General features: G+C 43.7%; 4 protein-coding genes across 7 annotated transcripts in view; 1 reads left to right on the forward strand and 3 right to left on the reverse strand.

The window, feature by feature from the left end:
• Nucleotides 1-49525: 49525 nt before the first annotated feature.
• LOC106583614 (histone deacetylase 7) lies at nucleotides 49526-148146 on the forward strand. 4 transcript variants are annotated; one of them, XM_045705254.1, is made up of 24 exons: nucleotides 49526-49802; nucleotides 86816-87009; nucleotides 87416-87509; nucleotides 99707-99827; nucleotides 102679-102785; nucleotides 107099-107218; nucleotides 107467-107573; nucleotides 112652-112898; nucleotides 113895-114088; nucleotides 114301-114468; nucleotides 115173-115410; nucleotides 115630-115763; nucleotides 118123-118222; nucleotides 125262-125311; nucleotides 126583-126690; nucleotides 126974-127029; nucleotides 127911-127998; nucleotides 128393-128512; nucleotides 131613-131710; nucleotides 139506-139624; nucleotides 140027-140160; nucleotides 140272-140356; nucleotides 142128-142281; nucleotides 145277-148146. In XM_045705254.1, exons 1-24 carry the CDS (start codon nucleotides 49784-49786, stop codon nucleotides 145320-145322), a joined length of 2901 nt encoding a protein of 966 aa, XP_045561210.1. In that variant the 5' UTR covers nucleotides 49526-49783; the 3' UTR covers nucleotides 145323-148146. The 4 variants fall into 4 exon arrangements, with proteins under 4 accessions (XP_045561210.1, XP_045561209.1, XP_014023473.1 ...); XM_045705253.1 differs by having other exon boundaries at nucleotides 49527-49802; nucleotides 114286-114468; XM_014167998.2 differs by having other exon boundaries at nucleotides 49527-49802; nucleotides 114286-114468; nucleotides 145698-148146.
• Nucleotides 148147-149740: 1594 nt separating this feature from the next.
• Nucleotides 149741-160429, reverse strand: LOC106583615 (twist-related protein 2). The gene is made up of 2 exons (XM_014167999.2): nucleotides 158531-160429; nucleotides 149741-149806 (listed from the first exon to the last, which is right to left on the reverse strand). The coding sequence occupies exon 1, from the start codon at nucleotides 160083-160085 to the stop codon at nucleotides 159480-159482; it is 606 nt and encodes a 201-aa protein (XP_014023474.1). The 5' UTR covers nucleotides 160086-160429; the 3' UTR covers nucleotides 149741-149806; nucleotides 158531-159479.
• Nucleotides 160430-169343: 8914 nt separating this feature from the next.
• LOC106583594 (heme transporter hrg1-A) lies at nucleotides 169344-180241 on the reverse strand. Its single transcript, XM_045705445.1, has 3 exons — nucleotides 179803-180241; nucleotides 174286-174453; nucleotides 169344-171218 (listed from the first exon to the last, which is right to left on the reverse strand). The coding sequence occupies exons 1-3, from the start codon at nucleotides 179930-179932 to the stop codon at nucleotides 171082-171084; spliced, it is 435 nt and encodes a 144-aa protein (XP_045561401.1). The 5' UTR covers nucleotides 179933-180241; the 3' UTR covers nucleotides 169344-171081.
• Nucleotides 180242-199538: 19297 nt separating this feature from the next.
• LOC106583616 (integrin alpha-5) overlaps nucleotides 199539-214778 on the reverse strand; it is a 91161-nt gene continuing 75921 nt past the window's right edge. The window contains exons 19-30 of the mRNA XM_014168000.2: nucleotides 214081-214148; nucleotides 206029-206179; nucleotides 205655-205747; nucleotides 205289-205368; nucleotides 204899-204979; nucleotides 204254-204359; nucleotides 203865-204023; nucleotides 203547-203657; nucleotides 202066-202179; nucleotides 201593-201694; nucleotides 201257-201379; nucleotides 199539-200840 (exon numbers count right to left, since the gene is read on the reverse strand). Of these exons, the coding sequence (XP_014023475.2) occupies nucleotides 200757-200840; nucleotides 201257-201379; nucleotides 201593-201694; nucleotides 202066-202179; nucleotides 203547-203657; nucleotides 203865-204023; nucleotides 204254-204359; nucleotides 204899-204979; nucleotides 205289-205368; nucleotides 205655-205747; nucleotides 206029-206179; nucleotides 214081-214148 (1272 nt within the window). The 3' untranslated portion in view covers nucleotides 199539-200756. The remainder of the gene's footprint in view (nucleotides 200841-201256; nucleotides 201380-201592; nucleotides 201695-202065; nucleotides 202180-203546; nucleotides 203658-203864; nucleotides 204024-204253; nucleotides 204360-204898; nucleotides 204980-205288; nucleotides 205369-205654; nucleotides 205748-206028; nucleotides 206180-214080; nucleotides 214149-214778) is intronic.

Below are 214778 nucleotides of genomic sequence, written 5' to 3' on the forward strand. Positions count from 1 at the left end.
GATTAATGGGGAAGTCTGAAGGAAGACTGCAAGGTGACAGAATTACTGTACAGACTACTTATCTGGAATACTTAAAAAATACATCTGACTTTTTTTAAATTGCCACATCCATTTTTGGACTTCTAAATTAGTTATATATACCCATTGATTATTGAAGAATATTACTTATAAATTCCTCATACGCTTAGTTCAATTGTCGTGACCAGTCAAAATCCAAAATATAAGCTTACTCCAATCTTTGAAAACAAAGTAAATGCAAACCAACACTGTATAGCCTCAAAACATGGTTCAACTATAATTTGTATATCGTGGATGGTCAGTCCTGGCATCCACAGCTCTGCCTATGAATTTGAGAGTGGTTACATTTATTCAGGCCCATCCCTCAGCTTTTTACCAAAAAAGAGGTGGGGTGACACTGTTATTGTTTCAACTGCAGATTGGCCCTTTAAAGCTTTGGCGAGAGTTAATGTCACTTGCAAACATTTCTGTGTTCAAAACTACCTCCGTTGCTGAGGTGTTTTCACTGTATCTATCTCCGTCTGTACTCTGTATCATTTCATCTATTGTCCAGCAGAGGGCAGTCCTACTGTTAACTGTTTAACTTTAATAAATCCATTGACCCTATGACCCTTCTTTTTCAGCTTTGAGTTCAACAGAGAAATAGGTGTGTATACTGTGTTTTTAATGTTCCCACTTAGCTATAATTTGGTGGTTAAACTAAAACACACTGGATGGCTCCCCTTTAAAAGCATTATACAAATTCCAGGGCTGTTCTGATTCTAAGGTGCTTCAAATCAAATGTATTTATATAGCCCTTCTTACATCAGCTGATATCTCAAAGTGCTGTACAGAAACCCAGCCTAAAACCCCAAACAGCAAGCAATGCAGGTGTAGAAGCACGGTGGCCAGGAAAAAGTTCAATTCAGTCTACATAAGGCCCCTTGTGGGTTTTCAGTTCGGCCTTGCATACTGCTGTGTGATTTCAGCGAGCTACGTTCCAAGTACGTTGAGAAGTGATTTAAGGTCACTGGCCCTCCCTTCAGACTCACCACATCCACCTTTCTCTAGGAATGGAGAGAGCGGTTGCATGTACAGCAGGAGGAAAAATACAAGTTTATCCGAGCATCCAGTTGGCGTTGTGTCGGTTAATTGTCAATGTTTTAATAAAGGGAGGGCACTTGTTTGTGCACTGATAAGGCCGAGTTTGTGCAGTTTGGTGGAGGGTGAACCGTTATACCTCTATAAGGGTTGGATGAGGCAACCATCTTCTAGGCGAGGCATTATCTTAAAATTGTATTTTCCTAGCGAAGCATTCATACCCACTGGGGTTTTTGTACAGTGTGTTTCTGAGCATAGGCCTACAGACAGTATGAGCTATCTAGGCCTACACCTATAGGCCTATCAGTATCAGTCACAGATGGGAAGGTTTCTACAGGTAAGATCAAATATAGACCCCACACACTGTTGTGTAAGAGAATGTAAAAGAAAAAAGAGTTTAAAATACAATGTACACAATTCTAAAAAGAGAACAACTAGAATATGTATTTCAACCATGCAGAATCTCATCTGAGCATATTAGAACATTGTACGCCTTCAATTTGGCTTAGATGGACAGCTATAGTGAGCTCCAAAAGTATTTGAACAGTGACACATTTTTTGTTTTTTGGCTCTGTACTCCAGCACTTTGGATTTTAAATGATATGAGGTGAAGGTGCAGACTGTCAGCTTTAATTTGAGGGTATTTTCCATATCGGGTGAACAGCAATTTCTTTACACAATCCACCCATTTTAGGGGACCAAAAGTATTGGCACAAATTAACTTAAATGTGTATTAAAGTAGTAAAAAGTTAAGTATTTGGTCCCATATTCATAGCACGCAATGACTACATCAAGGTTGTGACACTACAAATTTGTTGGATGCATTTGCTGTTTGTTTTGGTTGTGTTTCAGATCATTTTCTGGCCAATAGAAATGTATGGTAAATAATGTATTGTGTCATTTTGGAGTCACTTTTATTGTAAATAAGAATATAATATGTTTCTAAACACGTCTACATGAAAGTGGATGCTACCATGATTACGTATAATGCTGAATGAATCGTGAATAATGATGAGGGAGAAAATATCATACCCCCAAGACATGCTAACCTCTCACCATTACAATAACAGGGGAGGTTAGCATTTTATATCATACCCCCAAGACATGCTAACCTTTCACCATTACAATAACAGGGGAGGTAAGCATTTTATATCATACTCCCAAGACATGCTAACCTCTCACCATTACAATAACAGGGGAGGTTAGCATTTTATATCATACCCCCAAGACATGCTAACCTCTCACCATTACAATAACAGGGGAGGTTAGCATTTTATATCATACCCCCAAGACATGCTAACCTCTCACCATTACAATAACAGGGGAGGTTAGCATTTTATATCATACCCCCAAGACATGCTAACCTCTCACCATTACAATACCAGGGGAGGTTAGCATTTTATATCATACCCCCAAGACATGCTAACCTTTCACCATTACAATAACAGGGGAGCTTAGCATTTTATATCATACCCCCAAGATATGCTAACCTTTCACCATTACAATAACAGGGGAGGTTAGCATTTTATATCATACCCCCAAGACATGCTAACCTCTCACCATTACAATAACAGGGGAAGTTAGTTAGCATTTTGGGTGTGGTATGATATTTGTGCAGAATCATTTCAGAGCCAAAACAACAATAAATGTGTCACTGTCCCAATACTTTTGGAGCTCACTGTATTTTGTGCTGTGGTGCTCATCTGCCATTAATTGTTTTTTTAAAAGTCCATTAATTATAATCCAGATAACAATTCACAGCTCCTGCTGCTGCATGATTATTTTCTTTCTGTGTGAAACTGGCTCAAATTAAGACACTGCATCTGTAAACTAATGCAAATTCATATGTTACACGTGGTTACGTTTATGTTACCTTCACTAGCATTACACATTCAATCTCTGCAGATTACTAAAAGGAACATGAATAAACAAATTGGAAGCATGAGAAAAAAAGAATAAAGAAGACTATAGCTACAGCAACATGGACAGATGCATTGCGGTTGTGAAATCAATAAACAGCATGCTAGAAACATGAAGCTCTGTCTCCATCACCTCATTCAGCTGCCTCTGTTCAACTCTATAGACAAAGTAATTGGTGGCAGTCTTCTGAACAATGACCTTAAATTTGACTGTGTAGAATCCCTCAAGGTCCCTGTGTATCACTGGAGATTTATCAGAGTAAGTTCGTCACTGTCCAGCCACACCAGCTCAGGATCCAGGTATCATCCTTTCGACTCACACTAGATCCACCCCTCCCTGTTTGGGTCCCAAAATCGAGATCACTGGCTGGGATCCTACAGCTTAAACAAAGACTAATACTGTTAGCACTGAGGTGGTCCGCCCTAGGAGGAAGTCCACTGTGTGCAGCTCACCCTGCACTAACATAAATAAGTAAGTAAATAAGTAAAGCAATGAAAACAAGTAAGCATCCCAGTGGAAAGGTGCTCAGAATATCCCACGTTATCACTTGTAGCACAAGGTTCATAAAATCAATAATTTGGTAGTAACAGATAACATTCATATTCTGACTATCTCTGAAACTCACTTAGATAATACATTTGATGATAGTGGTAGCAATACAAGGTTATAACATTCACAGAAAATATAAAAATGCTGTGGTGGAGGTGTTGCTATTTAAATTCAGAACCACATTTCTGTAAAGATTAGACAGGATCTCATGTTAAATACTGTTGAAGTGATATGGCTACAGGTTCACCTGCCTCACCTAAAGCCTATTCATGTGGGAAGTTGCTGTAGACCACCACCAAGTGTTAACAGTCAGTATCTGGATAATATGTGTGAAAGGCTTGATAATGTATGTGACATCAACAGAGAGGTATTTTCTGGGTGATTTAAATATTGACTGGCTTTCATCAAGCTGCCCACACAAGAAGAAACTTCAAACTGTAACCAGTGCCTCCAACCTGGTTCAGGTTGTTATCAGTCAACCTACCAGGGTAGTTACAAACAGCACAGGAATGAAATCATCAACATGTATTGATCACATCTTTACTAATGCTGCAGAAATGTGCTTGGAAGCAGTATCCAGATCCATCGGATGTAGTCATCACAATATAGTAGTCATATCTAGGAAAACCAAAGTTCCAAAGGCTGGGCATAATATAGTGTATAAGAGGTCATACAATAAGTTTTGTAGTGATTCCTATGTTGTTGATGTAAAACATATTTGTTGGTCCGTGGTGTGTAATGAGGAGCAACCAGACGCTGCACTTTGACACATTTATGAACGGTCTTATTCTAGTTACTAATAAGCATGCACCCATTAAGAAAATTACTGTAAAACCTGTTAAATCCCCGTGGATTGATGAGGAATTGAAAAATTGTATGGTTGAGAGGGATGAGGCAAAAGGAATGGCAAATAGAGTCATAAAGAAGGAGCACCTTAAATTAAATTTTGGGAAAAAATGCAAACTCAGCTACATCATTTATTGCATCAGTTGGCTCATTCATCACAAAACCAACTGATATTGCCAACAACTTTAATACATTTTTTTCATTGGCAAGATTAGCAAACTTAGGTATGACATGCCAGCAACAAACGCTGACCCTACACATCCAAGTATATCTGACCAAATGATGAAAGACAAGCATTGTAAGTTTGGATTCCGTAAAGTGAGTGTGGAAGAAGTGAAAAAATTGTCTATCAACAACGTCAAGCCACCGGGGTCTAACAACTTGGAAGGAAAATTACTGAGGATAATAGTGAACGATATTGCCACTCCTATTTGCCATATTTTCAATTTAAGCCTACTAGAAAGTGTGTGCCCCCAGGCTTGGAGGGACGCAAGGGTCATTCCGCTACCTAAGAATAGAAAAGCTTCCTTTACTGGCTCAAATAGCTGACCAATCACCCTGTTACCAAACCTTAGTAAACATTTGGAAAGAATTGTGTTTGACAAGATACAATTCTATTTTACAGTAAACAAATTGACAACAATCTTTCAGCATGCTTATAGTGAAGGACATTCAACAAGCACAGCACTTACACAAATGACTTTTTCATCAATCATGGTCTGATGCTGGAAAAACATATGTGTTATGGCTTTACACCCCTTGATTTATTGTGGATAAAGAGTTACCTGTCTAATAGAACACAGAGGGTGTTCTTTAATGGAAGCCTCTCCAACACAATCCAGGTAGAATCAGGAATTCTCCAGGGCAGCTGTCTAGGCCACTTACGTAAAATCTTTACGAATGACATGCCACTGGCTTTGAGTAAAGCCAGTGTGTCTATGTATGTCAGCTACTGCAGAGACTGAAATGACTGTAACACTTAACAAAGAGCTGGAGCAGGCATGACAGTATAAGAGATCGCGCTATGTGCTCTGGTAAACCATCAAACCATCAACCATCAAACAGAAAAATCATTTTACATTTACATTTACATTTAAGTCATTTAGCAGACGCTCTTATCCAGAGCGACTTACAAATTAGTGCATTCACCTTATGATATCCAGTGGAACAACCACTTTACAATAGTGCATCTAAATCTTTTAAGGGGGGGGTTAGAAGGATTACTTTATCCTATCCTAGGTATTCCTTAACCTCTTACATCTAGACGTTCCGCTAGCGGAACACCTGCTCCAATATCCAATGATGGGCGTGGCGCGAAATACAAACTCCTCTAAAATCCGAAAACTTCCATTTTTCAAACATATGACTATTTTACAGCATTTTAAAGACAAGACTCTCGTTAATCTAACCACACTGTCCGATTTCAAAAAGGCTTTACAGCGAAAACAAAACATTAGATTATGTCAGCAGAGTACCCAGCCAGAAATAATCACACACCCATTTTTCAAGCTAGCATATAATGTCACAAAAAACAAAAACCACAGCTAAATGCAGCACTAACCTTTGATGATCTTCATCAGATGACAACCCTAGGACATTATGTTATACAATGCATGCATGTTTTGTTCAATAAAGTTCATATTTATATCAAAAAACAGCTTTTTTACATTAGCATGTGACGTTCAGAACTAGCATACCCCCCGCAAACATCCGGTGAATTTACTAAATTACTCACGATAAACGTTCACAAAAAACATAACAATTATTTTAAGAATTATAGATACAGAACTCCTCTATGCACTCGATATGTCCGATTTTAAAATAGCTTTTCGGTGAAAGCACATTTTGCAATATTCTCAGTAGATAGCCCAGCCATCACGGCTAGCCATTTAGACACCGACCAAGTTTAGCCCTGACCAAACTCCGATTTATATTACAAAAGTTTGATTACCTTTGTTGTCTTCGTCAGAATGCACTCCCAGGACTGCTACTTCGATAACAAATGTTGGTTTCAATCATCAATACAGGACTAAGATCGAATCGTACGACACCGGCTCTGATGCTCGTCAATGGTGGCAGGGCTTGCAAACCATTACAGACTACAAAGGGAAGCACAGCCAAGAGCTGCCCAGTGACACGAGCCTACCAGACGAGCTAAACTACTTCTATGCTCGCTTCTAGGCAAATAACATTGAAACATGCATGAGAGCACCAGCTGTTCTGGAAGACTGTGTGATCACACTCTCCATAGCCGATGTCAGTAAGACCGTTAAACAGGTCAACATTCACAAGGCCGCAGAGCCAGACAGATTACCAGGACGTGTACTGCGAGCGTGCGCTGACCAACTGGCAAATGTCTTCACTTTAGAAGACACTTTGCATCCTGTAGCACAAACTCCAAAAAGTTCTGGGACACTGTAAAGTCCATGGAGAATAAGAGCACCTCCTCCCAGCTGCCCACTGCACTGAGGCTAGGAAAGACTGTCACCACTGATAAATCCACAATTATTGAGAATTTCAATAAGCATTTTTCTACGGCTGGCCATGCTTTCCACCTGGCTACCACTACCCCGGTCAACACCCCTGCACCCCCCACAACAGCTTGCCCAAGCCTCCCCCATTTCTCCTTCACCCAAATCTAGATAGCTGATGTTCTGAAAGAACTGCAAAATCTGGACCCCTACAAATCAGCAGGGCTAGACAATCTGGACCCTCTCTTTCTAAAATTATCAGCCGAAATTGTTGTAACCCCTATTACTAGCCTGTTCAACCTCTCTTTCATATCGTCTGAGATCCCCAAAGATTGAAAGCTGCCGTGGCCATCCCCCTCTTCAAAGGGTGAGACACTCTAGACCCAAACTGCTACAGACCTATATCTATCCTACCCTGCCTTTCTAAGGTCTTCGAAAGCCAAGTTAACAAACAGATCACCGACCTTTTCGAATCCCACCGTACCTTCTCCGCTATGCAATCTGGTTTCCGAGCTGGACATGGGTGCACCTCAGCCACGCTCAAGGGCCTAAACGATATCAGAACTGCCATCGATAAGAGACAATACTGTGCAGCTGTATTCATTGACCTGGCCAAGGCTTTCAACTCTGTCAATCACCACATTCTTATCGGCAGACTCAACAGCCTTGGATTCTCAAATGACTGCCTCGCCTGGTTCAACAACTAATTCTCAGACAGAGTTCAGTGTGTCAAATCGGAGGGCCTGTTGTCCGGATCTCTGGCAGTCTCTATGGGGGTGCCACAGGGTTCAACCCTCGGGCCGACTCTTTTCTCTGTATACATCAATGATGTCGCTCTTGCTGCTGGTGATTCTCTGATCCACCTCTACGCAGACGATACCATTCTGTATACTTCTGGCTCTTCTTTGGACACTGTGTTAACTAACCTCCAGAGGAGCTTCAATGCCATACAACTCTCCTTCCGTGGCCTCTAACTGCTCTTAAATGCAAGTAAAACTAAATGCATGCTCTTCAACCGATCGCTGTCCACACCTGCCCGCCCGCCTGGTTAGACTGTAACTCTCCTTCCAGACTCACATTAAGCTTCTTCAATCCAAAATTAAATCTAGAATCGGCTTCCCTTCTTATTCCGCAACAAAGCATCCTTCACTCATGCTGCCAAACATACCCTCGTAAAACTGACTATCCTACCGATCCTTGACTTCGGCGATGTCATTTACTTAATAGCCTCCAACACTCTACTTAGCAAATTGGATGCAGTTTATCACAGTGCCATCCGTTTTGTCACCAAAGCCCCATATACTACCCACCACTGCGACCTGTATACTCTCGTTGGCTGGCCCTCACTTCATATTCGTCGCCAAACCCACTGGCTCCAGGTCAACTATAAGTCTTTGCTATGTAATACCCCGCCTTATCTCAGCTCACTGGTCACCATAGCAGCACCCACCCGTAGCACGTGCTCCAGCGGGTATATTTCACTGGTCACTCCCATAGCGAATTCCTCGTTCGGGCGTCTTTCCTTCCAGTTCTCTGCTGCCAATGACTGGAATGAACTGCAAAAATCACTGAAGCTGGAGACTCATATCTCCCTCACTAGCTTTAAGCACCACCTGTCAGAGCAGCTCACAGATCACTGCACCTCTACATAGCTCATCTGTAAATAGCCCATCCAACTACCTCATCCCCATACTGTTATTTATTTTGCTCCTTTGCACCCAGTATCTCTACTTGCACACTCATCTTCCACACATCTGTCACTCCAGTGTTTTAATTGCTATATTGTAATTATTTTGCCATTAATTAATTACTTAACTGCTCGGCCTCCTGTAGTGCGAATGGCCCAGTACATCACTGGGCCAATCTTCCTGTGTGCTCTAGGGCAACGGTGTCTAGATGGAATTTGTATTCGTTCTCCTGGCAACTGGACTTTTTTTGGAACACCATCATTTTTGTCATATATGTTGAAGAGTGTGGGGCTTAAGCTGCATCCCTGTCTCACCCCCCGGCCCTGTGGATTATTTAACATTATTTTCTCTGAGTTCTCAGTTGTCTTGAAAGCAACATGATCATCATGTACAGGTACCAACAATTATTTGCAAATTATTTAATTTTATGCTCAACTGTGCCTCGCAAGTGCTTACACCAACATCTATTTTGTTATCAAAGCTTGAATTTTTAAATAGAGAAGAACAATATTGGCAGGCCAGGCATATAGCCAATGTGCTGTGATAATGTATTAGGCACACTGCACAAACCTCATTCCTACAGAACTGCTTTTATTAGTTTAATGTTACATTTTTTAAGTCATGTTTAATAAAAGTTTTAGATTTTGGCTTGCTTTTTGACTGCGAAAGTGATCTTGACTCAGAAAAGTTTGGTGACCACTGCCGTAAAGGCATAGTTCACCCACATAAAAAATATTCATATTGTTTTCCTTACCCTGTAAGCAGTCTATGCACAAAGTAATAGATATTGATGCAATGGTAGCTAAAATGGGGAGAGGTCTATCCGTGATAAAGTGCTGCTCTGCTTTCCTGACATCACAATAGAGCAGCATGACTGGCCCTTAAATGTCCACGGAGGGCTAAATATCAATAACATGCATGTCAATCTCTCCTGGCTCAAAGTAGAGGAGAGATTGACTGCATCACTACTTGTCTTTGTGAGAGGTATTGATGTGTTGGAAGCACCAAACTGTCTGTTCATACAGCTAACACACAGCTCCGACACCCATACATACCCCACAAGACATGCCACCAGGAGACTCTTCACAGTCCCCAAGTTCAGAACAGACTACGGGAAACGCACAGTACTACATAGAACCATGACTACATGGAACTCGAGCAGTAAAATCAGATTTTAAAAACAGATAAAACAGCACCTCACGGCACAATGCATAATGTGAAGAGACACACGTACACACACGCATACACACACACACTAACACACACACTCTACACACACACACACATTGTAATATTGTTGTATTGTAGTATTGTACATATGTTTTAAGTGTTTTATATTAGAGTAATGGTGTAATAATCTATTGTATGATGTTCTGTTTTATTTCAAATTTAGGCTGTTATTGCCTTTAGTGCAATGTAATTGTTTTAATTTGGACCCCAGGAAAGAACTAATGGGGATGCTAATAAATATTAAATATTAAAGAGAGCAAACTATACTTTGGTTTTGTTTACCTGACCACTGTCTCCAAATGCTAACTTTCTAGCATTTGTGGAAAAAAACTAATGTAAGTCAATATCCCCAATATTAGCATGTCCAAATAAGTTTAAAGTGACTTCATTGAGCTACACAATCAATAGATACCTGTGAGATTCTAAGTAAGCTACTCTTTTATGAGAAACCAAACAGATAAGACTACTCAAGACAGACAGACTAAACATAATCACATGTACATACTGTATGCATATCCAACTCAGGAAGTTTTTATTGTACTTCTTTCCACTGGTACTTACTTGGTATGTAATAGTAAATTATGTTGTATCAATATATAAATGAATTCATTATGAGTTTAAACACAATTGCTGACTTGCTGGTACATTACTAGGGGTACAAAATGTTGCCTAATGCTGATTGATTTAATACATCCCAAAGAAAGTCATTAATAGTTTGTTACTGATAATGTATAATATAGTTTTTGCCATGTAATTTCTTAGTAAATACCTGATTAGTAACCCTATAAATAAAGTAAGCTACCCAAAATCATTTTATAAGCGTAAGTCGATGTGGCAAAATTATCTGCTAATTTGTTGTATTGCCACTTTTCACTTTTTTAATGCGTTTTAACTTGTAAAAAAAGGTTAAATAAAGCTTATACAAGAGAAATCAATCAGGATGGTGATGAGATTTAACTGTAGGCTACATGTTATGTCAACTTAACCTGTTAGGGCTAGGGGGCAGTATTTGCACGGCTGGATAAAAAAATGTACCCGATTTAATCTGGTTACTAATCCTACCCAGTAACTAGAATATGCATATACTTATTATATATGGATAGAAAACACCCTAAAGTTTCTAAAACTGTTTGAATGGTGTCTGTGAGTATAACAGAACTCATTTGGCAGGCAAAACCCTGAGACATTTTCTGACAGGAAGTGGATACCTGATGTGTTGTATTACCTTTAAACCTATGCCATTGAAAAACACAGGGGCTGAGGAATATTTTGGCACTTCCTATTGCTTCCACTAGATGTCACCAGCCTTTACAAAGTGTTTTGAGTCTTCTGGAGGGAGATCTGACCGAACAAGAGCCATGGAACGATGATGGCCCATTAGACACCTGGCGCGCGAGTTCATGTTGGGTACCCTTGTTCCAATACGTTATAAAAGAGAATGCATTCGTCCACCTTGAATATTATTAATGTTCTGGTTAAAAAAGGCCCTAATGATTTATGCTATACAACGTTTGACATGTTTGAACGAACGTAAATATATTTTTTCCCCTCGTTCATGAAGTGAAGTCCGGCGGGCTTAGATCATGTGCTAACAAGACGGAGATTTTTGGACATAAATTATGAGCTTTTTTGAACAAAACTACATTCGTTATGGACCTGTGATACCTGGAAGTGACATCTGATGAAGAGAATCAAAGGTAATGGATTATTTACATAGTATTTTCGATTTTAGATCTCCCCAACATGACGGCTAGTCTGTATCGCAACGCGTATTTTTCTGGGCGCAGTGCTCAGTGTGATTTCCCAGTAAGGTTATTTTTAAATCTGGCAAGTTGATTGCGTTCAAGAGATGTAAATCTATAATTCTTTAAATGACAATATAATATTTTACCAATGTTTTCTAATTTTAATTATTTAATTTGTGGTGCTGACTTGACTGCCGGTTATTGGAGGGAAACGATTTCCTCAACATCAATGCCATAGTAAAACGCTGTTTTTGGATATAAATATGAACTTGATAGAACTAAAAATGCATGCATTGTCTAACATAATGTCCTAGGAGTGTCATCTGATGGAGATTGTAAAAGGTTAGTGCATAATTTTAGCTGGTTTTATGGTTTTGGTGACCCTGTCTTTGAATTGACAAAACATTACACACAACTCTTGTAAATGTACTGTCCTAACATACTCTAAATTTATGCTTTCGCCGTAAAACCTTTTTGAAATCGTAAAACGTGGTTAGATTAAGGAGATGTTTATCTTTCAAAGGGTGTAAAATAGTTGTATGTTTGAAAAATTTGAATTTTGACATTTATTTGGATTCAAATTTGCCGCTCTTGAAATGCACCTGCTGTTGATGGAGTGCACCACGGGTGGGACGCTTGCGTCCCACCTAGCCCATAGAGGTTAAGGGGATATCCTGTAGTAAGTAGTCTCTCGATCTAGTTGGTATAATAAAATGTTTCGTTTATCACACCACTTCACTTTTTCTGCATTTTGTTGTGTTACAGCCTGAATTTAAAATGGATTAAATTGATATTTTGTGTCACTGGCCTACACGCAATACCCCATAACGTCAAAGTGAATTATGTTTTTAGAGTTTTTTTTACAAATTAAATAAAAATAAATAAATAAAAATGAAAAGCTGAAATGTCTGGAGTAAGTCAATATTCAGCAGCTTTGTTTAGGCTAGCCTAAATAAATAAATACGTTCAGGAGTGCAAATTTGCTGAACAAGTTACATAATAAGTTGCATGGACTCACTCTGTGTGCAATAATAGTGTTTAACATGATTTTGTAATGACTACCTCATCTCTGTACCCTACACATACAATTATCTGTAAGATCCATCAGTCGAGCAGTGAATTTCAAAAACAGATTCAACAACAAAGACCAAGGAGGTTTTCCAATGCCTCGTAAAGAAGACATTGAATATTCCTTTGTGCATGGTGAAGTTATTATTTACACTTTGAATGGTGTATCAATACACCCAGTCACTACAAAGATACAGGCATCCTTCCTAACTCAGTTGCCGGAGAGGAATGTAACCACTCAGGGATTTAAAAACTAAGGATGGATCAACAACATTGTAGTTACTCCACAATACTAACCTATTTGACAGAGTGAAAAGAGGGAAACCTGTACAGCAGGTGTGCCCAACCTTCTTTGACGTGAGATCTACTTTTTAATTTGCCAGCCTGATGAGATCTACCAGTCTCTAAATCTAAACCAACCAACAAATGTATGAAACGCAACACACCACTGAGTATGGACCTGCCACTATGACACCCAAATATGTGGACCAATAACATGTTTTCACACAAATAAGTGCAACTCATTTCATTTCCTACCTTAGTGTGACTTTTGGCATTGGGTGGAGGCAAGTATTTTTTCATAGTCAGGGCTGTAGCAGCTTGTTGCCAGTCTCATGCAGGCCACAAGGTGGTCATCAGTCATAGTAGATCTGTACCTGGACTTTATTATCTTCATGTGAGAAATTGCAGACTCACAGAGGTAGGTTGATCCAAAAAGGGCTGATTAATTGAGAGCACATCTTCTTATGTTGGGATACTTCTCCTCTAGCAGTAGCACCCAGAACTCCTGCTTCATCTCAGCTGAATGTCATTTTGAAGGGTGAGAATTTCAGTTTCTGCTATAGTTGTGTCCAACTGAAGAAGTGATCCCATTTTGGAGGCAATGACTTCCACATTTATGTTTGTGCCAAAGGGAAAGCACATATAAGTGGTAATAGGCTCAAGTGGTGCAAAGTCAGTGAAACGACTGTCAAACTCAGATAAGATGCTCTGGACTTGCTCCACGTAACGTGCTCTGTCAAGCTGTGCTGCATCCTTGTCCTGACGTTCAGGTTCTGAATGCATGTGTTGAAAGAAGTGCAGGTCCTTACATTGCAGCGTTCTTTTGAGCAGTTGTAGTTTGCATTTAAAAGTGTTCACAGAGCTGATCATGTCAATTACATGTTTGCCTTTTCCTTGCAGCTCTACATTCAGTTCATTAAGCATGTAAGTTACGTCAGTTAGAAAAGCTAAATCCAGGAGCCACTGCGTGTCCTCTAGCTGTGCATATTCTGCATGTTTGACCTTGAGAAACTCCTTGATTTCAGGCAACAACTCACTGAATCTCCCTAAAAATGTCCCTCGGCTCAGCCACCGCACATCCGTGTGCAGCAGCAGGTCTGTGTGCTTAGCTTCAGTCTCTTCTAAGTGAGCCCGAACAAGCCTCCGCTGTAGGCTTCTTGCGCAAATAGAACACACAATCTTCATCGCAACATCCATCACCTCTTTCATGTTTAACATCTTCCCGCACAAAGCTTGCAGATGAATTACGCAGTGATAACTAAGAAAGTCCGGGAAAGAGTCATGTCGTTTGCACAATGTAACGAACCCACTAATGCGGCCTACCATAGCGGGTGCCCCATCGGTAGTAATGGAGACAAGCTTATAAAAAGGGCAGTTGGAATTTGTTAGTAAACTCCATAAAAGCTTGAAAAATATCTTTGCCCCTTGTATGTCCTTTCAGTGGCAAAATGATGAGTAGTTCCGCCTTTGTACTCATGTTGTCAAATAGCATTCTGATGAAAATGCATAACTGTGCCACATCTACCATATCTGTGGACTCGTCAAACTGGAGGGAATAACACTCGCAGTTGTCAGTATCCTTCTTCAGTTGATCCTCGAGGTTCTCCGCTATTCCCTCACATCTTCTTGTCACCGTATTTCTGGACAACTGAATGTCATTGATGGCAGCCATCATTTGTCTTATTCTTAAAATCCCCAAACAGCGAGTCTGCAGCCTCAATAAATGCTTCCTTGATCTTCTCCCCATCTTTGAATGACTTTTTATGCTTAGCAAGAACGCGACTCACACGATGAGATGCTATGGTTGCCGCCTTCCCTTTGGTCACAGGCCTTGTGAAAGTTGACTGCTGCGCTGCCAGTTGATTTTTTAGTTCTTGTACCTTTCTTCGTAATTCAATCTTTGCTGGAAAATCTCTTTCCTGGGTTTTGTGTGTGGTTTTAAAATGTTGTTCTATGTTACCTTTCTTTGGGATAGCGATGCTATTATGGCAGATAATCTCTGAATGTAAGACAGTGAAACATGAACACATTATTAAAGTGGCTTTATGTACTTAGTGTATTTGCATCTACATTGTATGTTATAACCATAGAAACAGATCTGAGCACATTTAGGGATGAAGTGAAAGATGTAAAAGATGTGTAGCAAGTGCACCCAGGCCTGTGAATGTTACTGCACCTCTCTGGTTTCCAGAAGCCCTAGACAGGACCTAGAAAACCCCAGAGCATTACAGTAAGCCATGGATGTTTGTGTTCTAGTGTGTGAACTAAGCGTGTGTGTGTGTCTATCTCTCACGCGCTCTCTCTCTCTGTGTACGCGTGGTGTGTGTGTGTGTTTCTGTGTGTTTGTTTATGTGTGTGTCTGTGTGTGTCCAGGTTGTAATGAGGTTTTCCCTGCAACAGGACTGTGACTGAGAGAGGGGAAGGCCTTTGCACACGTGTGTGTGTGTGTGTGTGTGTGTGTGTGTGTGTGTGTGTGTGTGTGTGTGTGTGTGTGTGTGTGTGTGTGTGTGTGTGTGTGTGTGTGTGTGTGTGTGTGTGTGTGTGTGTGTGTGTGTGTGTGTGTGTGTGTGTGTGTGTGTGCATGTCTGTGTTTGTGTGCGCCTGTATATGCATATGTATGTGTGTATTGGCTGTGTGATATGGGCCTTGTGGCAGGGTGTTTTCTGTATAAAAACCACAGGCCTCCCTGTGCTTCACAGCTGTGGACCAGGACACCTGTAGAGATACACTCCAGCCCTGTGGTTACACTGCCCTACATAGACTTAACACACAGAGAAAGAGAGAGAGAGAGAGAGAGAGAGAGAGAGAGAGAGAGAGAGAGAGAGAGAGAGAGAGAGAGAGAGAGAGAGAGAGAGAAAAGAGAGAAAGGCTTATGACAGGTGTCCTTCAACTAATCAAAGGAATATTGCCAGTTTCAATTGACTCCATAACCCCTGACCTGATCCATGACCCCTGACCTGACTGCCTGTATCATGTTCAGTAGGCACAGAACAGGCAGTTGTCAAATAAGTCAATAGACTGAATATAAAGGCTACTTGATCCTATCCAGACTTCTCTTCAGGAAGAATTATTACTAAACATTTCCCTTCTCTCTATTCACCATTTCACAGTGTCTTCCTCTTTCTTCTATATTTAAGCTTTACTTCTGTCAATTGCTTGAATGACATAACTGCCAATGGTAATGCTGTCTATCAGAGAGCAACAGTGGGAGAGTTCAGAGACAGCAAGAGAGACAGAATAGTGTTGCAGGTCGTGTGTGTGTGTGTGTGTGTTTGTGTAAGAATCTGTGTGTGCGTGTGTGTGTGTATGTGTGTGTGTGTGTGTGTGTGTGTGTGTGTGGTAAGGTGGGGGGTGCATTTCCAGCAGTATGCAGGTGTGTCAATGTGTCGCCCCTGTTTCCCCTCAACCACACACACAAACACATACGCACACACAAACACACACACACATACTGAGATAAAGTCACAGCTACCACTGTAGGCAACACTACTGGTTCAGTAGAACAACCATAGGGGGGGATTTCACAGAGGTCTCAAAACCAAAACCTCTTTTGATTGCTTGGTGTGTGTGTGTGTGTGTGTGTGTGTGTGTGTGTGTGTGTGTGTGTGTGTGTGTGTGTGTGTGTGTGTGTGTGTGTGTGTGTGTGTGTGTGTGTGTGTGTGTGGGGGGGTGTTAGCAGCTGCTCACAAGTTATTCACTGCTGCTTTCTTGGTAATGTTGCTTAGAGTTAGACTGTCAACCACAGACATACAGGTGCTCTCTACTGCTTATCTCCACTACGACAGGAAAGGGCAAAGCAACACAGAAGTAAGGAGAACGAGCTCCATGTGACTGAAAACGTTAGAAGGGACGGGCTTGATAGAAAAATGAGGCAACACTGTACTACTGTGCATAGGCATTATGCCAGGGCAACTGAATGGGAACAAATGATGTAACACTGCACCATGTTAGTACATGTAGCTACAAAGTACTTCCTGCTGCTAAATCTGTTGTCCAAGTAAAGACAAATCAAGTGATGAGTACTGCATAACTGCATATGGACTTAGCCTACTAGCCTGTTACAATGTAATTAGTTATTTCACTAGTATTCAATCGTATGTAGTTGCGCCTATAGTGTAGCAGAATGTGTGTGTGTGCCGCTCGTCTGAGAGTGTGTTGTGTGTGCACATGTATGTACCACAAGTATATGGCTTTGTGCATGTATCAGTTTTTTCAGGTTACAGTATGAACACATGTAGAACATTGATCAGTTTACCAGGTTACAGTATTTATTTATTTTATTTATTTATTTAACTAGGCAAGTCAGTTAAGAACAAATTCTTATTTACAATGACGGCCTATCCCGGCCAAACCCTAACCTGGACGACGCTGGGCCAATTGTGCGCTGCCGTATGGGACTCCCAATCACGGCCGGTTGTGATACAGCCTGGAATCGAACCAGGGTCTGTAGTGACGTCTCTAGCACTGAGATGCAGTGCCTTAGCCCCTCCTCAGGAGCCCCAATATGAACACATGTAGTACATTGATCAGTTTTTCCAGGTTACATTATTTGTATTTGTATTTATTATGGATCTCCATTAGCTGCTGCCAAAGCAGCTGCTACACTCCCTGGGGTCCAGCAAAATTAAGGCAGTTTAAACAATTCTAAAAACATTACAATACATTCACAGTTTTCACAACACACTGTGCGCCTTCAGGCCCCTACTCCACCACTACCACATATCTACAGTACTAAATCCATGTGTATGTATAGTGTGTGTGTGTGTGTGTGTGTGTGTGTGTGTGTGTGTGTGTGTGTGTGTGTGTGTGTGTGTGTGTGTGTGTGTGTGTGTGTGTGTGTGTGTGTGTGTGTGTGTGTGTGTGTGTGTGTGTGTATGCATGTGTCTGTGCCAATGTTTGTGTTGCTTCACAGTCCCCGTTGTTCCATACGGTTTTTTATCTGTTTTCTAAATCAAATTTTACTGCTTGCGTCAGTTACTCCATGACTACATGGAATAGATAAAAGTAAATAAATAAAAGTAGTGATGAAGTCAATCTCTCCTCTACTTTCAGCCAGGAGAGATTGACATGCATATTATTAATATTAGCTCTCTGTACATCCAAGGGCCAGCCGTGCTGCCCTGTTCTGAGCCAATTGCAATCCTTTTTTGTGGCACCTGACCACACGGCTGAACAGTAGTCAAGGTGCGACAAAACTAGGGCCTGTAGGACCTGCCTTGTTGATAGTGTTATTAAGAAGGCAGAGCATTGCTTTATTATAGACAGACTTCTCCCCATCTTAGCTACTAATGCATCACTATGTTTTCATCATGACAGGTTACAATCTAGTGTTACTCCAAGCAGTTTAGTCATCTCAACTTGCACAATTTCCACATTATTTATTACAAGATTTAGTTGCGGTTTAGGGTTTAGTGAGTGTTCTGTTCCAAATACAATGCTTTTAGTTTTAGAAATATTTAGGGCTAACTTATTCCTTGCCACCCACTCTGAAACGAACTGCAGTCGCAGTAGTAGCTGACGTGTATAGTGTTGAGTCATCCACTTACATAGACACTCTGGCTTTACTCAAAGTCATTGGCATGTTGTTAGTAAAAATTGAAAAAAGCAAGGGGCCTAAACAGCTACTCTGGAGAATTCCTGATTCTAACTTGATTATATTTTAGAGGCTTCCATTAAAAAACACCCTCTGTGTTCTGTTAGACAACTCTTTAACTACATTATTGCAAGGGGTGTAAAGCCATAACACATACGTTTTTCCATCAGCAGACTATGATAATTAATGTCAAAAGCTGCACTGAAGTCTAACAAGACAGCCCCCACAATAATTGTATCATCAATTTCTCTCAGCCAATCATCAGTAATTTGCGTAAGTGCTGTGCTTGTTGAGTGTCCTTCCCTATAAGCATGCTGAAATTCTGTTATCAGTTTGTTTACTGTGAAATAGCATTGTATCTGCTCAAACACAATTTCTTCCAGAAGTTAACTTAGGGTTGGTAACAGGCTGATTGATCACATGTAGAACATTGATCCGTTTTTCCAGGTTACACATGTAGTCTTGTACATTGATCAGTTTTTCCAGGTTACAGTTTGAACACATGTAGTACATTGTTCAGTTTTCAAGGTTACAGAATGAACACATGTAGTACATTTATCAGTTTTTCCAGGTTACAGTATGAACACATGTAGTACATTTATCAGTTTTTCCAGGTTACAGTATGAACACATGTAGTACATTGATCATGGCCCCAAAATGCTTGCTATGCCACCTTACCATGATGCCATCATTTTTTAGGGAACTGTGATTTGTCGTGCATATGCATACGTGCGTGTGTGTGTGTGTGTGTGTGTGTGTGTGTGTGTGTGTGTGTGTGTGTGTGTGTGTGGGGTGTGTTGTTTTGTTCTGCAGGCTGTTTCATATACTTTCACCTCCCTCAGTCTTTCTCTCTGTCTGACAATGTTCTTAAAGTCCCCAACATTTCCTCTAAAACTCCTTCTCTCTCTCCCTCTCTTCCTCTCTCTCCCCCTCTCTCTCCCCTACTCCCCCACTCCCCCCTATCTCTCTCTCTCTCTTTCTCTCTTATTTCTCTTTCACTTTAAACTAGGGCTGTGATTTAAACACAAAGCACACCAAAAACTCTTTGGCCCTTTAAAAACCTGCTGTATGTCAAATATTGTGTTTCCAACACTAAGGCTGTTTTCCTAAAGAAGTTTTGTTTCCTTGACACGATACTAACAAGTATGGCGATATTGCTATCGTCCAGGCCCTACTTTAAACATTGTTCACTATACAGTTGTTCCTATGCCTCATGTTACACATTCTTTCATTCTTTAGGGCTCTGGCTGTCAGGGACACAGGGCTCTGGCTGTGGCTGTGGGTGTGACTGTGGGTGTGACTTTGGCTGTGGCTGTGGGTGTGGCTGTGGCTGTGGGTGTGGGTGTGGGTGTGGCTGTGTGTGTGTGTGTGTGTGTGTGAGTGTGGCTGTGGGTGTGGGTGTGTGTGTGGGTGTGGGTATGGCTGTGTGTGTGGCTGTGGCTGTTGGTGTGGCTGTGGGTGTGGGTGTGGCTGTGGGTGTGGCTGTGGGTGTGACTGTGAGTGTGGCTGTGGGTGTGACTGTGGGTGTGGCTGTGGGTGTGGCTGTGTGTGTGGGTGTGGCTATGTGTGTGGGTGTGGCTGTGGGTGTAGGTGTGGCTGTGTGTGGGGGTGTGGCTGTGGGTGTGGGTATGGGTGTGGCTGTGGGTATGGCTGTAGCTGTGGGTGTGTGTGGGGGGTGCTAACACACACACACACACACACACACACCGTGTCCCCCAGCTGGTTCTCTCAGGCCAATTATATTATTGCCCACTTCTTTTGCCCCGTACCCCTCCCATTGGTCCCATAAGCACCTTCCTGCTCTTTCTATTTTTAGATATATCCAGACGAGATGTAGGCGAGAGAGGGGGAGGGAGAGAGGGAAATAAGAAGAAAAGAGAGATGGAGAGAAGGAGAGAGACCCAATTAGGACCAATCACGACAACCACTGCAACCGCTGGCCTGAAATTCTCAGTCAATGCTTTCCTTCGGCGTTCCTTCCTTCCCTCCTCTTGCTCTCTCCTCTCTCCTCTCAGAAAACCTCCACTTCCTGTCTGTCTCCCTGGGCCAGACGGCTGATTGAAGGCAAAAAAACACTCTGAAAAGTGTGTGTGTGTCTTTGTATTCGCAGTGTACATCCCTCTTGAGTTGTGGACTTTCACTGGATCATGATAACAAAAGCAAACTCAAACTTTCATTTTTTGTTGTTTATAGATTTTTAATAGGTGATGTACTGTATCTCAGCTCGTCCTCCAGTTAAAGTCAATATCATCTCCTCCTCCTCGTCCTTCTCCTGCTTCTTCTGTCCTCCTGCTCCCCCCTCGTCCTCATCCTTCTCTCTCCCTACTCCTCCTCCTGCTCCCACTAATCATTAGGGTCTTGTTACGTCCTACACTGTATTTCCAGATGAGTGGTGGTGAAAGTACCCAATTGTCATACTTGAGTAAAAGTAAAGATATCTTACAGAAAATGACTCACGTAAAAATGAAAGTCACCAAGTCAAATACTACTTGAGTACAAGTATAAAATAATTTGGTTTTAAAATTACTTAAGTATCAAAAGTAAAAGTAGAAATAATTTCAAATTCCTTATATTAAGCAAACTAGACGGCACTATTGTCTTGTTTTTTATTTATTTAAGGATAGCCGGGGCACACTCCAACACTCAGACATCATTTACAAACGAAGGATGTTTGTTTAGTGAGTCCGTCAGATCAGAGGCAGTAGGGATGACCAGGGATGTTCTCTTGATAAGTGTGTGAATTAGACCATTGTCCTATCCTGCTAAACATTCAAAATACTTTTTGGTGTCAGGGAAAATGTATGGAGTAAAAAGTACATTATTTTCTTTAGGAATGTAGTAAAGTAAAGGTTGTCAAAAATATAAATAGTAAAGTACAGATACCCATAAAAACTACTTAAGTAGTACTTACAATTATTTTTACTTAAGCACTTTACACCACAGTGTGGATCACAATGTAATGATTCTTAGGGAATATAGTACCATTTCCAGAGTTTTCAACCACCATATATCTCAACCTTATCCTACAGATCAAGCTACCATCTAATTTCCTCCTGCTCCTCTTATTCTGCTTCCTCCTCCTCTCTTCCCCCTCCTCCTCCTCCTCCTCCTCCTCCTCCTCTCTCCTCTCTTCCTCTTCCTCCTCCTCATCTCCTCCTCCTCTCTCCTCCTCCTCTCTTCCTCTTCCTCCTCCTCCTTTCCTTCTCCTCCTCCTCCACCTTTCCTCCTCCTCTCCCCTCTGCCTCCTCCTCCTTCTCCCAATGTTCTTTAGGGTCTTGTAACAACCTATGCAGCCTTATTCTAAAATGCATCAGTCTACACACAATACCCCATAATGACAAAGCAAAAATAGTTTTTTAGATATTTTTTCTAATTTATATTTTTTTTTAAACTGAAACATTACATTTACATAAGTACTCAGACCCTTTACTCAGTACTTTTTTTAAGCATCTTTGGCAGTGATTACAGTATTGAGTCTTCTTGGGTATGATGCTACAAGCTTGGCACACCTGTATTTGCCGAGTTTCTCTCATTCTTCTCTGCAGATCCACTCAAGCTCTGTCAGGTTGGATGGGGAGCGTCGTTGCACTGCTATTTTCAGGTCTCTCCAGAGGTGTTAGATTGGGTTCAAGTTCGGGCTCTGGCTGGGCCACTCAAGGACATTCAGAGACTTGTCTCGAAGCCACTCCTGCGTTGTCTTGGCTGGAAGGGTCGTTGTCCTGTTGGAAGGTGAACTTTCGCCCCAGTCTGAAGACCTGAGTGCTCTGGAGCAGGTTTTCATCAAGGATCTCTCTATACTTTGCTCCGTTCATCTTTGCCTCGATCCTGACTAGTCTCCTAGTCCCTGCTGCTGAAAAACATCTCCACAGCATGATGCTGCCATCACCATGCTTCACCGTAGGGATGATGCCAGGTTTCCTCGAGACGTGACACTTGGCATTCAGGCCAAAGAGTTCAATCTTGGTTTAATCAGACCAAATAATCTTGTTTCTTTAGGTGCCTTTTGTCAAACTCCAAACGGACTGTCATATGCCTTTTACTGGGGAGTGACTTCTGTCTGGACACTCTACCATAGAGGCCTGATGGGTGGAGTACTGCAGAGATGGTTGTCCTTCTGGAAGGTTTTCCCATCTCCACAGAGGAACTCTAGAGCTCTGTCAGAGTGACCATCAGGTTCTTGGTTACCTCCCTGACCAAGGCCCTTCTCCCCAGATTGCTCAGTTTGGCCAGGCGGCCAGCTCTAGGAAGAGTCTTGGTGGTTCCAAACTTCTTCCATTTAAGAATGATGGAGGACACTGTGTTCTTGGGGACCTTCAAAGCTGCAGAAATGTTTTGGTACTCTTCCCCAGATCTGTACCTTGACGCAATCCTGTCTCTGAGCTCTACGGACAATTCCTTCAATCTCATGGCTTGTTTTTTGCTGTGGGACCTTATATAGACAGACGTTTGCCTTTCCAAATCATGTCCAATCAATTGAATTTACCACAGGTGGACTCCAATGAAGTTGTAGAAACATCTCAAGGATGATCAATGGAAACAAGATGCACCTGAGCTCAATTTCGAAACTCATAGCTAAGGGTCTGAATACTAATGTAAATAAGGTATTTCTGATATTTCTTTGTAATAAATTTGCAAACATTTCTAAAAACCTGTTTTCGCTTTGTCTTTATGGAGTATTGTGTGTAGATTGCTGAACAAAAAATACAAGTTAATACATTTTAGAATAAGGCTGTAACGTAACAACATTTGGAAAAGTCGAGGGGTCTGAATACTTTCCAAAGGCACTGTAAATGCACCTAGTAGTAAACTCCTTTCTACTTTTACATCTATCTGTCAATATAAGTCTTATTATTATTATTATTTAGATTTTCCATTAGGCCTTGATATATTTTTCCAGTGTGCCCTAAACTTTAGTGTTGAAATTTCATTTTTGTTTATTTGGGCTACATTTTAGGGCACGGGTTGGCAATACCCTGCAAGATGCATTGCTCCAGGCTTTTGTTCCAGCCAGGCAGTAGCACAATTGTTTCTACTCATCAACTCATCAGTCTCCAGTCAACTGATTCTACTCATCATTTTCCAGTCAACTGATTCTACTCATCAACTCATCATTCTCCAGTCAACTGATTCTACTCATCATTCTCCAGTCAACTGATTCTACTCATCATTTTCCAGTCAACTGTTTCTACTCATCAACTCATCATTCTCCAGTCAACTGTTTCTACTCATCATTCTCCAGTCAACTGTTTCTACTCATCAACTCACCAGTCTCCAGTCAACTGATTCTACTCATCAACTCATCATTCTCCAGTCAACTGTTTCTACTCATCATTCTCCAGTCAACTGATTCTACTCATCAGTCTCCAGTCAACTGATTCTACTCATCAACTCATCAGTCTCCAGTCAACTGTTTCTACTCATCATTCTCCAGTCAACTGATTCTACTCATCATTCTCCAGTCAACTGTTTCTACTCATCATTCTCCAGTCAACTGTTTCTACTCATCATTCTCCAGTCAACTGATTCTACTCATCAGTCTCCAGTCAACTGTTTCTACTCATCATTCTCCAGTCAACTGTTTCTACTCATCAACTCATCAGTCTCCAGTCAACTGATTCTACTCATCATTCTCCAGTCAACTGATTCTACTCATCAACTCATCATTCTCCAGTCAACTGTTTCTACTCATCAACTCATCATTCTCCAGTCAACTGATTCTACTCATCATTCTCCAGTCAACTGATTCTACTCATCAGTCTCCAGTCAACTGATTCTACTCATCAACTCATCATTATCCAGTCAACTGTTTCTACTCATCATTCTCCAGTCAACTGATTCTACTCATCAACTCATCAGTCTCCAGTCAACTGTTTCTACTCATCAACTCATCATTCTCCAGTCAACTGTTTCTACTCATCATTCTCCAGTCAACTGATTCTACTCATCAGTCTCCAGTCAACTGATTCTACTCATCAACTCATCATTATCCAGTCAACTGTTTCTACTCATCATTCTCCAGTCAACTGATTCTACTCATCAACTCATCAGTCTCCAGTCAACTGTTTCTACTCATCAACTCATCATTCTCCAGTCAACAGTGTCTACTCATCATTCTCCAGTCAACTGATTCTAGTCATCAACTCATCAGTCTCCAGTCAACTGTTTCTACTCATCATTCTCCAGTCAACTGATTCTAGTCATCAACTCATCAGTCTCCAGTCAACTGTTTCTACTCATCATTCTCCAGTCAACTGATTCTACTCATCAACTCATCAGTCTCCAGTCAACTGATTCTACTCATCAACTCATCAGTCCCCAGATCTGTACCTCGACGCAATCCTGTCTCTGAGCTCTACGGACAATTCCTTCAATCTCATGGCTTGTTTTTTGCTGTGGGACCTTATATAGACAGATGTTTGCCTTTCCAAATCATGTCCAATCAATTGAATTTACCACAGGTGGACTCCAATGAAGTTGTAGAAACATCTCAAGGATGATCAATGGAAACAAGATGCACCTGAGCTCAATTTCGAAACTCATAGCTAAGGGTCTGAATACTAATGTAAATAAGGTATTTCTGATATTTCTTTGTAATAAATTTGCAAACATTTCTAAAAACCTGTTTTCGCTTTGTCTTTATGGAGTATTGTGTGTAGATTGCTGAAGAAAAAATACAAGTTAATACATTTTAGAATAAGGCTGTAACGTAACAACATTTGGAAAAGTCTCCAGTCAACTGTTTCTACTCATCAACTCATCATTCTCCAGTCAACTGTTTCTACTCATCATTCTCCAGTCAACTGATTCTACTCATCATTCTCCAGTCAACTGTTTCTACTCATCAACTCATCAGTCTCCAGTCAACTGTTTCTACTCATCATTCTCCAGTCAACTGTTTCTACTCATCATTCTCCAGTCAACTGATACTACTCATCAACTCATCAGTCTCCAGTCAACTGTTTCTACTCATCAACTCATCATTCTCCAGTCAACTGATTCTACTCATCATTCTCCAGTCAACTGTTTCTACTCATCATTCTCCAGTCAACTGATTCTACTCATCAACTCATCAGTCTCCAGTCAACTGTTTCTACTCATCAACTCATCATTCTCCAGTCAACTGTTTCTACTCATCATTCTCCAGTCAACTGATACTACTCATCAACTCATCAGTCTCCAGTCAACTGTTTCTACTCATCAACTCATCATTCTCCAGTCAACTGTTTCTACTCATCATTCTCCAGTCAACTGATTCTACTCATCAGTCTCCAGTCAACTGTTTCTACTCATCAACTCATCATTCTCCAGTCAACTGATTCTACTCATCATTCTCCAGTCAACTGATTCTACTCATCATTGTACCCCCACATTGCGAGCAAAATATTTGAATGGCCCCCCCTCTTGACAGCGGAGAATTGTTTTTAACATTTTGGAGATTATTTTGTGCAATTCTACACATTTTGGCATGAGGCGGCGAGAAGATTTGGAATTTTATAACTCAATTCAATAAAATGTTACTGATTTTGACATAGGGCGGAGATGAAAATGAGCTGTTTTACAGCTAATTTCCTGCAATTCTAGAAATGATTTCATAGGGTGGAGAGAAATGTTTGCAATGGGGCCTCCCCAGCAGGTAATTTGACCATGACAACAAGTTTAGACAGACTATCAGTGACTTACTTAACAAGAGAAAAACTGCTGATGCGTAACCAAATTTCTAAATTGCACCTTGTGTGTTCTACAAAAAAAAAATCTGAGGGCTTTCAAAAGGTAAGGGCCATCGGTTGAGATATAGTTTGGTGCAGTATGGTGCAGGTAGAGTATGGTGCAGTATGGTGCAGGCAGATTATGGTACAAGTAGAGTATGGTACAGTATGCTGCAGATACAGTATCATGCAGTATGGTGAAGGTACAGTATGGTACAGGTAGAGTGTGGTGTAGGTAGAATATGGTTCAGGTACAGTATGGTATAGTATGGTACAATATGGTGCAGATACAGTATCATGCAGTATGGTGAAGGTACAGTATGGTGCAGGTAGAGTGTGGTGCATGTAGAGTATGCTGCAAAATGGTACGCTATGGTGCAATATGGTGCAGTATGGCGCAGGTATAGTATGGTGCCGTATGGTGCAGGTACAGTATGGTGCTGGTATAGTATGGTGTAGGTAGAGTATGGTGCAGGTGGAGTATGGCGCAGATAGATTATGGTACAGTATGGTGCTGGCAGATTATGGTGCTGGTATAGTATGGTGAATGTAGAGTATGATGCAGGTAGAGTATGATGCTGGTATAGTATGGTGCAGGTAGAGTATGGTGCTGGTATAGTATTGTGCTGGTATAGTATTTTGCAGGTAGAGTATGTTGCAGGTATAGTATGGTGCAGGTAGAGTATTGTGCAGGTATATTATGGTGCAGGTATAGTATGGTGCAGGTATGGTATGGTGCAGGTATGGTATGGTGCAGGTATAGTATGGTGCAGGTAGAGTATGGTGCAGTATGGTGCAAATCGAGTATAGTGCAGGTAGAGTATGGTGGAGGTAGAGAATGGTGCAGTATGATGCAGGTAGAGTGTGGTGCAGTATGGTGCAGGTAGATTATGGTGCAGGTAGAGTATGATGCAGGTATAGTATGGTGCAGTTATAGTAGGGTGCAGGTATAGTGTGGTGCAGGTTGAGTATGGTGCAGGTATAGTATGGTGCAGCTAGAGTATGGTGCAGGTAGAGTATGATACAAGTACAGTATGGTGCAGTATGGTAGAGTATGGTGCAGGTACAGTATGGGACAATATGGTGAAGCCAGAGTATGGTGCAGTATGGTGCAGTGTGGTGCAGGTCCAATATGGTGTAAATAGAGAATGGAACATGGTACAATATGGTGCAGGTACAGTATCGTGCAGTATGGTGAAGGTACAGTATGGTGCTGGTATAGTATAGTGCAGGTAGAGTATGGTGCAGTATGGTACAAGTACAGTATGGTGCTGGTATAGTATGGTGCAGGTACATTATGGTACAATATGGTGAATCCAGAATATTGTGCAGTATGGTGCTGTATTGTACAGTATGATGCTGATAGAGTATGATCCAGGTAGAGTATGGTGCAGGTAGAGTATGGTGCAGTATGGTAGAGTATGGTGCAGTATGGTACGGGTACAGTATGGTGTAGGTGGGGTATGGTGCAGTATGGTACAGTATGGTCCAGTATGGTATAGGTACAGTATGGCGCAGTATGGTACGGGTACAGTATGGTGTAGGTAGAGTATGGTACAAGTAGAGTATGGCACAGTATGGTGCAGTATAGTAGAGTATGGTACAGTATGGTGCAGTATAGTAGAGTATGGTACAGTATGGTGTAGGTGGAGTATGGTGCAGTATGCTGCAAGTAGTTTATGGTACAGTATAGTACAAGTACAGTAGGTAGAGTATGGTACAGGTAGAGTATGGTACAAGTAGAGTATGATGCAGTATGGTGTATGTAGATTATGGTACAATATGGTACTGTATGGTAAAGTCACAGCATGGCGCAGGTAGACTATGGTGCTGGTACAGTACGGTGCTGCTACAGTATGGTGCAAGTACAGTATGGTGCAGGTACAGTATGATGGTGGTACAGTATGGTGCAGGCACAGTATGATAGAGTTAATTTCACCATGCTGGCACACTTACAGTAATCTTGTGAATGTGGTTATGGGTATTCAGAACACAGCTGCTTTAACTCAACTAGCCACATTAACCATATCCTCACCAATGTTCACACATTTCACCAGTAACTGGGGCAGGTTTTTCCACTGTGTAAACACCCACGCCTCTGTATTAATATTAATAGTTACTCCTTATTACGATTGGTCTATGTTGTAGGCTATAGTTTTACATTATTTGTTCTGTAGTACAATTATTTCTTAATGAATTAGTTTCACCAACATCGATTAACTTTTAAACTAGGTTAAATCAAGGTTTATCTATAAATCTTGTTGCACCAAACTTTAAAACTATTTATTTAAAAAATTTAAAATGGGTGTAATTTTTACCCCTTTTTCTCCCAAATTTTGTAACATCCAATTGGTAGTTAAAGTCCAATCGCTGCAACTCCTGTACGGACTCGAGAGAGGCGAAAGTTGAGAGTCATGCGTCCTCCAAAACACAACCCTGCCAAGCCACATTGCTTCTTAACCCGGAAGCCAGCCACACCAATGTGTCGGAGGAAACACCGGCCCACCACAAGGAGTTGCTAGAGTGCGATGGGACAAGGACATCCCGGCCGGCCAAACCCTCCCCTAACCCGGGCGACGCTGGTCCAATTGTACGGCGCCTCATGGGTCTCCTGGATCCACGGTGCAGTGCCTTAGACCGCTGTACAACTCGGGAGGCCCCTAAACCTAGTTTTAAATTAATTCTAGTTAAATGTAAACCTTCTTTTAAACTAAGTTTAATTTTAACTTTAAACCAAGATCAAATGTAATCTTGTTGCTCCCATTGTTTGAAAATCGAATGTAAATGTAGTTTACGGATTAGATTAGGTCTAATATAAGATTAATTTAAACCATGTTGGTGCAACCCACCCTAAAATGTATTATTTTATAGCTCACCCTGGACAAGTTTCTACTGTAGTCAACAATCTGCTGTTTCAAACAATGGAACTTGCTTGTTTTGGGAGAAACCAGGGGGAAGCCTAAACAATAATCCTTTTGCTTCGCCAAGAGGACAAAACGTCAGAACCCACAAACACAGGTTGCCTTAATTTTTTCCCAAAGGATTACATTTAATCCATAGTGGCTAGCGCCTTAGCTCAGAGAGCCAGACCACACAGAGGCCCAGGTCAGGCGAGTTCTCGACATTCACTGCTGCGCCTCTCACCTATCCAGGGGAGTGTTTGCTGTTTTAATCGACTGACAGCGGAAGTTCAAGGTCACGTGCTCCCTTCCAAAAAACACAATAAAATTCCAAAATGTTAGCATTAGCAACGTGCCTGCCGTTAATTAGCCTAGCATTGTCTAGTGTAGCCTTAGCATGGCAGTTGTTGTTGACTTGTTTTGTATGTCCCTGTCCTTGAATTATGTCTGGCTAGAGTTGTTTGATAGGTGAGATGAAAGCATAATATTGATTTAATAAAATACAGGTGGCCTAGTGTTTACTTCTGGGGTGTTGTAGCCTACATGTCCTTGGTGTGAAGTGTTTCTCAATGCAAGAGTGTATTACTGTGTGTATGTGTGCACGTGTGTGCGACTGAGTCGATCTTCGTCCTTCATAATCCATAACCAGAGCACCTTTGAGGATCATGTATAGTAATAACCTTTTGAGGATTATCTACAGTGGTAACCCAATCGAGAGAGGACCATTCCTGCATGAACTTCCAACATTTCCTCAATTGCCACTCTAAAAGTATTTTACAGTGACTTTGAGGCAAATATTTCTAAACAAGTAAATCACATACTTTCAACAATTCCTAGATCCAACATTTTATTTCCTTGTCTGAATCACTACCACTAACTCCTGACTACATCCTTTTCTCCCTGTCACTCACACCCTCTCAACTTTCCCTATTGTTTACTTTCACTCATGCTGAAATGTAATTAGCGAAGTGAAAGATGTTGCCTCGTGGTTGTGATTACACAGAATGGCCTATTTGTGTCTTTACACTGCCATAGTTACATTCCTGGGTAGCATTTCAGAAAGCAGCATCAATAATTTAGCCAGAACAAGTTGCCATGACCATTTTAAATTAATCTTTCTCTATGAACTAGGACAGATCAGGCTTTTCAGAAATGTAAGAAAAAGTTATCTGGTTAACTTATTGATCATGGTTTATGAGATATCCTCCCTGAGCAACTGATTATAAATAAATAAGAACTTTATTTATAAATGGTTTTATTTAACCCTTGTTTGACCAGGTATGATGACTGACAACACAGTCTCATTTACAGAAACGACCTGGGGAATAGTTACAGGGGAGAAGAGGGTGGATGAATTAGCCAATTGGAAGCAAACCAATAGTAATAGTCTACTACAAGATACACTGTAATGCCCAAGGGATATTACACTGTAATGCCCAAGGGATATTACACTGTAATGCCCAAGGGATATTTAAGCAATAAGGCCTGAGGGGGTGTGGTATATGGCCAATATACCACGGCTAAGGGCTGTCCTTAGGCACGACGCAGAGTTTTATTTATTTTTATTTAAACTTTATTTAACCAGGAAGGGCTCACCGAGTGTCACGCTCGTCGTACGAACTAGAAGCATACTCGGACCAACGTGCAGCGTGATCTGGGTTCCACATATTTTATTTAAGTGAAACGCACAAAACAATAAAAAATAAATGAAACTTGACTAAGTGGTGCACATGCACAAAACACAAAATAATATCCCACAAGCACAGGTGGGAAAAACAGCTACTTAAATATGATCCCCAATTAGAGACAACGATTACCAGCTGCCTCTAATTGGGAATCATACAAATCACCAATATAGAAATAATAACCTAGAACCCCACATAGAAATAAAAAACTAGAATACCCCACAGTCATGCGCTGACCTACTTCACCATAGAGAAACAATGGCTCTCTATGGTCAGGGCGTGACAGTATCCCCCCAATGGTGTGGACTCTGGCCGCAAAACCTGAAACCAAATAAGGAGGGTGTGGGGGGGGGGTGATTAGTGTCGGTGGCGGATCTGGTGCGGCACGAAGTACCCTCTCATCCGCCAGCATCGGGGACGGCTCTGGTGCGGGACGAAGAACCCGCTCAGCTCGCGGATCCACCATCTTTGGTGGTGGCTCTGGTGCAGGCCGAAGAAACTGCTCATCCCGTGGATCCAGCCATGGACCCAGGCTGAACACTGTGCCTGGACTGGATCTCGATGCCGAGGAAGGCTCCTGCCATGAAGTGGGATTGAACACCGGCCCTGGCCTGGACATCGGTGCAGAGGAAGACTCCTGCCATGGAGCGGGACTGGACGCCGTGTCTGGACTGGGCATCGGCGTAGAGGAGAGCTCCTGCCATGGAGCTGGACTGGACGCCATGTTTGGAAGCTCCGGACCGTTGACCCTTGCTGAAGGTTCCAGACCGTTGACCGTTGCTGGAGGTTCCGGACTGTGGCCCATCGCCGGAGGTTCCAGGTTGTGGACCGTCTCAGGAGGTTCCGGACTGTGGGCCGTCTCAGGAGGTTCCGGGCTGTAGACCATCTCAGGAGGTTCCGGACTGTGGACCGTCTCAGGAGGTTCCGGACTGTGGACCGTCTCAAAAGGTTCCGGACTGTGGACCGTCTCAAAAGGTTCCGGACTGTGGACCGTCTTAGGAGATTCCGGACTGTAGACCGTCTCAGGAGGTTCCGGACTGTGGACCGTCTCTGGAGATTCCGGACTGTGGACCGTCTCTGGAGGTTCCGGACTGTGGACCGTCGTTGGAGGTTCCGGACTGTGGACCGTCGTTAGAGGTTCCGGGCTGTGGAACGTCGCTGGAAGTTCTGGACTGGGAACTGTCGCTGGAAGCTCTGGACTGGTGACCATCGCCGGAAGCTCTGGACTGGAGACCGTCGCCGGAAGCTCTGGACTGGGGACCGTCGCCGGAAGCTCTGGACTGGGAACTGTCACCGGAAGCTCTGGACTGTGAAGGCATGCGTGGAGCTGGCACAGGACGTACTGGGCTGTGGAGATGTACTGTAGACCTGGTGCGTAGAACCGGCATTAATGGTACCGATTCGATGACACACCTCGCACAGCAAGTGCGGTGAGCTGGCACAGGACATACTGGGCTGTGGAGGCGCACTGGAGACCTGGTGCGTAGAACCGGCACACATGGCACCGGACAAATGACACACTCCTCAAGGCGAGTGTGGAGAGCTAGCACAGGATGTACAGGGCTGGAAAGGCGTACTGGTGCGTGGAGTCAATGTGTGGGAGCACTGGTTGGTCGGTCCAATTGAGGTAGTATGTACATGAATGTATAGTTAGTGACTATGCATATATGATAAACAGAGAGTAGCAGCAGCGTAAAAGAGGGGTTGGGGGGGCACACAATGCAAATAGTCCGAGTAGCCATTTGATTACCTGTTCAGGAGACTTATGGCTTGGGGGTAAAAACTGTTGAGAAGCCTTTTTGTCCTAGACTTGGCACTCCGGTACCGCTCGCCATGCGGTAGTAGAGAGAACAGTCTATGGCTGGGGTGGCTCGTGTCTTTGACAATTTTTAGGGCCTTCCTCTGACACCGCCTCGTGTGGAGGTCCTGGATGGCAGGCAGCTTAGCGCCAGTGATGTACTGGGCCGTACGCACTACCCGCTGTAGTGCCTTGCGGTCGGAGGCCGAGCAATTGAAGTACCAGGCAGTGATGCAACCAGTCAGGATGGTCTCGATGTTATAGCTGTAGAACCTTTTGAGGATCTCAGGACCCATGCCAAATCTTTTTAGTTTCCTGAGGGGTAATAGACTTTGTCGTGCCCTCTTCACGACTGTCTTGGTGTGCTTGGACCATTCTAGTTTGTTGGTGATGTGGACACCAAGGAACTTGAAGCTCTCAACCTGCTCCTGTCGATGAGAATGGGGGCGTGCTCGGTCCTCCTTTTCCTGTAGTCCACAATCATCTCCTTAGTCTTGGTTACGTTGAGGGATAGGTTGTTATTCTGGCACCACCCGGCCAGGTCTCTGACCTCCTCCCTATAGGCTGTCTCGTCGTTGTCGGTGATCAGGCCTACCACTGTTGTGTCGTCTGCAAACTTAATGATGGTGTTGGAGTTGTGCCTGGCCATGCAGTCGTGGGTGAACAGGGAGTACATTAGGGGACTGAGTACGCAACCCTGGGGGGCTCCAGTGTTGAGGATCAGCGTGGCAGATGTGTTGCTCCCTATCCTCACCACCTGGTGGCGGCCCCTCAGGAAGTCTAGGATCCAGTTGCAGAGGGAGGTGTTTAGTCCCAGGATCCTTGGCTTATTGATGAGTTTTGAGGGTACTATGGCATTGAACGCTGAGCTGTAGTCAATGAATAGCATTCTCACATAAGTGTTCCTTTTGTCCAGGTGGGAAAGGGCAGTGTGGAGTGAAATAGAGATTGCATCATCTGTGGATCTGTTTGGGCGGTATGCAAATTGGAGTGGCTCTAGCGTTTCTGGGATAATGGTGTTGATGTGAGCCATGACCAGCCTTTCAAAGCACTTAATAGCTACGGACGTGAGTGCTACGGGTCTGTAGTCATTTAGGCAGGTTGCCTTTGTGTTCTTGGGCACAGGGACTATGGTGGTCTGCTTGAAACATGTTGGTATTACAGACTCAATCAGGGACATGTTGAAAATGTTAGTGAAGACACCTGCCAGTTGGTCAGCACATTCCCGGAGCACACGTCCTGGTAATCCGTCTTGCCCCACAGCCTTGTGTATGTTGACCCGTTTAAAGTTCTTACTCACGTCGGCTATGGAGAGTATGATCACACAGTCATCCGGAACAGCTGATGCTCTCATGCATGCCTCGTGTTGCTTGCCTCGAAGCGAGCATAGAAGTGATTTAGCTCATCTGGTAGGCTCGTGTCACTGGGCAGCTCGCGACTGTGCTTCCCTTTGTAGTTTGTAATAGTTTGCAAGCCCTGCCACATAAGACGAGTGTCGGAGCCGGTGTAGTATGATTCAATCTTAGCCCTGTATTGACGCTTTGCCCGTTTTGTGGTTTGCCGCAGGGCATAGCAGGATTTCTTGTAAGGTTCTGGGTTAGAGTCCCACACCTTGAAAGCGGCAGCTCTACCCTTTAGCTCAGTGCGAATGTTGCCTGTAATCCATGGCTTCTAGTTGGGGTATGTACGTACAGTCACTGTCGGGGCAACGCCCTCGATGCACTTATTGATGAAGCGAGTGACTGATGTGGTGTACTCCTCAATGCCATCGGAAGAATCCCGGAACATGTTTCAGTCTGTGATAGCAAAATAGTCCTGTAGTTTAGCATCTGCTTCATCTGACCACTTTTTTATAGACCGAGTCACTGGTGTTTCCTGCTTTAATTCTTGCTTGTAAGCAGGAATCAGGAGGATAGACTTGTGGTCGGATTTACCAAATGGAGGGCGAGGGAGAGCTTTGTACGCGTCTCTGTGTGTGGAGTACAGGTGATCTAGAATTATTTTCCCTCTAGTTGCACATTTAAGATGTTGATAGAAGTTTGGAAGAACTGATTTAAGTTTCCCTGCATTAAAGTCTCTGGCCACTAGGAGCGCCGCCTCTGGGTGAGTGGTTTCCTGTTTGCTTATTTCCTTATACAGCTGACTGAGTGTGGTGTTTGTGTCAGCATCTGTCTGTGGTGGTAAATAAACAGCCACGAAAAGTATAGCTGAAAACTCTCTAGGCAAGTAGTGTGGCCTGCAGTTTATCACAATATACTCTACTTCAGGCGAGCAAAATCTAGAGACTTCCTTAGACATTGCACAATTACAGACAGACAACATGAAAAACTACAAGTAATCTAGTAAAAACCTTAGAAATCACAGGAGTATAACAAAATCATAAAACAGCAAATTAAAAACATCGACAGGTCAAGGGATCAGCCTCAACATCCTTCATCAATGATTTAAAAACACCAACCGGGACAAGTTCTTCCTGTTTAAATATCAAGGCACAAGGCGAGACCCAGATCCAGACACAGAAGGCAGATGGTTGGAGTCTTGGAATGTTTATTAATCCAAAAAGGGGTAGGCAAGAGAATGGTTGTGTACAGGCAAAAGGTCAAAACCCCTTCAGAGTCCAATAGGTACCAAAGGGCAGGCACATTCAAGATCAGGGCAGGCAGGATGATCAGGCAGGCGGGAAAGTAGTCCACAGTCAGGTAGTGGTCAAAACCAGGAAGACTAGCAATAGAGAATAGAAAAGGAGTACGGGGAAAAACACGCTGGTTGACTTGATTACACATACAAGACGAACTGGCACAGAGAGACAGGAAACACAGGGATAAATACACTGGGGAAAATAAGTGACACCTGGAGGGGGTGGAGACAATCACAGGGACAGGTGAAACAGATCAGGGCGTGACATTAAAACTATTTTGTAAGGCGTTCCAAGCCGATGGCGCAGAGCACATAAAAGCCCTTTTACCAAATAAAGTTCTGCCATTTGGAACATTTAGCAGGATAAAGTGTGGGTTTGTTTTAGGAACCTTAGAATTTCTAACAACAACAACAGCACAATGGTCACTTAAATCATTACGGAAAACACCAACCGCAGAATATTTATTAGGAACATTTGTCAATATCAAATCAATCTGGGTAGATTTCTCTGGACATTTGAGATTTGGGCGGGTGGGTGAGTTAATTAACTGGGTTTGCAGAGGGAGGTCTATAGCAGAAAATCACAGTTATAGAGAGACCATTTGAAACCTCAAGATTCAAAGCAAGAAATTCCAACTGTTTACAAATAGTTTCATACTTTGCCACATTTACAAGGAATTTAGTCTTTACATATATGGCCACACCCCCACCTTTCTTAGCCCGATCAGTGCCTGGATACAGCCATATACCATAAACCCCCGAAGTGCCTTTTAGCTATTATAAACTGGTTACCAATGTAATTAGAGCAGTAAAAATACATGTTTTGTCATACCCGTGGTATACGGTCTGATATACCACAGCTGTCAGCCAATCAACATTCAGGGCTCGAGACACCCAGTTTATAATACACTGTTATGCCAAAGGGATATTACACTGTAACGCCAAGTTCAGAATTTACAGTAACTGTCAAAACATTACCTTCCTAAAGGATATTTTTCAGTTAAGTTGTTTTTATGGGTGTTATTTGACTCCACTGTTTGTATTTCTGTACAGTGCATCCTGATACATTTCCTGCCATTGTCTATGTCTGCCTCTGGCTGTTACAGTCTCTCTCTCGCTCTCTCTCTCTCTGTCTCTGTCTTTCTCTGTCTCTCTCTCAATTCAATTCAATTCAATTCAAGGGGCCTTATTGGCATGGGAAACATATGTTAACATTGCCAAAGCAAGTGAGGTAGATAATATACAAAAGTGAAATAAACAATAAAAATTAACAGTAAACATTACACATACAGAAGTTTCAAAAGAATAAAGACATTACAAATGTCATATTATATATATATACAGTGTTGTATAGATGTACAAATGGTTAATGTACAAAAGGGAAAATAAATAAACATAAATATGGGTTGTATTTACAATGGTGTTTGTTCTTCAGTTGTTGCGTTTTCTTGTGGCAACATGTCACACATCTTGCTGCGGTGATGGCACACTGTGGTATTTCACCCAGTAGATATGGGAGTTTATCAAAATCGGGTTTGTTGTCAAATTCTTTGTGGATCTGTGTAATCTGAGGGAAATATGTGTCTGTAATATGGTCATACATTGGGCAGGAGGTTAGGAAGTGCAGCTCAGTTTCCACCTCATTTTGTGGGCAATGTGCACATAGCCTGTCTTCTCTTGAGAGTCATGTCTGCCTACGGCGGCCTTTCTCAATTGCAAGGCTATGCTCACTGAGTCTGTACATAATCAAAGCTTTCCTTAAGTTTGGGTCAGTCACAGTGGTCAGGTATTCTGCCACTGTGTACTCTCTGTTTAGGGACAAATAGCATTCTAGTTTGCTCTGTTTTATTGTTAATTCTTTCCAATGTGTCAAGTAATTATCTTTTTGTTTTCTCATGATTTGGTTGGGTCTAATTGTGTTGTTGTCATGGGGCTCTGTGGGGTGTGTTTGTGTTTGTGAACAGAGCCCCAGGACCAGCTTGCTTAGGGGACTCTTCTCCAGGTTCATCTCTCTGTAGGTGATGGCTTTGTTATGGAAGGTTTGGGAATCACTTTCTTTTAGGTGGTTGTAGAATTTAACGGTTCTTTTCTGGATTTTGATCATTAGCGGGTATCAGCCTAATTCTGCTCTGCATGCATTATTTGGTGTTCTACGATGTACACGGAGGATATTTTTGCAGAATTCTGCATGCAGAGTCTCAATTTGGTGTTTGTCCCATTTTGTGAATTCTTGGTTGGTGAGCGGACCCCAGACCTCACAACCATAAAGGGCAATGGGTTCTATAACTGATTCAAGTATTTTTAACCAGATCCTAATTGGTATGTTGAATTTTATGTTCCTTTTGATGGCATAGAATGCCCTTCTTGCCTTGTCTCTCAGATCGTTCACAGCTTTGTGGAAGTTACCGTGGCGCTGATGTTTAGGCCAAGGTATGTATAGTGTTTTCTATGCTCTAGGGCAACGGTGTCTAGATGGAATTTGTATTTGTGGTCCTGGCGACTGGACCTTTTTTGGAACACCATTATTTTGGTCTTACTGAGATTTACTGTCAGGGCCCAGGTCTGTGTCACAACGTCCACAGAAGGTGGCGCCTCTCCCCGGTCGAGCGGTGCTCGGCGGTCGTCGTCGCCGGCCTACTAGCTGCCACCGATCCATGTTTCAGTGTCTGTTTTAGGTTGCACCTGTTTCTTGTTTGTCATTAGTGGGGGGGTATTTAGTTTGTATGTGTTTAGTTAGGATTCGTGCGGGATTGTTTCATGTTACATTTTTTACATTTTTATCATTTATCAGACGCTCTTATCCAGAGCGACTTACAGTAGTGAATGCATACATTTCATTTCATACCTTTTTTTTCTGTGCTGGCCCCCCGTGGGAAACGTGTTGTTACGTGTTGTAGGGGTAGAATTTATGTACGTAGTTTATTTCGCTACGTTGTTGGATAGGCAATAGGGTTGCCGGGCTGCGCCCCGGCTATTTTTGAGAGTGGAGCTGTTCTGCTCGTTTATTGATGCACCCTGCCTTGTATTTGGATTTTGCCCTTGGCAGTATTAAATACGTTGTGTTCAACGGACCTCCGTCTCCTGCGCCTGACTCATCCCTCCTGCTATTTATCTGCCCGTGACAGAATCCCGCACCCACTATGGAGTCAGCAGGAGCCGAAGCACCATCGATGGAGGAACAAGTCTCCCAACATGCCAGCCTCCTCCACCGGCTAGGCACAGCCATGGATCAGGTGCTGGCCCGTTTGGAGAGCTGGGAGAGAGTCGCTCCCTCACCTCCACCAGTTCCAAGTCATCACCCTGCGCCCCTACCAGCACCCACCGAACCCAGCACGAGTGGGATCCGGATCATGGCTCCCAGGGAGTTTGATGGGGCGGCCGCCGGGTGCAAGGGTTTTTTGCTGCAGTTGGACCTGTACCTGGCGACCGTTCGACCCCCTCCCTCCGATGAAGAGAGGGTGAGCGTCCTCGTCCCGTGCCTCACGGGTAGAGCCCTAGAATGGGCCAACGCCGTCTGGGAGGTCCCAGATTCGGCTAAGGACGACTACCCAGAGTTCACCCGCCGCTTCCGGGCGGTATTCGATCATCCCCCGGAGGGCAAGGCGGTGGGTGAGCGATTATTTCACCTGAGGCAGGAGACGAGGAGCGCTCAGGACTTTGCCCTGGAGTTCCGGACTCTAGCCGCAGGATCGGGGTGGAATGAGTGGGCCCTGATTGACCACTACAGGTGTAGTCTTCGTGAGGATGTCCGCCGGGAGCTGGCTTGCCGGGATCATACAACTACCCTGGACCAGCTTATCGATTTGTCCATCAGGCTGGACAACCTGCTGGCTGCCCGGGGGTGTTCCAGTCGGGGCCTGTTTGTTCCACCTCCCAGCCCTCCTGCTCCATTGCCCATGGAGATGGGAGGGGCTGCTGCTAGGAGGACCGGAGGGGGGGGCCTCTCCTGCACCCACTGTGGTCGTAGAGGACACACTGCGGACCGGTGCTGGCGAGGTTCCCCCGGGAGTTCAGATGACAGGCAGAGCACCACATCGACCCCCCAGGTGAGTCAGCACCAGCCACACCCAGAGCCCCCTGTCGACCACATGTACACCTCTGTTTGTTTTCCTGAGTTTTCCCCTCACTTCCAGCATAAATCTTCTTGGGGCTATGTGGGACGCTAGCGTGCCACCCGTGGTGCACCCTATCAACAGCAGGTGCATTTCAAGAGCGGCAAATTTGAAACCAAATAAATGTCAAAATTCAAATTTTTCAAACATACAACTATCTTACACCCTTTGAAAGATAAACATCTCCTTAATCTAACCACGTTGTCCGATTTCAAAAAGGTTTTACGGCGAAAGCATAAAGTTAGATTATGTTAGGAGAGTACATTGACAATAGCTGTGTGTAATGTTTTGTCAATTCAAAGACAGGGTCACCAAAACCATAAAACCAGCTAAAATGATGCACTAACCTTTTACAATCTCCATCAGATGACACTCCTAGGACATTATGTTAGACAATGCATGCATTTTTAGTTCTATCAAGTTCATATTTATATCCAAAAACAGCATTTTACTATGGCATTGATGTTGAGGAAATCGTTTCCCTCCAATAACCGGCAGTCAAGTCAGCACCACAAATTAAATAATTAAAATTAGAAAACATTGGTAAAATATTATATTGTCATTTAAAGAATTATAGATTTACATCTCTTGAACGCAATCAACTTGCCAGATTTAAAAATAACCTAACTGGGAAATCACACTTTGCAATAATCTGAGCACTGCGCCCAGAAAAATATGCTTTGCTATACAGACAAACGGCCATGTTGGAGAGATCTAAAATCGAAAATACTATGTAAATAATTCATTACCTTTGATTCTCTTCATCAGATGTCACTTCCCGGAATCCCAGGTCCATAACGAATGTAGTTTTGTTCAAAAAAGCTCATCATTTATATCCAAAAAGATCCGTGTTGTTAGCACATGATCTAAGCCAGCCGGACTTCTCGTCATGAACGAGGGGAAAAAATATATTTATGTTCGTTCAAACATGTCAAACGTTGTATAGCATAAATCATTAGTGCCTTTTTTAACCAGAACATGAATAATATTCAAGGTGGACGAATGCATTCTCTTTTATAACGTATTGGAACGAGGGTACCCAACATGAACTCGCGCGCCAGAGTCTAATCGGCCATCACCGTTCTATGGCTCTTGTTCGGTCAGATCTCACAGTAAAAGACTCAAAACACTTTGTAAAGGCTGGTGACATCTAGTGGAAGCAATAGGAAGTGCCAAAACATTAATCAACCCCTGTGTGTTTCAATGGCATAGGCTTAAAGGTAATTCAACACATCAGGTATCCACTTCCTGTCAGAAAATGTCTCAGGGTTTTGCCTGCCAAATGAGTTCTGTTATACTCACAGACACCATTCAAACAGTTTTAGAAACTTTAGGGTGTTTTCTATCCATATATAAGTATATGCATATTCTAGTTACTGGGTAGGATTAGTAACCAGATTAAATCGGGTACGTTTTTTTATCCAGCCGTGAAAATACTGCCCCCTAGCCCCAACAGGTTAAGGCACTAGTCGATTCAGGTGCAGCTGGGAGTTTTATGGACCGTAGGGTTGCTAATAAGTTAGGGATTCCCCTGGTTCAGTTGGACCATCCCTTCCCCATGCACACCCTAGATAGTCGACCACTAGGGTCTGGCCAAGTGAGGGAGGTCACAGTGCCACTGGTCATGGTGACGCAGGGGGTCATGAGGAACGTATCAGCCTGTTCCTTATTGATTCCCCGGCATTTCCGGTGGTACTGGGAATTCCCTGGCTAGCCACTCACAACCCAAAGATTTCGTGGAGGCAGAGGGCTCTTAAGGGGTGGTCGAGGGAGCGCTCAGGCAGATGTATAGGAGTTTCCATCGGTGCGACCACGGTGGAAAGTCCAGATCCAGTCTCCACCGTGCACATTCCCTCTGAATATGCCGATTTGGCTATCGCCTTCAGTAAAACGAAGGCGACTCAATTATCCCCTCATCGACGAGGGGATTGTGTGATAAACCTCCAGGCTGGCGCGACCTTTCCTAGGAGTCACGTTTATCCTCTGTCTCAGGAGGAGACAGCGGCTATGGAGACATATGTCGCTGAATCCTTGAGACAGGGATACATTCGCCGTCTAAGTCACCTGTCTCCTCGAGCTGCTTTTTTTGTGAAGAAGAAGGAGGGAGTCTACACAACTCTGCCAGGACCTAGGATCAAGGGAGATACTAAAGTGTTTTAGTACTATATCTCTTGACACAATGATGAAAATAATCATGGCCTCCAAACCCTCAAGCTGCATACTGGACCCTATGCCAACTAAACTACTGAAAGAGCTGCTTCCTGTGCTTGGCCCTCCTATGTTGAACATAATAAACGTCTCTCTATCCACCGGATGTGTACCAAGCTCACTAAAAGTGGCAGTAATAAAGCCTCTCTTGAAAAAGCCGAATCTTGACCCAGAAATTATAAAAAACTATCGGCCTATTTCGAATCTTCCATTCCTCTCAAATTTTTTTGAAAAAGCTGTTGCACAGCAACTCACTGCCTTCCTGAAGACAAACAATGTATACGAAACGCTTCAGTCTGGTTTTAGACCCCATCATAGCACTGAGACTGCACTTGTGAAGGTGGTAAATGACCTTTTAATGACGTCAGACCGAGGCTCTGCATCTGTCCTCGTGCTCCTAGATCTTAGTGCCGCTTTTGATACCATCGATCACCACATTCTTTTGGAGAGATTGGAAACCCAAATTGGTCTACATGGACAAGTTCTGGCCTGGTTTAGATCTTATCTGTCGGAAAGATATCAGTTTGTCTCTGTGAATGGTTTGTCCTCTGACAAATCAATTGTAAATTGCGGTGTTCCTCAAGGTTACGTTTTAGGACCACTATTGTTTTCACTATATATTTTACCTCTTGGGGATGTCATTCGAAAACATAATGTTAAATTTCACTGCTATGCGGACGACACACAGCTGTACATTTCAATGAAACATGGTGAAGCCCCAAAATTGCCCTCGCTAGAAGCCTGTGTTTCAGACATAAAGAAGTGGATGGCTGCAAACGTTCTACTTTTAAACTCGGACAAAACAGAGATGCTTGTTCTAGGTCCCAAGAAACAAAGAGATCTTCTGTTGAATCTGACAATTAATCTGGATGGTTGTACAGTCGTCTCAAATAAAACTGTGAAGGACCTCGGCGTTACTCTGGACCCTGATCTCTCTTTTGAAGAACATATCAAGACTGTTTCAAGGACAGCTTTTTTCCATCTACGTAACATTGCAAAAATCAGAAACTTTCTGTCCAAAAATGACGCAGAAAAATTAATCCATGCTTTTGTTACTTCTAGGCTGGACTACTGCAATGCTCTACTTTCCGGCTACCCGGATAAAGCACTAAACAAACTTCAGTTAGTGCTAAATACGGCTGCTAGAATCCTGACTAGAACCAAAAAATGTGATCATATTACTCCAGTGTTAGCCTCCCTACACTGGCTTCCTGTTAAGGCAAGGGCTGATTTCAAGGTTTTACTGCTAACCTACAAAGCATTACATGGGCTTGCTCCTACCTATCTTTCCGATTTGGTCCTGCCGTACATACCTACACGTACGCTATGGTCACAAGACGCAGGCCTCCTAATTGTCCCTAGAATTTCTAAGCAAACGGCTGGAGGTAGGGCTTTCTCCTATAGAGCTCCATTTTTATGGAATGGTCTGCCTACCAATGTGAGAGACGCAGACTCAGTCTCAACCTTTAAGTCTTTACTGAAGACTTATCTCTTCAGTAGGTCCTATGATTAAGTATAGTCTGGCCCAGGAGTGTGAAGGTGAACGGAAAGGCTGGAGCAACGAACCGCACTTGCTGTCTCTGCCTTGCCGGCGCCCCTCTTTCCACTGGGATTTTCTGCCTCTAACCCTTTTACAGGGGCTGAGTCACTGGCTTACTGGTGTTCTTCCATGCCGTCCATGGGAGGGGTGCGTCACTTGAGTGGGTTGAGTCACTGACGTGGTCTTCCTGTCTGGGTTGGCGCCCCCCCTTGGGTTGTGCCATGGCGGAGATCGTTGTGGGCTATACTCGGCCTTGTCTTAGGACGGTAAGTTGGTGGTTGGAGACATCCCTCTAGTGGTGTGGGGGCTGTGCTTTGGCAAAGTGGGTGGGGTTATATCCTGCCTGTTTGGCCCTGTCCGGGGGTATCATCGGATGGGGCCACAGTGTCTTCTGATCCCTCCTGTCTCAGCCTCCAGTATTTATGCTGCAGTAGTTTATGTGTCGGGGGGCTAGGGTCAGTCTGTTACATCTGGAGTATTTCTCTTGTCTTATCCGGTGTCCGGTGTGAATTTAAATATGCTCTCTCTAATTCTCTCTTGCTCTCTTTCTGTCTTTCTCTCGGAGGACCTGAGCCCTAGGACCATGCCTCAGGACTACCTGGTATGATGACTCCTTGCTGTCCCCAGTCCACCTGGCCGTGCTGCGGCTCCAGTTTCAACTGTTCTGCCTGCGGCTATGGAACCCTGACCTGTTCACCGGACGTGCTTGTTGCACCCTCGACAACTACTATGATTATTATTATTTGACCATGCTGGTCATTTATGAACATTTTAACATCTTGACCATGTTCTGTTATAATATCCACCCTGCACAGCCAGAAGAGGACTGGCCACCCCTCATAGCCTGGTTCCTCTCTAGGTTTCTTCCTAGGTTTTTGGCCTTTCTAGGGAGTTTTTCCTAGGGAGTTTTTCCTTGCCACCGTGCTTCTTTCACATGCATTGCTTGGTGTTTGGGGTTTTAGGCTGGGTTTCTGTACAGCACTTTGAGATATCAGCCGATGTACGAAGGGCTATATAAATAAATTTGATTTGATTTGATTTGATTTGATTTGATTATAGAGGTCTAAATTCCATCACGGTGGGTTTCAGTTACCCGCTACCTCTCATTGCTACGGCAGTGGAGTCTTTTCACGGGGCGCGCTTCTTCACAAAACTAGATCTCAGGAGCGCGTATAACCTGGTGCGTATCCGAGATGGAGACGAGTGGAAAACCGCATTTAGTACCACATCTGGCCATTATGAGTACCTCGTCATGCCGTACGGGTTAAAGAATGCTCCCGCAGTCTTCCAATCCTTTGTAGACGAGGTTCTCAGAGACCTGCTCGGTCAGGGTGTGGTGGTATACATCGATGACATTCTGATCTACTCCGCCACACGCGCCGCGCATGTGTCTCTGGTGCGGAAAGTGCTTGGGCGGCTGCTGGAGCATGACCTGTACGTCAAGGCTGAGAAATGTGAGTTTTCCAAATGAGCTGTCTCTTTTCTGGGATATCGCATTTCCACCAATGATGGAATGTGATCGCATTACAGCCGTGCGTAATTGGCCGCCTCCAAGAACGGTGAAGGAGGTGCAGCAGTTCTTGGGGTTTGCTAATTACTACCGGAGGATTATCCGGGGCTTTGGTCAGGTGGCAGCTCCCATTACCTCACTGATGAAGGGGGGGCCGGTGCGGCTGCGGTGGTCGGCCGAGGCGGACAGAGCCTTTAGTCGTCTGAAGGCTCTGTTTACCGACGCCCCAGTGCTGGCGCATCCGACCCCTCTTTGCCATTCATAGTGGAGGTGGACACATCCAAGGCTGGAGTAGGAGCGGTGCTGTCGCAGCGCTCGGGCCTGCCTCCGAAGCTTCGCCCATGTGCTTTCTTTTCTAAGAAGCTGAGTCCGGCATAGCACAACTATGATGTGGGGGACCGGGAGCTGTTAGCCATGGTCAAGGCCCTGAAAGTGTGGAGACATTGGCTTGAGGGGGCACGACACCCTTTCCTCATCTGGACCGATCACCGTAACCTGGAGTACATCCGGGCAGCGAGGAGACTTAATCCTCGGCAGGCCAGGTGGGCCATGTTCTTTACAAGGTTTCAATTCACCTTATTGTACATTCCAGGTTCCCGGAACCTGAAGGCCGACGCACTGTCGCGTCTCCACGACACCGAGGAGCGGACCATCGATCCTACTCCCATTCTCCCTGCTTCCTGTCTGGTGGCACCAGTGGTTTGGGAGGTGGATGCGGACATCAAGCGGGCGGGGCAGTCAGAACCCACTCCACCTCAGTGTCCCTTGAGCCGGAGGTACGTCCCGCTCGATGTTCGCGATCGTTTGATCCGGTGGTCACACACTCTCCCCTCCTCGGGGGATCCTGGGGTTGAACGGACAGTGCGGGGCCTGAAAGGGAAGTACTGGTGGCCCACTCTGGTTAACCTCTCTAGGGTCGGAGGGACGAAATCGTCCCACCTACTCAACAGCCAGTTGAATCCCGTGGCGCGTTATTCAAATACCTTAGAAATGCTATTACTTTAATTTCTCTAACATATGACTATTTTACACCATTTTATAAGACAAGACTCTCGTTAATCTAACCACACTGTCCGATTTCAAAAAGGCTTTACAACGAAAACAAAACATTAGATTATGTCAGCAGAGTACCCAGCCAGAAATAATCAGACACCCATTTTTCAACCTAGCATATAATGTCACATAAACCCAAACCACAGCTAAATGCAGCACTAACCTTTGATGATCTTCATCAGATGACAACCCTAGGACATTATGTTATACAATACATGCATGTTTTGTTCAATCAAGTTCATATTTATATCAAAAACCAGCTTTTTACATTAGCATGTGACGTTCAGAACTAGCATACCCCCCGCAAACTTCCCGTGAATTTACTAAATTACTCACGATAAACGTTCACAAAAACCATAACTATTATTTTAAGAATTATAGATACAGAACTCCTCTATAAACTCGCTATGTCCGATTTTAAAATAGCTTTTCAGTGAAAGCACATTTTGCAATATTCTAAGTAGATAGCCCGGCATCACAGGGCTAGCTATTTAGACACCCACCAAGTTTAGCCCTCACCAAAGTCAGATTTACTATAAGAAAAATGTTATTACCTTTGCTGTTCTTCGTCAGAATGCACTCCCAGGACTTCTACTTCAATAACAAATGTCTGTTTGGTTCAAAATAATCCATAGTTATGTTCAAATATCTTCTGTTTTGTTCGTGTGTTCAAGACACTATCCGAATGGTAAAGAAGGGTGACGCGCACGATGCATTTCGTGCCAAAAAAATTCTAAATATTCTATTACCGTACTTCGAAGCATGTCAACCCCTGTTTAAAATCCATTTTTATGCCATTTTTCTCGTAAAAAAGCGATAATATTCCGACCGGGAAAGCGTTTTTAGGTTCCATTGTCCTCTGATAGAGCACTTACCAAAAGCGCTAATGTTTTTCAGCCACTGGCTGGAATTACATCATTCAGCTTTTTCCCGCCTTCTGAGAGCCTATGGGAGCCGTAGGAAGTGTCACGTTACAGCAAAGATCCTCAGTTTTCATTAAAGAGAGCCAAGAAGAACAAGAACTTGTCAGACAGGTCACTTCCTGTAAGGAATCTTCTCAGGTTTTTGCCTGCCATATGAGTTCTGTTATACTAACAGACACCATTCAAACAGATTTAGAAACTTTAGGGTGTTTTCTATCCGAATTATATGCATATTCTAGTTTCTGGGCAGTAGTAATAACCAGATTAAATCGGGTACGTTTTTTATCCGGCAGTGCAAATACTGCCCCCTACCCCCAACAGGTTAAGGATGTCAGGCACTATGTCTCTTTCTGTTCGGTGTGCGCCCAGTGTAAGGCTCCTAGGCACCTGCCGCGAGGGAAACTACAGCCCCTCCCCGTTCCACAGCGACCGTGGTCCCACCTGTTGGTGGATTTCCTTACGGATCTCCCGCCTTCTCAGGGGAACACCACGATCGTAGTCGTTGTGGATCGGTTCTCTAAGTCCTGCCGTCTGATCCCTTTTCCCGGTCTTCCTACGGCCCTACAGACTGCGGAGGCCCTGTTTACGCATGTCTTCCGGCTCTATGGGGTGCCCGATGACATCGTCTCTGATCGGGGTCCCCAGTTCACGTCTAGGGTGTGGAAGGCATTTATGGAGAGGCTGGGGGTCTCGGTCAGTTTGATTTCGGGTTTCCACCCCGAGAGTAATGGGCAGGTGGAACGCATCAATCAGGATGTGGGCAGGTTCCTACGGTCCTATTGCCAGGACCGGCCGGGGGAGTGGGCTAGGTTCGTACCATGGGCCGAGATGGCGCAGAACTCTCTGCGCCACTCCTCTACTAACCTGTCGCCCTTCCAGGTGGTGTTAGGGTACCAGCCGGTCCTGGTGCCATGGCATCAGAGTCAGACGGAGGCTCCTGCGGTGGAGGAATGGGTCCAGCGCTCGAGGGAGACCTGGAGTGCCATCCAGGAGTGCCTGAAACGAGCTATAGGAGGGCACAAGGAGAGCGCTGACCGCCGCCGCAGTGAGGCCCCCGTGTTCAAACCAGGGGACAGAGTCTGGCTCTCGACCCGGAACCTGTCCCTCCGCCTGCCCTGCTGGAAGCTGGGTCCGCGATTTGTTGAGAATAAACGAGGTGTGTTATAGGTTACAACTTCCTTCATATTACCATATTAACCCCTCGTTTCATGTGTCTCTCCTCAGGCCGGTGGTAGCTGGTCCGCTGCAGGACGTTGAGGTACGGGAGGTCCCTCCGCCCCCCCTGGACATCGGGGGGGCCCCAGCGTACACAGTCCGGTCCATCTTGGACTCCCGACGTCGGGTAGGGGGCCTGCAGTACCTCGTGGACTAGGAGGGGTACGGTCCAGAGGAGAGGTGCTGGGTCCCGGTGGGGGACATTCTGGATCCAGCCCTGTTGCGGAGATTCCACAGCCTCCGCCCGGATCGTCCCCGAGGCCGGCGTCGGTGCGCTGCGGGAGCCGCGCGTCGGGGGGGTACTGTCACAACGTCCACAGAAGGTGGCGCCTCTCCCCGGTCGGGCGGTGCTCGGCGGTCATCGTCGCTGGCCTACTAGCTGCTAGCTGCCACCGATCCATGTTTCAGTGTCTGTTAGTTATGTCTGTTTTAGGTTGCACCTGTTTCTTGTTTGTCATTAGTGCGGGGGTATTTAGTTTGTCTGTGTTTAGTTAGGATTCGTGCGGGATTGTTTCATGTTACGTGTTGTAGGGGTAGAATTTATTTACGTAGTTTATTTCGCTACGTTGTTGGATAGGCAATAGGGTTGCCGGGCTGCGCCCCGGCTATTTTTGAGAGTGGAGCTGTTCTCCTCGTTTATTGATGCACCCTGCCTTGTATTTGGATTTTGCCCTTGGCAGTATTAAATACGTTGTGTTCAACGGACCTCCGTCTCCTGCGCCTGACTCATTCCTCCTGCTATTTATCTGCCCGTGACAGTCTGGCAGATTCTGTGCAGAATATCTAGGTGCTGCTGTAGGCCCTCCTTGGTTGGTGACAGAAGCACCAGATCATCAGCAAACAGTAGACCAAAGCCAAAGCTTACTTTGGATATTTACAATATTAAGATAATAAGAATCAAAATTGTCAACGGGACAACAGTAACAACAATACCCAAGGGTCAAAATAACCATACATTGAACAATAACAATAAGCATACAGTAGAGGACATGTGCAGGTTGATTGGTCTTTCAGACACTGTCCCTCATCTTATGGCAGGCAGCAATGTAGTGCGCTGCCAACCCACAGCTCTCTGCGTCCTCCCCCAACAGGACGGGTATTCTATTCTCATCAGAGAGGTCTTTGAAACCTTGAATATGGGTTTCAAATTTGGGGAAATTACACTCTCTAATTATTTTATATTTTTGACATTTTGTCAGGAAATGCAGCTCTGTCTCAGGTTCTGCTGTGGTGCAGTGGTTGCACAGCCTTTCCTCTACAGGGAGCCAGGTTTTCATGTCTACCCTTCTCAATGGCAAGGTTGTGCTCACTGAGCCTGTACTTTGTCAGAGTTTTTCTAAGGTTTTGATCAGTAACCATTGTCAAATAGTTAGCCGGTGTACTGTCGATTTAGGGCCAGATAACACTGCATTTTGCTTTGTGCTTGTGATTGTGTTTCCCAATAAGCAATGTAGTTTTGTTTTGACTGTGTTGTAATTTGTTTTATTCTGATTGATTGGATGTTCTGGTCCTGAGGCTTCAGTGTGTTAGTAGAATGGATTTGTGAACTCAGCCCCAGGACCAGCTGGATGAGGGGACTCTTTTCTTTGCTCAGCTCTTGGCATTGCAGGGCTTGGTAATGATATGATAATGATATATGGTATGGTAATGATCTCTCTCTCTCTCTCTCTCTCTCTCTCTCTCTCTCTTTCTCTGTTTCTATCTCTCTTTCTGTTTCTCTCTGTCTCTTTCTCTGTCTCTCACACACACACATACACACTCTTTCTCGTTTTTTCTCTTCCTCTCCGCGTAGCTTCTGGCTCGGGTGCTACATTGACAAAAGTTACAGCAGACTGATAGAGCTGAGCAACTGTGTGAGTCTGAGAGCGAGAGAGTGAGAGAGCGAGAGAGAGAGAGATAGACAACTTCATTGTCTAGCACGGATCTGAACTCACATCCACTCACTCCCCTCTGTCCCGGGTTCGGCTATGAGATTGACCTGCTGACTGCGTTGGACCTAACCCTGAATGACCAAACCTAATACTGGTAAGGCAAAATACTTTTACTGTTACAGTATGTTTCAGGTGGCTTCTACTTGTGTTTCTCATGGGTTTATCTATGTTATTAAAGATGGGCTGACAAGATAATCAGATGTCACTTCACTTACTTTACTTGTCACTTTACTTAAACTTGACTTACACTGTACTTAACTTGACATGCTCAAGTTAGAGAGTAAGGACATTGGGTGACAAGTTTGCAGATGAGGAGACGTGTTGTTGTTGTGTTTATTTAAGCTGGTAAAGTTATGCTTTATTGATTCATCATCGTTGTCATCTTGTTTGTTTGATTCAAGCTCCCCGAATTCTGACATCATCAGCAAATGTTCATGTGCCTCTCGTTGTGAGCATTTTGACATCACGAGCAAATGTTCATGTGCCTCTCGATGTGCGCATTCTGGTGCATGAATGGCTTTGGTTTGGTTTTTCCTCTCTTTGCATTGCTTCCCACACTTGTGTAGTTGTTAGTGCTAAATAATACCACACAACATATAAAAAACTCAAAGGTGTTCAGAGGAAAAGATCATCATTGTTTTTCCTTCCTTTTTCCAACTTGGCACAGGGAGAGGGGAGAAAATTGGAAACAGACCCACCCACCCCTGGGAGTGAGTCCGCTTAGAACGAGGAAACATAAAACACCAGTGTCAGGGAGTGTGTGTGTGTGTTAGAGAGAGAGAGAGAAACAGAAGGAGTGAGACACACAGAAAAAAAGAGAGTACACTGGGTAAGGGGGAGTTTCCTAATGGTCCGATTTGTTTTGATAAGTCTGATGTTGTCACGACTTACGCCGAAGTCGGTCCCTCTCCTTGTTTGGGCGGCGTTCGGTGGTCGACGTCACCGGCCTTCTAGCCACCGCCAATCCACTTTTCATTTTCCATTTGTTTTGTCTTAGTCTTACACACCTGCTTTCACTCACCCAATTACCTGTTTATTATTTAACCCTCTGTTCCCCATGTTTGTTTGTGAATGATTGTGTGTTGTATTGTGGTCCGTATTGTGGGCTTGGTAATTCTCTTGTATGTTGATGACTTTGAGTAAAGTTACTTTTATTTACTCATCTCTGCTGTCCTGCGCCTGACTCCTCTGTACCAGCTACACATAGATCCTTACAGATGTCTCCTTTGCCCCATACGTTAGTAAAGCTTGCAGAGTGAGAGGGGAGAGAGCAATAGCTAGGGGCATTGAGAGTGAATTGGGCTGCTTTCATAATCCGGCCAATGTCATTCCATGTGTCTCATAGCTCTTTTCTTGTGGCAACAGGTCACACATCTTGCTGCGGTGATGGCACACTGTGGTATTTCACCCAGTAGACATAGGAGTTTATCAAAATCGGGTTTGTTTTCAAATTCTTTGTGGATCTGTGTAATCTGAGGGAAATATGTGTCTCTAATATGGTCATACATTGGGCAGGAGGTTAGGAAGTGCAGCTCAGTTTCCACCTCATTTTGTGGGCAATGTGCACTTAGCCTGTCTTCTCTTGAGAGCCATGTCTGCCTACGGCGGGAAAATTAACACAACTAAATGTGCTTGCAATTGGTCCATATCATTTCCCCTCTCACCCCCTTCCTATACATTGGCACACGTCTTCTTGTTCCTTTAAAAAACGATCTTTATGACAGCCATATCACAATTTGAAATTGTAACAGTAATGACACAAAATAGTAATGAAACCAAAGTTTTCTTAGTTGTATAGCTACAAAAGCTGTCCTAGTTGAATAAGTTGAACACGTGTACTTTACAACTGATAGTAATTCTATAAAAAAATATAAATTCATCTTAAAAGGGATAAAACGCCATCAAAAAGACATAAATACAGTGCAGAGCATTCCCGGCTCTTGATTAGTTTTTTCCTCCTTGATTTTACAGTGCACCATACTTAAATCATTTTTGATAAAAACACATGATTGAATGATTGGCTCAGCCTTTTGCTCGCTCTCTCGCCCCAAAACGCAAAAGTTCCTCTCTATTTTTACACTCCCCAGGACTACTCCATATATAGACCTATGTCTTTGTGGTTTGTTGAGCTCCTAAATCAGAGTTTTATGTCCTTTTTGACAATAACGGTCCATAATGATGACATTCACAGGTTATTTTGCTCTGACTTGGAGGTGACGAACTCAAATTACAGTCCAAGGAGTTGTCGTTGGTTTGAACTCAGAGCTGGAGAGTTGAAAGCTCTTTGTATAGAGGTTTGGACTGATGTCATCTATACCAAAATACTGTAGAGCAGCCAGAAAACATTAACTGGACTCAAGAAGACAGAAAAATTCATATTGTAGATGTGCACCATTTGATACATCAAATCAAATTTTATTGGTCACATACACATATTTAGCAGATGTTATTGCAGGTGTAGCGAAATGCTTGTGATGCTCACTTCTCACTGATGAAGCTATACGAGGCATACAGTAGATTATAATGTATCGTATATCACATACCAATGCTGTACTTCCATAACAGAAATGGTCTCTCATTCCAGATCAAGTCTTCCAGAGTTACAGAAAACAGTATACATTCATGAAACAGTGATGTTTCACGAAATGTCCTCCGTACATAGTTATGAAAAGTAAAAATTGATAACGTTTGCGTATTAACGACTATGATTGCACTCAGTTTCACCATGTGTTATGCTTCTTGGACCTATGGTATGAGTTCTCAGAATATAAAATTCATTTAAATTCAATCAAATCAAATCAAATCAATAACATTTTAGTGGAACAAAAACTCTCCCTGAAATGCCAGACTAGGCAATCGGCCTCCATTTTAATGACATATGGCTGGTGTTTCTGTCCCAGTGATAAATCGTCCAAAAGTTTAATCTGTGGAGGTCAAGATGTCAAAAGGTCACTGTCAGCCAGAAATAGCCTACTGAGACAATACTCTCTGGGACAATAGTTGACTCTCAGTCTTAGTATAGCAGTGACCTGGACCACAGGTCAAATTCAGAGAGGGAAGTGGGGGCATTACGGGTCTCATGGATCATTAACAATATTACAAATGTGAATGTCAATACCGTAACAATGTGTGAAGGTCAATACCGTAACAATGTGTGAAGGTCAATACCGTAACAATGTGTGAAGGTCAATACCGTAACAATGTGTGAAGGTCAATACCATAACAATGTGAGAAAGTCAATACCGTAACAATGCTAACAGCAAGAAGAAAAAAAAATCCACATTGAACATGCAAAATGACAAGATGGGTCTTGTTTCTTCGTTTGGCTCTACACTCCATGTTTGGATTTGAAATGATACAATGACTATGAGGTTAAAGTTCAGACTGTCAGCTTGAATCGGGGGAACCGTTTAGAAATTACAACACTTTTTGTATGTAGTCCCCCCATTTTAGGGGAGCAAAAGAATCGGGACGAATTCACTTAATGTGTATTAAAGTAGTAAAAAGCTAAGAATTTGGCCCCATATTCATAGCATGCAATGACTACATCAAGCTTGTGACTGCAAATTTGTTGCATACATTTGCTGTTTCCTTTGGTTGTATTTTAGATTATTTTGTGCCCAATAGAAATGAATTGTAAATAATGTATTGTGTTATTTTGGAGTCACTTTTACTGTAAAAAACAATATAATATGTTTCTAAACACTTGTGCATTAATATGGATGCTACCATGATTATGGGTAATGCTGAATGAATCGTGAATAATGATGAGTGATAAAGTTACAGACACAGAAATATCATACCCCCAAGACATGCTAACCTCTCACCAGTATTACAATAACAGGGAAGGTTAGCATTTTATATCATACCCCCAAGACATGCTAACCTCTCACCATTATTACAATAACAGGGAAGGTTAGCATTTTATATCATACACCCAAGACATGCTAACCTCTCACCATTATTACAATAACAGGGGAGGTTAGCATTTTATATCATACCCCCAAGACATGCTAACCTCTCACCATTATTACAATAACAGGGCAGGTTAGCATTTTATATCATACCGCCAAGACATGCTAACCTCTCACCATTATTACAATAACAGGGAAGGGTAGCATTTTATATCATACCACCAAGACATGGTAACCTCTCACCATTATTACAATAACAGGGCAGGTTAGCATTTTATATCATACCCCCAAGACATGCTAACCTCTCAACATTATTACAATAACAGGGAAGGTTAGCATTTTATATCATACCCCCAAGACATGCTAACCTCTCACCATTATTACAATAACAGGGAAGGTTAGAATTTTTTGGATGGGGGGTATAATATTGGTGTGTCTCAACTCTTTAATTGGGAGGGAGGTTGTTACAGGGCATAGAGGTTTAGTTAGGGGGTTGTTACAGGGCGTAGAAGTTTAGCTAGGGGGTTGTTACAGGGCGTAGAGGTTTAGTTAGGGGGTTGTTACTGGGCGTGGAGGTTTAGTTAGACGGGTTGTTACTGGGCGTGGAGGTTTAGTTAGGGGGTTGTTACAGGGTGTAGAGGTTTAGTTAGGGGGGTTGTTACAGGGTGTAGAGGTTTAGTATGGGGGTTGTTACAGGGTGTAGAGGTTTAGTTAGGGGGTTGTTACAGGGTGTAGAGGTTTAGTTAGGGGGTTGTTGCAGGGTGTAGAGGTTTAGTTAGGGGGTTGTTACAGGGTGTAGAGGTTTAGTTAGGGGGTTGTTACATGGTGTTGAGGTTTAGTTGGGGGGGTTGTTACAGGGCGTAGAGGTTTAGTTAGGGGGGTTGTTACAGGGTGTAGAGGTTTAGTTAGGGGGTTGTTACAGGGTGTAGAGATTTAGTTAGGGGGGTTGTTACAGGGCGTAGAGGTTTAGTTAGGGGGTTGTTACAGGGTGTAGAGGTTTAGTTAGGGGGTTGTTACAGGGTGTTGAGGTTTAGTTAGGGGGGTTGTTACAGGCGTAGAGGTTTAGTTGGGGGGTTGTTACAGGGTGTAAAGGTTTAGTTGGGGGGTTGTTACAGGGTGTGGAGGTATAATTTTGGGGGGTTATTACAGGGTGTGGAGGTTTAGTTTGGGGGGGTTGTTACAGGGTGTAGGGGTTTAGTTAGGGGGTTGTTACAGGGTGTGGAGGTTTAATTAGGGGGGTGGTTACAGGGTGTGGAGGTTTAATTAGGGGGGTTGTTACAGGGTGTGGAGGTTGAGTTGGGGGGTTGTTACAGGGTGTAGAGGTTTAGTTAGGGGGTTGTTACAGGGTGTAGAGGTTTAGTTAGGGGGGTTGTTACAGGCTGTTGAGGTTTAGTTGGGGGGGTTGTTACAGGGTGTAGAGGTTTAGTTGGGGGTTTGTTACAGGGTGTAGAGGTTTAGTTAGGGGGATTGTTACAGGGTGTAGAGGTTTAGTTAGGGGGTTGTTACAGTGTGTAGAGGTTTAGTTCGGGGGGGTTGTTACAGGGCGTAGAGGTTTAGTTAGGGGGGTTGTTACAGGGTGTAGAGGTTTAGTTAGGGGGGTTGTTACAGGGTGTAGAGGTTTAGTTAGGGGGTTGTTACAGGGTGTAGAGGTTTAGTTAGGGGGGTTGTTACATGGTGTTGAGGTTTAGTTGGGGGGTTGTTACAGGGCGTAGAGGTTTAGTTAGGGGGTTGTTACAGGGTGTAGAGGTTTAGTTAGGGGGTTGTTACAGGGTGTAGAGATTTAGTTAGGGGGTTGTTACAGGGCGTAGAGGTTTAGTTAGGGGGTTGTTACAGGGTGTAGAGGTTTAGTTAGGGGGTTGTTACAGGGTGTTGAGGTTTAGTTAGGGGGGTTGTTACAGGGCATAGAGGTTTAGTTGGGGGGTTGTTACAGGGTGTAAAGGTTTAGTTGGGGGGTTGTTACAGGGTGTGGAGGTATAATTTTGGGGGGTTATTACAGGGTGTGGAGGTTTAGTTTGGGGGGTTGTTACAGGGTGTAGGGGTTTAGTTAGGGGGGTTGTTACAGGGTGTGGAGGTTTAATTAGGGGGTGGTTACAGGGTGTGGAGGTTTAATTAGGGGGGTTGTTACAGGGTGTGGAGGTTGAGTTGGGGGGGTTGTTACAGGGTGTAGAGGTTTAGTTAGGGGGTTGTTACAGGGTGTAGAGGTTTAGTTAGGGGGTTGTTACAGGCTGTTGAGGTTTAGTTGGGGGGGTTGTTACAGGGTGTAGAGGTTTAGTTGGGGGTTTGTTACAGGGTGTAGAGGTTTAGTTAGGGGGATTGTTACAGGGTGTAGAGGTTTAGTTAGGGGGGTTGTTACAGTGTGTAGAGGTTTAGTTCGGGGGGTTGTTACAGGGCGTAGAGGTTTAGTTAGGGGGGTTGTTACAGGGTGTTGAGGTTTATTTAGGGGGGTTGTTACAGGGTGTAGAGGTTTAGTTAGGGGGTTGTTACAGGGTGTAGAGCTTTAGTTAGGGGTTTGTTACAGGCTGTAGAGGTTTAGTTAGGGGGTTGTTACAGGGTGTTGAGGTTCAGTAAGGGGAGTTGTTACAGAGTGTAGAGGTTTAGTTAGGGGGGTTGTTACAGGGTGTGGAGGTATAATTTGGGGGGTTATTACAGGGTGTGGAGGTTTAGTTTGGGGGGTTGTTACAGGGTGTAGGGGGTTTAGTTAGGGCGGTTGTTACAGGGAGTGGAGGTTTAATTAGGGGGTTGTTACAGGGTGTGGAGGTTGAATTAGGGGGGGTTGTTACAGGGTGTGGAGGTTTAGTTGGGGGGGTTGTTACAGGGTGTAGAGGTTTAGTTAGGGGATTGTTACAGGGTGTAGAGGTTTAGTTAGGGGGGTTGTTACAGGGTGTAGAGCTTTAGTTAAGGGGGTTGTTACAGGGTGTAGAGGTTTAGTTAGGGGGGTTGTTACAGGGCGTAGAGGTTTAGTTAGGGGGGTTGTTACAGGGTGTAGAGGTTTAGTTAGGGGATTGTTACAGGGTGTAGAGGTTTAGTTAGGGGGTTGTTACAGGGTGTAGAGCTTTAGTTAAGGGGGTTGTTACAGGGTGTAGAGGTTTAGTTAGGGGGTTGTTACAGGGCGTAGAGGTTTAGTTGGGGGGTTGTTACAGGGTGTAGAGGTTTAGTTAGGGGTGTTGTTACAGGGTGTTGAGGTTTAGTAAGGGGGGTTGTTACAGAGTGTAGAGGTTTAGTTAGGGGGTTGTTACAGGGTGTAGAGGTTTAGTTAAGGGGTTTGTTACAGGGTGTAGAGGTTTAGTTAGGGGGGTTGTTACAGGGTGTTGAGGTTTAGTAAGGGGGGTTGTTACAGGGTGTAGAGCTTTAGTTAAGGGGGTTGTTACAGGGTGTAGAGGTTTAGTTAGGGGGTTGTTACAGGGCGTAGAGGTTTAGTTAGGGGGGTTGTTACAGGGTGTAGAGGTTTAGTTAGGGGGTTGTTACAGGGCGTAGAGGTTTAGTTAGGGGGTTGTTACAGGGTGTAGAGGTTTAGTTAGGGGGTTGTTACAGGGTGTAGAGGTTTAGTTAGGGGGTTGTTACAGGGTGTAGAGGTTTAGTTAGGGGGGTTGTTACATGGTGTTGAGGTTTAGTTGGGGGGGTTGTTACAGGGCGTAGAGGTTTAGTTAGGGGGGTTGTTACAGGGTGTAGAGGTTTAGTTAGGGGTTGTTACAGGGTGTAGAGATTTAGTTAGGGGGGTTGTTACAGGGCGTAGAGGTTTAGTTAGGGGGGTTGTTACAGGGTGTAGAGGTTTAGTTAGGGGGGTTGTTACAGGGTGTTGAGGTTTAGTTAGGGGGTTGTTACAGGGCGTAGAGGTTTAGTTGGGGGGTTGTTACAGGGTGTAAAGGTTTAGTTGGGGGGTTGTTACAGGGTGTGGAGGTATAATTTTGGGGGGTTATTACAGGGTGTGGAGGTTTAGTTTGGGGGGTTGTTACAGGGTGTAGGGGTTTAGTTAGGGGGTTGTTACAGGGTGTGGAGGTTTAATTAAGGGGGGTGGTTACAGGGTGTGGAGGTTTAATTAGGGGGTTGTTACAGGGTGTGGAGGTTGAGTTGGGGGGTTGTTAGAGGGTGTAGAGGTTTAGTTAGGGGTTGTTACAGGGTGTAGAGGTTTAGTTAGGGGGTTGTTACAGGCTGTTGAGGTTTAGTTGGGGGGGTTGTTACAGGGTGTAGAGGTTTAGTTGGGGGGTTTGTTACAGGGTGTAGAGGTTTAGTTAGGGGATTGTTACAGGGTGTAGAGGTTTAGTTAGGGGGTTGTTACAGTGTGTAGAGGTTTAGTTCGGGGGGGTTGTTACAGGGCGTAGAGGTTTAGTTAGGGGGTTGTTACAGGGTGTTGAGGTTTATTTAGGGGGTTGTTACAGGGTGTAGAGGTTTAGTTAGGGGGGTTGTTACAGGGTGTAGAGCTTTAGTTAGGGGGTTTGTTACAGGCTGTAGAGGTTTAGTTAGGGGGGTTGTTACAGGGTGTTGAGGTTTAGTAAGGGGAGTTGTTACAGAGTGTAGAGGTTTAGTTAGGGGGGGTTGTTACAGGGTGTGGAGGTATAATTTGGGGGGGTTATTACAGGGTGTGGAGGTTTAGTTTGGGGGGTTGTTACAGGGTGTAGGGGTTTAGTTAGGGCGGTTGTTACAGGGAGTGGAGGTTTAATTAGGGGGTTGTTACAGGGTGTGGAGGTTGAATTAGGGGGGTTGTTACAGGGTGCGGAGGTTTAGTTGGGGGGTTGTTACAGGGTGTAGAGGTTTAGTTAGGGGATTGTTACAGGGTGTAGAGGTTTAGTTAGGGGGTTGTTACAGGGTGTAGAGCTTTAGTTAAGGGGGTTGTTACAGGGTGTAGAGGTTTAGTTAGGGGGTTGTTACAGGGCGTAGAGGTTTAGTTAGGGGGGTTGTTACAGGGTGTAGAGGTTTAGTTAGGGGATTGTTACAGGGTGTAGAGGTTTAGTTAGGGGGTTGTTACAGGGTGTAGAGCTTTAGTTAAGGGGGTTGTTACAGGGTGTAGAGGTTTAGTTAGGGGGGTTGTTACAGGGCGTAGAGGTTTAGTTGGGGGGTTGTTACAGGGTGTAGAGGTTTAGTTAGGGGTGTTGTTACAGGGTGTTGAGGTTTAGTAAGGGGGTTGTTACAGAGTGTAGAGGTTTAGTTAGGGGGTTGTTACAGGGTGTAGAGGTTTAGTTAAGGGGTTTGTTACAGGGTGTAGAGGTTTAGTTAGGGGGTTGTTACAGGGTGTTGAGGTTTAGTAAGGGGGTTGTTACAGGGTGTAGAGCTTTAGTTAAGGGGGTTGTTACAGGGTGTAGAGGTTTAGTTAGGGGGTTGTTACAGGGCGTAGAGGTTTAGTTAGGGGGGTTGTTACAGGGTGTAGAGGTTTAGTTAGGGGGTTTGTTACAGGGTGTAGAGGTTTAGTTAGGGGGTTGTTACAGGGTGTTGAGGTTTAGTTAGGGGGGGTTGTTACAGGGTGTGGAGGTATAATTTGGGGGGGTTATTACAGGGTGGGGAGGTTTAGTTTGGGGGGTTGTTACAGGGTGTAGGGGTTTAGTTAGGGGGTTGTTACAGGGTGTGGAGGTTTAATTAGGGGGTTGTTACAGGGTGTGGTGGTTTAATTAGGGGGTTGTTACAGGGTGTGGAGGTTTAGTTGGGGGGTTGTTACAGGGTGTAGAGGTTTAGTTAGGGGGTTGTTACAGGGCATAGAGGTTTAGTTAGGGGGTTGTTACAGGGTGTAGAGCTTTAGTTAGGGGGGTTGTTACAGGGTGTAGAGGTTTAGTTAGGGGGTGTTACAGGGCGTAGAGGTTTAGTTAGGGGGGTTGTTACAGGGTGTAGAGGTTTATTTAGGGGGTTGTTACAGGGTGTAGAGGTTTAGTTAGGGGGTTGTTACAGGGTGTAGAGCTTTAGTTAGGGGTTTGTTACAGGGTGTTGAGGTTTAGTAAGGGGGGTTGTTACAGAGTGTAGAGGTTTAGTTAGGGGGGTTGTTACAGGGTGTAGAGGTTTAGTTAGGGGGTTTGTTTCAGGGTGTAGAGGTTTAGTTAGGGGGGTTGTTACAGGGTGTTGAGGTTTAGTAAGGGGGTTGTTAAAGGGTGTAGAGGTTTAGTTAGGGGGTTGTTACAGGGTGTAGAGGTTTAGTTAGGGGGTTGTTACAGGGTGTGGAGGTTTAGTTTGGGGGGTTGTTACAGGGTGTAGAGGTTTAGTTAGGCGGGTTGTTACAGGGTGTAGAGATTTAGTTAGGGGGTTGTTACAGGGCGTAGAGGTTTAGTTAGGGGTTGTTACAGGGTGTTGAGGTTTAGTTTGGGGGTTGTTACAGGGTGTTGAGGTTTAGTTAGGGGTTGTTACAGGGTGTTGAGGTTTAGTTTAGGGGGTTGTTACAGGGCGTAGAGGTTTAGTTAGGGGGTTGTTACAGGGTGTAGACGTTTAGTTAGGGGGTTGTTACAGGGTGTAGAGGTTTAGTTGGGGGTTTGTTACAGGGTGTAGAGGTTTAGTTAGGGGGTTGTTACAGGGTGTAGAGGTTTGGTAAGGGGTTGTTACAGGGTGTAGAGGTTTAGTTAGGGGGGTTGTTATAGGGTGTAGAGGTTAAGTTAGGGGTGTTGTTACATGGTGTTGAGGTTTAGTTAGGGGGGTTGTTATAGGGTGTAGAGGTTAAGTTAGGGGTGTTGTTACATGGTGTTTAGGTTTAGTTAGGGGGTTGTTACAGGGCGTAGAGGTTTAGTTAGGGGGTTGTTACAGGGTGTAGAACGTTTAGTTAGGGGGTTGTTACAGGGTGTAGAGGTTTAGTTGGGGGTTTGTTACAGGGTGTAGAGGTTTAGTTAGGGGGTTGTTACAGGGTGTAGAGGTTTGGTAAGGGGGTTGTTACAGGGTGTAGAGCTTTAGTTAGGGGGTTTGTTACAGGGTGTTGAGGTTTAGTAAGGGGGTTGTTACAGAGTGTAGAGGTTTAGTTAGGGGGGTTGTTACAGGGTGTAGAGGTTTAGTTAGGGGTTTGTTTCAGGGTGTAGAGGTTTAGTTAGGGGGGTTGTTACAGGGTGTTGAGGTTTAGTAAGGGGGGTTGTTAAAGGGTGTAGAGGTTTAGTTAGGGGGTTGTTACAGGGTGTAGAGGTTTAGTTACGGGGTTGTTACAGGGTGTGGAGGTTTAGTTTGGGGGGGTTGTTACAGGGTGTAGAGGTTTAGTTAGGGGGGTTGTTACAGGGTGTTGAGGTTTAGTTAGGGGGGTTGTTACAGGGCGTAGAGGTTTAGTTAGGGGGGTTGTTACAGGGTGTAGACGTTTAGTTAGGGGGGTTGTTACAGGGTGTAGAGGTTTAGTTGGGGGGTTTGTTACAGGGTGTAGAGGTTTAGTTAGGGGGTTGTTACAGGGTGTAGAGGTTTGGTAAGGGGGTTGTTACAGGGTGTAGAGGTTTAGTTAGGGGGTTGTTATAGGGTGTAGAGGTTAAGTTAGGGGTGTTGTTACATGGTGTTGAGGTTTAGTTAGGGGGGTTGTTATAGGGTGTAGAGGTTAAGTTAGGGGTGTTGTTACATGGTGTTTAGGTTTAGTTAGGGGGGTTGTTACAGGGTATTGAGGTTTATTTAGGGGGGTTGTTACAGGGTGTAGGTGTTTAGTCAGGGGGTTGTTACAGGGTGTAGAGGTTTAGTTAGGGGGTTGTTACAGGGTGTAGAGGTTTAGTCAGGGGGTTGTTACAGGCGTAGAAGTTTAGTTAGGGGGTTGTTACATGGTGTTGAGGTTTAGTTAGGGGGTTGTTACAGGGTGTTGAGGTTTAGTTAGGGGGTTGTTACAGGGGGTAGAGGTTTAGTTAGGGGGTTGTTACAGGGTGTAGAGGTTTAGTTAGGGGGTTTGTTACAGGGTGTAGAGGTTTAGTTAGGGGGTTGTTACAGGGTGTAGAGGTTTAGTTAGGGGGTTGTTTCAGGGTGTAGAGGTTGAGTTAGGGGGGGTTGTTACAGGGTGTTGAGGTTTAGTTGGGGGGGTTGTTACAGGGTGTAGAGGTTTAATCAGGGGGGGGTTGTTACAGGGTGTGGAGGTTTAGTTAGGGGGGTTGTTACAGGGTGTGGAGGTATAATTAGGGGGGTTGTTACAGGGTTTGGAGGTTTAATTAGGGGGGGTTGTTACAGGGTGTGGAGGTATAATTTGGGGGGGTTATTACAGGGTGTGGAGGTTTAGTTTGGGGGGGTTGTTACAGGGTGTAGAGGTTTAGTTAGGCGGGTTGTTACAGGGTGTAGAGGTTTAGTTAGGGGGGTTGTTACAGGGTGTAGAGCTTTAGTTAGGGGGTTTGTTACAGGGTGTTGAGGTTTAGTAAGTGGGGTTGTTACAGAGTGTAGAGGTTTAGTTAAGGGTGGGTTGTTACAGGGTGTAGAGGTTTAGTTAGGGGGTTTGTTTCAGGGTGTAGAGGTTTAGTTAGGGGGTTGTTACAGGGTGTTGAGGTTTAGTAAGGGGGGTTGTTAAAGGGTGTAGAGGTTTAGTTAGGGGTTGTTACAGGGTGTAGAGGTTTAGTTAGGGGGTTGTTACAGGGTGTGGAGGTTTAATTAGGGGGGTTGTTACAGGGTGTGGAAGTATAATTTGGGGGGTTATTACAGGGTGTGGAGGTTTAGTTTGGGGGGTTGTTACAGGGTGTAGAGGTTTAGTTAGGCGGGTTGTTACAGGGTGTAGAGATTTAGTTAGGGGGTTGTTACAGGGTGTAGAGGTTTAGTTAGGGGGTTGTTACAGGGTGTTGAGGTTTAGTTAGGGGGGTTGTTACAGGCGTAGAGGTTTAGTTAGGGGGGTTGTTACAGGGTGTTGAGGTTTAGTTAGAGGGGTTGTTACAGGGTGTTGAGGTTTAGTTAGGGGGTTGTTACAGGGCGTAGAGGTTTAGTTAGGGGGTTGTTACAGGGTGTTGAGGTTTAGTTAGGGGGTTGTTACAGGGTGTAGAGGTTTAATTGGGGGGTTGTTACAGGGTGGGGAGGTTTAGTTTGGGGGGTTGTTACAGGGTGTAGAGGTTTAGTTAGGGGGTTGTTACAGGGTGTGGAGGTTTAGTTAGGGGGTTGTTACAGGGTGTGGTGGTTTAATTAGGGGGTTGTTACAGGGTGTGGAGGTTTAGTTAGGGGGTTGTTACAGGGTGTAGAGGTTTAGTTAGGGGGTTGTTACAGGGCGTGAGGTTTAGTTAGGGGGTTGTTACAGGGTGTAGAGCTTTAGTTAGGGGGGTTGTTACAGGGTGTAGAGGTTTAGTTAGGGGGGTGTTACAGGGCGTAGAGGTTTAGTTAGGGGGTTGTTACAGGGTGTAGAGGTTTAGTTAGGGGGTTGTTACAGGGTGTAGAGGTTTAGTTAGGGGGTTGTTACAGGGTGTTGAGCTTTAGTTAGGGGTTTGTTACAGGGTGTTGAGGTTTAGTTAGGGGGTTGTTACAGAGTGTAGAGGTTTAGTTAGGGGGGTTGTTACAGGGTGTAGAGGTTTAGTTAGGGGGTTTGTTTACAGGGTGTAGAGGTTTAGTTAGGGGGTTGTTACAGGGTGTTGAGGTTTAGTTAGGGGGGTTGTTAAAGGGTGTAGAGGTTTAGTTGGGGGGGTTGTTACAGGGTGTAGAGGTTTAGTTAGGGGGTTGTTACAGGGTGTGGAGGTTTAGTTTGGGGGGTTGTTACAGGGTGTGGAGGTTTAATTAGGCGGGTTGTTACAGGGTGTAGAGGTTTAGTTAGGGGGTTGTTACAGGGTGTAGAGGTTTAGTTTGGGGGGTTGTTACAGGGTGTTGAGGTTTAGTTTGGGGGGTTGTTACAGGGCGTAGAGGTTTAGTTAGGGGGTTGTTACAGGGTGTTGAGGTTTAGTTAGGGGGTTGTTACAGGGTGTTGAGGTTTAGTTAGGGGGGTTGTTACAGGGCGTAGAGGTTTAGTTAGGGGGTTGTTACAGGGTGTAGAGCGTTTAGTTAGGGGGGTTGTTACAGGGTGTAGAGGTTTAGTTGGGGGGTTTGTTACAGGGTGTAGAGGTTTAGTTAGGGGGTTGTTACAGGGTGTAGAGGTTTGGTTAGGGGGTTGTTACAGGGTGTAGAGGTTTAGTTAGGGGGGTTGTTACAGGGTGTAGAGGTTTAGTTAGGGGGGTTGTTACAGGGTGTAGAGGTTTAGTTAGGGGGTTGTTACAGGGTGTAGAGGTTTAGTTAGGGGTGTTGTTACATGGTGTTTAGGTTTAGTTAGGGGGGTTGTTACAGGGTGTAGAGGTTTAGTTAGGGGGTTGTTACAGGGTGTAGACGTTTAGTTAGGGGGGTTGTTACAGGGTGTAGAGGTTTAGTTGGGGGGTTGTTACAGGGTGTAGAGGTTTAGTTAGGGGGTTGTTACAGGGTGTAGAGGTTTAGTTAGGGGGTTGTTACAGGGTGTAGAGCTTTAGTTAGGGGTTTGTTACAGGGTGTTGAGGTTTAGTTAGGGGGTTGTTACAGAGTGTGGAGGTTTAGTTAGGGGGGTTGTTACAGGGTGTAGAGGTTTAGTTAGGGGGTTGTTACAGGGTGTAGAGGTTTAGTTAGGGGGGTTGTTACAGGGTGTTGAGGTTTAGTTAGGGGGTTGTTACAGGGTGTAGAGGTTTAGTTAGGGGGGTTGTTACAGGGTGTAGAGGTTTAGTTAGGGGGTTGTTACAGGGTGTGGAGGTTTAGTTTGGGGGGTTGTTACAGGGTGTAGAGGTTTAGTTAGGGGGGGTTGTTACAGGGTGTAGAGGTTTAGTTAGGGGGGTTGTTACAGGGCGTAGAGGTTTAGTTAGGGGGTTGTTACAGGGTGTAGAGCGTTTAGTTAGGGGGTTGTTACAGGGTGTAGAGGTTTAGTTAGGGGGGTTTGTTACAGGGTGTAGAGGTTTAGTTAGGGGGGTTGTTACAGGGTGTAGAGGTTTAGTTAGGGGGTTGTTACAGGGTGTAGAGGTTTAGTTAGGGGGTTGTTACAGGGTGTAGAGGTTTAGTTAGGGGTGTTGTTACAGGGTGTTGAGGTTTAGTTAGGGGGGTTGTTACAGGGTGTAGAGGTTTAGTTAGGGGGGTTGTTACAGGGTGTTTAGGTTTAGTTAGGGGGTTGTTACAGGGTGTAGAGGTTTAGTTAGGGGGTTGTTACAGGGTGTAGGTGTTTAGTTAGGGGGTTGTTACAGGGTGTAGAGGTTTAGTTAGGGGGTTGTTACAGGGTGTTGAGGTTTAGTTAGGGGGTTGTTACAGGGCGTAGAGGTTTAGTTAGGGGGTTGTTACATGGTGTTGAGGTTTAGTTAGGGGGGTTGTTACAGGGTGTTGAGGTTTAGTTAGGGGGTTGTTACAGGGCGTAGAGGTTTAGTTAGGGGTTGTTACAGGGTGTAGAGGTTTAGTTAGGGGGGTTGTTACAGGGTGTAGAGGTTTAGTTAGGGGGTTGTTACAGGGTGTAGAGGTTTAGTTAGGGGGTTGTTTCAGGGTGTAGAGGTTAAGTTAGGGGGGTTGTTACAGGGTGTTGAGGTTTAGTTGGGGGGTTGTTACAGGGTGTAGAGGTTTAATTAGGGGGTTGTTACAGGGTGTGGAGGTTTAGTTAGGGGGTTGTTACAGGGTGTGGAGGTTTAATTAGGGGGGTTGTTACAGGGTTTGGAGGTTTAATTAGGGGGGTTGTTACAGGGTGTGGAGGTTTAATTTGGGGGGTTATTACAGGGTGTGGAGGTTTAGTTTGGGGGGTTGTTACAGGGTGTAGAGGTTTAGTTAGGGGGTTGTTACAGGGTGTAGAGGTTTAGTTAGGGGGTTGTTACAGGGTGTAGAGGTTTAGTTAGGGGTTTGTTACAGGGTGTTGAGGTTTAGTTAGGGGGTTGTTACAGGGTGTAGAGGTTTAGTTAGGGGGGTTGTTACAGGGTGTAGAGGTTTAGTTAGGGGGTTGTTTCAGGGTGTAGAGGTTTAGTTAGGGGGTTGTTACAGGGTGTTGAGGTTTAGTTAGGGGGTTGTTTCAGGGTGTAGAGGTTTAGTTAGGGGGTTGTTACAGGGTGTTGAGGTTTAGTTGGGGGGTTGTTACAGGGTGTAGAGGTGTAATTAGGGGGGGTTGTTACAGGGTGTGGAGGTTTAGTTAGGGGGGTTGTTAAAGGGTGTGGAGGTATAATTAGGGGGTTGTTACAGGGTTTGGAGGTTTAATTAGGGGGTTGTTACAGGGTGTGGAGGTTTAATTTGGGGTGGTTATTACAGGGTGTGGAGGTTTAGTTTGGGGGGTTGTTACAGGGTGTAGAGGTTTAGTTAGGTGGGTTGTTACAGGGTGTAGAGGTTTAGTTAGGGGTTGTTACAGGGCGTGGAGGTTTAGTTAAGGGGGTTGTTACAGGGTGTTGAGGTTTAGTTAGGGGGTTGTTACAGGGCGTAGAGGTTTAGTTAGGGGGTTGTTACAGGGTGTAGAGGTTTAGTTAGGGGGGTTGTTACAGGGCGTAGAGGTTTAGTTAGGGGGGTTGTTACAGGGTGTTGAGGTTTAGTTAGAGGGGTTGTTACAGGGTGTTGAGGTTTAGTTAGGGGGGTTGTTACAGGGCGTAGAGGTTTAGTTAGGGGGGTTGTTACAGGGTGTAGACGTTTAGTTAGGGGGGTTGTTACAGGGTGTAGAGGTTTAGTTGAAGGGTTTGTTACAGTGTGTAGAGGTTTAGTTAGGGGGGTTGTTACAGGGTGTAGAGGTTTGGTAAGGGGGTTGTTACAGGGTGTAGAGGTTTAGTTAGGGGGGTTGTTATAGGGTGTAGAGGTTAAGTTAGGGGTGTTGTTACATGGTGTTGAGGTTTAGTTAGGGGGGTTGTTATAGGGTGTAGAGGTTAAGTTAGGGGTGTTGTTACATGGTGTTTAGGTTTAGTTAGGGGGGTTGTTACAGGGTGTTGAGGTTTATTTAGGGGGGTTGTTACAGGGTGTAGGTGTTTAGTTAGGGGGTTGTTACAGGGTGTAGAGGTTTAGTTAGGGGGTTGTTACAGGGTGTAGAGGTTTAGTCAGGGGGGTTGTTACAGGGCGTAGAAGTTTAGTTAGGGGGGTTGTTACATGGTGTTGAGGTTTAGTTAGGGGGTTGTTACAGGGTGTTGAGGTTTAGTTAGGGGGTTGTTACAGAGGGTAGAGGTTTAGTTAGGGGGGTTGTTACAGGCTGTAGAGGTTTAGTTAGGGGGTTGTTACAGGGTGTAGAGGTTTAGTTAGGGGGTTGTTTCAGGGTGTAGAGGTTAAGTTAGGGGGGTTGTTACAGGGTGTTGAGGTTTAGTTGGGGGGTTGTTACAGGGTGTAGAGGTGTAATTAGGGGGGGTTGTTACAGGGTGTGGAGGTTTAGTTAGGGGGGTTGTTACAGGGTGTGGAGGTATAATTAGGGGGGTTGTTACAGGGTTTGGAGGTTTAATTAGGGGGGTTGTTACAGGGTGTGGAGGTATAATTTGGGGGGTTATTACAACGTGTGGAGGTTTAGTTTGGGGGGTTGTTACAGGGTGTAGAGGTTTAGTTAGGTGGGTTGTTACAGGGTGTAGAGGTTTAGTTAGGGGGGTTGTTACAGGGCGTGGAGGTTTAGTTAAGGGGGTTGTTACAGGGTGTTGAGGTTTAGTTAGGGGGGTTGTTACAGGGCGTAGAGGTTTAGTTAGGGGGTTGTTACAGGGTGTAGAGGTTTAGTTAGGGGGTTGTTACAGGGTGTTGAGGTTTAGTTAGGGGGTTTGTTACAGGGCGTAGAGGTTTAGTTGGGGGGGTTGTTACAGGGTGTAGAGGTTTAGTTGGGGGGTTGTTACAGGGTGTAGAGGTTTAGTTAGGGGGGTTGTTACAGGGTGTTGAGGTTTAGTTAGGGGGGTTGTTACAGGGCGTAGAGGTTTAGTTGGGGGGGTTGTTACAGGGTGTAGAAGTTTAGTTGGGGGGTTGGTACAGGGTGTAGAGGTTTAGTTAGGGGGTTGTTACAGGGCGTAGAGGTTTAGTTAGGGGTTGTTACATGGTGTTGAGGCTTAGTTAGGGGGTTATTACAGGGTGTTGAGGTTTAGTTAGGGGTGTTGTTACAGGGTGTAGAGGTTTAGTTAGGGGGGTTGTTACAGGGCGTAGAGGTTTAGTTAGGGGGGTTGTTACAGGTTGTAGAGGTTTAGTTAGGGGGTTGTTACAGGGCGTAGAGGTTTAGTTGGGGGGGTTGTTACAGGGTGTAGAGGTTTAGTTAGGGGGGTTGTTACAGGGTGTAGAGCTTTAGTTAGGGGGTTGTTACAGGGTGTAGAGGTTTAGTTGGGGGGGTTGTTACAGGGTGTAGAGGTTTGAGTTACGGGTGTTGTTACAGGGTGTTGAGGTTTAGTTAGAGGGGTTGTTACAGGGTGTTGAGGTTTAGTAAGGGGGGTTGTTACAGGGTGTAGAGGTTTAGTTAGGGGGGTTGTTACAGGGTGTAGAGGGTTAGTTGGGGGGTTGTTACAGAGTGTAGAGGTTTAGTTAGGGGGGGTTGTTACAGGGTGTTGAGGTTTAGTTGGGGGGTTGTTACAGGGTGTTGAGGTTTAGTTAGGGGGGTTGTTACAGGGCGTAGAGGTTTAGTTAGGGGGGTTGTTACAGGGCGTAGAGGTTTAGTTGGGGGGTTGTTACAGGGTGTAGAGGTTTAGTTAGGGGGTTGTTACAGGGTGTAGAGGTTTAGTTAGGGGGTTGTTACACGGTGTAGAGGTTAAGTTAGGGGGGGTTGTTACAGGGTGTAGAGGTTTAGTTGGGGGGTTGTTACAGGGTGTAGAGGTTTAGTTGGGGGGTTGTTACAGGGTGTAGAGGTTTAGTTAGGGGGGTTGTTACAGGGTGTAGAGGTTTAGTTAGGGGGTTGTTACAGGGTGTAGAGGTTTAGTTAGGGGGTTGTTACAGGGTGTTGAGGTTTAGTTGGGGGTTGTTACAGGGTGTTGAGGTTTAGTTAGGGGGGTTGTTACAGGGCGTAGAGGTTTAGTTAGGGGGGTTGTTACAGGGCGTAGAGGTTTAGTTGGGGGGTTGTTACAGGGTGTAGAGGTTTAGTTAGGGGGTTGTTACAGGGTGTAGAGGTTTAGTTAGGGGGGTTGTTACACGGTGTAGAGGTTAAGTTAGGGGGTTGTTACAGGGTGTAGAGGTTTAGTTGGGGGGTTGTTACAGGGTGTAGAGGTTTAGTTAGGGGGTTGTTACAGGGTGTAGAGGTTTAGTTAGGGGGTTGTTACAGGGTGTAGAGGTTTAGTTGGGGGGGTTGTTACAGGATGTAGAGGTTTAGTTGGGAGGGTTGTTACAGGGTTTAGAGGTTTAGTTAGAGGGGTTGTTACAGGGTGTAGAGGTTTAGTTAGGGGGTTGTTACAGGGTGTAGAGGTTTAGTTGGGGGGGTTGTTACAGGGTGTAGAGGTTTAGTTGGGGGGGTTGTTACAGGGTGTAGAGGTTTAGTTAGGGGGTTGTTACAGGATGTAGAGGTTTAGTTGGGGGGGTTGTTACAGGGTGTAGAGGTTTAGTTAGGGGGGTTGTTACAGGGTGTAGAGGTTTAGTTAGGGGGGTTGTTACAGGGTGTAGAGGTTTAGTTAGGGGGTTGTTACAGGGTGTAGAGGTTTAAGTTTAGTTGGGGGGGGGGGTTGTTACAGGGTGAAGAGGTTTAGTTAGGGGGGTTGTTACAGAGTGTTGAGGTTTAGTTGGGGCGGGGTTGTTACAGGGTGTAGAGTGGTCTCTGGCAGAAAACACCCTGTCCTGATTTGACAGGGAGCGGGTGTAATGTTGGAGAAAGACAGTAAATAGAATAGACCATAAATATAAATACACCCCCCCCAAACAATAAGATCTTCCAAGTATCAAAGCTAATTGTAATCACATCTGTCACATGCGCCAGGGAAAGACTGGAGCACAACAATGAGCAGTTCAGTTCTTTCTCTCAGTTCTTTTACTCTTGATGGACCAGCTTGGTCATGTTTCCCTCTCTGCTGTCATGACTGTCCTGTGAGGCTCCAAATAGGTCAGATCAGGTTTGCAATTAATGACTTCAACCAGACCCCTCTCTCCCGCAGGGGGTGGGGGGACTGTTGGGGGTTAACAACTCACGCCCTGTTGTAAATCAAGATAGAAGATTCAGGTCTCCCTCTCCAAATTCACCAAAGGAATGTGCCTTTGTTTCAAGAGATTTTTCCCACCAAAACTCTAACTCATCCTATGCATTGTGCACGTAATATGAAAAATGATGAATGTTTTTTTGTGAAGAGAGGGGTGTGATTTTAGGAGCCATAAGAGATCATTTTTTTGCATAAACTTTGCACAGTGACAAGTCATGCCCCTGGGTGAGGTCAGAGAGCGTGTCAGCCTGATGGAACTGCCCATTTCAAACAAATTGTATAAATTGGTGGGTTAAGAATGAACATATTAGACCAGAAAAGCATTGAGCTGCAGCTGCACGTTTAAAGTGGTCTGAACTCTGAATCTCAACACGAGGTAGAGACGAGAAACTCACCCCCCGGACAATCACTGGTACGGCTGATTAGCTGTCCTAAGTAAATCTAGAAAAGCTCATTTAAGTGGGACCATTCTACTACTCTGCTCAAACCATCGTATTACGCTACTCTCATCACCCCACTGGGAACCATCGACACAGCTGTCTATTCTATCTACAAAGAGGCATCTTCAGGAGCGGCCCGGTTCCGAGAGAGATACTCGACGAACCAAGGCATTTCACGTAAATGCATTCATGATTTCTTACTCCAAATGGGCGGCAGTTCGTGTGCAAAGTATAGGATTACTATGAGTGACAGTAGTTTCTAAATGCACTGTCGTGTCTTTGGCTATGCCGGATTAAGTGATATGACATGCTATTCTATAAGAGATGGATTTTTCAAAGTAGAAGTTCAAATTGTTTGGGTACAGACCTGGATAGTAGGACAGAATTCTGCAGGCTATCTCTGCAGTAGATTGCAACACCGCCCCCTTTGGCTGTTCTATCTTGTCTGAAAACGTTGTAGTTAGGGATGAAGATTTCAGAGTTTTTGGTGGACTTCCTAAACCAGGATTCAGACACGGCTAGGACATCCGGGTTGGCAGAGTGTGCTAAAGCAGTGAATAAAACAAACTTAGGGAGGAGGCTTCTAATGTTAACATGCATGAAGCCAAGGCTATTACGGTTACAGAAGTCATCAAAAGAGAGCGCCTGGGGAGTAGGAGTGGAGCTTGGCACTGCAGGGCCTGGATTCACCTCTACATCACCAGAGGAACAGAGAAGTATGAGGATAAGGGTACGGCTAAAAGCTATAGGAATAGAGAGAAAAAGGAGCAGGTTTCTGGGGGCGATAAAATAGCTTCATGGTATAATGTACAGACAAAGGTATGGTAGGATATGAGTACAGTGGAGGTAAACCTAGGCATTTAGTGATGATGAGAGAGATATTGTCTCTAGAAACATCATTGAAACCAGAAGATGTCATAGCATGTGTGGGTGGAGGAACTGGGCGGTTGGATAAGGTATAATGAGCAGGGCAAGAGGCTCTACAGTGAAATAAGCCAATAAACACTAACCAGAACAGCAATGGACAAGGCATATTGACATTAAGGAGAGGCATGCTTAGCCGAGTGATCAAAGGGTCCAGTGAGAGTTAGATAGCTAGCCGAGCCATAGGTAGCAAGCTGGTAGAAGATGGAGGGAGGTCTGTTTTTAGCCACCTCGTGCGATTCCGTCTGTAGATTAGTGGGGTTCCGTGTGGTAGGGGGGACCAGTCCAATTGGCAAAATAGTTAGTTATAGTGGCCCAAGAAAAATTGTCCGATAGACCTATTCAGATAGCAGCCGATGAGACAGCTAACGATTAGTGGGCCGCAGATGGGCATTCGGGTTACGTCGCGACGTAGGGGCCAGTTGGATAACTCCCTCGGGCAGATAACGTCGGAGGTCCAGTCGTGAAGGCCCGATGGGGCTCCGCATCGGCAGTAAAACGGGTCCGGATAGGTGATTGTAGCCCAGGAGAGGCTGATGGAACTCTTCAGCTGGCTAGCTCCGGAATAGCCCAGGAGTGGCTGATGAAACTCTTCAGCTGGCTAGCTCCAGAATAATTTATGTTAACTCCGGGACCTACGTTGCCAATAGATGTCCATAAATGTCCAGAGCCTGCGGTAGAAATCTGGGGATATGGAGAGAGAATAGGTCCGGTAAACTCTGGTCTGAGTCGCGCTGTACAAAAACTGCCGATAGCTTTACGAGCTAATGGATAGCTGAGGACCGCTAATCGTGGCTAGCTGAACTCCAACGTTAGCCAGGCTAACCTCTGGCTAGCTTCTGTTGAGGATTTCAGATTTGAGGTAAATAATACTTTTATTTTTTAAATTGGTGAGGCGGGTTGCAGGAGAGTGTTTTGAGGTTGAGTTTTTAGAAAAAAAAATATGTAAAAAGATATGCAAAGTAAATATGTAAATATATATATACACGGGACACGGCAAGAGGAAGACAAAGGACGTCTGAACTGCTACGCCATCTTGGGGACAAGATCTACACATGATACCCCATAATGACAAAGCGAAAAAAGGTTTTTAGAAATGTATGCAAATGTACGACAAATAAAAAACAGAAATACCTTATTTACATAAGTATTCAGACCCTTTGTTATAAGGCTTGAAAGTTAGCTCAGGTGCATCTTGTTCCATTGATCATCCTTGAGATGTTTCTACAACTTGATTGGAGTCCACCTGTGGTAAATTCAATTGATTGGACATGATTTGGAAAGGCACATGCCTGTCTATATAAGGTCCCACAGCTGACAGTGTATGTCAGAGCAAAAACCAAGCCATGAGGTCGAAGTAATTGTCCGTAGAGCTCCGAGACAGGATTGTGTTGAGGCACAGATCTGGGGGAGGGTAGCAAAACATTTCTGCAGCATTGAAGGTCCTCAAGAACACAGTGGCCCCCATCATTCTTAAATGGAAGAATTTTGGAACCACCAAGACTCTTCCTAGAGCTGGCCGTCCAGCCAAACTGAGCAATCGGGGGGAGAAGGCCTTGGTCAGGGAGGTGACCAAGAACCTGATGGTCACTCTGACAGAGCTCTAGAGTTCCTCTGTGGAGATGGGAGAACCTTCCAGAAGGACAACCATCTTTGAAGCCCTCCACCAATCAGGCCTTTATGGTAGTGTTCAGAAGGAAGCCACTCCTCAGTAAAAGGCACATGACAGCCCGTTTGGAGTTTGCCAAAAGGCACCTAAAGACTATCAGACCTTGAGAAACAAGATTCTCTGGTCTGATGAAACCAAGATTGAACTCTTTGGCATGAATGCCAAGTGTCACGTCTGGAGGAAACCTGGCATCATCCCACCATGAAGCATGGTGGTGCAGCATCATGTTCTGGGGATGTTTTCAGCAGCAGGGACTGGGAGACTAGTCAGGATCAAGGCAAAGATGAACAGAGCAAAGTACAGAGATATCCTTGATGAAAACCTGCTCCAGAGCTCTCAGGTCTTCAGACTGGGGCAAAGATTCCCCTTCCAACAGGACAACGACCCTAAGCACACAGCCAAGACAACGCAAGAGTGGCTTCGGGACAAGTCTCTGAATGTCCTTGAGTTGCCAAGCCAGAGCCTGGACTTGAACCCGATCGAACATCTCTGGAGAGACGTGAAAATAGCTGTGCAGCGACGCTCCCCATCCAACCTGACAGAGCTTCTGTTTGTGTGTATAAACTCGAAATCCTCTTCATCAACACAATACACCACATCCCCACAATACACCACATCCTTAATATAGCCTATTCGTTATTATCGTAATGCAATCTCTAGATTGAGTGTGTGCATGTGCGTGTGTGTATGTGTGGGTGTGGGAGAGAGAGTGCCAGTGTGTGTTTGCTTGAATGTGCTGTTTCTGTATCACGTGTATGTGTGTGTGTTTAGAGTGAGCTGATTCAGTGTGTGGACATGAGTCAGACAGGTAGATCAATATGATAAGATGGGCGCGCGCACTCTTGGACAAACGAGCGAAGTATCGTAATGGGTTCAGCAGGTGGAGCCCTGAGACCGGACTGGTTCCGTTTACTGTTCCTGAAATGAGATGAACGTGAGGTTGACACAGCCGCTCAACAACAACTCCGCTTCAAGTTAGCTTCAACAATGCGATAGTTAGACAGATGAAGTCAACAACTCTCACTTACTTTTTAGTCTTGTCTTCAATTATAGATTCGCATCGCTGAGGCGTGTGTGAGTGTATGTGTGAGAGAGAAGTTATCCATCTTTTTGGAGTTGTAAAGACATTTCATTAGCCTGTATCAACAACTTTTTTGGTCAAGAGTGCTGTTGGACCATTCAAGAGGAACACATGTATCGCAAAATTGGTGCACATGTTGCTCACTTGTTGCATTTTATTCGCTAATTAATATCAGTGTGGAATACGTCATTCGTCAAGATGGTAGAAAACTGATCGCAAATGTGTCAAATAGCCTAGAGGTAGGTTACTTATTATTTGGTCCAGTCTTGTATTCTGTACAATTTTAATTTGCAATATCATCTTGAATCCTTGGTTTACATTTTAATGGAAGAATTGAGGCGGTGTTTTAGCGCGTGTGAAATGTCAACGAGCTTTTGCATTTACACACGTTGTTGATAATGCATGTATAAACAATCAAACCTGTTGCGTTGTCTTGTGCTTCAGAATTAACTAGAAAGTGATGATGCACCTAAAGGATCCACCTCAAAACGCACTGTGCTGAATGTTGTAAAATTCACGATTGTTTGTCCTTACATAACAGATGGACCTATAGAATCTGGAACTGAAATAGAGACAGACGGACCTGAAATAAGTTTTTCGACAGTGACAGCTAGGATTCCATATTTCACCAATATCAAGGTATATGTCTGGAGTTGTGTTAGGTGTCTCTGTAAACGAATGAAGGCAAAATTCCCTACTGAAAGGATTGAGCTAACTGCATGGTTGTGTGGTTGTATTCTACACAGTGTATTGTAGGTTAAGCGTGCCCTAATTAGTAGAAAAGTTTATATACAGGATTACAGGATTACAGCAATTACAGGATTACTTTAACAGAATAGCCTTATTGTCAGTGAAGGTATTACGTTTCTATGAGGCTGACTACAACCCATAACGTCATTGAAAATGTTGACATATTCACTGGGCAAAAACTCGGTTCTGGAATAATGTACAGTAGTTTATGAGTATGTCTGATGTTTCACAGCAATGGGTGGGCAGCTGTGTGTGTGTGTGTGTGTGTGTGTGTGTGTGTGTGTGAGAGAGAGAGAGAGAGAGAGAGAGAGAGAGAGAGAGAAGAAAAAAAACGGGAAAAATGAGAGTATTACACACACACAGACAATAGACATGATGAGGTCATAGTTGTAGTGTGAGGAAATAGTTACACAGTTTCACATGTGCCATGCCAGAGGAATTGACTCCACAATACGCCCCCTTTGTACCGTATAGCCGTTTAGATCTCTTTCTCTTCCTCTCTTCCTCTCTTTCTCCATCCCTCTCAGATAACCAACTTAATTGACTGTGTGTGTGTGTGTGTGTGTGTGTGTGTGTGTGTGTGTGTGTGTGTGTGTGTGTTTGTTTGTCTGCATTTGTGTGTAGATGAGAATTTTTGTAATTATCTAAACAGTGTGACATTGTATTAGTATCACTTTACCTGAAATGTGAGGGTTACAGGTTAGTCAAGGTAGCCATTTGATAAATTTTTCAGCAGTCTTATAGCTTGGGGGTAGAAGCTGTTGAGGAGCCTTTTGGTCCTAGACTTGGCACTCCGGGTACCGCTTGCCGTGCGTTAGCAGAGAGAACATTCTATGACATTCTTTGGGCCTTCCTCTGACACCGCCTAGTATATAGGTTCTAGATGGCAGGAAGCTTGGCCCCAGTGATGTATTGGGCCTAAGTCACTACCCTCTGTAGCGCCTTACAGTCGGTTGCCGAGCAGTTGCCATACCAGGCGGTGATGCAACTGGTCAGGATGCTCTCGATGGTGCAGCTGTGTAACTTTTTGAGGATCTGGGGACCCATGCCAAATCTTTTCAGTCTCCTTAGGGGGAAAAGGTGTTGTCGTGCTCTCTTCACAACTGTCTTGGTGTGTTTAGACCATGATAGTTTGTTGGTGATGTGGACACCAAGGAACTTGAAAAATGTATCCACTCACTACTGTAAGTCGCTCTGGATAAGAGCATCTGCTAAATTATGTAATTGTAGAGTTATTTATTGAGAAGTGCATTGATACAATATAAATATGAAATGCCTCATCAACAATGGTTATTTTTGGTGTCCCAATGGTATATTGTAATGTAATTCTGTCACAACCTTGTCATTAGAATGAAGCATCGCCAGATAATGAGAACTCACCTACTTATCACCATGGACACAGAGCTGTCATGAGGCATGGTTTTGAGTTTGACGGTGTAATGTGTCACACCACACCGGTGTTATACCGTATCTATCGTCAAGTCAGCGCATGCATCGAGTCAGTCTCATGACATTAGGGTTGGGCGATGTCAAATTTTGTCCTTTCGTGATTAAGTACCCATAAAACATCATGATGGTATCAAATTTTGTCCTTTCGTGATTAAGTACCCATAAAACATCATACGATGGTATCGTTTAATAAAATAAAAGACTGCTAAAAAGGAGCTTGCATACTACAGGAGGGATGAGAGGAGATGTGGCACGAATAAGGTGTGTGTCTGTGCGTGCCAATGCCTGCATTTCAGCACATTTTGCCATATGCATAGAGAAAAACGTTCAGTTTTAAAGCAAATTTCTTGTTTACGGGTTGGGGGCCCCCTGGGAGTCGGGGTCCCGGTGCACGTGTCCTGCGTGCCCGTTTGGTAATCCGGAACAAGAAACTCTTGTCACATTCTCCAAGATAGCAGGAAAGGGGTAAGTAAGGCGCAGGAGACTGAGGTCCGTTGAACAGACGTTTAATACAGCCAAGAGCAAATACAGAGACAAGGCAGGGTGCACAGTCAACAAAAGGAAGGAGAACAGCTCCAAACAGACGGGGCGCAGCCCGGCAACCCTAATGCCTAACAAAATACGTTGCGTAATCCAATACAGTAAACCTGCCCACTACAATAAACGTAACAAGCAACAATCCCGCACCAATCCCAAACGAAACAGACAAACTAAATACCCCCCCCACTAATGACAAACAAGGAACAGGTGCAGACTAAAACAGACATAACCAACAGACACTGAAACATGGATCGTGGCAGCTAGTAGGCCGGCGACGACGAGCGCCGCCCGACCGGGGAGAGGCGCCACCTTCTGTGGACGTTGTGCCAACTGTGCTGATAATTATTCAATGATTCACATTTTTGCCTAATCTCCCTCTCTTATTAGGCCTAGGCTTCTGTATGCTGTATGTAGGTTCTATACATTACTAATAATAAGCTATGGAAATAGGCCTACTCTACGCTTTGTTTCTTTCATAAGCTTTGTTTAGCTGTAAGTTTTCTTTTGACTCCTCATTCGATTTTTCCATCTTGTCTCTGACCTTCAAAATTGTTCAAGCTGCAACTTTAGGACATTAAACACGTAATTAGAATATCCTATTTGGAAAATACTCTTAATAACTTTAACTTGAATTAATGCTTTTGATAGGCTATTTTAATTAGTAGGATTTTGCTTTTGTCCGTTTGGTTAGCAAAAGCAAAGAGGAGGGATGCATGAATCATTTATTTTAGACTAAGCTTTGATCAACTGGAAGGTTTGTTCAATCTCTCTTTATTTATTTAGGCCTATCATGTTTGTTTTTAGGATATTCAAAAACAACTTCTGAGAACGCTGTTAGATAAATTAGTTGTTTGATCATGAAGTGACACGGCAGGAGGAGGCAGGAGAAAGCCAGAATGCATAAAACTGAAGTCATACTCATATCAAATGGAGAGAAAATACAAAATGAGGGTTTTAAAATAATTCAACACTGGAGTGCCTAAGAAAATAATCCTGCAGCAACAGGAAATGTGAATAATAATGTACATTATAAATATTTGTATAAATATTATAAATATTTTTTTATAGGGGTTGATACATTATTCTTCAGGGCAAATCAAGTCTGACATTTTAATGTACCTAACCATAAGCATCAATGCCTTCCTAAAAATCAATACACAGAAGTATATTTTTTTAAACCTGCATATTTAGTTAAAATAAATGCATGTTAGCAGGCAATATTAACTAGGGAAATTGTGTCACTTCTCTTGTGTTCAGTGCAAGCAGAGTCAGGGTATATGTAGCAGTTTTGGCTGCCTGGCTCGTTGCGAGACCATTTCTTCCTGACAAAGACCGTAATTAATTTGCCAGAATTTTACATAATTATGACATAACATTGAAGGTTGTGCAATGTAACCTAGGTTGTGTGACAGGTAGCCTAGTGGTTAGAGTGTTGGAACAGTAACTGAAAGGTTGCAAGATCAAATCCCCGAGCTGTCACGACTTCTGCCGAAGTCGGTGCCTCTCCTTGTTCGAGTGGCGGTCGACGTCACCGGTCTTCTAGCCAATCCACTTTTCCTTTTGTTTTGTTTTACACACCTGGTTTCAATTCCCCAATTACATGTTCATTATTTAACCCTCTGTTTTCCCCATGGTTTTTGTGCGTGTTTGTTCATTGTTAAGTGGTTGAGATGTCTGTGAGTTGGTGTGTTTCCCAGCGTGGAATGATTTTGTTGTTTTATTCGACTAAAGGAAGTTTTTACTCAGTTCTGTGTCCTGCGCCTGACTCCGTCCTACCCGCTGCACACTGACACTTGACAGAAACACGCACCAAAATATGGAGTCAGCAGGTGCACCCAGTCCTCCGTTACCAGTGGAGGAGCGCGTCCAGCAGCATGCGACGATGCTCCAAAATCTTGGCACAGCCATGGATCTCGTGCTGCACACCATGGAGCGATGGGAGAGAGGGGGTTTTCCCACACCCCCATCAACTTCACCCCAACCCACACCGCTGTCCACTCCTCCGTCACCTGGACCCAGTGGGATTCGGCTCTCGCTCCCGAGGGCATATGATGGGACGGCTGCCGGGTGCCAGGGGTTCCTGCTCTAGTTGGAGCGCTACCTGGCGACCGTCCACCCGGCTCCCTCGGGACACGAGGGCATGTCCGCCCTCATCTCCTGTTTGTCAGGGAAAGCGCTTGAGTGGGCCAACGCCGTATGGGGAGGAGTAGACACAGCGTTGATCCGCTATGAGGATTTCACCTGCCAGCGCGGGATGGAATGAGAGGGCCCTGATTGACCATTACCGGTGCAGTCTGCGTGAGGACGTTTGTCGGGAGCTGGCTTGCAGGGACACCACCCTTAACCTCGACCAGGGAGTCGAGGCAGCAGGCAGGGCACCAGTGGATCATCCCAGGTGAGTGGGCACCCGACTCACCGCGAGCTCCCTGTTGCGCACGTGTGTGTGTATAGAATTTATTGAGTTTTCCCCGCATTCCCAGCATAAGGCGCTAGTAGATTCAGGCGCAGCTGGGAACTTTATTGACCGTTCATTTGCACTTAGATTAGGGATCCCTATTGTTCCTGTTGATGTGCCCTTCCCTGTACATGCCTTAGATAGTCGTCCTTTAGGGTCAGGGCTGATTAGGGAGACCACTGCTCCACTATGTATGATAACGCAGTAGGGTCATGAGGAGAGAATTAGTCTCTTCCTGATTGATTCTCCTGCGTTTTCCGTGGTGTTGGGTCTTCCCTGGTTGGCCTATAATGACCCCACTATTTTGTGGCAACAGAGGGCTCTCGGATGGTCACGTAAGTGCTTAGGGAGGTGTGTAGGTGTTTCCATCGGTGCTACTACGGTGGAGAGTCCAGACCAGGTCTCCACCGTGCACATCCCCTCTGAATATGCCGATTTGGCTCTCGCCTTCTGTAAGAAGAAGGCGACTCAACTACCACCCCATCGACGGGGGGATTGTGCGATAAATCTCCTGATAGACGCAGCACTTCCCAGGAGTCACGTGTATCCTCTGTCACAGGAGGAGACGGCAGCTATGGAAACATATGTCTCCGAATCTCTGGGGCAGGGATACTTTCGGCCTTCCACTTCACCTGCCTGTATTGACTATCGAGGGATCAATCAGATCACTGTGAGGTACAGTTACCCGCTGCTTCTCATAGCCAGTGCGATCGAGTCAATACACGGGGCGCGCTTCTTCGCAAAATTGGATCTCAGGAGCGCGTACAATCTGGTGCGTATCCGGGAGGGGGATGAGTGGAAGACAGCATTTAGTACCACCTCTGGGCACTATGAATACCTCGTCATGCCGTACGGGTTGATGAATGCTCCATCATTCTTCCAATCCTTTGTAGACGAGATTTTCGGGACCTGCTCGGGCAGGGTGTAGTGGTGTATATCGACGACATTCTAATATACTCCGCTACACGCGCCGAGCATGTGTCCCTGGTGCGCAGGGTGCTTGGTCGACTGTTGGAGCATGACCTGTATGTCAAGGCTGAGAAATGTCTGTTCTTCCAACAGTCCGTCTCCTTCCTAGGGTACCGCATTTCCACTTCAGGGGTGGAGATGGAGAGTGACCGCATTTCAGCCGTGCGTAATTGGCCGACTCCCACCACGGTAAAGGAAGTGCAGCAGTTTCTAGGGTTTGCCAACTACTACCGGAGGTTTATGTGGGGTTTCGGTCAGGTAGCGGCTCCCATTACCTCACTGCTGAAGGGGGGACCAGTGCGGCTGCGGTGGTTGGCTGAGGCGGACAGGGCCTTTGGTCACCTGAAGGCGCTGTTTACCTCGGCTCCCGTGCTGGCTCATCCGGATCCCTCTTTGGCGTTCATAGTGGAGGTGGATGCGTCCGAGGCTGGGATAGGAGCCGTGCTGTCTCAGCGCTCGGGTACGACACCCAAACTCCGCCCCTGCACTTTCTTTTCGAAGAAGCTCACCTCGGCGGAGCGTAACTATGATGTGGGGGACCGGGAACTACTGGCTGTCGTAAAGGCTCTGAAAGCGTGGAGACATTGGCTTGAGGGGGCTAAACACCCTTTCCTCATCTGGACTGACCATCGCAATCTGGAGTACATCCGGGCGGCGAGGAGACAGAACCCTCGCCAGGCAAGGTGGGCCATGTTTTTCACCCGTTTTGTTTTCACCCTATCCTACAGACCAGGTTCCCAGAACGCGAAGGCAGACGCACTGTCCCGGATGTATGACACAGAGGAGCGGACCATGGAGCCCACTCCCATACTTCCAGCTTCTTGCCTGGTGGCACCGGTGGTGTGGGAGCTGGACGTGGACATCGAGCGGGCTTTACGTACAGAGCCCACTCCCACCCAGTGTCCAGCTGGGCGACTGTATGTTCCGTTTGTCCGCGACCGTTTGCTCTATTGGGTCCACACGTCCCCCTCCTCTGGTCACCCTGGCATCGGTAGGATGATGCGCTGTCTTAGTGGGAAGTACTGGTGGCCCACTTTAGCTAAGGACGTGAGGGTTTATGTTTCCTCCTGCTCGGTGTTCACCCAGTGCAAGGCACCTAGACACCTGCCCAGAGGGAAATTACAACCCTTACCCGTTCCACAACGGCCGTGGTCACACCTATCGGTGGATTTCGTGACGGATCTCCCTCCGTCACAGGGAAACACCACGATCTTGGTCATTGTGGATCGGTTTTCCAAGTCCTGCCGTCTCCTTCCTTTGCCCAGTCTCCCTATGGTGCTGTTTATGGCTTCAAGCCTATGAACTCCCAAGATTAGGCTGGCAATACTATAGTGCCTATAAGAACATCCAATAGTCAAAGGTATATGAAATACAAATGGTATAGAGAGAAATAGTCAACGCATCATAATTCCTATAATAACTACAACCTAAAACTTCTTACCTGGGAATATTGAAGACTCATGTTAAAAGGAACCACCAGCTTTCATATGTTCTCATATTCTGAGCAAGGAACTTAAACGTTAGCTTTTTTACATGGCGCATATTGCACTTTTACTTTCTTCTCCAACACTGTGTTTTTGCATTATTTAAACCAAATTGAACATGTTTCATTATTTATTTGAGACTAAATTGATTTTATTTATCTATTATATTAAGTTAAAATAAAAGTGTTCATTGTTCATTCAGTATTGTTGTAATTATCATTATTACACACACATATATTACACACACACATATATATATATATATATTTATATATATAAATAAATCGGCCGATTAATCGGTATCGGCTTTTTTTGGGGTCCTCAATAATCTGTATCGGCGTTGAAAAATCATAATCGGTTGACCTCTAATACAGACACGCACACACACACACACATAGGCACCCACACACCCAAACACACACACACATACACACATACAGTATATAATGCAAGAAATGGGCAAGAAAAGTGATCCCATTCAACCGAAATAGCAGCATCTGCTTGCCTAAATTAACGATCGACAGACACTCTGATTAACAGACACTCTGATTAACAGACACTCTGATTAACAGACACTCTGATTAACAGGCACTCTGATTAACAGGCACTCTGATTAACAGGCACTCTGATCAACAGGCACTCTGATCAACAGGCACTCTGATCAACAGGCACTCTGATCAACAGGCACTCTGATCAACAGGCACTCGGATCAACAGGCACTCGGATCAACAGACACTCGGATCAACAGGCACTCTGATTAACAGGCACTCAGATCAACAGACACTGATCAACAGACAGTCAGGCATGCAGATCAACAGACACTCAGATCAACAGACACTCAGATCAACAGAGAAGTTCACATCATAGTTGTTTTCCCCTCTATTCTTAAAACACATTGTGGATCTTATGATTTAAAGTTATGAGTAGCTTTCTATCACAATGTCCACAGAAGTTGGCGCCTCTCCCCGTTCGGGCGGCGCTTGGCGGTCGTCATCGCCAGCCTACTAGCTGCCACCGACCTCCTTTTCTGTTTCATTTGGTAATGTCTGTTTAGGTTAGCACCTGTTTTGTGTTAATTCATTAGTGGGGTATTTAGTCTGTGTGTTTTTGGGTTGGGTTTGTGAGGGATTATTTTGTGTGGTCTTTTCGTAGGTTGGGGGATTTGATTTTCCTCTGCCGTTCGGTATTAGGCATTAGGGTTTGCTGGGCTGCGTCCCGACTCATTTTAGGGTTCTATCCTTCGTTGGAGTTTTGTACCCTGCCTTGTTTTACAGCACTTTTTGCACTTGTTCATTAAACGTGTGTTTCACGTACCTTGGTCTCCTGCGCCTGACTTCACCCCTCCTGCTTGTTAGAGTCGCTCTGACACTTTCAGCATACCTTTACCATATCGGGCCCATATTCACAAAGCGTCTCAGAATAGGGCTACTGATCTAGGATCAATTTTGCCTTTTAAATCATAATGAATAAGATGGGGGACCTGATTTGTGGCCTCCGGGCCTTGAGTCACTGACCTGAAGTACATGAATGCTATTCAGATAGTTACAAATGCTATACATGTCTCAGTGTGGTTATAAAGTGTCCTTTGGCTAGCCTTGTCCTATTCCTGCCCTTCTCTTTGATGTCATGGTGATACTCTTTAGGTCTCTTCAAGGTGTGTGTGTGTGTGTGTGTGTGCCCCCCACCATTTCCTCCGAAAACACACTCTTCTGGTAGTACATGCTATTCTGCTGCCTCTGGGTAATTCCCGTAGCTGTTTTTCTTTTCAAAGATGAAAGGAAATGGCAACGTTAATTGATTTGTCCATGCTGAAGTACCACAGTGGATATTTAATAAATGCAAATCAAATCACATTTTATTGGTCACATACACATATTTAGCTGATGTTATTGCCGGTGTAACGAAATGCTTGTGTTCCTAGCTCCAACTGTGCAGTAATATCTAACAATTCACAATACACACACATCTAAAAGTAAAAGAATGGAATTAAGAAATATATAAATATTATCACGAGCAATGTCGGAGTGGCATTGACTAAAATACAGTAGAATACAGTATATACATATGAAATTCGTAAAGTAGTATGTAAACATTATTAAAGTGACTAGTGTTCCATTATGAAATAGAAAGATTGATAAAAAGATAGATAAAATGCCTGCATCTTCAAATATCATTAGGGTAGCACAATTTGAGATGGAATTAGAAAGTGTAGTAGGCTGTATCACAACCGGCCGTGATTAGGAGTCCCTTAAGGCGGCGCACAATTGGCCCAGCGTCGTCTGGGTTTAGTCGGCCTAGGCCGTCATTGTAAATAAGAATTTGTTCTTAACTGACTTGCCTAGCTAAATGAAGGTTACATTTACATTTTAGTCATTTAGCAGACGCTCCTGTCCAGAGCGACTTATAGTAGTGAATGCATACATTTCATACATTAAAAAAAATATATAATTGTACTGCCCCCCCGTGGGAATTGAACCCACAACCCTGGCGTTGCACACACCATGCTGGCATTGCAAACACCATGCTCTACCAACTGAGCCACAGGGAATAAACAATCAAAAAAATATACACACACACACACACACACACACACACACATACACATACACATACATACACACACACACACATACATACACACACACATACATACACACATTCACACACACACACACATACACACACAAACATACACATACATACACACGCATACACACACACACATACACACACAGAACCAAGGTTAAGGACACTTCAGACAGTCCCACCGTAGCTGTCATGGCTCATTGGTTGTCATGGCGATGTAATGAGGTAATATCATACAACCATGCAGATTCTGTTTCGCTACACGGATTTCACAGCGGTGATCAGTCGGGTAATTATGAGGGTCTATTATGCTAGAATGCACCAGTTATCCCAGTGGTTTGATCTTACTGCACCACCCACCATTGTAAAGAGATCCCCAGATGTACTGGAGTCTGTTGTTTGGTGATGGGGCAGTGTGTCATGCATATTTGTCTTACAGTAATAAGTGTGTGGGTGTGTTTTCCCTCTGAGATTACTGTCTGGCTGAACGCTCTTGCAGACATCTCTCTCTTCTCATCATTTCTCTACTCAGGGACCATATTCATAAAGTTTTTCCAGAGTAGAAGTGTTGATGTTAGATCAGTTTTTCCTTTCCTATCACAATGAATACGATTAGATGGACATAGGGCATTTGATCCTAGATTAGCATCTCCTACCCTGAGTCGCTTTAGCACGGCTTAGATACAGGGCAGAGTTCAATCAAACCTGCAAGGTGTCAGTTCACATGATTCCTGGATCTGCAATAATATTGGTTAAAAAGCACTATAGTTCATCCCTTAAAAACATTGGGCTTAGATCTTTGATGATATAATGTCTGTCTGTGGTACTGTGTGCAAGTATGCTGAGTGAAGTTTGCTGTTGTTTTTTTGATGCAGTACTGTTTGTTTCTCATCGAACCAATGCTAAATACGGTAGCTAACACTTTTATTATGTGTTAAGTTATGTTTATTATGTTAAGTTATGTCTCCTCCCTCCTTGTCTGTCCATTCATTTCTATCAGCAGTACCTTTAATATCACATTCCATGCAGGCCATTGAAACTGTTTGGAGGAGGATTCATGTATCAATCTTTTTGACACATAAACATGACATGGTGGTGTAAGTTGAATCGGTAAACAAATCTAATATGGCCACATTAACTTTTGAGGAAAGTCGGGCTCTGTAGTAACGAGCCTTGTGCAATATTGTTTTTCACAGCCAGGTACTCTTCCATCAATGCCCTACATACATTATGTGGTCAATTTCCATTCGTCTACACTTACTGCAGACAAACTGGGCATGACTAGGCTGACTCCTGACCCAGATAAATGAACACAATGTTTCAACAAGCATTTTTAACCGTGATGCCCACAAAATGTTCCTTCAATAACCCGTGACTCAAAATGACTCCGAAATATTTATTCTCCAGTCTACCTATAAAAGGGACGATTGTTATGGGACATGGCCCTGAGTTTGCTTTTATTGTCTCACTTTTTCTGGCTAAATTTAACCTTGTTTCCTGGTAAAAACTTGATTGTGGTGACAGATTTGTGTACTGTATCTGACCCAAATTCCACACAATGTTGTAATCCACCTTTCTCCCCTTCACTTCTTTCAGTCTTTCATTCTTTCAGTCTTTCAATCTTTCAGTCTTTCTGTATTTCTGTCTTTCAGTCTTTGTCTTTCTGTATTTCAGTCTTGTATTTCAGTCTTTCTGTATTTCAGTCTTTCTGTATTTCTGTCTTTGTCTTTCATTCTTTCAGACTTTCTGTGGCTGCCTGCTTTCTTCACTCTCTTCCCCCTCCTATTACTGAATGTAATTTTAGCCAAGTCCATTTGAGCAGGATGACGTTCCTCTTCCTGGGAGTCTTGTACGACGACTGTTATTCTACATAATAAACAAACTATCAACACATAAACTTGACATACACTGAGTCACATTATCTATCAATGGCCTGCTGTAAGGACTGGTACTCTCTTACACCTTAATATCCCTGTATACTATCTACCGCCGTTGTGCCCTTGAACACGGCACTTTACCCTTAAGTGCTCCAGGGGCACTGCTCTTCTCAGCCCCTGTACTGCTCCCAGTGTGTCAGGTTGGGTACTGTGACAGCAACAAAATGAAGAATATCTGTGCAAATGGACCAATAAAGCATGTATTGTAGTATTGTATAATGAGACATCAGCCCATGTTTCGTTTCAATCTAATCTAGTTGTTCATTGTCCAGAATCATCTATAAATGCTACAAAGCAGAATCAAGGAGTTAGCCAGCTAACTTGCCTAAATCTTCTGATATAACTGTTTCATTTTTAGAAAGATAAGCTTGAAACGAGCATGGTCTAATTGATTCAACAAACAAAAACACATACCCAGTTTAACGTTTTTTTTAATGAACCAGAAAATCAGTAGCTTTCTCTGGTTACTTATTAAAGTTAAACTCGTTGATCCTGTTTTGTAGTATATCCCTCAGGTGTGGGATACAGCTATGTATTATGGTGTGTGTGTGAGTCTGTGTGTGCGTGCGTGTGTGCATGTGTGGGTGCATACCATCATTGGTATGTTTTAATCACACAAGTGTAGACTATTCCATGGGATCAGCTATCTCTTTTCTAGTGTGTTTCGGCACAGGCCTCATCATGGGGGCCTCATCATGGGGGCCTTGACTGGGGGTCTTGACTGGGCCACGAAAAGAAACCACACAAGAGAAGAAGAGAGAGAAAAATAGAGGACAGAAGGAGAGAAAGGGAGAGTTATGGCTGGGTTTTCTATTTTGGGGATTTTGGACAGCCCAGATCCCACCGCTGACACCAATTCACGAAGTTCAGTCGGGAGCTTAGAATGCAGCACCTCAGCTTCGGTTCAGTCCCAGGTTATCCGTTCTCTCCAATGATCTAGTCTAATGAACAAAGCCTTGGCTCATCATCTTAACTAATGTCTTTCTCTCCTCTTTCTCCTCTTTTATTTTCCTTCCCTTTCTCTGCAGTGGATGTGCAAGTTCCTTGCGAGGCTTCGTCACCACTCCGGCCGGAGTGGCCCATGGACCTGCGTACCCAGAGGTTGGTGCGTCCCGAGCCTGACTCGGTTATGCTGGCACCCCACCACTCCCTCTTCCTGGGAGCCTTCTCAGCCCAGCACTGTTCCCAGGACTCCCAGAAGCACCTGCCACAGCACATCCACGTGAGGAGCCCTTTCACAAACTTTATAGTTGAGATAGCCCTCCATGGCACTGGCCATGCTGTTACAGAAGCAATCAATGGCAAATATAGGTGTGCCCTCTTTCCATCTCTATGATCCCTTTCCTTGGGCTGATATAAGTTCCTGGATATTGTCTATGGCCCAATTTGCCAGTTGTCACTAGTTACCACAGCCACAAAGTCATAAACCACACCTATTTCAAAAATGTATATTTTTCAAATGTGATTTTAACCCTAACCTTAACCACTCTGCTAACCTTAAATTAAGACCAAAAAGCACATTTTTGTTTTCATGAATGTTTACGATATAGCCAAATGGGACTTTGTCATTGTGGTAACTAGTGAAAACCCAGTGTGCTTAAATGCAAATCTGAATGGTCTCGTTTCAGTACGCGTATGACATGGAGCAGAGTCGCCAGGAGAAAGAGCAGGACAAGAGACAGGAAATAAAGCAGCTGATGTATAAGGATAAGAGTGAGCAAAGTAAGTAACTGTGCCCCCTGGCCCTATGGAGGACACATTGCATGGCATAGAAACGAGTAGAATGTTATCAGTATGTTATGGTACTGTATCACGGAAGTTGGTGGAACCTTAATTGGGGAGGACATGCTCGTGGTAATGGCAGGAGCGTAATCAGTGGAATGGTATCAAATACATCAAACACATGGTTTCCATGGTTTCCATGTGTTTGATGCCATTCCAATCGCTCCGTTCCAGCCATTATTATGAGCCGTCCTCCCCACAGCAGCATCCACTGTACTGTATATCAAATCAAATGAAATTGTATTAGTAACATGTGCTGAGTACAACAGGTGTAGACCTTACAGTGAAATGCTTACTTACGAGCCCCTAACCAACAGTGAAGTTTTAAAAAATACGAGTAAGAATAAGAAATAAAAGTAACAAGTAATTAAAGAGCAGCAGTAAAATAACAATAGCGAGACTATATACAGGGGGGTACCGGTACAGAGTCAATGTGCGGGGGCACTGGTTAGTTGAGGTAATATGTACATGTAGGTAGAGTTATTAAAGTGACTATGCATAGATGATAACAACAGAGAGTAGCAGCGGTGTAAAAGGGGGGAGGGCAATGCAAATAGTCTGGGTAGCCATTTTATTAAATGTTCAGGAGTCTTATGGCTTGGGGGTAGAAGCTGTTTAGAAGCGTCTTAGACCTAAACTTGGCGCTCCGGTACCGCTTGCCGTGTGGTAGCAGAGAGAACAGTCTATGACTAGGGTGGCTGGAGTCTTTGACAATTTTTAGGGCCTTCCTCTGACACCACCTGGTGTAGAGGTCCTGGATGGCAGGAAGCTTGGCCCCAGTGATGTACTGGGCGGTATGCACTACTCTCTGTAGTGCCTTGCGGTCGGAGGCAGTGATGTAACCAGTCAGGATGCTCTCGATGATGCAGCTGTAGAACCGTTTGAGGATCTGAGGACCCATGCCAAATATTTTCAGTCTCCTGAGGGTGAATAGGTTTTGTTGTGCCCTCCTTCACGACTGTCTTGGTGTGCTTGGACCATGTTAGTTTGTTGGTGAAGTGGACACCAAGGTACTTGAAGCTCTCAACCTGCTCCACTACAAAAGGAGGGGACACTCTTGATCCAAACTGCTACAGACCTATATCTATCCTACCCTGCCTTTCTAAGGTCTTCGAAAGCCAAGTCAACAAACAGATTACCGACCATTTCGAATCCCACCGCACCTTCTCCGCTATGCAATCTGCTTTCAGAGCTGGTCATGGGTGCACCTCAGCCACGCTCAAGGTCCTAAACGATATCATAACCGCCATCGATAAGAAACAATACTGTGCTGCTGTATTCATTGACCTGGCCAAAGCTTTCGACTCTGTCAATCACCACATCCTCATCGGCAGACTCAATAGCCTTGGTTTCTCAAATGATTGCCTCGCCTGGTTCACCAACTACTTCTCTGATAGAGTTCAGTGTGTCAAATCGGAGGGCCTGTTGTCCGGGCCTCTGGTTGTCTCTATGGGGTGCCACAGGGTTCAATTCTTGGGCCAACTCTTTTCTCTGTATACATCAATGATGTCGCTCTTGCTGCTGGTGAGTCTCTGATCCACCTCTACGCAGACGACACCATTCTGTATACTTCTGGCCCTTCTTTGGACACTGTGTTAACCCTCGAGATGAGCTTCAATGCCATACAACTCTCCTTCCGTGGCCTCCAACTGCTCTTAAATACAAGTAAAACTAAATGCATGCTCTTCAACCGATCGCTGCCTGCACCTGCCCGCCTGTCCAGCATCACTACTCTGGACGGTTCTGACTTAGAATATGTGGACAACTACAAATACCTAGGTGTCTGGTTAGACTGTAAACTCTCCTTCCAGACTCACATCAAACATCTCCAATCCAAAGTTAATTCTAGAATTGGCTTCCTATTTCGCAACAAAGCATCCTTCACTCATGCTGCCAAACATACCCTCGTAAAACTGACCATCCTACCGATCCTCGACTTCGGCGATGTCATTTACAAAATAGCCTCCAATACCCTACTCAACAAACTGGATGCAGTCTATCACAGTGCCATTCGTTTTGTCACCAAAGCCCCATATACTACCGACCACTGCGACCTGTACACTCTCGTTGGCTGGCCCTCGCTTCATACTTGTCGCCAAACCCACTGGCTCCAGGTCATCTACAAGACCCTGCTAGGTAAAGTCCCCCTTATCTCCGCTCACTGGTCACCATAGCAGCACCCACCTGTAGCACATGCTCCAGCAGGTATATCTCTCTGGTCACCCCCAAAGCCAACTCCTCCTTTGGCTGTCTCTCCTTCCAGTTCTCTGCTGCCAATGACTGGAACGAACTACAAAAATCTCTGAAACTGGAAACACTTATCTACAACACTAGCTTTAAGCACCAGCTGTCAGAGCAGCTCACAGATCACTGCACCTGTACATAGCCCATCTATAATTTAGCCCAAACAACTACCTCTTCCCCTACTGTATTTATTTATTTATTTATTTTGCTCCTTTGCACCCCATTATTTCTATTTCTACTTTGCACTTTCTTCTACTACAAATCTACTATTCCAGTGTTTTACTTGCTATATTGTATTTACTTTGCCACCATGGCCTTTTTGCCTTTACCTCCCTTATCTCACCTCATTTGCTCACATTGTATATAGACTTATTTTTCTACTGTATTATTGACTGTATGTTTGTTTTACTCCATGTGTAACTCTGTGTTGTTGTATGTTGTCGAACTGCTTTGCTTTATCTTGGCCAGGTCGCAATTGTAAATGAGAACTTGTTCTCAACTTGCCTACCTGGTTAAATAAAGGTGAAATAAAATAAATAAATAAATAAATAAAATAAATACAGCCCCGTCGGTGAGAATGGGGGCGTGCTCGGTCCTCTTTTTCCTGTAGTCCACAATCATCTCTTTTGTCTTGATCACGTTGAGGGAGAGGTTGTTGCCCTGGCACCACACTGCCAGGTCTCTGTCCTCCTCCATATAGACTGTCTACCACTGTTGTGTCATCGGCAAACTTAATGATGGTGTTGGAGTCGAGCCTGGCCATGCCGTTATGATGGAACAGGGAGTACAGGAGGGGACTGAGCACGCACCCCTGAGGGGCCCCTGTGTTGAGGATCAGTGTGCCGGATGTGTTGTTACCTACCCTTACCACCTGGGGACGGCCCGTCAGGAAGTCCAGGATCCAGTTGCAGAGGGAGGTGTTTTGTCCCAGGGTCCTTAGCTTATTGATGAGCTTTGAGGGCACTGTGGTGTTGAATGCTGAGCTGTAGTCAATGAATAGCATTCTCACATAGGTGTTCCTTTTGTCCAGGTGGGAAAGGGCAGTGTGGAGTGCAATAGAGATTGCATCATCTGTGGATCTGTTAGGGTGGTATGCAAATTGGAGTGGATCTAGGGTTTCTGGGATAAGGGTGTTGATATATAAGGAATACTTAGATTATCATGTAAACTATGATGACCATGTCTTTTAGAAAGGCAATGTATGATGACATCTGTGCAGTCTTGTAGGTAGTTTAGGTGTTTGTGTGCATCGGTTTCGGTTAATCCTTTGAATCCTGCAATGTGTTGTATGGGGGAATTCCATTAGTTAAGTCAGTCTATTTGCACATAAAACCTAAGTCAAAACAAGGAAGCAAGTAACATGGAGGCCTTAATAATTGTACAATGTCATGTTCTTTGTTGTCTTTTACTTTCCAGAAGGAAACCACTGTTAAAAAATGCGGCAAAGCAATCTGTAATTCACCAAATTCCTAAGAACCTGTCCATCAGAGTTCAGCTTCAAAGGGGTTACATGTGAAATACCGCCCTCTCTTTTTACTGCCAAAGTCTGCTATTGTTGATTCTGCCCGTGAGGAGATGACCAGGCCTCTGAGCGGTAGGGTTCACCTTTTCTATTTGACAACAGAAAAACGGACCGTCTTTTGTTGTCTAATAGAAAGGCTGAATTATCAGAATGGGATTTTGTATAGAATTTTCTGAAAATTATAATAAACTGTTTACATTTAGCCTCTTTAATGGCTTATCATTGTATAACTTGCATTTCGCAAGTCACAGCATTTCGCAAGTCACAGTAATTAATTACAAGGGAAATGCATAGCATCTCCTCTTTTACTAATGTTGATGTTTTCGGTAGGTGCATTGAATACCCAGCTTTAATAAGCAGGAATAGAGGTAGATTGTTGATTTTAACACATGATGAAACTGCTTGTCAGTTATTTTACAGTACAGATAAAATCGTTGTATTTGAATTATTGTCCTGTATCCCGCCACTGACACTAATATATCAAGTTCAGGGGTTGGAACCGGTTCAGGGAACAGAACCGAAAACCGGAAAATAACAAACATTTTCCTGGAACAGAATCCGAACCATGAAATGAGGTGATCTATACTGTTGTGGAACAGAAACGTTATTTTGAAAAGCATGGGAACCATTAATAATATTATTTTACATCAAGGGAATTTTTTTCAGTCCCACAAAAAAAGCAACAAGGTGCGTATGTAAACCCCTCACTCTGTCACACAGAAACGTATTCCGGTGTCTTTCTGCCAACTGCAAATCTTTGCCAGTGAGTGTGTAGGCGACCTGCCCCTCCCCCTCTGCAGTGTAGTCTACTGTAGTCTACTGATGTTACTGGTGTGGTTCCGAAATTAGGGAGAGATTTTTTATTAGAGAAGAATGGATTAACTTTTTCAATCCTAGTTAAGTATACTATACAGTGCCTTCAGAAAGTATTCATATCACTTGACTTATTCGACATTTTGTTGTGTTACAGCCTAAATTCAAAATAGATTCTATATATGTTTTTTCTCACCCATCTACACACAATAACCCATAATGACAAAGTGAAAACATGTTTTTAGACATTTTTGCAAATGTATTGAAAATGAAATACAGAAATATCTAATTTACATACAGTAAGTATTCACACCCCTTTGCTATGACACTGCAAATTGAGCTCAGGTGCATCCAATTTCTTTTGATCATCCTTCAGATGTTGTTACAACTTGATTGGAGCACCTGTGGCCAATTCAATTGTTTGGACATGATAGAAACACACCTGTTTATAGAAGGTCCCACAATTGACAGTGTATGTCAGAGCAGAAACTATACCATGAAGTCCAAGGAACTGTCTGGAGATCTTCAAGATAAAATTGTGATGAGGCTTACAGTGCATTCGGAAATTATTCAGACCCCTTCACTTAAAAAAAAAAAAAAAAGTATGTTACAGCCTTATTCTAAAATACCCCATAGTGAAAAAGCGAAAAAAGCTTTTTAGAAATGTTTGCAAATTTATATAAAAAAAAAAAGAAATACCTTATTTACATAAGTATTCAGACTCTTTGCTATAAGACTCTAAATTGAGTTCAGGTGCATCCTGTTTTCATTGATCATCCTTGAGATGTTTTGATTTTAGTCCACCTGGAGTCCACCTGTGGTAAATTCAGTTGATTGGACATGATTTGGAAAGGCACATTGCTGTCTAAATATAAGGTCCCACAGTTGACAGCGAATGTCAGAGCTAAAACCAAGCCATGAGGTCGAAGGAATTGTCCGCAGAGCTCTGAGACAGGATTGTGTCGAGGCACAGATCTGGGGAAAGGTACCAAACAATGTCAGCAGCATTGAAGGTCCCCAGGAACACAGTGGCCTCCATCATTCTTAAATGGAAGAAGTTTGGAACCACCAAGACTCTTCCTAGAGCTGGCCGCCTGGCCAAACTGAGCAATCGGGGAGAAGGGCCATGGTCAGGAAGGTAAACAAGAACCCGATGGTCTCTCTGACATATCTTCAGAGTTCCTCTGTGGAGATGTGAGAACCTTCAAGAAGGACAACCATCTCTGCAGTACTCCACCAATCAGGCCTTTATGGTAGAGTGGCCAGACGGAAGCCACTCCTCAGTAAAAGGCACATGACAGCCCGCTTTGAGTTTGCCAAAAGGCACCTAAAGGTCTCTCAGACCATGAGAAAATGAAAAACACAATTCTCTGGTCTGATGAAACCAAGATTGAACTCTTTGGCCTGAATGCCAGGCATCATGTCTGGTGGAAACCTGGCACCATCCCTACGCTGAAGCATGGTGGTGGCAGCATTATGCTCTGGTGATGTGTTTCAGTGGCAGGGACAGGGAGACTAGTCAGGATCACAGGAAAGATGAACAGAGCAAAGTACAGAGAGATTCTTGATGAAAACCTGCTCCATAGCTCTCAGGACCTCAGAACAGGGTGAAGGTTCACCTTCCAACTGGACAACGACACTAAGCACACAGCCAAGACAACACAGGATTGGCTTGGGGACACGTCTCTGAATGTCCTTGAGTGGCCCAGCCAGAGCCTGGACTTGAACCCGATCGAACATCTCTGGAGAGACCTGAAAATAGCTGTGCAGCGACGCTCCCCATCCAACCTGACAGAGCTTGAGAGGATCTACAGAGAAGAATGGGAGAAACTCCCCAAATACCGGTGTGACAAATCCTGTTTTTGCTTTGTCAATATGGGGTATTGTGGTGAGATGATTTAATCCATTTTCGAAAAAGGCTGTATTGTAACAAAATGTGGTTAAAAGTCAAGTGGTCTGAATACTTTCCAAATGCACTGTCAGTGTGTGGGTGTGTTTTCCCTCTGAGATTACTGTCTGGCTGAACACTCTTGCAGACATCTCTCTCTTCTCATCATTTCTCTACTCAGGGACCATATTCATAAAGTTTTTCCAGAGTAGAAGTGTTGATGTTAGATCAGTTTTTCCTTTCCTATCACAATGAATACGATTAGATGGACATAGGGCATTTGATCCTAGATTAGCATCTCCTACCCTGAGTCGCTTTAGCACGGCTTAGATACAGGGCAGAGTTCAATCAAACCTGCAAGGTGTCAGTTCATATGATTCCTGGATCTGCAATAATATTGGTTAAAAAGCACTATAGTTCATCCCTTAAAAACATTGGGCTTAGATCTTTGATGATATAATGTCTGTCTGTGGTACTGTGTGCAAGTATGCTGAGTGAAGTTTGCTGTTGTTTTTTTGATGCAGTACTGTTTGTTTCTCATCGGACCAATGCTAAATAGGGTATCTAACACTTTTATTATGTGTTAAGTTATGTTTTGAATTCTTATAGCAAGTCTTATAATGCACCATGAGATAGCTATGAGAATGCATTATAAACAAGTGACTCATAGAAAGTATTATGTTAAGGAGTTAGGAATATTGTGTGCTTAAGCTACTGTACAATTCATAAATTATTATGATGGATTTCATATTGTTTTGACTGTGAGTTTAACTGCCATTAAGCCTTACCTATCCATGCCAGGGTAGTGTGTAATAGGGTTTACCAGTGTGACGACACGGGCACTTGACGGGAAGTATGTGAGTAATGCTGCTGGCTAATGTTTGTCATGACTTTCAGGCACCGTGGTGCATTTCCATCATATTGTCCTCTCCTGCTCTGAGGGGAATATTATGTCTCCTCCCTCCTTGTCTGTCCATTCATTTCGATCAGCAGTACCTTTAATATCACATTCCATGCAGGCCATTGAAACTGTTTGGAGGAGGATTCATGTATCAATCTTTTTGACACAAACATGCCATGGTGGTGTAAGTTGAATTTGCAAACATTTCTAAAAAACTGTTTTTGCTTTGTCATCATGGGTATTGTGTGTAGATTGATGAGGTGGGGAAAAAAACGTTTTAATCAACTTTAAAACAAGGCTGTAATGTAACAAAATGTGGAAAAGGTCAATGGGTCTGAATACTTTCCGAATGCATTGTATACAGTTGAAGTCGGAAGTTTATATACACTTAAGTTGGAGTCATTAAAACTCGTTTTTCAACCACTCCACAAATTTCTTGTTAACAAACTATAGTTTTGGCAAGTCGGTTAGGATATCTACTTTGTGCATGACACAAGTATTTTTTCCAACAACTGTTTACAGACAGATTATTTCACTTATAATTCACTGTATCACAATTCCAGTGGGTCAGAAGTTTACATACACTAAGTAGACTGTGCCTTAAAACAGCTTGGAAAATTCCAGAAAATGATGTCATGGCTTTAGAAGCTTCTGATAGGCTAATTGACATAATTTGAGTCAATTGGAGGTGCACCTGTGGATGTATTTCAAGACCTACCTTCAAACTCAGTGCCTCTTTGCTTGACGTCATGGGAAAATCTAAAGAAATCAGCCAAGACTACAGAAAAACTATTGTAGACCTCCACAAGTCTTGTTCATCCTTGGGAGCAATTTCCAAACGCCTGAAGGTACCACATTCATCTGTACAAACAATAGTACGCAAGTATAAACACCATGGGACCACGCAGCCGTCATACCGCTCAGGAAGGAGACACATTCTGTATCCTAGAGATGAGCGTACTTTGGTGCGAAAAGTGCAAATTAATCCCAGAACAAAAGCAAAGGACCTTGTGAAGATGCTGGAGGAAAAAGGTACAAAAGTATCTATATCCACAGTAAAACAAGTCCTATATTGACATAACCTGAAAGGCTGCTCAACAAGGAAGAAGCCACTGCTCCAAAACCGGCATAAAAAAGCCAGACTACGGTTTGTATCTGCACATGGGGACGAAGATCGTACTTTTTGGAGAAATGTCCTCTGGTCTGATGAAACAAAAATAGAACTGTTTGGCCATAATGACCATCGTTATGTTTGGAGGAAAAAGGGGGATGCTTGCAAGCCGAAGAACACCATCCCAACCGTGAAGCACGGGGGTGGCAGCATCATGTTGTGGGGGTGCTTTGCTGCAGGAGGGACTGGTGCACGCCACAAAATAGATGGCTTCATGAGGAAGGAAAATTATGTGGATATATTGAAGCAACATCTCAAGACATCAGTCAGGATGTTAAAGCTTGGTCGCAAATGGGTCTTCCCAAACATACTTCCAAAGTTATGGCAAAATGGCTTAAGAACAACAAAGTCAAGGTATTGGAGTGGCCATCACAAAGCCCTGACCTCAATCCTAGAGAAAATTTGTGGGCAGAACTAAAAAAGCGTGTGTGAGCAAGGAAGCCTATAAACCAGACTCAGTTACACCAGTTCTGTCAGGAGGAATGGACCAAAATTCACCCAACTTATTGTGGGAAGCTTGTGGAAGGCTAACCGAAACGTTTGACCCAAGTTAAACAATTTAAAGGCAATGCTACCAAATACTAATTGAGTGTATGTAAACTTCTGACCCAGTGGGAATGTGATGAAAGAAATAAAAGCTGAAATAAATCATTCTCTCGACTATTATTCGGACATTTCACATTCTGACCTAAGACAGAGAATTTTTACTAGGATAAAATGACAGGTATTGTGAAAAACTGCCCGCTTTGAGTTTGCCAAAAGGCACCCAAAGGTCTCTCAGACCATGAGAAACACAATTCTCTGGTCTGATGAAACCAAGATTGAACTCTTTGGCCTGAATGCCAGGCATCATGTCTGGTGGAAACCTGGTGCCATCCCTACGCTGAAGCATGGTGGTGGCAGCATTATGCTCTGGGGATGTGTTTCAGTGGCAGGGACAGGGAGACTAGTCAGGATCACAGGAAAGATGAACAGAGCAAAGTTAAGTGTTTTTAATTCTAGTGCCGCTCTGCACACACAAGTTTATTTGCCAGCTAGATACAGTGAGGGAAAAAAGTATTTGATCCCCTGCTGATTTTGTACGTTTGCACACTGACAAAGAAATGATCAGTCTATACTTTTAATGGTAGGTTTATTTGAACAGTGAGAGACAGAATAACAACAAAAAATCCAGAAAACGCATGTCAAAAATGTTATAAATGTATTTGCATTTTAATAAGGGAAATACGTATTTGACCCCTCTGCAAAACATGACTTAGTACTTGGTGGCAAAACCCTTGTTGGCAATCACAGAGGTCAGACATTTCTTGTAGTTGGCCACCAGGTTTGCACACATCTCAGGAGGGATTTTGTCCCACTCCTCTTTGCAGATCTTCTCCAAGTCATTAAGGTTTCGAGGCTGACGTTTGGCAACTCGAACCTTCAGCTCCCTCCACAGATTTTCTATGGGATTAAGGTCTGGAGACTGGCTAGGCCATTCCAGGACCTTAATGTGCTTCTTCTTGAGCCACCCCTTTGTTGCCTTGGCCGTGTGTTTTGGGTCATTGTCATGCTGGAATACCCATCCACGACCCATTTTCAATGCCCTGGCTGAGGGAAGGAGGTTCTCACCCAAGATTTGACGGTACATGGCCCCGTCCATCATCCCTTTGATGCGGTGAAGTTGTCCTGTCCCCTTAGCAGAAAAACACCCCCAAAGCATAATGTTTCCACCTCCATGTTTGATGGTGGGGATGGTGTTCTTGGGGTTCTAGGCAGCATTCCTCCTCCTCCAAACACGGTGAATTGAGTTGATGCCAAAGAGCTCCATTTTGGTCTCATCTGACCACAACACTTTCACCCAGTTGTCCTCTGAATCATTCAGATGTTAATTGGCAAACTTCAGACGGGCATGTATATATGCTTTCTTGAGCAGGGGGACCTTGCGGGCGCTGCAGGATTTCAGTCCTTCACGGCGTAGTGTGTTACCAATTGTTTTCTTGGTGACTATGGTCCCAGCTGCCTTGAGATCATTGACAAGATCCTCCCGTGTAGTTCTGGGCTGATTCCTCACCGTTCTCATGATCATTGCAACTCCACGAGGCGAGATCTTGCATGGAGCCCCAGGCCGAGGGAGATTGACAGTTCTTTATTGTTTCTTCCATTTGCGAATAATCGCACCAGCTGTTGTCACCTTCTCACCAAGCTGCTTGGCGATGGTTTTGTAGCCCGTTACAGCCTTGTGTAGGTCTACAATCTTGTCCCTGACATCCTTGGAGAGCTCTTTGGTCTTGGCCATGGTGGAGAGTTTGGAATCTGATTGATTGATTGCTTCTGTGGATAGGTGTCTTTTATACAAGTAACAAGCTGAGATTAGGAGCACTCCCTTTAAGAGTGTGCTCCTAATCTCAGCTCGTTACCTGTATAAAAGACACCTGGGAGCCAGAAATCTTTCTGATTGAGAGGGGGTCTAATACTTATTTCCCTCATTAAAATGCAAATGAATTTATAACATTTTTGACATGCGTTTTTCTGGATTTTTTTGTTGTTATTCTGTCTCTCACTGTTCAAATAAACCTACAATTAAAATTATAGACTGATCATTTCTTTGTCAGTGGGCAAACGTACAAAATCAGCAGGGGATCAAATACCTTTTTCCCTAACTGTAGCTAACTAGCTAGCTAGCTGTAGTCCAACTTTAAGCCAACTCTTGGAATTTCAAGACATTCAAAATTCCTCCATAGAAGCCGCTCCTCTGTAGGTATAAGTCTCTGGGCCTAATTCAGAAAATGCATGTCATAACAAGATTCCCAGCGCTTCAAGCCAAGCGTCTTCCTCCGCCCTCTCTCATTCTCACCACCTGCAAAATTTCAGTCGCATCTTGTCTGTCCATCGTGCAATGTTTACCAACTATTGCCCGCTACATACAGTAGCTAGCTGCTCTATCTGCACTGATTGGTGAAGTAATTTAATCTTGAGCTAATGGAATTTTTTAGGGAGATTTCAGAGGTTCAGAAAGGAACGATATTAACCAGTACTTTTTTGGGGTTCGAACAGGTTCAGAATGTTATTTTGCAGGTCGGAACAGTGAAACGGGAAAAAAAAATGGTTCTGTTCAGAACAAAACGTTAATACGTTTAGTCAGCTTAGAATGCTGCACTTCAGCTTCGGTTCATTCTTGCCTCTGTCACGCTGTTATAAATGATTCGGGAGACAGATGCAGGAATGCGTAATAGGGTATTTTATTGTACCCAAATTATGGCGTTCCGTGTAAAGGCACAGGGACGAAGACCAAAACAAACACTAGACAAAACACAGGGTTGAAACCCAAACAAAAGAGCGAGGAGTACCTCGAATAAATAACACAAGCGCACAATGATTAACATACGAAACGAGACCCGTAATAATCTGCGCAAACCACAATGGCACGAAAGCCAAAACACACACCACAGGTGTTCACATGAACCAACGGACATTATTACAATAATGGACAGGACACTGGTAAACCAAGGGCACACTTATACAATTACTAATCACTGGGAATAGGGGCCAGGTGTGCGTAATGAATGTTCCGGAGGGATCCGTGATACTCTGATTGGGTGACTCTGTTGACGGACAGGTGCTGTGGCCAGTCCCCTGGTGAAACAGAAACTCAGAAGCCAAATCCTGAAGAGGAAGGAGCAGGCCACCCTGGAGAAGACCGCTTCCAACCCCACCAGAAACGCACCCAGGGGTTACAGGTGAGAATCGACCCGGGAGAGACTTTGATTAAAGTTTCTACAGAAACGTTGTTTTCTTATTGCATTCAACTTAAAAAAAAAAAAATTGTGACTGTGAGAGAGGGAGGTGTGTGTGTCCACTCATGAAAATATACTGTTATTAGACTCCCATGCCTTTGGTGGAACTACCATCTTTTTCTTCTCACCTATCCAATCCTGCCCCACAAATTATCCTCATAAGGGATGAAAGTAAGAAAAATGTACCTCTAAGACAATCAAGAGAGGCCTGAGTGACTCATTAGATCAGGCGATAGATTACAGCCTGACTGACTGGCCTGTGTGACTCATTAGATTAGGTGATAGATTACATACAGCCTGACTGACTGGCCTGAGTGACGCATTAGATTAGGTGATAGATTACATACAGCCTGACTGACTGGCCTGAGTGACTCATTAGATCCGCTCAGTGGTCACCAACCTTTTCTGAGTCAAGATTACTTTCGAAGTCAAAAAGCAAGCCAAGAACTACCGCTCAGATTTGTATTTTAACGTGACTTAAAAAATGTAACATTAACCTAATAAAAACTCTTCTGTAGGAATGACATTTGTGAAGTAGGCCTAATACTTTATCACAGCATATTGGCTAAATGTCTGGCCTGACAATATTGTTCTTCTCAGACTATATTATATTTCAAAACTCAAGCTTTGATAACAAAATAGATCATTTGGTGTAGCACTTGCGAGGCACTGTTGAGCATACATTTTAATAATTTGCTAACAATTAGCTGTTTTATTTTACTGGACTGATGGTACTGTACCTGCATCTGATTGTTATGGTGCGTTCAAGACAACTGGGAACTCAGGGAAAAAAGAGGTCAAATCATGACATCAGGGAACTTCAGGTCGGAAAGTCGGCGCTTTAGAAAGATGCCAGAGTTTCCGAGTTGGATAACTGTTCAAAACCATTTCCCCCAGTCGGATCTCGTTATTTTCGTTAGTTCACAGTTGTCTTGAACACGTCATTAGTCTCAGTGGAGGGAAGAAGAGAGCAGCAAAGGGTCCGCCTCTCATGGTCCCTGCTCTCCTTTTTCCCCTCTGTTGAGACTGACAGAGAGGGAAACAGTCTTCCACCTGATGGCGTTAACTTGAGTCGCACCGCATCTGCCTCAGGTACAAATTCATATTGTTCCTATGACCAGAGAAAGTGAAATACTCCTCGATATTAAAATAGACAAGCTGCTAATAATAATAAAACGCAGGGCTATCGATACACTTGGCTACTCATTCATTGCAGCTGCATCTTGAGTGGAAGTAGAGAGAAGCACGTTTTATGTTTTGTAATAGTGTTGAGTAAAAACACTGCTGACAGTGCTGAATAACACTTAGACATGAACTGACTCATAAAAACAGCAGCTGTTTGCTATATTCTTTGACAGTCTCTCTCTGGTCATGGTTTTAAATGTTATTTAATCTCACATAGGCTAGTATCAAACTTTGCTGTGGCCAGGGTTGTGGGTAGGTGGGTAGCTGTAGGTAGGCACGGTGATTTGAGCTATCTGATTGGCCAGCACAGTAGGCACACTTGATTTAGCCACAGATCTCCCATTCCACCGGGTAGGCGGAGTTTGTCTTTTCAGACAAATGAAAGGGTACAGAATGGGAACACTGCCGACCCAGTACTGCCAACAGTGCAGAGAAAGAAAAAAGCAGCACAAGCGTTTCTACAGAAATATTTGGTGATCCACTAAGAATATCTTGAAGATCACGATCGACCGTTTGGTGACGACTGGATTAGGTGATAGATTATAGCCTGACTAACTGGCCTGAGTGACTCATTAGATCAGGTGATAGATTACAGCCTGAGTGACTCATTAGATTAGGTGCTAGATTTTAGCCTGACTGACTGGCCTGAGTGACTCATTAGATTAGGCGCTAGATTTTAGCCTGACTGACTGGCCTGAGTGACTCATTAGATTAGGTGCTAGATTTTAGCCTGACTGACTGGCCTGAGTGACTCATTAGATTAGGTGCTAAATTGTAGCCTGACTGACTGGCCTGAGTGACTCATTAGATTAGGTGATAGATTACAGCCTGAGTGACTCATTAGATTAGGTGATAGATTTTAGCCTGACTGACTGGCCTGAGTGACTCATTAGATTAGGTGATAGATTACAGCCTGAGTGACTCATTAGATTAGGTGATAGATTTTAGCCTGACTGACTGGCCTGAGTGACTCATTAGATTAGGTGATAGATTACAGCCTGAGTGACTCATTAGATTAGGTGATAGATTTTAGCCTGACTGACTGGCCTGAGTGACTCATTAGATTAGGTGATAGATTACAGCCTGAGTGACTCATTAGATTAGGTGATAGATTTTAGCCTGACTGACTGGCCTGAGTGACTCATTAGATTAGGTGATAGATTACAGCCTGAGTGACTCATTAGATTAGGTGATAGATTTTAGCCTGACTGACTGGCCTGAGTGACTCATTAGATTAGGTGATAGATTACAGCCTGAGTGACTCATTAGATTAGGTGATAGATTTTAGCCTGACTGACTGGCCTGAGTGACTCATTAGATTAGGTGATAGATTACAGCCTGAGTGACTCATTAGATTAGGTGATAGATTTTAGCCTGACTGACTGGCCTGAGTGACTCATTAGATTAGGTGATAGATTACAAGCAGACTGACTGGCCTGAGTGAAGCATTATTTTATAATACGATTCTTTACTGTCCATTTTCATCTACATTATTTTTGAGGCCACCAGTACATACACAAAATCAATAGAACACAAAACAAAAGACACTTAGCAATGGTTATTTAACATTTTGGTGGATGACTCTCAACTGACTGTCTTGGTTGCATAGGGAACTGGCCCCAGATCCTGACATGCCCCCAAAGCCTCACGTGGTGACCCCTGTTGTCCATCATCCACCATCTGACCAACGCAAGGACACGCCCCTCAGAAGAACAGGTGAGACATTTTGTAGTTTGTACAGTTACTACAAGATTGTTTCCTGTTCTCACTATGGTGTCATCATGTGACATTGTAAACAATATGTGGTCGACTCCTGACAATGGTTTGGGTCTGCCATGAATGATGTGCTAAACCAGAGCACAGCAGTGCTCATCTAGGATCACTTTGACCTTTTAGAACATAATTAATAAGATTACATGGACAGGAGGGATATGATCCTACAGTAGATCAGCATTCCTACCCTGATAGTTGTTGGGTGAGTTATGTAGTTAGATACATGTTAACACACATATACTGAACACTGATGTAGACAGAGGGAGAGACGGAGACAGAGTTCAGACGGGGGAGACACCAAGCCTAGAGGGCAACAGAGAGAAAGAACGAGAGAGTGAATTACTAGACAAAAAGAGAAAGAAAGCATGAAAGAAAGAGCAAAAGTTAGTTACATAACTAAAGTATGTGTAAAACAAACCTTTTGTGAGAATGTCAGGCATGTCTGTCTTACTGACAGGGTGTATGAATAACATACGGACATAGTGTGTATGTCATTTTCCGCTTAGAGGAAAACAGTGCTGACGCGGGCAGCCGCCGCTCACGAGGACTGTGAGCTCTCGTTCTCCGTGGCCGACTTGAGTAAGACATTTAAGTGTGTTAATCTTAGCAAGGCCCAGACGGCATCCCAAGCCGGGACCTCAGAGGATGTGCAGACCAGCTGGCTGGAGTGTTAATGGGCATATTCAATCTCTCCCGATCCCAGTCTGTTGTCCACACTTGCTTCAAGATGTCCACCACTTTTCCTGTACCCAAGAAAGCGAAGGTAACTGAACTAAATTACTATCGTCCCGTAGCACTCACTTCTGTCATCATTAAGTGCTTTTCGCATACTGCCCCAACAGATCCACTGATGATGCTATCTCTATTGCACTCCACACTGCCCTCTCCCACCTGGAACAACTATGTGAGAATGATGTTCATTGACTACAGCGCAGCGTTCAACACCATAGCGCCCTCCAAACTCATCACTAAGCTAAGGACCCTGGGACTGAACTCTTTCCTCCGAAACTGGATCCTGGACTTCCTGACGGGTCGCCCCCAGGTGGTTGTGGTTGGCAACAACATCTCCGCCACACTGACCATCAACACGGGGCTCCTCAGGGGTGCTTGCTTAGTTCCCTCCTGTACTGCCTGTTTACCCACGACTCTGTGTCCGCCACCATCATTAAGTTTACTGACGACACAACAGTGGTAGGCCTGATCACTAACGATGATGAGACAGCCTATAGGGAGGAGTTCAGAGACCTGGCAGTGTGGTGCCAGGACAACAACCTCTCCCTCAATGACAGCAAGACAAAGGAGCTGATCGTGGACTACAGGAAACGGAGTGTAGACCACGCCCCCATTCACATCGACGGAGCTGTAGTGGAGAGGGTCGAGAGCGTCCTCTGTGTCCACATCACTAAGGATCTATCATGGTCCACACACACCAACACAGTCATGAAGAGGGCACAAAAACGCCTATTCCCCGTCAGGATGCTGAAAAGATTTTGCATGGGCCCTCAGAACCTCAAAAAGTTCTACAGCTGAACCATTGAGAGCATCATGACTGGCTGCATCCCCGCCTGGTATGGCAACTGCTTGGCATCCAACCGTAAGGTGCTACAGAGGGTACTGGAATAGGGAGAGATTGAATATGCCCATTAACACTCCAGCCAGCTGGTCTGCACATCCTCTGAGGTCCGGGCTTGGGATGCCGCACGGCCCAGTCCATAACTTGGGTCGAGCTCCCTGCCGACCAGGATCTCTATACCAGGCGGTTTCAGAGGAATGCCCTAAAAATGGTCAGACTCCAGCCATCCAAGTCATAGACTGTTCTCTCTGCTACCGCATGGCAATTGCCAACAGGACCCTGAACAACTTCTACCCTCAAGCCATAAGCCTGCTAAATATACTGAACAAAAATATAAATGCTACATGCAACAATTTTAAAGATTTTGCTGAATTACAGTTCATATACAGTGAGGGAAAAAAGTATTTGATCCCCTGCTGATTTTTTACGTTTGCCCACTGACAAAGAAATGATCAGTCTATAATTTTTATGGTAGGTTTATTTGAACAGGGAGAGACAGAATAACAACAAAAATCCAGAAAAACGCATGTCAAAAATGTTATAAATTGATTTGCATTTTAATTAGGGAAATAAGTATTTGACCCCTCTGCAAAACATGACTTAGTACTTGGTGGCAAAACCCTTGTTGGCAATCACAGAGGTCAGACATTTCTTGTAGTTGGCCACCAGGTTTGCACACATCTCAGGAGGGATTTTGTCCCACTCCTCTTTGCAGATCTTCTCCAAGTCATTAAGGTTCCGAGGCTGACGTTTGGCAACTTGAACCTTCAGCTCCCTCCACAGATTTTCTATGGGATTAAGGTCTGGAGACTGGCTAGGCCACTCCAGGACCTTAATGTGCTTCTTCTTGAGCCACTCCTTTGTTGCCTTGGTCGTGTGTTTTGGGTCATTGTCATGCTGGAATACCCATCCACTACCCATTTTCAATGCCCTGGCTGAGGGAAGGAGGTTCTCACCCAAGATTTGATGGTAAACATGGCCCCGTCCATCATCCCTTTGATGCGGTGAAGTTGTCCTGTCCCCTTAGCAGAAAAACACCCCCAAAGCATAATGTTTCCACCTCCATGTTTGATGGTGGGGATGGTGTTCTTGGGGTCATAGGCAGCATTCCTCCTCCTCCAAACACGGCGAGTTGAGTTGATGCCAAAGAGCTCCATTTTGGTCTCATCTGACCACAACACTTTCACCCAGTTGTCCTCTGAATCATTCAGATGTTTATTGGCAAACTTCAGACGGGCATGTATATATGCTTTCTTGAGCAGGGGGACCTTGCGGGCGCTGCAGGATTTCAGTCCTTCATGGCGTAGTGTGTTACCAATTGTTTTCTTGGTGACTATGGTCCCAGCTGCCTTGAGATCATTGACAAGATCCTCCCGTGTAGTTCTGGGCTGATTCTTCACCGTTCTCATGGTCATTGCAACTCCACGAGGAGAGATCTTGCATGGAGCCACAGGCCGAGGGAGATTGACTGTTCTTTATTGTTTCTTCCATTTGCGAATAATCGCACCAACTGTTGTCACCTTCTCACCAAGCTGCTTGGCGATGGTCTTGTAGCCCATTCCATCCTTGTGTAGGTCTACAATCTTGTCCCTGACATCCTTGGAGAGCTCTTTTGGTCTTGGCCATGGTGGAGAGTTTGGAATCTGATTGACTGATTGCTTCTGTGGACAGGTGTCTTTTATACAGGTAACAAACTGAGATTAGGAGCACTCCCTTTAAGAGTGTGCTCCTAATCTCAGCTCGTTACCTGTATAAAAGACACCTGGGATCCAGAAATCTTTCTGATTGAGAGGGGGTCAAATACTTATATCCCTCATTAAAATGCAAATCAATTTATAACATTTTTGACATGCGTTTTTCTGGATTGTTTTGCTGTTATTCTGTCTCTCACTGTTCAAATAAACCTACCATTAAAATTATAGACTGATCATTTCTTTGTCAGTGGGCAAATGTACAAAATCAGCAGGGGATAAAATACTTTTTTCCCTCACTTTAAGCATTTCACTGTTAGTCTACACCTGTTGTTTATGAAGCATGTGACTATAATACAATTAGATTTGATTAGACGTGATCAGTTGCAAAGATAGTAGGCGTTCCCTCTTTCCATTTCTATGAGTAAGGACTACAGTACTAAGGAGTGGTTCCTACTAACTGTACACTATGTCACCTGAAGTTCAATTACAATGCCATTATTTACCTGTATTACCCTAGCAGCATTGGTCATTTGGCAGCTACACACCCCTCAGTCATCTGGGTCTTTTGTCTGGGCCAAGCCGCTCTCTGATTGATCATGTAGTTAAGCCTATTGTGCTAGTTGCCAAAATAAACATGAAACTTTAGTTTTTTGTTCTGCCGTGCTGTTGAAGAGCTTTGATAGGGTTTTGTTATGTACTGTAGAGGATTTATGATAAGATAGCACATTATGGATCTGTAGCCATTTTGATTTGCCTATAATGATTGTGCTCAGCTTTTATGCATTCAGCTCACTGTTTTATTGTACACTGTCTAAGGATGTGTTAGAGAAATGTCCTGAATTGGCCAAACTATTAACATCCATTTGTATGTTGTGTCTGTGTGTACGTGTGCATGTGTGCGTGTGTGTGTATGGTATGTGTGTGCTCGCGTGTGTGTTTGTGTGTATGTGGGTGCATGTGTTTGCTTGTGTGCGTGTGTGTGTGTTCAGCTTCTGATCCCCTCCTGAAGGTGAGAAGTAAACAGAAGCACATCAACTCCAGACAGAACCCTCTCCAACGCAAGACCAACGCCCGGCCCACAGTCAAGCCCAGAATGCCGGATACTCTGGGTACTCCTGCCTTGTTGTGTCCACTGTCTATCAAAAAAGCCTCTCATGTTATTTTCTCTTAGTCTTCCTCCTTCCTGATGCTGTACAGCCCCAGCCGTTTTGCACCAGCCTAGCACTAACATACCTGGGTTGTATTCATTAGTGAGCACAGTAGAAAAAGTAACAAGTGTTTCTTATTGGCCAAGTTCAGGTACACACACAGTTCAATGTATTATCCTGATTGGCTGTCCCTCTCTTGCGTCCTGCAGACTCCTCCCCCAGCAGCAGTACAAGTAGCACTCCAGTGTCTGGGTGCAGCTCGCCCAATGACAGCCTTCTCTCGGACAGCCCACTTACTACCGGACTAACCCACGTGGTGAGCCCCTCTCAATCCCCCTCTCTCCTCCCACTACAATATACTCCTCCCACTGCCCTCTCTCCTCCCACCCCTCTCTCTCCTCCCACTACACTATACTCCTCCCACTGCCCTCTCTCCTCCCACCCCCCTCTCTCCTCCCACTACACTATACTCCTCCCACTGCCCTCTCTCCTCCCACCCCCCTTCTCTCCTCCCACCCCCTCTCTCCTCCCACCCCTCTCTCTCCTCCCACTACACTATACTCCTCCCACTGCCCTCTCTCCTCCCACTTCACTATACTCCTCCCACTGCCCTCTCTCCTCCCACCCCCTTCTATCCTCCTACCCTCCTCTCTCCTCCCACTACACTATACTCCTCCCACCGCCCTCTCTCCTCCCACCCCCTTCTCTCCTTCCACCCCCCTCTCTCCTCCCATCCCCTCTCTCCTCCCACCACACTATACTCCTCCCAACCCCTTCTCTCCTCCCATCCCCTCTCTCCTCCCACCACACTATACTCCTCCCACCCCCTTCTCTCCTCCCAACCCCTCTCTCCCCCACCCCTTCTCACCTCCCACCACACTATATTCCTCCCACCCCCCTCTCTCTTCCCACCACACTATGCTCCTCCCACCCCCCTCTCTCCTCCCACCCCCCTCTCTCCTCCCACCACCTTCTCTCCTCCCACCACATTATACTCCTCCCACCCCCCTCTCTCCTCCCAACCCCCTCTCTCCTCCCACCCCCCTTTCTCCTCCCACCACCTTCTCTCCTCCCACCACCCTATACTCCTCCCACCCCCCTCTCTCCTCCCACCACCACCTCTCCTCCCACCACCTTCTCTCCTCCCACCACCCTTTACTCCTCCCACCCCTCTCTCCTCCCACCACCTTCTCTCCTCCCACCCCCTCTCTCCTCCCACCACCTTCTCTCCCCTCCCACCACCTCTCCTCCCACCACCTTTTACTCCTCCCACCCCCTCTCTCCTCCCACCCCCTCTCTCCTCCCACCACCTCTCCTCCCACCCCCTCTCTCCTCCCACCACCTCTCCTCTCACCACCTCTCCTCCCACCCCCTCTCTCCTCCCACCACCTCTCCTCCCACCCCCTCTCTCCTCCCACCACCTCTCCTCCAACCCCCTCTCTCCTCCCACCACCTCTCCTCCCACCCCCTCTCCTCCCACCACCTCTCCTCCCACCCCCTCTCTCCTCCCACCCCCACTCTCCTTTTTTGTGTATAATATATGTATGCACAGTGCCTTGAGAAAGTATTTGCACCCTTTGACTTTTCCACGTTTTGTTGTGTTAAAAAGTGGGATAAAAATAGTTTTTTTTTTGTGAAGGACCTACACATAATACTCTGCCAGGTCGAAGTGGAAGAAGAATTCAAAAATTTGGGGGGGAATTAATGGAAAATAAAAACGTATATATTTTTATTAGATTATCAGTGTTCAATCCCCTGTGTTAGAATCACCTTTGGCAGCCTTTGGCAGTGATTACAGCTGTGAGTCTTTCTGGGTAAGTCTGAGATTTGCAAACCTGGATTGTACAATATTTTTTTAAAATTCTCAAGCTCTGTCAAGTTGGTCTTTGATTATTGCTAGACAACCATTTTCAAGTCTTGCCATAGATTTTAAAGTCGATTTAAGTCAAAACTGTAACTAGGCAACATTCAATGTCGTCTTGGTAAGAAACTCCAGTGTATATTTGGCCTAATGTTTTAGGTTATTGTCCTGTTGAAAGGTGGATTTGTCTTCCAGTGTCAGCAGACTGAACCAGGTTTTCCTGTAGGACTTTACCTGTGTTTAGCTCTATTCCTTTTCTTTTTATCCTAAAAAACTCCTCAGTCCTGAACGATTGCAAGCATACCTATAATATGATGCAGCCACCACCATGCTTGAAAATATGAAGAGTGGTACTCAGTGATGTGTTGTGTTGGATTTGCCCCAAACATAACGATTTGTATTCAGGACAAACAGTTCATTTCTTTGCACATTACTTTGCTGCTACAACAGCCTCCACTCTTCTGGGAAGGCTTTCCACAATGTTGGAACATTGCTGCAGGGACTTGCTTCTGTTCTGCCACAAGAGCATTAGTGAGGTTGGGCCTTGATTTAAGCCGATTAGGCCTGGCTCGCAGTCGGCGTTCCAATTCATCATAAAGGTGATTGATAGGGTTGAGGTCAGGGCTCTGTGCAGGCCAGCCAAGTTCTTCCACACCGATCTCGACAAACCATTTCTGTATGGACCTCGCTTTGTGCACGGGGGCATTGTCATGCTGAAACAGGAAAGGGCCTTCCACAAACTGTTGCCACAAATTTGGAAGCACAGAATCATCTACAATGTCATTGTATGCTGTAGCGTTAAGATTTCCCTTCATTGGAACTAAGGGGCGTAGCCCGAACTTTACAAAAAGGCCCTTCCCTTGTAGTTTGGAGTTCAGTTCATTCATGAGGGCCATGATGTCTACAGTGAAGGCAAAATCAGCCAACCATTCTTTATCTTGCAGTTGAGGGAAATCAACATATTTTACTTTCATTTGCAAAAACTCATCAATCTCCAAATTCAGGTCCCACACCCTTTTAAGCTCCTTCCCGAAACACAGCCATCTCACGTTTGTGTGGTAGGAGAGATCTGCATGATCCGACTCTGTCTTCCAACAGTGAGACAAACTGCCTGTGGTTTAAGATTTTGCTCTTATGAAGTTTACAACTTTAGTGACTGTATCCACAACAGGCTCATTTTCAGAACACGTTTACAGAGCACCACCTGATGAATAATGCAATGCAGGAAAATCATTTTCTGCTCTGGGTTCAGCTCAGCTACTTGATCTTGCATCCTTTTCAAAAGGCCAATGTTTTTTCCTGTCAAGTTTGGGCACCCATCAGTGGTCACACTGGATATATTTTTAAAACTCAGTCCCAGCTTTGCCACACATTTATTACCCTCCTCCAATCAATCTTTCCCTGTGGTTGTGCTCTTCATTTACTGCACTGAATCAAGCTCCTCTGTAATTTCAAAGTCTGGGGTTTTGCCTCGTAAGAATATCAACAACTGCGCCGTGTCACGTGCATCACTGCTCTCACCCAGGGCCAAGGAGAAATAGCTGAAATCTTTTACCTTGTCTTTCAACTGTTGTTCCATATTCTCTGCAATGTCCTCATCACGCCGTGTCACTGTTCGTCTAGACAGGGAAACATTTTCAAACAGCTCTTCCCTCTCCGCAAAGTATTTCTGCAGAGTCAATTAAAAATGCTTTAATGAATTCGCCCTCAGCGAATGGTTTGCTATGTTTAGCAATTTTGTGGGACAGTACATAGCTAGCTCTCGCAATTCCATCATTTGCTGAATGCAGTTTTGTGAAAAGTCCTTGCTGCTTTTGCAACTGAGAAAGCCACTCTTTAGATGCCCATGCTCACCGCTCAGAAGACATATTCCTATTTTTCTCTGCATGCTTCGTCTGGAAGTGTCGGGACAAGTTGTAGTCTTTCAAGACAGTGATGCTCTCTTTGCACACAAAGCACACAGCTTTCCCTGATACCTCAATAAAGAAATATTTCGATGTCCACTCTTTCTGGAACACCCTACATTCATTGTCTATTTTCCTTTTCTTTGAAATCTTTGAAAAACTATTTTTTGCACAATTTCTAGCTAGCTACTATTTGTAACTGTGACGTGTGTATCTCAAATTCTTTATGTGATCTGAGCATGATTCCACGGGCCGTACTGAATCAGGTCGCGGGCCGCACACAGCCCCCGGGCCGGCCTTTGCCCTGGTCTCGTCCCATCGCTGCAGCTCCTGTACGGACTCGGGACAGTTGAAGGTTGAGAGCCATGCTTCCTCTGAAACACGACCCCGCCAAGCCGCACTGCTTCTTGACACACTGCTCGCTTAACCCGGAAACCGGCTGCACCAATGTGTTAGAGGAAACACCATACAGCTGGCGACCGAAGTCAGCATGCCGCCACAAGGAGTTGCAAGAGCGCGATGGGACAAGGACATCCAAGCCGGCCAAACCCTCCCCTAACCCTGACGACACTGGGCCAATTGTGCGCCGCCTCATGGGTCTCCCAGTCGCAGCTGGGAGAGCCGGGAGGAGAGAGGGGGGGTAGGAGGAGGGAGGGTGGTGGGAGGAGGGAAGGTGGTGGGTGACACAGCCTGGGATCAAACCCGGATCTGTAGTGATGCCTCTAGCACTGCGATGCAGTGACTTAGACCGCTGTGCCACTCGGGAGGCCCTCCTCCATCAAACTTTACAGTTGCCACTATGCATTCTCCAAACCCAGATTCGTCCGTCGTACTGCCAGATGGTGAAGCATGATTCGTCACTCCAGAGAACGTATTTCCACTGCTCCAGAGCACAATGGTGGCGAGCTTTACACCACTCCAGCCGACACTTGGCATTGCACATGGTGATCTTAGGCTTGTGAACCCATTTCATGAAGCTCCCAATAAACAGTTATTTTGCTGACATTGCTCCCAGAGGCAGTTTGGAACTCGGTATTGAGTGTTGCAACCGAGGACAGACGATTTGGAGATTGCATGGCTGTGTGCTCTATGTTATACACCTGTCAGCAACGGGTGTGGCTGAAATAGCTGAATCCACTAATTCGAAGTGGTATCCACATACTTTTGTATTTAGTATATGTTTTAATTGAATAAGGGCTGATTGAATAACATGGCAGTGGTGTACAGTTGTCCATCTCTCTCTCTCTCTCTTCAACAGGCCTGTTTAAAACATTTGGCCACCTGGCTGTACTGTACTGTACCATTAATATTAGATTAGTGTTCAACTGATGTGTCCTTTTCAGTTTCCCAAGAATATTTTTCACCACTCAGATTTCAGCAAACTGATGCTTTTTTCTGCGCTTACACTTATACTAAAGGAATGAAACAGTCAATCTATTCTAACAGACATTGAAACCTTGAGGACTGAACTTTGATACCTCAGCAGTTATTAATTGAGTGCACACTACCTACAGAAATTGAATGAAGTTTAAATGACTATTGTTGTTTGAGTTAACACTACTCAATTTATTTAGTGTGTTTAGCAGTTATGTTTGAATGTTTTGTGTTTTCCGGACCTCCCTCCCTCAGGCTCAGAGGTTGCTACTCCAGGATGGTACGCTGGCCCACTTCATGGTGCCCTGCTCCACCGCCCTGCCAAGCATCAGCACCGGGCTTCCCGGCCATGGTGACAGGGAAACGGGTAGTCATCAGAGGGTGGCCAGGGTACTGCCCCAGGTCTACCTGCCCATGGAGAGACACAGTGCTGCCCACCATCACCTCCAGCCCATGTTCATCCTGGAGCCCTCAGGACTGCTGCATACACAGCTAGTCACTGGTGAGACACACAGATATACATACACGCACACACACACCTGTAGTCATCCTGGAGCCTTCAGGACTGCTGCATGCACAGCTAATCAAACACACATAGAGCGACACTGCCCTCTATTGACCATTTGACTGAATGCCACTTACTTCATCCACTAATCCACTGATCTATTTCCTGGTTACCCAGACTCATCAAACTGATCTATTTCCTGGTTACCCAGACTCATCAAACTGATCTATTTCCTGGTTACCCAGACTCATCAAACTGATCTATTTCCTGGTTACCCAGACTCATCAAACTGATCTATTTCCTGGTTACCCAGACTCATCAAAGCCTAGTAGTTAGCGCGTTGGGCCAGTAACCGAGAGGTTGCTGGATCGAATCCCTGAGCTGACAAAGTAAAAATATCTCATTCTGCCCCTGAACAATCAATCAATCAAATATATTTATAAAGACCTTCTTACATCAGCTTATGTCACAAAGTGCTGTACAGAAACCCAGCCTAAATCCCCAAACAGCAAGCAATGTGGGTGTACAAGGCAGTTAACCCACTGTTCCCCGGTAGGCCGTCATTGTAAATAAGAATTTGTTCTTAACTGACTTGCCTAGATAAATAAAAAACATTTCCATAACAGTCTACTTCCTCTCTGGTCAAGAGATAACATCCATTTTCTTATTTTTTTTGTCAAACATGATGATCCTGATGTCTCTCTCTCTCTCTCTCTCTCTCTCTCTCTCTCTCTCTCTCTCTCTCTCTCTCTCTCTCTCTCTCTCTCTCTCCCCTTCTCTCTTGCTCTCTCTCCCCCCTTCCCTCTCCCTCCCTCTTTCTCTCTTTCTCTCTCTCGTTCTCTCTCTCTCTCCCCTTTTCTCTCTCTCCCTCCCTCCCTCCCTCTCTCTCTTTCGCTCTCTCTCTCTCTCTCTCTCTCTCTCTCTCTCTCTGTCTCCCTGTATCCCTCTCTCTTCCCCTTCACTTTCTCCCTTCCCACCTCTTTCTTCCTCCAGTGCGAGGTCTGAACCCAGGCCTTATCCAGTACCCCTCCTCCAGACTGGAAGGCCTGGCCACGTTGGGCCCCCACAGGCCCCTGGGTCGGACCCGGTCTGAGCCCCCACTGCCCTCTCATCAGCAGCACCAGCTACTGCAGCAGAACCACAATCTGCTGCTGGAGAGACTCAAACAGAACACACACCTGGACCAGGTGAGAGGGAGCACAGATTGGACACACTCACACAGCTTGGAAATTGTCGAGCAACATGCGCATGTGCACGCACACACACACACACACACACACACACACACACACACACACACACACACACATACATATATCTAGATACTGCATAATAGTACTAATGAGACATGAAGACGAAGAGTGAAGACTGACGCTGTGAGAAGCCTCGTCTCACACAGATCCCCTCGGAGGACACGGACCCAGAGGAGACCAGGTCAGGGGAGTGGGATGGATACCAGAGAAGTAGAAAGAGTGGAACCAGCAGCTCTGAGTCAATGTGGGACACAGAGTCCTCACGAGACAGCCATGGGGAACATATCAGGAAATACACACCTCTGATGAATCAGGTACACGTTCTCACGCACGCACGCACGCACGCACACACACACACACACACACACGCATCAGAGGACTATAGGAGGACAGGCTCATTGTAATGGCTGTAATGGAATGAATTGAACGGTATCAAACACATAAAAGATATGGAAACCACGTTTGACTATGTTCCATTTAGTCCATTCCGCCATTACATTGAGCCCATCCTCCTATAGCTTCACCCACCAGCCTCCTCTGATATGCATGCATGCGCGCGCACACACACTCACAACACACATGAAGAGCTACCTAGGTCATACAGAAAAGTATTCAATTAGTCCCACTCCCAACTACAGCTTCAGTTCAGACCAACTGTTCTGCCCACCAATAGAGGGCACCATAGAACCACAGCTCAATAGCTCAGCTCTTAGTTGCCTGTTTTATGTCATTGCTAAAGTAATGGGTAAACAAATAAACAAAATAATTATACTTCTACTCATCTTTTTTCTCTCACTCTCTCTCCGTTCTCACGTTCCTCTCCCTTTCTCCCTCCATTCCTCCCCTTTTCTCCCTCTATTCCTCTCCCTTTCTCCCTCCATTCCTCCCCTTTTCTCCCTCTATTCCTCTCCCTTTCTCCCTCCATTCCTCTCCCTTTCTCCCTCCCTCTTGTCCCCCCTTTTCTTTCCCCATCTTCCCCACTCTCTCTCTTTCCCTCCCTCCCTCCCTCCCCTTCCAGTCATTCCATTGGGAGCAGTCCAGGGACCTTCAGGTCCTGACAGAAAGGCGCAGACAGGTGACCTACCTGGACCCCCTGGGTGTGCCTGTGGTTCTTGGCCCTTCCCACCGCCCCCTTGGCCGCGCAAAGTCCTCCCCTGCCTCCACCTCTCTTCCCCCTCCTCCACAGCCCACAGACACCCCGCTGTCTCTGGCCAGCACTGGTCCGGAGACCCCCACCAAGCTACGATTCACCACTGGTGAGAAAGACTTGGGGAGTGCTGTACACAATGCTTTATGTTGTATCACATGGTCAGTTTACTATATATTCAGCTCTATGTCCCGTCTATAGAATGACATATTATAACTTAATTTAATAGGATCGCTGACTGGCTGGTTATCTGGCTAGCTGGCTGGCTGTCTTTACCTATTTCATATGGTATCTAAACCACAGCGTGTGTGTGTGTGTGTGTGTGTAGGTCTGGTGTATGACTCTCAGATGCTAAAGCACCAGTGCACCTGTGGCGACAACAGCCGACACCCAGAGCATGCTGGGAGAATCCAGAGCATCTGGTCCAGATTGCAAGAAAGAGGCCTCAGGAACCAGTGTGAGGTGTGTGTGTGTATATATATATACAGTATCTCACAAAAGTGAGTACACCCCTCACATTTTTGTAAATATTTGAGTATATCTTTTCATGTGACAACACTGAAGAAATGACACTTTGCTACAATGTAAAGTAGTGAGTGTACAGATTGTATAACAGTGTAAATTTGCTGTCCCCTCAAAATAACACAACACACAGCCATTAATGTCTAAACCGCTGGCAACAACTGAAAAATATCCATATTGGGCCCAAAGTGTCAATATTTTGTGTGGCCACCATCATTTTCCAGCACTGCCTTAACCCTCTTGGGCATGGAGTTCACCAGAGCTTCACAGGTTGCCACTGGAGTCCTCTTCCACTCCTCCATGACGACATCACGGAGCTGGTGGATGTTAGAGACCTTGCACTCCTCCACCTTCCGTTTGAGGATGCCCCACAGATGCTCAGTAGGGTTTAGGTCTGGAGACATGCTTGGCCAGTCCATCACCTTTACCCTCAGCTTCTTTAGCAAGGCAGTGGTCGTCTTGGAGGTGTGTTTGGGGTCGTTATCATGTTGGAATACTGCCCTGCGGCCCAGTCTCCGAAGGGAGGGGATCATGCTCTGCTTCAGTATGTCACAGTACATGTTGGCATTCATGGTTCCCTCAATGAACTGTAGCTCCCCAGTGCCGGCAGCACTCATGCAGCCCCAGACCATGACACTCCCACCACCATGCTTGACTGTCGGCAAGACACACTTGTCTTTGTACTCCTCACCTGGTTGCCACCACACACGCTTGACACAATCTGAACCAAATAAGTTTATCTTGGTCTCATCAGACCACAGGACATGGTTCCAGTAATCCATGTCCTTAGTCTGCTTGTCTTCAGCAAACTGTTTGCGGGCTTTCTTGTGCATCATCTTTAGACAGCCATGCAAACCAATTTGATGCAGTGTGCAGCGTATGGTCTGAGCACTGACAGGCTGACCCCCCACCCCTTCAACCTCTGCAGCAATGCTGGCAGCACTCATACGTCTATTTCCCAAAGACAACCTCTGGATATGACGCTGAGCATGTGCACTCAACTTCTTTGGTCGACCATGGCGAGGCCTGTTCTGAGTGGAACCTGTCCTGTTAAACCGCTGTATGGTCTTGGCCACCGTGCTGCAGCTCAGTTTCAGGGTCTTGGCAATCTTCTTATAGCCCAGGCCATCTTTATGTAGAGCAACAATTCTTTTTTTCAGATCCTCAGAGAGTTCTTTGCCATGAGGTGCCATGTTGAACTTCCAGTGACCAGTCAGTATGAGGGAGTGTGAGAGCGATGACACCAAATTTAACACACCTGCTCCCCATTCACACCTGAGACCTTGTAACACTAACGAGTCACATGACACCGGGGAGGGAAAATGGCTAATTGGGCGCAATTTGGACATTTTCACTTAGGGGTGTACTCACTTTTGTTGCCAGCGGTTTAGACATTAATGGCTGTGTGTTGAGTTATTTTGAGGGGACAGCAAATTTACACTATTATACAAGCGGTACACTCACTACTTTACATTGTAGCAAAGTGTCATTTCTTCAGTGTTGTCACATGAAAAGATATACTCAAATATTTACAAAAATGTGAGGGGTGTACTCACTTTTGTGAGATACTGTATATAGATATATAGTGTTTGTGTGTTATATTATAATACATTATACCAGTGTTTCTCAACTTCTGATCTGTGGACCGGTGCCGGTCCCTGAGATGGTTTACTGGCACCTAATCTAGGAAACCCATAACTAGAATCTGGCCTAATTGTGTCATCGCATGAAGAAAAAAAAGATACTAAAACGAGGAGCGGAAGCAGGGCGGTAGCTCCACCCTTCTCTCGCTACAAGACTCAGGCAAGTCTATGGGCCAAATGTTCCTTCCCCTTCCGAATTTCGAAAAATGCGCACGCTAAATCGTGATTTGTTCAAATAACCAGTGAGGAAAAAACCTGCACACCGGAACAACTGTTAGATAGTTGTCGCATCCCACAGTCTTCTGACAGATGTTACGATACTATTTATGTGTCCACGAGAGATAAACTGACACTTAGTAAACGCTACAGTGCTACTTTGTTCAAAGATGATTCGCCAATTTCTAACGTCTACTATGATCACTACTGTCACTTAGAGTTAAGCTAACATTGCAGCTCCCTCTACCCTGACCAACTGTGTGAGTATCTGTTATTTCATGTGTGTGTGTGTGTGTGTGTGTGTGTGCACCACAGTCAGTTGAGTGGTGTGTGTGAGCGTGTGCGTGCAGGTGTGTGTGCGTGCGTCCATCCATGTGTGTATGTATGTGTGTGTGTGTTAACAATACATTTTAATGAAGCGTGTGTGTTTGCTGCTGTAGTGTATCCGTAGCAGGAAGGCCTCTCTGGAGGAGCTTCAGTCTGTCCACTCCGAGAAGCACATCCTGCTGTATGGCACCAACCCACTCAAATTGGACAACCGTAAGCTGGCTGGTGTGACACACACACACACACATCTTCACACAGACACACACTCAGTCTCTGTCTTTCTCTCTCTCTCTCACACACACACACACACACACACACACACACACACACACACACACATCTTCACTCAGACACACACTCAGTCTCTATCTTTCTCTCTCTCACACACACACACACACACTCATCTTCACTCACTCACACATACAGTACACACACTCAAATCAACACAGCTCTGATGCACTTCATTGTCAAACACTCACACTCACTTGGGCAATAGGCAAACATCTGTATTTTTGCCCACTCAAAATCACATACATGGACCTATACACCTGCATGGATCATTTGTGACCGACTGCCTCGATTTGGTCTTATGTAGCAACATTTTAAATGCTGTTTTTTACTTTGGATAAAAGTAGAGACTCAGTAAACAACCAAAGACTTCAAAACTAAAAGTGGTAAAAGTAGTAGCCTACAATAAGGACAAACCCCAAGTAAAAATATACTTTATCTAGTCGGCCTATATCCTAATCTGACTTTGGTACAGGTCATGTTATTCTTCACATTACCGTCTCTGGTAAACACACACTATATCAAATAAAATCTAAGTTTATTTGTCACATGAACAGGATACGGAAGATGTAAATGGTACAGTGAAATGGTTACTTGCATATTTGCATAGTAGCAATATAAAAAACAGAAAGTGTCCAGATAAAAATATTGTATAATTATCAAATCAAATCAAATTTATTTTTATATAGCCCTTCGTACATCAGCTGATATTCTCAAAGTGCTGTACAGAAACCCAGCCTAAAACCCCAAACAGCAAGCAAAGCATGTGAAAGAAGCACGGTGGCTAGGAAAAACTCCCTAGGAAAAACTCCCTAGAAAGGCCAAAAACCTAGGAAGAAACCTAGAGAGGAACCAGGCTATGAGGGGTGGCCAGTCCTCTTCTGGCTGTGCAGGGTGGATATTATAACAGAACATGGTCAAAATGTTAAAATGTTAAAATGTTCATAAATGACCAGCATGGTCAAATAATAATAATCATAGTAGTTGTCGAGGGTGCAACAAGCACGTCCGGTGAACAGGTCAGGGTTCCATAGCCGCAGGCAGAACAGTTGAAACTGGAGCAGCAGCACGGCCAGGTGGACTGGGGACAGCAAGGAGTCATCATACCAGGTAGTCCTGAGGCATGGTCCTAGGGCTCAGGTCCTCCGAGAGAAAGACAGAAAGAGAGAAAGAGAGAATTAGAGAGAGCATATTTAAATACACACAGGACACCGGATAAGACAAGAGAAATACTCCAGATGTTACAGACTGACCCTAGCCCCCCGACACATAAACTACTGCAGCATAAATACTGGAGGCTGAGACAGGAGGGATCAGAAGACACTGTGGCCCCATCCGATGATACCCCCGGACAGGGCCAAACAGGCAGGATATAACCCCACCCACTTTGCCAAAGCACAGCCCCCACACCACTAGAGGGATGTCTCCAACCACCAACTTACCGTCCTAAGACAAGGCCGAGTATAGCCCACAACGATCTCCGCCATGGCACAACCCAAGGGGGGGGGGCGCCAACCCAGACAGGAAGACCACGTCAGTGACTCAATCCACTCAAGTGACGCACCCCTCCCATGGACGGCATGGAAGAACACCAGTAGGCCAGTGAGTCAGCCTCTGTAAAAGGGTTAGAGGCAGAGAATCCCAGTGGAAAGAGGGGCACCGGCAAGGCAGAGACAGCAAGTGCGGTTCGTTGCTCCAGCCTTTCCGTTCACCTTCACACTCCTGGGCCAGACTATACTTAATCATAGGACCTACTGAAGAGATAAGTCTTCAGTAAAGACTTAAAGGTTGAGACTGAGTCTGCGTCTCTCACATTGGTAGGCAGACCATTCCATAAAAATGGAGCTCTATAGGAGAAAGCCCTACCTCCAGCCGTTTGCTTAGAAATTCTAGGGACAATTAGGAGGCCTGCGTCTTGTGACCGTAGCGTACGTGTAGGTATGTACGGCAGGACCAAATCGGAAAGATAGGTAGGAGCAAGCCCATGTAATGCTTTGTAGGTTAGCAGTAAAACCTTGAAATCAGCCCTTGCCTTAACAGGAAGCCAGTGTAGGGAGGCTAACACTGGAGTAATATGATCAAATTTTTTGGTTCTAGTCAGGATTCTAGCAGCCGTATTTAGCACTAACTGAAGTTTATTTAGTGCTTTATCCGGGTAGCCGGAAAGTAGAGCATTGCAGTAGTCCAGCCTAGAAGTAACAAAAGCATGGATTAATTTTTCTGCGTCATTTTTGGACAGAAAATTTCTGATTTTTGCAATGTTACGTAGATGGAAAAAAGCTGTCCTTGAAACAGTCTTGATATGTTCTTCAAAAGAGAGATCAGGGTCCAGAGTAACGCCGAGGTCCTTCACAGTTTTATTTGAGACGACTGTACAACCATCCAGATTAATTGTCAGATTCAACAGAAGATCTCTTTGTTTCTTGGGACCTAGAACAAGCATCTCTGTTTTGTCCGAGTTTAAAAGTAGAAAGTTTGCAGCCATCCACTTCTTTATGTCTGAAACACAGGCTTCTAGCGAGGGCAATTTTGGGGCTTCACCATGTTTCATTGAAATGTACAGCTGTGTGTCGTCTGCATAGCAGTGAAATTTAACATTATGTTTTCGAATGACATCCCCAAGAGGTAAAATATATAGTGAAAACAATAGTGGTCCTAAAACGGAACCTTGAGGAACACCGAAATTTACAATTGATTTGTCAGAGGACAAACCATTCACAGAGACAAACTGATATCTTTCCGACAGATAAGATCTAAACCAGGCCAGAACTTGTCCATGTAGACCAATTTGGGTTTCCAATCTCTCCAAAAGAATGTGGTGATCGATGGTATCAAAAGCGGCACTAAGATCTAGGAGCACGAGGACAGATGCAGAGCCTCGGTCTGACGTCATTAAAAGGTCATTTACCACCTTCACAAGTGCAGTCTCAGTGCTATGATGGGGTCTAAAACCAGACTGAAGCGTTTCGTATACATTGTTTGTCTTCAGGAAGGCAGTCAGTTGCTGTGCAACAGCTTTTTCTAAAATTTTGGAGAGGAATGGAAGATTCGATATAGGCCGATAGTTTTTTATAATTTCTGGATCAAGATTCGGCTTTTTCAAGAGAGGCTTTATTACTGCCACTTTTAGTGAGCTTGGTACACATCCGGTGGATAGAGAGCCGTTTATTATGTTCAACATAGGAGGGCCAAGCACAGGAAGCAGCTCTTTCAGTAGTTTAGTTGGAATAGGGTCCAGTATGCAGCTTGAGGGTTTGGAGGCCATGATTATTTTCATCATTGCGTCAAGAGATATAGTACTAAAACACTTTAGTATCTCCCTTGATCCTAGGTCCTGGCAGAGTTGTGCAGACTCAGGACAATGGAGCTTTGGAGGAATACCCAGATTTAAAGAGGAGTCTGTAATTTGCTTTCTAATGATCATGATCTTTTCCTCAAAGAAGTTCATAAATTTATTACTGCTGAAGTGAAAGCCATCCTCCATTTGCGAAGGCTGCTTTTTAGTTAGCTTTGCGACAGTATCAAAAAGAAATTTCGGATTGTTCTTATTTTCCTCAATTAAGTTGGAAAAATAGGATGATCGAGCAGCAGTAAGGGCTCTTCGATACTGCACGGTACTGTCTTTCCAAGCTAGTCGGAAGACTTCCAGTTTGGTGTGGCGCCATTTCCGTTCCAATTTTCTGGAAGCTTGCTTCAGAGCTCGTGTATTTTCTGTATACCAGGGAGCTAGTTTCTTATGACAGATGTTTTTAGTTTTTAGGGGTGCAACTGCATCTAGGGTATTGCGCAAGGTTAAATTGAGTTCCTCGGTTAGGTGGTTAACTGATTTTTGTCCTCTGACGTCCGTGGGTAGGCAGAGGCAGTCTGGAAGGGCATCAAGGAATCTTTGGGTTGTCTGAGAATTTATAGCACAACTTTTAATGCTCCTTGGTTGGGGTCTGAGCAGATTATTTGTTGCAATTGCAAACGTAATAAAATGGTGGTCCGATAGTCCAGGATTATGAGGAAAAACATTTAGATCCACAACATTTATTCCATGGGACAAAACTAGGTCCAGAGTATGACTGTGGCAGTGAGTAGGTCCAGAGACATGTTGGACAAAACCCACTGAGTTGATGATGGCTCCGAAAGCCTTTTGGAGTGGGTCTGTGGACTTTTCCATGTGAATGTTAAAGTCACCAAAAATTAGAATATTATCTGCTATGACTACAAGATCCGATAGGAATTCAGGGAACTCAGTGAGGAACACTGCATATGGCCCAGGAGGCCTATAAACAGTAGCTATAAAAAGTGAGTGAGTAGGCTGCATAGATTTCATGACTAGAAGCTCAAAAGACGAAAACGTCATTGTTGTTTTTTTTTTTGTAAATTGAAATTTGCTATCGTAAATGTTAGCAACACCTCCGCCTTTGCCGGATGCACGGGGGTATGGTCACTAATGTAACCTGGGGGTGAGGCCTCATTTAACACAGTAAATTCATCAGGCTTAAGCCATGTTTCAGTCAGGCCAATCACATCAAGATTATTATCAGTGATTAGTTCATTGACTAGAACTGCCTTGGAAGTGAGGGATCTAACATTAAGTAACCCAATTTTGAGATGTGAGGTATCACAATCTCTTTCAATAATGGCAGGAATGGAGGAGGTCTTTATACTAGTGAGATTGCTAAAGCGAACACCGCCATTTTTAATTTTGCCCAACCTAGATCGAGGCACAGACACGGTCTCCATGGGGAAAGCTGAGCTGACTACACTGACTGTGCTAGTGGCAGACTCCACTAAGCTGGCAGGCTGGCTAACAGCCTGCTGCCTGGCCTGCACCCTATTTCATTGTGGAGCTAGAGGAGTTAGAGCCCTGTCTATGTTCGTAGATAAGATGAGAGCACCCCTCCAGCTAGGATGGAGTCCGTCACTCCTCAACAGGCCAGGCTTGGTCCTGTTTGTGGGTGAGTCCCAGAAAGAGGGCCAATTATCTACAAATTCTATCTTTTGGGAGGGGCAGAAAACAGTTTTCAACCAGCGATTGAGTTGTGAGACTCTGCTGTAGAGCTCATCACTCCCCCTAACTGGGAGGGGGCCAGAGACAATTAATCGATGCCGACACATCTTTCTAGCTGATTTACACGCTGAAGCTATGTTGCGCTTGGTGACCTCTGACTGTTTCATCCTAACATCGTTGGTGCCGACGTGGATAACAATATCTCTATACTCTCTACACTCGCCAGTTTTAGCTTTAGCCAGCACCGTCTTTAGATTAGCCTTAACGTCGGTAGCCCTGCCCCCTGGTAAACAGTGTATGATCGCTGGATGATTAGTTTTAAGTCTAATACTGCGGGTAATGGAGTCGCCAATGACTAGGGTTTTCAATTTGTCAGAGCTAATGGTGGGAGCCGTCGGCGTCTCAGACCCCACAACGGGAGGAGTAGAGACCAGAGAAGTCTCGGCCTCCGACTCCGACTCGCTTAATGGGGAGAACCGGTTGAAAGTTTCTGTCGGCTGAATAAGCGACACCGGTTGAGCATTCCTACAGCGTTTCCCTCCAGAAGCCATGAGAAAGATGTCCGGCTGCGGGGACCGTGCGAGGGGGTTTATACTAACGTTACTATCTGTACTTACTGGTGGCACAGACGCTGTTTCATCCTTTCCTACACTGAAATTACCCTTGCCTAACGATCGCGTCTGAAGCTGGGCTTGCAGCACAGCTATCCTTGCCGTAAGGCGATCGTTCTCCTGTATATTATAAGTACAACGACTGCAATTAGAAGGCATCATGTTAATGTTACTTAGCTTCGGCTGTTTGAAGTCCTGACGAACCATGTCCAGATAAAACCTCCGGGGTGAAAAAGTTGAATGAAAAAAGTTGAGTGAGGGAAAAAGTAAAAATATACGGTAATGAAAAAGTAAAAAACCGTCAGGTATCAAAGTAAGATCGGCAACAAAAACGCACAGCAGCGTAAACAAGTCTGCAAGTTGTGACCGGAAACACACTGCTGTGCCAACCATAATTATTAGATGATGCTTACCCAGACACACTTGTCTAAACTGATGGGTCATGTGAAAGAAATGCTATAACCCCCCCCTCAGACACATCTGGCCAACCTGATGGGTCGTGGAAACATCTGGCGAAGTGGAGTCTTTTGTTGAGACATGCAGCTAGCTAGCTCTAGCTATCTAAACAATTAACCATAATCCCAACCCATAGCTACAGTACAAACATATTGTAATAGCTAGCCACCATCCATGAAATGCTGTAGAATGAATCTGCAGGTAGCTAAAACTAACCAACTTGATTCAATTACACAGATCGTACACGCAACGTTAGCTAGCGAGCCGGCAAGCTAACATTCGCTAGCTAGCTAACAGTAACTTGCAATGAAAATGACTTTCTGACAAAATGTGAAACCTATAATATCTGAAAATGTAGCTAGACTCTTACCCGTATACATGGATGAACGCTTCACGGCAGACTGGAACCAATTTAACTAAGTAAGATGTCCTGTGTCGTTTCCGTTTTGTTTGTCACTACAGCTTGTTTGGCTCGTTGTGTCAAGTCACGCCGGTTCACACTGGCCGTGTGCAGAAAGTAGTCCATCACAACTTTTTCCCACTGATCTTTGTCGATAGTGCCTGCTAAATCCTGGGCAGCAACGTTGTTTAGAGCAGTAGCAACACTTTTGCCACATTATATCTTTTAAAAAAGCCACGAGAGAAAGGATTATCTACACATACTGAGCTGCTTATGTTATAGACAGAAGCATGCTACATGGCAGACCAATCTGAACTCATCTCTTGGCATGTCCAGCCCATCCATTATCTCAACCAATCCTGGCTAGCGGAAAGGTTCCCATCTTTTTCCATGGCTAAACCAACTAAGCTCTTGATTTAAAAATGTTATTTGTATTTACAGAGGGCATACAAGTGTGTTATTAAAGCATGTTAAAGTTATCTTATCTTTCTCTTGCAGGGATCTTATCTCAAAGGATGTTTGTGATGCTACGATGTGGAGGAGTTGGGGTGAGTTACTCAAAAGTACACACACACACTTACAGTACACAGGCACACAGCTCAACAGACCCTGTAATGCACAATCAACGATTGTGAAATCTTTCCACTTATCTAATCACATTACAAAATGGCAAACATTACATGCTTGATTATGCCTCATTACACAATTAAGCTAATAGGACTACAGATTATGGAGGATGTTGTTGTTGGCAGGGACTTGGTCGAAACGCCAAATAGATATCAAAGACAAAAAAAAGGTGAGAGATGAGAGAGAGAATGAGGGAGAGAGAGGGAGAAAGAGGGAGAGAGAGAGGTGGACTTTATGGACACCAAAGAAGAGGATGAGGCAGGGATGAGTTGAAGAGGAATAAGAGAAAGGGGGGTTAGGAAGAAGTAGGCTTGTATGGTGTTGATAAGGTCCCAGTTGTAAAAGAGAACTAGCCTACCTGGTTAAATAAAGGTGAAATAAAAAATAAAATAAAAAATAAGGAAGGAGGAGATGCAGACATTAAAGAAGACGAAGAGGAGATGAGAGGAGGAGGAAGGAGTTGAGAGAAACAGGGAGAAAATGAAAGTAGAGGAGGAGAGGATGGTTTGTATCAAAGAAAGATAAAATATTTGCAGACACAGAAGAAGAAGATGAAGATGGGATGAGTGGATGAGGAAGAAGATGAGGGGGAATAGGAGGAGGAGAGGAGGAGGAAGGGGCTTTGTATAGTGTTGATAAGGCGCCTGATCTGTCTGGATTTCCGGCTCTTGGCTCCTCTGGTCAGGCACACTGATTGGAACAAGATGGCCAAGACGGTGATAAAAGAAATTCCTCTGATTTCATTGTTCCTTTGTGCCAAACCGCCAGAAATGTGGAGTTTTGAAACATGGAATAACAAAGGGAGAGAGAGAGAGAGAGAGAGAGAGAGAGAGAGGATCTGAGAACAGGAATATTTTACTACCACCTTTACACCAGCAGTAAGTCAATGTTGTGGTGATTAGTGTGGGTAAATGTTACCCTTGCCAAACCCTTCCCCCTGGCTCCCAATACGTCATGATACTCTTCATTTGGTTGGAATAAACAGTAGACTTTGTAATCCAATACTGGAATCTTTCCTACAACCTGTCACAACCTGTCACCTCCCTATTCCAATGGGTGACTTCCTCTTTACCTCATTAGTCTGACACCATTTTCAATCAATGAACTTGTAAATTATACCCATGTTTCTCACTGTGGTTATAATTTTTATCCCGTCCCCTGACGTAACTTCTTGGTTTTGCGTGATTGACAGGTGGACAATGATACGATCTGGAACGAGATGCACACATCAACGGCGTCTCGCTTGGCAGCAGGCAGTGTGACGGAGCTGGCACTCAGGGTGGCACAGGGAGAGCTGAAGGTGAGACCGCCAATCGCTCATTGTCCACCCCCACTTAGTCCTGTCAGAGCCGTAACACAGCTGATCAGAATTGTCAACCCCATAACATACATTAATACACATTGAAGCATAGTCATTTCTCTTCGTGGTTTATTGAATTTATGAATTTCACATGAAATTAGAATTTAATATGGTTATATCAAAACCTTTCAATGTCACCTGTATTTTTACTAATATTAGTGAAATCATAAGATTTAATCAGAGAAAGCCAGTCAGTGTTACAGTTTCTATTCCATCCTCACAGAATGGCTTTGCAGTGGTGAGGCCCCCTGGACATCATGCAGCCCACTCTACCCCCTTGTAAGTACTGCACCACACACACACACACACACACACACACACACACACACACACACACACACACACACACACACACACACACACACACACACACACACACACACACACACACACACACACACACACACACACATGGAAACAGGAGGTCTCTAAAATAATTTCAAAGGGTTCCCTATACATCAAAAGTACCTTTCAGGTGTGTGTTATGTGTGTGTATGGAGTATGTGTGTTACTTGCCCAAGGCTAACAGCAATCTACTTCTACCCGCACTGCTCAATTCATGTCCAGCTTTCAGGACATTGTGCTGTCAGCTTATAGAACCACCTCTAATAGAAGGCATTGGTACGCTTACCACGTGTGTGTGTGTGCTTGTCTGCTTGTGTGCTTGGAAACGCGTGTGTTTGCTTGCGTCTGTGTGTGTGTGTTGGTGTTTGAGTTGACGCGTGCTAGTGTGTGCACTCAGCAGTGCCTGTCAGTAGTTATTTATGTGTCGATAATGACTCTGGAGGAGAAGAGTTGGACAGCAGATATGATCTACAGTTTAGTTCACACTCACCGAGCTTATAGCTCCTGCTGTCAGCACCGCTATTTCCCGTCATTCATACTTTGCAACCCTACCTTCTGGTACTGTCCAACCATACCGTGCCTAAATATGAGTGCATGTTCAGTGAAACAAAGCATGTTTAACCCATTGGCACTAATGTCCTCACATCACCTAGTTTGTGTATACTGAGGCCTTTCACTTTTATGGGCGTCTATGATGTGATTGTGAGAAAATATTCGTAAAAAAGCCTTGACTTTACATTGGGTGTCTATGGTGTCATTATGGGGACATGTTCTCATAAGTCTTCATATGTCCCCATATGTGTGTCTCTCCAAAGGGGTTTCTGCTTCTTCAACTCCGTGGCCATCGCAGCCAAGCAGCTCCAGCACAAACTCAGCGTCAGCAAGATCCTCATTGTGGACTGGGTGAGAGACGGCCGCTGTCACTGGTCCACACATGGGATCTAAACACAGACACACACACGTGCTTACTTTAACACACATATTGACCATAAGCTTGGTGTCAGCATTCACGCTGATCTCTGCTTTCCACATGAGTCAGACCTGCCACGAGTCTGGGCCTAGGCATACAGACACACACACACACACACACACACACACACACACACACACACACACACACACACACACACACACACACACACATACACACACACAACTTATAAGGACAAATAATTGTATGTATTTTAGTGTGCACTGAAGGGGATGATGCAAACATTAAGATCAAGTATTAGACTAGTTTAGTATACTAAAGAATTAAGAGTCTGACTGCCCCTTGACCTTTCTCACCAATGTTCAGGATGTTCACCATGGGAACGGTACCCAGTCGGTCTTCTACAACGACCCCAGCGTGCTGTACATCTCCTTGCATCGCTATGACAACGGCAAATTCTTCCCCGGTAGCGGGGACCCAGCTGAGGTATATTAGGTTGCACTATTCACCACCAGATTGGGTCTGTTAGATAGTCTGAAAACCCCTTCAGCATCTTTTACCCCCACCAAATACCCCCCCCATTTTCCCATTCTCACAAAACTGTGAGGATGAAAAAGTGGATGTTTTCCCATAAACTTCATCATGAGGGGATGGTCGATATGAGGCTGTTCTGGCTTGGATGTGGCTTTGCCTTAAATGGCCACTCGACCTCCACTGAACTGTGTGGTAAACCTCTGAAGTCTCTGTGTCCCTCCACCACAGCATCATGTACCAACATAACACACTAGGGGGTACAGTGATGTCACCACAGAACCATGTACCTATATAACACACTAGGGGGTAACGGTGATGTCACCACAGCACCATGTACCTATATAACACACTAGGGGGTAATGGTGATGTCACCACAGCACCATGTACCTATATAACACACTAGGGGGTAATGGTGATGTCACCACAGCACCATGTACCTATATAACACACTAGGGGGTAATGGTGATGTCACCACAGCACCATGTACCTATATAACACACTAGGGGGTAATGGTGATGTCACCACAGCACCATGTACCTATATAACACACTAGGGGGTAGCAGTGATGTCACCACAGAACCATGTACCTATATAACACACAAGTGGGTAGCGGTGATGTCACCACAGAACCATGTACCTATATAACACACTAGGGGGTAACGGTGATGTCACCACAGCACCATGTACCTATATAACACACAAGTGGGTAGCGGTGATGTCACCACAGCACCATGTACCTATATAACACACTAGGGGGTAGCAGTGATGTCACCACAGAACCATGTACCTATTTAACACACTAGGGGGTAACGGTGATGTCACCACAGCACCGTGTACCTATATAACACACTAGGGGGTAACGGTGATGTCACCACAGCACCATGTACCTATATAACACACAAGTGGGTAGCGGTGATGTCACCACGGCACCATGTACCTATATAGCACACTTGGGGGGTAGTGGTGATGTCACCAAGGAACCATGTACCTATATAACACACTAGGGGGTAGCGGTGATGTCACCACAGAACCATGTACCTATATAGCACACTTGGGGGGTAGTGGTGATGTCACCACAGCACCATGTACCTATATAACACACTAGGGGGTAGCAGTGATGTCACCACAGCACCATGTACCAAAATAACACTAGGGGGTAGCGGTGATGTCACCACAGCACCATGTACCAAAATAACACTAGGGGGTAGCGGTGATGTCACCACAGAACCATGTACCAAATAGCACACAAGTGGGTAGCGGTGATGTCACCACAGCACCATGTACCTATATAACACACAAGTGGGTAGCGGTGATGTCACCACAGAACCATGTACCAATATAACACACTAGGGGGTAGCGGTGATGTCACCACAGAACCATGTACCAATATAACACATTAGGGGGTAGCGGTGATGTCACCACAGAACCATGTTCCTATATAAGACACTATGTGACCAGGGGTACTACACAGAAACATCAGGGTATCCCTAATCCACTCCAGCATCTTTTAAACATGAAAGGAAAGACAGAAAGGGAAATAAAAGAGAAAAAATGAAGAAAGGGGATGAAGAAGAGAAGAACAATGGAGTGATGGATAGAGGGAGAGAGAGAGAGAGAGAGGGTGCGTGTGCGAGAGACAGAGAGTGACTAGTTGGCAGTGTATGGCGGAGCGCATGTGTTTTGAATTTACCCTGTGAACATCAAGTCCACCAAGAGACATTCTGTGATGCACATCATCACACACACACACACACACACACACACACACACACACACACACACACACACACACACACACACACACACACACACACACACACACACACACACACACACACACACAAAGGAAATGACCACGGTTTGTTGCCAATAGGGTGTCACTCAGTCCTTACTCTCTCCTCACCATGACATTGAGTGATGTTGGAGAGGTTTTCAAAAGCTAAATAGCTTCAGTAAATAGCTAAATAGCTACAGTAAATAGCTACAGTAAATAGCTAATTAGCTACAGTAAATAGCTAAATAGCTACAGTAAATAGCTAAATAGCTACAGTAAATAGCTAAATAGCTACAGTAAATAGCTACAGTAAATAGCTAAATAGCTACAGTAAATAGCTAAACAGCTACAGTAAATAGCTAAATAGCTTCAGTAAATAGCTAAATAGCTACAGTAAATAGCTACAGTAAATAGCTAATTAGCTACAGTAAATAGCTAAATAGCTACAGTAAATAGCTAAACAGCTACAGTAAATAGCTAAATAGCTACAGTAAATAGCTAATTAGCTACAGTAAATAGCTAATTAGCTACAGTAAATAGCTAAATAGCTAAATAGCTACAGTAAATAGCTACAGTAAATAGCTAAATAGCTACAGTAAATAGCTAATTAGCTACAGTAAATAGCTAAATAGCTACAGTAAATAGCCGCTAGCAGGACTAAAAAGAGAGGCAGTCATTTTAAGGCCTACTCTTAAGACCAGTGGCTCAACTATTCTCCCACCCCATTAATGTGAGGTCAAATCAGGTTGTGCCTGGCATTTGGTGAAATATACTCTCTTGTGACAGACGTTAACATTTGGTTCTGGGTGCTGAGTTTGGGTGAAATATAGCTAGAAACGAAATATCGACAAGTGCCAACTCAAGAAAATTTGTCCCTGTAGTGTGTTAAAACTGGGACATATTCAGGGTGTAGTTTTGTGATTTATGAGCAGATTTGACAAATTGTATCAAAAATAAAAATTGTTGAGTTGAATTAATGTCCAGCTGTCTTTCATTTGGAAATTGTAATCACTCCCTTATGTCATTGAAATGTGACACAGCTTTTCCTCAATGGCACAAATATGCATTTTGAAACTATGGTGCTGATTGTGTGTGAACATTTGACGCAAAATATCTCACGACCCTCCCTCAGCTCTCAGCATAACTTTCAATGAAGTAAGATGTTAACATAACTATGAATATGAATGAATAACAATGAATATCTCTATTTCTCTCTCTCCCATCTCTCTCTCTCTCTCTCTCCCATCTCTATCTCTCTTTCTCTTCCTCTCTGTCCAGGTGGGAGTAGGAGCAGGTGAGGGGTTCAATGTCAACGTGGCGTGGACGGGAGGCTTGGACCCCCCCATGGGCGATGCAGAATACCTAGCAGCATTCAGGTAAAGAGTTAGAGATACACCTAACCTACCTCACCTTACCTCCAGCCCAAATCACATTAAGACAAAACCAGAAAAGTGCAAAGATTATATTTTAGTCAATGGGGTGTGTGCGCAATTGATTCATAGAAAGTCTTACCAAAACTCTTCACTCATCCTTGAAATTCTACGCACAGCTGGGATATAACAGACTTGTACAGTATCATGTGTTTATATTGTGGTGTGAGTTAGATTTTTGTGATGCCCTCCATTATATGGTGTGGATCCATGCCACTGAATGGAGGTGTGTCTTTTTTCTGTGCACCGCACTTTCCACTTCATTCAAGCCTCAGCCCCTGAATGATTAGCTGCTCGGTTTGCGGCGTAATGAACTTTGAGCGTTCCTGTCAGCGGTGTTGGCTCGCCACCAGACGATGAACGGTATGTGAGGTCCGTATAGTGCATACACACAGTGGGTGGGCCAAGCTCGTCAAACTCAGGATTCTAACGGCTGAAGCCATACTGTACCGTTACGAGCCATCGATTCCAACAGGCAGACGCTAGGCTCAATGTTTACCCATAGCATACTATGCTAATTGCTAACTCACTGAGAGCCTGTTAAGCAGTATGGTCTGTGTTGATTCACTGGTTGTATAGAAGAATAAGAAAACCAAGTAACTGTTCCCTAGTTTAGGTGTATGTTACCTAGTGACTGTATCTTCGTTACGTGTACAGGTAGTTCCCTGTACCTAACAACTGTCACTTCATTTTCATTACAGGTAGATGTTACCTAGCAACTGTAACTTCATTTTCATTACAGGTAGATGTTACCTAGCAACTGTCACTTCGTTTTCATTACAGGTAGATGTTACCTAGTAACTGTCACTTCGTTTTCATTGCAGGTAGATGTTAACTAGTAACTGTCACTTCATTTTCATTGCAGGTAGATGTTACCTAGTAACTGTCACTTCGTTTTCATTGCAGGTAGATGTTAACTAATAACTGTCACTTCGTTTTCATTACAGGTAGATGTTAACTAATAACTGTCACTTCGTTTTCATTACAGGTAGATGTTAACTAACAACTGTCACTTCATTTTCATTGCAGGTAGATGTTACCTAGTAACTGTCACTTCGTTTTCATTGCAGGTAGATGTTAACTAATAACTGTCACTTCGTTTTCATTACAGGTAGATGTTACCTAGTAACTGTCACTTCGTTTTCATTATAGGTAGATGTTAACTAGTAACTGTCACTTCGTTTTCATTACAGGTAGATGTTAACTAGTAACTGTCACTTCGTTTTCATTGCAGGTAGATGTTAACTAGTAACTGTCACTTCGTTTTCATTGCAGGTAGATGTTACCTAGTAACTGTCACTTCGTTTTCATTGCAGGTAGATGTTACCTAGTAACTGTCACTTCGTTTTCATTACAGGTAGATGTTAACTAGTAACTGTCACTTCGTTTTCATTGCAGGTAGATGTTACCTAGTAACTGTCACTTCGTTTTCATTACAGGTAGATGATACCTAGTAACTGTCACTTCGTTTTCATTGAAGGTAGATGTTACCTAGTAACTGTCACTTCGTTTTCATTACAGGTAGATGTTACCTAGTAACTGTCACTTCGTTTTCATTACAGGTAGATGTTAACTAGTAACTTTTTCTTAGCTCTTAGTACAGGTGTATGTTACCTAGTAGTTTTTTCTTACAGTAGCTCAGATGTCAATACAGGTAGCTCTATCACTTAGTTTTCTAAGTAGCCTACAGGTAGACGTTACCTAACTGTTTCTTGTAGACATATAGGCAATATCCTAGTGTGGAATTTGAAAAAAATTACTCTGGGAAATCCAAATGTAAAATCCCAAGAATTCACCTTAGAAACACATTTTTTACAAGTGAAAATGTGTTCACTTTCCCACGTGTTCCCCCACCCAATTCCCCCAACAAACACCATAAGCAATAAATTGCCAATTCTGTGCAAGGAAAATCTGTGACTGGGCCTCTATTCCCCAGACTTTCCGTACAGCCAGAAAATATGCACCCAATTTCAGACTTTCTGTACAACCAGAAAATATGCACCCAATTTCAGACTTTCTATACAGCCAGAAAATATGCACCCAATTTCAGACTTTCTGCATTGGCTGTATTTTATGCATCTTGAAATACCATAAATGTAATAACCTGGTTCAATGCAGCCTGCCATCTTTCTAATTTGATTCATATTCATCTACCTTTCACTGTCCTTTTCACTGTGTTTTTACTGTTGTTTTATTTCTTTACCTATTGTTCACCTAACACCTTTTTTGCACTATTGGTTAGAGCCTGTAAGTAAGCATTTCACTGTAAGGTCTACACCTGTTTTATTCGGCGCACGTGACAAATAAACTTTGATTTGATTTGAGATTTCCATCTACCAACGGGGCAGTCCTGTTTATTTCACATCTTGCCATTCAGGAGGTGAGGGATCTTGGGTTTACCTCCAAAATGCCACCCTCTTCTGTATATTAGTGAAGAGAGTGGCATTTCAGATAGAGTCTTGCAGTTCAGCGGCTATAGGATAGAGGTAGTGGATGATTGGGGGGTGGGTTGCAGTATAATCTGGTAGATTCCTTTAGTTGGGGGATACAACGTGTGTGTGTGTGTGTGTGTGTGTGTGTGTGTGTGTGTGTGTGTGTGTGTGTGTGTGTGTGTGTGTGTGTGTGTGTGTGTGTGTGTGTGTGTGATATGAAGTAGGATCAGGTGGTGGGGTCAGTGGTGGGGGTTTTATCTGATGAGGTAGGGGTTTTTAAGGAGGGTGGGGGGGTTGATGTAGCCTTGTGAATTTTTGTGAAGCTTGGGAGAGTGTTACTGTATTTGTTCATGTACATGTGCATGTTCATTTATGTGTATGTGTGTGTGTGTGAGGGGCTGCACAGGCTACATGGTCTGGTAGTGCAGACCGGGAGGGATTGGGGTGGTGGTGGGAGTGAATGGTGTGGGGGTGGTGCATTGTTAGGGAATCCAAAGGCGGCGTAATTAAGCCCAATGGATCCCAGATGGCTGGCTGTCAGTGACGTGAGAAGAGGGCCGAGCCCCTAATGGGAACCAGACGCCCGCCGAAGCGCTTTGAACTGCCGGCCGGAGAAAGGGTGGGGGGGAGAAAGGGAAAGAGAGAAAGAGAAGAAGAGAGAGGGGAATCAAACACGGCATGGGCCGTGTGTGCTCGCTAAATCACTGGCAGCAGCAACGGGAGGAAGAGGAGGATGAGGAAGAGGCGGATGAGGAAGAAGAGGAGGAGGAGAAGAACAAGGGAAGCAGTTCCAGAAGATGACGTCATCCTCCTCATCATCCTACCCTCTGGACATCTCTCGGTCTTGGTCCTGTTATTTGTTTACTAACGCTTTAGATAAAGCCCTTATTGTTATGTAGTCAGTCTTTAACTGCTGTGGTACCCAGAATGTAGCCTAGTAGTTACTCATGCGTACCTGGTAACTGCATATAACATAAAACAATTATTATATTTTAAAGTACAGGCCAAAAGTTATTTTAAATTAATCCCAGTAATCCCCCCAAAATATTTTCCTTATTTTACCAGATAATTTGACTGAGAACACATTAATTTACAGCAATGACCTGGGGAATTGTTACAGGGGAGAGGAGGGGGGATGAATGAGACAATTGAAGGGTCAATCAAATGGTGAAATGTATATGATGTGTAACTATCGTTAGGCTACAGGACCTATATAATAGGCGGTGTCAGAGGAAAGCCCATAAAATTGTCAGAGACTCCAGACACCCAAGTTATAGACTGTTTCCTCTGCTACCGCACGGCAAGCGGTACCGGAGCACCAAGTCTCGGACCAAAAGGCTTCTTAACAGGCTCCTTCTACCCCCAAGCCGTAAGACTACTGAACAATTAATAAAATCGCCACCGGACTATTTACATTGACCCCTCCCTTTTGTACACTGCTGCTACTCGCTGTTTATTATCTCTGCATAGTCACTTCACCCCTACCTACATGTACAAATTACCTCAACTAACCTGTACCCCTGCACACTGACTCGGTACCGGTGCCTCCTCTATATAGCCTCGTTATTGTTATTCTTATTGTGTTACTTTTATTATTCTTTTTTACTTTAGTTTATTTAGTAAATGTTTGCTTAACTCTTCTTGAACTGCATTGTTGGTTAAGGGCTTGTAAGTAAGCCTGTATTCAGTGCATGTGACAAAGTTTGATTTCATTTATCTGGCAACTTGATGTAATTTCTATCCCTCTAGTGTTAGTGTTAGTGTTTCAACTTTCATGTACTTTTATTTGGTGTCACACTGTGTCACATACCTGGGTATGTTACCTGGATGTTTGTTCAAATGTTTCTGACAGTTGGACTGATCAGTGGTAGCTTGGTTCCGGATCTGTTTGTGCTGATTGGCGATGACTGTAGGTGTTGGCAAGACAGCACAAACAGATCTCAGACCAGGCTAGATCCATGGAACATGGGTTTTAATTTGACCATGTCTCTTCAAAATGTCACCCTATGTGACTGGGTAGTCAGTGATTTATTTGCAAATGAACATGTCATGAGGTCCTAAATATACTGTACACATCTCCCAACCATAAATGTTACATCACACTTCTCTCTTGAAGAGCATGTGTTATACAGTAAGCGATAAAGCACAGTATGGTTTGTGTGTCACGAGAGACTAGCGTGTTGAAAGGGTCAAAGTCAAATGCAGAAGCCGTTGTCCACTGTGATTATTACTTGACCCTGCTGGTTATCTATGCACGTTTGAACATCTTAAAGAACGATCTGGCTTTAAGGGCCATATACTGTTATAAGAGGACCGGCCACCCCTCAGAGCCTGGTTCCTCTAGGTTTGTTCCTAGGTTCCTGACTTTCTAGGGAGTTTTTCCTTGCTGTTTAGGGTTTTTGGCTGGGTTTTCTGTATAAGCACTTTGTAACATCTGCTGATGTAAAAAGGGCTTTATAATTTTGATATTGATTTGATTTTGATGTCATTCTCTTGTGACACTGCAGGATATGCAGGATATACACACAGGATATACACACAAACGCTCCCTGAAACATTTCAACGAGCAAGCCTTTCTAATCGACCTGGCCCTGGTATCCTGGAAGGATATTGACCTCATCCCGTCAGTAGAGGATGCCTGGTTATTTTTTTTAAATGCCTTCCTCTCCATCTTAAATAAGCATGCCCCTTTCAAGAAATTTAGAACCAGGAACAGATATAGCCCTTGGTTCTCCCCAGACCTGACTGCCCTTAACCAACACAAAAATATCCTGTGGCGTTCTGCATTAGCATCGAACTGCCCCCGCGATATGCAACTTTTTAGGGAAGTTAGAAACCAATACACACAGGCAGTTAGAAACGCCAAGGCTAGCTTTTTCAAACAGAAATTCGCTTCGTGCAACTCCAACTGTAAAAAGTTCTGGGACATTGTAAAGTCCATGGAGAATAAGAACACCTCCTCCCAACTGCCCACTGCACTGAGGATAGGAAACTCTGTCACCACCGATAAGCCCACTATAATTGAGAATTTCAATAAGCATTTTCTCACGGCTGACCATGCTTTCCAGCTAACTACCCCTACTGCATTCAACAGCACTGCACCCCCCACAGCTACTCGCCCAAGCCTCCCCCATTTCTCCTTCTCCCAAATCCATTCAGCTGATGTTCTGAAAGAGCTGCAAAATCTGGACCCCTACAAATCAGCTGGGCTTGACAATCTGGACCCTTTCTTTCTAAAATTATCTGCCGAAATTATTGCAACCCCTATTACTAGCCTGTTCAACCTCTCTTTCGTGTCGTCTGAGATTCCCATAGATTGGAAAGCAGCTGCTGTCATCCCCCTCTTCAAAGGAGGTGACACTCTTGACCCTAATTGCTACAGACCTATATCCATCCTACCCTGCCTTTCTAAGGTCTTCGAAAGCCAAGTCAACAAACAGATTACCGACCATTTCGAATCCCACCGCACCCTCTCCGCTATGCAATCTGGTTTCAGAGCTGGTCATGGGTGCACCTCAGCCACGCTCAAGGTCCTAAACGACATCGTAACCGCCATCGATAAGAAACAATACTGTGCTGCCGTATTCATTGACCTGGCCAAAGCTTTTGACTCTGTTAATCACCACATCCTCATCGGCAGACTCAGTAGCCTTGGTTTCTCAAACGATTGCGTCGCCTGGTTCACCAACTACTTCTCTGACAGAGTTCAGTGTGTCAAATCGGAGGGCCTACTGTCTGGACCTCTGGCAGTCTCTATGGGGGTACCACAGGGTTCAATTCTTGGGCCAACTCTTTTCTCTGTATACATAAATGATGTCGCTCTTGCTGCTGGTGAATCTCTGATCCACCTCTACGCAGACGACACCATTCTGTACACTTCTGGCCCTTCTTTGGACACTGTGTTAACAACCCTCCAGACGAGCTTCAATGCCATTCAACTCTCCTTCCGTGGTCTCCAACTGCTCCTAAACACAAGTAAAACTAAATGCATGCTCTTCAACCGATCGCTGCCTGCACCTGCCCGCCTGTCCAGCATCACTTCTCTGGACGGTTCTAACTTAGAATTTGTGGACAACTACAAATACCTAGGTGTCTGGTTAGACTGTAAACTCTCCTTCCAGACTCACATCAATCATCTCCAATCCAAAGTGAAATCTCGAATTGGCTTCCTATTTCGCAACAAAGCATCCTTCACTCATGCTGCCAAACATACCCTCGTAAAACTGACCATCCTACCAATCCTCGACTTCGGCGATGTCATTTACAAAATAGCTTCCAATACCCTACTCAACAAGCTGGATGCAGTCTATCACAGTGCCATCCGTTTTGTCACCAAAGCCCCATATACTACCCACCACTGCGACCTGTACGCTCTCGTTGGCTGGCCTTCGCTTCATAATCGTCGCCAAACACATTGGCTCCAGGTCATCTACAAGACCCTGCTAGGTAAAGTCCCCCCTTATCTCCGCTCACTGGTCACCATAGCAGCACCCACCTGTAGCACGCGCTCCAGCAGGTATATCTCTCTGGTCACCCCTAAAGCCAACTCCTCCTTTGGTCGTCTCTCCCTCACTAGCTTTAAACACCAGCTGTCAGAGCAGCTCACAGATCACTGCACCTGTACATAGCCCATCTATAATTTAGCCCAAACTACTACCTCTTCCCCTACTGTATTTATTTATTTTATTTATTTTGCTCCTTTGCACCATATTATTTATATTTTATCTTTGAACTTTCTTCAAACTACAAATCTACCATTCCAGTGTTTTTCTTGCTATACATTATTTACTTTGCCACCATGGCATTTTTTTGCCTTTACCTCCCTTATCTCACATCATTTGCTCACATTGTATATAGTCTTATTTTTTTTTCTTCTACTGCATCATTGATTGTATGTTGTTTTACTCCATGTGTAACTCTGTGTTTTTGTATGTTGTCGAACTGCTTTGCTTTATCTTGGCCAGGTCGCAATTGTAAATGAGAACTTGTTCTCAACTTGCCTACCTGGTTAAATAAAGGTGAAATAAAATAAATAAATAAATAAATAAAATATGTTTCTATAAAGTAGTAACTCAGTGTTGACTTTCTTGTCTTCACTTGATGTCAAATTTCCTTTAATTTTTTTTCGGGGGGTAACAGTGTCTATGAATACCCTCTTCACAATGGATTATAAGAACATTTATAAAGCCTTATAATGACCTATGCTGTTTTAAAATGATTTTCAGACAATTTAGGAAGGTTTTTGCACAACGTGCCTTTTGGAGTGCTTTGACCTCCAACAGCGTTGAACCTCCCCTGTCTGTCTCCAGGACTGTGGTGATGCCGATTGCCTATGAGTTCTGTCCTGACGTGGTGCTGGTCTCATCTGGTTTCGATGCCGTCGAGGGACATCTGGCGCCACTGGGGGGCTACAAAGTGTCAGCCAAGTGTAAGCATACTATTCAATGTTCCTCACAAAATCATATGCGGGACACACAGGTCAATTTTATTTGATATTTTTTGTCATTTAGCAGACACACTTATCCAGAGCAACTTACAGTAGTGAGTGGGTACATTTTTGCACTTTTTCATACTGGTCCCCTGTGGAAATCAAACACACAACCCTGGCGTTGCAAGTGCCATGTTCTACCAACTAATTAATTGTAATTCTACACATTTTGCCATGAGGTGTAGAGGACATGTTGCAAGTTTGCTGAAATCCCACACAGTCTCCTATGTGTGTGTGTGCGTGTGTGGAAATATGGAGGACTTTGGAATGCATCAGTGAATTTTGATTGTAATTGTAATTTGTAAATTTAAATAAAGTATTTAAATGTGTCTCCCCCCAAAGGTTTTGGTATTCTGACACGTCAGCTGATGGGGCTGGCGGGGGGACGGGTTGTCATGGCGCTGGAGGGGGGTCACGAGCTCACGGCCATCTGCAATGCCTCTGAGGCCTGTGTCAGGGCCCTGCTGGGCATCCAGGTCAGTAAACACAGACCTAGGATCAGCTTACTTCTCCCTAAATCCTACCCTTCACCATGGGGGAAACAACACTATACCGACCCCCCCCCTACCCCATGTGTTCCCCTCCAGGTGGAACCCCTGTCTGAAGCAGTCCTGGAGAGGAGACCCTGTCCCAACGCTGTCTTCTCTCTGCAGAGAGTCATCCAGGCCCAGGGTGAGCATCTGATACACAACCCTCTCTGTCTTTCTATCTCTCTCCCTATCTCTGTCTTTCTTTGGTCCATTCTCTCTATCTGCCTCACTTCCTCTCTCTTTATCCCATTTCTCTGTCTTTATCATTCTTTCCTCTCTCAAGCTTTCTTTCACTCTACAGCAGAGATGGCCAACTGGTGGCGGCCCGCGGCCCCCCTTTTGAAGGCCCTCAGATCAATTTCCCCCCCAAAATTGGGGAACTCAGTCGGGGTCTCAACTTTCTGTTGCGAGATAGAATAGTAGAATACACAAATACAAGGTGCAATTTCCAAATTTCGTTGTGCATCAGCAGTTTTGCTCTTGTTATGTCAGTCACTGATAGTCAGTCAATTAGCCAATGTCTGCTACAATTTTTTAGATTGCTAAATTAGTTTAGCAGCCAGCTATCTAAACTTGTTATCATGGTCGAATTACCGGCCGGATAGCGATAGCCTCTTTTGATTTTGTTAGTCAGTCTCACTCAGATATCATATTAAAAATGGCAAACATTTATTTCTCCCCACCATGGCAAAATCAGTAGAATTGTAGAAAATTTGTTATAAAATTGCTAAATATTCTCTCTGTCCCATGGCAAAATATGGGTACGCAGACCCGTGAGCAACTGCGGCTTCTCATGATAAGTTCAGATTTTTTGCTCTACAGTATCGTCCCTCTCTTTTTTTCAGTCTATCTCACACCTTTTCTCTTTTTCTCGGTCTTCTCTCTTTCTCCCTCTTTCTCTCAATCTTCTTTTCTCTCTTACTCTGCATCTCCCTTTCTCTCTTTCGTCTTCTTTCTGTCCTCCTCCATGTACACCTCTTGCGCATCCATTCTCTGTTCTTCTCCTCTCTCTCTCCACATCTCATCCATCTCTACCACTTCCATCTCTCTCAATCTATTTCATCCCTCTATTTGTATGGTCTTTTTGGATGTTATTGCTCTCTCGCTCTCTCTCTCCGACCACCTCTCTTTTCGTCACATATATTTCTCCTCCCCACATCCCTCTCTTCATCCCTCCTTCCTTCTCATTCCTGCCTTCCTTCCTTCCTTCCCTCTCTCTCTCTCTCTCTCTCTCTCTCTCTCTCTCTCCACAGACACACACACAGACACACACACACACACACACACATACACACACATACACAGAGAGAGAGAGAGCCGGCCACTGCCTTCCTGGCTCCAATTATCTTCAAACACTTCTCTACCACACAATCTTCACAACATCCCTCCTGATTGCGCACAAATGTTATCCCATTCCAATTAGATTAATTAAAAATATTTGCAAAGCCACAAGAATGTTAAGCCCCTTCATTTAGGCAGAGGGTGAAATATATGTCTGGTGAATACTGGGAACACACACAACATGGTCCTCTCTTTCTCTCTCTCACACACACACACACACACACACACACACACACACACACACACACTAACACTAACACTAATACCAAGGCCCTTTGGCACAATTGTGTGATTTAAATTACACTAATGCTGAATTAAAATTGTGGTATTGGTGAATGCTGAATTAAAATTGTGGTATTGGTATTTTATTTCGACCACACACACAAGTATTAGCTGTCGTATTGCTTAGTATACAATATAGTTCACATACTTCCATGACATAATAGCTCAACTTTTAAGAGAGTACTCTGCAACGATGCAACATGAAAACCTGAAACAATGACTCTCTCTCTCTCTCTCTCTCTCTCTCTCTCTCTCTCTCTCTCTCTCTCTCTCTCTCTCTCTCTCTCTAGGTGAGTACTGGCGGTCGTTGAGGGAGGTGGCCCACACAGTGGATCAGTCCTACATGCAGGCCCAAGGACACAGTCGGAAACGTGGCTCAGAGGACCACAATGACACCGTCTCTGCCCTGGCCTCTCTCTCCATGGCCAGCCTCACCACAAACAGGTGACATCACTGACACCACATATTAAAGCACTGACACTATGTAGTAACAGCACTGACACCATGTAGTAACAGCACTGACACCAAATTCAAATATAGTAATTGATTAAAAAAACTGTATTTTTCAAAGAAATGTTTAAAAAAGGTATAATTTTAGTGAATGATATTATAAATAGGACTGGTGGAGTGATGTCACACATGTAGCTAACACAGACATATGGAAATGTCTGCTCTACCCAAAATTACAACCAATTAATTGCAGCATTACCACAAAAATGGAAGAGGCAAGTAGAAGTGGAAAAAGTAAGGAACTTGTATGTCGGCCCTGTATTAAAGAACATAAACGGTTAAAGAAAAGTGTGATAAATAAAAAAGTATACCAATTTCATTTAAGGACCAAAAAACTGATAGCTGTGCCATATAAATTGCAGAATAGTTGGGAAGAGATTTTCGATGTGCCCATTCCATGGCACATGGTTTATGAATTGATACGCAACGCTGGATTCAACAACGCTGGATTCAAAACTTTGAATTTTTCAATTTAAATTACTATACAAAATCCTTGCAACTAATAGAATGTTATATATATGGGGGATACAATCTTCCCTGCTGTGCAGATTCTGCTGTGAGGAGGCAGAGTCATTAGATCATTTATTTTGGTATTGTCCATATGTAGCTCGTTTTTGGTCACAGGTCCAGGAATGACTGAAGAATTGCAACACTTGCCTAGAACTAACGCTGCAGATAGCAATACTGGGTGATTTGAAAAGCCATAGTCAATCAATCAATAATATAATAATTATTTTAGCAAAAAAATATATTTTTAATTTACAATCTGTAGAAGCTATGAGAATAGAAAGGTTTAATTGTTTTGTGAAGCATCACAGAACAGTTGAAAAATATATGGCAAATAGAAATCCGAAATGGATGATGTTGATGGATAGATGGGAGGGGTTGAAACATATGGGGTCTGTAAAATGTATATAGGTTCAGAACCTTTGTGAAATAGCACAGTTATAAATAGAAATCAAACTGGATGGACATCAGAAATAGAGGAAGGACTAAAAACAAACAAAAAATAACTATTGTAAAATAGACTGTCTGTAAAATGTGTATAAGATGAATAAATTGAAGGTAAAAGCCGAAGTGTTTATTAGTTTACTCCAATTGGGCGATCGGTGGTAGGGTTTGTGGGGAATAATAATAAAGGTATATTCTTTAAAAAAGTATGTATGTCTATATAGGTATATGTATATATGTGTATATGTATGCATGCATGTATGGATATATATATTTACCCAAAAAATAAATGGGGGATTGGAAATGATGCAGACAATTACATTGATGGAAGCAATATTCTTTCCGCAATATTAAGCTGATCCACCCCTAAGAAAGAAAATAAATAAATAAATAAATATTAGAAATAAATAAATAAATAAAACAATATTGGGAAAAAAAACATCACTGACACCATGTAATAACAGTACTGACACCATGTAATAACAGCACTGACACCATGTAGTAACAGCACTGACACATGTAGTAACAGCACTGACACCATGTAGTAACAGCGCTGACACTATGTAGTAACAGCACTGACACCATGTAATAACACACTGACACCATGTAATAACACACTGACACCATGTAATAACACACTGACACCATGTAATAACACCACTGACACCATGTTGTAACAGCGCTGACACCATGTAGTAACAGCGCTGACACCATGTAGTAACATATTTAGGTTATTTAGTTATTTTCAGCAGCATCTGGCTAGCATTGGCTTTCCTGAACTGAGAGGTAATGGAATCATAGAAGGCATTTTCTTTACAACAGTTATTTCTCTACAACAGCCTACTGTAGGTATGTGGAAAATCATGTACATGTGTACTACGAGTGAACCATCCCTTTAAATATGTGTTAGATGAAAACATTGCCTTACATCTTACACATTAAATCCTTAGCTGTCAGCTGCATCTCATCACACTGCTTTAGATTAGTGATCATTTCCAACACCAGTCCCTAGATCAGCTTTTGAACCAGAAGATTAATCAATTAGTGTTCTAATTGTATTTTATGGGAGACAGTGTGAAAACTCAAAAGACACAAAAGAAGCAGCACAGTCTCTCTCCCTTTAAAGGTGCAATATGTAGATATCCGCCATTTCCTGGTTTCTAAAATTCTACTAGTTTGACTAATTTCAGTTTATGTGACAAAACAAGCAATGTATAAGGTAGAGAAACATTGTATGATCTAAACCTCTGTGAAATATCTTTTCAATTACCAAAAATATTGTATTTTCAGCTGTTTGAAGCTGGTGTACAAAAGTTAAGAATGGGAAGCATAGAAATAGTGCACACAGAACCGATCTACCGCTTCTAAGACTTGCTTTCAATGACAATGACAGATCTATAACTCACATTTTTATATGAATTTGGTCGGGTCGCCCAAAAAGTTACTTTAGTTTATTTAGTTAATATTTTCTTAACTCTATTTCTTGAACTGCATTGTTGGTTAAAGGCTTGTAAGTAAGCATTTCACGGTAAGGTCTACTACACCTGTTGTATTCGGCGCATGTGACAAATAGCATTTATTTTATTTGATATTGCAGCGTTAAAACCCTATTTAAACAGGAGTTGTCTACAACCACATGAAGATAATTGCATCAGTATGCTCTAGAACTATTTGCAGCATCTGTGTCCTGTTGAAATATACTACAGTGGTGTATATATATATATATATATATATATTATATGTGTGTGATGGTCTAATTCCCCGGGTGCCGATGATGTGGAGGTCGATTAAGGCAGCCCCCCGCACCTCTCTGATTCAGAGGGGTTGGGTTAAATGCGGAAGACACATTTCAGTTGAATGCATTCAGTTGTACAATTGACTAGGCATCTCCCTTTGTTTTATACTGCTGTAATACTACAACAGGCTATATATTAGAATGCTATTCAGTTCCCTTCTCTCCTCTCTCCCTCATATTCAGGACACACCCAGATGAATTTATGGAGGGGGACAGTGACTCCATGTAGACAACTGCACTTTCCGACAAACCTATCACACACACACACACACACACACACACACACACACACACACACACACACACACACACACACACACACACACACACACACACACACACACACACACACACACACACACACACACACACACACACACACACACACACAGTGATCCACTAGGCCCTGCTTCACTTGACCAGAATCCACCGTCTCTAGTTGACACTGTACAGACCTTATCCTGACCACTATAGGCAAACTGAGTAGCTTCCGCCTCACACACTCTTACACCTCATCAGAACACAGTTCTACTAGCCTTACTATGACTACTCGCCTGCCTCGACCGCAACTCAACTGCACACTGATAACACGTCCCGTTAACAGGGTACAGGAGGACCAAGAGAGAGGAGAATGAACACGGTCTTCATGACAACATGCCTCTGCATGCCTCCCTGGTGTGTAACATTGTGAACTGTGAGGACACAGAAGGAGCAGACCTGAGCATAAACTGGAGGGGTTAAGATATACCGTTATAAACACCATCGGGGGGGAGGGGTTAAGATATACCGTTATAAACACCATCGGGGGGGAGGGGTTAAGACTTGACTTGTAGCATGAAGTGACTTGACAAAGACCAGCTACATGACTGGCTGTAAGCAGAGTCTCTCTGGGGAAGTGAGCTACTTTTTTAGCCTTCGGTCACAGGTTACCGCGGCGCATCGCCAGGCCGACACAACCGAATCACAGAGAAGTAGGAAGTAGTCCTACTATGAAGGAGAACAGACATTGCACCCTGACCGGGGGGACACGTGCGGAGTGTCTCTTATTGATCATGTCATTTGAATTTATGTGCCGCCAACAAAAAGAAGAAAAAGAAAGAAGACTGGGAATTTTGTTCTGATTTTTTTGCACTGTGTATTTTGTAATGTGAACCAAAGAGAGAATGACAAAATGGACCATGTTGAAGCTCTCCTGGGATTGACAATAAAACATGTAAATGATCATACTCATGTTTTTAAGCTGATTTAAATATTGTAAGTTTGATTTATTGAGTATTGTATATCAAATGTCAATACATAATGGTCATGTTTTTTAAGTAGCAAATAGAGAAGGCCTAGAACCCTATGATTCAGAGATTTTGTAGTTGTTTTTCTTCCAATGTAAAAGTGGGGTGTATGACTCCCTCTCAGACAGCACTTAAGGAAAAGATGAAGCCCCAAAAAAGTATTATTTATATCTCAAGTCGATGGCATCCTCATTCTTTGTCATTCTAATGATAACATTTCTTAGGAAATGAATCCTATGACTCACTGAGACAATTCAGGAAACCACTTGTTAGTGAGAGAGGAGTCAGATTAAACAGAGTCAGATTAAACGTTCCAAAGGTGTTTCAGGCAAGGACATTTTATTTATATGATTATGGAGCTTTTATTTGTTTGCTTTTGAGGAAACTAATAGGCTCTTCTTTTGGTGCATCATTGACTAGTATTAGTTTGTACATTACTACTCTACGCTCGGCCACACACAAAGTGTTTATGCATGTGTTTGTAAATCACTGCATTTACATGTTGTCAGCAGGGTATTTCAATGTAATGAAGGTAAAGTACAACTAATGGTGCTGGGTTCAAGGCAGATTAATAAAACAGTTGAACTGACTTCATAGTCTTAAACTATGACTGGCACTTAAAAAGAAAAGACCAGTTTTTTAACATGTGGATTTATTGACATGCCTGTTGTATTTGTATATTTGATAGGCTGTATTTTTTTATGCTTAGTTTTCTACTATGAAAGACAAGTGAACTAGGATTTGTTCACATCAGATTGTCTACCACTCGAGTTACAAATAAAGTCAGGTATTTTTGTTCCTGGACCATACTGCAGTTAGCATATAATATTTGAAGTTAGCACTTAGTTGTTGGAGTCACCTTGTTAAGCTAGCTGACTATAGTATGTAGAACAATTCAACACAGGTTGAGAGGAGACAAAGTTAAAAGCCTTCTGTGAACAGCATCCCATCCGTAAAGTGCTATGGCCTCTGAACATAACTTCAAAGACTTTTGTGAATTCCTGATTGTATTTCTATTTAAACAGAGGTTTTTGTTCTTAATATCAAAAAAGATAGATAAAAAAACTGCTTACATTTCTTGTTAGCACTTTCCATTAAATAATGAGTTATTTGTTACCCATTTAATGTTATTGCAATGCCTTGCTTATGTATCGTGTTAAAAATATATATATATCTGACAGTGCTACAGATTAATTTGTACTTTAATGTTGTATTGTTCCAGTACTTTTTGGTGCTTTATAATATACATTATAGAACCAATACTTTACATGACAAGACCCTGCAAGAGGTGTATGGTATTTGACATTGACATGGTGAAAAGGTGATTATTGATAATGACACAATACATTTGACTATGATTATGTGGAAGAAAATGGCCACCATGTATTATTAATTTTCTTTCAGAAGGGTCCTGTGTTATATTTTATTCTGGTTTAGGTTTATTTCTGCTTTAATGAAGTACTTTTGAGAACATTTATGTTCTGTATATGTAAATACATTTTGTTGAGAATCGACAAGCCCTTTAATTTTCTTAATATGATTATTGCTCTGTTGTAGAATAGATAGTTACCTGTAGATGTCTACTGAGACCAAAATACAGATATCCTCCTATGTGCCTTGAAATATAGTGACAAACCTTTTCTCACTTTGTCTTTACTGTTTTTTTATTTGTACATGTAAATGTACAGTGAGAACTTGGTATTTTTGTTTTTTCTTCTTTTTTAACTGTTTTCCCCAATAAAAGAGAAATAAAGTTTTCTCAACATACATTTTTTCCTGAAGTTTATATATTTTATATCCCTTTAAATATTGGCCATTATTTGTATTTAATGTTGTCCTTACACCAAGCACTCAGCTATTTTGGGAATGTAAAAACGCATGACTTGGTAATGTAACAGTTTGACACAAATCTTGGCCTTGCATTGATACAAAAGGTATTGCAGTTCACTTATTTGTTATATATAACTTATAAGACATTGTCTTGCCCTCCAATGTACTCTGTTATACATAATGTACTCTGTCATTGTGTGCATAGTGTTAGAAGAGTTGCTTCAAGACAGAAAGATAGAAAGTGTCTTTGAAAATTGTTTTGATCAGACTTTCAGTGGTATTTTATCAAAACTGTTTTTATTATTTTCCACAGGAGCTCATGTAATGAAACGCTGGTGACAAACAATCTGCAAAGATATTCCCACTACCTACCATTACCCAGCAGCAACAAAATCAGAATTTATCACATTGTAAAAAAGTACAGTTTACAATTTTCATTACACTCTCAAATTACTGATAGCATATTGCAGTATTTCCTTAAAAGTATCTTAAAAAGAAATTCCAATGGATTACTACACTTACAATATTCAAACTATTTTTTTTATCTTTCATTTAAAAGTACTACACTGTTACTTAAAACTATAAGTACAATGTTACTTAAAACTATAAGTACAATGTTACTTAAAACTATAAGTACAATGTTATTTGTATATACAACAATGTACAATGTCACTCCTAATTGTATATTTACTTTAATTAAGAGTGTCCAAAGAATATGTAATATGTTACTCTGATCATACTGTATTATCACGTAGTTGTTTTGCATATTAAGTTTTCATACTTAATCTATCACAGACCTTAGGTTTAGTGGAATCTATCCACTATGTCTAATCTAACCATAATCTGTGCATGCGACAAAACTGTGTGTACTACTGTACTCATGTGTTGTAGAGTGCCAGCATAGATTATCGCTTATTACTTACTCTGATATAAAGTCATTGTAATGTAAAATGTAACCTTTATGAATAATCAATTAGCATATGCCCATGCTAAGTGCCACTCTTTATGAAGGGACATAATGCAAACGGAGAAATACATGAACACAGGCAACAGACAAATCAAGCAGATACGTTTATACAACTGTTGGAAACATGGCAGGCTCCTGTGACTTTTCCTACCCATCAAATGGAGGTGGAAGAGCCTACAATTATTAGCTTATTAGCATCTTTGCTGTAAACATTCATTGGGCTGGGACCACCAGCTATCCATCCCTTTGGCATCATTATTATGGCCATTATTGTAATTATCATGATCGTAAGTCATCTCAGTTGTCAAAGAATCTTCCTCTGTGGAGTCTTTGAAGTGGTGTCTAAATGTTGGATCTTCGTCATGCCTCAGTGACAGTCACATACTGTAGTAGAGCATTATAAAACGGTCTGTCTGTCTGTCAGGCTGCATTATAATACTGTCTGTCTGTCAGGCTGCAAAAGGAGAGTCGACTGGATATCTGTCCTTAAACCGAAGCATGTGTCCGCTCCAATGTCCATGTCTGTGGGCCAGGGCTTCCGAAGAAGGAGCGATGGGGTATGCCGGGGGGGACGACACACGACAGACCTTTTCAGATGTAAAGAGCAGTCCATTCGTTAGGTGTCTTGTCCTAAAAGGAGAAATAAAAAGAAACAGTGACCTGATGCAAGTAACAAATGTTTTAGTTTGTTCACTGAAGAGACAGACATTGATGTGCATATTTTTGTCAATATAGGAAAATAATATATATAGAAGTCGCTAATGTGTAGTGTGTGCAAGTCGTTTTCCCAAACACACATAAACCAGCAAACAAAGCTAATTCCTCTCACATAGTGTAGAACAAAGCCCACAGTGCTTAACTTCTGCTTGTTTAACAAGCAAATATTTCATCTGGAGATTTCTCAATTGTCTGTAATTACAGTGCAGCTTTCCATGCTGAGAGAGAGAGAGAGAGAGAGAGAGAGAGAAAGAATGAGAGTGAAAAAGAGTGAAAGAGAAGAGAGCAAGAGAAAGAAAGCTATCCAGTTAGCATGTGTGTTTGTGGGTGTCCTGTGACTACACCATAATACACAAATTGACAGGAATTTCTTGCTTTCTTGTGTACCAAACGGGGGTATGATACAGCAGCGAATAACAAGTTGTGATCTTAGCGTCACTTTGGACTAAAGTACAGTAGATCCCCTCCTACTGACTGGATTTGGGCAGAGCCTCCTTGGCATTTCTTTATCTCTCTCTCTCGCTCTCTCTAGCAAAATGAAAATGTAAGTGTGGTTGATTTACAAAGAAGCAACTGATGCAGTACTAGGTACACACACACACACACACACACACACACACACACACACACACACACACACACACACACACACACACACACACACACACACACACACACACACACACACACACACACACACACACACACACACACTTGGACAGGAGCATTTTAGTCTTCATTGACCTCATCTGTAAGGTTTCTGAGACAGAAGCCTACTCATGTTAGGGATAGTTCTGCAAAATATTACATACTTAGATATGTGTTTCCTCTCTAAATATGTAACTTCTCTGAACTATCCCTTTAACACATAGATAAATATAAACGCAACATGTAAAGTGTTGGACCCATGTTTCATCATCTGAAATAAAAGACCCCAGAAATGTTCCATACGCACAACAAGAGCTTATTTCGCTCAAATTGTGTGAACAAATCTGTTTATATCCCTGTTAGTGAGCATTTCTCCTTTACCAAGATAATCCATCCACCTGACAGGTGTGGCATATCAACAAGCTGATTAAACAGCATGATCATTACACAGGTGCACCTTGGGCTGCGGGCAATAAAAGGCCACTCTAACATGTGCAGTTTTGTCACACTACTCAATGCCACAAGTTTTGAGGAAGGGTGCAATTGGCATGCTGACTGTAGGAATGTCCACTAGAGCTGTTGGGGGAGAATTTAATGCTAATTTCTCTACCCAAACCCAGAACTCTGTGATGCACTACGTGTTAAACCCAGAACTCTGTGATGCAATACGTGTCAATGCCAGAACTCTGTGATGCACTACTTGTCAAACCCAAAGTATAGAACTCTGTGATGACCTACATGTCAAACCCAGAACTCTGTGATGCACTACATGTCAAACCCAGAACTCTGTGATGCACTACATGTCAAACCCAAAGTATAGAACTCTGTGATGTAATACATGTCAAATCCAGAAATCTGTGATGCACTACATGTCAAACCCAGAACTCTGTGATGCACTACATGTCAAACCCAGAACTCTGGGATGCACTACATGTCAAATCCAGAACTCTGTGATGCACTACATGTCAAACCCAGAACTCTGTGATGCACTACGTGTCAAACCCAGAACTCTGGGATGCACTACATGTCAAATCCAGAACTCTGGGATGCACTACATGTCAAACCCAGAACTCTGTGATGCACTACATGTCAAACCCAAAGTATAGAACTCTGTGATGCACTACATGTCAAACCCAGAACTCTGTGATGCACTACATGTCAAACCCAGAACTCTGTGATGCACTACATGTCAAACCCAAAGTATAGAACTCTGTGATGCACTACGTGTCAAACCCAGAACTCTGTGATGCACTACGTGTCAAACCCAGAACTCTGGGATGCACTACATGTCAAATCCAGAACTCTGGGATGCACTACATGTCAAACCCAGAACACTGTGATGCACTACATGTCAAACCCAAAACTCTGTGATGCACTACATGTCAAACCCAGAACTCTGTGATGCACTACATGTCAAACCCAAAGTATAGAACTCTGTGATGCACTACATGTCAAACCCAGAACTCTGTGATGCACTACATGTCAAACCCAGAACTCTGTGATGCACTACGTGTCAAACCCAGAACTCTGTGATGCACTACATGTCAAACCCAGAACTCTGTGATGCACTACGTGTCAAACCCAGAACTCTGTGATGCACTACATGTCAAAGCCAGAACTCTGTGATGCACTACATGTCAAACCCAGAACTCTGTGATGCACTACATGTCAAACCCAGAACTCTGTGATGCTCTACGTGGTAAACCCAGAACTCTGTGATGCACTACGTGTCAAACCCAGAACTCTGTGATGCTCTACGTGTTAAACCCAGAACTCTGTGATGTACTATGTGTCAAACCCAGAACTCTGTGATGCACTACATGTCAAATCCAGAACTCTGTGATGCACTACATGTCAAATCCAGAACTCTGTGATGTACTATGTGTCAAACCCAGAACTCTGTGATGCACTACATGTCAAACTCAGAACTCTGTGATGTACTATGTGTCAAACCCAGAACTCTGTGATGTACTATGTGTCAAACCCAGAACTCTGTGATGCACTACATGTCAAACTCAGAACTCTGTGATGCACTACATGTCAAACCCAGAACTCTGTGATGTACTATGTGTCAAACCCAGAACTCTGTGATGCACTACATGTCAAACCCAGAACTCTGTGACACACCATGTGTCAAATCCAGAACTCTGTGATGCACTACATGTCAAACCCAGAACTCTGTGATGCACTACGTGTCAAACCCAGAACTCTGTGATGCACTACATGTCAAACCCAGAACTCTGGGATGCACTACATGTCAAATCCAGAACTCTGGGATGCACTACATGTCAAACCCAGAACACTGTGATGCACTACATGTCAAACCCAAAACTCTGTGATGCACTACATGTCAAACCCAGAACTCTGTGATGCACTACATGTCAAACCCAAAGTATAGAACTCTGTGATGCACTACATGTCAAACCCAGAACTCTGTGATGCACTACGTGTCAAACCCAGAACTCTGTGACACACCATGTGTCAAATCCAGAACTCTGTGATGCACTACATGTCAAAGCCAGTACTCGGTTGTGCTCTAAGTGTCAAACCCAGAACTCTGTGATGCACTACATGTCAAACCCAGAACTCTGTGATGCACTACATGTCAAAGCCAGTACTCTGTTGTGCTCTAAGTGTCAAACCCAGAACTCTGTGATGCACTATGTGCACTACATCCACACTACAGCTGTTGGAACAGCCCAGCCCATGCAACACATATATCCATCCAGCACCTGCTCAAGCATCAGCTCAAAGTTCAAACCCCTAACACTAAAGATGAGTAGCAAAAGCCCACAACTCTTGGAACCATCGGCCTGTTTGCAAGGCTCTGAAGCTCTTAAAAGCCAGATGTGCCACAGAGGATCTATAACAGCTGGTCCTAGATCAGTGCAAAGTAACTGCAACTGCAACCCTCAAACACATGCAGAGCCAGAGGTTCCGGCAGAGGAAAGAACAGTGACAGCCCTTTAATTGAAGAATAAGCAGAGTTGAGCGCCACTTGTTGTTGCCAGGTTAAATACAGCAGCGTATTCTAAATCACACACACACACACATGAACCCAGCAACACGCACATCTGCATTTACACACACATATACACACATCCACTTAAATACACACACACATGCTACACACACACACAAATGCAACCAACAACACACACATCCATATAAAACAGCCAGACAAATGCACCCAATATGAACCCCTCATACAAACACACACTTTATCCAAACACTCGTTACACACACGAAAGAAGTTCCTAAACACATGCACGTTTCATTTACTGTAGGAAGGAATTTCAGTTTCCACAGTTCCGTTAGGAAGCAGAACAGTTCAGTAGATAACGTTAGGAAGCAGAACAGTTCAGTAGATAACGTTAGGAAGCAGAACAGTTCAGTAGATAACGTTAGGAAGCAGAACAGTTCAGGAGATAACGTTAGGAAGCAGAACAGTTCAGTAGATAACGTTAGGAAGCAGAACAGTTCAGGAGATAACGTTAGGAAGCAGAACAGTTCAGTAGATAACGTTAGGAAGCAGAACAGTTCAGGAGATAACGTTAGGAAGCAGAACAGTTCAGTAGATAACGTTAAGAAGCAGAACAGTTCAGTGGATAACGTTAGGAAGCAGAACAGTTCAGGAGATAACGTTAGGAGGCAGAACAGTTCAGTAGATAACGTTAGGAAGCAGAACAGCTCAGTGGATAACGTTAGGAAGCAGAACAGTTCAGTGGATAACGTTAAGAAGCAGAACAGTTCAGTAGATAACGTTAGGAAGCAGAACAGTTAAGTGGATAACGTTAGGAAGCAGAACAGTTCAGTGGATAACGTTAGGAAGCAGAACAGTTCAGGAGATAACGTTAGGAAGCAGAACAGTTCAATAGATAACGTTAGGAAGCAGAACAGTTCAGTGGATAACGTTAGGAAGCAGAACAGTTCAGTGGATAACGTTAGGAAGCAGAACAGTTAAGTAGATAACCTTAGGAAGCAGAACAGTTCAGTGGATAACGTTAGGAAGCAGAACAGTTCAGGAGATAACGTTAGGAAGCAGAACAGTTCAGGAGATAACGTTAGGAAGCAGAACAGTTCAGGAGATAACGTTAGGAAGCAGAACAAGATGTAATGACTATGCTTCTCTTCAAAGATAGACTCATCTACATGTAGAGTTTGGGTTTCCAACCACAGTGGTGGAACCTTCAAAGTCTGGCTTTTGATGCTGCTGAGGATGTTATAGTAATGTAAAGGGAATACCAGGAGGCAGCACTACTAGTGCGTGTACGTGTGTACGTGTGTTTGTGTGTGTGTGCACGTGTGTGTGTTCTATTCAACATTTGTTTGTGAGTGTGTGTGTGATTGTCTTTAAGTGTGTTTTATGTATGGGCATTTGTACATGTGTGTACACATTTTATTTGAATGTTTCATGTTATGTTTGTATAACTTTGTTAGTATTTCTACTGAAAATGTGTGAGTGTGTGTGATTGTTCAAAACATTAGGAACCCCTCATTATGACGGATAGCCTCTGCTCCCTGCACCTCATCGTCCTTTCTTTGGCTCCTCGTTCTTTCCTACCTCTCCCTTTTAATCCTGTCTTCCTGATTCTCTTTGATGGGCTTTTCAGTTAGCTCACACTCATCTTTTATCTTTCAATAAAAGCTTATCTTCTAGGTTCTTATCTGCATTCAGAAGAGTGGCCGCTAATTCCGCCAAGTTTACTTTTTTTTTAAGAGACTGAGAGGAAAGGCAGATAACAAAAGCTAGAAATAGCATACACACACACACACACACACACACACACACACACACACACACACACACACACACACACACACACACACACACACACACACACACATGGATGTACACACACACACACATGGATGTACACACACACACGCACAAGGATGTACACACACACACATACACGTAAACACACAAGTATACACATGCCAGTGCATAGGCTACAAACACTGATACGAACGCATAAGAACTCCACATAAACAAGCACACACACATATACATTGGCTCACTCACACACACGCACCATCAAACTCTCCCCTGGCACACACACCTTCCTAATGCCTCACAACTGTTTCCAATCTAAAGGTTCCTGCTTGTCTGGGCCTCGGCAGACCCTGATTAGATGACACTGGATACAAGATCCTGAGGAGAAAGGGCAAGGCTACAGGGGAGAGGAGAGAGGGAGGGAATGAGGCAGGGAGGGAGGCAGGGCTGCTTTTTCTCTATCCCTCTCTTTTTTCGCCTGATATACCTGATATAACCTGATGTACCTGATTTAACCTGATGTACCTGATATACCTGATATAACCTGATATAACCTGATGTACCTGATATACCTGATATAACCTGATATAACCTGATATAACCTGATATACCTGATATACCTGATATAACCTGATATAACCTGATATAACCTGATATAACCTGATGTACCTGATATAACCTGATATAACCTGATGTACCTGATATACCTGATATAACCTGATATAACCTGATATAACCTGATGTACCTGATATACCTGATATAACCTGATATAACCTGATATAACCTGATATAACCTGATATAACCTGATGTACCTGATATACCTGATATATCTGATATAACCTGATATAACCTGATATAACCTGATATAACCTGATGTACCTGATTTAACCTGATATACCTGATATATCTGATATAACCTGATGTACCTGATATAACCTGATGTACCTGATATAACCTGATGTACCTGATATACCTGATATACCTGATATATCTGATATAACCTGATGTACCTGATATAACCTGATGTACCTGATATACCTGATATATCTGATATAACCTGATGTACCTGATATAACCTGATGTACCTGATATAACCTGATGTACCTGATATAACCTGATGTACCTGATATACCTGATATACCTGATATACCTGATATATCTGATATAACCTGATGTACCTGATATAACCTGATGTACCTGATATACCTGATATATCTGATATAACCTGATGTACCTGATATAACCTGATGTACCTGATTTGCCTGATATATCTGATATAACCTGATGTACCTGATATACCTTATATATCTGATATAACCTGATGTACCTGATATAACCTGATGTACCTGATTTAACCTGATGTACCTGATATACCTGATATATCTGATATAACCTGATGTACTTGATATAACCTGATGTACCTGATATAACCTGATGTACCTGATTTGCCTGATATAACTGTGCAGGACCCCGGTATCTGATAACACTAGAGAAAAAAAAAGCTTTTTCTGGTCTAGTCTGCCTGCTAGATAATGATCTGGATAAAAGAGTGAGTCAATGGTAAAACTACATGCAAATTTGAATCGCTCATTGATGTACTTAAAAACGTTTTAGAAAATATAATATGATATTATAAACATTAAAACATTTTTTAAATACATTATTAATCCACAGTGAAATGGTTATATTGTCACTATAACAATAATTTGACAATTTTCAGGTAGTGGGCTGCTGGTATTGGTTATGGCTGGTTGGGTTTAAATATTATGTAGAACACAGATAGCTAAATATTTCTGCCTAAAACTGTAAAATGATTTAGGATTATACTAGATTGCTACATATTACAATACAATGTTTCATTAAAATGCTATTTTCATGAAATACGACATTTCGTAACTGGAGCAACATTAGTGTAACTGAAGCATCATTTTTTTATGTTAGGAAATTTGATTGATATTACATCTTATGATGAAAGGACAGGATCTTTATAATAATTTGATGTGAATGAAAATAGTCTATTAAAGTGTTTGTTGTCAAAATTGTCAAACTGCACACCATATGTTTTATCTAAAATAAGAAAGCAAATTGAATATTGTAATTATGATTCCGCATTACTAGATGTTTTTATTTGTAATTTAGGCTATTATACAATACTACAATTTCCTAATTTGTCATTCTGTTTTAACTATATTATTACTTTTAATTATGTTACAGAAAAATATATTTTGTTTAAATAGTTAATCAATAGTTACAAACATACATACTCATGCACATGGGCACTGGACATGTGACAGTCAGATATTTATCAAATGCGTTTCCCTACTGATCCATTGGGAATAGGCTTTTCCTATTTATTAATAGCATAATGCATTTTAACATATTCAAATAAAGACTCATACTCTTTCCCACTTCAACAAATAAAAACATATTTCCTTAAATGAAGATGCAATATCTGAATTTTAAAGAGAAGGTGAAAGCAAGAAAAACTCACTTTTCTAAACATTCCGGAGTAGGAAATTCTGATTTGTTTGGGAATGTTTAATCAGGTTAGCTTGCTATCCCATCAATCACCCTAAAGGGTCACATTGATCAGTTAAATTAGAAAAGGCATATTGACATTTGTTCGATGCACAGATATGTCAGATGGTTCTGCTTTTCTAACCTGTGAATTATAACATATGTTCTCATCATTGTTGTCACGAACATTCATAAAATAAATACTTAAAAGTAAACCATTACTACATGGTCAACCAATTGAAACAACAAAGTAAAATGAAAAATATTTGCAGTACATGGTGTTTCCATAATACCAATAAGCTCTGGATAACATGCCCGTAATACCTGTAGACTGATCAGTACGTTCAACTTCCTTGTCACTAGTGTTGCTAGTCTGGGCCTGGTTTCCCCTTAACGATGGAGCTAAGTTACGAGTGTGTTCAAGTGCAACGTTAGCAACGATTGTTTTGGGAAACAGCTTGCAGATTCAACGATGCTCCTGTAAAGGTTTTAACGATCATCATGCTTTTGGGAAAGCACAGAGGCTCTGGCTGTTTGGCCATATGTGACACATGTTTGTGTGTGTGTGTGTGTGTGTGTGTGTGTGTGTGTGTGTGTGTGTGTGTGTGTGTGTGTGTGTGTGTGTGTGTGTGTGTGTGTGTGTGTGTGTGTGTGTGTGTGTGTGTGTGTGTTCGTGCATGTTTTTAAACATACCTGCAGGGGTGTACCATAGAGTTGTGGAGTTGTGGCTAAATTGTTAGGCGGCATACAGGGGCATTTGAGGTGGAAAGGGGGGTTGGGGGGGCAAAGGTCGAAGGGTGAATGGGTACAGTGGGAGTGACGGGGCAGTGGGTAAGTTGAGTGATGGGGCAGTGGGTAAGTTGAGTGATGGGGCAGTGGGTAAGGTGAGTGATGGAGCAGTGGACGATTAGAGGAATGAGATGGGAGGGTAAGCAAAGAACAGTTTGAAGAACAGTAGAGAATAGAGAATAATGAAGAGAGGGAGGTAGTGGGTTAGGAGGAAACAGTGACACTGTGTTTTGGCTTGAAGGAGGGCCAGAGATAGTAGCTTAAGGGAGGCCGTGGATGGTGAGGTTACAGGGTACAGAGAGAGTGGGTTAGGGGAGGCCAGGATTGGTAGGGTTAGGGGGTACAGAGATAGTGGTTTATGGGAGGCCAGGGATGGTGGGGTTACAGGGTACAGGGTACAGAGATAGTGGGTTAGGGGAGGACAGGGATGGTGGGGTTACAGGGTACAGAGATAGTGGTTTAGGGGAGGACAGGGATGGTGGGGTTACAGGGTACAGAGATAGTGGGTTAGGGGAGGACAGGGATGGTGAGGTTACAGGGTACAGAGATAGTGGGTTAGGGGAGGCCAGGGATGGTGGGGTTACAGGGTACAGAGATAGTGGTTTAGGGGAGGACAGGGATGGTGGGGTTACAGGGTACAGAGATAGTGGGTTAGGGGAGGACAGGGATGGTGAGGTTACAGGGTACAGAGATAGTGGGTTAGGGGAGGCCAGGGATGGTGGGGTTACAGGGTACAGAGATAGTGGGTTAGGGGAGGCCAGGGATGGTGGGGTTAGGCAGTACAAGAAGGAAGGGGCAGAGAAAGTAAGGTTAAGACAGAGCAGGACGCGCAGAGCAGGATGGAGAGGGGACACTAGTGGCTGGCAGACATTGCCCAGGCACCCTCCATCCTCCAGACGGAAAAGGCGTAGCTGAGGCGTTCGTGGGCCAGGTAGTTGCAGCTAGCCAGCTTGGCATCCATCTCATCACTCTGCAGCACCTGGTACAGGAAGTCGATGTAGCGTGACGCCAGTTTCAGGATCTGGATCTTGCTAAGTTTGTCGGATGGCAGAGTGGGGATGATCTTACGCAGCGAGGCGAAGGCGTCGTTCAGCGACTGCGTGCGCTGGCGCTCGCGAACATTGGCGATCACTCGCTGCGTGTGCAGGTCCTCGAAGGGCTCGCCGCCCGGGCTCAAACCGAGGCCGCTGGAGCTCAGCATAGATGGGGCCACGCACACCACCGACGTGGGGGAGCTCTGTTGCTTCTTCTGCCGCTTTGGCCCCGACGGAACCAGGCAGTTGGGGCTCCCGCTGACCACGGCCCTCTCCTCGGCCCGACCCAAACTGTCCTTCTTGGGGTACGGCACCCGCTTTCGCCCCCCCGTTGGCCCACTCTTCTTGGAGCCCCTCTCCAGCTCCTCCTCGCTGGCCCCCAGCCCCCCCTCAGGGGAGTTGGCGCAGGAAACCTCCTCGCGCATAGCCACCTCCCTCTCAGGACACCGTCCTTCTTCCCTTTCCAAGGCAGGCTGGTTTTTGCTCTTCGTTCCTCTCTCTCTTTCCCTCTATTTCTCTTCTTCAGACAGCCGTGTGGGAAGTTCTGGTAGAGACACACAGGCTTAGAAGTTTCGTCTTCTTCCTCCAGTGAAGGACGATGAGTGATACGCTTCACGCTTCTAAACTGCAAACTGTTGAAGATCCATAGGCTTTGGCTTTACTCCCAGTCAGTCAGAAAGCTCTGTCTCTTTCCTGTGCCTCTGTGGTGAATTCCTCACCTCTAGTTTCCCATCTCCTCAACCCGTGTGCAGAACAACAACAAACCATCTACTTCGCCGTGCTACCTCCCATGCTTTTATACCCGCCCCGCAAACTAGGGGCCTGCAGGCAGCTGCGATTGGTCAGAACCAGCTTCTTAGGGTGTGGTTTGGAAGCAGGAAGTGAGCTCGAGGTTGGTGGGTGGCTGGGAAGGGGGTAAGTGGCCTTCTCAGCCAATTGCGAGAAGCCTTGCTAAAAGCTGCAGAAGTTGTCTGTGTCTTTATAGGTTCCAGATTTCTCCTGCTGGAGCACTCCTGTCATTCTCCCGCACCCGCTTGTCTGTCTGTCTGTCTGTCTGTCTCTCTCTCTTCTCATCAATTCATTACATGCTTCAAGGCTCATAGGTTTGTTGTGCACTTTGACTTCTAAGATATTAAAACATTTTTCTTTGTTGATTGTGGGGATTAGTACTGAATGAATGCGCTTGGTATGTTCAAGATTAAGTAGATGTAATATCTAAAAGTTTACAGTGAAAACCTTTTATGCATGATATCTCAAGGACTACTCCTTTTTTATAATAAAATAAAAATGTTATTATTTCTGAAATTAGAAAGAACAAGTGTGAGTTCACTGTGTCAGAAGTGATCTCTGTAATATTTATGTGGCATCCTTAATATCTATCACAAGACACTATAAAGACACATCCCTCACGCCAAGGGTCAATCCTCCAAGCTAGTCTGGGCCAAAAACATGTGGATTAACATTAGACAGATTTTCACTTTAAACAATAAACATTGTGATGTCACATTTCTGTTTAATAGTACCCAAATAGAAATGGCATCATGACAACTGGGATTATTCCTTTAAACCTTAAAACAATACTGCCACTGTGAATATACCTTTTGTTCAGTATAAAAATAGAAAATATGCCACAAAACCTAGTAAATGAAAATTGTATTTTCAACATACAGTATGTCATATGAAGAATTTTTTGAATAACTTTTCAAAACAGGTTTCCTATAGAAATAGAACAACTAGAATGAATGTCCTTATTTAAGCAATTCCATTTATATGCATTATCCACTGCAATCTCTATATGGGAGACATGTAGCCATGGCGACGGCCCATCGAGGACCCTAAATAACCCCTAACCCTGTGAGCTTGTGACCCCATCTCACTAAGGTGAGAGGGCTGCTAATTATGCCATCCATGCCCTCTGGTGGAGTAGACACATGTTCTCTCTCCACACCAGGAACCCAGGGGAACACACATCTGGTCCTGCAGGGACACACCACAAGGGACACACACATACACGCACACACACACACACACACACACACACAAATGCAATACAACTCCTAACCAATATCTGTAGACAATCTCCTGAAATGTAATCAAACATGATGCCTCGATAACTACACATTTATCAGTAGAAATGAATAGTTACTTCAAGTAATGTATATGAATTGTCATGTTATGTTATGACAGACTTTATATTAGTATTGATGGTTTTATCACAGGACACGAAGTGTGATTGCCTCTGCATTTGAAGGAGGTGAGTGGGCTTTTTTTTGGTGAACTTTATGAGTTTTATATAGCCATATACAAGAGAGCTGGGATCAACTACACTCAACTGCAATCAATCAACTCAAAAAATGTATTCCAGTCACTGAGATATTGAAGTGGAGGTTAGACTTAAGATGCAGGAATAAGCATGCATAACCCCCTTATGACTTAGAATCATCTCATATTGATCCCGACTAAACACCAAACAATTTGAGTCCGTTGAAATGTTATGTAGAGTGATAGCATATTATAAGCTTTATTATAAGACTTTATAAGGTCTCATGGATGTCTATCATGCGTTATAATGCTGTATGCAGGCAGACTTTAAATAAAGTGTTACCAAGTGGACAACACATTGGAATTATAACAGGCCTTATTTAAACAAAATGCCCTTTAATTTCAACCGAAATTCCCAAGTCAATTCCCAGATTAACTGGGAATTATAAATAAATTGTCTCCAACCTCCGGGTGGGGTTGCGAAGAAGGACAGGAAGCCCATTGTTGTGCGCTGGGCCGTCCGGAGCTAACCTTGGGGCTGCTTACCTTAGCAGAGCATGCCTCCATGCCACCATCATGGAAAGAATGAGCGAACGACAGGCTAACAGGAACAGCATGGAACGTGCACCCCTCGCACAGAACAGAGGGAAAAATATTGAGAGAGGGAGAGAGAATGGGAGATGAATAAAGAAATGGAAAAGAAAGGCAAAAAGAGAGAAAAAAGAAAGAAAGGAAGGAGAGGAAGAAAAAGTCCAAACAGAACCAGATGCAGGAGTGGGGAGGGTTGTTTGATCTCCCTCCTCATAGGCTGATTGATGTTGCACATTTCATTTCCTTGTCAGAGTCTTGACATAATGTTTCACTAAACACTCCGGACCCTTTTTTTCTTTTGACTTTTATTTTTGGGGGTTAATAATTAACCCCTCCTGTGGCTGCAAACAGACAGCACGATATCAAGAGGACGTGCATAGAAATGGCTTTGATATCAAAGAGGAGTATAGGCCATCGTAATGTGTACTTTAGGTTTTGCCCATATGTTATAGTCCGAACTGATCCGTAGTATTGAAATACTGTACTGGGGAAAGTGTATGTTGAAAGAGGAGGGACTTTTAAAGTTTTTAAGCAAAGAAAAAAATGATATTTCTTAAATCCATAATACTTGAATTTGGTTACTGCCTTCCTGTCAAGTTCTAAGAAAGTCTTGAGTAAAGACAGCTGATCAACGGCACAAGGATCTTCCATCATAAGTAAGCATTGAGTAACATGGGACCTGTTGAAAATGAGTCCTAGAATACACAGTTCACCAAACTTCTCACCTTAACAGATGGCTCATCCTCATCACGCTGTCTTGGAGTTAGTAGAATAATCAACTAATCACTAGTCCAGGGTCAGATATTTCCCCCTCCTTATGGATATGGTCAGGATTTGGCTGTGGGGTAATCTGATCTTAGATCTGTGGATAGTAAGGCACAAGCTTCTATCTACCACAAGCCTCTGTCTTGGAAAGAGTGCATTGCCCAGCACCCCTCCCCCTACCGCTGCTCCTCCATCCCTCCTCTGGAGCCCAGTGGGACACATGCAGACATCTGGGACCCATTTCCCCCCGTAGAGCAGGACTTCCTGTGGGGTATCAACCTAGCGGGGGTGGAGGGTGAGGGTGCATGGGGGTGAAGGACGGAGGTGCAGGACCGAGGGGGAAGGGTGATGTATATAGATATAGAGTATGGGTAGTAATGAGGGGTTGAGGGGTTTGAAGCTGGGAGAGAGGGCAGGTCTGGGGCCACTTCCATTCACTTCAACCGCCAGCAAGTCGCCTCAATCTGTTTGTGTGTATACATTAAAGATGTAACATTTCCATTTTCTCCCCTTTTCTTTTTGATGGCTGATGAAATTAAATCCATGTATTCTTATGGCAAATCTGGTCCTTCGAAACACACACACAAACAGGGATTGTCACTGTGCCGTGTTTGTGTGTGTGGGCAGAGCAATGCAGCACTAAAGAAAAAACCCCTGAAGGTATTTTTCTGTTGAGACAGATAAAAAAACAATCCTGCTTTAAAAGCATTTTTTCTCCTCCATTGCATGCTAATCTGTGTTATTTCAGTTTGCCTGAGACTTAACTCTCTATATTACGCTATAATTTATCATAATATTTAGTGCTCAAGCTTCCCTCAAATGTCCCTGCTTTCATGTGCAATTTGGCCAATATCCTGCACTGGCTCTGATTACAGTGTTTAAGTCCCAGGGTCCATCCATGGCACATTGCAAACAGTACCAGTGGAGTTCACAGCCAAGAAGAACTATATAGGGCACACTAGGCTAGCATGGCTAACTCCAGCTCACAGCCAAGCAGAACTATGTAGGGAAAGCTAGACTAGATTAGCATGGCTAAGTCCTCTACCCTCACACCTGTCAGGAAATGAGCGTAGACCGAACACGTGTGGAGAGACTTATCCACACCAGAAGTCCTATCATTACTTGACATACAGCACATTTAGCCAGCTAACACAGCCAGCTAACATTGCCTATTGGTATTGATATGTAGAACATGTAGATTTAGATCAAAGTTTGTGCAGGTTTCTAACTCGACGGTGTGCCAAAACCCATTCTGGGCCCTTCCAATAGATGGTGCATCCAACTGAGGTAACCTTAGGTCACAGACATGACAGTGATCTATTACTACCTCTCAAGGAGTAGGCGTGTCAGTAGATGCCCTGTTGCATTGAGTGGGTGGATCACACATGGATCAACTGGAGGTAGACATTAACATGAGCTGGGCATTCAATCTGGACGCAACTATGACTTCCAACTCTTCCAAACCAATCAGAGTGAACCCAGAAGTGGCGCAGCGGTCTAAGGTACTGTATTTCAGCGCTAGAGGTGTCCCTACAGATCCTGTTTTGATTCCAGGCTGTATCACAACTGGCTGTGATTGGGTGGTGCACAATTGGCCCAGCATTGTCTGGGTTAGAGTTTGGCTGAGGTAGGCTGTCATTGTAAATAATAATTTGTTCTTAACTGACTTTCCTAGTAAAATAAAAGATATCTCTGACCAGGCCCTCTGTACCACTGGTTGCAGAACAGAGCCATCCCACTGGGCAAAAAAATTGTTTCCACATCATTTCAACAAAAAAAGCTATGTGATGATGTTGAATCAATAAGGAAAACTGATTGGATTTGCAAAATGTCATCAACGTTAAGGGAATTTCTTCTTTTTTTCACCCAACTTTTAACCTAAATCCAATGTCATGATGACATTTTTATTTATTTCAAATTAAATTCACGTCAGTTAACAATTCAACCAAATGTAAATCAAAACTAGACTTTGAACTGATGTCTGTGCCCAGTGGGATTGTATCAGAAATATCAACATAACTCTGTAGCTATCTACAAAGCATAATCATTTCATGTCGAATCAATCCCCCTATTATTCCACTATAATTAGATGACCTTACCAAAGTTATGTTCGGCTAAGATATATATTTTTTATCCCCTGTTCTGATACTGGTTCTCCCTGCGAAGCCACAAAAAAAATGCTGCTGCCATGGCATATTGTATTATAAAACGTCAAATATGTGTCTCATAAAATATTTCCGATGTGAGGTTCTGTGGTCCACCGGTAGACTAACACAGTAAACAAAAGAGTTGGAGAGGCAAACATTGGTTGAACCTGAAGGTCGGGCATCTTACTGCACTGCAGCCAACTGAAGGGCTTAATCACCTGATGTTACTTGTAAAGAAAGTGAGAGAGAGAGAGAGAGAAAGTGAGAGAGAGAGAGAGAGAGAGAAAGTGAGAGAGAGAGAGAGAGAGAGAGAGAGAGAGAGAGAGAGAGAGAGGTACAGCAGTGAAAGAGAGGGAGAAGAAGACGAAAGAGAAAGGGTAAAATAAGCGAAAGTCCAGAGACAAGTGTCAGTTTGTAAATAAAACAGATAATTGCTATGGATATTGCTTAAATATCTGTGGGCTTTGTACTGCATTTTGCGGAAGTTCCTCGGGAATCATTTCTAAACTACCTTCTCCAAAATGCCAAAACGCCTTTTTAACGTCAAAGCAGCCATCTGGTTCTTTACTAATTCAAGATGTTTGCTTTTCATTCATGTTTTTTCCCCTCTTTACTTAATTTTTTTAAATAAATACTCATAAAACCAAAGTATCTTTGAGGCTGAATGGGTCTTTTCCTAATAGTATATTTTTTCCTCACAATTAATTTTCCTGTCACACAGATGTAGACTTACTTCCAAAACACACAACCAATATAGAATCTTGTTCATATTTAGACGGTTATATAAATAAATGTATAAATGTGTTCACCTTATAAAGAAGGCAATACCTATGGTATCATGTGGACATGGCCATATAAATTCTAGACTACCCCTACATAGATGCTACCACATTATGAAGTTTAAGTACAAGAAAAAGGTGAACAGGTTAAGGCTACTGTTACTGTACCATCTGCGCTGTATTATAGTGAAGAGTTAATCACTTCATTTTATGCATATGTCGTCATCGGCGGCTCATCAACATTTCAGGTGCAATTGCTGTTTGGCATTTAACAATAAGTTTGAAGTATGTCTGACAAAATGATTCAAATAAATCAAATACATGATGATCAAATATCCGATTATTAAACATTATTTGAATTCATTTGATTAAGATGTGTAGTGTGAAATGACACGTATAAGGTTTCACTTTTATCTTTGTTCTTTTTTTGTCAAAGAGAGGTTTTAAATATTTCTGTCTTTTTCAAGTTTACTCTCCTCTTTTCAGTTTCATTATCTCTACCAGTTAAGTTTACTCTCCTCTTTTCAGTTTCATTATCTCTACCAGTTAAGTTTACTCTCCTCTTTTCAGTTTCATTATCTCTACCAGTTAAGTTTACTCTCCTCTTTTCAGTTTCATTATCTCTACCAGTTAAGTTTACTCTCCTCTTTTCAGTTTCATTATCTCTACCAGTTAAGTGCTAGATGCTAGTGCTTTTCAGTTTCATTATCTCTACCAGTTAAGTGCTAGATGCTAGTGCTTTTCAGTTTCATTATCTCTACCAGTTAAGTGCTAGATGCTAGTGCTTTTCAGTTTCATTATCTCTACCAGTTAAGTGCTAGATGCTAGTGCTTTTCAGTTTCATTATCTCTACCAGTTAAGTGCTAGATGCTAGTGCTTTTCAGTTTCATTCTCTCTACCAGTTAAGTGCTAGATGCTAGTGCTTTTCAGTTTCATTATCTCTACCAGTTAAGTGCTAGATGCTAGTGCTTTTCAGTTTCATTATCTCTACCAGTTAAGTGCTAGATGACTTCCTTCCTTGATTTCGCTGGAAAGGAGTCCCATAACAAAATGTAACCCCTCCCCTTTTTACATACCACACAAAAACACACACATTTTACAGCCTACAGTATAAACTATTTTGGTCCAAACCCTAAAGCTTGTTCATTGGAAAGTAACGAGACTTGTTTTTCAGTGTCTTAATGTAAAACGTTATAATAAGCGAGATACCATATTATTTTGTTTGTATGTCTACTTAACCACAACATTGCAATTAACTTGATACAAAATGACTCGGAGGGTTTGCAAACAAACCAATGTGATGCAATAAAGATATAGATGAGTGCAGCAAAACATAATGATGGTATCTCATAAAGGATCCCAGTTGAAGATACTTAATGATTAAATCATTGGTAGATCTCTGTGCTACCTTCACTCTATATGCTTTTCTATTTTGATATATAAAAAAATCTGTATTCAAATAGAAGTAGGCAATCTGCCAACATTTGCATCTGTTGCATCAATCACCTCACCAGAAAAAGTACTATACCAAGGTAACCAACATCTACATAGACATGTAATTTTACGTATTTTTCATATAAACTTCAAAGTCTCTTTTATCATACAGATGCCTAAACCGAGCCATATACCAAAAGTCCTTGCATCCCCCCCACCTCCCCTTTGAAGGAGCAAAATACAAATGTGGACGGATTGAATAATTGGCAAACTTCAAAGCGCAGGTTATTGCCCGAGCGTTTACTATTGCCTGTAGTGCTATGGAGTGTTTTCTTTTATAATGTGGGCTAGGTGAGAGGGAAAATGTCTGGCTCTACCTCAGTGTAAATCCCAGTCTAACGCTGGGGTCTGACCCGGCTGGCCTGAGCTAAATAAAAATGACAATGTTTCACTCCCTCAAAAAAGACACTGGGCTCCCCAGACACTCGTCCCCTCCTAGAATCCTTCTGAGAAACCCCATCATGGAAACTATACTACATCTCCACCCCACAAATACACACAGGTGTTCAATTTGGATTTTGTAGGTGGCATAATCACTCAAATGAACCACTTTCCCTCTATCAGTTTAACAGACACAAATCTGGGTAACACTTTACAATTACTTTAGCACTGGGTAACAGCCTGCAGGTATAATGCATTATAACTTGCATATAACCATGTATGAGCCTTCATGTCTTATAATAAGGCTGTTATGTCATGACAAGTCCTATGATGTTTGTTTCCAAACATAAGGCGCTAGAGGTCAGTTCTACTTTTCCTCCATCAATTAAACCCCTTCCCGGGGCACCCCACAGCAACCACTTCCACAATGTAGTTAAGCTTTTCCTTCAAAGTACACCACTAAGATGAGGGTGCTTTCTATCTGCTAGTAAAGCTAATTCAAAAGAACAGAGCACATCTTTGTAAAATCAGTCTATAGACACTTCGCCCGATGCCTAGTACACACTCACATTGCACAACGGAGGAGTTTCCTTTACACTTGTGTGTATTAGGTAGTTGTTGTGGAATTGTTAGATTACTTGTTAGATATTACTGCATGGTCGGAACTAGAAGCACAAGCATTTCGCTACACTCGCATTAACATCTGCTAACCATGTGTATGTGACCAATAACATTTGAATTGATTTGATCTGAGGTACAACACAAGGTTGTAACTGTTATGTATGACTTTGTACGAGATCAAATCAAATCAAATTTATTTTTATATAGCCCTTCGTACATCAGCTGATATTCTCAAAGTGCTGTACAGAAACCCAGCCTAAAACCCCAAACAGCAAGCAAAGCATGTGAAAGAAGCACGGTGGCTAGGAAAAACTCCCTAGGAAAAACTCCCTAGAAAGGCCAAAAACCTAGGAAGAAACCTAGAGAGGAACCAGGCTATGAGGGGTGGCCAGTCCTCTTCTGGCTGTGCAGGGTGGATATTATAACAGAACATGGTCAAAATGTTAAAATGTTAAAATGTTCATAAATGACCAGCATGGTCAAATAATAATAATCATAGTAGTTGTCGAGGGTGCAACAAGCACGTCCGGTGAACAGGTCAGGGTTCCATAGCCGCAGGCAGAACAGTTGAAACTGGAGCAGCAGCACGGCCAGGTGGACTGGGGACAGCAAGGAGTCGTACTACCAACGCAATAAAAACGGCTGTCCTACAATTATATTTTATTAATATGGCTCTCACATTCATACCTGTACAACAGACATAAATTCCTACACACACGCAAGTGGATATACATCATTTCATGTTTCATTATTACAATATGCTACATGTGGTAGCTCACATAGAAACAACAGACTTTTAAAAAGGAAAAAGGAAGAACAGGATCAAATTAATCTCCACAGGCAGCAGTATGATCATCACCAATATTTTGGATCTGAGAAGCAACAAAAAAATGTTTATGATTACTGAAGCATTCACGTAATTAGTCCTAGGTCCGTCTGTAGTGCACTATATAGGGAGTAGGGTACCTTTTCGGACTCGGGTCCTTGTGTTGGGAGTCAAAGCATTTACCGGAATAAAATTGGTCAAAGGCTCATATTATTAAGCCCCAATGGTCCTTCTCACACTTGTGACATCATTGGTTCGGTCTTTGCTCACTTTGTTGACAACTTCCCATCATGGCAATAATAAAAATGCTACAAAATATCTCCATTCAAATACGACAAGTACTAAAGAGACATTTGAAATGAACTTGCAACTGTTGTAAAAGCAGTTGTTCTTACATTATGGGATGGTAGTACAATCTTTCTTCATATAGTCATTTTATACAGTCAGTGGTGGTGGGATGCTGTGAAAGTGGCTAACACTGGCAGGTATAATGCTATAAGACTTTATAGGGAGGGGGGGGGAGTCAAACAAGTCTTATAATGCTTTGTAAGACTTATCATAACTGCATAAAAAAATGCATTATACCTGTCAGCATTAAGTAAAGTGTTTCCAAATAGTGTTGAGACCCAACAAACTAAATGTAGTGGCTTCGTCACATATACTGACTACAGGTGACAGTAAGTTTTTATGAACCCAAGAACAAAGTGCAAAAACGGATAACACAGAACAGAGTCATACTAAAATCCGACCACTTGGATTTCCCAAACATGCCTGTGACGTGTCCTATTGTTGTCTAGAATTGATGTTCTATGATTTGTGCAGGTAGAGTACAGTTATACTAGACTGAGATGAAATCTGAGATAGGATTACATCTAAAAACATTTTCCAACAGCCAACACATGATGGAGTGACGCCCCCTTGTGGCAAGAGAACGGAAATCAATTTTGTATCATAACCACAAATAAATCAGAGAGAAAGTATATATATATAGTATATATACTATATATATATAAGTATATATATATATATATACATATAAATAAAACATCCTAGGTATATTGTAGATGTACATGATCATCAAGGATTAGATACTAATTCATCAAATAAGAACCCCATATCTCATAAAAAGAGAGATATTGGCATATGACTAAAACAACTTTAGAGGACATACAACAGGAACACAGACAAGAGTGTCACATACATATGTATAGGAAGACAGTAAAATACATAAACAGTAGAAAATAGGGATGAACTTGTGGATAGACTGGCTAGCAGGCGCTGAGCATTCCCTATTTCTGTGAGCTTTTTAAGATTCTATTGTGGATTTTCTATTTCTTTCCCTTTGATATTGAATAATACATTATTAAGGAAGAGCTTGCAGGTAAGCATTTCACTGTACTGTTTACACCGATTGTATCCTGTGCACGTGACAAAATAACGTTGATTTGATTTCACAGACATAGGAAAAGAGGGGGTAACCTAAACAAGGAGGCTCGGGCATAGGTGGAGATCATGGTACTCATTCCCTCACTATAGAGGGGTTCAATGGCCTTTATCAAAAGTCACTGAGGATGCTGATGTCAGCAAACTCTTTGCGGTAGCGGTGGGAGTAGAGGGCCAGCAGGATGGACCACTTCAGGGTCATTAAACTCCACACGCCCGACAGGAACAGGCTCCTCGGGTCAGTCAGTGCTGGAAATGACAGAGACATGACAGATATTAGAGTCTTGCGGACTCAGTGCAAAAGACCTGATTGGCACACCGTTACACATTTCATTGACTCAGGTACTTCTCAATGAAGGTTCCTGTAGAAAAACTGACCACAGCTTCAGGCTTGTAACATACACAAAGGATTTCACATAGAATAACCCCATGAACTTATGTGATTTCACAGCACAAAATCTCTGGGAAGCAGTCATTTTGTGTGGAAATAGATTTAACTAAAAACAAAAAACTAAGCTAAGTGAGAAGTAGGCATTGGTCTGAAGTCGAAAAAGAAAGGAAATTCACAAGCACCACAATAACTATTCCACCCATGCTCTACCAAGGTTTTCCAGAGCAAGTTTTGACCTACTACAGCAGCTATGTTGGTCTATCGTACTTCAAACAATGTGTAGGCAGGTTGCTTAAGATTCAAACCTTCTCAAACAGCCTAATTCCTACTCTTAGAGGAGGTGCTGCCACAATAATGTGACTTGAACCGCATACATGTTAAAGTATTTGATTCTTCACACATCCCATTCCAATACCAGTTCAAGCGTTTTAAAATTATACAAAAGCAAGCTTTTCTTTTATACTTACAAGACCATCACTCTTAATTGAGCAAGCTGTTTTGTCTTGTAGTAATGTGGTGCCTGCCTGTATTTCATTAAAACTTTTATTTTAGCAATACATGTAATTTAGAAAAATTGATATTTCATAACATATTTTTGGGGTCAGTAGGCACCCAACATAACCTGTTGTTATGTTTGTTGGATACAGTCACTCTTTTAGAGGTCTACAGAGCCTGTCTGCATTCCTGATTTCTGGAACCGTTAGCTTACCTGTGTAATATTCACATAAGCTCAGAAACACTAGCAAACATGGTCCTGTTTTATCAATTGCTGTGCGGATCAATGGGCAGTTTCATTACCTATGTGAAAATAAATATGTAGCTTAAAGTTGTGTGCATTTGTATTTCATGTTGCAATAAAGATGGTGATGCTATGATAATAATAATACACATTTACAATAGGCCTATATATACTGCTCCAAAAAATAAAGGGAACACTTAAACAACACATCCTAGATCTGAATGAAAGAAATCATCTTATTAAATACTTTTTTCTTTACATAGTTGAATGTGCTGACAACAAAATCACACAAAAATAATCAATGGAAATCCAATTTATCAACCCATGGAGGTCTGGATTTGGAGTCACACTCAAAATTAAAGTGGAAAACCACACTACAGGCTGATCCAACTTTGATGTAATGTCCTTAAAAGAAGTCAAAATGAGGTTCAGTAGTGTGTGTGGCCTCCACGTGCCTGTATGACCTCCCTACAACGCCTGGGCATGCTCCTGATGAGGTGGCGGATGGTCTCCTGAGGGATCTCCTCCCAGACCTGGACTAAAGCATCCGCCAACTCCTGGACAGTCTGTGGTGCAACGTGGCGTTGGTGGATGGAGCGAGACATGATGTCCCAGATGTGCTCAATTGGATTCAGGTCTGGGGAATGGGCGGGCCAGTCCATAGCATCAATGCCTTCCTCTTGCAGGAACTGCTGACACACTCCAGCCACATGAGGTCTAGCATTGTCTTGCATTAGGAGGAACCCAGGGCCAACCGCACCAGCATATGGCCTCACAAGGGGTCTGAGGATCTCATCTCAGTACCTAATGGCAGTCAGGCTACCTCTGGCGAGCACATGGAGGGCTGTGCGGCCCCCCAAAGAAATGCCACCCCACACCATGACTGACCCACCGCCAAACCGGTCATGCTGGAGGATGTTGCAGGCAGCAGAACGTTCTCCACGGCGTCTCCAGACTCTGTCACGTCTGTCACATGTGCTCAGTGTGAACCTGCTTTCATCTGTGAAGAGCACAGGGCACCAGTGACGAATTTGCCAATCTTGGTGTTCTCTGGCAAATACCAAACGTCCTGCACGGTGTTGGGCTGTCAGGACAACCCCCACCTGTGGACGTCGGGCCCTCATACCACCCTCATGGAGTCTGTTTCTGACCGTTTGAGCAGACACATGCACATTTGTGGCCTGCTGGAGGTCATTTTGCAGGGCTCTGGCAGTGCTCCTCCTGCTCCTCCTTGCACAAAGGCGGAGGTAGCGGTCCTGCTGCTGGGTTGTTGCCCTCCTACGGCCTCCTCCACATCTCCTGATGTACTGGCCTGTCTCCTGGTAGCGCCTCCATGCTCTGGACACTACACTGACAGACACAGCAAACCTCTTATATCGCAAAATATTACTCAATTCCCGTTGAATGCAAAGTAAAAGAAAATGGTTAAGTCATAACATTTTGAAGGTTAAGTCATAGCCCTTTTTTTTCTCAGCTACAGTTTGAATTGTGTTCCAACAGTGAAATGTGGCTAGCTCTTACAGCACCTTGGACTATGGAGTAGGTAGCTAGCTAGTGTTGCAAAAGCCCATTGCATGCATTGTAAGCTAGCACCGTGACAATTTGCCTAAAGTTTAGAGTTGGTTTGAACTGATGTAGCTAGTGAGCGATGTTTTGTGGAAAAATGTAGGACTGGCATTTGGACGTGAGCTAGCTAACGCGAGCTGACTTCTGTGTCAAGGTCAACTGTTGTTGTTTGGTTCTAGCTAACTAATGGCTTAAGTAATTCCATGACCAAATATAGCTTGCTGCCTTTCTTTCCTGTTCGTTAGCTGGCTAGCTTTCAGCTGACTGGTGTTAGCTAGCTACAGAGGCCAACTGCTAGACTTTGGATAAGCAAGCTAACGTTACCCATCTAACGTTTGCTAACTTTACAGTCTTATGTTGGCTCTCATTGCCTAGCTAGCTAACTGGCTATCATAGCAGCCAAGGACGTTCGCTAGCTTATTTGTGCATATTTGTTTGTGCTCGGATTTTACGCAAGTGTCTAGGTCAGCAGTTTACACAGATGACTTCAGCCTTATATGAAAAACAGTGATTAGAGAATGAACAGTAGAGCAAGTGAAGGGCAGATGAGAAGCAAATTAGGATCAAAGAAGGAGTGAAGGAATGAGAGAGTGAATGGAGTGTGTGTGTGAGAGACTCACACTCTTTGTTGGTGATGGCGAGGGAGAGGAAGGTGATGAAGGCCACCACTGCCAGAAGGGCGAAGAAGACTCCCATGAAGAGGAAGAACTTGAGGCCCTTCAGCCAGGTGCGCCAGTAGTCCTGCAGGTACATGATGTGGGTGATGAGGGCCCAGAAAGCCAGCACACCTGAGGGGGAAGAGACACAGAAACACAGACAGTCAGTGGCTGGTTGTTCAAAATCCTTACACTTTGAGTCAAATTCCTGACATGATGAGACAAGCACTAAGTAACTTTCTTAAGTATTTAATTGAAAGAATTTGAGGATGAAGATTTCCTCTTTGTTATAAAATCTTGAACTGCATTCAATGAATCAAATGTATTTATAAAGCCCTTTTTACATCAGCAGATGTCACAAAGTGCTTATGCAGAAACCCAGCCTAAAACCCCAAAGAGCAAGCAATACAGATGTAGAGGCACAATGGCTAGGGATAAACTCCCTAGAAAGGTAGGAACCTAGGAAGAAACCTAGAGAGGAACCAGGCTCTGAGGGGTGGCCGGTCCTCTTCTTGCTGTGCTGGTGGAGATAAGAGTACATGGCCATTGAGGTTAGGCTACTATTTGTTATTGTGTGGAGATGTGTTAGGGGCGAACATATTCTGACACAGCACATAACGTTTTGCTGTGTCATTTGTGTCTCAATTCAAACTGTTGTCACTCACTCCATGTTCCTCTTTTACGGTGTCAGCTTCATAACAAGTCCATTTGACAACGTATAGCACTATCCTTCGTGAATCCCCTTTCACCATTTCTTACACAATATTTGAACTGTCCTTACTCATTGGGCATGCTAGGTAGGACAAAGTGGCAATGTTAAGGGCCATATTCACAACGAGTCTCAACGTAGGAGTACTGTTGACAGGCCTATAGAAAACAGTCTTACCTTTTAGATCATCATGAATAAGTGTAAATAGTAATAGTTACATATTGGGATATTATTTTAGACGGTATATATCGTATCGACAATATCGCAATATTATTTGTGTGCTAGTTGGCTGTACCTGTACCAAAACGCCAGTATTTCTCCTTCATAGTTTGTTCTCCATCTTCTTTTTAAATTGGGAGAAAAAAAATTTGGGAAAAAAAAAAAAGTGTTCAGCACTTTTATTTCCATGACCGATCAAAACTTGTTTTCTCATGGCTCTCTCTTGTCCCTCTGCAGCAGACATACCGTGAGCAATATGTTTGGAACATCAAACCGCAATAAAACCACAGTATCAAATCACAATACATATTGAATCGTGAGAATCACAATACATATAGAATCTGCATCTAAGGGTGCATTCGTAAATTCCCTCTGGATATCTACTCCGATTTCAGAGCACTCTCGTCTGAGTGTCCCAGAGCGCAGAATAACTGATGAATTTACAAACGTGCAACACCCATTGAATATGACTGGTTTCAGTAAACGTCAGAAGAAAAACGCTATTAAATTGTTGCCAGCAGCACAGTTCGTCACCAGCGCTCTAGATAACAGCCTAACCAGCTATGCTAGGGCGAGTAAAATGGTCAGAGTGAGGTTCTCTCATTTGTGTCTGAAAGTAGCTAGCAAGCCAGTCAACTTTAGCCAGTTACAACGCAGTCAAGCAGCCAAGCTGAGGTCAGAACGCTCAGCTCAACCCTACTCCTCGGCCAAACAAAAGTTTTGTTCACTCCAGTACAAAATGCCATTGTACAAAACAAGTTAGAGAAACAGACCCAGCCAAAAATAAACACTCTGAATTTACGAACGCCCAAAGCGCACTCTGGCACTCCAGAGTGAATTTACGAACACACCTTAAGTATCACGATAATATCGTATTGTGAGGTCCCTGGCAAATCCCAGCTCTAGTAAAAAATAAGTGTATATAGACAGGGACGACCAGATCCTGGATCATAACCCACTGACACATGTTTTGAATACAGGCCCAGAACTAATGAGGAAGTAGTCTACATAAACTTTATGTTCTCTCTTCAGGGTTGGGGGTTAAAAAGTTTTAACAGTGTTTGAGGTTTGAAAGTACCATACTGGCTTTCTTTCAAGCATAGTCAGATAGTGATTAGGGCTGAGTCTTGATTCTCCACCCTTTTCCTGAAGTGTGCACTTGCACACTTCCTGTCGTGGATTTAACAAATGGTGGAAACTCCCTCCTACCAATGCTTACAACAATCCAAAGCTTTTAAATCAATGATGGGGAGTTTTTGGGGGAAAGTGTAGAGAATTGGGATACAGAAAAGCTACTAAGTTCAATTGTTAGAGGGAGCTTCAAGTTTTATTAGTCGTATGTACGGTATACACATGGTATACACCGTCCAATGAAATGCTTACTTGCAGGTTCCCTTCTCAACAAATAAACAACAATAAGAAATAAAATATAAGAATACGAACAATGCCTCAGCAGGATAGAATAAACATTTTAGCATAAGTATAATACAGGAAGGCACCATTTATTGTCCAACATTTACACGTTTTGGAGAACAGCGGGGGGTGGCAATAAGAGTCTGATAGCAGCAGCTGTGATGTGTGTGTAGCATGAATGTATATGTATGTGTGAAAGTCTATATCTGTGTGAGTGTGTGCGTGTGTGCTAAGGAGTGCAGCTGGTCAGTCCATTTCAAGAGTTAAGCAGTCTGATTGCTTGTAGATAGAAACTGTCTCTGAGCCTGTTGGTATCAGACTTCATGCTCTGATACAGAGAAGGCTTGTCTTATTCTGCTGTGTCAATCTGCCATGCTGACCCCACTAATTTCCCCATCTCATGGTTTACAATCATATGACCAAGCACACGCCTATTGGCACAGGCACCACACATCACATGCTGCTATCATGACCCCACAAGAAAAAAAGTGGATTTGGCCTTTGGAACATTAATGACAGCGCACTTTATAAAAAGTAATTTGCCTTCATGTTAGATTGAAATCATGGATTTAACAACAGCACAATGTACACTGTATGTGAAATATACATATTGTAATGACCAGACTAGATCATAAAGGAACAATTGTACAGACAGAGGATTGAGGTGACGAATTGACGGTTTATTAACCCAACTTCACACAGGCTACTGTTTGGCCGTAGCCCACGCCAAATAAATGAAAGATAGCCTATAAAACAACGTGACCTTCTCTTGTGAAGACCAGACGTAAGAGATAGAACAACGGCTAAACCTGGTCTTAACTTGCAATGCTCCATCCCCCTGCCCAACCCCCCTCCATGCCACTCCACCAACCACCAGGATGCCCGGCATCAGAACATTCCAGGCATTCCCGTGATTGGCAGATAGCAGGTTGATTGGCATGTCGGACCCTGCGAACACTGGGTACTGGTAAGTACAACACAACCAACTAATACCCTAACACATAGCGGGTCGCTATAATACAATACAAATATATTACTAAATACATCACTAAATAGGCATCTGCAGCTACTATTCTGTTCGAAGAAGAAGTATGAGAAGTTTACAACAATGAAGAGAGAGAAAAGTCACACAGATATCAACTTGCTGACCTGGGAGGATGAACTAATGAGAGCTCAAAGTCCACAGCCACAAACGCACCACTAATTAACTAGGTCACTACATAACTGACAAAAGGGGTGCTCTTAGCATTACACTGTCAATACCTGTGTTTTACACCACATTATAAAATAAAAAACACATAAATAATACTAGGCAATATAGTTCCCTAATTATAAAGTACATTTCTTTATTGTACAATTACTATGCATGGTTGGTAACTAGGCCTTAATGATCCTCCGACTGCAGTGTAGCCAATGTTCAATACCGTAATTTCCGGACTATTAAGCGCACCTGAATATAAGCCGCACCCACTGAATTAAAAAATATATTATTTTGAACATAAATAAGCCGCACATGTCTATAAGCCGCATGTGTCTTCCGGTACATTGAAACAAATGAACTTTACACAGGCTTTAACGAAACACGGCTTGTAACAAAAAATAAAAAATTAGCAGTAACCTTTAGTTGTCTTTTTGCACTGAGTCAATTCCTCACGCTGCTGTTTCCAACTTCTTAACATCGACTCATTAAGACCAAGCTCCCGTGCAGCAGCTCTATTTCCTTTTCCAACAGCCAGATCAATCGCCATCAACTTGAAAGCTGCATCATATGCATTTCTCCGTGTCTTTGCCATGATGAGGGTGACAAAATGACTACCGTAATCAGAATGATGGGAAGTTTGAGAGCGCTCAATTTAATCAAAACAGTAAACAAAAAAGTTGTTTGACCTTAACCCGTTCGGCAATTTCATTGGTCTAATGAAAGCTTCATGCCGCCCAAAAAACTGAGCACGTCACAGAATGTGTTTTTTTGGAGATAAAAAAATTGAAAGAGGGTAAAAATCCATATATTAGCCGCGTCATTGTTTAAGCCGCGATGTTCAAAGCGTGGGAAAAAAGTTGCGGCTTATAGTCCGGAATTTACGGTACTTGAAAGTTTAATTGCTTTATGGTAGGCGCAGGCTTCCACTCTTATCAGGTCAGCAAATTGTAATGGTGATGCGGAGATAACTTCCAATGGGATGAGTAGCAGGACTTGTGTGCCAAGTTCATCTGAGGAGACTGTTTAAAAAGGCTGTGTAAGCAGAAATACAGTACAGTTTGAGTTGACACCTGACAGGTTTTTGACCAGTGTTGTTTTAGCATCAGGAACATCCAACATTCCAGGTTAACCAGGAAGGCTTTCAACTTACTCTTGAAAGTTGTAATTGTAAAATGCACAGGGTGAAATTTCAAAATTGGGTAGTGCATCATCAGTTTTCCTCTTGTCATGTCAGTCATTGCAGACCTTAGAGAGCCATTTATAACTCAGAAATGTCCAGATCAACAAGCCCATGTCAGCTAATGTAACCGATGTGAAATGGCTAGCTGGTTAGCGGGGTGCGCGCTAATAACGTTTCAATCGGTGACGTCACTCGCTCTGAGAACTTGAAGTAATTGTTCCCCTTGCTCTGCAAGAGCTGTGACTTTCGTGGCGCGATGGGTAACGGCGCTTCATGGGAGGCAGTTCTTGATGTGTGCAGAGGGTCCCTGGTTCGAGCCCAGGTAGCGCGAGGAGAGGGACGGATGCTCTATACATTAACGTTTTTGGCTAGGTTTTTTTATTTGCCCATAGGTTTTGTAGTAATGTGCGAGTCACTCGAATACACATTATACATGGCAAAACGTTTGAATTGCAATAAAATTTGCTTTAAAACTGCTAAATGATATCTGCATGATATCTGCAACATTCTGTAGTTAACGTTCCATTTTCTTTTGGAAAAATACATTCAAGTGTGGGCTTCTAAACATGTGTCACTCCAAACTCGAGGACAGTAACACTTGTAACATGAGATGGGTACCGACACTGTGTCAATATCCAGTTCATGCGAGTCAGATGGACAATTGCATCCTGGAAATATTGCAAAAGCTATAATGTTACATCATGTCTGCAGCCTCATTCACAAAATAAATAATTGTTTACATTCTGGCTAATACTTTACCTGATAATCCTCCCATTGCAGCTGTCCATGATTGTTTGTACGCGATGTTCCACACGAGAAACGCAGAGAATCCTATAAGCATGCCCAAAGAGGCATACCCGATACTGATGTACGTCTTATTGAACCCCATTGGGGACGGATGACACACGACAAGAAGACTTAAATAACAATACCGTCAACGTTTAAAAACAAGTGCTTTGTTTTGAGAAACTCGCTTCTGTACTCCACGACTCAAGCTAGTTTAACAGCTGCATGGTAGTGTACAGGGATAAAAACGTCCGAACGACAATAGTAGCTAATACGTTACGTTGTTGCAAATGTGAGCTAAATCGACATAGTTAATATAAAAGTCTATACAATAACACAACACGAACGATGTGCCCTATTTGTAAGCTAAAAACGGTTGTTGTTATTCTTCTTCTGCGTTTCCGACAGAATAGACGCTGTATTGCTGCCTTTCTCAGGTCGGAGTGCGAATTACACATTTGTGACCGACCAGCTCGATTCGGTAGCAAAATGTGAAAATTGTGTTTTTTACATTGGATAAAAGTAAAGCCTCAGAGCTAGAAAATGGTATATCATACACTACAGTAGAGGAACAATGTAAAAGTAATTCTGCTTTGAAAGTTGATACATTTGTAACCTCACGTTTGAGAAAATGGTCCTTGAATATTTTGGTACACCAACTGGATAGCTCTTCTTTGTCTACACCCATTCAGCATCGTTCACACCCTCTTAAACTTTAGCCCCAACCAGCTCTTTAGGGATTTACATGTGAGGCCACATAGTAAACAACCAAAGATTTCAAGACTAAAGGCTGGTTTATTCAATCTGGAGTGCCAGAGTGTGCTCTGGGCATTTGTAAACTCAGAGCGTTGTCAGATTGTCCGTTTGTAAATTCAGAGCGTTTTGCTCTCAGATCTGAGCGTTCTGACCTAACAATAGCAGTCAAGCACCTAAGCTAACTGGCTAACGTTGGCTAGCTTTCTAGCTACTTCCAGACTCAAATGAGGGAACCAGTTTACTTGACCTAGCAGAGCTGGTTAGGCTGTTTTTACGTTATTCAGAGCGTTGGTGACTGCAACTGTGCTGCTGGCAACAATTTAATGGCGCTTTTTTACCAACGTTTACTGACACCGGCCATATTCAACGGATGTTGAGAATTCGTAAATTTGTCAGTTATTCTGCACTCTAGCACACTCAGACGAGTGCTCTGAAATCAGAGTAGATAGCCAGAGCAAATTTACCAGCTACATCTATTGACAGTTGTTGCAGTGACATCATGAACATTCTATTGACAGGGTTACTTGCATAGAGGAGTCTTTTGTTTAGACATGTAGCTAGCCAGCTAGCTAAACAATTAACCATAATCCCAACTCATAACGTTACTACCCTGCATGAATCTGCAGGTAGCTAACCAACCAACCAGGTTAGCTACCTGAATCTGCAGGTAGCTAACCCCACATTCCTCACACCTCCCATCTGGGTGTTTCCCCACTAACACTAACCAACTTCCCAATCCAAAATGACCCCACCTCAGCCTTGTCAACGGAACCCCATCCCTCCCTTCACTACCCAGATACCTACTGACCTTCCACACATTTGCTTGACAATGCTGTTATCTAATATTCACAGCCAATGATAAGGCATCAATTAAATCCTTATGCTGCATTCATAACCAGTTGGGAAGGTGGTAATTGCCAGTTGTGAAGTTTTAAATATGAGTTGAATGCATTCACATTTTGAACTGGGAAATACCATGGAGGCCCATGGAGATCATTAGAAGGCTTGTGATTGTTTTGCTCATTTTTTGCCCATAAAAATGATATCCAGAGCTGCTTTCACTTTCTACATTAATAAATGGAGATGAACAGAATACATTTTGTATGAACAATTTTTTGGCAACATTATGAAAGGTTCTCAATTTTTTTTACTTGTAAAATAGGAACATAATTGGAAAATGCCATGGATACCCCCACTCTCAACTTAAACTGGTGACTGAACTAAGATTTGTTAAAGGCAATGGTATTGCTGTTGTGATTAGTTGTGTAGTTTTGCGTACCGGTAGTTAGGAGTACGGCAAACACCTTATTTCTTTGGTTCCTCAATATACATTTACCATATTAAACGTAGGCTATGTGTTACAGCACTACTTTTGGTGTCCCCCTCAGGAATTGCTCTTGAGAAAATGTAATGTAATTGTCCCCTCCAAAGTTGATATCAGATTTTCGCCCCTGCATCCCTCAGCACCAAATACCCTAGTTTTGTACTCCTAGTTATTCTTACACCTCTGACGACTCTTGCCACTTCCTTACCTTAGTTCTCGGAAGCTTGACCCTACAGCCCTCTATTGACATCTATAAATTGTGTAAGCTAATATACAATAGCTTGTATAAGCTAGCTATATAGGCCTAAGCTAGCTGAATAAGATCAGTTCATCCTGTGTTACATCATACCTTTCATTACTTATCATGTGCTACTGAATACAATACTGTAGTTAAATAAAGGTTAAATGAAAATTGTACAAAAGGCTATGGAGATACAGCAGAATAAATAGAAGTTATCATAAAAAATATTAGTTAATCACAAGAAAACTGTTTCTCCGCCCACGGGTGATGTGGAGCAGAACATGCTAAGCGATCTCCAGCTCTGAGTAGAAGAAGCTAGAGAAAGTGAAAGTCAGAAAGTTCCAGCCATTTCCTGTGTTTGTAATTAGCTAGATTGCTCTGTTTTAGCCAAGGCCAGTGTGAGTCCTTGCTGAGATATAGCCTGAAAACACTTGACAAATCCCTTGGCAGACCCCTTGAGTCTTGTAGAAAGTCAGAGGTCAAACTCACAGCTTCTGGACATCCTGATGTCACCCCAACTGTTCCAAACATCCTACCCCTGGCTGTCTCTGACCCCCTTTCCTCCCAGAGGGACCTGTAAACCAAAGAGGTCGCCTCCCTCCATCAAGGTCCATCCTTCCCCTGTTGCATGGCAACAAACTCTCCTTCCCCCCATCCTTCCCCAGGGATAAGGAGCAACTGAGGACCACTGCTCAGAGTGGAACAGGGGTCATGGCTAGAAAGGATACAGCTTTTGTCAAATTAACGTCAAGTTGAATTATAATCTGATTATCCTAAACGCCTATGTTATTTCTTCTAACTTGCTGTGCAATTTCTCCTAACATGCTATGAAAAGTGAAATCTGACAAAAGCTGTATCCCATCTAGTCGAAACCTAGAACAGTGCAATGCAGTCTGTAAGCTTAGAGCAGTTGTCACAAACCGGTCGATCTCGATCTCCAAGGCATTCCTAGGGTGCGTTCATGAATTCACTCTGGCACTCCAGATTGAATTTCAGACACACCCCTGGTCAATCACCAAACATTTCTGTAAAAAACAACAACCTCGGAAGCTCTGGACGGGGACTGCGCACTGAAGGCCTGATGCGTGTGACTGGCTTTGGAGGCGCCAGACTAGGGACACGCACCACAGGGCTAGTGCGAGGAGCAGGAGCAGGACGAACTGGACTGGGCTGACGCACTGGAGGCCTGGTGCGTGGGGCTGGTACTGGAGGTACCAGACTGGAGACACGCACCTCAAGGCTAGTGCGAGGGGTGGGAACAGGACGTACTGGACCATGAGTAGGCACCGGCGGTCTGGAGTGCACCGCCTGCACAACCCGTCCTGGCTGGATGGTAACAGTAGCCCTGCACGAGCTGAGTGCTGGCACAGGGCGAACTGGGCTGTGCAGAGGCCTGATGGCTGCCGTGCGTAGAGCAGGTGTAGGGTAGCCTGGGCCTAGGAGGCACACTGGTGGCCAGATGTGCTGTGCAGGCATACACCTACCCGACTGGATGCCCACTCTAGCACGGCACTTGCAAGGAGCTGGGATCGCTCGCACCGGACTGTGCGTGCGCATGGGCGAAATCGTGCGCACTTCCGCATACACCGGTGCTCTCACTGCCAACCGCTCCCCATAATAAACACGGGAAGTTGGCTTAGGGCTTACCCTAGGCCCAGCCAAACAAAACATTTTTGGGGGTGCCTCTCGTACTTGCCTCTCGGTGCGTATAATGCCTCATAATAGCGCCGCTCCACCTTGGCTGCCTCCAGCTCCTCCTTAGGGCGCCGGTACTCCCCAGCCTGGTACCAAGGTCCTGCCCCATCCAGAATCTCTTCCCATGTCATTGACTCCACAGAGCTCTGCTGCTGCTCCTTCCTCCGCTGCTTGGTCCGTTTGTGGTGGGTAGTTCTGTCACGGGCGTCGTATGAATTAGACCAAAATGCAGCGGGAATGTGAATGCTCATTTTCTTCTTTATTAAAATAAATAAACACTGAACAAAAAGAACAACGAAAACAGTCTTGTCAGGCACACAGCTAAACAAGAAACAACTACCCACAAAACCCATAGAAAAACACCCCTACTAAATAGGACCCTCAATTAGAGGCAACGAGGAACAGCTGCCTCCAATTGAAGGTCAAAACAATAAACTAGACATAGAAATAGAAAAACTAGAAAATAGAACATAGTGTCACAGGCCGGCTCATAGCCTGTGGCAAAAATGAGAGGTCATCAACAACCGGTATAGGCCAATTCAAAAAGTTATTTATTATAAAACACTCCCGGCCGCAAACCTGAACCTATAGGGGAGGGTCCGGGTGGGCATCTATACTTCGGCGGGGCGTAGCCCCCACACCGCCCACTGATTCCCCCGCTTCTGTGTTCGCCAGAGGAACCAGACCGTGGATCATTGCCGGAGGCTCTGAACTGCCGACCGCCGCTGAAGACTCTGGGCTGCAGGCCGACGCTGAAGACTCTGGGCTGCAGACAGCTGCTGAAGACTCTGGGCTGCAGACAGCTGCTGAAGACTCCGGGCTGCAGACTGCCGCTGAAGACTCCGGGCTGCAGACCGCCGCTGAAGACTCCGGGCTGCAGACCGCCGCTGAAGACTCCGGGCTGCAGGCCGTCTCAGGAGGTTCCGGGCTGCAGGCCGTCTCAGGAGGTTCCGGGCTGCAGGCCGTCTCAGGAGGTTCCGGGCTGCAGGCCGTCTCAGGAGGCTCCGGACTGGGGAGCGTCGCTGGAGGCTCCGGACTGGGGAGCGTCGCTGGAGGCTCTGGGCTGGAGAGCGTCGCTGTAGGTTCCGGACTGGGGACCGTCGCTGTAGGTTCCGGACTGGGGACCGTCGCTGCAGGCTCCGTGCCATGGATCATCACTACAGGTTCCGTGCCATGGATCATCACTGGAGGCTTTGTGCCATGGATCATCACTGGAGGCTCTGTGCCATGGATCATCACTGGAGGCTCCGGGCCATGGATTATCACTGGAGGCTTCGTGCCATGGATCATCTCTACAGGCTCTGGGCCATGGATCATCCCTACAGGCTTCTTGCCATGGATTATCCCTACAGGCTCCGGGCCATGGATTATCCCTACAGGCTTCTTGCCATGGATTATCCCTACAGGCTCCTGGCCATGGATTATCACTGGAGGCTTCGTGCCATGGATCATCACTGGAGGCTTCGGACCATAGATCATCACTGGAGGCTTCCTACGTGGAGCTGGAACCGGTCTCACCGGACTGGGGAGACGCACTGTAGATTGGGTGCGCAGAGCTGGCACAGGGTATACTGGGCCGTGGAGGCGCACTGGAGGTCTGGAGCTTAGGGCTGGCACAACCCGTCCTGGCTGGATGTTTAATTTAGCCCAGCGAGGGCGGAGCGCTGGCACAGGACGAACTGGTTTGTGCTGGTGAACGGGGGGTACCGTGCGTAGAGCTGGCGCAGGATAACCTGGGCCGAAGAGACACACTGGAGACCAGGAACGCTGAACTGGCACACTTCTTCCTGGCTGACTGCCAACTCTAGCACGGCAACTGTGGGAAGCTTGCACTGAGCGCACCGCGCTGTAGCTGCGCACTGGCGACACAGTGCGCATCCCCGCATAACACGGTGCTTGCTCGGTCACTCGCTCCCCATGGTAAGCACGGGGAGTTGGCTCAGGTCTCAACCCCGACTTCGCCAATCTCCCCGTGTGCCCCCCCCAATTTGTGGGGGGGATGCCTCTCGGGCTTCCGTTGTTGCCGTGCTTGTTCCTCATAGTATTGCCATTCTGCTCTCGCTGTCTCTATCTCCTCTTGCGGATACTCCCCAGGCCTTGTCCAGGGTCCTGCCCCATCCAGGATTTCCTCCCAGGTCCAGTCCTCCTGACCACGCTGCTTGGTCCTTTGGTGGTGGGTAGTTCTGTTAGGGCTGTCGTAGAGAGGGGACCAAAGCGCAGCGTGGTAAGTGTTCATTATATTTATTAAACAATGACAACACTAGAACAAAGAAACAAACCGAAAAGCCAAACAGTTCCGTCAGGTAATGAAATACAAAACAGAAAATAATTACCCACAAAACACAGGTGGGAAAAGGCTGCCTAAGTAGGACTCCTAAACAGAGACAACGATAGACAGCTGCCTCTGATTGGGAACCATACTCGGCCCAACACAAAGAAATACAAAACATAGAATGCCCACCCCACACCCTGACCAAACAAAATAGAGAAATAAACCGTCTCTCTCAGGTCAGGGCGTGACACCTTCTTATTAATGGTATCTGCTGCTTTTATACATGTCTTACTACTCGAAAGTAGTCTTAATTCTCATTCAAAAAACTCCTGTGGCTTATTTTTCAAATTGGCATGTTTTGTTTCTTAATGTCTGCGCAAGAGTGAAGGTATCATCGAGTTGTGAGATAGTAATTTTACACAATAAACACACTGTGGCTGAGGAAATGCACTACTCCCAATATAAGTGAACCACAAATCAATGTGATTCTCATCACATTTACGCCTCTTTGATGGTCCAAAGTCCCTGTCTGTTGTTTGGTGCTTTCCCAGGTAAGGGGGCAGTAGCTCTTCGGCTGCATCAGATTCACAACTGTCAGTGTCCATGCTAGCTGGGCTAACAACAAATGCAGAATTACTGATGCTAGCATTGGATGTGCTCGTGGAAGCAGAACAACTTGTGTCGTCGACAGGTGCAGGTGTAGTACTGCTGGTATGTGTCTCTATGGACGCGGGCCTTACTTTTTATAAATTTTCGAGCAAACGGAATGAGCAGCAGCTACGTTTGGCTACATACGGAACGTTAGTGGAATTCCCACGAGAGAGTAATGGTTAATGTGATTGGATGTTAATTATTTGACTAGGCTACTTGTATATTGTGTTGTTATTTCGCTGAACACTAGATGGTTTAATTTTATTTTTGGCATGGAAACGAGGCTACTCAGGTGAGAAAAAAACCTCAGCCAAATGTATAGCCCCGTTGGAAAATGTAAACGGACTGTTTGAAAATGTGAATAAAAATTACATTTTTAAATTTTTATTTTACCTTTATTTAACCAGGTAGGCTAGTTGAGAACAAGTTTTCATTTGCAGACTGCGACCTGGCCAAGATAAAGCATAGCGATTCAACACATACAACAACACAGAGTTACACATGGAATAAACAAAACATACAGTCAATAATACAGTAGAAAAAAGAAAACAAAAAGTCTATATACAGTGAGTGCAAATGAGGTAAGATAAGGGAGTTAAGGCAATAAATAGGCCATGGTGGCGAAGTAATTACAATATAGCAATTAAACACTGGAATGGTAGATGTGCAGAAGATGAATGTGCGAGTAGTGATACTGGGGTGCAAAGGAGCAAGATAAATAAATAAATACAGTATGGGGATGAGGTAGATAGATGGGCTGTTTACAGATGGGCTATGTACAGATGTAGTGATCTGTGAGCTGCTTTTACAGCTGGTGCTTAAAGCTAGTGAGGGAGATATGAGTCTCCAGCTTCAATAAATATTATATATATATATATATATATATAATATATATATATGTGAATCACATTGTTATTTGGCATACCCCCGACAGCGTTGCATCGGGGGTACGCCCAGTTTGGGAATACCTGCTCTAGCGCATCGACAAACGCAAAACTGGACCACACACACACACACACTTGGTTAACTCAAGCTGTCAATCAAAGTGTATAACATTCACTGTGAGGTGCTGCTTCGTGCCCATATTGTGAATCTTCCTCGTCATTAATAACTCAATTGTAATTTACCTGTCTGTCGTCTGTGACCTAATCAGTACCTGGGAGAGAACACAATACAAGTATACTCTAACTTCTGGATAGCCATGAAAGCTTTTAGGCTTTATAGAAAATATTTTCGGTTTATTTATAAAACGTACAGTGCAATAATTGTTGATATTACTGTATGTGTACTGCAAGTGCAGGTTTGTCAATTTTTATTAATATAATAACACGATTTTAACATTTACTTTTTAATCATTTGCAGACACTTTTATCCAGAGCAACTTACAGGAGCAATTAGGGTTAAATGCCTTGCACAGATAGATTTTCACCTAGTCGGCTCAGGGATTCGAAGCAGCAACCTTTCGGTTATTGGCCCAACACTCTTATCGGCTACCTGCTGCCCCACCGTTTATTGAAGAAAGTTATCTGTCCATTTCCTGGTCTGAGAATTGATGGGAAAATGGGTCGTGTTCAAGCGCTTAGTTAATGGATGGTACGGATAATGCAGTAGTAGCTTCTCCCGGGGGGACGTTGTAGGTTTATATCCCAGGCTGTATTTATCCTTAAAAGCATATGTGGCACCACTATTGACATGTGTGCTTATAGTAATTCATGTATGTTTATGATCAGAAAATGTACAGATTGAAATTCATGCACGGATAATTGGTCATTGTATGACATGTCATGTTTTCATCGGTCATAGGCATGATTGGTATTTCTATTTAAACCCTGGCATTTCTTTGTTTGTGGGACAGAGACAAGTTAAAGTTGGCAGGCTGCTTGGGTTTTTATAGGCATGATTGAGCTTGGGTTGTCTTTTGCACAAACCTTGTTGTTGACTTAGTTTAGGTCCCTTGTTACTACATCCAGTTTCGTTTGTAAATATATTTTAAGCTTCACCGGCACTATTCCACACTTTCAAATAAAATCCTCACTCTGGGCAAGAAAAATCAGTTCTGCAATGTTGCCTCCTCACTGTAATATCCTACCGCTGGGTCAACCTCACAACCTTACTATGATTTTTTCATTTATTTCACCTTTATTTAACTAGGCAAGTCAGTTAAGAACAAATTCTTATTTACAATGACTGCCTACCCCGGCCAAACCCGGACGACGCTAGGCTAATTGTACACAGCCCTATGGGACAACCAATCACGGCTTGGATGTTATACAGCCTGGATTAAAATGGTCAAAAAGAAACAAATAACTTCTTAGCAAAGAGCAATTTCTCAAGCAATAATTTTGCAAGGACTGTCTGGGAGTGATCTGAGTAGGGAGGGGAAAACGGAAAACTAGCTGTTATTGGCAGAGAGGTTTGGAACTAACTCTCTTATTGGTCTGTTAACTAATTTACGGTGAAACCAAATCCCACCAAAAAAGGCTGAAATTTCAGGCAGTCTTTTCAAACAGCCCTGACACTAAATCACATTGTTGACTGCACTGGGTCAAATAATGTTGTTGACTGGTCCTTTACTTGTAGTTGCGACCAAAGAATACATGAGAGAAAAACCCCTCGGCAAAACCCACATCTCAAACTTGTTTTTGAAATGGACTGTTTCAAAACAATGCTTGAGATTTGCCTGCAACATGAAATCATGCTATTATGCAAATGACCAGCAGCTTTTTTTTCATTCAAATTCTTCAGTGGGGAGGAGACTAGGGGAGACAGGCTCAGGTGTGCACACAAGCTGGCTAGCTAGCTAGCCAAGCAAACCACAGGTGTCAGCAAAAAGGACAAAGCATGTACCAACAACTATCTCACTTCTATTTCAAATTTTAGCTTTGTAGCTAAAAGTTACATGTCAAGAGGAAACCTAGTTAGCTGTTGACTGATATGAGTAGCATCAGTAGCTAGCTTAACTAGTAGCAATCAAAGCTAGCGAGCTAGTTAGCTAACAACAACAAAAAATCAGGAAGTGAAATTTTTTTCAAGAAACGACACACGTTTGTGAAATAATCAGCCTGCATTTATAGTAAAGTGACCTTCTAATTCCATAATGCTTTTATAAATCCACTCACACTATTTGACTTGGTTAAGCTGCTGACCATGATCGTTAAATTAGTCCATGCGTTCTGGCATACTGAGCAGAAGAACACTTGTAGAAAACCTGCCTAGAAGCAGGATCTTCGTATGGTATTCCAGTCTATTGCAGGATTAGGATTACTATTGCAACAACACATCATCAGTAGGGTAAAACTAACCTGTCTCACGACGGTCTAATATGTAAAGTGAACCTGGCTACTTTGTACAATGTAATAGTCAGTGCGCTTTTCCAAAAAAGGACTCCCATAAAAAATGTTTTTTTTTTTTTTTAGGAAATCATAAACAACACAGACAGAGGAACTCAAGACAGAAACATCACCACTGCATGGACTGTTTCACTAGTTTCTATGAGCCACAGGAGTTCAAATCATTAAAATCCAGACAGAAAATATTTACACAAGAAGCAACCTATTATCACACAGTCAAACTCTCATTTCATTTAGTAAGTTTGTCCTGTGGGTACCATTGCCACTGTTCCACCCCTTGTGTTGCGCTGTCATGGTGTAACACAAAGCAAGCCTGCTAGCCAGTCTTGCCCCACGTGGAGTTGGTACACACACACTTCCAATTATTCTCACTGAGCGAGTGGAGAAACCTCAGCCTAATCATTGTCATCGCTTGGAATGCACATTTTAACGGCAATGTTCCTGTGTTCAGTGTAGGTAGCCAACAATTTTTTTGTCAGAATTGCTACTGGCTGCTTGATTTGACCCTAGATGATGCTTTGCCGTCACAACCAATTTGCCTTTGCCTTGCTGAGGCAAGGCTGCAGTCCCTGACAGTGTTGCCAATTTAGCAACTTTGTCACTGTATTTAGCGAGTTTTGAGACCCCTTCAGGTTTATTTTACTCATTACATTTTGAATGCTTAGCAGGACAGGAAAATATTCTAATTCACACACTTATCAAGAGAACATCCCTGGTCATCCCTACTGCCTCTGATCTGGCGGACTCACTAAATACATGCTTCGTTTGTAAATTATATCTGAGTGTTGGAGCTTGCCCCTGCCTATCTATACATTTAAAACAAGAAAATGGTGCCGTATGGTTTGCTTAACATAAGGATTTTTGAAATGATTGATACTTTTACTTTTGATACTTTCGTATATTTGAGCAATTACATTTACTTTTGATACTTAAGTATATTTAAAACCAAATACTTTATGACTTTTACTCAAGTAACATTTTACTAGGTGACTTTCACTTTTACTTGAGTCATTTTTTATTAAGGTATCTTTACTTTTAATCAAGTATGACAATTGGGTACTTTTTCCACCACTGCTTGGTGGCATGGTCAGGTTAAACCACACCTCACCGTGTGTATTCTATAAGGGCACAAGGTGAGACCCAAATGCAGACACAGGAGGCAGATGGTTAGAGTCCAAGATGTTTATTAACAATCCAAAAGGGGTAGGCAAGAGAATGGTCGTGAACAGGCAAAATGTCAAAACCAGTTCAGAGTTCCAGAGGAACAGAATGGCAGGCAGGCTCGAGGTCAGGGCAGGCAGAATGGTCAGGCAGGCAGGAATGGAGTCCAGAAAACAGGCAAAGGTCAAAACCGGGAGGACTAGTGGAAGAATATAGAAAAGCAGGAGCACGGGAAAAACACGCTGGTTGACTTGAACATACAAGACGAACTGGCAAAGAGAGACAGGGAAACACAGGGATAAATACACTGGGCAAAATAAGCAACACCTGGAGGGGGTGGAGACAATCACAAGGACAGGTGAAACAGATCAGGGTGTGACAGTACTAGGGGCGCCACCTGGCGTCCTACCTGGGCGCATAACTGGTTGACCGGGGTGTCGGCGGTGGAAGTCGGTGGTGAGGGCTGGATCCAGGATATCTCTAGCGGGAACCCAGCACCTCTCCTCCGGGCCGTAACCCTCCCTGTCAACCAGGTACTGGAAACCCCTGTCCCGTGGTCAAACACTCAGGAGGCGTTTTACCGTGTATGCCAGATGGCCGTCAATGACACGGGAGGGTGGGTGGGTCTGGGAACAGAAGACGAAGAACAGTGAGACACGGGCTTAATCTTAGACACATGGAAAGTAGGGTGAATATGGAGGGTACGGGGTAACAAAAGATGGACAGCAGTGGAACTAAGGACTCTAGAGATGGAAAATGGACCAATAAAATGGGGGGACAGTTGGTGAAGGGGCTGGTCTACCCGAAGGTGCTGGTCTCGTGTAGACAGCCATACCCTCTGCCCAATGCGGTAGTGGGGAGCTGGAGTCCGGCGGCGGTCCGCTTGTTTACGATACCTGGAGTTGGCATTGAGAAGTGCTACCCGAGCTCTTCTCCAGGTACGTCGACAGCGGCGGACAAACATCTGGGCCGAGGGTACGTTGACTTCCGGTTCCTGTTCTGGGAAGAGAGGAGGCTGATACCCCATGGAGCACTCAAAAGGGGAGAGTCCTGTGGCAGAGCAGGGAAGGGTGTTCCGGGCATACTCCACCCAGACCAGTTGACAGCTCCAGATAGTGGGATTGGTTGAGACCAGGCATCTTAGGGTGGTCTCCAGGTCCTGGTAAGCTCGCTCCGACTGGCTTTTGATTGGGGATGGAATCCAGAGGATAGGCTGGCCGACGCCCCAATAAGGGTGCAGAACGCCTTCCAAAACTGAGATGAGAATTGAGGACCCCAGTCGGAAACCATATCCACCGGGAGTCCATGGATCTGGAAGAGGTGCTGCACCATGAGCTGGGCCGTTTCCTTGGCAGAGGGAAATTTGGGGAGAGGAATGAAATGAGCAGCCTTAGAGGACCGATCCACTAATGCCATCAGACGGGGGAAGCCAAGTGACAAAGTCCAGAGAGATATGGGACCAGGGATGATGAGGGACTGGTAGTGGCTAAAGAAAGCCAGAAGGAGCTTGCCGTGGAGTCTTGTTCTGGGCGCACACCGTGCATGCAGCGCCGAAGGCAGAGACGTCAGGATCCATTGTGGGCCACCAGAAACGTTGTTGGAGGAATGCTAGGGTACGGCGGGAACCTGGATGACAGGTTAGCTTGGAGGAATGAGCCCATTCCAGGACCCGGGACTGGACTGAGTTAGGGACAAACAGCCGGTTAGCCGGGCCCCCTTCAGGTCCAGGCTGGGAGCTTGCCTTGCGAACCAGGGTCTCAATCCCCCAACCCACTGAGGCTGCAAGGCATGAGGTAGGGAGAATGGTTTCGGAGACCGAGGGTGTGGCAAATGAACTGTATAGGTGGGAGAGAGCCCCAGGCTTCACATTTTTGGACCCTGGGCGGTAGGAAATGGTGAAATTGAATATAGTAAAATAAAAGAGCGCCCACCGGGCCTGCCTGGAGTTAAGACGCTTGGCTGTACGGAGACATTCCAAATTTTGATGGTCTGTCCAGACCAAGAATGGCTGTTCTGCTCCTTCCAGCCAGTGCCTCCACTCTTCCAATGCCATCTTGACCACCAGGAGTTTTCGGTTGCCTACGTCGTAGTTCCTCTCTGCAGGATTTTGATGATGGGACAGGAAGGCACAGGGATGAAGCTTTTGGTCCTGGGCAGATCGCTGGGACAGGATGGCCCCCACTCCAACATCCAAAGCATCAACCTCAACCACAAATTGACGAGAAAGTTCCGGATGGATGAGGATGGGTGCTGTTGTGAACCGATGCTTCAGGTCCACAAAGGCTTTGTCGACAGCTGGAGACCATGTGAATGGTACTTTGGGGGAGGTGAGTGTCAAGAGGGGGGCCGCCAAGGTGCTGTAACCCAGAATGAAATGGCGGTAGAAGTTTGCAAAACCTAGGAAACGTTGCAACTGCACCCTGGACGTAGATTGAGGCCAATCCACCACTGCTTTCACCTTTCCAGGATCCATCTGGACATTACCCTCAGCAATGACATATCCCAGAAAGGCAATTGTAGAGCAGTGGAACTCACACTTCTCGGCTTTCACGAACAATTGGTTCTCCAGGAGGTGCTGAAGGACCTGCCTGACATGAAGAACATGTTCTTGGGCAGACCAGGAAAAGAACAGGATGTCATCAAGGTAGACGAACCCAAAACAGTTTAGCATGTCCCGGAGAACATCATTTACCAAAGCCTGGAAGACAGCGGGGGTGTTGGTGAGTCCAAAAGGCATGACCTGGTGCTTATAATGTCCGCTGGCTGTGTTGAAGGCTGTCTTCCACTCATCCCCTTCGCGTATCCGAAGCAGGTGGTAGGCATTCCGAAGGTCCAGCTTGGAAAAAATGGTGGCCCCCTGGAGAGGTTCAAAAGCTGAGGTGAGGAGTGGTAGGGGGTAACGATTTTTAACAGTAATGTCATTCAGTCCCCTGTAGTCGATGCACGGACGCAGGGTCTTGTCCTTCTTCTACACAAAGAAAAACCCTGCGCCGGCAGGAGATGCGACGGACGGCCCCAGTAGCCAGAGACTCCTCTATGCACTCCGCCCCGGATAGAGAATATAGCCGACCCCGAGGTGGTATGTTCTGGGAGAAGATCAATGGCACAATCATAAGGATGGTGCAGGGGAAGGGAAGTAGCATGTGCCTTACTGAAAACTTCAAGGAGGTCATGTTATTCAGTGGGAATGGCAGAAACATCAAAAGCCTTGCTAACGTCCTGAGGAAGACATCTGGGGAAGGCTGTGCTGCTTGAAGACAGTGGGAATGGCAAAATGGGCTCCAACCCAGGATGGAGCTCTTCGTCCAGTCATTAATAGGGTTATGTTTTTGGAGCCAGGAAAATCCCAAGACAACAGGAACATGGGGAGATGCAACGAGGAGGAACTGTATGGTTTCACTGTGGTTACCTGAAATCCGTATATGAATGGGCACAGTACTATGGGTGACTCCACCTATTGAGCAGCCGTCCAGTGCCCTAGCATCCATGGGAACCAAGAGAGGTAGAGTGGGAATACTAAGCTCAGAAGCAATAGTAGCATCCATAAAACTTTCATCAGCCCCAGACTCAATGAGCAGATGGAGAGACTTAGATTGGTCTCCCCACAGCAAAAGCAAAAAAAAAGGTGTGCGGGTGATGGGAATTAGGGAACTCCTAGTCTGGCTCACCAGAGTACTTGTACCCACCAGAGACAAGGGTAGCAGGTGTTGATGATTAGTTATTTGAGAAGGAGACAAGTCAAGACGCTGGACCGGGTGATTCAGTTTATAGTAAGGCAGTTTATTATGAGACAAAGATATTTGGCAAAGCGTGCACGGACTCCTTCGTTTAGCTCATAGGGAACTAGCAGAAGAGAGCCCCGAAACATAGTATACATCCAATTTATACAATGAAATAACAGTGTGTTGACGTTGAGTCTAGTAGGTCCGCTCTCCTGACTGGTCGATGAGTGGAGGGACGGTCCACTCTCCAGGTGGTGTCGACTTCCCATTGGCCCTTGGCAGTGTCCTTTGTCCTCGGAGTCCAACACACCTAAGTGTGTGTGTGTGTGTGTGTGTATTTCTGGTAATTCGTGTCTGGGTGCTTGCGATATTCATGGAATGTTGTTCTTTACACCAGTGGTCAGTTCGTGTGGCTAGGGCTTAAGTCAGCCATCTGTCTCTGGGTGTGGTCGTGATTGGTATCAGTTGGTCGCTCAATATGTCTCTGGAATTTTGTTGTGTGCTGTTGTGAAACATGTTGTGCAAATGCCCTCCTTATATATCATTAGGTAAAACGTTAGATTATCTTTATTACACAGGGCAGGTAGCTATATAATGTCCTGCCCCTCACAGTACAGACAACAGTTAGAACTCAGCCTACGTGAGCTTTCCCCAACCGATAACTTAGCTCTTCTCAATTGCATAGACTCAGGAGTATCCGACTCACCCGTCCTTGATTATTCATGAGGGAACTCGGGTGGCTTTGGATCCTCTCGGAAAAACTGCCTTCGTGAAACTTCCAGATTCCTTTGAAGGTAAGTGAGCCATAGCGGATGAACGTGTGTGCCCGAGGCCAGACCTCCTCTCACTCCTGCGTTCCCTTAAGCGTCCATCAATTCTAATGGTTATGGCGATGAGGGAGTTGAGGTCCACCGGCAATTCCCGAGCAGCTAAGTCATCTTTTACCACCTCAGATAATCCGTGAAGAAAGGTATCGAAAAGAGACTCCGGATTCAAGGCACTCTCGGCGGCCAACGAGCAAAAATCAACCGCGTAGTCTGCCACACTACGGGAGTTTTGACGTAATTCAAGAAGTTTACTGGCCGCCTCTCTCCCGGATACCGGAGACTCGAATACCTTCCTCACCTCTGCCATGAAATCCTCCAGATGACAACAAATGGCGGATTCTTGCTCCCAAACTGCCGTAGCCCAGGAGAGCGCCCTTCCCGACATTAGCGTAATAATATACGCTATCTTAGACCGGTCTGAAGGAAACGAAGATGGCTGTAGCTCAAAAATAAGAGAGCGCTGAGAAAGAAAACCCCGGCAGGTACCAGGATCCCCAGAATATCGGTCCGGAGGAGGTAAGCGGGGTTCTCAGGGAGCCGGGGTAGGCTGTACAAACTCACCACAAATAGGGAAAAAGTTACTGTGTGGTTGGGGTTTCTGCCTCCTGTGTCTGCATCTGGGTCTCGCCTTGTGCCCTTATAGTACGAACTGCCCATGACAGACCCAGCAGACTTGAACCAGAGCCTGCCACCTCTGAGCTAACTCCCTGATTTGCTCCATTATAGCCTTAAACCCTTGGTTGTGGCGTTCCATCAAGGAACGGAGCCCTTCCAGAAGGTCCTGTAAAAGCTCCTCATGTCTCCCAATGGTGGGTCCCTGCAGGGAGACAGTGTGGCGGAGCTGGTCCAAGTCTGCTGGGTCTGTCATGGGCAATTCGTACTATAAGGGCACAAGGCGAGACCCAGATGCAGACACAGGAGGCAGATGGTTAGAGTCCAAGATGTTTATTAACAATCCAAAAGAGGTAGGCAAGAGAATGGTCGTGGACAGGCAAAAGGTCAAAACCAGTTCAGAGTTCCAGAGGAACAGAATGGCAGGCAGGCTCGAATTCAGGGCAGGCAGAATGGTCAGGCAGGCAGGAATGGAGTCCAGAAAACAGGCAAAGGTCAAAACCGGGAGGACTAGTAGAAGAGAATAGAAAAGCAGGAGCACGGGAAAAACACGCTGGTTGACTTGAACATACAAGACGAACTGGCACAGACAGACAGGAAACACAGCGATAAGTACACCAGGGAAAATAAGCGACACCTGGAAGGGGTCACGAGGACAGGTGAAAAAGATCAGGGTGTGACAGTATTCCATTAATTGTTATTTTATCATTATTATTTATTTATTTATTTTTTGTTTATCCTTTATTTATCTAGGCAAGTCAGTTAAGAACAAATTCTCATTTACAATGACGGCCTACCCCGGCCAAACCGGAGTAGGCCGTCATTGTAAATGAGAGTTAGGCCAATTGTGCGCCGCCCTACAGTATGTGATAAAGCCTGGATTCAAACCAGGGACTGTAGTGATGGCTCTTGCACTGAGATGCAGTGCCTTAGACCGCTGCGCCACTCGGGGACTTAGTAAATTGTAGTTTTCAAAAGGCAAATATTTAACATAGTTTACAGCAGAAAACGTGGTAATTACAGTGCCTTCAGAAAGTATTGGCACCCCTTGACTTTTTCCTTTTTTTGTGTGTGTTTCAGCATGAATTTAAAATGGATGAAATTGAGATTGTGTCACTGGCCTACACACAATACCACATAATGTCAAAGTGGAATTATGTTTTTAGAAATTAATAAAAAATGAATAAGCCTAAATACACGTACAGTTATCTGCAAGGTCCCTCAGTCGAGCAGTGAATTTCAAACACAGATTCAATCACAAAGACCAGGGAGGTTTTCTAGTGCCTCACAAAGAAAGGGCACCTATTGGTAGATGTTTTTAGGGTGAAATTTCAACCACAGAATTATGTCACCATGGTAACCAAATTTCAACAGACTACTTCATATCATTTTCACTGAATCACAGTTATTACTTAGCTTCATTGTTATGCCTTCTAATCACCAAAATGAAATTCATAAGTATCCACCCCTTTTCACACAACATGCGTGTACTAAAGAACCACCTCATGCCACAACACAGCTGGAGCAGAATTCATATGAAATAACTGACTAGATATTTCAACACACAAAAATATTAGGAATTTTTACCTTCAAAACATCAGATCTTCAATGTTATATTCATTATCATTAAAAAAAACAATAGTCTGGGCATTAACTGACTATTATCAATATGCTACCTGTTAGGAATGACGCTGTAGAAGAGAAGCAGGTACGGGGAGTCAACATTTAATCAGAACAGACATGAAAACAGGAGAGGAACAGAATCGTGCAAAACACAGATGTAAGACAATCAATGCAGCAGCAGGCGAACAGAGCTGGGGAACTGACGAATATAGGGGAGGTAATAAACAGGTAATTGAGTCCAGGTGAGTCCAATAATTCGCTGATGCGTGTGACGAGGGAAGGCAGGTGTGTGTAATGATGGTGGCAGGAGTGCGTAATGCAGGGCAGCCTGGCGCCATCGAGGGTCAGGGGGGAAGAGTAGGAGCAGGTGTGACAGTACCCGCCCCTAGGGGCTCCACCCCGCATCCCACCTGGGCGAGCCTGACGGGCCCGGCCGAGGCACGGCGATGGCCAAGCCGGCTGGGCGTAAAATCCCAACGAACCGGCAGAGGTGTGGGAGTCTGGCAAGCCGGCTAAGGCATAGGAGCCTGTCAATCCCGCTGAGGCATGGGAGCCCGATAATCCGCCTGAGGCGTAGCAGCCTGAGGAGCTGGCTGTGCGTAAAAACCTGACGATCCGGCTGAGGCCTGACGTGGGATGGGCGTCTTCCGAGCCAACTGGGGAAAGGAAGCCCGACGATCCAGCTAAGGCACCCCCAGTTCCATCGGCGGCAGCCCCTGGACCCGACGTCACCACCAACCAAACCGCCAGCACTCCCTGATGCTTAATTTGATGGCTGCTGCATTCTGTTAGGAATGACGCTGGAGAAGAGAAGCAGGTACGAGGAGTCAACATTTAATCGGAAGAGACATGAAAACAGGACAGGAACAGCATCAGAAAAGGGTAAAACACAGATGTAAGATAATCAATGCAGCAGCGGGGAACAGAGCTGGGGAACTGACAAATAAACAGGTGATTGAGTCCAGGGGAGTCTAATAATTCACTGATGCATGTGACGAGGGAAGGCAGGTGTGCGTAATGATGGTGGCAGGAGTGCGTAATGCAGGGCAGCCTGGAGCCCTCAGGGGGAAGAGCGGGAGCAGGCATGACACTACCGTGAGAATGATTGTTGAAAGTTCTCCACTTTAAAGCTAAATAGATTCACTGTTGCTAGCAAAGTCATTCCAAAGGTTAGGTTTAATGGAGCAAATTAAATGTGACCATATGTTGTCACTCATATATTATCAATGATGCTATTTAGGCCTATATACAATAGCATTTGCAAAGTCATCAACAACTATTCCAATTCCAGCAACAGGAAATCAATTATAATTATGTGGATTATAATTAATGGCATTTTTTGTAGGGGTTGATACATTTCAGTTAGGGCAAATTACGTTTTTAAAAGTGGAAATTACAAACTTTAGAAGCCTTTTGCATTTCCTGCTGTGCATGAAAATTACTGCAACAAATTAAATATGGCATCTGTATTTGGATAGGGTAAAATAAAATGGTCATTTAATTTTAGTCGTCAACAGCAAAACAACATGAAAAAGCCATGGCAACTCCCAACATGGGAGGGAATTATTTCACAGAAAAACATATTTCCAATGCAGTTTGATATACTCTTCACAAAATTATAAATGTACTACTTTGAAATATACATCCGCTCAAAACAAAGAAAAAATATCCTTAAGTATGATCAAATTCATTTTGTTGAATGCACAAAAACATGTTATAAATAGTGATTAGGGGATGTGAGGTTATATCCTTCAACTGTAACAATTATCTAAAAACTTCTAGCACTGTATTTACAAATGTGGTAAAGTTGCATAGTAACAAAATGCATCAGAAAGAACATGACAGATAATATGTTTAAGCAAAAAGGCCAGGTGTGTTTCCTCTAAAAGAATCTCTGACCTCTCTCCAGCTAGCAAGCCCTTATTGTAAAACTGGTGGCTATGAGGCAGCACTACACTGTAGAAAATCTGAAATCGCACTCGTGTTGGCAGATATGGTGATATACTGCCAGCTGTCCAACAGCGCAATGACCCTGACTAACTGATGGTCGACAAGCACCTATTAGTAGTAGTAACACCTGTTAGCAGATGGTGGGCAATGTTAACTTGCCATCAGGGTCAGGGATGGTCTATTTCGGGACAAAGTAAGGCAATTTGGAGTAGCAAACTCCATCAATATGTTTTTGTGACATTGAGAAAACACATTTTAAATTGACTGATACACTTTATGAGGCTATTTCTGCTCCTAGCATTCGGAGGACTTTGGCTGTTACCGTTCAATAGCACACCTTCCCCAACATTCTCACCTCATAGATAAAGACGTATTTGGTGACTCAAACAATTGAATAAATGCTCCACTGCCTCAGCCAGGGTTGCTACTTTGATGGATATTTCCCCATATCAAAGCAAAAAGCTATATTTTAAAGACATTATTGTCTATGCAACCGTATGCAAAATATACCCGTTTTCAGGATAGCTCTATTATAATGCAGGCCAGACATCTCATTGTGGGTTTGCCTGCTTCAGCATTTCAGTGCAGTAGAAGGCTGAATGCCAGTGAGGTCCCAGTGGTACTCATCCTGTGGATGGACTTCCTTTCATACATGAGTACTCTGTGGTTTGTTTAGAGTTATAAGTTAAGTCCAACGCAATGCCTTTCCAGTTTTCAAAGCGACGTCTGGGATGGTCCATCATTTAGGCCTCAGAAGAAGCCTGTGGTTTGAGTTGAGCTTTCTCCATGGCTGTACCATAAGGATTGGATCGTTTGAAGAAGCCCAACTGGAAAGATTGAAAGAGAAAGGAGACTTAGAACAATTTCAAAGGTAATAATTACATGAATAGTCCTCATAGTACCAGACAGTGTTCATCGTTATTTGCTACCAACATCCACTTTCAAGACTGTCAAATTTGAAACACTTGATCTTATCTAATAGTTTTTAGATACCATTTTATGCTACTTCCTGGATGAAAACAACTGGTGGTATCATGGTCAGGTTGTATACTGGTTGTAAAAGGAAGTAAAACAAGATATATTGTAATGTGGTTGCCTGACCATATAACAACCAAAATGTGATATCCCAAGACATCATCTGGTTATATGACAGATTCTCAATCATAAACAGTTAACAAGCATTATGACATTACATGCTTGTAATTTAGTATGCTAAGTTTGTCCTTTACATGGCCACCCTTACCTTGTAGAGTACATATATGACCAGGGCTAGCAGCAGCAATCCAGCCAGTATGGCCAGAATGATGATCCACAGTGGTACCATGTACTGGTTGTCTGGCTTGTTCCACATCACTGGAGTCAGGACCTGCAACACAAAAACATGTTGTTACCATGGGGAAATGAGAAGTCACTTGAAAAAATAGATGACTTAAAATCTAAATGTGACATTACTCATAAAGTTTTTTTTTTTAATGTTTTGATATCCCAAATCACACAGACAGGACAGGCCTAAAGCATCCATACCATAAAGGTAAATGAACAGATGATTAAATAAAGGGGAAAATAAAACAGCACTTGCCTTCTTGGATCCACTGGGTTTGAGTTTGGGAGCGATGGAATAGGGCATCTTTTCGACTCCGTACTCCACAGAACACTCCAGCACATACTGCTTGTATGCCCTCTGCAGCATTTGTCCAAAGAAAGGATGAGTTGAATAAATCATTTTAAATATATTGCCAAAGTGTGTACCAAAAACCAAATACCTGTCGCTGTAAAAGTTCACTACCAGGAGAGGGCGGCATTGTACCACAGACTTGCGACCTACATTTATCTGTATCGCTTTCATTCTTTGTTTTTTACTACTAATAATAGCAGTAGTATTATAGTACTAATACTACATCATCATAAGGATTGTTAATACCAAATTCAATCACATTTGATCTACATAACAGAATATACAGTACATGTGCTATTCAAATGACCATTTAATATGAGGAGAAGGAGAATACAGGACATGACAGCAGTACAAACTACAGAGTCACGCTCTCTCACCTCAAGGAAGGTCTCAGGCCAGATGCGTGAGCGGACGGTCAGAATGACACTGCTTCCTCTCTCCAGTAACCCCACATGACAGCGCAGCCTCCAGCACTCAGCGGTAGAACACGACTATGGAGGAAGGAACACAGTCATCAATACAGACCACCAGTGCATTACATTTAATCAGTCTCACAAACAGTTACAGCTAACAGCCTGTGATTGTGAGCAGTACAAGAGGCTATACAGAACTTTTGCTTCTGGGGTATCATTCAAGACCAAATTGGAGGTAAACAATTAGTAACTCAACTTCCATAATGCATCTTTAAAGTAACTGTCCAGGGAAAATCGTACTTGTAAAAGTTAATATTCTGTTAACTCATACCCAAATAATGTAGACTCGTCTTATACTCGTATTTGTGGCCAAAGTATAAATTGGAGAAAAAAACACTTAAAAAACACACCTTAAACCTGTTTTGCAAACAGACCATTTAAAAAATGCTTGCTATTTCCTCATAGAGAATGATGTCATTCTGCCTCATTGGCTGAGCTGGTCAATCAGTGGCCTGAATATTTGTAATAACCGTTATACGCCCACACCATTCTGTTGTTGGGGTACACCCACACCATTACAACACAGAAAAGCTGCTTTAGCTGCATACCTAAATGAAGTACCTAAATGAAGTAAATGTATATAACTCATTATTGTAATTAATTATAGGTAATGTTTCATAGAAATCTGGAAACACTGGATAGTTCCATTTTAGGTTTTGGTAGAGAGAGAGATTCCCATTGCTTTAAATGAAAGGGAATGACACTAGTTTGTAGTTTTGTGTCCTTCGTGTAAAATGAGGAGCTATGGTTAATTGTTCTGTGGTCATTAGTTTTTGAAGGGACAGTATACTGACTGATAGGGGAAAGGAGGAATGAATAATCGGGTGGAGAATGTAAGAGGACAAAAACAAAGAGCGGGAGACATTTATTTCACATAAAAATAATTCTCTACAACGTATAATTATGATCAGAGCTTATTATGATAGATATCCTCATCTCCTTTCACGATAAAATGATTTCCCTTCAGTTTGTGTTTTGTGGGTATTAGGGGAAACCATGGATGGTTTTTCATGTTTTCTTTCTGTTGTAATTCAGCTCATGAGGTTATCGTTAGGACATGAAACGAAAGCCTTGACAAAAAGAGACTTCATTTACGATGAAAAACTACGAACATAAATAAAAAAGAATAATAGACAATGAATTCAGGAAGAGAAGAGGTTAGGCAGGCCAATAAACTCCCATAAGACACCTCATTATCACCACTATACTCTCTAGCTTCTCTGCTCCCGGACCAAGTGCCAAGTGACTTAATTTAACAGCAGCTATCTTCTGTTTTACTGTTTTCAGAGTCAATAGACCTCTGCGGCCATGTGTCAAAGTTGACGCCACATGGGTTAGCTATGTAGAACCGCTCCAACCCCCTTCCCCAAAATACAGACACACACCAGGTTGCCTTGTTCATCCAGAGGATCCCTGTAGACCTCTCTCCTCTGGATGTGGTGTTCAGGGCTGGCCGTCAGTGGTGAGGGTGGCTGCTCTGTTGTAGGAGGTTGGAGCTGGCAACACACACAGAATAGTTATCTGGGTACCATTGGACTACTGCATATCCTTGGCATAAATATTGTGAATGATATGACGCTACACAAAGTAAAAGACAAGGTATCAGGGTGGGTGTGAATGTATACAGTATCTGGGATGAGTGCCTGTGGAAGTATAATATGAGCAGGTACTTTTGTATGTATGTGTGTAAGTCTGTCCCTCACCTTGAGCTTCAGTGCATTGAGGGTGTGGTTGGAGCTGCAGTCGAGTGGTCCCTGAGTGATGACCTCCAGAGGGTACAAAAGGTCGTGACCCTGAGATCTCAGAGGGCAGCGCAGCTCCAGCACTGACTGACTGATCATACTGGGCCCGTTGTTCACCAACTGAAAGAGAGAGAGAGACAGAGAGAGAGAGAAAGAGGAAGAGAGAGAGAAGAAGAGACAGGAGGAGAGAGTGAGAGAGAACCCAAGTCAGCATACTGTACCAGGAAGCTAAGAAGATAAGCATTTGTTCAACAACCCAACCCTATTTGACTCCACTTAATAAAAATAAACACAACACAAAATCAACTCTCGTGGCACACACTGAGTAACTCGTGGCACACGCTGAGTACCTCGTACACATGCTGGATCTCAGGCCCAACATCCTGCTCCTCTTGTAGGCTGTGGCTCATCCTCCAGTTCGGGGGAGGGAAGAGGAGCTTGTCTGGACGAGAAACGCTTCAATCGAGAAAAGGAGAAAGATACAAGTTGGAAAAGAGGATAAACGAGTAGGAGTGGATGCAGTAGACATACCCAACAGAATGTGGTACTCAAGCAATAAGGCCCGAGGGAGTGTGGTATATGGCCAATATACCACGTCTAAGTGCTGTTCTTAAGCACGACGCAACACGGAGTGCCTGGATACAGCCCTTAGCCGTTGTATATTGGCCATATACCACAAACCCCCGAGGTGCCTTATTGCTATTATAAACTGGTTATCAACATAATTTGAGCAGTAGAAATAATTGTTTTGTCATAGCCGTGGTATACAGTCTGATATACCACGGCTGTCAGCCAATCTGCACTTAGGGCTCGAACCGCCCAGTTTATAAAGAAAGATATTTTACAATGTCACTGGGGCTGTTGAGTTACAATATATTGGTACCCAGTCACGTTGAGTGTAGTTAAACAGGGAGTATGTTTATTAGTGATGGTGATGGAGAACATTCAATAATTAGTTTGTTTGTTCATTCGTCCATTCAGCCATGATGACTCACCCCTGTAGAATAACATCAGCAACCACAGCCACCTCCAGATGAAAGAGCTCATCATCAGTCTGGGATTTATTCTCATTTTTACTGAGCGGAGAAAGAACAGACAAGTGCAACACTTCATTTGGATTGTGCCAAATACTGTATATGGTTTGTAGACGTTCGCCTTACTGTCGACAACACTTGAACTAACTATCCACTAACCCTAACCTTAGCTCAGTCAGGACAAGGTAATAAGTATGGAAGTATTTAGAAGGATTTAGTTACTTTTTTAACGAAACACATTTAAAAGGGAAAAAAAACTTTAATCTCTCACATTCATCTAAATATGAATACATTCAATAACTACAAAGTCATTTATACACTTTCTGTGCTGAAGCTGCAACTGCGACTTACCTGCGTATCTGGAGCTCAAACTGCACTGTATTGTGAGTGTCCTTCAGTCGAGGCACAGTGAAGCGGAGGCCTGCCCACAACTGAAGATCCATAGAAAAGACAGGCGATCAGACACTAGAGATAAAGCTACCTCAGATCTGTCAGCAAGGCAGTCCATCAAATGCACAAACAGTCATTAACAGACCCTGGATTAATCTGGACCACGCAGCATCAGTCGTAAAGACACAGAATTGCAAAGACATACAGAAACTCACAGTCAGAGGGACAGAAGTACCATACTGCTGTGGGAACATTGGATTGTTCCTTTCGTGACAATAAAGCTCAATTTGAATTTAAGAAACAGTTAGTCCACGATGATCCACTTACACTTGTTCCAGACTTCATAGGGTTTCCCAGGTCACAGACCAGATAGCGGGTCTGATTCTCCGCCTCGTAGCTACAGGTCAGCTGAGTCAGACTCTGCTTATGAGATACAGTATGAGCAAAAGTATGGCGAGAGAGACAAAGACAACGATTTACTTCACAGCATTTCCACGTTTTCTCAAATCATTTATATCATAAGCATTGTTTTAGTCATCAGGCTATCATTAGTGTCAACACTATATTGGTATTAGTTAAATTATTGTTATGTGGATTAGCATATGTCTCTTTATTATTTTAGCACTGTCATTTCCATTAGAAACATATTATGAACATTAGCCGTTACATAAGAGTGACAGGACAGATGGTTTCTCCCTCACCGCATTGTTGCGGGCTATACCCCTGTAGTCAGCCTCCGCGGGCAGGACCACGTAAAGCTCTGCCTCGTAGGCCCCCCCCTCTCCCTCGTTCCTGGCATTGAAGGTCAGGGTCAGGGAGTTCTCATCGCCAAGATACACCTCTGTCCTATCGCTAAGGAAACCACAAGAAAATACAACAACAATGTAAAACAAGTCGCTTTTTTTCTTTTTTTTCCAGACATTTCCCCAAACATGACGAGACCTGTTGCAGATGTTTTGTCTCTCATGGAATTTGCATTTTCTTTTTTCACCTTTATTTAACCTGGTAGGCCAGTTGAGAACAAGTTCTCATTTACAACTGCGACCTGGCCAAGATAAAGCAAAGCAGTGCGACAAAATCAAACCACAGAGTTACACATAAACAAACGTACAGTCAATAACACAATAGAAAAAATCAGAATAGTTTTTTTTTGTTGCATTGTTTACATATGATTAACATTCATTAGTAAATAATCTCCTTTCATCTTTGAAGCGCAATTGAAGGTTTGCTAGGGAGCTGCTGGGCATTGTCTGTCACAATATCAGTGGGGGAAAAAAGCATTGACCCGCAAACACACACACGACCACCACACAACGTTGTCTCAAACTTGACCCTAAGCATCCTACGTTTTCAAATGTTGGTGGTAACCATACGTGTGTATCCTACAGTCAATGCTCATTATCTTCATAAGTGTGTTCCCACTGGGTGCACTAGGTAATTTCAACGTGGAAATGTGGGTAATATTTGGTTGAGATGTTAATCAATAAGATTTCAACCTTTATTCACCCACTCAAAAAGACAGCCAGACGTTTGTTGAATTCCCAATGTGTTTTCACTGCGCTTTCAACCATTTAAAAGCATAGAAAAGTTAAAATAGGAGTACAATGTCAGATATTTTGTATTTATACAACAATTTAATGGGTTATCACTGTTCTTCATCTAAAAGCAGAACCAAAGGACCTGGATTGTAGTTGAGATTACATTAAAAGTACATAGTGCACGGGATCAATGCTGTTCGAGATTCTGCACAGATTATTATAGCAATTGCTGCAGCCTTTCTATGCCATCTTTAACATGCATGCATTCTATAATTACATAAGAAGACATGTATAGCTACAGTAGCCTATGTTCAGAATGTGGCCATGGATGTGTTACTCATTTTAAGGTTGAATAAATACGGTTACATTAGTTTGTAAGATATATTTAGGCTATTTACTGTATTACAAAAGTAATATTGTATTGTGTTTGGTTGACAACGCAAGCAAATATCTAATGCTTTGATAGTTTCATCTCAGCCACTGACTTAATCCTATTCTTTAACTTTTATTTTTGCTTTAGTTGGAGACGTGAATCCAATAATGTGTTAACTTGTCTACAAGTGAATAGATTATTTACTGTGTTGCAGAAGTTATATTGAATTATGTTTGGTTCTCAACACAACCAAATATCAGCATATTTTGTGCCACTGACTTAGTCTGGCTTTAATTCCAGTTTGTCTACAAATGAATAATTGGTATATTGGATTCACGTCGCCATCTCAACCAATAATCAAAGTCAAACAATAAGATTAAATTAAATCAAACTTTCTTTAAAGTGCATTTAAAGTTTGATTTGATTTAGTCCTATTCTTTAACTTAGATTTTTGGTTGAGATGGAGACATGAATAAAACATATTTATGATTAACTTGAAGATTACATTTCAAATCAACCAGAGCGTGAAACCCCTGGCCTATAAGTATTGTTTATTTTGAGTTGAACCCTGGGTTAAATTGAAACAAAAGACAGTACTTCCGTCTTCATCGACCTGGCCAAGGCTTTCGACTCTGTCAATCACCGTATTCTTAACGGCAGACTAAACAGCCTTGGTTTCTCTGATGACTGCCTCGCCTGGTTCACTAACTACTTCTCAGATAGAGTTCAGTGTGTCAAATCGGAGGGCCTGTTGTCCGGACCTCTGGCAGTCTATGGGGGTGCCACAGGTTTCAATTCTCGGGCTGACTCTTTTCTCTGTATACATCAATGATGTCGCTCTTGCTGCGGGTGATTCTTTGATCCACCTCTACGCAGACGGTACAGTGAGGGAAAAAAGTATTTGATCCCCTGCTGATTTTGTACGTTTGCCCACTGACAAAGAAATGATCAGTCTATAATTTGAATGGTAGGTTTATTTGAACAGTGAGAGACAGAATAACAACACAAAAAATCCAAAAAAACACATGTCAAAAATGTTATAAAATGATTTGCATTTTAATGAGGGAAATAAGCATTTGACCCCTCTGCAAAACATGACTTAGTACTTGGTGGCAAAACCCTTGTTGGCAATCATAGAGGTCAGACGTTTCTTGTAGTTGGCCACCAGGTTTGCACACATCTCAGGAGGGATTTTGTCCCACTCCTCTTTGCAGATCTTCTCCAAGTCATTAAGGTTTCGAGGTTGATGTTTGGCAACTCGAACCTTCAGCTCCCTCCACAGATTTTCTATGGGATTGAGGTCTGGAGACTGGCTAGGCCACTCCAGGACCTTAATGTGCTTCTTCTTGAGCCACTCCTTTGTTGCCTTGGCCGTGTGTTTTGGGTCATTGTCATGCTGGAATACCCATCCACGACCCATTTTCAATGCCCTGGCTGAGGGAAGGAGGTTCTCACCCAAGATTTGACGGTACATGGCCCCGTCCATCGTCCCTTTGATGCGGTGAAGTTGTCCTGTCCCCTTAGCAGAAAAACACGCCCAAAGCATAATGTTTCCACCTCCATGTTTGACGGTGGGGATGGTGTTCTTGGGGTTCTAGGCAGCATTCCTCCTCCTCCAAACACGGTGAGTTGAGTTGATGCCAAAGAGCTCCATTTTGGTCTCATCTGACCACAAAACTTTCACCCAGTTGTCCTCTGAATCATTCAGATGTTCATTGGCGAACTTCAGACAGGCATGTATATGTGCTTCCTTGAGCAGGGGGACCTTGCGGGCGCTGCAGGATTTCAGTCCCTCACGGCGTAGTGTGTTACCAATTGTTATCATGGTGACTATGGTCCCAGCTGCCTTGACATCATTGACAAGATCCTCCCGTGTAGTTCTGGGCTGATTCCTCACCGTTCTCATGATCATTGCAACTCCACGAGGTGAGATCTTGCATGGAGCCCCAGGCCGAGGGAGATTGACAGTTCCATTTGCGAATAATCGCACCAACTGTTGTCACCTTCTCACCAAGCTGCTTGGCGATGGTCTTGTAGCCCATTCCAGCCTTGTGTAGGTCTACAATCTTGTCCCTGACATCCTTGGAGAGCTCTTTGGTCTTGGCCATGGTGGAGAGTTTGGAATCTGATTGATTGATTGCTTCTGTGGACAGGTGTCTTTTATACAGGTAACAAGATGAGATTAGGAGCACTCTCTTTAAGAGTGTGCTCCTAATCTCAGCTCGTTACCTGTATAAAAGACACCTGGGAGCCAGAAATCTTTCTGATTGAGAGGGGGTCAAATACTTATTTCCCTCATTAAAATGCAAATCAATTTATAACCTTTTTGACATGTTTTTTTATTTCTTTTTAGTCTGTCTCTCACTGTTCAAATAAACCTACAATTAAAATTATAGACTGATCATTTCTTTGTCAGTGGACAAACGTACAAAATCCGCAGGGGATCAAATACTTTTTTCCCTCACTGTACGATTCTGTATATATCTGGCCCTTCTTTGGACACTGTGTTAACAAACCTCCAGACGAGCTTCAACGCCATACAACACTCCTTCCATGGCCTCCAACTGCTCTTAAATGTTAGTAAAACTAAATGCATGCTCTTCAACCGATCGCTGCCTGCACCCGCCCGCCCGACTAGCATCACTACTCTGGACGGTTCTGACTTAGAATATGTGGACAACTATAAATACCTAGGTGTCTGGTTAGACTGTAAACTCTCCTTCCAGACTCACATTAAGCATCACCAATCCAAAGTTAAATCTAGAATCGACTTCCTATTTTGCAACAAAGCCTCCTTCACTCATGCTGCTAAACATACCCTCGTAAAACTGACTATTCTACCGATCCTCGACTTCGGAGATGTTATTTACAAAATAGTCTCCAACACTCTACTCAGCAAATTGGATGCAGTCTATCACAGTGTCATCTGTTTTGTCACCAAAGCCCCATATACTACCCACCACTGCGACCTGTATGCTCTCGTTGGCTGGTCCTCGCTACATATTCGTCGCCAAACCCACTGGCTCCAGGTCACCTATAAGTCTTTGCTAGGTATAGCTCCGCTTCATCTCAGCTCACTGGTCACCATAGCAACACCCACCTGTAGCACACGCTCCAGCAGGTATATTTCACTGGTCATCCCCAAAGCCAACACCTCCTTTGGCCGCCTTCCTTCCAGTTCTCTGCTGCCAATGACTGGAACGAACTGCAAAAATCACGGAAGTTGGAGACTTATATCTCCCTCACTAACTTTAAGCGTCAGCTGTCAGAGCAGCTTACCGATCGCTGCAGCTGTACACAGCCCATCTGTAAATAGCCCATCCAACCAACTACCTACCTCATCCCCATATTTGTTTTTGTTTTTCTGCTCTTTTGCACACCAGTACTTGCACATCCTAATCTGCACATATATCACTCCAGTGTAAATTGCTCAATTGTAATTACTTCGCCACTATTGGCCTATTTATTGCCTTACCTCCTTACTTCATTTGCACACACTGTATACAGATTTTTCTATTTTGTTATTGACTGTACGTTTGCTAATCCCATGTGTAACTCTGTGTTGTTGTTTTTGTCGCACTGCTTTGCTTTATCTTGGCCAGGTCGCAGTTGTAAATGAGAACTTGTTCTCAACTGGCCTACCTGGTTAAATAAAGGTGAAATATATATATATTTTTTTTAACGTAGGCCATCACTGTAAATAAGAACTTGTTCTTAACTGACTTGCCTAGTTAAATAAAGGTTAAATAAAAACCAGCCCCCACCAACACCATATGAACTCACACTGACACCCCTGTGTAAAGCACTTCCTGTGTAGTGATAAATCCACTCCACTCCACACCACTCCCCCCCCCCCATACTTCCAAATGTAGTAATACATTCATGCTGTCTATTGAGCAGAAAGAGGGAGAGCCATGTACAGATGTTGAGGGTCGGTCCCTTGGCTTGACCCCTTCCTCTCATCCCCCACCCTCTGTCCACTCGATGTCCAGACACAATGACACCATGCTCTGCACCAGGTCCACACAGATGATTCCAATAATGACCAGACCATTTTAACGAAGCGCAGAGGAAGCGACACCATTGATATTCTATCACAAACACCGTAGTGCTGACTCCGAGAGAGGAAGGAAGCTTTGAGGTGGTGGGGAGAGAGGGGGTTGTAAGTTGCATTTGATTTGATTCAAAGATTTTAAGATGTTATATAGGAAAACATGTATGTGAAATATAATCATGTGTACAATCAAATAGTTCAATGTTTAATTGAAGCCAGAGGATGTACCACACAAAGTACTACTGGTACTTTTATCTCCGTGAAGGGCCTCAAGGTTGTGAACACAAAACATCCTCCCGCATGGGAATTCTCAGGAAGTAAACAATTTAAGGCCTAAAAAACAAGCTGTGTATTACATTTCAACGAGGTCGTTGAAGCTGCAGAGTGAAAGTGCTGAATCATAGATTATTTTCTGAGTGATTTGGTCTCGTGGAAACTGAAAACAAACATTCCAGTTTTTCATGGGAAACTCTTAACATGATTGAATTGTGCCGGTAATAAAAATCACATGGTGAAGTCGTGAAACAAACTACTACAACTGAGAGCAACTTGTTTTGTGAATTGTCCCAGTTGTTCCAATCAGCCTAAAATGCAACATATTCTGCTGTTGTCCAACACTCAAACAACAATGATCAACCAGTAATAACCATGAGCAAGAGGATACAAACCATTTTGTTACTCTCCTGGGAATAGAAAAGCATTTCTGCAATCAAGGTGTGTAAACACAAATGCTACATGACCAAAAGTATGTGGACACCTGTTCATCAAACATCTCATTCCAAAATCATGGGCATTAATATGGAGTTGGTCCCCCATTTGATGCTATAGCCTCCACTCTTCTGGGAAGGCTTTCTACTAGATGTTGGAATATTGCTGTTATAACAGCCTCCACTCTTCTGGGAAGGCTTTCCACTAGATGTTGGAACTTTGCTGCTATAACAGCCTCCACTCTACTGGGAAAGCTTTCCACTAGATGTTGGAACTTTGCTGCTATAACAGCCTCCACTCTTCTGGGAAGGCTTTCCACAAGATGTCGGAACTTTGCTGCTATAACAGCCTCCACTCTTCTGGGAAGGCTTTCCACTAGATGTTGGAACTTTGCTGCTATAACAGCCTCCACTCTTCTGGGAAGGCTTTCCACTAGATGTTGGAACTTTGCTGCTATAACAGCCTCCACTCTTCTGGGAAGGCTTTCCACTAGATGTTGGAACTTTGCTGCTATAACAGCCTCCACTCTTCTGGGAAGGCTTTCCACTTAGATGTTGGAACATTGCTGCGGTGAACTGCTTCCATTCAGCCACAAGAGCATTAGTGAGGTTGGGCATTGATGTTCGATGATTAGACCTGGGTCGCAGTCGGCGTTCCAATTCATCCCAAAGGTGTTCGATGGTGTTGAGGTCAGGGCTCTGTGCAGGCCAGTCAAGTTCTTCCACACCGATCTTGACAAACCATTTCTGCATGGACTCACTTTGTGCATGGTGGCATTGTCATGCTGAAACAGGAAAGGGCCTTTCCCAAACTGTTACCACAAAGATGGAAGCACAGAATTGTCTAGAATGTCATTGTATTCTGTAGCAGTAAGATGTATCTTCATTGGAACTAAGGGGCGTAGCCCGAACCATGAAAAACAGCCCCAAACCATTATTCCTCCTCCAGCAAACATTAAAGTTGGCACTATGCATTCGGGCAAGTAGTGTTCTCCTGGCATTCGCCAAACCCAGATTCGTCTGTCGGACTTCCCAGATGTTGAAGAGAGATTCATCTCTCCAGAGAACGCGTTTACACTGCTCCAGAATCCAATAGAGGCAAGCTTTACCCCACTCCAGACGACGCTTGGCATTGCACATTGGGAACCTTAGGCTTGTGTGTGGCTGCTCAGCTATAGAAACCCATTTCATGAAGCTCCCAACAAACAGTTACTGTGATGACGTTGCTTCCAGAGGCAGTTTGGAACGCTCAACGTGCTTCAGCACTCGGCAGTCTCGTTCTGTGAGCTTGTGTGGCCTACCACTTCGCGGCTGAGCCGTTGTTGCTCCTAGATGTTTCCACTTCACAATAACAGCACTTACAGTTGGCCGGCGCAGCTCTAGCAGGGCAGAAATTTGACCAACTGACTTGTTGGAAAGGTGGCATCCTATGATGGTGCCACATTGAAAGTCACTGATCTCTTCAGTAAGGCCATTCTACTGCCAGTGTTTTGGCCTATGGAGATTGCATAGTTGTGTGCTCTATTTTATACACCTGTCAGCAACAGGTGTGGCTGAAATAGCCAAATCCACTCATTTGAAGGGTATCCACATACTTTTGTATATGTTCCTGTGGCCATGTGTTCAAAGTTACAAACTCATATGATACTTGCTTTAGAAGATTACAAAAAAAATTATAACAACCTGGTACCACATGGTGCCCAGTGGTGCTACTTTAAATGAATTCCAGATAAACAAACAAGTATATCATAGGGTACTACTGTGTATCATTTGACCATGTAATATGCTAGTCATTTATGTGGCATGAAAAAAATACTTTCTGCACTGGAGTTGACCTTTTAACACAAAAGACCCACTACTTTAGACCTCTCACTAGTCTGTATGCAATTGTTTATTTTCCTACTCTTCTTTCCTTGGTTCCCACATATCTGAAAGGATGTGACAGGTGAAAGCAATGTGCTGGAGACCTGCTGAGTCCTTTCTCCTATCGATGGGTCACGAGGGAGAGGGGAGAATAGCAAAGGAGGCCATTCCGGTGTAATGCCCTGGTCTCAGGTAACGGAGAGGGGACTTCAGCTCACCCATAAACGGACAGTTTGAGGTCAGGAACACAGATGTTGTCCTCCCCACAGTCCAGCTGAATTTGGGCCTGCAGAACAGAGGGATGAAGAGAGATTTAGATTTTTAGAAGAAAATTATTTGCGCAATTCAGCTAATGTACAGTGGCAAGAAAAAGTATTTGAACCCTTTGGAATTACTTGGGACTTCTGCATAAATTGGTCACTAAATTGGATCTGATCGTCATCTAAGTCACAACAATAGACAAACACAGTCTGCTTAAACTAAACACATAATTACACCTTTTCATGTATTTATTGAACACAACGTGTAAACATTCACAGTACAGGGTGGAAAAAGTATGTGATCCCTTGGATTTAATAACTGGTTGACCCTCTAGCATCAATAACCTCAATCAAACGTTTTCTGTAGTTGCAGATCAGACCTACACAACGGTCAGGAGGAATTTTGGACTATTCCTCTTTACAAAACTGTTTCAGTTCAGCAATATTCTTGGGATGTCTGTGAACCACTCTCGAGGTCATGCCACAGCGTCTCAATCGGGTTGAGGTCAGGACTCTTACTGGACCACTCCAGAAGGCCTATTTTCTTCTGTTGAAGCCATTCTGTTGTTGATTTACTTCTGTGTTTTGGGTCGTTGTCCTGTTGCATCACCCAACTTCTGTTGAGCTTCAATTGGCGGACAGATAGCCTTACATTC

This window comes from Salmo salar, chromosome ssa22 (assembly GCF_905237065.1).
Source record: "Salmo salar chromosome ssa22, Ssal_v3.1, whole genome shotgun sequence".
Classification (NCBI taxonomy): domain Eukaryota; kingdom Metazoa; phylum Chordata; class Actinopteri; order Salmoniformes; family Salmonidae; genus Salmo; species Salmo salar.

Coding starts and splice junctions, on each gene's coding strand:
- LOC106583614 (XM_045705253.1), top strand. Junction 87,010..87,415: donor ACCTGCCACAGCACATCCAC/GTGAGGAGCCCT, acceptor GTCTCGTTTCAG/TACGCGTATGACATGGAGCA. Junction 107,219..107,466: donor CAGAATGCCGGATACTCTGG/GTACTCCTGCCT, acceptor TGCGTCCTGCAG/ACTCCTCCCCCAGCAGCAGT.
- LOC106583594 (XM_045705445.1), bottom strand. CDS start 179,932: ATGGGGTTCAATAAGACGTACATCAGTATCGGGTATGCCTCTTTGGGC. Junction 174,454..179,802: donor TGCAATGGGAGGATTATCAG/GTAAAGTATTAG, acceptor CTTCCCCCTCAG/GTGTGCTGGCTTTCTGGGCC. Junction 171,219..174,285: donor CGCCATCACCAACAAAGAGT/GTGAGTCTCTCA, acceptor TGTCATTTCCAG/CACTGACTGACCCGAGGAGC.
- LOC106583615 (XM_014167999.2), bottom strand. CDS start 160,085: ATGCGCGAGGAGGTTTCCTGCGCCAACTCCCCTGAGGGGGGGCTGGGG.